The sequence below is a fragment of the Ptychodera flava genome, chromosome 8 (assembly GCF_041260155.1).
Source record: "Ptychodera flava strain L36383 chromosome 8, AS_Pfla_20210202, whole genome shotgun sequence".
NCBI lineage: Eukaryota > Metazoa > Hemichordata > Enteropneusta > Ptychoderidae > Ptychodera > Ptychodera flava.
In genome coordinates, this window is record NC_091935.1 from 3,774,631 (window position 1) to 4,062,988 (window position 288,358).

The 288,358-nt window shown below is 36.3% G+C and overlaps 6 protein-coding genes and 1 long non-coding RNA gene across 18 annotated transcripts in view; 1 reads left to right on the forward strand and 6 right to left on the reverse strand.

The window, feature by feature from the left end:
• Positions 1 to 15,151: 15,151 nt before the first annotated feature.
• On the reverse strand, positions 15,152 to 47,053 carry LOC139138225 (neural cell adhesion molecule L1-like). Its single transcript, XM_070706506.1, has 13 exons — positions 46,905 to 47,053; positions 46,441 to 46,519; positions 42,947 to 43,040; positions 38,240 to 38,515; positions 37,622 to 37,736; positions 35,312 to 35,523; positions 34,932 to 35,086; positions 32,844 to 33,033; positions 32,352 to 32,437; positions 31,714 to 31,891; positions 31,219 to 31,314; positions 18,083 to 18,243; positions 15,152 to 16,655 (listed from the first exon to the last, which is right to left on the reverse strand). Exons 3-13 carry the CDS (start codon positions 43,020 to 43,022, stop codon positions 16,011 to 16,013), a joined length of 2,190 nt encoding a protein of 729 aa, XP_070562607.1. The 5' UTR covers positions 43,023 to 43,040; positions 46,441 to 46,519; positions 46,905 to 47,053; the 3' UTR covers positions 15,152 to 16,010.
• Positions 47,054 to 56,652: 9,599 nt separating this feature from the next.
• Positions 56,653 to 83,442, reverse strand: LOC139138226 (uncharacterized). Of its 4 annotated transcripts, XM_070706508.1 has the most exons (15): positions 83,267 to 83,442; positions 82,467 to 82,571; positions 78,441 to 78,553; positions 77,614 to 77,836; positions 76,219 to 76,315; positions 75,421 to 75,702; positions 74,757 to 74,871; positions 71,825 to 72,015; positions 71,405 to 71,556; positions 66,960 to 67,143; positions 66,283 to 66,368; positions 64,405 to 64,582; positions 63,911 to 64,006; positions 60,381 to 60,541; positions 56,653 to 58,954 (listed from the first exon to the last, which is right to left on the reverse strand). In XM_070706508.1, the coding sequence occupies exons 5-15, from the start codon at positions 76,295 to 76,297 to the stop codon at positions 57,959 to 57,961; spliced, it is 2,520 nt and encodes an 839-aa protein (XP_070562609.1). In that variant the 5' UTR covers positions 76,298 to 76,315; positions 77,614 to 77,836; positions 78,441 to 78,553; positions 82,467 to 82,571; positions 83,267 to 83,442; the 3' UTR covers positions 56,653 to 57,958. The 4 variants fall into 4 exon arrangements, with proteins under 4 accessions (XP_070562609.1, XP_070562611.1, XP_070562608.1 ...); XM_070706510.1 differs by lacking the exon at positions 82,467 to 82,571 and having other exon boundaries at positions 71,825 to 72,009; XM_070706507.1 differs by lacking the exon at positions 82,467 to 82,571.
• A 500-nt stretch (positions 83,443 to 83,942) lies between these two features.
• Positions 83,943 to 98,150, forward strand: LOC139138229 (uncharacterized). Its single transcript, XR_011553562.1, has 3 exons — positions 83,943 to 84,058; positions 97,412 to 97,451; positions 98,054 to 98,150. It is a non-coding gene; the product is annotated as an uncharacterized lncRNA (long non-coding RNA).
• Positions 94,090 to 212,781, reverse strand: LOC139138228 (uncharacterized). Of its 2 annotated transcripts, XR_011553561.1 has the most exons (15): positions 212,453 to 212,781; positions 208,152 to 208,287; positions 184,843 to 184,938; positions 178,596 to 178,741; positions 162,630 to 162,896; positions 155,112 to 155,229; positions 139,915 to 140,099; positions 137,103 to 137,254; positions 136,584 to 136,761; positions 134,310 to 134,392; positions 126,384 to 126,567; positions 103,852 to 103,968; positions 99,221 to 99,372; positions 97,056 to 98,624; positions 94,090 to 96,415 (listed from the first exon to the last, which is right to left on the reverse strand). XR_011553561.1 is itself a non-coding variant. In XM_070706511.1 (14 exons), the coding sequence occupies exons 3-14, from the start codon at positions 184,932 to 184,934 to the stop codon at positions 97,779 to 97,781; spliced, it is 2,520 nt and encodes an 839-aa protein (XP_070562612.1). In that variant the 5' UTR covers positions 184,935 to 184,938; positions 208,152 to 208,287; positions 212,453 to 212,781; the 3' UTR covers positions 94,090 to 97,778. The 2 variants fall into 2 exon arrangements, 1 of the variants encoding a protein (XP_070562612.1); XM_070706511.1 differs by having other exon boundaries at positions 94,090 to 98,624.
• LOC139138116 (uncharacterized) lies at positions 166,540 to 170,295 on the reverse strand. Its single transcript, XM_070706339.1, has 4 exons — positions 169,484 to 170,295; positions 167,948 to 169,039; positions 167,587 to 167,662; positions 166,540 to 167,361 (listed from the first exon to the last, which is right to left on the reverse strand). The coding sequence occupies exons 1-4, from the start codon at positions 170,293 to 170,295 to the stop codon at positions 167,131 to 167,133; spliced, it is 2,211 nt and encodes a 736-aa protein (XP_070562440.1). The 3' UTR covers positions 166,540 to 167,130.
• A 3,165-nt stretch (positions 212,782 to 215,946) lies between the features above and the next one.
• Positions 215,947 to 252,849, reverse strand: LOC139138230 (nuclear factor 1 X-type-like). Of its 4 annotated transcripts, none has more exons than XM_070706512.1 (13): positions 252,578 to 252,849; positions 251,543 to 252,083; positions 236,895 to 236,960; positions 232,058 to 232,138; positions 228,527 to 228,826; positions 227,342 to 227,524; positions 226,877 to 227,019; positions 226,258 to 226,383; positions 225,473 to 225,671; positions 225,010 to 225,206; positions 224,093 to 224,267; positions 223,212 to 223,256; positions 215,947 to 222,365 (listed from the first exon to the last, which is right to left on the reverse strand). In XM_070706512.1, exons 1-13 carry the CDS (start codon positions 252,584 to 252,586, stop codon positions 222,205 to 222,207), a joined length of 2,226 nt encoding a protein of 741 aa, XP_070562613.1. In that variant the 5' UTR covers positions 252,587 to 252,849; the 3' UTR covers positions 215,947 to 222,204. The 4 variants fall into 4 exon arrangements, with proteins under 4 accessions (XP_070562613.1, XP_070562616.1, XP_070562615.1 ...); XM_070706515.1 differs by having other exon boundaries at positions 215,947 to 222,293; positions 252,578 to 252,827; XM_070706514.1 differs by lacking the exon at positions 236,895 to 236,960 and having other exon boundaries at positions 252,578 to 252,824.
• A 5,169-nt stretch (positions 252,850 to 258,018) lies between these two features.
• LOC139138232 (palmitoyltransferase ZDHHC21-like) overlaps positions 258,019 to 288,358 on the reverse strand; it is a 34,019-nt gene continuing 3,679 nt past the window's right edge. For all 5 annotated transcript variants that reach the window (XM_070706518.1, XM_070706520.1, XM_070706519.1 and 2 more), the window contains exons 2-8: positions 282,514 to 282,941; positions 278,529 to 278,627; positions 277,699 to 277,810; positions 271,869 to 272,013; positions 270,914 to 271,030; positions 270,296 to 270,369; positions 258,019 to 263,061 (exon numbers count right to left, since the gene is read on the reverse strand). In XM_070706518.1, the coding sequence (XP_070562619.1) occupies positions 262,905 to 263,061; positions 270,296 to 270,369; positions 270,914 to 271,030; positions 271,869 to 272,013; positions 277,699 to 277,810; positions 278,529 to 278,627; positions 282,514 to 282,754 (945 nt within the window). In that variant the 5' untranslated portion in view covers positions 282,755 to 282,941 and the 3' untranslated portion in view covers positions 258,019 to 262,904. The remainder of the gene's footprint in view (positions 263,062 to 270,295; positions 270,370 to 270,913; positions 271,031 to 271,868; positions 272,014 to 277,698; positions 277,811 to 278,528; positions 278,628 to 282,513; positions 282,942 to 288,358) is intronic.

A 288,358-nucleotide genomic window follows, 5' to 3' on the forward strand; every position in this document is an offset into this window, starting at 1 on the left:
CAATTCCCCGTAAAATGACCCGTACCCCTGGCAACATCTCAAGACCTCACCCCCACACCCACTCATCCATCCAAAGCAAACAGTCATGTAAACTAGCTGGTAAAGTTTGACAAATATCCAAAGTTCGCTATGTGGATATCTACATTCAAACAGAGTCATATATAAACTACGTATAATATGTGTTTGATGTCCGCCATTTTCTTGGTTCAATGAGAGAGGTTTTTGACTATGACTATGCTAACAATTGCTATCCCACTGCTGCCCAAAAGACGATGAATCAGAGCCTGAGGAGACTGTTAAAATTGGATTTGCTGCCAAGTAGGCTTATTGTTGGTTCCACTTGCATTTGTACATCATGTGCCTCAATTTTGCGCAACATGTCTCCTTGTTCATTTTGATTTTAGACAATCAATTTGTTTTGTTTTTAAATATATGTCCTACGGGAGCTCATAAACTTTATTTTGTGTCATTTACAGAGATGGTGTGAATTACATTGCTTTTCGGATTTGGAATGTTGAATGTTTCTTTTGCTCTAGGCTTTCCTTGTCATTATATTCTGTAGTTTTCAGCATCAATGACATCAAGATGATTCGTATGTCGTTTTAGATTAGCAGTTTGCAAAATTATAGTGGCATTGCTGGTAACAAACGATTGTGAAATAAATGTTCTATCACTTTGATGGAAATACTTATTCTGTCGTTTGTTGGTATTCAGATGTTTCTTTTAATTGTACCGCAGGCTGAGCCCAAATTTTGGCAGATGAAATTAGAAATGCATATACATGCATATGATTGACTTGAAGATAAGGTGCACTTGATGTAGTTGTCTGATTGAAGAGGAATATGTGTAATTAGCTTCTAGAGTTTTTTTAATATACCCCACTCCACCACTTGTGATGGTATTAACTCATAGAATGGCCACACTTACTCTTCGCTGTGATGGCAACCCCCAAATAAAACGCATTGCTCCTGGGTTCAAATACGTAATACAAATTAAAGCTGCAAGCAGCGTTGGCGGGGCCCAAGCGGATAACATGGTTGAAAGATCTTGCACTAATGATATTATGTGCAAAATTCGATCTTGCAAAAGTATGATTTTGAACATCATCTCATAGTTACTGTATGTGTCAGTGGGAAATGCATGTTTTACGTAAAATCCAATATGGCGGCCAAACCACGTGACCGATCAAAATGCCTTTCACAAACTTGTAAGAGATCACACTTAAGATGTTACATGTCAAAATTCAGTTGAATCGGTGTGTTGGTTCTGCAGAAGAAGATCTTTAAAGATTAAATAATGATTTTCGCAAAAATCGAATATGGCGGCCAGACCACGTGACCGATCAAAACGATTTTCGCAAACTTGAAAGAGATCATACTTAAGATGTTACATGTCAAATTTCAGTCGAATCGGGGTGTTGGTTCTGGAGAAGAAGATTTTTGAAGATTAAATCACGATTTTCTCAAAATCCAATATGGCGGCCAAACCAAGTGACCGATCAAAACGCCTTTCGCAAACTTGAAAGAGATCACACTTAAGATGTTACATGTGAAATTTCAGTCGAATCAGTGTTTTGGTTCTGGAGAAGAAGATTTTTAAAGATTAAATAACGATTTTCGCAAAAATCCAATATGGCGGCCAGACCATGTGACTGATCAAAACGCCTTTCGCAAACTTGAAAGAGATCACACTAAAGATGTTACATGTGAAATTTCAGTTGAATCAGGGTGTTGGTTCTGGAGAAGAAGATTTTTGAAGATTAAATCACGATTTTCTCAAAATCCAATATGGCGGCCAAACCACGTGACCGATCAAAACGCCTTTCGCAAACTTGAAAGAGATCACACTTAAGATGTTACATGTGAAATTTCAGTCCAATCGGTGTTTTGGTTCTGGAGAAGAAGATTTTTAAAGATTAAATGGGTATTTTTCAAAAATCCAATATGGCGGCCAAGGTCACGTGACCGCATGCGATTTTATTGGCAAATTCTGAAGACCTTAGGCCATGCTTGCTATACAAAAATTTCAAATCTACTAGACCCCTGGGTCTTCTGGAGAAGCCATTTTTAGGTTTTTGGAAAATCCAATATGGCCGCCAGGTCATGTGACCAATCGAAATTTGTATACCCAGGTGCACGAGATCTCATAGGTACCTATTAGCCCTGCAAGTTTCAGAAGTTTGCGGTAAGCGGTGTTTGAGTTCTAGGTCGACAAAAAAAGAGCGGAAGAAGAAGAAGAAAGTTGAACTCCTATAAAACCAATAGGGGCCCAGCCGGTTGGCTTGGGCCCCTAATAAATTGGGCTTCATCAACGCTAACCTTTCTGCACACAACAGAAAGTTATGTGTTATCGTAAGCGAAGTTAGCAGGCTAAGTTACTCGAGATTTCCATTCCCTCGCTATTAGTAATCAGATCTTCAGAATCTCAAAGTATTAACAGAAAAAAATTATAGAAGCCATGACTAATATAAATAGACATGCAGATTTAGTTTGCATACTTGGCCATTCACGTAAGTTGATCCAAACCAAACCTATTTGATGGGTCACATGTCACCGATGGTACAATGAGATACGTCAAGGGGATTGCAGAGCCGGTAACCGCTCTGAAGGAGTTTCTATTCTCGCTATTTTGATGCCAAATTTCCGAAACGCTTTGATGTCAAGTTGGCCAAGGGTATATTGTTTTAGCAATTCCATAATTATTGATGTAAATTACTTCCGGGAACAATGCTGACAATTCGAACACTTGTCTCTTCTAGCACTTGTTGATGGGGATTTGGCGTGAAGAGTCAGTGACTAACTGTGGATGACTTTTTCATTTTTTGTTCATGTCAACCATAGTTTCTTGTAGTTATTCCAAAACACGGTGAGATACACAGTATTGAGCATATCAACTCAGCCTGCACAAGTTAAATCGCATTATTATTGTCGATAAGTAAATCTAAAACAGAAAACAAAACCCAACATTGGCAAGTCTACCCGTGCTGCAACATATTTTTAGGGGCCCAAGCCTACCGGCTGGGCCCCTATTGGTTTTATAGGAGTTCAACTTTCTTCTTAGGGGCCCAAGCCGACCGGCTGGGACCCTATTGTTATTGCTCAAGTTCTACTGACTTCCTCTTCTTCTTCTTCTGCCATTTCTTTGCTCACCTAGATCTCTCGAACGGCTGAACAAAAACTTCTCAAACTTGCAGAGGTAACAGGTGATGGGTAGTACTCGTGCACCTGACCCTTGAATTTTTAATTAGTCATGTGACCTGGCTACAATTTTGAAATGAAAATGTTTTTTACTGTCCCATTTCCATAAAATTTGACCGATCCAAAATCTTTTCGCAAACTTTATAGGCAATACTACCTAGATGCTATATATGAAATTTCAAGGAAATTGACCTGGCGGTTTTTGAGAAGAAGATTTTTAAAGTATTATTTTTCTGATTTTTCAATGACCTTTGACCTCCCCTATACTTCTGCAGCTAAGCTATATCAATGGCTTATTCTGGCCTATGTAAGAGTCATATCTAATTCTGGGCAATCCAATAGAGCCAGAGGTCTGATTTTTGGTATATAGGGATAACCACGGAAAACAACTTTTTTAATAAAATGTCACATGACTTCCATGACCTTTGACCTCGAACATCCATATATGTCCATAACTAAGAAACCACAAGTGCTACAGCCTTCATATTTGGTATGATGGGAGACCTTATGACACTACATCTTGTACCTCATTAATTATGCGCATATCTAATTCTGAGCCAGCTAATAGAGCTAGAGGTCTGATTTTTGGTATATAGGCATAACTTAGCAATACAATTTTTTTGACAAAATGTCATGTGACCTTCATGACCTTTGACCTTGAATATACGTATATGTCCATAACACAGTAACCACAAGTGCTACACCCTTCATATTTGGTATGATGGGAGACCTTATGACACCACATCCTGTACCTCATTAATTATGCGCATATCTAATTCTGAGCCAGCCAATAGAGCTAGAGGTCTGATTTTTGGTATATAGGGATAACTTAGCAATACAATTTTTTTGACAAAATATCACGTGACCTCGATGACCTTTGACCTTGAATATACGTATATGTCCATAACTCAGTAACCACAAGTGCTACACCCTTCATATTTGGGATGATGGGAGACCTTATGACACCACATCCTGTACCTCATTAATTATGCGCATATCTAATTCTGAGCCAGCCAATAGAGCTAGAGGTCTGATTTTTGGTATATAGGGATAACTTAGCAATACAATTTTTTTGACAAAATGTCATGTGACCTCGATGACCTTTGACCTTAAATATGAGTATATGTCCATAACTCAGTAACCACAAGTGCTACACCCTTCATATTTAGTATGATGGGAGACCTTATGACACCACATCCTGTACCTCATTAATTATGCGCATATCTAATTCTCAGCCAGTCAATAGAGCTAAAGGTCTGATTTTTGGTATATAGGGATAACTTAGCAATACAATTTTTTTTGACAAAATGTCACGTGACCTTCATGACCTTTGACCTTGAATATACGTATATGTCCATAACTCAGTAACCACAAGTGCTACACCCTTCATATTTGGGATGATGGGAGACCTTATGACACCACATCCTGTACCTCATTAATTATGCGCATATCTAATTCTGAGCCAGCCAATAGAGCTAGAGGTCTGATTTTTGGTATATAGGGATAACTTAGCAATACAATTTTTTTGACAAAATGCCATGTGACCTCAATGACCTTTGACCTTAAATATGAGTATATGTCCAAAACTCAGTAACCACAAGTGCTACACCCTTCATATTTAGTATGATGGGAGACCTTATGACACCACATCCTGTACCTCATTAATTATGCGCATATCTAATTCTCAGCCAGTCAATAGAGCTAAAGGTCTGATTTTTGGTATATAGGGATAACTTAGCAATACAATTTTTTTGACAAAATGTCACGTGACCTTCATGACCTTTGACCTTGAATATACGTATATGTCCATAACTCAGTAACCACAAGTGCTACACCCTTCATATTTGGTATGATGGGAGACCTTACGACACCACATCCTGTACCTCATTAATTATGCGCATATCTAATTCTGAGCCAGCCAATAGAGCCAGAGGTCTGATTTTTGGTATATAGGGATAACTTAGCATTAAAATGTTTTTGACAAAATATCACGTGACCTCGATGACCTTTGCCCTTAAATATGAGTATATGTCAATATTCACAAACCACAAGTGCTACACCCTTCATATTTGGCCGCCATATTGGATTTTACGTAAAACATGCAATTCCCACTGACACGTACAGTAACTATGAGATGATGTTCAAAATCATACTTTTCCAAGATCGAATTTTGCACATAATATCATTAGTACAAGATCTTTCAACCATGTTATCCGCTTGGGCCCCGCCAACGCTGCTTGCAGCTTTAATTAGGGGCCCAAGCCTACCGGCTGGGCCCCTATTGTTTTCGTAGGAATTCAACTTTCTTCTTCTTCTTTTTCTTCCGCTCTTTTTTTGTCGACCTAGAACTCAAACACCGCTTACCGCAAACTTCTGAAACTTGTAGGGCTAATAGGTACCTATGAGATCTCGTGCACCTGGGTATACAAATTTTGATTGGTCACGTGACCTGGCGGCCATATTGGATTTTCCAAAAATCTAAAAATGGCTTCTCCAGAATACCTAGGGGTCTAGTCGATTTGAAATTTTTTGTATAGCAAGCATGGCCTAAGGTCTTAAAAATTTGCCAATAAAATCGCATGCGGTCACGTGACCTTGGCCGCCATATTGGATTTTTGAAAAATACCAATTTAATCTTTAAAAATCTTCTTCTCCAGAACCAAAACACCGATTCGGCTGAAATTTCACATGTAACATCTTAAGTGTGATCTCTTTCAAGTTTGCGAAAGGCGTTTCGATCGGTCACGTTGTTTGGCCGCCATATTGGATTTTGAGAAAATCGTGATTTAATCTTCAAAAATCTTCTTCTCCAGAACCAACACACTGATTCTACTGAAATTTGACATGTAACATCTTAAGTGTGATCTCTTTCAAGTTTGCGAAAGGCGTTTTGATCGGTCACGTGGTTTGGCCGCCATATTGGATTTTGAGAAAATCGTGATTTAATCTTCAAAAATCTTCTTCTGCAGAACCAACACACTGATTCGACTGAAATTTGACATGTAACATCTTAAGTGTTGTCTCTTTCATGTTTGCGAAAGGCGTTTTGATCGGTCACGTGGTTTGGCCGCCATATTGGATTTTGCGAAAATCGTGATTAAATCTTTAAAAATATTCTTCTCCAGAACCAACACACCAATTCGACTGAAATTTGACATGTAACATAAAAAGTGTGATCTCTTTCAAGTTTGCGAAAGGCGTTATGATCAGTCACGTGGTTTGGCCGCCATATTGGATTTTAGGAAAATCATGATTTAATCTTTAAAAATTTTCCTCTCCACAACCAACACATCGATTGAGCTGAAATTTTATGTGTAACATCTTAAGTGTGATCTCTTTCAAGTTTGTGAAAGGCATTTTGATCGGTCACGTTGTTTGGCTGCCATATTTGATTTTCCGTAAAATGTTAAATCCCAAGTGAAACGTACAGTAACTATTAGATGATGTTCAAAATCCTACTTTTTCAAGCTCGAATTTTGCACATAATATCATTAGTGCAAGATTTTTCAACCATGTTAACCGCTTGGGCCCCGCCAACGCTGCTTGCAGCTTTAATTCTTCTTCTTCTTCTTCTTCTACTTCTTCTTCTTCTTCCGCTCTTTTTTTGTCGACCTAGAACTCAAGCACCGCTTACCGCAAACTTCTGAAACTTGCAGGGCTAATAGGTACCTATGAGATCTCGTGCACCTGGGTATAGAAATTTTGAATAGTCGCGCGATGTGGCGGCCATATTGGATTTGCGAAAAATACAATTTAATTTTAAAAATCTTCTTCTCCAGAACTAACATACAGATTTAGTCAAATTTTACTCATGTCATCCCTAGGAGGATCTCTTTCAAGTTTGCGAAAGGCGTTTTGATCGGTCACGTGATTTGGCGGCCATCTTGGATTTTACGAAAATCACAATTTAATCATTGAAAATCTTCTTCTCCAGAACCAACGCACCGATTAACTCAAATTTTACTCATGTCTTCCCTAGGAGGATCTCTTTCAAGTTTGCGAAAGGCGTTTCGATCGGTCACGTGATTTGGCCGCCATCTTGGAATTTACGAAATCACAATTTAATCATTAAAAATCTTCTTCTCCAGAACCAACACACTGATTTAACTGAAATTTGACTCATGTCATCCTTAGAGTGATCTGTTTCAAGTTTGGGAAAGACATTTGGATCGGTCACATGATTTGGCCGCCATCTTGGATTTTACGAAAATCGCAATTTAATCATTAAAAATCTTCTTGTCCAGAACAAACACACCGATTTAACTGAAATTTACTCATGTCATCCTTAGAGTGACCTCTTTAAGTTTGTGAAAAACATTTGGATCGGTCACATGATTTGGCCGCCATATTGGATTTTTGAAAAATACCAATTTAATCTTCAAAAATCTTCTTCTCCAGAACTAACACCAAAATCTTTTCGCAAACTTTATAGGCCATACTACTAGATGCTCTATAATAAATTTCAAGGAAATTAACTTGGCAGTTTTTGAGAAGAAGATTTTTAAAGTATTATTTTTCTGATTTTTAAATGACCTTTGACCTCCAATATACCTCTGCAGCAAAGCTATACAAATGGCTTATTCTGGCCTATGTAAGAGTCATATCTAATACTAGGCAATCTAATAGAGCAAGAGGTCAGATTTTTGGTATATAGGGATAACTACGAAAAACAATTTTTTTAACAAAATGTCACATGACTTCAATGACCTTTGACCTCAAATATACATATATGTCCATAACTTAGGAACCACAAGTGCTACATCCTTCATATTTGGTATGATGGGAGACCTTATGACACCACATCCTGTACCTCATTAATTATGCGCATATCTAATTCTGAGCCAGCCAATAGAGCTAGAGGTCTGATTTTTGGTATATATGGATAACTTAGCAATACCATTTTTTTGACATAATGTCACGTGACCTCGATGACCTTTGACCTTGAATATACGTATATGTCCATAACTCAGTAACCAGAAGTGCTACAGCCTTCATATTTGGTATGATGGGAGACCTTATGACACCACATCCTGTACCTCATTAATTATGCGCATATCTAATTCTGAGCCAGCCAATAGAGCTAGAGGTCTGATTTTTGGTATATATGGATAACTTAGCAATACAATTTTTTTGACATGTCACGTGACCTCGATGACCTTTGACCTTGAATATACGTATATGTCCATAACTCAGTAACCACAAGTGCTACAGCCTTCATATTTGGTATGATGGGAGACCTTATGACACCACATCCTGTACCTCATTAATTATGCGCATATCTAATTCTGAGCCAGCCAATAGAGCTAGAGGTCTGATTTTTGGTATGTAGGATAACTTAGCAATACCATTTTTTGACATAATGTCACGTGACCTCGATGACCTTTGACCTTGAATATACGTATATGTCCATAACTCAGTAACCAGAAGTGCTACAGCCTTCATATTTGGTATGATGGGAGACCTTATGACACCACATCCTGTACCTCATTAATTATGCGCATATCTAATTCTGAGCCAGCCAATGGAGCTAGAGGTCTGATTTTTGGTATATATGGATAACTTAGCAATACAATTTTTTTGACATAATATCACGTGACCTCGATGACCTTTGACCTTGAATATACGTATATGTCCATAACTCAGTAACCAGAAGTGCTACAGCCTTCATATTTGGTATGATGGGAGACCTTATGACACCACATCCTGTACCTCATTAATTATGCGCATATCTAATTCTGAGCCAGCCAATGGAGCTAGAGGTCTGATTTTTGGTATATAGGGATAACTTAGCATTACAATTTTTTTGACAAAATGTCACGTGACCTCGATGACCTTTGCCCTTAAATATGAGTATATTTCCATAACTCAGTAACCACAAGAGCTACATCCTTCATATTTGGCCGCCATATTGGATTTTACGTGCAATTCCCACTGACACGTACAGTAACTATGAGATGATGTTCAAAATCATACTTTTCCAAGATCGAATTTTGCACATAATATCATTAGTGCAAGATCTTTCAACCATGTTATCCGCTTGGGCCCCGCCAACGCTGCTTGCAGCTTTAATTTATTCTTTTCCTCTAACAACCGAAATTTTGACAGTACTGACTCGGCAAAAACTAAATTACTTGAGCGGGTGTAATAGGTTTCAAAACATCCCTTTGGGACTAAAATAAGAACTTTCAATTTATATAAAAAACAGTGTGAGAAAAATAATCAAAAGTTACAATTATTGGCACGTTCAATAAATAACAGAGGGAGGAGGGGTTCTAACGATAACAGGATTTTTTAAAATTGCTTACATGCACTTCACTGTTCTAAATATACATCTCGAAAACTTAGGAATAATGTTTAAAATACTTGATACTATCGATGATCTATTAAGCTAGCTTTTTAACTCCACATCTTCAGCTTCTTGGTATAATCGATGCCTTCCTTTTCCCACAGACTACACCTAAGCATGGAGGTAGTAGAGATGACCTAAGTAACAGTGATGACGTCAGTCTGGTATTGAAACCATCAGCTTCATGACGTAGCTGTTCAGTTTGCTAACTGATCTGTTTGTTGATTCATGTAACTGAAGCTTCACAAAACTTCAAGGGGGAAGGGGCAAAAGCCAGCCATATGACTTTAATATACTGGGTGCAATTCCATGAACTGTGATTTGTCAGCGTGGGCGGATGTTATCGCTACAGTTATGTACAATCACAGGTAATATATTTTACACAGTCTTTCAACGGAGGTAAGGGTCTAAAGTCAATATAACCCAGCGTGATAAACCATCAATCTAAGTGTTTTGATCTTTTAACACATATCTTAAAATTTTAAATGGGGCAAATGTCAGCCGCAAGACCTATACAGAATGCAACTCGGTTAAATGTGCGTGGGTGGTTGTTATTGCTACAGCTAACAGTTTCTGACACGTATTCGTTAGTTTTTTATTGCTTCAAAAGCACAATGCTTTAAATTGAAATACATAACAACACTGACAATCCGAGTTACAGTCTTTTTTGAACCTTCCAAAAATCACAAATTTAATATTAATAATAGGATCATCCTAAAATTGCTTATGAATGTCAAGTCTCATTTGTTTCTAAAATTGCTGACCTTTTATACAAAGAAAGAAAAAATGTGTTTGATGTTCTGACAAACTGCAAACTGCATAACTTTGAAGTGCATAGCTCCCATTAAAACAACTTTGCAATGCAAGGTACGATGTAATGAAAAACTCTGAAAATGAAATCTCAAAGCTTTTGATCTAAGAAGTATTTGCAGCACCCTGTTTCCTAAACATCGTTCAATTTTGTATCTTGAAATTATATTTCTTGGTCCACAGTTTCAACATAGAATTTCTTAACTTTTTGTTCAATCAAATCTACATAAAAGGAGCTTGTTGTAAATTTTGCAAATTATGTTCTTATTAAATGTGAAACTACAATAGAGGTTGACATTTTTGTTTAAAGACATACTCTATTTTTAAGACATTTTTAGGGGCCCAAGCCTACCGGCTGGGCCCCTATTGCTTTTACTGGAGTTCAATATTCTTCAGGTTCTTCCGCTCTTTTTTTGTCGACCTAGAACTCAAACACCGCTTATCGCAAACTTCTGAAACTTGCAGTACGTATGAGATCTCGTGCACCTGGGTATACAAATTTCGATTGGTCACGTGACCTGGCGGCCATATTGGATTTTCCAAAAATCTAAAAATGGCTTTTCCAGAATACCCAGGGGTCTAGTCGATTTGAAATTTTTTGTATCGCAAGCATGGCCTAAGGTCTTAAGAATTTGCCAATAAAATCTCGCATGCGGTCACGTGACCTTGGCCGCCATATTGGATTTTTGAAAAATATCAATTTAATCTTTAAAAATCTTCTTCTCCAGAACCAAAACACCGATTCGACTGAAATTTCACATGTATCATCTTAAGTCTGATCTCTTTCAAGTTTGCGAAAAGCGTTTTGATCGGTCACATGGTTTGGCCGCCATATTGGATTTTGCTAAAATCATGATCTAATCTTTAAAAATCTTCTTCTCCAGAACCAATACACCGCTTCGACTGAAATTTGACATGTAACATCTTAAGTGTGATCTCTTTCAAGTTTGCAAAAGGCGTTTTGATCGGTCAGATGGTTTGGCCGCCATATTGGATTTTAGGAAAATCATGATTTAATCTTCAAAAATCTTCTTCTCCACAACCAACACACCGATTGAGCTGAAATTGTATGTGTAACATCTTAAGTGTGATCTCTTTCAAGTTTGTGAAAGGCGTTTGGATCAGTCACGTGGTTTGACCGCCATATTGGATTTTGCGAAAATCGTGATTTAATCTTTAAAAATCTTCTTCTCCAGAACCAACACACCGATTCGACTGAAATTTGACTTGTAACATCCAAAGTGTGATCTCTTTCAAGTTTGCGAAAGGCGTTTTGATCGGTCACATGGTTTGGCCGCCATATTGGATTTTGCTAAAATCATGATTTAATCTTTAAAAATCTTCTTCTCCAGAACCAATACACCGCTTCGACTGAAATTTGACTTGTAACATCGTAAGTGTGATCTCTTTCAAGTTTGCGAAAGGCGTTTTGATCGGTCACGTGGTTTGGTCGCCATATTGGATTTTCCGTAAAATATTAATTTCCAAGTTAAACGTACAGTAACTATTAGATGATGTTCAAAATCCTACTTTTTAAAGCTCGAATTTTACACATTATATCATTAGTGCAAGATTTTTCAACCATGTTAACCGCTTGGGCCCCGCAAACGCTGCTTGCAGCTTTAATTCAAAATTGTGTTTATTTATTTGCATATTGATGACACTCCTGGATTTACCTGAAGAATAACTACAAAGATGGTAGGTGCTGTGCTTTACGAGTTTTTTATGTGTTACGTGAATGAAAACGAACAAAAGGTGAACTCAGCAATTTCCGCATTAAACTAAATTTATTACGAAAATAGAAGTAATCACTAAGTCAGGGATAGAATAAAACTGTAAAAGTATACAGGCTACTTTCTCAGCTGGGACGGCAAAGCTCCAGTCTCAGAGTTGTAACAGTCACTCGGACAAATGACTAGTCCTTTGGCTTGCAGGCTTGAAGTTGCACAAAATCCTCAGTATAAATCCAGCCTGGCAGTGAAGATCTTGAAAAGTCTTGAAATTAGTACTGCTGGAGTTTCCAAAGTCTTGAAGTAACACGCAAAAGATACGATCCCAAAATATCTGACTGGAAAATGTGTGCCGTCCCCCATTTATACTCATGTGGCATATATGAACAATCTATAACTATTATTGATATGCTAGTACTGCTCTAAAAGTATCTCTCTTACACAGCTAATTAAATTCCCAGAACATTCCAAACATGACTAATTGAATTCAAGGTCGTGAGGCTGTGAAGGACAGTGACCTTGAGAATGTTCTAGACTAATTAAACTCACGTCTTGAGTGTGGGGAAATGACCTACATAACAGATGTTGAAGAATATACAGGTAGCTGCCATCGACTTCCTGTATAAGCTTTGTCTAATATTTATACACATACAAAATGTGAACTTTATTTCCACAAAATTCAATATTAACTTTTTTCATTCTCTGCAATTGTATAGGAAAGTTTCTGTCAAACTCCAATAGGGTGTTAATCCTACAAACCTTCCAAACATCTTGAACATCAATATAAAGTCACAGATATTCTATAGAATTCTGGGGAAAATTGTCAACAGATTATTGTATGCCTTTCTATTAATCTGTGTTAATGCTCCTAGAGGGCCAGCCATTCCATTGTCCCTAAACACCTGTACAATGTAGCACAATGTAGCTTTGCAAAACTCAGTCTCTGCGGGAATTTCCAACTTGTTTGAATTCGCCTTAAATTTTAGATCGCCAACCTAGAGGGCCTGGCTAGGCCCGACTAGGCCTGGGTTTTTCACTCTGCCCACCTGGCCTATCCTATCTTCACTTGCCAAGGTCTCCTCTCCGGGCAGCTGGATGCTTCCCGAAACCAGAGTAGAAGACTCCTGTCTGGTAACGAGCCGTGCGAGCGGACGATTGGCCTATCCATTCTCTGTTGATGGGCTACCAGTTGGTGACCTTTGACATTAATTTCTTATGCACCAGTCAGTTTTTTTTTCTTTTCTTGACTGCTTTTCTTGTTTCTTCTCTCACCCCTTCATCACCTTTTGACCTTTGCACCTCTCACTAGATGTCTTATTTTGCCATGCCCATTTTTGGCCTGCGACTTGCACACATCCCCGGCGAAAGTGTCGGTGGTCTAACATGGACTACCATGTTAGTTCATGGTCATATGACCATGGTCAACCTTGGTAGTTCATGGTCGACCATGTTTGTTAAATGGCACAAATTACCATGGTTGTCCATGGTCACCAACCATGGTCAACCACGGTAAACCAAGGTAGTTAACCATGGTTAACCATGGTTGACCATGGGCATCAAACGTGGTTGACCATGTTATTAACCTTGGTCAACCATGATCACCGACCAATGGTATTTTATGGTTTTTGAATCAAAACCTTGGGTTGAAAATTGTCAGAACGGAAAAAATCTTGGTATAAACCTCACCAAAACTCTGCAAAACACCACTGATCCCTGACTGGTGTCATTATAACATGACAGACTCGCTTAAGGATCAGCAAACTTAGCCTCCATTATAGTGTCCACTGCAATAACAGCCAAGCCCTTCAAATTCTATCAAAGATCATCCTCCAACATCTTCTGAGTGTTTCCCTGAATGTTCGATGAGCAAAAATATCCAAAATTTCTCCCAAAATCGATGTTAAAAACACAGCTACTTTTCCAGTTGTTCACTGAACAGACAATCCGTTTGAAGTGAATTTTGAAGATGGCTGCTTCAAATGAGCCAATCAAATGCATTGCTTAATGACATGTGACGTCATGGTAAAGGGTCAAAGGTCCAATGACAATGGACCTATGACCTTGCCCATGTTGATATCATGTTTCGAGGCAAACATTGAGTGAGACTGAGATAGTCTTAACTTCCTGCCATTGCAGCAGTGCTTTCATGCCCTCCATGTCAATAATTCCAAGAAATTCAGCTCGATATTTGTCCACAGTCTTCTGACATGAACAAGAATACAGCAAATTGGTCTAAGCTTCCCGGGCAATGACATTAATTCTCTCTAACAACTGTGAATGATGTCAAGAGACTCAACTATGTAAATATGGGAGTGTATATACATACAGCCTATTATCAATATGATCATCAAGAAAATTGGGCATCAAAATTAAACTACCATGAGTCATCAAATATCATGGTCAACCATAGTTGACCATCGGTAACCATGGTCATAAATACAATCAGTCATCAAATACCATGGTCAACCATGGTAGCCGATATCCATAAACAGGTCAGCCATGATAGACTGTGGTTAACTGTGGTAGACCATAGTAATTGAATGCCTACTGTGGTCTCATATCATGGCCAACCATGGTAGTTCATGGTCAAACATCAAAAACCATCAAATACCTTGTTGACTATGGTACACCACAGTTGACATTTCGCCGGGGATGTACATTGACCACAATGCCCCTCTTTGTTTGTTAAAGCCTTCAATAGACTTTCAGACCTCTGCTGTGATATATCTTAATCATCGATGCCTGCCTTTATGCTTTGACCTTTGACTTTTACACCTGTACCTCTACCCGAACTAGCCTTTGTAAGTCTGCTTTTCAATGCTGACACTCAGTGTGCATATGTCTCCTTTGCACCAATTAACCCTCCCTCTATAGTTTTAAGAAATTTGTTTGGCCATTTTTGATTTGGCAAGCTGTTTGGCGTGCTGTTTGGCGTTCTCTGTGTGCAGCCAGTACAAGGGAAACCCTGTTAAAATAAAGGAGAGTATACATATACAGTTCAGTTGACCACAATGTTCACTGCTGTCCAAAGCTTGAAAGATATATCAATGAGGCAGACACAGAAAATCTGCAGTTATATGAGGGTCAAACGCTTTACTGAATCTCGCCAGATATAGCAAGTGAACGTCAAACAATGGTGGCACTGTATCGACTCTCACGAACAGGTTACACTTGCATTAGGTAGGTACATATATTACCTATATATAGCATACATTAACAATTGCAAACAAAAATTTTAAAATGTGACCATGGTTACATTTGCCTGCCCATATTGTTTTTATGCATCCTAATCAATCATTACTGTCAAACCTATGAATGTCAAATCTGGGTTGATGAAAACTGTTAAATATGCTGTAATGACTGTCATCTACTGTTGTTGGTGTGAGGTAACCAGGTCGAGGGATTATGCCATGAGAAATGTCTTCATTATCAAGATTGTCTCCTGTATGATCAGCTTCTGATACCAGATGACTATAATCAAAGCTGCTGCGATCTGTATTCCTTTCCTTATTGTCATCAGCATCTGTCAAGATTTTAGTATTTTGTGATTGTGGTTCCAACAAAGTCAATGAGTCATCTGTGACACAGTCATATTCAGTGGCTTGACAATATCCTGAATGAGTTTTCTGGTTGATCTGTGCCACTTGATATTTAGACTGTTTGGGAATATCTTGTTCACTTTTAAAAGTCTGGTAGTCCAAACCTTCATTGGAAACTATGCATCCAGTCTTTTCTGCTATTTCTGATGGTAATGGCATTATCTCATCATGGCTTATCCTTTCCCCTTGATATTGAGACTGTTTGGGAATATCTTGTTCACTTTTGGAAGTCTGGTAGTCTGAAATCTCATCGATAACTATGGGTTTAGTCTCTTCGGGTACCCTTAATGGTAAAGGCATTGTCTCATCATGGCTTATCAGTACCACTCTATACTGCGACTGTTTGGGAATCATCTTGTTTGTGTTTTGAAGTCTGAAAGTCCACATCCTCATCGGCAAGCACGCATGCAGTCTCTCCTGGTGCCTGTGATAGTAACGGCATTATCTCATCCTGGCTTATCTGTTCTAGGTCATATTGAAACTGATTGTGAATATTTTGTTTTCTTTCTGAATCCTGGTAGTTTGAATCATTATTGATAGTTGCACATTCAGACTGCTCTGGTTCTGATAACAGACATGACAATTGAATTTTGTCATCATCATTATTATTTTTGTCTGTGGAGTCTTGCATAAAAGTTGACATGAATTCTTGATCCATATCACCCAGAAAGTTTGAAATGTTAATATCATCATCATCATCATCATCATCAATCAAATCAGGAATGATTTCAGTTCTTTCAGAAATATTATCAGCATCCCTTCTCTCACTGTGAATATATGAAGTCCTGCTACCGGAGTTTCTGTCTGTAATATTGTACACACAGCTTCTATCAGCTGATAATGATTTTGGCTGTGTATTGCTGTTGGCCTGTGCAGGTATTGGTTCCCCTAGGTGTGTGATAACAAGATCATCATAGACTTCTGATTCCACTTTGACTTGTCTTTCTCTGGTAAGAACTGCACTGTTGTTTTCCTGTAAATTAAGATATTTTAAATTTCATTAAATTTTATATACACAGTCGATGATATTTAAATCAAAAGAAATTTTGGTTCACCAAAATAATACCTGCCCAAATCTTCCTTATCAAAACAACTCAGCGTTCTGATGCTTTTTGTGGCAAATTAACCCCTAGCATTATGTTACTTTGCAAATTTTTCATTGAGGTCCCAGCCTTCTCCAGTCTTGCCAAAAATGTGGTCTGCTCAACTGTATGTTTGAAATTCAATGCTAAGTGATGACTTCGACTATTCCTCCTAAGTGAAAAATAACATTTCTGCAATTTAAACCTGTAACTCTGTAAATGTTCCATTTATTAACTAAACTATACTTCTATGAGTTTGGCACTGATTTTCGATTAACCATTTTTGGTTATAAATTTTCAAAACATTTTTAAATTCATGCTGTAAATGGTTTTTTACATTTGTCAGTCTATAAAATAAACTGATTGATAACAGTCAGAAAGAATTTAATCAATGAATCAATCAATCTTTATTATACTCAACTCACACAAGCAGAGAGTGTGGCATGGTACATTCCAAAATTGGACAAAGTACAAAACTGAACACTTTCAAGAGGACAACAAAGTATCCAAGTTGTACAATAAACAAACTGTTTAACATTGTGAAGGTTACTGGAGGGTCGATCAGCTCAAATCAGTGTTCTTCAAGAATATAGCAAGATCTAGAAAATTATGCACAATAACCCTTTTAAGGGCCGTTTCTTTTTGTGTGACACCGGAAAAAGTGGAGCAATCTATTCCACTTTCCTGTAACAATAAAACTCATCCAGTGATAAACTTTTTAAATGAGAATAATAAATGAAACTCATCATATGTACGCAATTTATTACCTCCTCTATTTTTTCTAGTATCATTTGACATATTCTCTCTCCTAAGAATTCAAATACTAGCTTGATATCTTCCTTTTTAATTTCTTGTTTAACTGGGCATATGATGTCACTCTTAAGGAGTTGAAGACATTCATATGATTGTAACTTTCCAAATTACAAAGAATAAAATTTGCCCAAGGAGAATTTATATCTATGTTTTCTTGAAGTGCATGTTTCAGAATATGATTTCCTGGCAAACTATTTAACCTGCACCAATATTTAATGACAGACATATAAAGATTGATCTTTAATGGAAATCTGCCTAATTCTGCCCTTATCCCTTCAAGTGGAGTACGTTTACTCACTCCCAAGATAAATCTGTAATAAGACATACACAGACCTTCAAGGCAATTATCAGTACTTGTAATTTCTGTTGCCCAGAAAGAATTTAACACATCAAATACATCATTTTTACATCAGATGTAATCTTATAAGAACCTTCACAATTTGGAATATTTCCTGTATGGATTTCTTTTACTTTCACATATTATGCAAATACCAATAAGACTTACTTCAGAATCACCAGGAAGCTGGACTCTTGCTACAGGGTCAAAGAAACCAGTTCCCCTGACTTTCCTGTACAGACGTCGACCCATGAAACCAAACAATATTAATATAGTTGCTCCGACTGGTATAAGGATGGCTGCTACTGCGTCAAGCTTGTTGGTCGTTTCTACACAGAGAATGAAAAAATTATACAAATAATTTATAATAAATGTACATGTATTTACTGGCCACTTATTACTTTATATGAGAAATAAGAAAGAGTTTGGATTGATATATTGGAGATCATGTGTACTTTTTGTATGAACATTATGACATGGATGGTACTGAGGAAGTTCATAGTACCAGATATTGTGAGTGCACTGAGGTCCTTTGACAACATTCTTAGGGCAGAAGAATTTTTCCTGTATGGCTTATACTTACAATCTCCCTATATACACAGACATTCATCAATAGCCTGCATAGAAAACTGCCAACTATGCCTAGAGTATCTTAACCATCTGTCTCTCACACACAGTGGATAATATACAGCCAGTTTGACAAAAAAATTTTGAAACATGAAAGATCTATTATACTAGTGGTTTCCGTGATGATGATTCATTAAAAATACAAAATAGTTTGATCCTGCTTAATGCTTGCAGTGCCAGCACATCATTGTATGAGCAACATGTATAATTATAGCGTCATCAAATTTGAAGCAGTCTTACTGGATGCTTTACTTTTTGGGAGAGTCCCAAAACCCGGACGGAGACGAGTCGAGACGAGACCATAATGACCCCTCAGGCCAGGCGTTGTAAATACATCATAATACAATACTACAGAAAGCTTGCAGTAGTTTGTTGAGAGTGTCAAAGATCGATGTACAAAGCAAGAAATAGCACAATCAACGATTGGAACAACTGAAAAAAGATTTGTTGAGGTTTTTCAACTTGAGTTCAAGGCGAGCTCGAAACATGCGAACTGCGACGCAACGTCGGCATTTTGGCCTGAGCAATAAGCGCCAGATTCAGATTCTACTATGATATCTACTGTGAATTCAAAATAGGTAACCTTGTATTAGAAACATACATACAGGGGATTTAAGTAATCATTTTTTAGAAATTAGATTCACCATTTACAAACACGTTTTAGGAAAGTAAACTGAGAGCTCATATGTTTAATTTTATTACAGTGGCTCTGCACCATTTTTCTACATTACCGGTACTACAGTACACGTATGTTATTTGTGGCGAATCTGAGGCAACCTCAGATTAAGATTCAGATTCGGAGAGCTATGTAACCACTGACTAGAATGTACGAAAATGAACAAGCATAAGTCGATGGTAGGAGTGGGATATCACTTCTTTGACTAACTAAGATAGAAATGGAACAACGTTCTTTTTTTCCCCGTGGCATTGATACAGATGCTGCCTATATGCAAAAAAACGTAACTTTTCTATCAGTAAGATAGGAGGTCTTTTGTTCTCGTCTCGACTCGTCTCGGTCCGGGTTTTGGGACTTGCCTTACTTTTTGTGGTGCTTGAACTCACAATATCTATACATGACGGGACGCTCGCATCTAAAAACATACAGTACACTTTTTTGGGCTCTTTCTGCACTGATAATATGCAATCTAAAGTAGTAAAATCAGATATAATCAGACATTACATAACGCTTAGTCAACAACTTCAGATACCAATAGCTTGGCCGGTACTACTTTATGCCAAGGTATTGTACAGTGAAGCGGCACAAACTCTATCTCGTGTAAACCTTGACAACAGTATTATCATTTCAGGACATTGGAATTTGTTCCTACTTTTATTAATTTGAACTAACATATGACTTGTGTAATGATTGACACTCAGACTAGCCGTACACGTTGAAAAACAACCTGAACTTTATTGCCAAAGCCACGTTGATAGTAGCACCTGGTCATATGATATATTACGTAACAGTATCGATTAGCGATCATGACATCTCCCCGTTTTTGGAGGTCAACTTATCATTTCCAGAAAATTTGTTTGTTGTCAAAGTGTTTTTATATATTGTTCACATCAAACGAGTCAGTACAAATTTAATAATAATAGATTTAGTAATTTAGTATAAATTAGTACGTTGATTAATTTAGATAACGAAAATGCACAAACATAACTGGAATTTTTGTTCTCAACATCAAACAAATAAACATATGCACTGTACAGACTTACGGACATTACAAGAAATCAAACGAATTTTGTCGGTTTTTCAGTTCATATCAGTTCCCGTTCATCAACGTCAATCATATCCATATCTGTTCGGTTTTTTAACAACTCTACCATATGAAGTGCGGATTTCATCCCTTCGCTGTGTTCCTTGTGGGGAGGATAACAGTTTCTTTGGCGGTGTTGTAGATTCCATCCCAGAAGCACGAAGCTTTGGCGATGAGGTTGAAGTTGTTTGTGGCGGTTTCAACGCTGCTGTCGTGGATACAGCCTCTTGTAGTGGTGGCGGCGGCTTCACAAGCGTGACGGATGTCTCGTTATCCATTGGTTCAGCAGGGGCAATCGGTTCTTCCTTTGTTTTCAATAGGTGTTGTCTGTTGCGTCGATATGACTGATTGTTTGCCGTAGTAACAATGTATGATCTCGGGGATGCTGTTTTGGCTGTCACAATGGCAGGCTCCGATTTTCTGTCTGTTTTGATTCTGACAGAATCACCTGGTTTGAGAGTTGGTAACAGCTTTGCATGGCGATCGTAGTACATCTTCTGCACTCTCTGTATGGTGTCCAATCCATGCCAAAATTACTACTTTGATTTTGCAACATAACATGCCATTCCGAATTCTATTTTACAATTCAACATGCTATTTCACAACTCAACATGCTATTTGACAACACATCATGGACTTCCAAATCCTATTTTACAACTCAACATGCTCTTCCCAATTTCATTTGACAATTCAACATGCTATTTCACAACTCAACATGCTATTTGACAACACATCATGGACTTCCAAATCCTATTTTACAACTCAACATGCTTTTCCCAATTTCATTTGACAACACATCATGGACTTCCAAATCCTATTTTACAACTCAACATGCTCTTCATTTGACAATTCAACATGCTATTTCACAACTCAACATGCTATTTGACAACACATCATGGACTTCCAAATCCTATTTTACAACTCAACATGCTCTTCATTTGACAATTCAACATGCTATTTCACAACTCAACATGCTATTTGACAACACATCATGGACTTCCAAATCCTATTTTACAACTCAACATCCCATTCTAAAGCTAGCTCTGCGGAGCAGGGCAGTGTTACTGGCTATCGAACAAGATTCAAAATGGCGGACGCGAAATGGTCCCCTCGCACAGAGAGAGAAATGCGAACTTTGCACAAGTCTAAAAACGCAGCTTAGTACATTGTGTATCTAAACAAAATGAGCGTGCTCGAAAACTAGGATCGATCACGATTATAAATTAAAAATTGCCTGTTTTTGGAAAAGAAACTGCGCACTGCAATCAGCAGTTTTGTCTATTGTCTATTTGTCTAAACATTACAATGGAAATCAGTTTCGTTGAATAGTGAAATACAAAGAAAGTGATTGTTTGTCATATGGTTGGTGAATATTTCCCATTTTATGTACCGATGCAAGCTGCCTGAATTGTTGAATTCTTGTTAATTAATCATAGTGTAAAGACCCACAATACAGTTGTTAACAATCGATATCACAGATATGATTTTTATATTATCTTATATCTCGAATTACTTTACGATGCCAAACTTCAGTGAAAGAAAAACATATGATGAACAAAACAAAAAGTTATAAAATAAAAAAGTTACTTCATTTACTGGCCACGATTATACCCTTCAGATCTCCCCTCCCCCCCTTTCTTGGCCAAAGAATCATAGTATATCTGATGCAGACTAAAATAAAAATGTTTCAGAATTTTGACGGATTTTTTTTTCCTTTTACCTAAGTGCGTCATCTGTTTTTCTCAAGTTTCTTTGGCTGATTATTTTTTATTGAAATTTGTGGGGAATTTTTTTTTCGAAAATTTTCCACTCCCCAATGGTCCACCCCTTGCCGGCTAAAGGCCTCCCACCACAGCCCTGCTGACCGCCATAGGCAAAACCAACCACTGGTTGCAACACGCAGTTTCTCCACCGAAAACAATCGGTTTTTTTCACCCAAAATCGTGATCGATCTCCTATTTTGAGCACGCTCAACTTGTCTAGATGCACGATGAGCTAAGCTGTGCTTTTGAACTTAGACAAAGCCTATTTTCATCTCTCTATGCGATGGGACCATATCAGATGCGCCATATAGTAAATCTCGGTCTTTCACGATAAGCCTCCCACGCACGGTGCACAATAGACAAAACTGCTGATTGCAGCGCGCAGTTTCTTTTCCAAAAACAGGCAATTTTTAATTTATAATCGTGATCGATCCTAGTTTTCGAGCACGCTCATTTTGTTTAGATACACAATGTACTAAGCTGCGTTTTTAGACTTGTGCAAAGTTCGCATTTCTCTCTCTGTGCGAGGGGACCATTTCGCGTCCGCCATTTTGAATCTTGTTCGATAGCCAGTAACACTGCCCTGCTCCGCAGAGCTAGCTTTAGAATGGGATGTTGAGTTGTAAAATAGGATTTGGAAGTCCATGATGTGTTGTCAAATAGCATGTTGAGTTGTGAAATAGCATGTTGAATTGTCAAATGAAATTGGGAAGAACATGTTGAGTTGTAAAATAGGATTTGGAAGTCCATGATGTGTTGTCAAATGAAATTGGGAAGAGCATGTTGAGTTGTAAAATAGGATTTGGAAGTCCATGATGTGTTGTCAAATAGCATGTTGAGTTGTGAAATAGCATGTTGAATTGTCAAATGAAGAGCATGTTGAGTTGTAAAATAGGATTTGGAAGTCCATGATGTGTTGTCAAATGAAATTGGGAAGAGCATGTTGAGTTGTAAAATAGGATTTGGAAGTCCATGATGTGTTGTCAAATAGCATGTTGAGTTGTGAAATAGCATGTTGAATTGTCAAATGAAGAGCATGTTGAGTTGTAAAATAGGATTTGGAAGTCCATGATGTGTTGTCAAATGAAATTGGGAAGAGCATGTTGAGTTGTAAAATAGGATTTGGAAGTCCATGATGTGTTGTCAAATAGCATGTTGAGTTGTGAAATAGCATGTTGAATTGTCAAATGAAATTGGGAAGAGCATGTTGAGTTGTAAAATAGGATTTGGAAGTCCATGATGTGTTGTCAAATAGCATGTTGAGTTGTGAAATAGCATGTTGAATTGTAAAATAGAATTCGGAATGGCATGTTATGTTGTAAAATCAAAGTAGTAATTTTGGCATGGATTGGACACCATACTCTCTGTCTGTCTTTAAGTTTCTGATCCACATTAGGTATTACCACTTGTGGGTATTGTTGATTTCAGTCGCCGATTCATCAGTAGCTGGGTTGGTGAATAATTCAATCCAGCGATCGGTGTATTTCTGTATTCAAGCAGTACAACATACGGGTCATTCCCTTGCTCCAGTGCTCTCTTTAGCATTTTCTTTACTGTGCCAATGGCCTTTTCCGCCATTCCATTTGACTGTGGATACCCCGGGCTGGAGGTCGTGTGTTTGAATTCCCATTCGTTTGCGAACTGCTTGAACTTGTGACTTGAGTACTGCGGACCATTATCTGAAACAACTTCATCCGGTATACCATATCTGGCGAAACAGGATTTCAACTGGGTGATAATGTCACTGCTTGTAGTACTATTCGGCAGTATTCCAAACTCCACCCACTTTGAGTAGTAGTCAACTACCATTACATAGTCTTTATTACCAAGAGTGAACAGATCAGTGCCGATTTTCTGCCAAGGCCTGCTTGGTATTTCGTGTGGAATTAACGGTTGTTTTGCATTATTGCGCTGATATTTTTGACAGGCTGCACACTTTGAGATCATATCAGTGATGGCAGACAACATTCCAGGCCAAAACATGACATCTCTTGCACACATTTTGGTTTTCTCTATTCCTAGATGACTTTCATGTAATTTTTTCAGCATCTGGGGACGTAGTGTTTCTGGTATTATTAGTTTATCACCTTTGAAAAGCAAACCGTCGGCTTCATTGATCTCTTCTCTGTAGTTCCAATACATCGAAATACACTCTGGCAAGTTTCGTTTTTTCTCTGGCCAACCACTATGTATCACCTTCATCAGTGTTTGTAACTGGTCATCTTGGAGTGTTGCTTCTTTGATCTCATCTAGTTTTTTCTCAGAGACAGGTAAGTTGGACAATACCATGTGTACTTGTGCCTCAGCTTCAGCATCGTCAACAGCATTATCTGACAGATACGCTCTCGATAAGGTGTCCGGTATATACATCAGCTTGCCGGGCTTGTATACAACTTTGCAATCATATTTCTGCAACTGGAGTAAAAATCGAAGTATTCTTGGCGGTGCCTTGCTCAGCGACTTCTTAAAGATAGCTTCCAGTGGTTTATGGTCTGTTTCGATCATGATTGCTTTGCCATAGACATACTGATGAAACTTCTCACATGCGAACACAATTGCAAGTGTCTCCTTCTCTATCTGAGCGTAATTCTGTTGGGTCGGAGTCATGGCTTTTGAGGCATACGCTATGGATGTCCTTCCTGAAGAAGTACAGCACCAAGTCCAGATTTGGACGCATCTACTGACAAGGTTACTGGTTTTCGAACGTCGTAGAACTGAAGCACTGGTTGACTAGTGAGTATTTGTTTCACATGATCAAGGGCTTTGTCTTGCTCTTCACCCCAATGCCATGCAACGTCAATTCTCAACAGTACACGAAGTGGTTCCGTGATCGATGACAAGTTTGGTATATACTTTCCAAGATATGTGACCATTCCCATCAGTCGTCTGACGTCATCTTTATTTTGTGGCGTTGGTAACTTTATTATTTCTCGGTGGATGGACTATAGGTGCAACAGTCTTATCTATTACAATATGATGCTCGCCATCAAAACAGCCTAAACCCTCAAATAAATCTTCGTATTCACTCAAGATGGCTTCATTTTTCACGGCCATAACTCGGCGTACGAAATTGAATCTTTCACAGTCATTTGCACCTATTACAGGTGGCGATGAAACATCTGCTACCACAAACATAACATCTTCGGTTTTATTCTCAGCAGTTCACCGCATTACAGTTTTTCCAACAGGTTTCAGTTAAGCTCCATTATACATGGACAACATCACATTTGTCTTTTCCAGACTACTTTTATTTTTCATATTAGAATAGATTTTCAACGGAAGCACGTTTGTTTCAGCACCAGTGTCAAGTCGAAATTTTATTACATTACCGTTTACATTTATGTCAGTGTTCCACCCATTCGCCACATTACAACTCCCAATCATACCAATAAATAATTTTTCCGACTCATCATCTACGGTGAAATACTCAGTGTCGACAGAATGTATTCTCTTTGTCTTGCAAACTTTCGCAAAGTGGTTCTTTCCCTTGCATTTTGAGCACAACTTTCCAAAAGCTGGGCATTGTTTTGGACCATGCTTCTTACCACACCTGCCACATAGACATTTTCGAGAAATTCCCGCTTGTTTTGGTTTGTCATTTTGTCGAATTTCCTGCTTTTGAGACGATTCTTTTCTTGGCTGCATTTTTCTCACACCATAGACAGGTTTCTCTTCCATTTTGGACAAAGCTTGAATGTGTGTCTTTGATTGCTCAGCTGCCCGACATATTTCAATCGCTTTTTGTAGATCCAAATCGGTTTCCCGAAGTAATCTTTCACGAACATGAGAATTATTTACACCACATACGACACGGTCCTTGATAAGGCTATTCGTCAATTCACCAAATGTACATGATTTGCTGTGGTTTTTCAGTTCGGTTACGTAGTGGTCAAAAGATTCATCAGGTCCTTGCGAACATGTAAAAAATTTATGTCGTTCGAGTGTCACGTTTTTGCTAGGGCTACAGTACTCTTCAAATTTCTCGTACAGTACCTGTATCTTTTCTTTATCAGCTGCATTCGTGAAGGTGAACGTGTTATACACCTCCAGAGCCTCGTCACCCACCACGTGGAGGAAAATGCTGCACTGGTTCTTTTCAGGTTTTTCATTTGCTTCAGAAGCTTCCATGTACAGCTAAAAACCTTTGTTTCCATCTTCGCCAGTTTTCTGACAAGTTTCCTTCTAATTTTAATGGTTCTGGTGGTCGAAACTTATCCATTTCAGCACTCCTGACACCATGTAATGATTGACACTCAGACTAGCCGTACACGTTGAACAACAACCTGAACTTTATTGCAAAAGCCACGTTGATAGTAGCACCTGGTCATATGATATATTACGTAACAGTATCGATTAGCGATCATGACAACTTGTAGTATATTTATAGGTCCTAATCTGTGAAAATTAGGGTACAATGTTCAAAGAAGTTCAAGGCGAACGATTATCTGTATTAGTGAAGTGTGTAAGGCAGAGATGTCTTCCCTGTACACCCACTTAATCGCTATCTCTAATCACATATTGCAAACAGCTTACGAGATGGCAAATAACTTTAATTAGGAGCTCCATACCCCTTCAAACCCCTATTTCAAGGGGTGAATGTGCATTGAATATGCACTGTTTTTTAGATGGAAACGTCCCCTAATGAATACTAATTATCCTGGCCCAGGCATAGCGTCAGTTAGCTAAATGCCATGAACAAAGATGTTTCAACAAGTGGCCTGAAAAAAGTGCTAGTGGTGTCCTAACTTGGAAAGTTTGGGCGATTTAATCACAGTAAGGTAAAACCGAGAAAAACCAGGCATAAAATATGCAATATAAACTGTACATGTAAACCGAACAAACCGATTAGAATGAAACTAACAACCGCTTCTTTTAACTTTCCAATGTTGGACATCAGTGAAAAACAGAAAGATTTCAATTATTTCCCAGTGTGTAAGAAGTATGTGTAATATCAAATATGAATACCTGTAGGGATCAGATAATAATTTTTACAATTACTGCAAGCAAATTATGTAGGAAGTCAACATTGTCCAAGTAAGTTGAAAGTTGTGATCGAAAGCATAAAAAACACAGGGCATTATTTGTTCAATGATCACTGATACATGTAAATTGAACCTCAGTTAGAAGGAGCAAATTTATATAGTGTTTGAGGGAAAAGTCAAAAATTTTGTTTTATTCAGCTTGTGTGATGGAATGACCTGATGTCATCCTCTCATCTTATTAATCCTGCGTGTGAGTATCACTTGGCTTACTCCATTTTGTGATGATTACTTAATCGATTAATGACCTGACAGCTGTGTGTGTGTGTATGTTGATTAGAATTAAGACAATTATACTTGAGTTGGTAATACCTGGTAGTGTGCACCCTGCCAAATGGAATTCATGTAGATCCAAATTCCTTATCTGTGTTTTCGTTTCCTCCATTAAATATTTGCTTTAGGTTGGTCCAATATGTAAAATAGCCTTAGATTTGTTTCCTCAATCAAATTTTGCTACAAATTAATACCAAATGTGACTTCCTCACTTTTTAACAATTTCTTTTAAATGTTTTGCAATGCGCAAACAAAGTATATGGCTTAGGTCAGCCATATACCCAAGTGCAAAGCTATCAGAACAGCAATATTTTAGAAGCCTTTTTCACCAAAATTGGCAAAAACTGCCTCCAAAATACAAAATTAAGTATTTCCTAACCATATGAAATTATCTCACTAAGGCCATCCTAAAGGGACCTGCATACCAAGAATCAAAGCTGTCTAACCAGCGGTTTTGAAGAAAAAATCAAATTGATTATAAATGACAAAAATAGTCTCAAAAATAAAAAATAGCATCAATGACACTGTAGCTCCCATCCTGGACTATTAAGTGTTTGATCTCTGGTCAGATATTTGAACATGTGTGAAAGGGATAAAGTGCATGAAGTGAAAATACTTAAATGTAATTAATGTACTGGAGACAGTGAAATATGTTTAATGTATTTATTCAGAATATAAAATGGAAAAAATACAGAATTAGATATATCGAACACTGTGATACAACCATTAACTCAACAAGTCATTTACAATGACATAGTCCCCACTTGTAATAGGAGTATTAGTCTTGATGGGGCAGGAAAATGTGGTCATTAAGAAGTATCACTGGAGTGTATATGTTGAGATCTATGGGCACATAGGTCTATGTCCTTGTTCCCAATTTGAAACACATGAGGCATGTCTAAGTTATGGTTCTAAATGGGGAAAAAGATCATACCTCTAGCAGTATTGGCCAGCCAAGAAATACATATGCGCATTATAAATGAGGTACAAGATGTGACATCTTAAGGTCTAATATCCTATCAAAATTGGAGGGTATAGAACTTGTGGTCACTGAGATATGCATATATATGTATAATCAAGGTCAAAGGTCATCGAAGTCACATGACATTTTCAAAAAAAAAATTATATTGCTAATTAATCCCTATATGCCAAAAAATCTGATCTCTAGCTCTATTCGCTTGCCCAGAATTAGATGTGTATATAATTAATGAGGTAAAGCTTGTGTTGTCATAAGGTCTCCCATCCTACTAAATACAAAGGACATAGCACTTGTGGTTACTTATTTATTGACATAAACATATATTTTAGGTAAAAGGTCATCGAGGTCACATGACATTTAATCAAAAAATTTCTCTCCTATAGTTATCCCTATATACCAATAATCAGACATCCAGCTCTATTGGTTTGCTCAGAATGAGATATGTGCATAATTATTGAGGTACAGTATGTGGTGTCATAAGGTGTCCAATCATACCAAATATGAAGGGTGTAGCACTTGTGGTTAACTGAGTTATGGACAAATATGTATATTTGAGGTCAAAGGTCACAGAGGTCACGTGATATTTTGTCAAAAAAATTGTATTGCTAAGTTATCCATATATACCAAAAATCAGACCTCTAGCTCTATTGGCTCGCTCAAAATTAGATATGCGCATAATAAATGACGTACAATATGTGGTGTCATAAGGTGTCCCATCATACCATACATGAAGGGTGTAGCACTTGTGGTTACTGAGTTATGGACAAATATGTATATTTGAGGTCAAAGGTCACCGAGGTCATGTGACATTTTGTCAAAAAAATTGTTTTGCTAAGTTATCCTTATATACCAAAAATCAGACCTCTAGCTCTATTGGCTCGCTCAAAATTAGATATGCGCATAATAAATGAAGTACAATATGTGGCGTCATAAGGTGTCCCATCATACCATATATGAAGGGTGGTAGCACTTGTGGTTACTGAGTTATGGACAAATATGTATATTTGAGATCAAAGGTCATCAAGGTCACATGACATTTTGTAAAAATATCCGAGATATCTGCGTGAATGGATGGACTCACGGATGGACGAACAGACGGACATGACCCAATCTATTAGCCCACTGGACTTCATCCGTGGGGACTAAAAATTGTGTCACTGCATCCTTTTTGCAATATGAATACGATGAGAAACTAAATTTTTTTTTTTCGTGGCCTAATACATGGGAGTCTATGGAGATCTGCCTTATACATGGGAGTCTATGGACGTGTAAACTAAAAAATATGCAAATTTCACCATGATTTGCCCAAATTTGGGAAAGGTCACTCCTATGCACTTCCATACCAAGTTTCAAATCAATCGGACTTGTGGTTTCAGAGAAGAAGGTTTTTGACCAAAAATGGGAGAAAATTACAAAAAAATTCATGAAAAATAGCAAGTCCAAGATACTGACCCAAGATGTGCACAATCATTTCATGTCAGTCCAAAGTACTTACATGCTAATTTTTCATGTAATCTGCTCAGTGGTTATTGAGTTTTTTCAATTTTGACTGTTTTTACATTTTTTCACTTAATTTGCATATTTTTGGCAATGACAACTTCATTTGAACAAAATCTCATCTACAGCCCATCATCCATGTACACACCAAATATCAAGATGAAATGTACAGCGGTTTTGGAGTTTTTGATGTTGACGGACAGACATACAGACATACAGACATACAGACATACATACATACATACATACAGACATTTCCCTAGCCTATAAGAATAGCTTCCATTGCCATATATACATATGGCTATGGGAGCTAAAAAACTCACAGACTTTGGCATAGCTTGTAGAAACCATATTTATGTTATCCCTAGGAACATGTACACCAAATGTTAATGCTGTCCAACCAGAAATTTTGAAGGAGATTTTTGGCCAAACATGGCAAAATTGCCTTAAAATTACAGATTTACATATTTCAGCATAATTTCAACAAGACAGTAATCACTGCAGACCAGTAACCAAATATCAAAACTGTCTGACAAGCGGTTTGAAGAAGATTTTAAAAGATTTTTCAACCAAAAATGACAATAATTTCCTTAAAAATACAAACTTGCATATTTCATCACAGATTGAACACATCTGAATAAGGTCATTCCTAGGGACCTGCAGCCAAATATCAGAGCTGTCTGACCAGTGGTTATGAAGATTATTTTACCAATTACCAAACATGTTTTTTTTAGCTAATCTGCATATTTCCAAACATACAAAAAAACGAGATAGTTTCATTACCCTATGTTGCAGCTACACAACAAATATCAAGTCTGTAAGTACTGTGGTTCTCAAAATATTTGAGTAGACGGACATCCTCACAAATGGACACACACCCACACATACTGACGGTGGACGCTTGACAGATACCCATCCCAACAGCTTCTATAGACTATAGTCTATAGTAGCTAAAAATGAATATACAGTATTTAGAATCCTAAAAGGATTTCTCTTGACAAAGCCACAAGTAATCACACCCTCTGTTGAAATTGCCGGTGCCTTTGCACAGAAATGTTTGCTTACACTAATATTTGAGACAAATGTTGTTGGTATAGTTGTACTCCAACATAAAGCTACACTTATGGAAACTGGACAGTAGCATATACATTACATTTACTTTTTTGTATGTCGTAGACAACCAGGAAAGTTTTATAGATAACTTTGTAGATAAAAAGACCCAAATCATTTGAGTTTTCAGAGGACTGAGAGGACTTTATTGTTAAGTGTCCATATTTATACAAATTTGACAACTGAGATTAAATGGGCATCATCGTGCAAGAATTTGAGTTCTTGAACAATTTAAGTAACTAGGGTGATTCCTTACCTGGAACAGCTGGAATATTGACATAGGCTGGACGAGAATCAGCAATGCTGTTATAGGCCACAATGTCAAGACTGTACCTTTGATCTGGTCGTAGACCTATGATAAGGATACAACTTTAGTTTAGAACTGAAATACCTAAAATCTCAAACAGATTCAGTTTATAAGTCGAACAATTTGTCCTCTGATGGTTATACTGTTTGATAACCTGATACGTATTGTTAAAACATGCACCTTGTGTTAAGCCGGTAACAATATAATTCATATTTAATATCTTGTTTCACGTATTATTACATGAAATAATTATTAAAAAATCAGTGGCAAAATCAGACAATTTTTTCTTCTTAGCCATTGCGTTTATGTCATTGATACATTTACAAAAACTCTATACCAGTCCACACATTTGAGTTTACGCTAAACAATTTGAGTGACCAAAGCAGCAGCAATCTCAAGTTGAAGCCCATGAGATGTCAAGTTCAAATATCTGAATATGCCCACCTTTAACAGTATAGCTAGTTATATTATTTGATACATGGTAAGTTTTCACTGGGGTTTCAACAATTATTGTTGTGTCCTTTGTTGGGTTGAGGTTATTTTCCTGATGTGTTGGGTTAATTTGTCTTTGATGAATCTTATATCCCAGTATGATACCATTAGCTTCATTTTCAGACATTGGCTATAAACATGTTGGAGAAACAAAGTGAAAAGTACAGTACAGTTATCAAAATTTAACTTAAGGCTGGAATATATCAGCTTAATATTATAGTGCCAAATGGTGAAGACGATCATATATTTATATATATATATATATATATATATATATATATATATATATATATATATATATATATATATATATATATATATAGGGAATATATTGAAGCTGTACTTCTTACCATTGGAATTTTAGGTAACCTGGCTTTTCCAGTAATGTAACTAATTACTATGAAGTGCCCTATTGACTATAAATTACCGAGATTAAAGATTTGATATTCTGTCTACTTTAGTAATGGATTGGTTTTCATTCTCTAAACCTATATTGTAACATCTTTAATTAGCAACCCACACTATAAAGCTTTTTTTATTGCACTTAAACAACCGATAAGAAGTTTCAACTCTTAATAGAACGATCTTACCTCCCATTTAACTTTGTACACCCTGTTTTCATATTCATCAAATCCAGACTGACTGATATCAGTGATTTTCACTACGCCACCTGGAGCTGAAATACATTATAATAAGAGTGCTTTTTGACTTTGCAATGAAGTCAATCAGACTATCCTTTCAGGAAGGCAAGTAATACACAAAGGAAATAACTCGAAGGAATTGTCATATAATCAAATTTTCCTTGAAAGAAAATCTGTCCAATTCTTATTCCTTTGCTTAAAGTCCTGGCAAAATTCTTAACTTTACACAATTAAGGAGGACATGACAAAATAGTTCAGGAAACCAAAACCTTATATTGACATTTTATATTATACTAAAACTATACAGTACAAGGTGAAATTGCATGACTAGTCTGTGTCCACATATTCAGCACAATAGTAGTCAGCCTGAAGAGTTTTTGTGGTCTTACAATGGAGTGACATTAATTGCCAAAGAATTTAATATATACAATATTTGCCTACCTGCTTCTGCTGTTGTAGCATCAACAGTTTCTGACCATTCGCTCCATTTCATTTCGCTTTTGTTCCCTATGGTAACTTTCTTGCCGATAAAGCTGAATGTACATGCAACCTTGAAGTGGTACTTGGTAAATGGGATGAGCCCTTCTATAGCTAATTCCTTTCTGGTTTGGTCTTCATCAGGTAGTACTTCCTATCATAAAAGAAATACAATGTCATGTATATCATAGCTCATTTGACTTTACCAATTTTAGAACTCCGTGGAGAATGTGGAATATCAACTATAATTGATCCCTCACATGAATTTATAGTTGCACTAATTTGCACAAAAATGCATTCTTCAATCACTTCAATTCAGTTCTTTTCATGAGAAGACCTTCCCTACATTCTACAAATTTATACTGATTTTACATCATTATGATAATAAAACAACAAAGTCCAGAGACTCCTGCATTTAATCATGGAAAACCCAACCACAAACAGTGTCATCATTGGACAGACATTATTACTGTCACAAGGGAAAATTCCTCAGAAATAATAGATCCAAGTTTGAATAAGATGTTTTCATGAGAGGTTGGCGGTTTGGGGGTCCTGGAGATGAGTGTGTAGAGAAAAATAATATTATTATAGTGTTCTTAATGTTAAATCACTTCCCACCAATTATTTGTCTTTCACAGGTCATGTTGTTGGCCTGTTTAGGATGTACTTACAGTAAGTGACAAATTGTCGAGCACAGGTTGCATAGAATGACAGTGAACTACCCCTGGGTGTGTATATGACATGTACATGTAACTCCAAGTTGAATTAGATGAAATTATCATAACTAGAGTTAGCGTGCGTACATACAACTATAGGTCCAAAAAATTCCATTCATCTGTTCTTACAAATTATTTGAGAGTGCTATATAGGTATGGCAATTGGAAAATAGGGTTCTTTTATACAGCAGTGAATCTCTGCCTGTGACAAGCTGTAACTCACCATTTCTACGCACTCTGTAGGTGCAGATAGATGTTTTGTTCTGTATACTATAAGTGTGTGTGTGTGTTCAGTGGAAATTGATGAAATCAATTCAAGAAAATGTATTACCATTAATTGAAAATTAAATAATGGTTAAAGGATGACTTGAAATAGGAGAAAACTGTAAAATGTTATCACAATTAAAGGTTTTTTCTGCAAAGTTTCACTTGTCAGGTTTTTGTTATGCTACATGTATCTCTCAGAATATTCAGAAAAAATCATAGTGTTCTGCGCGCTGCAATTCGATGTACACTAGACTGTCTTTGTAGATCTTATGGCAACTCCTTCATCATCATTTTGATTCATATATTTGCTAAAATTGTTATGATGATCAGTTCAACTTTAAGTGACTGATCACTATATAGCAACTCCTATAGTTTACAGAAACCCAAGGTTAAGCAAGCTACTCAAAGGACATCATATATTGTTGTAAATTAATAGTCATGCCAGCAGCTTATTGATTACACATGCAGATTCATAAATATTATGCAAGTAAGTGTACCCGGCTTTCACGGGTGCCGCCATGTTTTTGTGTGCTTGTAAATGAGCAAATACGAATCGTGCAAAATATTATTTAATAACATGCCAGTAATAAAATATATCGCTTAATAAAGCAGTAAGTATTATTATCCACCTTGTCACTGATACAAAATATTGTCACTATCATGCCTAAAAAACAGAAAAAGAGAGAAAACTAGTTTGGTTGCTATAGTTTTCAGCTTGCAAGTCAAAGTTGCAGAGCAGTGCAGTTACTATTGCAACTATGATGCACAAGATGTCCCTTGTTAAACAAAATAGGTAGTTATCATGTTAAAAATTGCCAATTTTTTATATATTGAACAGAAAATCTATACCTTTAGGGTATGACCTCGTGTAAGTGAACTGTTTTCATCAGAGGGCAAACTGGACATAGTTGTGGTACAAATGTATACAACAAGTAACAATTAATTCAATTTTATCCTTTACTATTACTAATAATGAATCAATACAAATAACATTTCTAGTTTAGCGCGACACCAAGGGCTGATCAGACCTATATAATATTAATGGTGATGATACAGTTGAAAGTTATACCTCATTCCATGTGGATATTTCATCTGATTTTTGGTAAGCAATCTTGTACAATCGAGGGTATAATCCTTTTTTCCAGTCAGATGGAGGGGACAACTTAATAGTAGCAGTAGAACTTGACATTGTTGCATATACTAATCGGGGTTTGTCGGGTATCGCTTTAAAGATATAAGATAGGAATTACAACATAATGCCTACAGTCAAAATTGTGTCAAAATGTAAAATGTAACGAAACATATTCATTTATAGAGGGTATATTGCACAACCTCAATGTAGGCAAACACTTTGTGACAACTGAGATACATCAAAGAGTTTTGAGACAAACAAGAATGCTTAATTTGACATTTCAAAATACTTGTAAAATCTTTTACTGTAACTCCAACCTATTAGGAAGTATTTTCTTCTTTCTGAGTCCAGATTAAAGTCCAGCTTGACCGTCTTTTTTCCCAGATCATTAGTCAGCTCTACCATCATGGTATAAGAGGTGCCATGGTTTCGTGGAAAATGACAACTGTAATCAGTTTCACAGATACATTCTTCATTTTTTTCGGTACCATCACTGCGATTTACACATGTCGTAAATTTTTTACTGAAACTTAATAAGAATGATAATTATTAAAATAATGTTCATCATACTGAAAGCCTTCACTTATACAAATAAAGATATTCAGTACATATTGCACTGGCAATTACCGGTACATGTTGATATCATAAAAGTACATTAAAGTACTGGCCGTCTTTTTTTTAAAATTTTCATACATTGTGGTGCCACTGTTAGGAGTCCATTATTTTTTTATCATACATTGTATTAAAAATTCAGGAAGAAGGTGGTTCAAAGCATGACCCAAAAAGTCTGATATCTCGATTGGCTGCTAACCAAGGATACATTCTGATAATCATGCTGCTGTTAACTTTTTGATACCATTCTAAGGAGTCCAAAAGCAGAAACTCAAGGCAAACCAGGCACGTGCAACTAAAAGTACCATACCATACAATTCAACATTTTGAATGTGTCTGTGCTCCCGCTAGCCAGGACGACAAAAGTGAAATTGACGAACACTTGTTTGATCTTAGAAATGTAATAATTCAGTCGACCATTTATCAATATACAATCATGCAGAACTAGACAATAACCAAATTGTATGTCTGTGGTATGAGGTCAGACAATCATGGACAGACGACTAGATTGATGAATGTACGCATTGGTTAATTGAAAAGTTTGACAGATGGAAGTTTGCTTAAACTTATGTACTGAACACAGGGAACCAGGGCAATCATTTTATTGTTGTTTTGATAAGTTTGAAAAAAAAAATTGTTGTTTATGTTGTGCGCTTACTTGTTCAGGCATTGTTTTACTGCTGAAATTGAAAGCAGTGCTACCTTTAGTTTACAAGAAACCTAAAGGGCATTCTGAATATCGCTTGATAACAATGAGAAATATTATATGTCATAGCGGCTTAAAACCTTCCCAGGAGGGTACTCCTGATATTTTCATATGGGGGTGTGCCACCCAAATTGAAAACATCTATCTAATATGTATATTTCAAAAATATGACCAATTGTTGGGAATTTGCTCGACAAATTTCGGGAATTCTCACCATTATTCTATTGCATGTGAAAGTTTTCCTACACATGGGACATTTGTTTAGGGTTTTTCTGGATGAAAATCAACCATTGTTTGGGGATTTTTCATGAAAAGGTGGCCCATTCAGGTGACACACACCTGTAGACCTTTCTGTGGGAGAATATGCATGTAACCCATGGAAAATCCTAAACTTAATCCTGATGAAACCATCACAGATTGTAGAGTTTATAGGAAAATGGAGGATCATTGGAAACATTCACTAGTACAGGTCTATGGTATGTGGAAGGAGGGGTGGATGCATGTGAGCTCCACTTTAATATCACCACCTCAGACACGTGCTGTAGTGGACTGGGCTGTGCAAATAGGGTTGCACCACATATGCCAGTACCATGAAACCCAAGGAACAGAGGCACTGTAATATGGGCTAAAGGGAGCATGATTTGGCAAATGTGTCATGAGGACATACACATACATAGCAAACACTAGGCTTCATTTTTATTGCAAACTTGAACGGGTGTGAGGTACAGTAATAATTGTTTGCTCTGGCATTGCAAGAGTTGGTTTACCTCACTGCCCATGTATACGTATGTCATGACATCAGGAGTTGTTGAGGAGATCAGCAAGATGCTTGTGAGTGAAAATTGAAATTGCTACATCTTTTGCCTAGCTACTGAGAAACTTTATGAATTCACACCAGTTTGGAAACATATATATAAGTGAAAAAGGGCAAGATAATGTCATAATTCTTGGATGAGCCCTTATTCGGAATGTTCAGCAAAACAACTCTTGACTAATACTGTCAACCACAAAACATATTTTACCACAATATCTAATCATCAGAAATTTAATGACTTTTTCAAAGAAAATTGCTCAAATCAAATTACTTTATAAAATTTGTTTCCCTCTTTTTAATTTTCATTGTCCATTCATCTGAAATACTTTACTGAAATGGTACGTATCATTTACTGAAATGGTACGTATCATCACCAATAATAGACCACGCACAAGAATATAGTCTACAGCCATTTCGTATTCTATGGCCATTTCAATACATCACTTGAAACCAAAAGTAAAAATCCTCTTTTATGATATTTGAAGAATCACCTACCTTACTTTCCAAGAAAATATAGGTTTTGATGGTAAGTTTGTGAAGGTTTCATTCCAGAAACAATAGATTTCTTGCATATTTGAAGATTTACATTGTAGTGTAGCATTAGGTTTGCCTGATTAAAATAAAAAAGCATATTTAATGAACATAAGTTTCAAAGACAGATGGATTGAACCAATTAAAATTCATTCTATTTGGTATGTCAGTAACCTACTGTCGTACACAAGTTATACTTTCAAGATCTTCATGTCCTGAAAAATGACTGTGAGAATTAAGACTCAGGTAGAAATCAGGCTTATTATGAAGGGACTTAGTATTCAGCAAACCTCAAACAGGTCTTTGTAATGACAGTGTCCCAGACTATATTTAGATGATTACATGTAGCCCGGAACTTAAGTCATAATAATGTAGCAATTAGAATGTGTAACACGTACGCATATAGATATATAAAGCCATACCTACATGTCATTAATAGAAGCATTTGTCTTCTTGAAAAGTTTAAAGTTTCTGGTATCAATTAAGTTCTTGCCATGGTAATTTTATCTGAAAAGGCTAAGATTTTTAGACATGCAAATATTGACTTCAAAACACTGAACTAATGTTAACAGTAAAACATACTTCCAACAATAATTTTTGTCACATCATTGTGTCTTCTGCGTGCATCACCACGAACTCCACAGGAGTAATTACCAGAGTCATCATAGTCTGCCTTAGCTATGATAAGGAGTGAGTTATTTTTCTTCACTTCATATTTAGTGGTCGTTATGTTTTGCAGTTCTTCGCCATTGCAGTACCACACAAAGTTATGAGAAGTGTGAGGTTTCTTCATTTTCAGAGAACACTTCAGATGAATGCATCTCCCCTTTTTCACAACTGCAGTTGCTTCGTCAGGTACTGTTGCAGAGTAATGGGACGATGAAAAGATCACAGAAAATGAAATAGTATAATAGAGTGTATATTTGTCACAGGCACATTGGTTCTTTATCAACACTTCTTATAAATTTTATGATTTTAGCTGCCTGCATTAATTTCATTTTACACTTGAAAATGATGAAAGACATCATCAACTCTGTTGCAAGGTGGGGGACATGAGGGAATAGGGTATTATTAGCAAGGCTATCCATACTGACCCAATTACCAATTACTGATGAGTGATTACATCTAAATTTTGTAAGCTCATTTGCACCAGTACATAGCATAAAGGTTTATGACACAAGTGTAGTGCATGGTATCAGTGTGTTAAAGGAATAACATACATAATACATATGACAGACTCGGGCCGACCAGCTGAATAGCCAAGTAGCCCCTTGTGCTACATGGACATATGACTTTTGTGCACTAAAACCACTAATACCAGTTTATTGATGGTGCAAATTAGTACAGCAATCTGATTGGTCGAGATGTGAAAAGAATGATGGTTACATGTTTGCAATATACCACGGCTGGCATGCACGAGCTCTCAGCTTGAGCAAATCTTTCTTGACATTCCATGCCAGAATTTCAATATTAATACTGTATGATATAATAGCAATAAATCACACTCGCAATGGTATACCACTCGGTATTGACCAGTTCACTTTAAACATGCACTTGCTATCACTCATGCAATGTAAGTTATGAACTTTTCAAAATCTTGTGGTATACTGTCACTAGGTGTGCTTCATATGCTTGCATTACAAATCTGAAGAAAAAAAGCCATATATCTATTCAATGGAAACCAATTACATGAGATTATATCATCCTGAACTTACCGTCAACAAAGATTGACACATTCGTTAAATTATCATGACAATAATGTTATGTAATTGTCCTGAGGATCTGAACTGCATGGTCAAGTTATAGTGTTCCATCTAAGGTAGTAGCAAGCCTTGGCTATTTACTGGCAATATATCATAAAATATCTAACTTTATGTTTACACTTTATGTTAATGGCTTAGGGCAAATGTGTGAGGTATAAACGAGCGACCTTACAGTCAATAGAGCCCTGCTGTGTTATGTAAAGAATAACTATTTTGTGACAAATGTATTGATGAAGGTAGAAATCTTTGATAACTCGTTTCAGGATGGCCTGACAAACATGGCAAAAATAGCTTCAAAAAAGTGTCATATTAAGATCACCCCTTAGAATATGTCTGCCAAATATCAAACCTATCAGATGTGTAGTTGTGAAAAACAAATTTTTTGACCACAAATGATCAAAATTGCCTCAATAAGAACAAACTGCATATTTCATCATATTTGCAATATATCACATTAAGATAATCCCTAGGAACCTAAATACTAAATGTCAGTGCTATCATACAAGTAGTTTTTGAGAAACTAATTTTTATCAAAACTGGCAAAAGTTGCCCCAATACAACAAAATTGTAAATTTCACCAGAATTTGAATATATCATATTTTGATCATCCCTAAGAACATATATACCAAATATCAAAGCTATCAGGTGAAGTTTGGGTAAAAAAATGTTGACCAAAAATATAACATTTTGCCTTAAAAATACAAATTTGCAAATTTCTACACAATTTTAACAAACCTAAAATATGTCCACCCTCGGGACCTAGGGATCTCAAATATCAAAGCTGTCTGACAACCAGTTTTGAAGGATTTTTTTTTGACCAAAAATTACAAAAATTGCCTTTAAAATACAAATTTGCATATTTCATCTCATTTGAACTAATCTATGTATTATAGATTAAGGCCATCCTTGGGGACTGTATACCAAATATTAAAGCTGTCGGACCAGCCTTTGATGAGAAGATTTTTCCCCCAAAATAGCAAAATTAGCCTAAAACAAATTTGCATATTTCTTTACAATTTGAACAAAATCTGATTAAGGTCATCCCTGGGGACCTTACTCCCATTATTAAAGGAATCAGACAGTGTTTTGAAGAAGCTTGGAATGTAATCAGTTGATGGAAGAGTATCATTATATTAAAAGAATACAAACTTCTTTGTTGTAAAAATATGACTTTATTTCTGTTCCGAAGAGAGCAAGTCGACTAATATAATAACAATAATAATTTATTGTTTAAAGACAACTACACACCTTGTCTCAGTGGTCTGTACATTACAGAAAATTTCTGGAAGAACTAAAAAATACGAAAAAAAATACAAAATAACTCAGAGGAAAGAGTGTAATAAAAAATAATCGATAAAAACAAGCAAGCTTAAAATCTAGACTAAAGGATCCCACTTAAAAACAGCAAAGAAAGTATTTCAAAAAATTTCACTAAAAATGATAAAAAATAAATAAACTATAAAAATGCAGGTAAAATTATATCCAAGTCAACAGTAGCATTGACGAAAAATAATGGTTTTAAGAGACTTCTTAAAAGGAGCGAATTTCTTTATCATCCAAAGTTCGGGCGGCAAACTATTCCACAGTTTAGGGGCATACACGGTAAAAGCTCTGTCACCATATGTTCTACAAAGTTGTTTCCCATGATCTTTGACAGAAAAAGGGATTCAATCTTACACCGACACTCCTTCTCGTATTATGTACTGGGCTAACAATTCTTACTAGTTCTTTTAAGTAATTTGGAACCAATTCACCTTGATGGACAATTTTAAAAACCAAACAAAGAATTTTAAAACGGATTCGTTCTTCTACTGGAAGCCAATGTAACTCCTTGAGTATAGATGTCATGTCAATGTGACGGCCCATCTTCCGTCCAGTTACCAAACTAGCAGCAGAGTTCTGAATGTGCTGAAGCTTGCTCAATTTATATGCAGGTAGGCCAAAAAGTAGACTGTTACAATACTCTAATTTCGATGTGACAAAAGCGTGAACCAATTTTTCAGCACCGGACTGGTCTAACAATTTTCTAATTTTACTTATCCGCCAAAGTGAATGAGATGCCACCCTACAAACATAGCGAATATGCTCGTCCATGAGACCGAACGAGTCAAGCATTACGCCAAGGTCACGTACAAAAGTGGATGGCGAAATTGTGGCCTCACCTTTTCATACATTCACAGAACCAAATTGTGAACCAACCGTACAATTTCTGGGTGGAAACCAGATAACCTCTGTCTTCCCGTCATTAAGTGCCAACTTATTGGACATCATCCAATTACGAATTTCATCGACGCATGCCTCTATACGCTGAACAATAGTGGCGCTGGCAAGGATGTCCAGAATCGTCTGCATATATAACAGAGTTTAAGCCATGACGCGTGATGATATCCTCAATAGGAGCCATGTACAAAGCAAACAAGACAGGACACAATACTGAACCCTGAGGTACACCATACTTTAAAATGCATTTGTTAGATAATATCGACTTGACAGAGACCTGTTGTGTTCTACCTTTCAGAAAGGATTCAAACCATTTTAAAGCAACCCCTTGACAACCAAAACGAGAGCGTAACCTACCCAAGACAATGTTATGGTCAATGGTGTCAAATGCCGCTGACAAATCCAAAAGAACCAGGACGAAATGATGGTGTTTATCGAGAGCGAGCATGACATCGTTCAACATGCGTATAAGTGCAGTTTCAGTGCCGTGCCCCTCGCGATAACCAGACTGAAAATGACCGTACAGAGAATTTTCGGACAGATAACGATTTAAACGAAAAAAGTCACACTTCTCCAAAAACTTTCCTTAATGAGTGGACGAACAATGGCTGTTTTTCAATCAGTTGGAAAAACAGCAGACGAAAAAGAAGAATTTACAATACGGAGCAGTAATGGGGCTAGTTCATTTACACATGCTTTGACCAGCTGTGTGGGCATTGGATCCTGTTGACACGATTTAGAAGTCATCTTACTATTAATAGAAATTACATCATCAAGACACAAAGGTTCAAGAATGGAGAGCGAGTTCTGGTACAAGAATGGTTCAATACTAAGGGGACTAGCATTTTGACGTTTTATGCGAATGTCTTCTATTTTCTGTTCAAACAACGTTGCAAAGGCAGCTGGTAGTTGAAATAGTTCATGATTATTTGGGAGAATGTCGGAAGCAGATTTCTTTGCATCGGAAATGTCATCAACAACTCGGAACAGTTCCTTGGTGTTTGCGTTTTCAATTTTACTTCGATGAAAAGACGCTCTCTCCAAATCCAACTTTCTGCTATACTCAACACGAGCAGCGATAAAAATCTGTCTGTCAATTTCAAGTTGAGAAGAACGCCACTTTTGTTCAAGTGATCTCAGAGCCTTACGCTTAGCCAGTAGGTCTTCTGTAAACCATTCGGCACGGGGTTTCTGCACAATGGTTCTCTGTTTGGCAGGAGCATGCAAATCCATCAAACTAATTCTAAAAAGTATGAATTGATACACAACATTATTGCATATACCATCATCATGTTTTGAAGCTTACCTTTGATCTTCAAAGCTATTGATGATCCGATCACAAGCATTAAAATAAGGATGAGCTCCAGATTTTTCGCAGACATTGGAATGTGGATTGATTTCTGTGAAGCCCAACATATAAAGAGAACAGTGTGATTTTATAAATTAAATGTGAAAAAATAAAATTCCCTGAAGGTATACCGGTACACAAGTTACATTGGTGTATTAAGGCCATTAAATACCTTTGTCATTAACTTTGTCAAATTCTGCAATGGTGCACGTGACTTATTTGTAAATTGAACGTTCAATATGTATAGGCATACAAATTCAGCCCTTTCTTACTCCTTTGCTTGACAAGCGTACCCGATAAATATGCTTGATGGTTTTTTTTTCATCAGTTGTGTCATATACATGGTCACAGTGATATCATCTTACTTCAAGAACATGTGGTAGATACCATCAATTGCTGCAGTTTTATTTGAATAAATAACTGCATTTCAGTGAACACATTTACATACAATACATTTACATTTGAAGGAACAAATTATTGCGCATTAAGTAATTCATAGGTCAGCAAGGAAAAGAGAGGCAATAAAGGAAACAAGTATGGACGAAGTAAAGAGTGATGAGCACATTTAACAGCATGTGAAAAGTCCTCTTGCAAACAAATTTTTGTCAGTTTTTATCAGCGCCAGCTCCAATGCCAACCAAAATTCAGAGCCCCATGCACTTTTTGCTTTGTAATTGACAGACTAGCTGAACTTCAAGTTGCTTATGAGTGTGAACATAAAATAATTTTACAATGTCTTGTCAGTAATAGAGTGAAATGAACCTTGAAGACAGTCTTGAATTTCTTACAATTTGTCTTGGTCCTAGAAATTCATTGCAAAACCTGTGAATTTGAAACTACCTGACACAGATTAAATAAGTTGTTCCAATGAAAATGCCCTGGTCCTGTCAGAAGATTTAAATAAATTTGTAGAATTTTTACATTAGCGGACAACCTCTGTAACAATAATAACAAGGAGTTTTGGAAGCGTGTTAATACTAAAAAGAAGTCTCCTCTTTAATCAACCATTGATGGCTGTAATGGGCAACATGACATTGCTAATTTATGGCGTGACCATTTTACAAGTCTGCTTTCCTTTGTCACCAACAACGGTAATAAGTGTTTTGTGAAAGATTCTATTTCGAGTGTTTCATTCGATGAAAATATGATTGTCACTCCAACTGCCATTAGAAATTCCATTGCAAAATTTGCCAACTTGATAAATCTGCTGGTCCAGATGGCATTACAGCTGAGCATTTAAAGTTTGCGCATGCACGCCTGCACGTTCTTCTCTCAGTGATGCATACTGCAGCGCATGGTTACTTGCCATCTCGCATGATGGACACCACTTTGGTTCCACTTGTAAAGAATAAAAATGGTGACGTTACTAATTCTGGGAATTATCGCCCTATTGCTATTGCCACTGCCATTTCTAAGATGTATGAATTATTCATTAGTCCCCGCGGACGAAGTCCGGCGGGGACTTATAGATTGGGTCCCGTCCGTGTGTCCGTCCGTCCGTCCGTCCGTCCGTCCGTCCGTCCGTCATCAACAGTTTCTCAGACACTGCTTAACTGATTTTGTTCAAACTTGGCACAAAGGCATAGCACTATGACCTACAGATGCACGTCGATTTATTTTGTGATACGATCCAATATGGGTGCGAGGCGGCCATTTTATTGCGATTTTTCATGTCTTTGGACCATAACTCAGACATCCTTGAGCACATTCTGCTCAAACTGGCACAAAGGCATAACATTATGGCTTTCATATCCATGTCAAATTAATTCGCGATATGTTTCAATATGGGCGCGTGGCGGCCATTTTGTTGCGATTTTTCATGTCTTTGGACCATAACTCAGACATCCTTGAGCACATTCTGCTCAAACATGGCACAAAGGCATAACACTATGGCTTTCATATCCATGTCAAATTATTTCGCGATATGTTTCAATATGGGCGCGTGGCGGCCATTTTGTTGCGATTTTTCATGTCTTTGGACCATAACTCAGACATCCTTGAACAGATTCTGTTCAAACTTGCCACAAAGGTATAACACTATGGCCTACATATGCATGTCAAATTATTTTGTGATACAATCCAATATGGCCACGAGGCGGCCATTTTGTGTGCGATTTTTCGTGTCTTTGAACCATAACTCAAAGACCCTTGAACCGATTCTGTTCAAACTTGATACAAAGGCATAACACTATGTCCTACATACGCATGTCGAATTATATTGCGATACGATCCAATATGGGCGTGAGGCGGCCATTTTGTTTCGATTTTTTATGTCTTTGAACCATAACTCAGACATCCTTGAACCGATTCTGTTCAAATTTGGCACAAAAGCAAAACATTATGCCCTTCATATGAACACCAATTTATTTTGTGATATGATCCAATATGGCCAACAGGCGGCCATTTTTTTGCGATTTTTTCATGTCTTTGAACCATAACTCAAACATTGTTGAACCGATTTGGTTCAAACTTGGCACAAAGGCAGAGCACTATGGCATACATATGCATGTATCAATTAAGCTTGGGATAGGATCCAATATGGCTGCAGAACTGCCATTTTGTTGGAATTTTGCATGTCTTTGAATCATAATTCAAAGGTCATTATACCCATTTTGTCCAAACTTGGCACAAAGATCGCACATGTCAATTTACTTCGTGACATGTTCCAATATGGCTGCAAGATTGTAATTTTTTTCCAATATCGCTGTCAGATGGTCATTTTTGGATTTTTTCATGTCTTTGAGGCTTAATCATATGCAAATATTCTTTACCCAATGTTGTTGAGACTTAGTACAAAGATAAAGTGCTATGGCATACATATGCATGTCTACTAATTTTGTGCTATGATCCATATGGTCAATAGACAGCCATTTGATTTAAATTTTGGTGTGATTTTTTTATGTCTTTGAAACATAAACATAGGTCACTGTCCCTCGATGGACTGATTTTGTTCAAACGTGATACGAAGATAAAGTACTATGGCTGCATTCTTGTGCACATTAATTTGTTTCATTATATAATCCAAAATGGCTGATTACAACAACATACCCGATCCCATACCATTTAGAAAATTCCACCAAACCATGTGTATAGTATGTGCCATCATGACACTGGAGGCAGTAAGGGCATCGTTATGTGTGATGTAATCAAAAGTTCCTTGAGTGGTCATTACCGGCAGAGATGAGTCATTTATTGAACGTTCCTCAGATTACTTTATTATGCAAGTCACAGGCCTGATGCACCCGTTGCATCAATGTCATTCCACAGCTACCTAGACTACAGCTACCTAGACACCAAAGATTATAACAAAATGGACAAGCGGGGACTGTGTCATCAACGATGACTTGTTCTTGATAAGTGTGATAGTCTGCTGTACACAAGTGATCATCAATTTGGTTTTAAAGAAAGTCACTCAACTGATATGTGTGTATTTTTATGGAAATATGACTTACCTTAACTGCTGCAAAAGCGCTAGGTTTTGTAAAGAGCCACGAAGCAACAGTTGTCAGAAATCATCTAAATTGCTCTATTCTAGAGAAATCATAAAGAGAGGCAGTGAAAGACTTTAATAAATTCACACATTCTTTGCAAACCTGAGTACCACTTATGTTCAAACGACTGAACATTCCGCGTGCATTTAGTTCATTGTTAATTTACTGAACTGTCTCAGAACACAAATCCTGAAATAAGATTCCGTGATTATAGATTCAGAAAAATATGTAGAAAACAGATGAATTCCACAACGTCTTTGTAATTCTTATCAGAATGAATTGTAGGTGTGAACCATGACCATTTCATTGCATGTATACACTCCACTCTGGGCTGGTAATTGCATATTAAAGTTCACCAGTGTACTGTCAAAAGTTGTGACAGCAGCATTATCATTTCCCTTCAGCTTTGGCAAAAAAAGTCTTACCCAGCATTTCATTCTGATTCTGGAGATGAATCCAAGTCCTAAATCATGTAAAGTAGGTCAAATCCTGGAAAATGAAGCGTTATCTTCCGCTAGAAAAGGTACAAGGAGGAACAAACAAGACCCATACCTGATCTAGCTTACAAGTGTACATAATGCGCAGGTGGGTTAATTAATTTAATGTCAGGTGCACGTGACTTTTGTAGTACATGTACTTTCTCACATGACTTGATCTTTTCAATGCAATTACACTGAAAGCATAGCTTGCATTTATTTTCAGTTTCACTCGAAAGCAGTTGATTATACAAAAAGTACAGAATATTTTTTTTAATTAACTGGCATATTAAGTGTGATTTTGCACAGGTTGACTTGTTCTGTGTTCTAAGCCAAGCTTTTTTTCTGAGGTGACAGCTGGAATTTAGTTTCGGTTGCAAACATGCATGACGCATACACTATTTATATACCTTGTGTGCAGGCAGCAAGGTTGGCCTCTGTCACTGTGTAACAATGAAACACATCAACCCTGCAATAAACTACAGTGTTCAATGAAACATAAATTTAAAAACATTGGTTTTATAACTTTGTTGTTTTCACTTGCCATAAATTTCAACTATACGAAGGGGATTGGGAGGTTAACATTTCCTAAGAGCGAGTGCAATTTATTATCTAACTGCCTGTGTTTATTTCAAAAAAGCTCTTCACTCTGTCAACTGAGGATATTTTGTATTTTGTACACAAAATGACAAGGCTCCAGGTCAGAAAACTTGTTACAATAATTATGGGTATAGTAAGGATGTGGGATTTTACATAAAATTGAAAACATTCATTGTTCTGTGAGGAGAGTCAATCTTGTGAGCAAGATCACAACAAACCTCAAGTCTTTTTCAAGGCAAGACAGAAATACAAAAACCGAATGACATTTTTGGGCAGTGATGTCGCCTAATCCTTAGATTGGCTATTAGAAAGAATTCAGACTGATCTGGTGCATGTTAATGATTAGTAGTGTAACTATAGAATATTTCCTGCCATTCGCCTTGAATGACACGAAAACCGTACAACAATTAAGGGTGATCGAACCACTAAATGTTTTACCAACAATTTTCGTCATTTTTCTCTTTCACCAGATTAATTTGGCAGTTAGACGGATTTGAAATACACCCACTTTATCCAATTCGAAAAACAGAAATTATGAATCTCCCGTAAGCCTTGCCCAACCCGATGTATTTACTTTCAGTTCCTTTCTTGAAATGCTGCACTTGTTTTATTTACATGTGAACCACATTGAGTAATAAATGAAAGTTTCAGCTATTTTTCAGCTGAATATATGCATAAGGATTTTAATAATCACTTCTCAGGTCTTCCAAAACAAGTTGTAACTTAAAGGTAACGACCACGCCTTATCCATACTTTGTAGAATTATTTAGATTTCCGATCCAACAATTTTGTTTATTTTCAAATTAATTAGTGTTCATATATTGCACATTATATATGCATCAAATATATGGGATCACCAGCCTATTTACAATGCCATATCGCTTAACGTCACCCCTCCCCATATGTGAAATGGGAAAAATCACAATTTGATGAGAAATATGTCCTTTTCAAATTATTTTGTTGGGATTTTTAAATACATTGTAAATATATCGACATTCAAACATTTAAAACTTACAACTCGAAGATAATATAATGATCATTCAATCATCACTAATAACGTCCGCTTTCATGCTAAAAGCTCTGATAATAAGTTGTATCAAGATCAAAACCACGGTGTAATTTTTACAGAGAGCACGGCCCCGTGCAGTGGACTCGAGCGTCGTAGAGTGCGCATTCTATTGTTTGCAGCTATGATGACGTAGCAAGTGGCTCGATCACCCTTAAACAGCAAATTCTACGCTTTTAGTCTAATTAAGTTTAAAATGTATAGAAGATAAGTTTAAAAAATATAGAAGAGTACGCTGAGGATGCTGTTTTCTCTGCCCTTAAACATCTAGTGCTATAATGCTGTAGTTGAGAGCACAATAAGTCAAAAATGTCATTTCCAAAGTTAAATGTGATTATACCTCATTCAAATCGGGTCAGAATAATTGTTAAATAATTGGCATTGGAATAGTTGTTTTCATAGATACGCAGATGATCATACATGGGAAGTCACGTATGAGTACCTGGGGGTTAATGCACTGTTTGCAAATTCCAAGAGATGCAGTTAGGAAAATGCCGTTATCAAGATGTCATTTTATCACCACTTTTGCATGAACATGATAAAAGAAGCCTGTTTTCAAAAAAGTAATGTTACAATGCTAGACAAGTTGTCTCACTTTTTCAGAAGTACTCTACCATAGGTGGAAATGAATTGAAAAACTTAGCAAATGTTTGACTGTGGAAGGTACAGGCTTTTAAGGTGGGGAACTACCCCATACCAAGAATACTGTCATTTTCTAGAAATCACATATGTTGTTGCTTGTAAAATGGCTGATCTAAATCTACTTTTTTTGATAATTTATTTTCAATTGTCCATTAATCCCATGATTTTGAGCCATACATATGACTTTTATTGCAAATTTGACCTGTTCAAAGAAAACCATAGTCATATGATGGATAAAAATAGTTATAATAACAAATAACAAATAATGCCACCTTATATAATGTAACGAAAATTGTGGAAAATGCTGAGTCAGCACTTTTACATCAGTGATTTTTCAAAGAAAAACATACAATTATTCTTCTGTTTAAAAATCAAGCACAGTAACATGGTATTTGTGTTACATTTTTCAATAAAGCAGCTTTCATTGGACAATATTCCTAGTATGTTTCTGACATTTCTACATGTATGCAATCCTATGCAATGACTACTTTTGGATAGCCCCTGGGTAGTCTTCTACGTTTTTATGTCAAGAACAATCGCTATTTGCATCAAACCTAGACTTATTTATCTCACTGCAAGGCAAAACCAGTCATTTTTTACTTTCATTCTCGGATGCCATGCAAATGTTCTCTGTACGTTTGACCGTGCAATTTGTGCAAATGAACATGACTACAACGTAAGTTTTCTCACTAATACACATGATACACACGAAGACAAGCACATAATTCAGACATTGTCAGAGCACATAATTGGCAAAGTGATATCTATCTTTAAGGTTTAATGGTACACAAGTTGCAAGTCTCCAGATATTTATGGAAAGTAAGATGCTACATGCACGAGTCCAGAATACATTTTCATCTGATGATGCTGAATAACTTGCAGACTCACGGTGAAAATTTGGGAAGCCCAACCATTATTTCCTTTTCTTTTTTTTTAAAAGTTGGTTGCCATAAAACATAGTGACTGCCACTGAAAGCAACAGTCCTGATGAATATTACAGAACCTTTGTTGGACAGTACAATTTATCTATAACATGAATTCACATAATGTATCTGTTATATTTCTGCTAGTATCATTCACAATCAAAGTTCGTAAATGCAGATAACCCAGGTGAAGCTTACGGCAAAGTTCACTTTTTGTAAGCAGTGCATTTTTTTTCAAAGCTGACAGAGCATGCATATTTCACATTTTTTTACAAACTTTAAAATAGTCATGATGCGCATGTTTTCTGATGATACGAATTAAAAGATGTTAATTTGTTTGTTTTGCCTTTTTCTGCCAGCCGTCACTCAGAAATCCTTGATCATACAAATCAGAATGAATGTGATTCTAAAGTATTAGTATCATTACACAATTTGTGAGCATACCCACAATTCTCATTGATTCATACACACTGAGATCACTTCTCGACTACAGCAAATTTCGTTTGTACACAGGATAACTATGGTCAATAATTCAACAATCTGGCACCATAGTATTGATGCACATGATCTACTGGATGCTCATACGGAATTATTGGAAAGCAACCCTTTTTTCACGTAGGAGCAGCAAATTTGTAAATTTTTCACCAGATATTTTTGACAGACATTCATAATTTTATGGATCAGGACTTCTGGGAAATGTTTAATTGATGTGTTTTTTCCTGAGCCCTCCTAAGTGATTGGAATTTTTGTCCACCCTTCCCCCTAATTTTTCTTGGGAACAATGGGTTGCCCCGGAAGTAAATTCTGAACACTCCCTTACCTCGAGATATTATTATGGATGCATCAAATATACAATTATATAATTAAGCTAAGAGCGTACAAAGTTAGGTAGTAGTTTTGGTATAGCAGCCTTTTATCATCAGCGGGCTCTTCTGTAAGCATCTTTGTCAAAGAAATAAAAATTCTTATTTGTCATCCACAAGCCACTATGGTTGATCTCTGGTATCCTACTCGTACGACGAGCAAATGACTCAGTGGTTATAAATGGTGGAGAATTCCGATAAGCGAAGCAAGGTTTTGGTTGATCTCTGGTAACCTACTCGTACGACGACGGAGAGACTCAGAAGTTAGCTTTGTAGCTTTATACTTCAGTATCTAATAAACGCTTTTTTATTTAACACAAGACTGTATAAACGAGTGCATATTTTAAGCCAGCGTTGCTCTAATGTGTTATATCATGTAAGTCATCCTAACCTGACAATACGGAAGGAAACATCGTGAGGGAAGAGAAGATTCTCTTGGCAACTTCCATCTGACAAAATGGGTAAAGGACTTGATAATTTATTTTTCAGACCATTGGAAGATCCACTATCCCTAATGCATTAGTCTGTCGCTGATAAGGCTAAAACGAACTGTACCGCGTTAAAGTGGATTTTGTGACACCTAATAAATCCTGTGATGTTCTAAATACCATGGGGACTTAGACCATTTTTGCGCACTGGGTACTAAATGCAAGTGGTAAGGACACTGCCAAGGGAAGGGTATGGACAAATGTACGGCGCTTTCGCCGCATGTAGACTAGAATGTTTTCATTAAATTAGTATTTTGGTCCCCCTTTTGACTCTAGAGTAACGTTTGACCCCAAATTATCACTTTGAGTCAAACATTTTATAAAATTTGACTCTTCCCTACCGTGAACAATCGTAGAGTTTGTTGTGCTTTTTATTTTGAACCGTCAAAAGTACACCTGTACCTTATAATTAATATTACCAATATAAATAGCTCCGTAGCTAATTGGGTCGATGTTTTTTATGACTCACCAAACTTCTCAAAATGACCAAAATGTTCAATACCCCGGTAAAATGATCCGCACCCCTGGCAACATCTCAAGACCTCTCCCCTTCATCCCCACTCATCCATCCAAAGCAAACAGCCATATAAGTTGGCAATGTTTGACAAATATCTGAAGTATGGTTGGCTATGTGAATATCTGCATTCAATTAGAGTCATATATTAACTACGTATAATGTGTTTGATGTCGGTCATTTCTTGGTTAAATGAGACTATGACTATGCCGACCATACAATTGCTGTCTCACTGCTGCCCAAAAGACGATGAATCAGAGGGGACTCTTAAAGTTGGATTTGCTGCCAAGCAAGCTTACTGTTGGTTCCACTGGCATTTGTATATCATGTGCCACAATTTTGCGCGACTTGTCTTCTTTTTCATTTTTATTTTAGACATAATCAATTTGGGTTTTTTTAAATAAGCGTCCTACCGGGAGCTCATAATATTGGCCATGACTTTATTTTTTGCCATTTACAGAGATGGTGCGAATAATATGAATTATATTGCCTTAAGATTTGGAATGTTGAATGTTTCTTTTGTTCTTGGCTTTCCTTGTCATCATATTCTGTAGTTTTCAGCACCAATGACATCAAGATGATTCGTATGTCGTTTGAGATTAGCAGTTTGCAAAATGATAGTGGCACTGCTGGTAACAAACAATTGTGAAATAAAATATATATCACGTTGATGGAAATGCTTATACTGTCGTTTGTTGGTATTCAGACTTTTCTTTTAATTGTACCGCAGGCTGAGCCCAAATTTTGGCAGATGAAATTAAAAATGGATATACATGCATATGATTGACTTGAAGATAAGGTGCACTTGATGTAGTTGTCTGATTGAAGAGGAATATGTGTAATGAGCTTCTAGAGTTTTTTAATATACCCCACTCCACCACTTGTGATGGTATTAACTCATAGAATGGCCACACTTACTCCTCGCTGTGATGGCAACCCCCAAATAAAACGCATTGCTCCTGGGTTCAAATACGTTACAAATAAATTGGGCTTCAGCAACGCTAACCTTTCTGCACACAACAGAAAGTTATGTGTTATCGTAAGCGAAGTTAGCAGGCTAAGTTACTCGAGATTTCCATTCCCTCGCTATTAGTAATCAGATCTTCAGAATCTCAAAGTATTAACAGAAAAAAAATTATAGAAGCCATGACTATTATAAATAGACGTGCAGATTTAGTCAGCACACTTGGCCATTCACGTAAGTTGATCCAAACCAAACCTATTTGATGGTCACATGTCACCGCTGGTACAATGAGATACGTCAAGGGGATTACAGAGCCGGTAACCGCTCTGAAGGAGTTTCTATTCTCGCTATTTTGATGCCAATTTTCCGAAACAGTTTGATGTCAATTTGGCCAAGGGTATATTGTTTTAGCAGTTCCATAATATGGATGTAAATTACTTCCGGGAACAATACTGACAATTCGAACACTTGTTTTTTCTAGCACTTGTTGATGGGGATTTGGCGTGAGAGTCAGTGACTAACTGTGGATTACTTTTTCATTTTTGTTCATGTCAACCATATTTTCTTGTAGTTATTCCAAAACACGGTGAGATACACAGTATTGAGCATATCAACTCAGCCTGCACAAGTTAAATCGCGTTATTATTGTCGATAAGTAAATCTAAAACAGAAAACAAAACATTGGCAAGTGTGCCCGTGCTGCAACAATTTTTTTATTCTTTTCCTCTAACAACCGAAATTTTGACAGTACTGACTCGGCAAAAACTAAATTACATGAGTGGGTGTAATCGGTTTCAAAACATCCCTTTGGGACTAAAATAAGAACTTTCAATTTATATAAAAAACAGTGTGAGAAAAATAATCAAAAGTTACAATTATTGGCACGCTCAAAAGTAACAGAGGGAGGAGGGGTTGTAACGATAACAGGATTTTTTAAAATTGCTTACATGCACTTCACTGTTCTAAATATACATCTCGAAAACTTAGGAATAATGTTTAAAATACTTGATACTATCGATGATCTATTCAGCTAGCTTTTTAACTCCACATCTTCAGCTTCTTGGTATAATCGATGCCTTCCTTTTCCCACAGACTACACCTAAGTAACAGTGATGACGTCAGTCTGGTATTGAAACCATCAGCTTCATGACGTAGCTGTTCAGTTTGCTCACTGATCTGTTTGTTGATTCATGTAACTGAAACTTCACAAAATTTCAGGGGGAAGGGGCAACAGCCAGCCATATCACTTTGATATACTGGGTGCAATTCGATGAACTCAGCGTGGGCGGATGTTATCGCTACAGTTATGTACAATCACAGGTAATATATTTTACACCGTCTTTCAACGGAGGTAGGGGTTTAAAGTCAATATAACCCAGCGTGATAAAATCTAAGTGTTTTGATCTTTAAACACATATTGTAAAATTTTAAATGGGGCAAATGTCAGCCGCAAGACCTATACAGAATGCAACACGGTTAAATGTGCATGGGTGGTTGTTATTGCTACAGCTAACAGTTTCTGACATGTAATCGTTAGCTTTTTATTGCTTCAAAAGCACAATGTTTTAAATTGAAATACATAACAACACTGACAATCCGAGTTACAGTCTTTTTTGAACCTTCCCAAAATCACCAATTTAATATTAATAATAGGATCATCCTAAAATTGCTTATGAATGACAAGTCTCATTTGTTTCTAAAATTGCTGACCTTTCATACAAAGAAAGAAAAAATGTGTTTGATCTTCTGACAAACTGCATAACTTTGAAGTGCACAGCTCCCATTAAAAAAAACTTTGCAATGCAAGGTACGATGTAATGAAAAACTCTGAAAATGAAATCCCAAAGCTTTTGATCTAAGAAGTATTCGCAGCACCTTGTTTCCTAAACATAGTTCAATTTTGTATCTTGAAATTATATCTCTTGGTCCACATTGTCTCAACATAGAATTCTTAACTTTTTGTTCAATCAAATCTACACAAAAGGACCTTCTTGTAAATTTTGCAAATTATGTTCTTATTAAATGTGAAATTACAATAGAGGCTGCATTTTTTCACATTTCTGTTTAAAGACTTACTCTATTGTGAAGGCGTTTTTCAAAATTGCGTTTACTTATTTGCATATCGATGACACTCCTGGATTTACCTGAAGAATAAAGGTAGGTGCTGTGCTTTACAAGTTTTTGATGTGTTACGTGAAAGAAAATGAACACAAGGTGAACTCAGCAATTTCCGTATAAAACGAAATTTATTATGAAAATAAAAGTGATCGCTAAGTCAGGGATAGAATACAAACTGTAAAAGTGTACAGGCTACTTATCTCAGCTGGGACGGCAAAGCTCTACTTGAAAAGTATTGAAATTAATACTACTGGAGTTTCCAAAGACTTGAAGTAACATGCAAGAGACACGATCCCCTATTTATACTCATGTGGTTATATAAGAGCATATAAGAACAATCTATAACTTTTATTGATATGCTAAGTACTGCTCTAAAATTATCTCCCTTACACGACCAATTACATTTCCAGAACATTCCAAACAAGACTAATTCAATTCAAGTTCGTGAGGTCGTGAAGGACAGTGACCTTGAGAATGTTCTAGACTAATTTAACTCACGTCATGAGTGTGGGGAAAATGACCTACATAACAGATGTTGAAAAACATACAGACAGCCGCCACTGACTTCCCATATAAGCTGTCTTATATTTATACACATACAAAATGTGAACTTGTAATTTCCACAAATTTCGACATTAACTATTTTCATTCTCTGCAATTGCATAGGAAAGTTTCTGTCAAACTTCAATAGGGTGTGAATCCTACAAACCTTCCAAACATCTTGAACATTAATGTAAAGTCAACAGATATTCTATAGAATTCTGGGGAAAATTGTCAAGTGATTATGGTATGTCTTTCTATTAATCTGAGTTCAGAGGGCCAGCCATTCCATTGTCCCTCCACTCCTGGCCTTTCCATTCTCTGTTGATGGGATACCAGCTGGTGACCTTTAACATTAATTTCTTATGCACCAGTCGGTTTGTTTTTTTTTTCTTTTCTAGACTGCTTTTCTTCTTTCTTCTCTCCCCTGTTGTCAATCTTAATGCTCCTCTTTGTTCATCGACCTTTGACCTTTGCACCACTCACTAGTTGTGTTATTTTGCCATGCCCGTTTTTGTTCATTGGCCTGTGGCTTGCACACATGTACCTTGATCTTGATGTCTTAATCCACAATGCCCCTCTTTGTGTGTTAAAGCCTTCAATAGACTTTCACACCTCTGCTGTGATATATCTTAATCATTGATACCTGCCTGTATGCTTTGACCTTTGACTTTTACACCTCTACCTCTACCCGAACTAGCCTTTGTAAATCAGCTCTTCATTGCTGACACTGTGCACATGTCCCTTTTGCACCCATCCTCCCTCTATAGTTTCAAGAAATTTATGTTTGTTTGGCAATTTTGAGTGTCAGCAAGCTGTTTGGTGTGCTGTTTGGCTGTTTGGCATTCTTTGTGTGCAGCCAGTACAAGGGAAACCCTGTTAAAATAAAGGAAAGCATACATCTACAGTTCACTTGACCACAATGTTCACTGCTGTTGAAAGCTTGAAAGAAATATCAATGAGGCAGACACAGAAAATCTGCAGTTATATGCGAGTAAAACTTTTTAATGAATCTCCAAAATGTATAATCTCTTACAAGAAGGAAATGCATTGAAAACTTTGGCGTACTGCTTCAACACATGCATGAAAACCTGAACAGTTGATCTAAATTTGCGCTCACTACTTTACGACACTAAACTACAAGGCCTCTTTCTAAATAATGAATTGAAAATACTACAATACTTAAACTTCAGTGGAGATAATTTGTATATATCCTTTCCAGAGCCATTAGTCCCGTATCAGTGACTAAGAACTATTTTTTGTGTCTTTTCGATGTGATCAATAAGCGCATGACAAGTTCACTTGCACAGTTGCTAAAATAGCTCGTGAAACACATGGCTCGTCTCCTCATAGGCAGCAATCTGAAACTTTCAACTGAGCAAAACTTAATAAAAAAATCACTGAAATATTATACCAAACATACCTGTTAAAATTAAGGAGAGTACACATCTACAGTTTACTCGACCACAATGTTCACTGTTGTCAAAAGCTTGAAAAAAATATAAAAGAGGCAGACATAGAAAATCTGCAGTCAAGTAAAACTTTTTACTGAATCTCACAAGATATAGCAATTTAGACTCTCAGCAGTGAAAGTCAAACACTGGTGGCACTGTACAGACTCTCGCGTACAGATTACGTCACTTGCATTAGGTATTTATTTATTTATTTATTTCGAACTCCAACACAGATATGATACAGTTAAAAACCATATACATCCGCACTTACAGGAGGATTTTAGTAAAAAACAAATAACATGATGTTACAGGACAAGAAAGCTAGTTAAAACAAATGACATGCACAACGAGGACAAAGTAAAAAATCAAAAACAAAGGCTTTTAGCTTTTCTTTTAAAACTCAAAACAGAAATATTAAATTGGCAGACATTGATAAAAACTATTATATAGCTTTGGAATGCGATTAATAAGTGAATTGCTAGTAAATTTAACTCTACCACCAGGTTTATGAAATTACCTTTTCTGTCTAGTTGATCGCCCAGGAATGTGTAAATTAAAAACTGGTTGGTAATCAAGAAGGTATACATATAGTATCTATACATGTATATAGCATACATTAACAATACCTATATATAGCATATATTAACAGTTGCCCATATTGTTTTTATGCATCCACAGTGGTTGATTAATCAATCATTACAGTCAAACCTATGCATGTCAAATCTGGGTTGATGACAGCCGTTAATCGTGCTGTAATGACTGTCATCCACTGTTGTTGGTCTGAGCCAACCAGTTGGAAGGATAATACCATCAGAAATGTCTTCATTATTATCATTGATCAATGTCTGATACCAGATGACTATAATCAAAGCTGCTGCGATCTGTATTCCTTTCCTTATTGTCATCAGCATCTGTCAAGAGTTTAGTATTTTGTGATTGTGGTTCCAACAAAGTCAATGAGTCATCTATGACACAGTCATATTCAGTGGCTTGACAATACCCTGAGTGAGTTTTCCGGTTGATCTGTGCCACTTGATATTCAGACTGTTTGGGAATATCTTGTTCACTTTTAAAAGTCTGGTAGTCCAAACCTTCATTGGAAACTATGCATCCAGTCTTTTCTGCTATTTCTGATGGTAATGGCATTATCTCATCATGGCTTATCCTTTCCCCTTGATATTGAGACTGTTTGGGAATATCTTGTTTGTGTTTTGAAGTCTGAAAGTCCACATCCTCATCGGCAAGAACGCATGCAGTCTCTCCTGGTGCCTGTGATAGTAACGGCATTATCTCATCCTGGCTTATCTGTTCTAGGTCATATTGAAACTGATTGTGAATATTTTGTTTTCTTTCTGAATCCTGGTAGTTTGAATCATTATTGATAGTTGCACATTCAGACTGCTCTGGTTCTGATAACAGACATGACAATTGAATTTTATCATCATCATTATTATTTTTGTCTGTGGAGTCTTGCATAAAAGTTGACATGAATTCTTGATCCATATCACCCAGAAAGTTTGAAATGTTAATATCATCATCATCATCATCATCATCATCATCAATCAAATCAGGAATGATTTCAGTTCTTTCAGAAATATTATCAGCATCCCTTCTCTCACTGTGAATATATGAAGTCCTGCTACCGGAATTTCTGTCTGTAATATTGTACACACAGCTTCTATCAGCTGATAATGATTTTGGCTGTGTATTGCTGTTGGACTGTGCAGGTATTGGTTCACCTAGGTGTGTGATAACAAGATCATCATAGACTTCTGATTCCACTTGGACTTGACGTCTTTCTCTGGTAAGAACTGCACTGTTGTTTTCCTGTAAATTAAGATATTTTAAATTTCATTAAATTTTATATACACAGTCGATGATATTTAAATCAAAAGAAAATTTGGTTCACCAAAAGAATACCTGCCCAAATCTTCCTTATCAAAACAATTCAGCATTCTGATGCTTTTGTGGCAAATTAACCCCTAGCATTATGTTACTTTGCAAATTGTTCACTGAGGTCCCAGCCTTCTCCAGTCTTGCCAAAAATGTGGTCTGCTCAACTGTATGTTTGAAATTCAATGCTAGTGATGACTTCAACTATTCCTCCTAAGTGAAAAATAACATTTCTGCAATTTAAACCTGTAACTCTGTAAATGTTCCATTTATTAACTAAACTATACTTCTGTGAGTTTGGCACTGATTTTCAATTAACCATTTTTGGTTATAAATTTTCAAAAATAATTGAAATTCATGCTGTAAGTGGTTTTTTACATTTGTCAGTCTATAAAATAAACTTATTGATAACAGTCAGAAAGAATTTAATCAATGAATCAATCAATCTTTATTATACTCAACTCACACTAGCAGAGAGTGTGGTATGGTACATTCCAAAAGTGGACAAAGTACAAAACTGAACACTTTCAAGAGGACAACAAAGTATCCAAGTTGTGCAATAAACAAACTGTTTAACATTGGGAAGGTTACTGGAGGGTCGATCAGCACAAATCAGTGTTCTTCAAGAATATTGCAAGATCTAAAAAATTATACTCCATAACACTTTTAAGGGCCGTTTCTTTTTGTGTGACACTGGAAAAAGTGGAGCAATCTATTCCACTTTCCTGTAACAATAAAACTTGTTCAGTGATAAACTTTTTAAATGAGAATAATAAATGAAACTCATCATATGTACGCAATTTATTACCTCCTCTATTTTTTCTAGTATCGTTTGACATATTCTCTCTCCTAAGAATTCAAATACTAGCTTGATATCTTCCTTTTTAATTTCTTGTTTAACTGGGCATATGATGTCACTCTTAAGGAGTTGAAGACATTCATATGATTGTAACTTTCCAAATTACAAAGAATAAAATTTGCCCAAGGAGAATTTATATCTATGTTTTCTTGAAGTGCCTGTTTCAGAATATGATTTCCTGGCAAACTATTTAACCTACACCAATATTTAATGACAGACATATAAAGATTGATCTTTAATGGAAATCTGCCAAATTCTGCTCTTATCCCTTCAAGTGGAGTATGTTTACTCACTCCCAAGATAAATCTGTAATAAGACATACACAGACCTTCAAGGCAATTATCAGTACTTGTAATTTCTGTTGCCCAGAAAGAATTTAACACATCAAATACATCATTTTTACATCAGATGTAATCTCATAAGAACCTTCACAATTTGGAATATTTCCTGTATGGATTTCTTTTTACTTTCACATATTATGCAAATACCAATACTACTTACTTCAGAATCACCAGGAAGCTGGACTCTTGCTACAGGATCAAAGAAACCAGTTCCCCTAACTTTCCTGTAGAGAGGTCGACCCAGTAAACCACACAATATTAATATAGTTGCTCCGACTGGTATTAGGATGGCTGCTACTGCGTCAAGCTTGTTGGTCGTTTCTACACAGAGAATGAAAAAATTATACAAATAATTTATAATAAATGTACATGTATTTACTGGCAAATTATTACTTTATATAAGAAATAAGAAAGTGTTTGGATTGATATATTGGAGATCATGTCTACTTTTTGTATGAACATTATGATATGGATGGTACTGAGGAAGTTCATAGTACCTGGCAGATATTGTGAGTGCAGAGGTCCTTTGGCAACATTCTTAGGGCAGAAAATTTTTCCCGTATGGCTTATACTTACAGTCTCCCTATATACACAGACATTCATCAATAGCTTGCATAGAAAACTGCCAACTATGCCTATAGTATCTTTGCCATCTGTCTCTCACACACAGTGGATAATATACAGCCAGTTTGACAAAAAAATTTTGAAACATCAATGTCTATTAGACTAGCGGTTTCTGTGATGATGATTCATTAAATATACAAAATAGTTTGATACTGCTTAATGCTTTTCAGTGCCAGCACATCATTGTATGAGCAACATGTATAATTATAGTGTCATCAAATTTGAAGCAGTCTTACTGGATGCATTACTTTTTGTGGTGCTTGAACTCACAATATCTATAATACTAATTATCCTGGCCCAGGCATAGCAGTCAGTTAGCTAAATGCCATGAACATAGATATTTCAACAAGTGGCCTGAAAAAAGTGCTAGTGGTGTCCAAACTTGGAAAGTTTGGGCGATTTAATCACAGTTATGTTAAACCGAGAAAATCCAGGCATAAAATGTGCAATGTAAACAGTACATGTAAACCGAACAAACCGATTAGAATGAAACTAACAACCGCTTCTCTTAACTTTCCAATGTTGGACATCAGTGAAAAACAGAAAGTTTTCAATTATTTCCCAGTGTGTAAGAAGTATGTGTAACATCAAATGTGAATACCTGTTGGGATCAGATAATAATTTATATTATTTTTTACAATTATTGCAAGCAAATTATGTAGGAAGTCAACATTGTCCAAGTTAGTTGAAAGTTGTGATCGAAAGCAGAAAAAACACAGGTCATTTGTTCAATGATCACTGATACATGTAAACTGAACCTCTGTTAGAAGGAGCAAACTTACATAGTGTTTGAGGGAAAGGTAGTCAAAAATTTTGTTTTATTCAGTTTGTGTGATGGAATGACCTGATATCATCCTCTCATCTTATTAATCCTGCGTGTGAGTAGCACTTGGCTTACTCCATTTTGTGATGATTACTTAATCAATTAATGACCCGACAGCTGTGTGTGTGTATGTTGATTAGAATTAAGACAATTATACTTGAGTTGGTAATTCCTGGTAGTGTGCACCCTGCCAAATGGAATTCATGTAGATCCAAATTCCCTATCTGTATTTCTGTTTCCTCCATGAAATATTTGCTTTAGGTTGGTCCAATACGTAAAATAGCCTCAGATTTGTTTCCTTAATCAAATTTTACAACAAATTGATACCAAATATGACTACATCACTTTTTAACAATTTCTTTTAAATGTCTTGCAATGCGCAAACAAGGTATGGCTTAGGTCAGCCATATGGAAGCCATATGGACTTATATACCCAAGTGCAAAGCAATCAGACCAGCAATATTTTAGAAGCCTTTTTTACCAAAATTGGCAAAAACTGCCTCCAAAATACAAAATTAAGCATTTCCTAACTATATGAAATTATCTCACTGAGGCCATCCTAAAAGGGACCTGTATACCAAGAATCAAAGCTGTCTAACCAGCGGTTTTGAATAAATAATCAAATTGACTATAAATGACAAAAATAGCCTCAAAAATAAAAAAACTCACAGACTTTGGCATGATTTGTAGAAATCATATTTATGTCATCCCTAGGAACATGTATACCAAATGTTAATGCTGTCAAACTAGAAATTTTGAAGGAGATTTTTTGGCCAAAAACGGCAAAATTGCCTTAAAATTACAGATTTACATATTTCAGCATAATTTCAACAAATCTCAAGACAGTAATCACTGCAGACCAGCAACCAACTATAAAAACTGTCTGACAAGCGAATTTGAAGAAGATTTTTAAAGATTTTTCAACCAAAAATGACAATAATTTCATTAAAAATACAAACTTGCATATTTCATCACAGATTGAACACATCTGAATGAGATTATTCCTAGGGACCTGCAGCCAAATATCAGAGCTGTCTGACCAGTGGTTATGAAGATTTTTTACCAATTACCAAATATGTTTTTTTTTAGCTAATCTGCATATTTCCACACATACCAAAAAACGAGATAGTTTCATAACCCTATGTTGCAGCTACACAACAAATATCAAGTCTGTAAGTATTGTTGTTCTCAAAATATTTGAGTAGACGGACATCCTCACAAATGGACACACACACATACTGATGGTGGACGCTTGACAGATATACATCCCAATAGCTTCTATAGACTATAGTCTATAGTAGCTACAAATGAATATATTTAGAATCCTAAAAGGATTTCTCTTGACAAAGCCACAAGTAATCATGCTCTCTGTTGAAATTGCCGGTGCCTTTGCACAGAAATGGTTGCTTACACTAATATTTGAGACAAATGTTGTTGGTATAGTTGTACTGCAACATACAGCTACACTTATGGAAGCTGGACAGTAGCATATACATTACGTTTACTTTTTTGTGTATGTCGTATACAACCAGGCAAGTTTTATAGATAACTTTGTAGATAAGACCCAACTCATTTGAGTGTCACTATAGGGCGAGAAAATGATGCTTTCTCGCAATCAGTGAGATTCTGTTCTTATTCTCACTGCTGTCGGTGAGAAAATTTTAATCTCCACTGGAGATTGGTGAGAAATGCACTCCTTGGCAAGAATCAAGTGTGAGAACAAATTCTCACCGGTGAGAATAGAAATTCTCACCAAGTACAGTGAGAATTCAAATTCACTGGCGAGAATCATTAAGACTCCCCATTCATTCTGATTCATTCTGATTCTCGCCAATGAATGGGGAGTCTTGATGATTCGCTCGCCAATGAACAGGGAGTCTTGATGATTCTCGCCAGTGAATTTGAATTCTCACTGTACTTGGTGAGAATTTCCATTCTCACCGGTGAGAATTTGTTCTCACACTTGATTCTTGCCAAGGAGTGCATTTCTCACTAATCTCCAGTAAAGATTAAGATTTTCTCACCGACAGCGGTGAGAATAAGAACAGATGCTCACTGATTGCGAGAAAGCGTCATTTTCTCGCTCTAGTCTCGCAATTTTTCCCTATAGTGTGTTCGGAGGGCTGAGAGGACTTAATTGTTAAGTGTCCATATTTATACAAATTTGACAACTGATATCAAATTGGCATTAGTACAAGAATTTGAGTTCTTGAACAATTTAAGTAACTATGGTGATTCTTTACCTGGAACAGCTGGAATATTGGCATAGGCTGGACGAGAATCAGCAATGCTGTTATAGGCCACAATGTCAAGACTGTACCTTTGATCTGGTCGTAGACCTATGATAAGGATACAACTTTTACATGTAGTTCAGAACTGAAATACCTAAAATCTCAAACAGATTCAGTTTATAAGTCAAACAATTTGTCCTCTGATGGTTATACTGTTTGATAACCTGGTACGCATTGTTAAAACATGCACATCGTGGTAAGCCAGTAACAATATCATCTTTAATATCTTGTTTCACGTATCACAAAATAATCAAAATCAGACAATTTTTTCTTCTGGGAATTGCACTCAATTTTAGCCATTGTGTTTATGTCATTGATACTTTTACAAAAACTCAATACCAGTCCACACATTTGAGTTTATGCTGAACAATTTCAGTGACCAAAGCAGCAGCAATCTCAAGTTGAAGCCCATGAGATGTAAAGTTCAAACATCTGAATTTGCTCACCTTTAACAGTATAGCTAGTTATATTATTTGATACATTGTAAGTTTTCACTGGGGTTTCAACAATTATTGTTGTGTCCTCTGTTGTGTTGAGGTCATTTTCCTGATGTGTTGGGTTAATTTGTCTTTGATGAATCTTATATCCCAGTATGATACCATTAGCTTCATTTTCAGACATTGGCTATAGACATGTTGGAGAAACAAAGTGAAAATTACGGTACAGTTATCAAAATTTAACTTAAGCCTGGAACATATGAGCTAAACATTATAGTGCCACATGGTGAAGACAATGTTCTTGTCCAATATATATATATATATATATATATATATATATTGAAGCTGTACTTCTTACCATTGGTATTTTTTGGTAACCTGGTTTTTCCAGTAATGTAACTATGAAGTGCCCTATTGACTATAAATTACCAAGATTAAAGATTTGAGATTCAGTCTACTTTAGAAATGGATTGGTTTTCATTCCCTAAACCTACATTGTAACATCTTTAATTAGCAACCCACACTACCCCGGCAAAATGTCAACTGTGGTATACCATGGTCAACAAGGTATTTGATGGTTTTTGATGTTTGACCGTGAACTACCATGGTCGGCTATGATATGAGACCACAGTAGGCATTCCAATACTATGGTCTACCACAGTTAACCACAGTCTATCATGGCTGACCTGTTTATGGATATCAGCTACCATGGTTGACCATGGTATTTGATGACTGATTGTATTTATGACCATGGTTATCAATGGTCAACTGTGGTTGACCATGATATTTGATGACTCATGAGTTTAATATTGATGCCCAATTTTCTTGATGATCATATTGATAATAGGCTGTATGTATATACACTTCTAATTTACATAGTTGAGTCTCTTGACATCATTCACAGTTGTTAGAGAGAATTAATGTAGTTGCCCGGGAAGCTTAGACCAATTTGCTGTATTCTTGTTCATGTCAGAAGACTGTGGACAAATATCGAGCTGAATTTCTTGGAATTATTGACATGGAGGGCATCAAAGCACTGCTACAATGGCAGGAAGTTAAGACTATCTCAGTCTCACTCAATGTTTGCCTCGAAACATGATATCAACATAGGCTAGGTCATAGGTCCATTGTCATTCGACCTTTGACCCTTTACCATGCTGTCACATGTCATAAAGCAATGCATTTGATTGGCTCATTTGAAGCAGCCATCTTCAAAATTCACTTCAAACAGATTGTCTGTTCTGTGAACAACTGGTAAAGTAGCTGTGCTTTTAACATTGATTTTGGGAGGAATTTAGGGGTTTTTTGCTCATCGAACATTCAGGGAAACACTCAGAAGATGTTGGAGGATGATCTTTGATAGAATCTGAAGGGCTTGGCTGTTATTGAAGTGGACACTATAATGGAGGCTAAGTTTGCTGATCCTTAAACGAGTCTGTCAAGTTATAATGACACCAGTCAGGGATCACTGGTGTTTTGCAGAGTTTTGGTGAGGTTTATACCAAGATTTTTTCCGTTCTGACAATTTTCCACCCAGGGTTTGGTTCAAAAACCATCAAATACGATTGGTCGGTGATCATAGTTGACCAAGGTTAATAACATGGTCAACCACGTTTGATGCCCATGGTCAACCATGGTTAACCATGGTTAACTACCTTGGTTTACCGTGGTTGACTATGGTTGGTGACCATGGACAACCATGGTAATTTGTGCCATTTAACAAACATGGTCGACCATGAACTACCAAGGTTGAACATGGTCATATGACCATGAATTAACATGGTAGTCCATGTTAGACCACCGACACTTTCGCCGGGGTATATAGCTTTTTTTTATTGCACCTAAACAACCAATAAGAAGTTTCAACTCTCAATAGAACGATCTTACCTCCCATTTAAGTCTGTACACCCTGTTTTCATATTCATCAAATCCAGACTGACTGATATCAGTGATTTTCACTACGCCACCTGGAGCTGAAATACATTATAATATGAGCGCTTTTTGACTTTACAATGAAGTCAATCAGACTCTCGTTTCAGGAAGGCAAGTAATACACTTCATAGGAAACTTGAAGGAAATGTCATATAATCAAATTTTCCTTGAAAGAAAATCTGTCCAATTCTTATTCCTTTGCTTAAAGTCCTGGCAAAATTCTTAACTTAACACAATTAAGGAGGACATGACAAAATAGTTCAGGAAACCAAAACCTTCTATTGACATTTTAGTTTACACTAAAACTATACAGTACAAGGTGAAATTGCATGACAATGGTTCTACTCCGGAATAAAAAGGACGCGATGCGTTCTCGAGACCCAGTACGCCCAAATAATCACGTGATGCCGGTACAAACAAACCCACATGTGTACTAACGCGCATGGAAATACACGACGTTTATGTGCGTTTGCGCACATGACTTTGTTTGTACCGTGGTCGATTCGAATTCCGGGTTTGGCCTATGTGTCCACATATTCAGCACATGTAGTCAGCCTGAAGAGTTTTTGTGGTCTTACAATGGAGTGACATTTAAATTGCCAAAGAATTTAATATATATATCATTTGTCTACCTGCTTCTGCTGTTGTAGCATCAACAGTTTCTGACCATTCACTCCATTTAATTATGCTATTGTTCAATATGGTCACTTTCTCACCGATATAGTTAGATATACATGCAACCTTGAAGTGGTACTTGGTAAATGGGATGAGCCCTTCTAATTCCTTTCTGGTTTGGTCTTCATCAGGTAGTACTTCCTATCAATAAAAGAAAAATGCAGTGTATATCATAGCTCATTTGACATTTCCAATTTTAGAACTCCGTGGAGAATGTGGAATATCAACTATAATTGATCCCTCACATAAATTTAGAGTTGCACTAATTTGCACAAATGCATTCTTCAATCACTTCAATTCAGCTCTTTTCATGAGAAGACCTTCCCCTACATCTACATATTATACTGATTCTACATCATTATGATAATAAAACAACTAAGTCCAGAGACTCCTGCATGACAAATTGTCGTGCACAGGTTGCATAGAATGCATTTGTGAACTACCCCTGGGTGTGTATGTAACTCAAAGTTGAATTAGATGAAATTATCATGAACTAGAGTTAACATGCGTACTTACAACTATAGGTCCAAAAAAAATCCATTCATCTGTTCTTACAAATTATTTGAGAGTGCTATATAGGTATGGCAATGGGAAAATGGGGTTCTTCTATACAGCAGTGAATCTCTGCCTGTGACAAGCTGTGACTTACCATTTCTATGCACACTGTAAGCGCAGATACATGTTTTGTTCTGTCTAGTATATCAAAGTGTGAGTGTGTGTGTTAAGTGGAAATTGATGAAATCAATTCAAGAAAATGTATTATCATTAATTGAAAATTAAGTAAGTTAACATGGTAGCTGTTGGTAATGGTTATAGGATGACTTGGAAATAAAAGAAAACTGTGAAATGTTATCACAATTAAAGGTTTTTTCTGCAAAGTTTAACTTGTAAGTTTTTGTTATGCTACATGTACCTCTCAGAATATTCAGAAACCAGATGTGAACTGAATATGCTCGCGTGTTTTATAACAGGTTCATTAATAGTAGTACGCAGAACAATCAGATATCTGTTACATCACTGTATGTAGCAGGTTTTATCAACTTCGCACAGTACTCTCAGAGTTTAATCACTTATTACAAAAACTTTATTTAATATGCAAATGAGCTGTTAATTAACTTGACACTGCTCAATGTTTCATGGGACAATTAGCTATCAATCAGATCAATATTTGTAGCACATTTCATTGAATTGAATGCTGTAATTTTAGAATAATACCACTAATTACAAAATAATTAAATATGCAAATGAGCCCTTAATTAACTTGACACTGTTCAATGTTTCATAGCACAATAAAATATTTATCAGATGAATATCTGTAGCAGGTTTCACCAAATTTGGTGCCGTAATTTCAGAGTTTATTAAATATGCAAATGAACCCTTAATTAACTTCACACTACTAAATGCTTTACAGCACAGTCAGATATCTGTCGGATAAGTATATGCAGCAGTTTTCATTACATTTGATGCAGTTATTTCGGAGTTATATGACTAATTATAAAACTTCCCAAAATATGCAAATGAGCTATTTATTAACTTGACACTGCTCAGTACTTCTCAGTACAATTAGATATCTATCAGATCAACATCTGTAGCAAACTTAGTGCTGTAATTTTGGAGTACAAATCGCTAATTACAAAGTTCATTAAATATGCAAATGAACCCTTACTTAACTCCACACTACTAAATGCTTTACACCACAGTTTGATATTAGTCGGATCAGTATCTGCAGCAGATTTCATCACATTTGGTGCAGCTATTTTGGAGTTATATGACTAATTACAAAACTTCATAAAATATTCAAATGAGCTATTTGTTAATTTGACACTGCCAAATGCTTCTCAGTACAAATAGATATTTATCAGATCAATATCTGTACCAGATTTCACTGAATTAGCTGCCGTAATTTCAGAGTTATATACCTAATTACAAAGTTCATTAAATATGTAAATGAACCCTTAATTAATTTTATACCACTAAATGCTTTATACCACAGTTATAATTAGATATATATAAGATCAATATTTGCTGCACGTATCATCAAGTTTGGTGCAGGAATTTCAGAGTCATGTCGCTAATTACAAAAGTTCATTTAATATGCAAATGAGCAGATACTTGACATGACACTCACAGTATCATCATGGCATTCTGAGATTGTCATCTGTGAAAAGTTTCATGAAATTTTGTGCAGTATTTCTTGATATATGTCTACACTGTCATTACCGTCTCCATAGGGAAACCATTGTACGGGAAAAAACGATATTGCATAACTTCATTAATTTGCAAGCCACACTAACCAAAATCTAATCAGTTCTTGCAAGTAGCATATGGTACCTGTCTACTAAATCTGACGTTTTTGAGTTATCGTGTAAACAGACAGACAGACAGACAGACAGACATCGCTATGACATTAGCCCACGTGTGTCAACATGTGAGCTAAAAATCATAGTGTTCTGCGCGCAGCCCTAAACCTTGATGCACATCATGATGTACACTACACTGTCTTTGTAGATGTTATGGCAACTCCTTCATGGTCTTCTTGATTCATATATTTGCTAAAAATGTTATGATGATCAGTTCAACTTTAAGTGACTGATCAGGCTAATTGTAATCTATGAAATAGCGAAACTGCGAAATGGCAAAATAGCGAAATGAAGAAATAAAGAAACTGAGTAGTAAATTCAAATATTTACAAAGAAATGATGAGAAACTGAAATATATAGAATGAACAAATCCGACAAATAGCAAACAGAGGGTCGATTCGATGTAACACTTGCTCCACAAGCTCTCCATTGTCCTGTTATTACAGCACCATCATGTGAGTAAGGGAAGTGAGAGAAATTAAAGGGAGGGAGGGCTGGCATTTTTTCAAAATGACGCTGTGCGTAAAATAGTGACCCTTCAAAAGTGTTGGTGACCTCCCCTATTTTCATGCACACCAGCACTGACCCACCACTACATGTCACAGTCCACATCAATAATATTTAGACCCTTTTTTCTTGTGGCCACCTTGGATTTTAACCTTGAAATCTACCTTGTTTGTATAGTACGTGATCAATCAAATTTCTATACATTCACTTTGTAGACCATATGGCCAGTCTGCTACATTGCAAATGTCAATGTCTTAAACCATGTCGATCTAATCTTGCGATGAAGATTTTGAAAGTATTATTATTTCTGAATTTTCTGTGACCTTTGACCTGCCCTAGACCTTGCAGCAAAGCTATGACTATATAGTTTCCTACACACAGTCCGAGAGGGCTGGTGCATATTGACAAATGACCGGTAAGGGATGAACCATATAACTAAAATTTGGAGTTTCTGGTGACCTTTGACTCTCATCATCCTGTACCTCATTTATTATACAATTATGAAATTAAAGGCTAGCCAATAGAGCTAGAGATCTGATATTTGTGGACAGGGATGATTATGTAAGCAAAGTTTTCCACCAAAATTTCACATTACCAGGATGACCTTTGACCTTGATTTTATCAATATGCCTAGAAATCAGTAACTTCAAGAACTACATGAGCGTTCATATTTGGTGGGATGAGGCACCTAATGGAGTCACATCCTGAACCTCATTAATTCGTGAGAACACCAGCCCTCCCTCCTGGTAATTTCTGTCCAGTCCCTCATTGCACAATTTCGCAGTTCCGCTATTTCGTCGATTACAATAAGCCGACTGATCACTATATAACAACTCCTATAGTTTACAGAAACCCGAGGTTAAGCAAGCTACTCAAAGGACATTATATATTGTTATAAATTAATAGTCGAGCCAGCGGCTTACTGACTACGCATGCGCAGATTCATAATATACTATGCTAGTAACCGAAGTGCACCCGGCTTTCACAGGTGCTGCCATGTTTTTTTGAGTGCTCGTAAATGAGCAAATACGAATCGTGCAAAGTATTATTTAATAACATGCTAGTAATAAAATATATCTCTTTTATAAAGCAGTAAGTATTATTATCCACCTTGTTACTGATACAAAATATTGATCACTTCTAAAAAATAGAAAAAGAGATAAAAACTTGTTTCGCTAATTTTCAGCTTGCAAGTCAAAGTTGCAGGGCAGTGCAGTTACTATTGCAACAATCATGCACAAGATGTTGTTAAACATAATAGGTTGTTATCATGTTAAATACTGCCAATTTTTTATATATTGAACAGAAAATCTATACCTGTAGGGTATGACATCATGTACGTGAACTGTTTTCATCAGAGGGCAAACCGGGCATAGTTGTTGTACAAATGTATACAGCAAGTAACAATTAATTCAATTTTATCCTTTACTATTTCTAATAATGAATCAATACAAATAACATTTCTAGTTTAAACCCCTAGCAAGACACTAAGAGCTATATAACATTAATGGTGATGATCCAATTAAAAGATATACCTCATTCCATGTTGATATTTCATCTGATTTTTGGTAAGCAGTCTTGTACATTAAATGGTATGAATCCTTCCAGTCAGTTGGAGGGCACCACTCAACAGTAGCAGTAGAACTTGACGTTGTTGCATTCACTGATCGGGGTTTGTTGGGTATCGCTTGAAAGATATAAGATAGGAAACGTCAATTACAACATAATGCCTAAAGTACAGTCAAAGTTGTGTTAATAAGTAAAATGTAATGTCACATACTCATTTATAGAGCGTATATTGTACAACCTCAATGTAGACAAACACTTTGTGACAGCTGAGAGACATCAAAGAGTTATAGGGCTCAGACAAACAATAATGCTTAATTTGACATTTCAAAATACTTGTCAAATCTTTTAATGTAATTCAAACCTATTATGAAGTATTTTCTTCTTACTTTCATTGTCAGGATTAAAGTCTAGCTTAACCTTCATTTTTCCCAGTGCATTGGTCAGCTGTAACATCATGGTATGAGAGGTGCCATAGTTTTGTGGAAAACGGCAACTGTAATCAGTTTCACAGATACATCCTTCAGTTTTTTTGGTACCATCACTGTGATTTACACATTTGGTAAAATTTTTCCTGAAACTTAATAAAAATGATAATTATTACAATAATGTTCATCATGCTGAAGGCCTTCTTTTATAAAGAGACAGTACCATGCACTGGCAAAATGCAGTTTTACATGTTGATATTATATTAAATGCCCCAATAGCTGCGAATTATATGATTTTTTTTTTCATGATTATATTTTCAAACCAGTGTTTGTTCGTGTAAATATGCTGACTGAAGGACATGTATAGACGTATCACTGCTGCCTGATTTGGACCACGACTACATATTTTAACAAGTTAAATAATAAACAGATGCCGCAACTGTAAACTCTGGCGCCCCCATAGAAAAGTACAAAAAATGCTGTATTTTCGTGCACATTTGTAATTATCCAAGAAACAAGCATGATGCCATTTACTTGAATGCGTCCACACAATGGCCGAGAGTATGTTGTTGTAATCTATATTTTTTTTCTGTCACATGATCAGTTTTTGAAAACGGTGGGAGATCTACAATGGTGGTAAAACGTTTGAATTTACATGCCACTTTCAACACTTATGACAGTGTTATATACCTTTACAGTCTTTAATGGGTCTTCTTCAAAGAAAACTCTTGGAAAACTCAAGATTTTTTGACATTTATTGGTTTATTACACATTCACAGCTGTTGAGCTTTAAAGCAACTGCAGCTGTCTTTTTTGTAAAAATTTTCATACATTCTGGTGCCAACAGTCAATTATTATTTTCTTATGCATGATATTCAAAATTAAGGAAGAAGGTACGGTAGTTCAAAGCATGACCCTCAGAATCAGATCTCCATTGGCTGTTAAATTTGAATGGACACATTCTGCTTAGGGACTGGTCAGTTTCTTCGGCCGGGGGTGGGGGGTGGGGGGGGGGCGTGGATTATTTTTTGCCGACGTCAAAAAGTGGCTGACCCCCCCTATTCCAAATTTTGAAAACAGGGTGACCCCCCTATTCCAAATTTTGAAAACAGGGTGACACACACACCCCCCCCCCCCCCCCCCCCGCGACTGTAAAACAAAAGGTGGACACAAATTATATATATATATATATATATATATATATATATATATATATATATATATATATATATATATATATATATATATATATTATATTTTACATACATTTATATTTTAACAGTCATTCTGTGTTTTAAAGAAATTGTTGACATGTCAGTATGTCAGTTGTAAGATAGGAATTTCAAAGTGTCAATCTTAAAGTTTGAATACAGTACATTTTGAATGAGCTGTGAATGTATTTCACACTTTCTATGCTTAACCAGATGTCCTGAACTATTGTACAGAAATGGATGTCAATCATTAATATCAAAGAGGAAAAGGCAGTAAATCAAAAATTTTGATGGGTGTTAAGACTTGCCAGCCATCCAATTAAATCTCCTGAGGAGCCATAGAGAGGCATTTTAGCCAAATCTGATGTGTGCAGTGTCTGAGATGACCTTTTCTTGTAACATTGAAACCATAAAAGCGCAGCTAATAATGACAAAAACTGCCTTTTTTAACTGTTATTTTGGTCATAAAAAAGCATCATTCTACAGAAAACCTGGGACACAAAGGAAAACAGTTGCATCAATGAGAACGAAAGATATCTTGTCATTTATCTATCTTTAAAATAAGTCGCTGTATCAAAATATATTGTGAAATATTTGTGCATGTTGCTTTCTCATACTGAATTCTCATAGAGAGAACAGAAAAGTATCAGGAATTTGTCTTGTTTATCATATGAAATGCAGATTTCATAACGGTACACTTTCACTTAGCAAACATCAAGATATCTCTGGCATATATCTCTGATTTATTAAAGTATGGCGCCCGAAGGGCGTGGAGAAAAATATGAAACATCCTGATATCTCTGATATATATGTCTTGTATATTAAAGTCATGCACAGGAAGGGTGTGCTGAAAAATGTCTGATATATTAAAGTAATGCGCTCGAAGAGCATGCTGAAAAATATTGAACATACAGATATCTCTGATATATGTATGCCCGATATGTTAAAGTTTGGCATGCTGAAAAATATGTCTGATTATTAAAGTTATGCGCCCAAAGGGCGTGCCGAAAAATGACTACAAGTGAGCTCCACTTTAAAGGGAAGTTTACCAAGGATGATATTTACATATGTGCTAGCTTTGTGGTCACTTGTCCAGGAAAACCATAATTTTTCCAATTTATAACTCGCGCGATTTTTTACAAAAGCTGATAAAAATAGTACAGGAAGTTGCCATGTAATTTGAATCATGGGAAAAAGCTCCAGGCTTGGAGCTTGCATCATGTGATATGGAAGGGACCATCTTCCGATGGGTATGGCATTGTCAACTCACCAATGCTCAAACCAGGCTGTGCGTATTAAAATAACTATTGTTTATACTGAGTATCTTTGCAATACAACTTGACTAATATTGTCAACCACAAAACATATTCTACCACAATCTATCATCATCAGAAATTTACCAATATCCTGGCCATGCAGTAATAATAATTTTTCAAAGAAATATGGCTGAAATCAAATTACTTTTTAAATTTTTTTTATTGTTTTCCCTATTTTTCATTTTAATGTTCTATAAGTCAAAATACTTTTAATGAAACGGTATTATCACCAGTAATAGAACAGGCAAATAAGGCACAAGAATATAGTCTTTAGTTATTGCAGCAGATCACTAAGTCTTGACAAGAAAAACCAACAATTAAAATAAGCTTTCATGATATTTACAGTATTGGAAAACAATTACTTACCTTAATTTCCAAGAAAATATAAATTTTGATGGTAGGTTTGTGAAAGTTTCATTCCAGAAACAATATATCTCTTGCATATTTGAAGATTTACAGCGTAGTGTAGCATTAGGCTTTCCTGATAAAAACAAAAAAGCATATCAATGAATGTAAGTTGCAAAGACAGAAGGATTGAACCAATTAAATTTATTCTACCAGATATGTCTGCAGTCAGTGCTGACAGTGTCCCAGACTGTCATTTAGATGATTCCACGTACATGTACCTGAAGTCAAAATAGTGTAGCAATTAGAATATGTGACTTAGGCATATACATAGTCATAGCTATGAGTTATTATTATAAGCATTTCGTCTTAGTGCAAAGTTTAAAGTTTTCTGGTCTTAACTGCATTGTTGCCATGGTGATTTATCTAAAAAAACTAAGATTTTTATACATGTAAATATCAGACTTCAACACATTGACTTCAACACACTGACCTAATGTTAGAATCATTATATAGAATCATAGCTCCATGTCATTACTGGAAGCATTCTGTCTTCTTGCAAAGTTTCAAGTTTTCTGGTCGCAATTCATTTGTTGCCATGGTGATTTATATAAAAAGACTAAGATTTTTATACAAGCAAATATTGACTTCAACACACTGAACTAATGTTAACAGTAAAACGTACTTCCAACAGTAATCTTTGTCAAATCATTGTGTCTTCTTCCGGCGTCACCAGGAACTCCACAGGAGTAATTACCAGAGTCATTATAGTCTGCCTTAGCTATGATGAGCAGTGATTTATGTTTCTTCACTTTATATTTAGTGTTTCTTGTGTTTTGCAGTTCTTTGCCATTGTAGTACCACACCAAGTCATGCAAAGTGTGAGTTTCATTCACTTTAACAGAACACTTGAGATGAATGGGTCTTCCCTTTTCAACAACTGCAGTTGCGTTGTGAGGAACATGTACTGTTGCAAAGATAAAAGATGAAAAAAAATCACAGATAAAGAAGTAGTATATGACAGTAACAGAGTGTATATTTCTGAAATATACTATCTACAGTTCAGTTAAGATCTATTGAATTTTCTTTGAAATGGCTGTTGTACAATCTAGAAAATTCACAATTGCTCAATGTAATCTAAAAGAAACGATAAAGCCCCTTAGGATTATCATAATATCAAAAGAATACAAATTTAACCCCTAGGTTGAAAAATATGAGTTTATGTCTGTTCCATAGAGAGCAAGTCAATTAACATTTTAACATTTAACATTTTTATTAGTACTCAACATACACTATCAGAGAGTGTTGTAAGGTACAGTACTCTTAGTACAAAGTGGAAAAAATTACATAATTACATTACTGAATTACATCAGTGAATGCAATAAATGCAACAATGAACATACCGGTACATGAGTAAATTCTTAAAGAAGTATGAATTGATACACAACATTATTGCATACCACCATCAGGTTTTGATACTTACCTTTGATTGTCAAAACTATTGTTGACCCAATCACAAATATTAAAATTAGGACTATAAGCTCCAGATTTTTCACAGACATTGCAATGTGAATTAATTCCTGTGAAGCCCAAACAACAGAAAGAGAACAATGTGATTATTGCAGTGATCAAATGTGAACAAAATAAATTCCCTGAATGTGTACACGTCACATTCATATTGTTAAGGCCATCAATTAGCTTCACTGTAAACTTTATCAGATTCTGTAATGGTGCACATAACTAATTTAGGAATGGACCCTTACAAAAAATGTTCTATAGTATTCAATAGAGTTCTATAGAATCTTGTTTTTCCATAGAGTTCTATAGAAAATGGGGCAAAAACTCAATAAACTTCTATTAAACTTCTAGAAATATCTATAGAATACCTATGATCTATAGAACTCTGTAGAGGTCTATAGAGTCTTTTTAGTAAGGGGAAAGCCCTTTCTTTCTCCTTGGTTTGAGAATTTGACTCATGACATTTGATGGCTTTTTTTATTTTTATTTTTACCATCATGTTGTGTCAAATGCATGGTCACATTCATATTGTCTTACTTCAAGGACATATGGTTGATACCATCAATTGTAAATTTCTTTGAATAAATGACTGCACATCCATTTAGTAAACAAGTTTACATATAATACAATTACCTTTGAAGGATCAAAATGTGCATCTAGTAGTTTCATGTATGTATGCAATTAAGGAGAAGGGTGGCAAGGAAACAAAGTACGTACAAAGTGAAGAGTTAGGCAATGGGCACATATAGAGCATGTCAAAAGTCCTCTTAAGAAAAACATTTATCAGCATTTTTCAAAGCCAGCTGCCATGCCAGACAAAATTCTAAGAGCCCCGTGAATGCACTGTTGGCTTTACCTCATTTTCATATAAAAGTACACACACAACTTTGACCTCATCACTTCTTTCCAGGCATGCCACTTCTACAATGTTGTCGTATATTTCATACAAACATTTCATGAAAAGCTGTTGTCTGTTTAGCAGGCACGATACTGGTGACTGCTGTCCCTGTGTAATATTCTGTGTTATTATCATGGACTCATAAACTAGAAAACCTGTTTGTGTTGATTTTATGCTTTCACTGAGGGTCTCAAAGCAAAAGAGTACTCAGTCACAGTTTATTAGGTTTAGGGTGGGTGGATTCTGCTGTTGTAAATATAACCAAGCCTTGTGATATTAGCTAGATGCTGTTCAGCACAATCTTGAGATATGAATACAGCATAATGGCAGACAGAATTCTCCATATAAACCACATAATAATAAACTTGTAAGCATGAATAATGTAACATTTGTGAGATTAACAATAAACTGTAAATTCTTGCAAACATTTAGAAAATAAGATAATAAGTCCATATAATATACCTCAAACAATGGTTAATAGAAGTTAAGCCTATCTGCAGCTGAAAAAACACAATTGCTGTGCGACTTGTCGACTGATAATAAACTGTGGCAGTCAAAGGTTGTCTTTGAAGAAAATTTACTTTCAAAAATAGAAGTTTTGATGGTATGCAAGCCAGTTGGATGAAACGGTTTCTTGTTATTAAGATACGGTGGCAAATTGGCAGTTATGGTCCCTCCTGGCATTCTGTAACAAAATAAAAATTATTGTAGTTTATAACTGTTGCTAGCAATTTGTCTGAAGGATTTGTCTTTTTATCATTTCAGCCCACGTCACCACCTTAAATAAATTTCAAGTTGATTTGCCATGTAAATTTTTACGAGAAGCCCAGTAGTGGATTTTGATAAAATCTAAGATGGCCAACGGGTAATGTGACCTAATGGAATTTGAAAGATTCAATGTACTAGTGTTTATTTGACCTTATGAGGTCTGCATAACAAAATCAGTGAACTTGAAACTACATGACATAGGGTAAATAAGTTGTTCCAATAAAAATATCCCTGTCCTGCCATTCCATTTAAATGAATTTCAATATTATTTACAAAATTAATTTATCAATTTTAACTAATGGCTTGTTTAGTCATAGCTGACCTATGATCTACATTTATTTATGAAAACAACTTATCAGACGAAGATTGATGACTCTATTTGTCTATCAAGCGAGAAAATCTTCAATACAGGTTATGCCTGCAAGCATGCAACCAGCCATAGCAGACCAAGCTTTAATATACAAAAGGGAAATACACCAGTGTAATTGAAAACAGAAATATCACATGGAAATACATCTTACCTTAACTGCTACAAATGTGCTTGGTTATATCATAGACCCTCGAGAAGTGTTTTTCTCGAGGGTCTATGGTTATATCAGCAAAAATTCTTGGAAATCAAACAAGTTGATCTAGTCTAAAGAAATCAGAAAGAGAACGACTTCAGTAGATTCACAATATACTTTGCAAACCTGAGTAACATTTATATTCAAAAGATTGAACATTTGCATGCATTCAGTTCATTGTTAATATACTAAACTTTCAAAAGCACATATCTTGATAAAAGATTCTGTGATTATACATTCAGAAAAATAGATAGAAAACAGATGAATTAACAACATCTTTGTAATTCTTATCGGTGCTGGGTTGCCTATCAAAGTTCACCAACAGGCAGCCAAAAGTTGTGACAACATCATTTCTCTATAACTTTGGCAAAAGGAGTCTTACTGAGCATTTCAGTCTGATTCTGGAGATGAATCCCTGGAAACCTTTTATGAGTAAGTTGATCTAAAACATTTATTGCTCTATGAGTAAGATCAATCTGTTGAGCCTCAGGTCAAAACCAGTTTTAAGTCTTGTTCAAAGCAATACAGAAATACAAAAACACTGGACAATGATATTTGGGGGCAGTGATGTTGCCTAATCTAATTTAGATCGGCCATTAGAAATAATTCAGATGATCAAGTGCATTTTAATTAATACTGCAACTATAGAATATTTCCTGCCATTTGCCCTGAATGATTCTCAAACCTTAAAACAATTAAATTGTAAATTTAACAGCTACTCTTTTAGTTTAGTAAAGTTTAAAATGTACAGAGGAATATACTGAGGATGCTGTTCTCTCTTCCCTTAATTTGTCTAGTGCTATAATGCAACAGTTTGAGAGTACCAAAAATTAACAAGTCACCTTTGATGACACAGTCCCCACTTGTTAATGGGTACTTTAATTATAAGTCCTCTTCGTTTATTAGGTCTGTGATTAAAAATACTACGGTACAGATTGGGGCTTAATGGCCGAGAATGCCATGGTGGTGAAAGCATAAAACTGACCTTTAATCAAAGACAAAAACACAATAAAAACAGCACTGTCCCGAAGTTGCATTGAGATTTTTCTTTAGAGAAGTAGCTGCCAATTCTTGATCTAATAAACTAATTTCTTGGTTCATGTTTCACCTTTGATTCAACTCGTCACAGCTGGCATTATGACGTTGACAATTGAATTCCGAGTCAAGGTTGTATTTGGTAGCAGATATAAGACATCTTGGGTGAAAATTAGCATATTTGGCTGTAATAATCACCTTGCTTTGTTTAATGATTATTTCCATGCTAATTTTCACACCCCTGAATTCTATCAGCAACCAAATACCCTCGCTTGCTGTTTTAACCTCCAAGTAAAACAAAGAAAAATACCACCAATGATACGGTGTTGGGCTCACATGCAAACTAGCATGTATAATGCATGCTCAATGTAATATATTTTACTCTCTTTTCTGAGAAATCTCACATCAGAAACACATCATTAATTACAGTAAATGACTTCTCTCCTAGAGATATACATAAAAGTAATATTAGTGTTTAAGTGCCACATTTGGAAAGGATTCCATGTAAACTTTATGTATTACAGTGCAGTTTCATCTTCATGTAGCCAAAAGTCAACCCCACCATGAGCCTAAATTGTGAAAAAATTGACATTTTCCTGATTTTTTATGAACTCTAATAAAAATATGAATGGACAAGTCATCGTTGATGACACAGTTCCCACTTTTTAATGGTACTTTAATTACAAGTCCTCAGAGAGCATAGAGTCCTCCTCTTCATTAATTAGATATACTATGATACAGATGGGGCTTGATGGCTGAGAATGAGTTTAATGGCAGTGAAAACAATGTAGGCCATCATCCTAATTACAAAAGGTCATTAAATGAGTCAATCAGTAATAAATCGACAGGATGCTATTCACCCTAAAAAACGAAAATTCATTATGTAAATGCAAACTCGCAATTAATTTAAATGATACCGCTAAGTGTCATTGAATTGTATTTACAACACTATATGAGATCAACTCTACCAAGTGTTTCTTTTTCGTTTTTTCTTGTGCTCTCTAATAAAAATATGAATGAAAAAATGAGAATTTCACTATTTCTACTGAAAAATACAATAAAAAGCACCAAATTTCACCAAGATGCTACATATAGGTTTTGAATTATACATCTATGTAAAATGTACCCAAAATTCAAATTTTCTTTGCTAGTCGCAAATTGGAAAAATTTACATTTTTCTGGATTTTCAGTGCTTCTATGAAAAAGTAGCCACTTATTTCATTAACTTGTTATCACTCTTGATTTAACATATAAATCAAAGAAAAAATTACCAAACTTAACCAAGCTACATTACAGACTTTTTTGAATTATAGTTCTCTAAATATGGAAGAAATTCAGAAATTCAGTGATGCTGCGCAGAAAAGAAAACTTAAGTCAAAGAAAATAGTTTCCAACTTTCTCTATCTGTTTTACATGTTAAAAAGGTTCATTTTTGGCTGATCTCTTCTAATTTATTGGTTTTTCAAACCTTGAGACTACTGTAACTCAAAAATCTTGATTGATTTTCGAATTTATTTTTACTTCAATCATCTTGCTTAGCAAGATTATGATATAAAAAACTGGTAATTAATGGATTCAAATTCTCACTAAACTTCCTACCATAAGTTAAGCCTTCTTGGCTATATATTCACAGGGTATGTATATTTACCATGTCATAATTTAAGTTTATGTTTACGCTTTAGGTTTACAGCCCAAGCGCCATGTGCAGTATAAATATTACAGTAACATTCAATGGTCCTCATATTTTCACATTTCAAAACAACAATTTCATTACCTAAGAGAGCTCAGGTAAAACTGATTTTGTCATTAAAGGGACAAAGCCAGCCATTTTTCATGAATTTCGTTTGATACGAGATACTTAGTGTTTGACATGTTGAAAGGTACTGAATAAATGGGTGACCATGCATATATTCGACACAAGTTTTACTCAAATTAAATGAAACCATCGCAAAAATGAATTAATGGTCATGACCTTTAATTTTTTGAGATGGTTTCATGTATTTGTTTAAAACCGGGATTGAATATATGCATGGTCACCCATTCATTCAGTGTCTTTCAACATGTCAAACAATTAAGTAGTATCTCGTTTCAAACAAAATTCATGAAAATCGACTGACTTTGTCCTGAAAAAAATACATTTTCTGTCCTTTTCACACTGACACAAGGGAATAAACTGTCTACAGTTCAGTTAACATCTATTGAATTTTCTTTGCAATGGCTGTAGTACGTGTGTAGAAAATTCACAATTGCTCAATGTAATCTAAAAGAAATGATAAAGCCCCTGTGGATTATCACAGTATCAAAATAATACAAACCCCTTAAGTTGAAAAATATGAGTTTATGTCTGTTCCACAGAAAGCAAGTAAATAAAAAATAAGTAAATAAAAAATAAAGTAAATAAAGTAAATAAATAAATAAGCAAGTAAATAAATATATTTGTTGGTTTTTTATTTTTCTATTTATCATCAGCTGTGTCATAATGCACAGTCATAGTGATTATCGTCTTACTTCAAGAACATATGTTAGACACCATCAATTATAGTTTTCTTTGAATAAATGACTGCATATCCATTTCAGTGAACAAATTTACATACAATACCTTTGAAGGAACAAACTATTCTGCATTTAGTAATTCCTTATAAGTCAGCAAGGAGAAGGGTGGCAATAAGGAAAACAAGTACAGACAAAGTCAAGGGTAAGCCAATGAGCACATTTTTCAGCAATATGTCATAAGTCCTCTTGTAAACAAATTTTATCAGCTTTTTCAAAGCCAGCTCCCATGCCAGCCAAAATTTAAAGAGCCCCATGCACTTTTCGCTTTGTAATTGGCAGACTAGCTGAACCTCATGTGGCTTATGAGTGTAAACATTAACAACAGTTAAATAGTTTTGCAATGTCTTGTCAACAATAGAGTGAAATGAACCTTGAAGGCAGTCTTAAATTACTTACAATTGACTTGGTCCTAAAACTTTATTGCAAAACTTGTGAATTTGAAACAACCTGACACTGGGTAAATAAGTTGTTCCAATGAAAATACCCTGGTCCTGAGAAGATCTAAATAAATTTATAGAATTTTTACGTTAATTTGATGACAGTAATAATGGCCATTATAATCCACATTTGTTTATGAAAACAAGTTATCAGACTATGATTGATGGCTCTATTTGTCTATCAAGCGAGTAATCTCACAGGTTACTCCTGCAAGCATGCAACCAGCCATAGCAGACCAAGCTTGCAAAAGGAAAATGCACCTTGAATGTAATTGAAAACAGAAAAAATCACAAGGAAATATGATTTACTTTATCTGGCACATTTGTAACAATTAAAGACATATGCCACTAAGCAACAGTTTTCAGAAATCATCTAAATTGTTCTATTCTAGAGACATCAGAACGAGAAGCAGTGAAAGACTTCAGTAGATTCACACATACTTTGCAAACCTGAGTACCATTTATGTTCAAACGACTGAACATTCTACATGCATTTAGTTCATTGTTGATTTACTAAACTATCAAAACACAAATACTGATATAAGATTCTGTGATTATAGATTCAGAAAAATATGTAGAAAACAGATGAATTCACATCTTTGTAATTCTTATCAGAACAAATAGCTGGGGTGAACCATGACCATTCCAGTACACTCCCACTACCTCCATGGTATGCATATCAAAGTTCACCAACGTACAGCCAAATGTTGTAACAGCAGCATTAACATTTCTCTAAAACTTCGGCAAAAAAAGTCTTACCGAGCATTTCAGTCTGATTCTGGAGATGAATCCAAGTCCTAAACCATGTAAAGTAGGTCAAATCCTGGAAAATTGAAGCGTTATCTTCCACTTAGAAAGATACAAAGAGGAACACACAAGTCTACCCATACCTGATCTGGCTTGCCTGTGTACATAATGCATGCATAGGTGGGTTAATTATTGAGGTCAGGTGATTCTAGTAGTTACACATACTTCATCACATGACTAGATTTTTTCAATGCTATCACACTGAAAGCATAGCTGGCATTTATTTTCAATTTCAACTGACAGCAGAATTTACAATACATGTGGAACTTGTTTTACTTAACTGGCATATAAAATGTGATTTCAACAGGTTGAGTTGTTCTTTGTTCTCAGCCTAGCTTTTTTCTGTGGAATTAGCCTGGAGTTAGTTTCGGTTGCATGACGCATACGCTATTTATATACCTTTTATTGTAGGCAAGGTTGACATGTGTCACTGTTTAACAATGAAACACATCAACATGTGTAAACTAATAAAGTATTAAATGAAACACAAACTTAAAAACAACACGTTTTCCCTTGCCGTAAATTTAAAGTTGTATATGTGAAGGATATTTTGGATATTCATGTTTCCTAGGAGTGAATGCTTTTTATTTATCTATAACAGTATGTGTTTATTTCTTCATTTCAACAAGTGACCTTCAGTCTGTCAACTATGGATAAAGGTGTGCAGCATGACAAAGTGCCACTTCTGGGAACCTTTTTTGAGTAAGAAGATGGGATTTTACATGAAATTGAAAATATTTTTCTGTGAGTAAAGTCAATCTATTGAGCCTGATCAAAACCAAGTTCAAGTCTTATTCAAAGCAAGACAGAAATACAAAACACTCAACAATGAAATTTGGGGATAGTGGTGTCGTCTAATCAATAGACTGGCCATTAGAAATAATTAAGATTGACCCAGTGCATTTAATTAAAACTGTAACTAAAGAATATATCCTGCCATGTGCCTTGCTTGAATGATTCAAAAACTTTAAAACAACTAGGGGGTGGACCATTTGATATCCTGGGGGGGGGGGCTTGGAAGATTGGTGGAGAGCCATTATTTTTTTTCCCAGGTGCTTCGCCATGAATTATGTTTTTTCTACAGGGCATATGCTGGCAACTTTTTTTTTCACTTTCCTTCTTCGAGATATATTTTTTTTTACCAAATTTCGGTGCAGTGTTTGTTTGCTTGGTTTTTCACACCCAGTAACAAGATGCTGTTCTATCGCACACAGACTATATTCAAGAAACTAAATAAAGATATGTAAATACATGTACATTTTTGATTCACTTAACAAAAACATATTTGTAAAATCATGTACATTTATGGCATTTACTTGTCAGTGTTGTCCTTACATTGAAAGAAGCCGGGTAATTTAAGAAAGTAGACAGGTGGACTGCGAGGGAGCGAAGCGACTGAGTGGCGAGTGAGCGTAGCGAACGAGGGGGGGAGAGTGCGAGAGGGGGTGTCCCCCTCTCGCAAGGCGAAAAATGAAATTTTGGAGTGGAAATGGTTTTCTCTCGTGGCATCTGAGGTGACATTTACAGACTGAAACAGTACTTTTGTTGTGTGTCTTAGACGTGGCTCACATACAACAAAACAAACAAACATGATTTTGTTTTGTTTGTATTATTTATGACACACTTATGGTTTTATTTGCAGTGAAGATGTAACATTTAATCTTAAATCACCTGCTGTTTGCTCATTTCATTGCTCATTTCCCATTCTTCATTACCACATAGCAGTTTCCCCAAAACCATCAAACTCATTCAATTATAATCAAAACACATTTGCTTTTGTTAAGAAAAACATTGGTAAGATAATTCACTATAACAGTGTTCGCATTTACGAATAAAACATGCGTATTTAGAAAACTCATAACAATGAAAAAATGTGTAGAGAGTCGATCGAATGCGTAATAATATTACGCATTGGATTGAGTCTCTACGCATTTTTTCATTGTTATGAGTTTTCTATACGCAAACGATAATAGTAAAATGTTTGCAGGCTGTCGCTCTTCTTGTGGTATTTTGACAAAATCCATACATTCAGATTTACACATTTCTGGAAAACACTAGTGAGCAATTTCAATTTCAGCATACTTCCTCTAATCAGAAGGTCATGTATACTGTACAATTGTTCATATTCAGTTATTGTTCCTCAAGCTTGAAATGGTTTATGCTTTATAACACTCCAGAGCTACTGCTTGATTTTTATTGATGCTGCAGTGTGCATCGAACAATTGCCAAGATTTTTTTTTTCCGAGTCGCAATGGTCCATAATTGTTTTTCCATTAGCCACTTAAAGCCAGATTTTTTTTTTCGAGCAACTCCACCTGGCATCTTTTTTTTTCCCCAAATCTTCCAAGCCCCCCCCCCCCCAGGATATCAAATGGTCCACCCCTAGAAAGCATTTGCAAGCAAAAGCGAAGTTCCAGAGACCAGCTGCTAGAGCAGCGGAAGAAACAAGAGAATGTGTGCAGACGAAGATAGGTGCAGAATGAAAGAGTGCTTGGGATTTTAATATGCAAGCACGTACGTATAGTTAGGGCTGGTAGCGGTAACAACAGAATACAACTAAAGAGCTAGGCAGTCCAGGGAATTACAGTACACAGATTACAAATGCCTACATGTACGGTAAAAACGCAACAGATACATATAGGGGTGACAATGCACGGAAATGTATATCAGACAAGAGGAGACATCGGACCTAGGCAGTTGAAAACTGAGGCCACATGCATTTTCATTTGATTAAAAGCAATTAACACTTCATCTGTTAAGAGTTTTTACCACTGACTAAAACAATTTTCATTGCTATGTCGCTGTTTTCACAAGATACTGACCGTTTGATCTTGGAAAGTTGAGTTGCTTTTATGTGCAGCCAACGCATGCCGGGGCAGTGACAGACAGTTCACTCTGCTATGCCATGCCACGCTGTTGATCAGCAGCATACATGTCTTTGTTCCAAGCTTACTTTTTATTTCAAGATGTGAGTCAAACAGAAATTTCATCAAATTGCCACTTCTGTATCTAGGGATTGTGTAATCAGTTTGATTTGAAAATATTTTGTCAATTAAGAGCGGAAATCATCGCTGACTTTTGGCTATGGTTGTATATCAATTTTTTCTGTCCTTTACATACAATCGCCACCGGTACAATCAAGGGTGGGACCTGTGAAATTGTTCTGTTGTTGACACTATTCATACAAATTGAAAGGAGTAATAACTAGTGACATTGTAAAACAACGAAGCTACAAATAATCTGTCTTCCTTTCATGTGATCGTACCGAAGTTGACCAGTCCGTGCCATTGTGAATACTTTGCCACTGAACCTAAGTAGCGATAGCGTCGCAAGTAACAATGATAGCGTCGGCACAGGTCCAGTAGGCATAATTTGTGATGATTTTTTCCTATTATTATCATAAAAAATAATTATGAATATTAATAAATTATTAACATGAATGTTACAGAATATTAAAACTTTTTTACACACAATGTCGTCTACTTTGTGTAAATGCCATCTGGAAACTCCATTGTTTTGTTAATTATGATTATGAATAAATTATGATTATGATTAATAAAGTCATATTTTACACATTGTAATGTGCTTATGTGAACAACCCTCTGGAAACCCTCATACAGTTTCACAATCTATGCCAAAATATACAAGTGACACCATTGCCAAGGTTCAGTCTACGGCGAGAGTTACCATTGCCCAGGTTCAGTGTATATAATTATATACACTGTGTAGTAACTCTCGCCGTAGACTGAACCTGGGCAATGGTAACTCTCGCCGTAGACTGAACCTTGGCAATGGTGTCACTTGTATATTTTGGCATAGATTGAGAAACTGTATGAGGGTTTCCAGAGGGTTGTTCACATAAGCACATTACAATGTGTAAAATATGACTTTATTAATCATAATCATAATTTATTCATAATCATAATTGACAAAACAATGGAGTTTCCAGATGGCATTTACACAAAGTAGACGACATTGTGTGTAAAAAAGTTTTAATATTCTGTAACATTCATATCAATAATTTATTAATATTCATAATTATTTTTTATGATAATAATAGGAAAAAATCATCACAAATTATGCCTACTGGACCTGTGCGTCGGGTGAGATCGACAGCTTCGCAGGCTTATACGATAGCGTCGCTGGCCATGACGCTGTTTTGGGCTGGGGAAAACCCTGTTAAAGCCTCATATATGTATACAAATATCTTTGGCAAAACATATTATAAAGTTATAAAACCCATCTTCAAAATGCGATCGCTCTCCGAAACGTCACCATATCTAAGCTCTTGGACGATGACGCACGGTCGCTGTGCTTGAATCATCGCAATGCAAAAATTCAACATGTCCGCCAAGACCAGTCCATATGGAAGGCGTATGACGTAACAGTATAGCGCCACGTACGGCGAGTATTTAGAGAAAAATAAAAATCAAAAAGCAACAAAAACAAAGCGAAAAAGAGCTAGAATTATTAATAGCTGAATGCAATATATTAAAATTTTGTGCAATGCAAAATAAAAAATAAAGAAATAAACAAACAAGAAACGCCCATAAAACCCGTCTGAGCTGATCGATGACATCATAAGCGTGTCGCAATGCATTCTGGGTAATTAAGGTGAAATTTGTGTATAGCATGTTCTATGGTAGTAATACCGGAAATAGAGAATGAAAGAAAGAAAGAAAGAAGGAAAGTGAGCAAAAACTAACAGTTCCAGAGCTGGTCTCTGGAACTAATTAATAAGCAAATTATAGCTGCTACTCTTTTAGTTTAGTGAAGTTTAAAATGTAGGGAAGAATACACTGAGGATGCTGTTCTCTCTTCCATCAAGAAATGCTACAGTTTGAGTATCTTGAAGTAAAAAAAGGTCATTTCCCAAAGTTAAATGTGTTTATACCTCATTCACATCCCGTCTAGTCTTTGGAACAATTAATTTCAAAGATATCAGGATGATCATGCATGGGTAGTCATGTATGGCGAACTCAGGGTTAATGCAGTGCTAGCGAATTCCACAGAGATGTAGGAAAATGCAGTTGTTGTGATCTCATTTTCTCGACACTTTTACACAAAGTTAACAAATAGACAGTCGAGAAACAGGATGAGAAGCTGCGGTATTTCCTTTGAACGAACTGTGCTGGAATAAATTACATTGGATTTGCATACCCACTGATAAAACAATGCAATTACCATCCAACTGTCGTACAATCTCGCAAAACATGCTTGCATGCTTACATTCAGTGTGTCCTAAACACACCTTTTTCGTAGCAGAGAATTAATGCCATTCGGAAGGAAAGCAATGTTTCTTTGTCGCATCTAGGAATAAATCAATCTTTAGGATAAGGGAATCCGACTTCAATTGGAAAGACAACTTTATGCTGCAAATAAGTTCAATGAAGTTTTTTCACTGCGAACTACCGGATGTCTAGCAGCGACTATCACCCAGCTGATAATAATGCAAAATCGATTCACACGTTCTAATGATTCCAAAAGAGATCGCTCCTCGCCTCTTCACATTTCTTTTGTTCTTTGTGGTAGCTTCCAATCCTCTTTCTCGGCTGTCTATGTTTAACACAAGAAGCCTGTTTTCAAAAAAGTCATGTAACATTGTAATTGGTAAAATTGTTATTTCTTTACAAGAGTGTCTGTAGAAATGCTGACTAAGCATTTTTCTTTGTGCTTTTGAACATCTCATAATCTGCATCTTCACAATGCTTGATCAGCTGCAGCAACAGATTATCCTTCATCTTCATGGCTTGGCCAGCAAGTGATTTCCTTCTTTCTGAATATCAAAGTAATTTATATTTGGAAATCTACACTGAAAGAAAATGACAGAGCTTCACTCTTAAATCAGATTCATCAATCTTTAAGGCTGAAATTTGAGCAATGTGAGTTCAATAAAGTCCAAACATATGTATTATTTTCACTTCATGTATTAAAATGGGAGAATCTATTTTTTACATTGCATCTCAAGTCTACTCACTGTTACTGACAAAATATGCAATTGTGAAGAAAATGACAATATTTTTACTTTTGTGTTAATTGTTACACATCTTTATTTAAAGGTATTTTGAATTCAAATAAAATTATGGTATAAAACTTCAAACTGATTCTCATAACAGTCAGATATCTCAGATAATTCTGGTCTGAATATTTATAATATGGAGATGAAAGCAAACGCTGAAAAATAAGAATTCTCAATATAGTATGTTTATTGCCTTCATTTACAGAACAACATCGTATACTCACAGAAGTATAATTTCTTTTCTCAATACATGATTCTGTTCATAAAATTTCTCTGAGATTGAGTAACAGTAATTGAAATGCTGGTTAATCACTAAATTTTAATATCAAAGAAAATGTTTATGAACATAACAGTGAAACTAAGCTTGAAATTTACTCATTTTAGGTACCGTTCAGTTTTTACGGCCGGGGGGGGGGGGGGGGGGGGGGGGCGGCAAAATCCAGGGGGGGGGGGGTCATCAAAATTTGGAATCCGCAAAGGGGGAGTCATCGCTTTTTCACTGGTAAGAAAGGGGGGTCACCACATTTTCAAAAACATAATACCAACAATAAAGTTCACTTTATGCCATTGCCATGATCGACCCTCTTTACTGGCGGGCCGCCTTCGGCGGCCCACTACAATAAATATACATTATGTATTACCCATGACCCTCTTAACGGGCAGATGCCTTTGGCGGCCCACTCCAATTAGGTTTACTTCATGCAATGGCCATGATCGACCCTCTTTACCGGTGGGCCGCCTGCGGCGGCCCACTCAAATAAATTGACTTTATGTAATACCCACGGCAATCTTAATGGCCGTGCGCCTTCAGCAGCCCTGTCCAGTAAAGTCTACTTTATGCAATAGCCATGATCGACCCTCTTTACCGGTGGTACGGTGGCCCACTAGAATAAAGTTGACTTTACGTAATGGCCCATGACCCTCTTAACCGGAAGGCTGCCTTTGGCGAACCACTCCAATAAAGTTCACTTTATACAATGTCCATGGACATGAGTTGTCTATTGAAATGAAGTTAAAAATTGCATTACAGTCGTCCTAATTAACAGACGTTTCAATGGATGTGGCTGAGAAGTTTGTGCACTGGCATCTCTGCTACACGAATAAAGTGCGCGGCGTACCGGAGTTCAAATCCAAACCATGCGGGTAAATTTGACGTATGGGTTTTAGTTATTTTTAAGCGGGGGGGGGGGGGGTCATCAATTTTTTTCGTCTGACAAAGGGGGGGTCATCTTTTTTTCACGAAAAATGCAGGGGGGGTCATCATTTTTTTGAACACCGGCGACAAGATTTTGCCGGGGCCCCCCCCCCCAGCCGTTAAAAACTGAACGCTCCCTTACTGCACTCTATCAATCTTAATATGTTGCATATGATTATAGTATTTTTAATTCATAAACAAATGAAATTAAAAAAAAAAGTATTACCTCTGCATATCCATGGATTTAAGCGATGTAATACAACTTACATTGAAGATGAATTACAGTTTACAATGTCATTGTACTGCTTAATCTATATTCAAAATGCCATCTCCTGTATATTTGTTCCATTTTCTTGCAATAAATATTTACACTAAAAGGTGTGTCAGGCCTCAGGCCATATGGAAAGTGTACATATGGGTAAATCATTTTTGTATTGTACCAGAATGGATTTTTGTTCAAAACAAAGATGGCAGTGTTCACAAGTACCTGAGAGGGATGTCTGAAAATAATCCACTGCGAAAATGTGACTGTGACTGCGGAGCATGCCTTGAAAATTACGGTCATGGTAAGATCTTAAGAGAACTTCCCCTGTAACTTAGGAACATCAAATCGTTTCAATGTCAAGCAAAAATATAGTTGCTTTGCATATATAGCAGTAAACCACCACATAATAATGTTATCAATGATACAGAGCAAAATACAAATCAACATGAACTGAATATGAGGAAATAACAAAACTTTCAAATTAACTCAGTCTATAAATAGGGATGGTCAAAAATAACAAAAGATATGCTTCAAAACAATATCATGAACATGAACACTATTGAAAAGGGTTCTATAATACTTGTTAGGCCTTATGACTAAAAAGATACAGTACAAATCAACACAATATCCAGCATTTTAGCCTGTTATACTGGAGTACCAAAAGATTCCTCAAGGGAACCCTTCTTAGGCCCTATAAGAAGCCTACACACTGGATAGGGAATACATGTATACATGTACCTTTCTAGGGCTTGTACATAGGTTTCCTAGTGATATTCTACAAAAGACTATATGACCAAGTTCAGCTTACTTGTTCAGGAGTGCAGAGATTCAGATGACATGCTCCATGCTTTACCGTAATCTTTCTGAAGGAAGCCAGCTAGGAGGAAACTTGCATCCATAAAAGTGAAGTTCAGACATGTCAGCTTATCAGCTGCAGGGCACTTATTCTCCTAAAGTCAGGTATGTGGGTTTCAGAAGGCTGTGTGACAAGGAGTTGCTTGAAGTAACTAATTTATAATGTCTTTGACAATATTTAAGGTAGTATGTGCCTCACAAGTGAAAGATATAAACTTGCTCAAACATTCCCAAGAGGCTTAACCTGTTCACCCCCAATATTCTGTAAACCATAGATAACAATGGGTTTGGGTAAAACAATGGTGGTAAAAGGGTTAAAGAATCTTTCAAAATCTCGGGGTCACCTTAAAAATTACATATGTACAGTACTAGAGAAACAAATTAACGAAGATTTAAAAATATTTGATATTCAAAATGGCTGCTATCCCTATGTTATCTCTATGGAGAAAAATGACATACTAAATTTTCGAAAAACCACGACGGAGAAAATCTTTCTTACACTAAAATTATCCCCAGAAGTGATAGATTAGAAAAGAATTGCAAAATTTTAAGAGTCCAAATATCTGCCCCATAGGCACGTTTTTTTCTGTGGTACAGGCTCTTGAAGCCATCTTCTCATAAGCAAATGATATTATTTAGCGAGGTATAGATAGACAGTTCTTATTAAATTGCAAAAAGGAATTTTAAATATATGATTATGGGATTTTAGTGCCCTTTGAGGTGAATTTTAAATACATGATTATGGGATTTTTGTGCCCTTTGAGGTGTATATCTGGGAGATCTATCCACCATCAAGTTGAAAAAAAGCCTGAAGTAACAGTAAATTGCCCTGTACTATCCCACTGAGATGACATTTTAATTAATCTTGCATATTGATTTATATTACATATTATAGTCTACACATGGGACTATGTGCCCGAGGGTAGGTGACCATTTGCCAGATGTAAGGAGCGCAAATGGTCTCCTGTCCCGAGGGTACATAGTCCTTTGTTTGGGCTATAATGATTTTTTTACATGCCTCTCTTACAGTTTTCACTCAAAATATTTAAATGATAATTAATCAAATGCTTTATTTCAATCTTAAACAAAAATTCATTAAAAATGGAACAATTTTTGTCATTGAATGGTGCATCAATATATTTAAACTACTGTTATGCAGTTTATCAATGTTTTGATGCAAAATTTTCCAAAAAAAAAAAAACGATTTTCTATGCAAAACATGAAATTTCAGCATTTTTACATCCAAAACTTGTAATGTTGAAAATTGTTCCGGTTCATTTTCAGCCAAGTGATGACTATGCAGCCGCGATGTCATCGACGAGTTATCATTGAATCTTATGGAGCGGGCAACGTTTGATACACGAGGTATGTAATAAAACTAAAAAGACTGATTTCCTTACAAAAGATTCTATGGAAATGGCACGAGCTCAGTTTGATAACTGATAACTGATTCCTAAGTTGTATCATCTGTGTTGTGTCAGGCATGAGACAAGGTCAAGTGTCTGATGCAGCGCAAATGACATAAATGCTGATACGACGCAAAAAACAGGGGATATTGGGTATTGACAGATGTATCATATACCAATGCCCAGAATTTTACAGGCTTTACTTTTAGTATATTCCTTCTGCATAAATACCAAAATATTTGTGTCAACAGGCTTCATTCATAAATTATATGATAAAGTCAGCATCATGCGTGGCATCACAACGAATCCTTCATCTCTCAATGAAATCTAAGACGCATGACACCAGGGATCAAAAATTGTTTTACTGGAGGGACATTTTAAGGTGCACTATGCTATGCTATTTAATCATTACCTATCAAAGACTATCCTCTACTTTTGATCACACTCAATGGTCGTACAAAGCAGAGAGTGTCGGCCATTTCAGTTTTTACACTTGGAGTTGCCATGTCAACAGGTGGCGCATGCTTGAAATTGCTGTCATGCCTTGCGCACACTAAACATTCAGAGGTTGACAATGCAATGCAAAAGGCATATTTTCTAGAGGTTGCCCAAAATTACAGGAACTTTAACAGAATAATCATAGGATAATATAACAAAATTGAACATTACTTTTCCCATATTAGGTACTCGAAATACCCTTGTTCATCAAAGCTGTTCCAATTTTTATGTTGACAACATTGCATTGTGGGAGGGGAGCAGCAGCCATCTTGTTTGTTTACTTTGTTTACTACAAAATTCAACTGTAATTCCGGAAGACTTCAAAAGTGATGAAGTTTATCGTGCATATCTGGACGTTATGTAAAATATCATGGCTGATATTTTACAGTAAACGTCACCAGGATTGGGCGATATGGGCATGGGTATATGATTATTATATATAATCCCATGGTATTTTTCTCTGTTTGACGTCATCGTATACGAGTGTTTTTCGCGGAGCCGTACAACTTCGAGCCGAAGGCGAGAAGTTGTACGGCTCCGCGAAAAACACGAGTATACGATGACGTCAAACAGAGAAAAATTCCATGGGATTATATATTTATCACATGAACAGTCTTCTTATTTTTCTTTGATGTGGATGGATCAAAATTATTGTAACAAATTGCATGATTTTTATCGCGATTTTGTGTTTTATTTACGCGGATTACTTACATTTAATGAGTAAAGCGGTCCGTCACCCAGGAGATGTGCAAATGTTTACAGGTATACTTTCATTCATAAATCCCATGACGCTAAAACTTTGATACATGGAATGGTATCTCCACCAATCAGACATACGGATTCGGTCACGTGCGCGTGTCAATCATTGTCTCGCGCTGGAGCGATGCCAAGGCAAGTCTGCCATCGGCGGGCGGGCATAGCTTTCACCGCGCTGGCGACTGATAACGATAGTATTTTGAGATATTTAGAATATTTAGAATTATATTTATAAAGCGAATGCAACGGCACGATCGAAACAGTAATTATCATTCTTAGAGATGCTGTGGCTTTTAAAATATCACAAGTTTACGGCCTTGGCGAGCCCGAAAGTTTCAGATCGATGACACACACAGTGTTACTGAGTGTACGCTTGTAGTGGGCACTGCCGTCACCGGTCTCCGCCGGTGGCCATGTCGTCAATGTTTTCGTCATACGGACTTTGATATTTGCTGTAACACATATATCGCCCGTAGGTACTTCCCAATTTTGTTACTTGACGGGAACTCTGTTCTGTTGTGAGTGTTGTCCGAGTCAACTTTCGAAATGCATCGGATTCTACAGCGCTGCACTGCAGAGTTTACGCTACAGTTCGACAGCTTAGGCTTGATTCCGATCGAGAAACAACGGAATAGTATTTGTGTGATGAAGGAAATTTATCGTTGTTCGTCGATATTTGTGCCTTCTATGTCACTTTCCCGAAAGTTTATACAGTATTCATTTATTAAGTTGAACTTTCGTTGAGGTGTATCTTTCGGGTTTATCACCAACCGGGATCGCCAGGTACGACGTCGCTTGGCGATCGCCAGGTACGACGATATCCACATTGAGCCTTGCAACTGGAACCGTGACGTTACTGAGCCAAACGATCGACGCGGTATCCTCATTCGATTCTTGGGAATAGTAAAGCTTTAGCGACTCGAAATTCCGTTGGCATGCCTTCTATGTTTCCGTATCTGGATTTATCGGGTCACCTTTTTGTCAAAATGCCATGACAGCACGGCATCGATCACGACAAATCGGTCTGTGTCGCGACGTGCACGTACGAACGGTACCATTGCAGGAAAAAAGTTCCGGTTGATGACGTACAACAGCGGTAATATGGATTTCTTATCTGTGCTGGTGTACGTCACACAGGTGGAGATACGGGCCAGTTCATGTGATAAAGGCAAAAACAATGGACGATTTCACCTTAATTTGAACATATCACATTAAGATTATCCCTAAGAACATGTACAAAAATATCAAGTATTACTTTTGAGTAACAAATTGTTGACCAAAATGGCAAAAATTGCCCCAAAATACAAAATTGCAGATTTCATCATAACTTCAATATATCATGTTAAAATAATCCCTAGGAACATGTAAAATAAATATCAAAGCTATAAGGCGAGTAGTTTCTGAAAACAAATTTTTTGACCAAAACTGACAAAAAGTATACCCTAAAAATACAAAATCATAATTTGAATATATCACATTTTGACCATCATTATGAGCCTGTATACCAATTATCAACACTATCAGACAAGCGGTTTTGGTGAACTAAATGTTTGATGAAAAATGGCAAAAATTGCCTTAAAATACCAATTTGCATATTTCTGCATAATTTGAACAAATCTGAAATATATCATCTCTGGGGACTCATATCCCAAATATCAAAGCTGTCCGACCAGCAGTTTGAAAAAATTGTTAAAGATTTTTGACCAAATATGACAAAAATCGCCTTAAAAATAGAAATTTGCATGTTTTGTCACAATTTCAACAAATCTTTATATTAAAGGTTATCCCTAGGGACCTAACTCATACCGAATATTAAAACTGTTGACCAGCCATCAGGGAGAAGAATAATTTTGCCAAAAAAATAGTAACAATTAGCCTCAAATATACAATTCCTAAAAATGGCATATTTCATCACAATTTGAACAAATCTTATTCAGGTCATCTCTTGTGACCTTTACTCCAAATATTAATAGAATCACTGAGACGGGCTGTTTTGAAGAAGCAGCTTTGAATGTGAAAAGTTGAGGGATGACAGACAACAGACATCCGTCCCTGCCACACATCCATCTATTAGATAAGCTCTGTGTCACTGACAGCAGATCTGCAGCTAAAAGAGGAAAGGGAAAATTCCAAACATTGATTTCCAGATGTCTTCTGTATGGATTGTGGACACTTTATCATGTATAATGTATCTGTAACTGCAACAAAGTACGCAGTTGATATAAATCCTATGGGATTCAACTACAGTCATTTGGTTGATTTAATTGCAGATAATTTTTACTTTTTAAACTGGCAATACCATAAAATGTGCAGTCTATATGGGCAACCTAAGAACAGGCAATTACTAAATGTTTAATTAGCTTATACTTTCAGGAGAGGAAAACTACCCAATGACAGCACTTCAAAAAAGTATTATTCAGAATGTTTTACTTACTTCGCAAATGATAAGGGTGTCTATAATTCTGGTAATGCATGTGATTGAATTATAGAAAAGGCTCTTGTGAACGAATGATACCTAATCAATTTTAAATTGATCAAAAGCCACATGTGCAACCAAATACTCTCCTTTAGTTATGTTTAGCTTTCATTCGCAATCAAATGAAATGGAAAACATCTCATACAGTACATGTCATCCAGCCTGACTGTTAACAGACAACATTAGCCTAATTGTCCTACCACGTGAGAGCAAATGCACGGGAGAATACACTTTTCCAATTTGAAAAGGTTTTCTAAAGCTTTATACTCACCTATTAGGCAAAAGGGATGTCTCTACATTTATCAGTTGTGCCTAATCTGCCAGAAAATTACAGGTGAAAGGACACATAAAGGGTACAGTAATCAAGATATCTGTAAAAGATCTCTATGTCACTCTATAGTTACATCAATTAGACACAGCAGAAGTAAAACAGATTTAGCAAAAATGAAACACATACTTTTTTGGTTTCTTGTTATTGTCTTATTTCCTTTTCATGATTGTCTTCAATATCAATATATATATATACAGTATCACCCTTGAATCATATCTGTCAGAGTGTTATGGAATTTGTCTCCTTTCCCTATCTTATTAACCAAATGGCATGCCTGATGTTGACTTTATCTACAGAATCTGTGAATGATGACCATAAAAATTAGCCTGCTTGCAGGTACGTATAAGGTAACTTGTTAACTTGTACAGTTGATTAGCAACTCAAGCCAACAAGGTGTGAGGTTGACACACATGCATAGCTTGTAGTGGAGAAAGAATTATAAGATTTTCTTCTTTTTGATGCAATAGTAAGATAGTTCATAAAAGGAGCAAAAACAAGAACAAAGCATTTTGCTTGAGTCCTCTGTAACTTTTGAGCAGCTCAATATAATGGCAATGTGACCAAATGTTTGTAAAAGTGGCACTTTATAAGTGTTTCCAAATGCCATAATTAAACCTTTTCAGAATCTGTCAAACCAGCCATTAATCTCCCATCAATATGCTGTCAATCAGAATCATGTCCTGAAACAAAAGTCTCATTATTGACAGACTTTGGTGTGAAAATATTGGTAACTTCATCTGTTACATCTAAATTGTTTGTAGCTTTTGGTTTTAATGAAGTTACACTACTATCTCCATTTTCACTGACTTGGCTGAAGTCCACCTCTTGAATCTCATCTTTCACCTGTTGTGAGGCCTGCAGCATGATTTTTGCATCTTCTGTCACTTGGCAATATCCATCTGGTTTATTTGAACTAACTTTAGATTTCTCATCCACAGTTTGAGGTTGACAGGGCATGATTAATTCGTCTTCTGAATCTTGAGAGTACTCATCACAACTGACTGCTGCAATCTGGTTTGGGTTCTGTACCGTTTCAGAAGGCAGATCACCAACATCAAGAACACTCACATGACAATCATGGCTATCATCTTGGGAAGCCACTGAGCAGTTTTGGTTCTCATTAGGATTAGCTACAGACACTGTAACAGATTTAGCATGCGCTGCTCCATGTGATTCAGAAAATGTATCATTGTCATTAATATTGTCAATGATTTGTTGAAGAATAAATGAATCTCTGATTGATCCATCATCTCCATCACTCCATTCACTGGAATACACACTTTTACAGCTTAAATTATTTTCTTCACCCCTTCTGTCACTTCCGACATAGTTCGTTGAGAAACTGCTTTGGATGTCATATGAATATACACTGTAAAAGTCAGAGAGTCCATTTGTGTTCACTGGTATAAAACCATATTCCCCTGAGGCTTTGTCTTTTTTTGTTTTTACAAAGCCATCATAAACTTCTGTGTGCTCTATTTGAGTCATGTCTGTTATATAGTCATATTCCTAAAAGAGAGGGAATATAATAGATCATGAATATAACCTTCAAATGGCAAGTCATTAACCAAAACTCCAGTAAAATTGCACCATGCATTCACTCAAAGCACTTTAAAATGTTTCTAAACAGTACAATTGTATGTCTTTAATGGTTGAATTAAATCAATGTCCAGCATTCTGATTGAGTCTTGATGTGAAGGAAATATAACATTATACATCATGGTACACTTTCATGATGCCCATTTAACAAACTTTTGCCAAGTTCACATGAATACATGTATATGACACATTTACCAAAGCCCTGAGTCCTCCAAAGTGTGTTCAAGGAAACTATCAAGACCTCTGCCTGGAGCAACCTGCCTTGGATATTTAAAATATCGCAAATAGGTTACTACTTTTCCTGTACATCTCTAAAGATCTCAAAAAGCAATCACAATCATAATACTTATAAAAAAAAGCTATTCCCAACCAATCATTCATTAATATGAACAAATAGATCTTGAAGTGGCTTTAGCCTAGAATTATTTGAGATGCTTGTTCATAACATTCTATGGACAAGACACTTATAAGTTTCAGCAATGATAATCTAGAATTCAGGAACCTACTTCAGAATCACTAGGAAGTTTGATTCTTGGCACAGGTAAGAATAAACCAATCTTCTTCATAATTTTGCACACATATGGAATAACAACCACCAATATGACAACACCAACAGCACTTGCAGTCAATATCACAATAACAATCACTAATATTCTTTCTGCAAGTTAAAGAAAAAAGAATATAATTGTAAATTCACTGTTGTAAATTTCTTTAGTTGATGAAGATTATGATTTGTAGGTACTCTCTACAGGCAGTACTCTAGCTGTTCTTGCAAACTGGTTCTCAGGGTGTTTTGTTCTTCACCTGCAAATCTATCTAATCTATTTATGTCGTTCATTGTATTTAACCTTTGCAAACTGTGCTTGTATTTTTGTTTTATGTCTCCTGATTGCCGCGAAGGTCTGCCTTGTCTGTCACAGGAAATCTGGCAATATCTTTTAATTCATCATGTCCAAGTCTCGGCTAGGAGATTACTCCAGTTCATGAAGTCTGTAAAAGAATCACTGAAAGGCTTAAAGAGCCCCTATTCAGATATTCATTCCCCAAGTTATTTTGAAAATGACTTTTTTAAATGGGTGTGAACATAACAAGGTATGAACTTAGCACTGAGAAAACGCACAATTTCAAATTTTTCATCCACTGTACCAAGGTAGTAATAATGAATTATAATATGGGTATAACTAATGAACTATATATTCAATTTGAAAGGTATAACATGAATGGAATCTCAGGAAAAAATGTCTTGACAGAAAATGGAAACATTATTCTTGAAATTCACATCTAAACAAATTTAACCATCATATGAACAAAATGGAATAAGGTTAAACTAAATTTGATTGCAATCAGATGCATAGCTTTAGTGAAAAAAAATTGAAGAATGATGAGCAAGAAATGCGAAAAAACCTGAAAAATTGAAAATTGCAAATTTCATGCCAGTTTTAATACTCCTAACATAGCATACCTGATATGCTACTTATTTCATTTCCAATGTGTAATATCAGTGGTATCACAAAAAACAATGTTTTGACCACATATGAGAAACTTAACCCAGAAGATTGCATATGCAATGTTTTCATCGTTTGCATAATAATGACTGAGGTAATCCCCAGAAACATACAAACCAAATAAGATTACTATTGGATAAATCTGTGTCAAAAAATATTTTATCGAGAAATATTTCAAAAATATACACAATTTTCAAAATTTTAAATGAGCAAAATACCGGTATTTTCTCAATACAACTTGATGAGGGCATCCTTGAATGCTATACATATAACAAATTTGAAAACACGTGCAAATTTTATCATCATTTGAACACAGAGGAAATGTGTTTATCCCTGCATGCCTAAAAGATTTGACAGCTTTTTGACAGCAATTTTAGAGAAGAAGACGTTTTGAAAAATTAAACCCAACAGCAGGCAAAAAGATTCTCAGAAAAATGATAAATGACCAAAAACTTAAGAAGTGACCTAGTGACTGATACAGTTCTGCAGTTATTTTTTACGTAAATAACAATAATAGAATCACTACATAGCAAACCTAAATGAAATTCAAAGGAAAAACTGCCATGCCTAGAGAAAATGCTGGTTTTCTTTGGTACAAATTAATCGATGAAGTATTGTTCCATTGCAGGTTACTGATTGTGGTATTTGCTTCTAGCACGACCAACTGTACTGAAAAAATGCATAAATTTGCTATCTCTAATGCCTAAAATAACACAAGTGGTTATGATCATAACATTAACAGTGTATCCTGAGAAGCTTAATATTGAACCTCAAAGCTCTAAGGCCAGTGATGTAAAAAGATTTTGACTGAAACAAGTCATTGACAATGACATAGTCCCCACTTGTAATAGGAGTATTAGTCTTGATGGGGCAGGGAAATGTGGTCATTAAGAAGTATCACTGGCGTGTATATGTTCAGATCTATGGACACATAGGTCTATGTTATTGTTCCAAATTTGAAACAAGAGGCATGTCTAAGTTATGGTTCTAAATCGGGAAAAAAGATCAGACCTCTAGCTGTATTGGCCAGCCAAGAAGTACATATGCGCATAATAAATGAGGTACAAGATGTGACAGCTTAAGGTCTATTATCCTATCAAAATTGAAGCGTAAAGAACTTGTGGTTACTGAGTTATGCATATATATGCATAATCAAGGTCAAAGGTCATCAAGGTCACGTGACATTTTGAAAAAAAATCGTATTGCTAATTAATCCATATATGCCAAAATTCAGACCTCTAGCTCTATTGGCTTGCCCACAATTATAGATGGGCATAATTAACGAGGTAAAGCGTGTGTTGTCATAAGGTCTCAAATCCTACTAAATATAAAGGACATTGCACTTGTGGTTACTTATTTATTGACATAATCGTGTATTTTAGGTAAAAGGTTATCGAGGTCACATGACATTTTGTCAAAAAATTTCTATCCTGTAGTCTATCCCTATATACCAAAAATTATACATCTAGCTCTATTGGCTCGCTCAAAATTAGATAAGCACATAATTAATGAGGTACAATATGTGGCGCCATAAGGTGTCCCATCATACCAAATATGAAGGGTGTAGCACTTGTGGTTCCTGAGTTATGGACAAATATGTATATTTGAGGTCAAAGGTCAATGAGGTCACGTGACATTTTGTCAAAAAAATTTTTTTGATAAGTTATCCCTATATACCAAAAATCAGACATCCAGCTCTATTGCCTCGCTCAAAATTAGATATATGCATAATTAATGAGGTACAATATGTGGCGTCATAAGGTGTCCCATCATACCAAATATGAAGGGTGTAGCACTTGTGGTTACTGAGTTATGCACAAATATGTATATTTGAGGTCAAAGGTCATTGAGGTCACGTGACATTTTGTAAAAAAAATTGTATTGATAAGTTGTCCCTATATATCAAAAATCAGACCTCTAGCTCTATTGGCTCACTCAAAATTAAATATGTGCATAATTAATGAGGTACAATATGTTGCGTCATATCCCATCATACGAAATATGCAGAGTGTAGCACTTGTGGTTACTGAGTTATGCACAAATATGTATATTTGAGGTCAAAGGTCATTGAGGTGTCGTGACATTTTGTCAAAAAATTGTATTGCTAAGTTATCCCTATATACCAAAAATCAGACCTCTAGCTCTATTGGCTCGCTCAAAATTAGATGTGCGCATAATTAATGAGGTACAATATGTGGCGTCATAAGGTGTCCCATCATACCATATATGAAGGGTGTAGCACTTATGGTTACTGAGTTATGGACAAATATGTGTATTTGAGGTCAAAGGTCATCAAGGTCACGTGACATTTTGTCAAAGTGTCTGAGATATCTGTGTGAACGGACGGACTCACAGATGGACTAACGGACGGACAAGACCCAATCTATAAGCCCCCTTGACTTTATCTGTGGGGACTAAAAACTGTGTCACTGCATCCATTTTGCGATACGAATACGATGAGAAACTAAATTTTTTTTTTCTTGGCCTTATACATGGGAGTCTATGGACTGCCTTATACATGGGAATCTATGGACTGCCTTATACATGGGCGTCTATGGAGATGAAAACTAAAAAGTCCTCTAACACGGCCAAATTTGATCGCATTGTGAAACAAATCAACGTGCATCTGTATGAGGTAGGGTACTATCCTTGTACCAAGTTTGAACGAAATCGCTCCAGATGTCTGCGTGAATGGACGGACGGACGCACGCACAGACGGACGGACGCACGGACGGACGCACGGACATGACAAAACCTATAAGTCCCCCAGACGGTGTCCCTGGGGACTAAAAAAGAAAACTTTCCTGAAAAATGTGTATATTCAAATTTCATCATCCATTTGAATGACATCAGAATGAGGTCATCCCTGGAAAGTTATACAGCAGATTTGATTGATATTTTGTTATAACTTGAACAAAACTCAAGTCATCCCAAGCAACATTTACACAAAATTTAAACGTAATTGGATGCACAGTTTTAAAAATTAAGCTTTGAATGCCAAAAGTTGATGGATGATAGAATGCGAACAATGGGTGCAAGACAACGACGGACAACCATCTATCTAATAAGCTCTGTGTTGCTGAAAGTAAAGCTAAAGAATAAGCTCCTAAACTATGCATATGCAAGTATCCTTGTCATATTTACAAACTTAAGTATAGTCATCCCAAGAATAACTTGCAATTGAACATTTCTAAGCAGTGGTTTCTGTGCAGAAGAGCACGGTTGACGGAGGGCAACTACACGACAGACTCAACAGTCAACCCATCTAAACCAACAGCTTAGCATCCTTGACAGCAGAGCAATATTACATTCTTTTATCACTGTTTCACAATAATCACATTCTCAGCATAAGAAAAACTAAAGATAAAATTAGACCCTAAGAACTATAATCAAATTCAGGGCATGTAGAAATGATACCTGGCCTGATCACACAAATGCCTAAAATATGCTATTGAGATCATTATGATGCATCATAACTTGACAAACTTCCAGTTTGACTTAAGCGTAACCAATGCAGCTTACATGTCGCAAATTTAGTGCATGCACTTTTGGCCTGTTTACAGAAATCAATGATTCCTTTATTGAATCTATATTTGTTACACCTTCACCCTAATAAAATTAAGAGCACTGACCATTTGTTGGAGATTCTCTCTGTAAAACAGGCTGAATGGTCAGTAGTGTTGGGTAAGACTCACTCACACTGTTGTAAGCCACGATTTTAACACTGTAAGTATGGCCTGGTTGTAGATCTGCAATAGGAAGCAAAATTTACATGTTAATGCTACTATTATCTTAGAGTTTCTTTTCAATCCTTTGACTAATTGAATCATAATTACTCTAAGAAAACTGTACCACTGTTGGCTAAAAAGTGACATTAGAAGACAACTGACACTGTATTCTTGCATAAGCTGTGATTTCTTATATAATGTAACAAACCATCATTGATAACACAGTGTTTCCTGGTTGATCAAATATAAATGAGTAAGCAGTGGTGTTTATGTTACACACTAGATGAAAAGGTTGATTTCACAAATTAATGGGTATATGTCATACTGGTATCTTGCATTGAATCAGTTTTAGAAAATGGATATGGATTCACATTTGCAGGAAATTTCATCACAAAGTCCGAGAATTTCCCTATCATATTAACTGTATTATAATTTATTCCGAAGGCATATCTAGGTCACAGTGTATTTTCTTTGTGCCAAATTTCAAAGAATTAAATCAGCAAGGCATGTCAGCATGATACCTCTTGACATGGAATATTCATGACAAAATGGCCTTTTAGCAGCCATATTGTATCATATCAAAAAATAACTTTGCATGTATCTGTAAGTCACAGTGTGTTGTACTTGTGCCACCAATCAAATCAGTCCAGGTACGTCTGCATAATTCCTTCAGACAAGAAGAAAATAGAAAAAAAATGGCTGCAAGACTGCTATATTGGATTACCGTATGTAACAAATAAATCAGAGCAATATCTCTTGAAATAAAGGATTCAATACAAAATGGCTTCAGCAGCCATGTATCATACGCTAAAATATAGCAGCCATATTGTATCATATGCAAAGATACCTTGGCCGGCTTCTGTATGCCAGAGTGTATGAGTCAGGGCTCGAAAATTTTTTTTAAAACTCACTTGCCATAGGGCAAGTGAATTTTCAATTTCACTTGTCTGGAAGAAAAATTCACTTGCCCTGAATTTCAGATGATTTTAGGGAGCGTTCAGTTATTATTGCTGGGGGTGGGCCGGCAAATTCTTCCTGTGCATCAGTCAAAATAAGTGAACCCCCCTACCCATTGTACCAAAAAATTGATGACCCCCCCCTTTCAAGATGACAAAAATTTCATGACCCCCCCCCCCCCCCAAATTGCTTGAGTAAAGCTGCACACACAAACACCTCGGCAGTATGGCGCAATAGAATCCCCCCCAAAAAGAGCTTAGATTTTTTCAAATGACCTTCTTTACAAAACTCAAAAGGTGTTAATGATCAGATTTCCCCTTCTGACTTGCTATAATTTTTAAATTACCTCTCAAAGGGGTTGGACAGAAATTACTGGTGGATCGCAATATTGTTGCGCAAGCGTGTGTGTACAAAATTTTGGTATTTGGATTTAATTAACAATCAGCTGTTGATAATGTTGATTCACCATACATGGTATACATATGTTTTCTCATACATGTATGAGAAATCTATGTAATACTTTTTCAATGCAAAACTATATCTGTGCATTTAAAGATATTTGATAATTTACATAAATGTACTTAAATGAAATAGGGTTGTTACAACTGGCATGCGGACAAAAAGTTTGACCTTAGAATTTCACCAAAAATGTTCATCCACTATACATGGGAGTCAATGATAAAATTGTGAATAATTTTTTTTCCAATGAAAATTTGGTATACTTGTGCATATACAGATGTTCAATAATTAACATTATTTCACTTGATTAGAATATGATGGTTAAAGGTGCATATTATGTGTACAAGAAATCTGATTATGGAACTTCACTGAAAATGTTCATCCACTATACATGGGAGTCTATGAGGAAAGTATGAATAATTTTTTTCCAATACAAAAATAGGTAAACCCATGTATTTATGTACTCTCGATTATTGATATCAATGTACTTGATTAGATTAGGGTGGTAACAAATGGATGTGTTCACCAGAAATTGGATTTTGGAATTATACCAAAATGTAGATTCACTGTACATGGGAGTCTATGAGGAAAATGAATAATTTTTCCAATACAAAACTATCAAAATCTATGTATTTATAGATTTTTGATAATTCATTTTAAAGTACTTAGTTAGCCTAAGATGGTTAAAGGTTGATATGTGTGCAAGAAATTGGATTTTGGAATTTCACCGAAATGTTGATTCACTATACATTGGAGTCTATGAGGAAACTAAGAATAATTTTTTTGAAATGCTAAAGTAAATTAATTTGTGCTTTTATAGGTGTTTGATAATTGATACAAATGTATTTGATTCAAATAGGGTATTTAAAAGTTCAGATGTGGACTACAATTGTGATATTGGAATTTCACCTAAAAGTATTATTTAACTTTTCATGGTACTAGTAGTCTCAGTACAGGTAACTGTTAAATAATTTCCCTGACAAAACTTGCTATATCTCTAATATGTAAGTAATAGGAATTGTTCATCGCCCTCAGTGCAGTGAGCTTGATTTACAATAAGACAAGCCTCAGAGTTGTCAAGTCAAGATGTTCATGTGACAGATAATTATACTTTTGTTCAGATTTACAGGTGAATAACTTCATAGAATGAAATCATGCAATGAATCATTTTTATTTCCCAGAATATTTCTGAACACTGAAACTGCTTTTTGACGGGACGGATACTTATGAAAATTAAGTGACCCCCCCTCTGAGCTGTTTGAAAAATACATGACCCCCCCCCCTTGCAGTTTTCAAATTTGAGGTGACCCCCCTGGATTTTGCCGGCCCACCCCCGGCCATAATAACTGAACACTCCCTTAAGAGTAAATGTGTAAAGAAACAGTAGCTGTAACTCACTGATAAATTTGTGTCCTTATTCTGTGTATCAAAAATAATATCTTATGTAACGTACACATGCACAGTGTTTCAGCCAGCTTTTGCTAGCATGGGGACACAGTGACCCATAGTAGTCGCGCCAGCGGCTTACTGACTACGCATGCGCGTATTCATAATATACTATGCGAGTAACCGGAAGTGTACCCTTCTTTCGTGGGCGCCGCCATGTTTTTTTGAGTGCTCGAAAATAAACAAATTCGAAACATGCTCTCTATTATTTTATAACATGCCATTAATAAAATATATCTTTTCTATTAGCGAGTTATTATTATTATCCACCCTGTCGCTTATACAAAATTTCGTATCACGCCTTAAAATTAAAAGAAGAGAGAAAACTGTCGTGCATATGAACAAGAATATTTGCAAAGAATGCTGGGATTGAATCTTAGAAAGGCGCCCTCTGTGCCAATAACTATATGCAAAATTTACCCGTTTTTAGAAGTAACGCTGGTTTTCAGCTTACAATATCGGAAGTTTGGCGGTACAGTTACTATTGCAAAGTTTATGATGGCACAATACGTCCCTTGTTAAACACAATAGATGGTAATCATGGTAAAAATTGTAAATTTATGTCAAACTTTTTTACACATAACAGAAAAACTATACCTACAGGGTCTGACATCGTGTACGTGAACTGTCATCAGAGGGTAAACCGGTCATACTTGTACAAACATATATAGAAAGTAACAATTAATTCTATCTTTTCCTTTATGATTACTAATCATGAATCGATACAAATAACATTTTTAATCTCAACGCCTGGCGCGACACCAAGGGCTGAGCCCTATATTAGGTCTTAATGGGGGACCAATTAAATTTTTGGGGGACATGTAATGTATTTCCATAAAACAACACTGGTACATTGTCATTGTGTGTCATCATGACCTGGTACCTGGTTTTAATAGGCAAGTCAGGTAGGTGCACTAAGGGTAAGTATATAATGGGACACCGGTGTTGTGTCAAATTGTGCCCACATGAAACTTTCAGTATCATTTAGTTTACTGCTACCACGTGGTATGTGCATAAACTGCAGGGTTCCCCTATTTCACTAAAATGATTAGCCAACTCTTTAGCCAAATAAAAAATCTTGAAGCCACTTTGAGCAACTTTTAAACAGTTTATGATCTCAAGTGTAGCAACAGCTTTCTCGGCATTCAGGAGTTCCTAATTTTACAAATCAAGATGTTTTGTATGTTGTTCATGATAGTTTTCACATTATAGAAATATTTGTTTAGTTTTTATTACATTAATTATCTGTGTTTTTTATGACATTGAAGGGATTGAAATACTTTTTCATTTCTGATGGTAAACTTTTGCCACAAGAAATAATTAGGTGGTAATTCTAAAAATCAGGTAGCAATGTGAAGTGTATATTACCACAGATACAGAATACTTCTGCAGCATTGAGTTAGTGTTCACAGTATGACAACTTATCATACATATACACTACAAGCTCCTTATGTGGCACATTTATGCACTCTTTAAGTCATGATGTAAATTTTGTTAGCCACACAAATACAAATTTTCCATGCAGAAGAAAGCATTCGGTATCATAGTGACAGTGTAGATACAAGTATTGTGGTGTTGTGTCATAGTTGTGATCAAGCAAGCTCAATAGCATCTTCAGTGTAAGTATCCTTTAAAACAAGACACAATGATATTGTTTAACTCATTTCCCAGTGTTTTAAAGAGTAATAATAGTTTTAATGATAATGATAACATTGTAGCCCAGGAACATTTTCATTTGATATTTTGATATGATCAAGAAATGTCTGGTGATGTTCACTATTACATCATTAAACTGGAGGACTCTGCAGAAATATTAATGTGATGATTTGAAATGGATATGCTTACTTATGTTTTGGGAAGTTACAATCACAGTCGTGTTTTCAGTGAATTTAGAGTAAATTCTTATTCTCAGTTATGTAAGAAGTTAAAACATGAGTATGAAAATCAATACTTAGAAACTTGGAAGACAACCCTTTTCAATGATTTAAGGAAGAATGGAAGTGGTAACAAATTGCGCACTTATAGAATCTTCAAGACCAACTTTGGTTTTGAAAAATATTTCAGAGATATTTCAGATTTCGGGTTACATAGAAGTTTAACAAAATATAGACTTAGTGATCATAATTTGCGTGTTGAAATTGGTAGGAAATGTAAACCTCATTTACCTTTAAATGAAAGAATTTGCTTGAGATGTGATAGTAATGTAATAGATGATGAGTTTCACTTTTTATTCACATGCAAGTGTCATATTTCTGAGAGACCAATTTTGTGCTAGAAAGCGGAACAGATTTTCCTATCACTATGAGTGTTGGAGAAAAAGTAGAAGAGATGAAAAAGATTATGGAACAGAATTTTCTAAACCTTGCTATATTTATAAGGAATTCTGGTGTTTGCTGACCCCTCCAGTAGCTACCTACAGTTAGCTGGTTACAGTTAGAGTTATGTGTGTACTTCATTTCAAATTACTTGGATTTTAATATCCATTTGATGGTGTTCAGTTTTGTAGATGTTGTTCTTTCATCTGAAATGTACCATACCACACTCTCTGTCAGTGTGTGTTGAGTAATAAAATATTGATTGATTGATTGATTGATTACTGCAACTACTGTTGACAATTTCCCTTTGCCATAACTGTTAATAAAATTTAATTTAAAACTGACAGTCAAGCTAAATGCCATGAAATTGGTACCTTTTATCATAAGATTGTACCTATTGGACCTCCCTAGGTGGTTTCTTTTGAACCATAATTGTGTACTTAAGGGGTCTTCATTCATGACATCACATAAGATGACCCAGATTTGACCTTTCAGAAAACCTCAAATATTTCTCCTTTTCCCTTGTACTCTGACTCTGTTTGTGAAAATTTCCTTTGACATAATGGTTTTTACTATCAAACTGAGCAATTGCAGGCCAAACTTTGATTCAAGCAAAGTAGATAAAACTTGGACTAAAAAAAACGACCGGTACGTGGGACTCACAGAGGCAAAGCCAAGCCTCAGTGTATTCATCATTCCTCCATGATGTATTGTAGCACGCAGAATTGAACAGCAACAATGTTTGCTTCACGTACCAGGGAATTTGTAACTTTGTAGAAAGGAGAGTAAAGTGTTTCAATGCAAAGACGTCAATATTTTGCTGTTTTGTAACCAAGTAGAACAGAGCTATTTTATCGGCCGGCCATATCTGAGGCAGTACACTCAAAGAACTAGAGAGTGGCAGCGCGTACGTACAGTGGCCTCATTGAAATTCACTTGTCCGTCGGGCTGGGAGAATGTTGTTTTCACTTGCCCGGACTCAAAATTCACTTGTCACGGGCGTCGGGCGGCGAGAATTTTCGAGCCCTGAATGAGTTGAAAAGAAATTGGCTCTGGCTTGTCTGAGATATCTGAGTGACCAAACACAGACACATAAGATGGAGCCAAATCCTAACAGCCGATAGAGCTATGCTGTGTTATTTAGAGAAAAACTATTTGTGACATGTGTTGATGAAGGTGGAAATCAATAGCTAATTTCAGGATTGCCTGACCAAAAATAAGAACCAGATATGAACTAAAAATGCTCACGTGTTTCATTATATATTTCAGTTATGTGTAAATTTTAACTTTTGCCACATGTTTTCAACTTCTTTGAAAGTATTATGATCAACATCATGAACAATATTCACCACAGATTAATTACAAAGGTCACTAAATATACAAATATGTAATAAGATGAAACCAAAATACTAAATTTCTTTAAACGTTGTACTTCACCATTTTATACCATATACATTACTTACCAATTTCTTTTCATTATACCATGAATTCTTTGTTTGGTTTTTAAAATTGTCCATCAAGATGAATTCGTTCCAAATTACTTATCAGAACTAGTAACAATTGATATCCCAGTACATAATACCAGAAGGAGTGTCGGTGTAAGATTGAATCCCTTTTCTGTCAAAGATCACGGGAAACAACTTTCTAGAACATATGGTGACAGAGCTTTTAGCGTGTATGCCCCTAAACTGTGGAATAGTTTGCCACCCGAACTTAGGATGATAAAGAAATTCGCTCTTTTTAAGAAGTCTCTTAAAACCATTATTTTTCGTCAATGCTACTGTTGACTTGGATATAATTTTTACCTGCATGTTTTATAGTTTATTTATTTATTTATTTATTTTTTTTTTTTATCATTTTTAGTGAAATTTTTTAAACTACTTTCTTTGCTGTTTTTAGGTAGGATCCTTTAGTCTAGATTTTAGCTTGCTTGATTTTATCGATTGTTTTTAATTTCACTCTTTCCTCTGTGACTTATTTTGTATTTTCTGCGTTAATTTTAGTTCTTCCAGTAATTTTCTGTAATGTACAGACCACTGAGACAAGGTGTGTAGTGGTCTTTAAACAATAAATTATTATTATTATTATTATTATGAATGGCCATGTGTGACCCTTTGTCCTGGACGTGCATATAATTGAGAAAACCAACTGCAGTCCTTTTGTTCTCATGCAAATTAGTAAACCGCCACACTTTTATTCAAATGTAAATTTGTAAACCAAACACTTTTCTGAATAGAAGTGTTGGGTTTACTAATTTACATATGAATAAAAATAGCGTCAATGACACTGTAGCTCCCATCCTGGACTATTTAGTGTTTCTTCTCTGGTCAGATATTTGAACATGTGTGAAAGGGATAAAGAGCGTAAAGTGAAAATACTTAAATGAAATGTACTGGAGACAGTGAAATATGTTTAATGTAATTATTCAGAATATAAAATGGAAAAAATACAGAATTAGATATATCGAATACTGTGATAATGACATAGTCCCCACTTGTAATAGGAGTATTAGTCTTGATGGGGCAGGAAAATGTGGTCATTAAGAAGTATCACTGGAGTGTATATGTTGAGATCTATGGGCACATAGGTCTATGTCGTTGTTCCCAATTTGAAACACATGAGGCATGTCTAAGTTATGGTTCTAAATCGGGAAAAAAGATCAGACCTCTAGCAGTATTGGCCAGCCAAGAAATACATATGCGCATTATAAATGAGGTACAAGATGTGACATCTTAAGGTCTAATATCCTATCAAAATTGGAGGGTATAGAACTTGTGGTTACTGAAATATGCATATATATGTATAATCAAGGTCAAAGGTCATCGAGGTCAAATGACATTTTGAAAAAAAAAATTATATTGCTAATTAATCCCTATACGCCAAAAAATCAGATCTCTAGCTCTATTGGCTCACTCAAAATTAGATATGCGCATAATTAATGAGGTACAATATGTGGTGTCATAAGGTGTCCCATCATACCATACATGAAGGCTGTAGCACTTGTGGTTACTGAGTTATGGAAAAATATGTATATTTGAGGTCAAAGGTCACCGAGGTCACGTGACATTTTGTCAAAAAAATTGTTTTGCTAAGTTATTCCTATAGACTAAAAATCAGACCTCTAGCTCTATTGGCTCGCTCAAAATTAGATATGCGCATAATTAATGAGGTACAATATGTGGCGTCATAAGGTGTCCCATCATACCATACATGAAGGCTGTAGCACTTGTGGTTACTGAGTTATGGACAAATATGTGTATTTGAGGTCAAAGGTCACCGATGTCACGTGACATTTTGTCAAAAAAATTGTATTGCTAAGTTATCCCTATATACCAAAAATCAGACCTCTTGCTCTATTGGCTCGCTCAAAATTAGATATGCGCATAATTAATGAGGTACAATATGTGGTGTCATAAGGTGTCCCATCATACCATACATGAAGGCTGTAGCACTTGTGGTTACTGAGTTATGGAAAAATATGTATATTTGAGGTCAAAGGTCACCGAGGTCACGTGACATTTTGTCAAAAAAATTGTATTGCTAAGTTATCCCTATATACCAAAAATCAGACCTCTAGCTCTATTGGCTCGCTCAAAATTAGATATGCGCATAATTAATGAGGTACAATATGTGGCTTCATAAGGTGTCCCATCATACCATACATGAAGGCTGTAGCACTTGTGGTTACTGAGTTATGGACAAATATGTATATTTGAGGTCAAAGGTCACCAAGGTCACGTGACATTTTGTCAAAAAAATTGTTTTGCTAAGTTATCCCTATATACCAAAAATCAGACCTCTAGCTCTATTGGCTCGCTCAAAATTAGATATGTGCATAATTAATGAGGTACAATATGTGGCGTCATAAGCTGTCCCATCATACCATATATGAAGGGTGGTAGCACTTGTGGTTACTGAGTTATGGACAAATATGTATATTTGAGATCAAAGGTCATCAAGGTCACATGACATTTTGTCAAAATATCCGAGATATATGTGTGAACGGATGGACTCACGGATGGACGAACAGACGGACATGACCCAATCTATAAGCTCACTGGACTTCATCCGTGGGGACTAAAAATTGTGTCACTGCATCCTTTTTGCAATATGAATACGATGAGAAACTAAATTTTTATTTTTCGTGGCCTTATACATGGCAGTCTATGGAAATCTGCCTTATACATGGGAGTCTATGGACGTGTAAACTAAAAATATGCAAATTTCACCACGATTTGCCCAAATTTGGGAAAGGTCACTCCTATGCACTTCCATACCAAGTTTCAAATCAATCGGACTTGTGGTTTCAGAGCAGGAGATTTTTTGACCAAAAATGGGAGAAAATTACAAAAAAATTCATGAAAAATAGCAAGTCCAAGATACTGACCCAAGATGTGCACAATCATTTCATGTCAGCCCAAAGTACTTACATGCTAATTTTTCATGTAATCTGCTCAGTGGTTATTGAGTTTTTTCAATTTTGACTGTTTTTACATTTTTTCACTTAATTTGCATATTTTTGGCAATGACAACTTCATTTGAACAAAATCTCATCTACAGCCCATCATCCATGTACACACCAAATATCAAGATGAAATGTACAGCGGTTTTGGAGTTTTTGATGTTGACGGACAGACATACAGACATACAGACATACAGACACACAGACATACAGACATACATACAGACATTTCCCTAGCCTATAAGAATAGCTTCCATTGCCATATATACATATGGCTATGGGAGCTAAAAAGTGTGGTGGTTTACTAATTTGCATACATTACATCCTACACCCAAATAACTCATACAATACACCAAAATATTTTGTGCAAATTGCAATTTTATATAATGTAAACATTCAAGTCATCACATTGTTATGGTCACTGTTTTTGAACCTTTCTGTATTGATGTACAAATATCATTGAATGCACATTTGTCACGGTCTCCCGATACTTGAGCTTGTACTGGGGCTGTGTCTTTCGGTTGGCGAGATATTACGGCCACTTTTGTGGCGGCGGCGGCGGTGGTGGTGGTGGCAGCATCTTCGTCATCAGCGTTGGAGTCGGGGGACTTTGGTAGTTGTAATGCATCAGATACATTCTTCTGTAGGGAGCTTCAAGTGCGTTGTAAGCGCGGAGACCGTCGTCTGATCTATGACCAGTTCTTTCCTTTATCAGTTGTTCATCAAACCCCTGCTTGTACAGAGAAGTTGCTGCTGTAACCTGAAGAATATAATGAAAGGGATGTCTCAGTGTATTAGCTTAAATATTTGAAAATGGTGAAGGCAAACCTTAAATAGAGAAATCAATTTATGACCATCATATGTTGAGAATTGTTGAATGAAACATCTAAACATTTGCAGAAACACTTGCAATAAAATGCAGAATTTTACCTTGCCAGAATGCCCAGTGTGGTATCCATCTATGCCAGCAATCTCACACATTTTCTCTGTATACTGTCGGATTGTGTTAATCCCAATCTTCTGGGAAGAGAACTTTATGGCATTGGTAGTTGTCTTCTTTGGTAGTGGCCGACGGTAGAATGCACCTTTACTTGGAATTAATCCTAAGTAAATCTTTAGCAGCTTCACTACAAAGCGTGGATTCGATGGATCACTATACTGGCAGATATTCTTGTATGGTACTTTGCGGGAATTGTAAAAACCACCTTGATTATTTTTGCATGGTCGTCCATGGAATTCGACAAATTCTCCTTCTTTATCCGTTCCAAACACAAACTGTTCTGCCTGTAAATTGTTGTGCTCGTCCGATGCTCTTAAAAAGCGAAAACCTTTGAGACGTAAAAAATTTTTGATGAAAACTTCTCCGTGGATCTTTAAATACTCAGGGATCCTGTGAATGCTGACTGTTTGCACCGAGCACCTCCGTTAAAGCTGTACTCGTGGCTGTTTTTTCACCAACTAGCATCTACAAAGAACAGCTCAGTTTTTGCTTCTGAACCATCCAATTCCTAAGGTCAATTCATATGCAAATATTAACTTCAGGAGTAACAGCTGTGTTCGCCAGATGTTGTATTGAGTAACATGGTATTCACAGTCTTGGTGTGTTTCTTTTTACTGCTTTACAACAACAAGATACACAGTGCTGACAAAGCTGCTGATCTTCCTCAGTTCAAGTTCTGTCATTTCAAGGTAAAGCTTGGTGCTCCTGTTTTGTATTATAGTAATCATGTGGCTACATACAGATCACTGCTTATTGATGGTGATATTCAGCCTAACCCTGGTCCTGAGAGCAAATGTAATCTATCAGTATACTACCAGAATGCCAGGAGTATCAAGAACAAATTTATGGATATTCATAGTTTGGCTCCACATCTCTTGAAATTCGACATTATTGTTCTCACTGAAACATGGTTACATCACAATATTGAGAATCAAGAACTTTTTCCTGACCACACTGTTTACCGTCGAGATCGTGTTGACAGGAAAGGAGGAGTAGTTCTCATTGCTGTGAAACCGTCGATTTCGTCAAGACGTCGTCCTGATTTTGAAACAGACTGTGAAGTTCTGTGGGTTCAAATTCAGAAAAGTGACACGAATACACGTAGTCTTCACCTTGGAGTTTTCTACCGCCCTCCTAGTGATGACGTATCATCGCTTATCCAATTGGAACACTCGCTGTCTTCGGTCTACAGTGATGATAAGGACATTATGCTGTTGGGTGACTTTAATTTGCCATCTATTAACTGGTCGTTCCCTTCAGCACCTACTTTATCTAATAACATTGAGGTGTATTTCATTGACAGTATTCTAAATAATTTTTCTTTAAATCAACATGTTTCTGAACCAACAAGGGGTAACAATATCCTTGACCTGGTTTTGTCTTCATTTGAGTGCATTCCAATTTATATTGGTGAGAACTTGCTTGATTCTGATCATTCTTCTCTTACATTGAGTATTCCCATGTATAACCATTCTACCATTGGCTTTCCGACACACCGTAAATTCTATAATTTCAAGAGGGCTAACTGGGATGACATCAAAGCCGACCTCCATGCCATTCCATGGAGTTCTTTGTTGTCTGACTCTCTAAATAGCGCGTGTGATATATTCTATGACATTTGTTTTTCTGCTTTAAAAGATCATGTTCCTCTTATCCATGTGAAAAAACCAGTTCCACCATGGTTTGATGACGAGGTTTTTGACCTTTTGAAAACAAAGGAAGCATATTGGAGATCTTTAAAGAAAAATCCATCCTTGCACAACCGTGAAAGGTATAATCAAATTAGGTCCTCCTTTAAAAAGAGGGTCAAAGACAACTATGCTCTTTACATTAACTCAATTGCAGATGATATACCAACCAATCCTAAGCGTTTTTGGACATTGCTGCAGTCACGTAAGCGTATAAAAGGTTTTCCATCTGTTCTTACGTACAATAATGATTTAAAGGCGAGCTCTGATTTTGAAAAGGCCAATTTGTTTTGTAAATTTTCAATTCAGTTTTCAATAACAATATTGCTGCTGATATTCCCGATGTTGCTACTATAATTGACGACCAATTTTCTATTGATATTGATGTCGATAGTGTCAGAAAAGAGTTGCTTTGCATTAGCACCAGCAAAGCTATAGGAAGTGATGGCATTCCCAATATGTTTTGAGGGAATGTGCAAATGAACTTGCTATACCAATTACCATCTTATTCAATAGGTCTATTAAAGAGGGGATTTTTCCTGATATCTGGAAACGTGCAAACATTATCCCTATTTTCAAATTAGGAATTCGTTCAAAAGTTGAACATTACCGGCCAATTTCTATTTTACCAAGTCTGTCTAAAATCTTTGAAAAGATAGTTCACAGACAACTCTCACATCATGTTTCCAATTCCATATCTACTAATCAGCATGGCTTTGTTTCAGGTAGATCTTGTATCACTAATTTATCTATTCTTATGAAAGATCTCCTCTTAGCAGTTAACAGCAAATCACAATGTGATATCATTTATACCGATTTTGCTAAAGCATTCGATAGTATAAATCATAAACTTTTACTTCATAAGTTGACTTCTTTTGGTGTCCAGGGCACTTATCTGAAATGGTTTAATTCATATCTTGATAACAGGCTACACAGAGTGATTATAAAAAATGCTTTTTCTGAGTGGACTCCCGTCCTTTCGGGCGTTCCTCAGGGTTCTCACCTGGTCCACTTTTATTTATTTTTCATTAATGACATCTCTGATAATCTTGTGTCGGATTCGTTACTTTTTGCCGATGACATGAAGATTTATCGTATCATTGATTCGGATAATGACTCTTTATTGCTGCAATCTGATATCGATAGAATTGTCAGCTGGTCCAACACTTGGTTATTGAATCTTAATCCTACTAAATGTAAAGTTCTTACTGTTTCATTGAAAAGAAATGTTCATATTTTCCCTTACAAACTCGACACTCATGCATTGAGTAGAGTCAGTAGCATGAGAGATCTCGGTGTTATTATTGACCAAAGATTAAATTTTTGTGACCATGTAAATAACATGATTCAAGGTGCTAGAAAAGCTCTCGGTTTTATTATGAGGAATAGCCATTGTATTAACAGTGAGCACGTTTTAAAATTATTGTACTTTACCTTGGTAAGGTCTAAGCTTGAATATGCTTCTGTTATTTGGAACAGTATTAGTAAACACCAGTCTGATAGAATTGAAAGAGTACAGCATAAATTTTTAAATTTTTAACATTTCTTCATAAAAGAATTACTGGTTTTTACAGTGATGACATTGACTCGTTGTGCAATATTTACAATTTACAGTCATTAAAATCAAGGAGGACTATATTTGATTATATATTTTTATACAAATGCATAAATGCAAAGTTTAATGTTAATGCTTTTGCTTCATTTTTTAGTCTTCATGTACCAAGGTTTTCAACTCGGCGTACTACTTTGTTTCATGTGCCATTTGGTAGAGTTAATTGTGTTCGTGACTCTCTTTTTAGTAGAATTCCGAGACAATTTAATTTGCTTTTAAACGAATACAGTTACATTGATCCTTTTTCTGTAAATTTAAATGGTTTTAAAAATGTTTTAAAACATTGTTTTCTCAGTATTTGTTAAAGTTTGTTCGTCTTGTCTTCATGCTTTAACTCCGTATCTGTATTTTTACTAACAGTCTTCCATAAATGGCCTCGGCTGTGGAAGTCATTATTAATAAAATAAAATAAAAATAAAATAAATACACAGCATAACTCAAGTTCTGGGCGTTGTCGATGGAGAAAACCTTGTCCCATAATTGTCCTTCATCCTCCCGAGTAAACGGATGGGCCTGTCTTTTTTCCACACCTATGCCACTCCTGTCTGTCTTTTTCATGACGCCGTCTATTGTATGGTGGAAGTCTTGGAACTCTCCACGATTGGTATCCATGAAAGCCAGATCTGGACGGCGACATTCATCTCGCAAATACCATTGTATACCACTTGAAGGATATTGATAGCCGCATTGTTGGCGAACTTCAACAACAAAACAGCACAACCAAAAACATAACTCACTTGCCTCAATATCTCTGGTAAGAGCAGGCACGAGTGTATACATTTCACTGCTTTTCACTCCTGAATTTGTAATGCGTTGCTTTCTGTTTCGACCCCAGGAATCCCACATGTTGACGCCCCAATTAGTAGACTTGATTGTATTTCTTGGTACACGTGAACGCTGTATTTCAGCTAATTCCTCTGCACCCACAGGTTCGGCAAAACGTGACAGTTCTTGTGCTTTTGTAAGTTTCAAATCTTCCTGCAAGTCTTGTTCAACAGAGGCAGTGGCGGTATCAAACTTGAAAAGGTCAAATTGGGAAACGTACTGCTCGATGTCGCTATCATATTCGCCTTCTGAATGTCAGAGAAGCTGTCCGTCACGTCCATCCTCCACGACTATCAAACTTGAAAAGGTCAAATTGGGAAACGTACCGCTCGATGTCGCAATCATATTCGCCTTCTGAATGTCAGAGAAGCTGTCCGTCACGTCCATCCTCCACAACGGCTTGACACAAATGAACTTCCACGTGTACAAATAATTAATTCAACCAGGTGTGAATGTTTAAAAATGGGTCAATCAGAGCACAAACATTGCGTAGACCGCACATGGTTTCTCATCAAACCACGGTTGATTCATATGTAAATCGGTATCGATCATCGTTTACTACATGGCCGTTCAGTACTAGCATTGATAAGGATCAATTTGATTTCAAAATTCGTTATAGTTCGTGGTATAAGTCGGAAATACCACTCGTTGTTGTGGGTTTACAATGGAAACCGTACAGTTTCGGTCAGAAGCTTGTAAACGTCACTCGGCTTACGGCCTCGTGACGTTTACAAGCTTCTGACCGAAACTGTACGGTTTCCATTGTAAACCCACTCCAACTCGTGGTATTTCCTATACTTATATAGCAAGTGTAATTGCCCATGGTCAAGTCCTTCAAGATATGCAAATTAAAAATTAGCTGACATGAAAATGCGCAATGACTTTCAATATCGTTTTAACCTGGTATCATCAATGTACATAGCATTGGTTTAAGAGAAAAAGATTTTTTACAAAAATGGCAAAAAAAAGGAAATAAAATTCATTAACCCTTAAGACGCCATAGACTTTCATGTCATATAGCCTGCCATGCCAAGAACTTTTTGAACCAATAAACTTGACATGTTACACTTCTTTTAGACAGGTACCATGTGTTTCCTGTGATTGGAAGCCCAGCCAAACCACTATGAATTTCAAAGATCAGGAAATGAAGAAGCTTTGAGAAATCTTTCCATGTTTGGTTTAGCAAATCAGGGCTGGGAAAATGGGCTTAAAATGCACATTTTTGGTTCAAAATGCATCAAAAATGATTAAAAGACTTTAAAAATAGATCTTATAGTCAAAAACCTGCAAACGTTTACACATTTTAAATGTCATGAAAAGACACATATTTTGGTGAAAATTTTCAGCAGCGGAACTTATCAAATGTAAAAAAAAACCAAACATTTGTTGGTATTTGTCAATAATACAAATACCACATACCCTTCAACACAGTAACACAAAAGCATATAACACAAGCGAAATATAGGTTAAGACACAATATTGATCAGCAACATGATTGAATTTCGTAAACAAGATCTTTTATTCATTTGTCGTTGTTTATTTATTTACTTATTTGTTTGTTTGTTTGTATGTGTATTTCTTTCTGCATCGAAAGGTGAAACCATGTAACCAGGAAAAATCTTTGTTTTTGTTTTTTTATTTGGATTCTGATTGCTATCAGATATGATTCAGTTGTTGTTGTTATGGAATGAATGTTGCCATTAAAGTTAGAGAGGATATGTTTGAAAGGTTTTGGCATTGCAAGTAAACACAAACAACAAATTTAATTGATATCATGAACAAGCTGCCATCTTACAAGACAATTCAAATCAGAGCCTGTATTCAGCTACGTTATTAGCATCCTGTGATTGGCAAACGACAAAAAACTTCACCACAAAAACGCACTACCTGAACTTCTGAGAAAATAAATTCGGTTCAAGAACTAAATATAATAAGTTCGAGGTACAAAAAGAACGACATTCGCCTCTGAACGCTTTCGATAACTGTACTGGCCCTGACGTTCAATCGCGACGTCACCATAAATCATGACAGTCAATGTGAACACATACAAAAGTTTGATCACGTATTTTGATGAGCACGCAACATACTTCACCAGTAAATGAACAGAAACCAATAGATATGATATAAATAATTACATATCGGATATATTTCGACAAAAGAATATGTTATAGACGTAGGAATATGATGCGAGATCAACAGTTCGGAACATGCCGTGTTGTACGTTTTGTACACACAAACCCGTGATCGGCGCCCATCTTGGCCGTCTCGATACACGGTGAAGAATACCGCGATACCAAAGTTTACTTGACATAAACAGACCTGATCGCTCCAAAATCACATATTAAATTAAGATTTAGTGAAAATCCCTTCAAATTTCTTCATCATTAGTGTTTCCGGCCTAGAAAACCGAACTGACATACTCAAACTTGAGCTTTCAGAGAGGCTGGTCAATGCGATGCTCCGTGGTGATGCCATTCGAGCCGCTGTTCAACTTCAAAATCATGTTCGACTGGTCAAAAAAAGTCTTCATTTTCTAGGAAAATATCCTCAAAAAATACCAAAATATGTCATTTCTATAAAGAAATGGCCAATAACTTGTCATAAAACCATTGTTTTAAGGATGTACGGCAGAAAAAAGCGTTCAGAATGTCTCTCACTTAGGCGCAGTCAGCGACCAGATCCGATTAGATATTCAGGGTAAAAATAATCGACCCCATTTCCTCGAAAGGTCACTCAAATTACTAGAAATTGCCGTAGCTACATCAGATGATGTCATTATTTTAGTCCTTATATGGACCTGAAGTGGGTTCAAAGGGTAAGGAATGGATTTATTTGTCAGGTGACCTCTTAAACGCGGAAAATCAAGTTCCAAACTTTGCCTTAGCAAACCTCAGGTCGTGTACGGATATATCAATGCGTGGCGCTGAGCGTGAGTTGGGCGTGTACGGATATATACGGGCATGGCGTTTTAAGGGTTAAAATAGAAAGCATCAAATTATTGACACCAAATCCATTGAGTTGGGCCTAAGGTACCTAAAAACCAAATATGACAATGATAAGATGAGTAGTTCCTGAGTGATTGAATTTTGACCATTTTCGCCGGTTTTTCTACCTCATTTGCATATCTATAAGTCTGAAAAGTTCACTTTAACAACGGCACATCTACACCATATACAGCATCACTATACCAAAAATCAGGCTAATACATCCAGCGGTTCGTGAGTTTTTGCGTTGGACGGACAGACATCCACACATATGGTACATACATACAGACAGACATCTCACATACAGACTTTTTCAACCATATAACCTCCCAATTGCCATATATGTGTGGCAAATGCAGGGCTCCCCCTAAGTCACCAAAATGATTAGCCAACTCATTAGCCAAATCAAAAATCTTGTAGCCATTTTGAGTAACTTTTAGCCAGTTTATGATCTCAAGTGTGGCAACAGCTTTCTCGTTATTCGGGATCCCTAATTTTACAAATCAAGATGTTTTGTATGATGTTCATGATGGTTTTTACATTAAAGAAATATGTGTTTAGTTTTTGCATTTATAATCTGTGTTTTTATTACTTTTCAGGGATAGAAATCCTTTTTGGTGGTAAACTTTAAACACCAGAAACAAAATTAGGTAGCAATTGAATTCAAAAAATCTGGTAGCAATGTTAAGCGTATATTACAAGAGGTACAGATTGAATATTTCTGCCACATCCAGTTAGTATTCACAGTATGATAGCTTGTCATAAGTTACAGGCTTCTCTTGTGGCAAATTTATGCAGTCTTCCATAACCTAAATGTTTGAGCCACACAAGTAAAACAATTTTCCATGCAGAAGACAGCATTTATGGTATAGCACAATGGCAGTGTAGATACGATTATTGTGGTATTTAAAGGGACATAAGCTGTAACTTGTGGCAAGTTTTTCAGTATTATGCTTCTGTATATCAACTACAGTGTCTGACTCTAATCTGTTTGTCATGCTGAAATTTCGAGAATTCTTTTTGTCAACATAGCTTGTATGTGTGTAGTGATCATTGTTTATTGTTTACAAATGAATTCTAGTCCGGACTTGAATACAATTTTCAACAATAACAATGGAGATTATACTCATATAGGTTGTGTTGATATGTTAAATACTTGGCATTAAATTACAGTTTAGGGATTCAATGCAGAAAGTGTAGGGAAACCACAAATCAAAAGTTCTGAAAAAATAGCTAAAAGATACAGCTTAATGGAGCTTTAAGGCCCCGGTTTTACTTGTATGTCATAGTTGTGATCAAGCAGGCTGAAATAGCATCTTGAGTATAAGTACTTTTCTTGAGACACAAAGGGCTGGGCCAAACACAACTCTTGTAAAACAAGACACAACGATATATGTTCATTTAAATTACTCACTGTTTGAGGGCATTCATTGTTTTAATGATTATGATAAAATTTTAGCGCAGATATATTTCCATTTGATATTTTGATATCATCAAGAAATGTCTGATGATGTTCACTTCTAGATCATTAAACTGGTGGAATCTACAACAATATTAAAATCATTCAGAATCACATAATTTCTTGTATAGGTTATAGCAGTTTGAAAGTAGGCCGAATGGGAGTCAGTCATGCTGAATGCCATTTAAATTGGCATTCACTTCTAGATCATTAAACTGGTGGGATCTACAAAAATATTAAAATCATTCAGAATCACATAATTTCTTGTATAAGTTATAGCAGTTTGAAAGTAGGCTGAATGGGAGTCAGTCAAGCTGAATGCCATTTAAATTGGAAAGCAGCAAAATTACCTTTCACCTATTGGACCACCCTAGGTGGTTTCTTGGGAATTGTGTAATTAGGGGGTCTTCATGCATGACATCACATGATGAGATGACCTAGACTTGACCTTTCAGAAAACCTCAGATTTTCTCCTTGTCCTTTGTATTATGGCTCCGTTTGTGAAAGTTTCCTTTGAAATTATGGTTTTTACTATCAAACTGAGTAGTTGCAGGCCAAATTTTGATGCAGCAAAGAAGGTAAAACTTTTGATAGACTCAAGGACGACCCAGGACTCACAGAAGCAAAGCAGGCCTCAGTGTATTCATGGATGTTACGTTCGTGGTGTATTGTAGTATCGAACAGCAACAGTGTTTGTTTTACGTACCAGGGAATTTGTAACTTTGTAGTAAGGAGATTAAACTGTTTCAATACATTGCAACTTTGTAGGAAGGAGGGTAAACTGTTTCAACATCTCACAACATTTTATTGTTAGGTGTAGTTTTCTGTTGAGTAGGTCTAAGAATTCAATAGCCACTACATTCGCCAAACAGGAATTTTTGTAGCCATTTTTAACTTTCTTTCGCATTTGGCGAATTGGCCAATAGGTAGCGGGAGCCCTGAAATGGGAGCTAAAAATTGCCTTTAACATACTGATTGACAAAATTTGCTATAAGTTGAATAAACATAACTAAGGTAACCCTTAGAAACCTACATATCAAAAATCTCAAAACAATGGTACAAGAAATATTATACAGATGGTATTTTAGAAATGATTTTTTCACCAAATCAGCGTAAATATACAACTTTCACCTTAATTTGAACAAACTTGACAAATGTTACTACTGCAAACATACATATCAAATTGCAAAGCAATCAGAAAATCAGCTTCAGCAGAAAATGTCCCAAATACACTAATAAGCAACTTTCACCACAATTTTAACAAAGGTCATCCTTACAGATCTCCATATCAAATTGCAAAGCAAAGGGATGAGTGGTTTCAGAGAAGATTTTTTGACCCAAAACAGCAAAAATTGGCCCAAAAATACAAATATGAAAATTTCACCATAATTTGAAGAAACTCAACTAAGGTTGCCTCTAGGTACATGCAAACCAAGTTTCAAAGCAATCAGAATATTTAATTCAGAGAAAATGATTTTCTAACCTAATATGCAAAAAATTGCCCCAAAAATACAAATATGAAATTTAACCACAATTTTTAGGAAATCTGACATAAGACAACACCAGGAACAAGAGTATAAAGTTTCAAAGCAATCCAACAAAAACATTGGGAGAAAATGATTTTTTGACCAAAAACGGGAAAAATTGCCCAAAAATTCAAATATGAAAATTTCACCTCAATTTGATCAAATCTGACAGAAGCCAACACTAAGGATCATGAACACAAAGTTTCAAGGCAATGGGATGAGTGCTCGCAGAACAAATTCACATCTCAACCCCAGGATGCACCTGTACACCAAATACTAAGACGGTAGGGGCCGCAGTTTGGGAGTTTTTGATGTGGACAGACGTACATCCGCTCACTTACATACATACATACACACACAGAGACAGACGCTGCCGACTCATTATATATTAAGCTCTCTCACACACACACACACACACACACACACACACACACACACACACACACACACACATATATATATATATATATATATATATATATATATATATATATATATATATATATAAAGTGTGAGCTATAGATGCTCCAAAAATACAAATATCTTAATTTCACCAATTTGAACAGACCTAACTGAGTCGCCCCAAATGAACTGTATATCAAGTTCCTAAGCAATTGGACAAGCACTTTTCAGAGAAGAATAACTTTTGACCAAAAGCAGCAAAATTTGGCCCCAAAATGCAAATATGCTAATTTCATCAAAATTTGAACAACTCTATCTTATGCCACCCCATCTGAAGCGCATATCAAATTTCAATGCAATTGGACAAGGATTTTCAGAGATTTTTTGACCAAGCACAGCAAAAAATGTCCAACAATACAAATATGCAAATTTCAACGTGATTTGATCAAACCTAACTGAGGTCACCCCAAGTGAACTGCTTATCAAATTTCAAAGCAATCAGACATGTGATTTTAGACAAGAAGGCAATTGTTGATGGACTATGGCCGGATGGATGATGACAAAAGACCAGCCTATTTGATGAGCTCTGCATTGTTGACAGCGAAACAAAAAATTTTGACAAGAAATATAAAATTTGATATAGCTATTGATCATTTTTATCTTTGTTACTCTCTGTTGACAAAGTATTCATTGCAAGATGACAAATACATGTAGCAATATGGAATAGAGGTAAGCTGTTCAAAGTGTATGTTGCAAAGGGATGGTACTGCTCTCAGTACTCGTACATGATTATATACAGAACTTTTAATACATAACAGTTGACTGAAAATTTTGCCTGTCTTGCACCTGTATGGATGCAAGCTGTTTGGGTTATAGGGACAGGTCACAGAAACAGACATCCATAGATTTCTTGTTGTATATATTGGGTACACTGATCTTTATTGGACAGTGTTGCTGAACAAATTTTGGATTTCAATAACTTACATAATAAGTCTTCCTTCAGCCAAAGATGAGGTACTAACTACCTGCATGTAAGGCCCAGACAATACACATCTTGTTCTTCATTTGACATATATTAACCCTTTACACCCTGACCCCCTGGTACTCTATGACGTCATCGGTCATTTCTGTCCGAGCCGGGTTCAAAGGGTTAATAGACACACATACTGTACCTGTACAAACACATGTACAGCTGATAAAAAATACAAACACAGCTGATTGACAATCACCCAACAAGCTTCTCTTGGCACATTTACATTAAGCATGCATATAAACAATATTTTATGACACCTATAACTAACCTTTGATTTTGTAGGAAGTCGCATTAGCTTGCAAGTGGTAAATTGTACTCTGCGTCTTCTTGACCATTGTATCATGATTAGTCTGTACATGGTTAATTTTATGTTCTTCACGCATTGAAGTTGAATCCGTCAGATATATCCTATATCCAAGAATGATGCCATTGGTTTGATTATCAAGAAGTGGCTAGAAATAGATCAGAAAAAAATTTCATTACTTCACATTCATTTGTTTATCAGTTTAACATATCACTAGCTTGAATAATCATACCAAAATGAAATAAAAGCCCTTTAATTCTATAAATAATACAAACCCTCTCTCGTACACGATTGCCCCTTTTCTTGTAACTAAGGTGGCGAATCTTCCTTCTAATAGTCATGTATCGTAGATTCCCCCTTATATGTACGTAACAGACATGTAGCCATCCTCAGCTTGCATCAAAGTTCCGCTGGAAATCATATTAAAGAAGGGGAAAAACTCAAGTGTTGCTTGCTGAATGGTGCTAGTGTAAGACAAGGTAAGTACTATTTACATAAATTAATTAGCATCCTAAATAAAGGATTGCTCCATAGTCCCCATGTGAGAGGATCTATACAAACTGAAGAACAAGAGGGCAGCTATCCAGGGCAAGGGGAAAAGAATCAAGTGTTTCTGTCTTGCTATTATGTATGAGTAGCACGGGAGACCAAGATCTAACTGGGCAAAATTCAGCAATGCATGCAGAGAATGGCTGCGCATCAATCTCTGGCAATCTCGACTGGCAATTTCCCAAGTTAAGGCACTTGAAGAAACATCTACGCAAACATGTAGATGTACCGGACTACTAACATTCAAACTCTATGTCATCAAAACAGAAGAGGGACGAAGACTGGAATTTTGCAACAACTTATGATGCAAATGGAATAATACCGTATGTTATTTTTCCAAAATGGCACAATGTGGTTTATAAGGGAGTGTTCCAATAGCACATCCTTGGGGAAGAAACTTCTCCCCGTAGAGTGTGTGTATGCCATCAAGGTTTGTATTCTCTGAAACTGCATAGCCAAGAGAGTGACAATGTCTGACTGACACCGTTTTAATATATCCAAACCCTGGCAACATAATGTAGTGTTGGACATTGTTCACCTTCTACTTCAGCAACTGTACATTCTTCTTGAGAATGGAGTTGAACTGTTCTCCAGCTTCAAGGCAATCTGACGAGGGAGAAGGTAGGCAAGGCAAGCCTCCTAATCCCCAAGCTAAAGTTCATGAGCAGGTGATCAGGCTACATGAGAACTTCTGTGGTACAGATGCCCATCTGCATAGGTGTTCAAGCTCTCATGTGAGAGTTCATAGGAACAAGGTAACCAGTAGCCTTGAACAGATTGTTGGTAGTAGCAACCAGTTGGACAACGGAAGCAGATCTACCGTGAATGGCAATGTATTAATTATTTCCATAAAGTTTGTGTGCGATGTGTGATAGTTATGTACGAGCATGAGTACTTCATGAGCTCTACAATGTGTTGAGTGGTTGCAGTCAGAAAATGTATCAACTTAGCCCGGTTATTGAACCACTCTTTTTGACAGTGGCCATTTGGCCGAGCGGTTCTGTCTGTTGCCTCTCGGCTAGGCAACTGGCTGCCATGCCTGATTGAAAACTAGCCATACTTACAGTGTCTCTTCCAATCTACATTAATGTTACTGCGTCCTCGAAGGCTGGTCTCGTGACAACTGTGAAAAGCTATCTAGTGCTAAAATGAACTGTCCACTTCTAAGAAGAGTGACACAAAAGGTTTTATATTTCTCTGCATAACCTGAGGATAGCTGACCTCATGTGAGTGTTGGAAGATCAAGAGAGACATGTAGCCCTTCAACTTGTTGTGGGTCTAGTTGACTATACTCTTTACCTTGGATTAAAAGGCAACTTACAATAAGACATCACCAAAGAACTGCTCCCTCCTTAAGGATGATAAATTCCAAATAGATCATTTTTCTGCCAAATTTTCAACTTCTCTGAGAAAAAGCCTTAAAGTAAGGCCCAGAATTGAGATGTTTCGCCAGTTCAAGATAAGGAATGGTTTCCGTGTAATTCACGATTTTTAAAAATCAAAACAAATGCACGTGGCCATCCTATGTCAAATTGGGGAGCTTTTGTAAACATCGTGGACATATTTGCATTGCTATTTGCATAATCCATCTTGAGTGACACAACGTTGCGTAATTTACATAATGACGTTGTTGGGCTTCTCCAAAAACCAGGATTACTCCCGCCTATCAACAATAAACCGTAACAATGTTTGTTGAAGCACAGTCCCTCCGAAGCCTTGTCCAATAAGTCATTTTCGACATACAGAACTGTTTCCAACTTTCCGCTCAAAACATTGCAGTCAAAAACTACGTATCGCGTGTTTACTAGTATGTTTCACGTCTGTCCATACCATACCCAATAGACTGTAAGACAACCAAAACTGTTCTCCATCCAACTTAATGTTGCGAACGAAAACCTAAAAAAAATGTTCACTTCCGTTAACATTTTACATGTGTGTCGACACGCAAGAAGAAAGTTCCATACTCAAAATTCTTCGATCCTGGTACAGCCGAAAAAAAAAACAACCAAAAACCACGACTTTTTCTGGTATATTATGTCGGTTAATACAATATCTGGCATTCAAAAACTGTTCCCAGAATCCCAACCTATGATGCAAAACATCAAATTATTATGTCCATTTCTGATTATATTTTGTATATATGATAAAATCATCCAAAATTGTTCCTGCTCCAAACTAATTGTAACCGAAAAAAAACGAAACATCTTTTTTCCCAATGCAGTGACTGTGTTTACACACCGGTCGAACTCAGTGAAGTTCGCGTTGTAAGCTTATTATGCACTGTCGTCAGAGCATCTGAACGTAATTACAGTGAATAAAGATTACATCCAAGTACCTCACCAAGGGTTTCAGTGTCGTTTTACTTTGGGAATGGTTGCAATGTCATACAATTTGACAGTCGATCGGGCGACATCCCCTCCAAAGAACTTGTATTCCCCCCAAAACTGTGCACGAAAAATACGCCAACCTCTCCGGGAAATGTTGGCGGGTAACACACGTCGACTTTTCTACATTACGTTCGAATGACCTTGCTTTGGTTTGCAATCTTCACCGACTGACTGGAGCTAGGAGCAATTCAAAAACCAGACCAAGGACCCTTTTTGAGCAGACATTCGCAGCATACCGGTATGCATCTACCAATGATCAGATGATGGGCCGGTCACAGGCCATCTCGATTTTGTGAAGTATATAATTCACAGTCCAAATTCATGTCCATATGATCTTTTTTAAATATTTCCAATGTTTGTTTGACGCAACTTTAAACTTTGGCAAGACTTTTATAGGAACATAAACCAAACAAGAATACAAAAATAATTACGTTAACTCGAAAAATTACATCATTGCTGAAATTGTCATTTTGAATCGACAACTGGTTTATCGCGTAGATGAATTCAACCTGCTGCTGGCCTATCCACTGCTCTCTGTACCTCAACGCAACGGGCAGCAGTTACGAATGAACGATGCCATTTCTGGTTTCAACATGTCAAAGAAGGCGATATTTTAGTGTTGAACCGAAGCACACGACCCGTATTTCATTATTTGTACAAAAATTAACGCATTCTGTTAATATCCCCGTAGTCACGGACTCGCAATAAACCTTCACTTTTCAGAACAAGTTGCCTTCGTAACTCTCGGAGACCCGTGATCAAATTGTTGTTTGACCAAATGTGAAATGATGGCGAATACATTTTACGAGTCAAAAAAAACCCAGACAGATAAATAAATTTACATGAGCCACACAACAAAATGGTTTTAATCATGCCGCTCCAGACAAGGCCACGTTCAGTGATCGTTGTCTGGCTCAGGATCCATGGCGGTAGAAAGAAAGACGTCCATGCTCAGAACACACTTATAAAGCCAAAAAATCGGAGTGTAATTACTAACTCTTTCTTTAACGGCGCCGAAAAGTTCAGACTGTTTGCTACAAAGTGGTTCGGTGACGTGACCCTTCAAAAAAGTGGGTCACAAGCTTTCCTTTTGATGCAAATGGGCGTAAAGATGTGCATGTATGAATAAATGACACCCCTTGTGAGACAAATTTTTGGCCAGTCTACAGCCTGGAAATTACATGGGTAAAAAGTCAGGTCGTGTGGCTGGGACAGTTATCGCTACATAATTTAAATATACATGTTAGGCCCCTAATGGAGATTTATAATGAGCTGTTTGTTGAAGGCACGATAAAGTTGCGGCTACTCGTCAAAATATGGAAACCTTAATTGGCTACCTACCAAACTTCGTATGGAAACCCTAATTATACATGTAAGCTATGGTTGTGGTAGGTGGTTGAACTCGTCGCTTTGCGATGCTTGGCATCTTTTTCATCATTTATTAGACAACTTGTGAACAATAAACAATTAGTCCGATAGTATCACGTCTACATAGCGTTGCAGTGTTTATCTAGGGAACACAGCAAGCTTATTTACATATGACTTTAGGACACACCCGATATCAGTAATGACTGCTGACGTCATTGTTTTTGCCCGCTAAAGCCATTTGCTGTAGCGACGTGCTGAAAAGAAAGGCTCCGACATTGGCGGTTTCCCGCGATTTATTTTATTTTCCTCGGACATTTTCTTTGAACAACTGTCATTTCCGGTTGATATTATCACTAGGTAACAAACTATGCCGGCGTTTAGGATTATGCACGTTTAATTATCAAACGCCGTGGCGTCGAAGTAGCAAAACAGGTTTTTTGCATTTTTCTCGAATTCAATGTGTGAATGAGGTAGCCTTCTTTGGCACCTCATCGATTCACACTCACAAACACTAGCTGCTTGAAATTCACACTGTCCATTGGAAACATAATGAACTCAAAATCCGTATCTGGGATTTCCTTTATATGCTTTTGTTTTTTGTTATGCGCTCTTAAAGGTGTAGACTAAGGTGCTTTTCAAGGAATTGTAATTTTCACGCCATATAATTTGAATGGAGACGCCGAGAAAAAATCGCAGACACTGATTGAAGGACATTGTCAAGGCTTGTCAATGAACAAATTTTCAACCAGAAAGCTTGCAGCATGCTCGCTAAAGGGGGGAAAAACCGTTTTTTGGAAGGTTCAGCAAAACGCTTGTCACATGACTCTTATGCAAATAATGACCGTGTACTGTGCTTGGTCAGATAGCTCTATATCAGGGCTTTCAGAAAATATATACTTTATTGGGGTTTAGGACGTCTTAAATTGAGTAAAAAATAAAAATCTGAAGGTGTCTAAAAGGTATTTATCATCCTTAAAGAAGCTTTAATTGAGGCCTCCAGGCTCCATCTAAGTGGTTGGTGTTCGTCGGAAGAAATTTTGACTTGAAGACAAGGCTTTGCAAAGAAAGCCTTCTCAATTGTACTCCTGTTGTCAGCCTTCAGTACTAACCAGAAAGATGGCTGGAACTTTCCCTATTCTCATAGGCAGAGAGTAGCTGTGGAAACGCAGCTATCTGTTGGCGGGGTAGCATGAGTTGTTATGCGGGTCAAAGGTCAACCCCACCACGGATAGCTGCGGGCCAACTGCCAGCGAAAGTGGGTCCATTACAATGACACCACTTGTATCGGAACTTTGAACGGCTAAATAAACCACAGTGAGTGTAATTCAATAAAATGACCTATACCTGCCTGAACTCTGATTATTGCTCATTCCCTAACTCCTTTTGTGAACAAAATTTCTGGTTTGTTTATGTAATTCGGCTGATTTTCCGAGGAGTACTCAAGATTTTCACTCCAGCAGCAAACTTTGACTTCTATTGATATGCTAATAAGGACTCACGTTTGAACACACAACGTCCACGACGGGTATGGTAATAAGAATTCGTAGTGCTCGTCATTTATGAAACAACTTTGGTTGGGAGAAATTCACTACCCTTTCCGAAAACTATCACTCTGAGTGTAGCTGTGTTGGACGTCGACCTTTGACAGAACTATCATTTCCTTGGAGCACGAGACAAATGGTGCAATCGACCCATGTTCCCATGTATTTTCAGAGCAAACGAACCCATCAAAAAATGATGCGTTAGGCCTATTTTGTACATGTTTTGATGAAGAAAAACAAAGAAAGCTTGTCGCCGCATTGTCGGGTCACCATTTTGAATCGCCATCTTCACCGTTTACAAGTGTGTGGAGACGGGAAGCTTCCTGGCTCGCAAATGTTTCCCGATGAAATTTCCCATATTTGGCATGAAAGCATAGTACACCTAATCAGATACCCTGACAAGTCATTTTAATTTCAGTCATTTTAATTTACTCGATTGGCGAGGCGATCGGCCGTACGCGACATGTGACCGTTGGTAATCTCCTGAAAAGACCATGTCACTATAGCAAACTAAACACTAAGCTTACAATGTTCTCTTGTGCGTTGCGCGCCTGGTGTACGTTCTGAGCAAAGGAAGCCCTTGCCTCACACCCTTACGGACATGAGATTGCGGAGGTGTGAAAGACTGTTTGCCCGTATTAAGATAAGTCGTCGGATCAACTTTGAAAAGCTGAAAAAAGTCGAACAAGTTGGGCTAGGGGTACACGCCCACCCGTAACTTTTACTTGCGTTTTATCTGGACAAGGGGGCGATACGCAATGCAAGACAGTGACGTAGGCTAACTTCAAGACCCAAAGAGTGATTTTACGTTTGGTTGTATGGGGCATGTCATAGGCCCTTTAAAACACACTGGGAATACATTACAAATTGCTGATGTATGGACCACAACTATCACAAAGCATGAAAAAGATGAATTTCTCTAAATATCTAAGTATATGCTGCTTCATGAAATTTACTAATCACTTATCCTCTAAAGCAATCATTTTAAGAATTATATACTAATTTATAAACTTAATATGCAGCATGTTGAAGCAAAGTAAATAACCACAAAGTCACATATAGGAATTCGCTTATAATTATTGAGTTCATACTTCTCTCTGATTGAGCACCTTAAATCAAAATGACAGGTCGTATATAGGAAGGTGCACATTCACTACCATATACACTGCTGTTTTTTCAGTTTTTAAACATTTTTTATGACTCAGTAAGATTGAAATGACATTTTGGGGGTTGCGGTTTTCAAAAAACCAAGTCATCGCTGATGACACAGTCCCTGCTCACACCATTAATTGTGGTGCACATGCACGCTACAATATGTCTGTGTGCCAATGCCAATGAATGCAACGAAATCTCTTCGGGGATAGTTGAGTTCAAAAACATGAAAAAATCACAACAAAATGGCCACCTAGTGGCCATATTGGATCGTATATCAAAATGAATTGACGTGCATATACATGCCATAATATTTTATCTGTGTATGAACATTGAAAAAAATCAGTTCAGCAATTAGTTGATTTATGGCTAGAAAACAAGAAATAATCGCAACAAAATTGCCGCCAGGCAGCCATATTTGATCTTATCGTGATATAAATTGACATGCATATATATGCCATTTAGTATTTTATCTGTGTACCAACAATGAACAAAATCAGTTCAGGGATAGTTGAGTTATAGCTCAAAAATATGAGAAAATTGCAACAAAATGGCCGCCAGGTGGTCATATTGGATTGTATCGCAAAATAAATTAAGTTGCATATGTATGCCACATTACTTTATCCTTGCAAACAGTTTGAAAAAAAAATGGCTCAGGGCTGACAGAGAAACGGCTGCTGACAGACGGACGGAAGGACGGGACCCAATCTATAAGTCCCCACTGGACTGCGTCCATGGGGATTAAAAATTTGCAAGCTTACAGTAATTAAAAAGGTTATAGTTTCATTACATGTTGATATACATGATTTGCTTGCAGATTGCTGCTAACAAAACATAATTGTGTGAAGCTTTAATATGTGGATGTTATTCACATGTAAGGAAGACAACCTTACCTTCCACTCTACCTCCCATTTTATTGCACTTTTTTCACTGTTTCCTTGTCGATTTATGAGAATTTCAACACTGCCAGTTGGAGCTGAAATGTAAATATATAAGCTTGAAGTACGGACAAATAAAGAAGCCATGTCCACAATAATTCACATTAAAAACTTCAAAGTTATGTATACTTGTTCAAAAACTGCAATGCACTTTAAAATAGAAAAGCAAAGAAGAAGATTTCTGTGAAGGCGAGAGAAATTCCGTGTAAAGCAAGCAGTGTTATCACATGTAGTAAAGATATCGTGCCCATATGCAACACCTGCAATTTATCAACAATGATTATTCTTAAGACAAATTCTACTGAGATTTATTATCAAGCTTAATGTATATTGAATGTCAAAAGCTTCAGTTTTATGAATAAGAATAATGAAAAATTCAAAAATTCATTGAAGGTTTTTTGGATTGCCTAAATCTGCAGAAAAGACAAAAGTATTCTTGATCTAACTTCTTCTACATTTTTCATTGTGTGTAGAGAAACAGAAACAGTGGGTGACAGACAATAGTCAATAATGGACATTAAAAACTATCTGAAAGGCTCTGCGTCACTGACAGCTCAAAAGTATACAGAACATCGTCCAAGAGATACATTTCAAGTAGGCCATTTGACTTATCTACACCCAATTTTTTCTGTCAACTTTAGATCCTACTGCCCTCAAATGAAGGAAAAACAAGAGTAGTATAATTTGCACCCTACGATACCACTGCCATGAATTTGATCAGTAGAAAGAAAAACTCGTCTGTTCAAGAGTCAACACTAAGAAAGGCAGGCATCCTATCAAGACACATTCGAAGGATAAATGGTACAAAAAGAGATCAAACTTGCAGCTCTTCATAAGTGTTGCTTCAACAGATTTGTTCTTGTTGGTCATTACCCGAGCAGTACTTGTGTTATATCACGGTCACTCTACGTTGGGTAGAGTAACCGTGGTTATATTAAAGGGACAAAGTCGGCCATTTTTCATGAATTTTGTTTGATGCGAGATACTGCTTGTATTGTTTGGCATGTCGAAAGATACCGAATGAATTCGTGACCATGCATATATTCGACTCCGGTTTTAGACACGATAAACAAAACCATCGTGAAAATGAATTAATGGTCATGACCATTAATTCATTTTCACCATGGTTTCATGTACCGTGTCTAAAACAGGGGTTGAATATATTCATGGTCACCCATTCATTCAATGTCTTTCGACATGTCAAACAATATACGTAGTATCTCGCATCAAACAAAATTCATGAAAAATGGCCGACTTTGTCCCTTTAACAACTGTATGTCAAGGTAACATAGGCATCCTTTCACAATCTATGATTAAAACATTCAGTTTCTAAATTAAAACGTCATTTGTAATGTCAAAAACAATAGCTGTTGTTCACTTGTACATATAAAATGAGAGTCCAGGGTATCAGGGTGCATTAGGAATGTGATATGAGGTTGCCCACAGCTGCTGCATATTCATCAGATGCAAATCATGCTCAAAGGAGACTTTCTCCATTTTAGTCCACATCAGTGTAGGACTTCAAAATCATAAATACAATCCACTCAGAATCAGATATTAACTCCTTGTTTAAAAGTTCTGCTCTTGTAAATGAGAAATTAATGGTGGAACAACTAAATTACAACATGATACTGTATATCCTTTTTGGATGCATAATGTTCTTTAAGTCATTGTTTACCTGAGAGTTGGGCAAAAGAAAAACCATATGTACGGTACATACTGTAGTGCATACAGATTAACATGGCAGTAATATTTGTTAATCACAAAAGAAAATCGATGAGCATTCATGTTCTGCTATTCTATGATCCAATTATCATGGGCCTCCATCCTAGCTAATCATACTGTGTTATGTTGTATACAAGTATACTCAATTACATATATTAATTGATCTGGCAAAGATCTATGCAAAGTTTACACATTTGTAGTTAAGTACTACAAGTGCACAAAGATATTCAAAATTGTAGACTAACAATCTTGATGCCATGAATATGAAGATATACTTCTAGTATATGTTTGTACACCTCCAGAATACCATGTTATTCATCAGTGAATGGGTCTATAGATCACCAAATTGTAAGGTACATCCGCATTCCAGGATACACCAAGCATATATATCCTTTATTTGGTCATCTGATTAAAGTGGAAGAAAATACCAGTTTTTTAGGCCTGGCTACCTCAATGTTTCACCATTACAATGTTATTAAGCTAACATACATGTAAGTTGCCTACCTGCCTCCTTGGTCGTAGCATTGACAACTTTTGACCATGAACTCCATGCAGAGTGGCTGTTCTTACGATTAACGTCATAAACATAATCAGATAAACAAGCTACTCTGAAGAAATATGTAGTGAATGGCTGTAGTTGTTTGAAGTGCATCTCAGTTTGGTCAACACGTGGAACTTCTTCCTGTTGATTCAGATGATTTTAGTATACATGTACCACATTATCTTAGTGTGCACACATACAGAATGAACAAGTTGCTGTCAAAGCGATGATTGATACTTGTTTACGCCTTATGCAATACAATATTAAATGTTATTTTTATACACTATTTTCAGTTTTCCATGAAAACTCATGATCAAGATATTTGCTAGGTACCTATTTGTCATCCTTCAAGGGAGCTAATGTGCCATTGATTAAAGATGTTGCATCTATGTGATAAATTTAAAAAGTACTGACCATACAAAAAAAGTTGTGGATCTTTACTTTAAGAAAAGTTTCTTCAAATACAGGTAAGTTCAGTATACCTCATTCCAAATGTAAGGCGTATCTATTGCATAGGATATCTTGTAGTGTAACATATATTGCTTCAGCCAGTCTTGCGGACTTGACCAATTCAGAGATATTTCATTTGAACTGACAACTATTGCCACCAAAGATTCAACTTTATTAGGCACGGCTGAAAAGATATAAAATTGTGCAGAATATTCCATAATTATTTCATATTTTCGATAATGCGAAATTTCAAAATTTCCAAAACTTTCTGATTAAATACCAAGTTTCATCAAAATTGATATCTTATCAAATTTGCTGCAGTGTTCCTAGTTGTACCACCTAATTACAAAAATTCATGAAATATGCAAATTGGCGTGATACTGCTATATGTATGCTCACACAATTACAGCTCTGGTATATCAACATCTTCATAAAGTTTCATCAACTTTGAGTCAGTATTTCTTGACATATCATTTTAATTATGAGAATTCATTACATCTGCAAATTAGCAAATTGGTACAATACTGCCATATGTCTTTGTGCACTATAAGACCTCTGTGTGACCAACATCTCTACTTATTTTCATCAAATTTGCTCTGGTGTTTCCAGAAAATTACCACGCTAATTACAAAAATTAATCAAACATGCAAATTAGTAGCAAATTAGTAATTAATTAATTTACATGATATTTCTAAATATATTTGCACACTATTACAGCAAGGTTTACCAACATCAGCACCAAGTAGCATCAACTGTAAGTCAGTATTTCTTGATATATCACCTTAATTATGAAAAATCATTAAATAAGCAAATTAGCAATTAATTGGCAAAATACTGCCATATGTCTTTATGCATAATTAGACTACTGTGTTACCAACATCTGTGTAACGTTTCATTAAATCAGGCGCAGTCTCTCTGGAAGCATCCCTTTTCCCCTAAATCAATAATTACGCAAATTAGCACCAATTATGCATGCCACACCCAAAACAATCGTTCTATTCCTGAATAAAAAGGACACAATTGCATTCTACAGACTCAGTACGCCAAAGAGATCATGTGATGGCGGTACAAACAAACCTACATGTGTACGTACAAACATGTACGGAATACATGTATGTCTCTGCGCATTTGCGCACATGGGTTTGTTTCTACCCTGGTCAATTAGAATTCCGGGTCTGACCTATTGACATGCATATGTATGCCAGTATGTATTATCATTGTAACAAGTTTCAAAGAAATTGGCCAAGGCATGTTATAGATATCTGCGTGGACACATGGTTGCAAAGAGCTCAATCTATAATGCCCCGACGTGTAAAAACCTTGAATTTCAAAGTGTTTTGAATTAAATGTGTCCCTACTGCTCAGTTTACATGTAACAATTTGTGTAACTCAAGACATTTTCTCACAGGAACATGTCAAATGTTGATAAATTTATATTATTCAACTACGTTCAAAATACCACAACAGCTGCCACCAGAGAGAAACTCAATCATTTGTAAGCCATTTAATTTTTAGTTCAAGCGTCCGTGTATCTGTGTGTGTGTGTGACTGTGTGTGTTTGTTTGTTTAAACGATAACTCAAGAACACCCAAACGGATTCAAGTCAGATTTCCTGGACTGGCACCATGTGCTTATGGCAAGAACTGATTAGATTTTGGTTAGTGTGGTTTGCATATTAAAGAAGTTATGAAACATCATCTATTTTTATAAAATGGTATGCAATTAAGACAGTAATGACAGTGTCGACATATATCAAGAAATACTGAATAAGATTTCATGAAACTTTTCACTTATGACAATCTCAGAACATTATGATGATACTGTGAGTGTCATGTCAATTAACTGCTCCTTTGCATATTTAATAAATTTTTGTAATATAGGGTTATTCACAAAATACGGCCCTGTATGGACGAGGGCTCAGTGAGTGCCGTATTGGACGAGCCGAAGGCGAGTCCAATACGTCACTCACTGAGCCCGAGTGTTTGGTCATGTGATATGTTGTTCCCTAAAATGTATTTTTAAATATTGTGAATTATTTTTTGATAAATCATAACCATTTCAGATGCATGTTTCTGCAAGGAAGACATAAAGTAGGTGTTTACAAATGTAAAATGTGTTGATTTTCAAATACAGAATCATGTCAGATGCTGCTGTTTGTGGTTCATTTACTCTGCATTTTGTGAGAAAAATCTTAAATATGTACGTCTATAAATAAAGTAAAGGGTAGTTATTATTACATATATGTAAAGACAATGCCATGAAAATTGCAACTGTATTCAAATTTAAGTCATTTTATGAATTCAAAACACGTCCTTATGCTTCAAATATTCATATTCTTTGCCAACTCTGGTCACATGTGTCATGTGATCAGTCACGTGACCTGGAAATACAAAACTTATGTATGAAAAAGTGGGAAATTTCATGCTGATTCAGAAAATACCGGTATATGGTTTATTGGTACTTACTTAATTTTTACTCTAAGCAGTGTTCATGCAATGACCACACCCAAGATTTTATCAATGTTTACATAAGGGGCCTGGTACATAGGAATACACTGGCCTTGGTAGTCAAGGGGTTAATGAACTTTGTAATTAGTGACATAACACTGAAATTATGGCACCAAATTTGGTGAAACCTGCTACAGATATTTATCTGATTTTCGGTCACCTGATAACCTATGCCATGATCCCTATGCTTTTCATTTACTGTAAGAGCACTGACTGATTGTGTTACTGATTTCATTCTTACCAATAAAATAATAATTAGTCTTTGCTTATGCGTAAAACATATTCCAAGTAAGTAAAAAACACTAACCACCAGTCTATAAAATGGTTTTGTACTTACTTTCATAATCAGGGTCAAAGAGGAGCTTGACAACACTGGATCCCAGGGCATTTTTCAGTTTTAACCTCATCATATGTGCAGTGCCATAGTCTCTTGGAAAGTAACAGCTGTTTTTTGTTTGGCAAATGCATAACATTCCTTTCTTGTCATCAACATCAACACACTTATGAAATTTCCTAGAATATCTGTGACAAAATACAACAAGAAGATGATTAAATTGAAATATCTCATACTTATACATGCATCCAACTTCAACATTGAACAGTATAATACATGATAATAGTTGTAAATGAGGATACTAATATTTCACTATTTAGCTCATGACAGAGTTCCCTCGGAAATTTAGAAGATTTAATTACATGCTACTAAATTGGAGTAAAGTAACAATTAGAATGTGTGACTGGTGTGAATACATAAAGAGTTAGAGCTATACTACCCTGGTACATATCAAAGTACCTTGTTTTTGCATCAAGTGCAAATGAAACTGGTCCCGGTAAGTATGAGGAAGGCAGAACCAACCTGACAAAAATAGTGACAACATAACTGTTCGCTCCCATATAATTATCAAAACAAGCCAATAATTGTATGAAACATGGACACACATGCAGACAGACTGACATACACAGAGTGGCACAGAGTAATGACATTGGCCCCCTTGTGTGCCTTGGCCCATGGAGAGTGATAAAGATATAACAAACAGCTGAATGTAATGATAAAATAGTTAGGTACAGGTCTACAGGCACTGAGGGTGAATACGTTAAAGCAATTTGATTAGTTTCTTTTCCTTTTCTACCTGAGATAATTTTTAAGACATTTAATCTGCAAGGCATTTTATGTATTGACAAATATGTTATCTTTTACAAGCACACAGCAAACTGTTCTTGATTTTTCATTTACAATATTTGACATAGACTGAAATACATCACATGCAACCAATGTTTACATTCTGCCCATACACCAGATACATGGCGAGATTTCAACATACAATTATTAAACTCAGAAACCCTACGGGGAAAAGTAAACATTGTTTTCTTCCGGAACAGCTGGTGCATCTTACAAACGTTACCAATTACACAAGGATGATGACACAAGAGATAAAGTTAAGAAATTTACCTGTGGCACAAACAACTTTCCTATAGCCGTATAACTCTCTATAGGGGGGGGAGGTTAATGAGCAATGACGTTATTTTTTTGGAAGAGCGCCGCCATCGGTTCATGTGGACAGGTTTTGTTTGTCTTTGAATCACGCTCGATTCTGAATCAACTGCTGGCTGAAATCGTTCTGCACATGCACGAATCGCAAGACAGAAAGACAACCTTGTAAACAGTGAAAACCCGGTGGAATTCTGTCATTTCTTTCGTAAGTTACAGATCTTTGAAAATCGCTCTCAAAAATTTGTGATTTTCCAAAGTTTTCTGGGCATTTTTTCTGTCCTTTTTAGGGGACCTGGAAAAGATGAGTGAGATTTTTCATGTGGAAACCGCTATTTTTCCCAGTGACCTGAAGAAATCACCTAACATTTTTGCCCACAACCAAGTCAGGAAGGCGACTGTAAATGTATGGAACGGTTTTTTTATGCAAAGCCTATTTTCCATCTTTTGACAAATAGGATTGGCTGTTTGACCAAGAAAATGGATGAGGTGAGCGGTGATAGACCCTCTGAGGAGAAGCATATCTCCATGCTAAAGCACACAAGACCTAAAAAAGCCTGCAAATGTCAACTTATATGCCAATGAACTCATGAAGGTGTGCCAGTGCCACCACAAAGTTGATCACGTCCGTCCAGGCCTTTCCGACACCCCCCCCCCCCCCATGGCAGTACGTACGTACGCGTACGGCAAATCGTTGGCATACGACAGCAAAATTGCTTCTGAAAAGTGTTTCACACTGCACAATTCGAGGACCCTCTGCAGGGAAGTAGTTATCCAACTGCTGCAGTCTTTTTGTTGAGTCTTTCCGTTTGTTCTCTATTGCCTTTTGGGTGACCCTTTTATTTTTTTGTTTCTCATCTCCAGAGGAATACTTAGGCAGAGCGGGCGTTCGAAATAAAAAAAAAGTACCCAAAAAAAATAATTATTTGTTTCAGTTCAATGTTCTGTCCATTCAGTCTCTACAATTTTTAAGTATAGAAAAACGTGTACTTGTTTCAGTTCAATGTTCTGTCCATTCAGTCACTGCAATTTCTTGTCTTTCACTTCAGTGTTCTGTGCTCTCTGTCCTTTCAGTCTGAGTCCCTGCAATCTCACAGTTTGATGATGGTGGTGCTGTTGCTTGGATGATCGCCTCAAAGGTGGCGCAAATAAAAAGTTTTTTTATTTTCATGTCGGAGCTGAAATTTACAGTCGGTCGGGAGATGAGAAATACAAAAATAAAAAATGTCGCCCTTATCAATGGGACAAAGCGAAATGTTTTACCGTCGCTAGTCATTGTTTACGTAAGTGATTTTGAAATTCGCTGGATATTTGCTGGGTCAACTCAGGTCGTCAGCCATGTGCGCATGAGCACCAAATTTACCCAGCAGCCTCGGCGAAAAGTTATACAGCCATAGGGCTCTATGGGGAAAGTTGTTTGTGTGTGGTGACCTTGACTTTTCCTTTCAAATCCTTTAATACCTAACTTGACATCTTAAACTAAAATACATTGCATGGTTAATTGCAAGCAAAAATACATCGGGGGTGGACCATTGGATAAAGAATGGGTGTCTGGAAGATTGATGAGATACATTATCTTTTTTATCCAATCCATTGTACATTCTTTTTTCCCCACTCTCCAACCTTTTCTTTCTGTCAAACCTTCTCTGGCTGATTTTTTTATTGACATTTATTTGAAATTTTTTTCAAAATCTGCCAGGAACCCCCACCCCCTCCCTCACTCTTAAACATCGAAAAAAATTTATATTTGTTGGAAACCAAACTTGCTAATATCACCACAGCTATGTTTTAACACCGAATACAGTTTACCATATCAAATGCTTACTAAAGCACCACATTATATACTCTTGGTTCCATTAGGTCTAAAATTACCCCAAAAGGGAGCTAAAAAATGGTACAATTTTCATGCAAAAAATCTTAAAAATACAAAATGAAATATATCCCAGTATAATCGACAGTTTCGCAAATTTAAAGTTGCCCCAAAAATTCTGAATTCCGGATTTCAACCTAATTATAATATATCAAAAACCCTAAGAACCTGTTTACTAAATATCAAGGCAATATGACTGGTAAATTTTGAGAAACAAATTTTTTGACCAAAAAAGAGAAATATTGCCCCCAAAATAAAAAATTGCAGATTTCATCCTACTTTCAATATATCTTATTGACATAAACCCTAGGAACCTGTACACTAGATATCAAAGTTATCAGATCAATAGTTTGAGGAGAAAAATTTTTTGACCATAAAAGACGAAAATTGCCCCAAAAATAAAAAAATTGCCAGTTTCAACGTAACTTCAATACATTATATCGTCATTAATCTTACATCCCTGTATAGCAAATATTAAAGCTATCAAATCAGTAATTTTTGGATAAAAATTTGTTTTATCAAAAATTGGGAAAATTGCCCCAAAATTACAAATATGACAATATCAATACAATTTGTACAAGCATGACTGAGGTCATCCAGAGGAACGTGAATATTAACTTTCAGAGCAATCAGACAAGTGATTTCACAGAACAAGACTTTTTTACTAAAAACAGAAAAAATACCCTAACCAGATATGAACTGAAAATGCTCACGTGTTTCATACAGTTATGTGTAAATTTGAACCTTTGCCACATGTTTGCAACTTCATTGAAAGTATTATGATCAACATAATGAACAATAATCACCGCTGATTAATTCTCAAAGGTCATGAAGTATACAAATATGTAATTAGCTGAAATAAAAATATTAAAGTTCTTTGACTGCTGTCATTTACATAGCAAGTGTAATTACCGTTGGCCAAGTCCTTCAAGCCATATATGCCGAGCTGTGAAAGCTCATTAGATATGCAAATTGTAAATTAGCTGACATGAAAATGTGAAATGACTTTCGATATTGTTTTAACCAGATATAATCATCAATGTTGTCATGTTTTGCCAACTTTGATCAAGTAAATCCCAGTATATATCCCTAATAAGCAAAGTTCATTAAATATGTAAATTAGGAATTGACTTAAGTAAAAATGCTTAATGATTGTCAATAATGTTGTATCATGGTATCTGCAATATATGTAGCAAGTTTTGTCAACTTTGGTCAAGTCAATTCAGATATATATCTCTAATTAGGAAAGTTCATTAAACATGCAAATTAGGAATTTGCTGAAGAGAAAATGATTAATGACTTTCAATAATATTGTATTACAGTGTCTGAAATGTACATAGCAAGTTACATCAATTTTGATCAAGTCAATTCAGATGAATATCCCTAAGTATGAAAATTCATTTAATATGCAAATTAGGAATTGGCTGAAGTAAAAATGTCTTTTGACTTTCAATAATGTTATATCACAGTATCTTTGATGTATATAGCAAGTTTCAATGACTAAAATCAAGTTAAATTGTGTTGCTAAGTTATCCCTATATACCAAAAATCAGACCTCTAGCTCTATTGGCTGGCTCAGAATTAGATATGTGCATAAATAATTAGGTACAGGATGTGATGTCATAAGGTCTCCCATCATACCAAATATGAAGGGTGTAGCACTTGGGGTTACTTAGTTATGGCCATATATGTATATTTGAGGTCAAAGGTCATCAAGGTCACATGACATTTTGTCAAAAAAATTGTATTGCTAAGTTATTCCTATATACCAAAAATCAGACCTCTAGCTCTATTGGCTGGCTCAGAATTAGATATGCGCATAATTAATGAGGTACAGGATGTGGTGTCATAAGGTCTCCCATCATACCAAATATGAAGGGTGTAGCACTTGGGGTTACTTAGTTAGGGATGGACCATTAGACCTTGGGAGGGGGGGGTGGTCACAATGAAATTGTGAAAATTTTTTTTTTACTATTGTAAATTTCTGAAATTTTTTTTTTCCAATTGAGATTAGCTGTGCAAATTTTTTTTTTCAGAGTAAATTTTCAGATTTATGATTTTTTTTTAGTTCGTGGCTATCTGAAGATAAAGAGGGCAAAGATGTGGTGCCAAGCACCACAAGCGACCACGCAAGCGGTCACGGGGGGGGGGGGAGGTCAGGAGAGGGGTGTCCCCCTGCTGCTGTTGGAGCTTTTGAAGAATAGAGATTAAAATGGTGTTATTTGGTGGCACTTGGGGAGTATTTTTGCGGGGGGAGGTCAGGAGGGGGTGTCCCCCTCCTGCCGTTGGAGCTTTTGAAAAATAGAGATTAAAATGGTGTTATTTGGTGGCACTTGAGGAGTATTTTTGCGGGGGGTGGTCAGGAGGGGGTGTCCCCCTCCTGCCGTTGGAGCTTTTGAAAAATAGAGATTAAAATGGTGTTATTTGGTGGCACTTGGGGAGTATTTTTGCGGGGGGAGGTCAGGAGGGGGGTGTCCCCCCTCCTGCTTTTGGAGCTTTTGAAAAATAGAGATAAAAATGGTGTTATTTGGTGGCACTTTGGGAGCATTTTTTTCGGATTACACATCTTCTTCTGAAACACGGTCTTCTTGCTCCTCAGTAGCTTCCTATAGTTTTGAAAATTGACTATTTTGGTTTCCTGGCTTTCCTTTCTACTGCGTGGTGAAATGCCTACATTCACCCCACCAAACATCGTGCATATCTCATGATTTACAATTGATTTTGACAAGCTGAGAAGCTAAAATAAGCTAAATAATATAGTTAAATTTGCATATTTGTGTTTTTAGAGCAATTGTTGCCCTTTTTTGATCAAAACATCTATTTCTCTGTAGCAGCATTCCCAAATTGATTGGATGTGTATAGATGTGTTGAAATTTCAATATTTGTCTTTTTAGGGCAATTTATGCCATTCATGGTCAAAAAATCTGTATTCTCTGAAAGGGCTTGTCCAATTTCTTTGAAATTTGCTACACAAAAACGATTATTCATGCAGATTTATTTAGTATTTGCTATCGAGAAACTTTCAAAGTTCAACCCTTTTGTGTTTTTGTGTTGGGATTTGTTGGATAGATGGCATTCTACGTAGTGTATTGTTGAATGTTAAAACATATGTTGCTGTTGTTTTTTGAGGCTGTTTTTTGAGAAAAAAGAATTGAAAATGCCTTTTTAAAAGCAAAATAATACACAATGACTTGATATGTTGTTTTATCATTATTGACGTGTTTCTACTTGTTCACCCATTCTTGCATTCATCATTGCAATAAAATGCTGTGAAAAAAATGAAACTGATGTGGCCTGCATCTGTTTACCTTGATCTTAAAAGGCAAATACAACTTTCTGTCTTGACAACCATATCATAGTTTCAATGTTTTACCTACTGTACCTGCTTGGTTTGTACGCAGGAAAAAAGTAGAAAACAGGCTCTATAATTTCATAATTTTCAAGTGATCAGAATACAAAAGTCCTGAAAAGATAAGATAATCACAACTTCCAGTATAAGGGATACAGTCACTCTAAATGTATAAATTAAAATTAAAAATGTGCCGGGAGGCAGAAAGTTGCTTTTGTCGTTAAAATTTACAGAAAATTCAAAATTTTAAAGACTTTTGCAGATTTTTTTTTTACGCCTTTGTCTTCTTATTTATTTTTTTTTTATTTTGCAAACTAGTTTGAAGATTTTTTTTTTCCTAACTCTCTGCTCTGAAAATTTTTTTTTTCTGTTTTTGACCACCTCCCCTCCCAAGATCTAATGGTCCGTCCCTTATGGCCATATATGTATATTTGAGGTCAAAGGTCATTGGGGTCACATGACATTTTGTCAAAAAAATTGTATTGCTAAGTTATACCTATATACCAAAAATCAGACCTCTAGCTCTATTTGCTGGCTCAGAATTAGATATGCACATAATTAATAAGGTACAGGATGTGATGTCATAAGGTCTCCCATCATACCAAATAAGAAGGGTGTAGCACTTGTGGTTACTTAGTTATGGCCATATATGTATATTTGAGGTCAAAGGTCATCAAGGTCACATGACATTTTGTCAAAAAAATGGTATTGCTAAGTTATCCCTATATACCAAAAATCAGACCTCTAGCTCTATTGACTGGCTCAGAATTAGATATGCACATAATTAATGAGGTACAGGATGTGATGTCATAAGGTCTCCCATCATACCAAATATGAAGGGTGTAGCACTTGTGGTTACTGAGTTATGGACATATACTCATATTTAAGGTCAAAGGTCATCGAGATCACATGACATTTTGTCAAAAAATTTGTATTGCTAAGTTATCCCTATATACTTATTTTCACTTTGTTTAGTGTGATTAGATATTATTTTAGCTGAAAAAAGGGTCCAGGGAAAGTAAGGAAAATCCAGTATTCCACAGTGTAACAATTGGCTGAAAATATAAAATTTCTTTCAGTCTCTAGAATCCAAAACCGAATCCGAAACTGAATCCGAAACCGAATCCGAAACCGAGTCTAATTTCAGCATCGTCTAGCCAGAGACGATGCTGAAGTTAGACTCAGTTTCGGATTCGGTTTCGGATTCAGTTTCGGATTCGGTTTCGGATTCGAATAACTGAGAATAGTTTTATATTTCCAGCTTATGTTATTATTTTTTCGAAAATATGATAACTACTGATATACACAAGGAGATATTCTAACAAGATCACCTTACTGCACATGTAGTATATATTTCATGACATAAATGTTTCGCACATAATCATAATTTATACAGTTTACAATACAAAAAACTTTAGGCAGTAGAGCAACAAACTGTAGTGCATGAATACACCAAACAAAACTGCTGGAAAATTAGTCAAAAGTTTCAACTCATGAGCAATTATGGGTATTATGCAGTTTAGACTATTCAAGCTAACAGTACTTCGCACAATACAAAGAAAAGCATTCAATGCAATCTTTATTATACAACATATTAACTGATAGTTTAGTCCAGGTTTGGTATGGTACATTCAAAATGAAACCTACGCAGAACAATATCAACAAAAACAGCAAAGTAATACAGCACATTAACATTATAGTCCAGTCAAAATAGGGTTAGACCCACCACAAATTGCAACAGAATTTTTTTCTTCAGAATGCATTTTAGAGAGGTACCCAGAACAACATATTAAAAGTTTACTCGAATCCACCTTGGGGAAATATGCCTAATTTGCATAAATCAAATATGGCGGCCAACCATCGGACAAAATAACATAATTGGCCATATATCACATGTTAAACAAGCTATTTCAGTGATTTCAACATCTGACACTAGTAATTTGGCTCGGGGAATCATTTTGGAGGTATAATGTTTCATATAGGCACTTCACTAATTTGCATAATTCCAATATGGCGGCCAGCATTCCTACAAAATACATTTTTGGTCATATACCATGTATTAAACAAGCAATTTCAGTGATTTCAAAGTTAAAGGTATATTTCTATGGCATGAACAAACGATTTTCGAGATGCAATAATTTGCATGGGCACTTTATTAATTTGCATAAATCCAATATGGTGGCCAACATTCCTACAAAGGACATTGTCGGTCATATACCACACATTAAACAAGCTATTTCAGTGATTTTAAAGTTTTAATATTTTTCTTGTACATGAAGAAACACTTTCAGTTGTTCAATTTTCACAAAGTCCCTTTGATAATTTGCATAAATTAAATATGGCTGCCATATTAATGCCCATTTCTTTATAGCTTCTAATATAAATAAGGGTTTGATATAGGTTTTAGCACTAGAAATCTATCGAGAAGAAACTGTTGTCCTTGGACATTTATTTTTAAAATTTTGATTTTTCTATATATGACGACTGTTAATGATTGTTAGTCTTCTAAATAATATATTCTCTTTCTGGTGATAACATTGGGTTCATCTGTGTACGGCATTTTTGTAATTCGTATGGGTGTTTAACACTGTACAGTGTCAAAAAATGTAATCTCTAATGTTTACTGTTAAAAAAGACGTGTTCAACATCTTAAGTTTTTAATTTAGATTGAACCCCTTTCTTATCGATGGGCGCATCTTTATAAGACACACCCCCCCTTGATGATAAGCAAGAAGTCATTACACTTAACAGCAAAAATACAATAAACACAACAAAGCTATAAAAACAAAAAAAAATGATATGACCAAATGAAAAAAATGCCATGATACGCACAAATTAAAACTTAGCACTATTGCAAACAATGTCAAATTTATAAAAACTTAGGACACGCAAACTCATAAAAACTGAATACTGCATGCTTTAGCAAAGGCTTATAATTAATCCAAACACATAATCCAACTATTGCACAATACAAACAAGTACACCAGGAGTCGTTTTTCCAAGTGTCATTTTTCCAGATGTACATGTTTGTATCGTGTAACAGTTGGATTCTGTTGGGCTGATGAGTTGTTTGAATTAATGTTAAACCTTCGCTAAGCATGCAGTTTTCAATGTTTGTGAGTTTGCGTGTTGATCAAGTTTTTAAGAGTCTGACATTGTTTGGCAACAGCGCTAAGTTTTAATTTGTTTGTATTGTGTTATTTGTTATTTTTGATCACACTATATTTTTTGTTTCTGCATTTTTATTATTATTTTTGTTGTGTTTATTTTTATTGTATTTTTGCTGTTATATGTGATGAATTCTTGCCTATCATCTTGGGGGATGTACAAAGATGCACTCGTCTATAAAAAGGGGGCTCAGTCTAAATTAAAAACTAAGCATTTTGTACACGACTTTTTAAATATAGTATACATTAAATTACATGTTTTGACACTGTAGACTATAAAACATCTATAAAAATCACAAATAATGCTGTACACAGAAGAATATAATGTTATATTCAGAGAGAGAGATTATTATTATATGACTAACAATCATTAACGGTTGTCATATATAGAAAAATCACAAAATAATTTAATTTGCATGACTCTCTTACACCTCAATAGTAAAAGCACATCAACATATACGTATTTTAATCAGTTCGGAAGTCAGATATGTAATTTTACCAAATTCACTTTAACACTCATTTCAAAATACAATATGTTAATGGGGCATGTTAACAAATTCAGGTATCATAGACACCTAGTAAAATAAACTTTTATTCTTAAATGGATCGTTATTGTAAGTAAATTTATAGTATATTTTCCACATTTTAAAAAATAAATGTTCCAGGACATAAGATGGAGCTGCGCGTTGCCAACACAGTTTTTTTAAAGGAATATTTCTTGTCTAAGATGACAAAGAAACCCATAGAAACTAGTACTTTGTAAAATGTAATACTTCACTTGAAACAAGAGTATATGTAGAAAAAAACGACAATTTTATTTTTCATTATCTATCCTCATTCTAATATGGCATGAGTTGAAAGACTGACATTCAAAAAAGTTCTTAGATTCATGATTAGCAAAATAAAAATGCCTCTTATTCAAAATGTAAGAATTTTATGGCAAAACAAAATAGTTGTTTTGTTATATAGCATATAAAGAATATGATGTGAAAATTTCAGAAAGTTTGACCTAGCCAGACTGGAGTTAAATGCTTTGGAAATCTTGAAATTGGGATAAAAGGGAAGCAGGAAATCGGGTGAATACATTTATATACATCAACACTTCTATATCGTGCAACTTACCACTGCTTGCCAAGCTAAAAGGTGGACCTGACCAATTTTTTAAACTTGGGTTAACAAATTAATCAAAATTGGATGAATATTTGCAATTTTCGTTTGGAGCACGATACGCTTTGTTGGGTGCAGTATCTTCTTAACAGTTTTTTTCTTGATACTCCTATTGCTAAAAACTCTACCAGAACCCTATTTATATTAGAAGCTATTTGGGTATTAATTTGGTAGCCATATTTGTTATCAAAGTGTCTTTTAAAAACATTGAACCGCAAAAGGTGATACTTTATGCTCAAGAAATTTCTTTAAACTTCAAAACGGCTGAAATAGATTGTTTAATACATGATATATGACAGAAAATGTCTTTTGTAGGTATATTGGCCGCCCTATTGGATTCATGCAAATTAACAAAGTGCAAACGCAAATCATTGCAAGTCAAAAATCGTTTTTCCATGCAAATGCAATACACTTATAACTTTGAAATCATAGAAACAGCTTGTTTAACCCTTTGACTGCTGTAATTTTTACTTCAAAATTTTAATGCAATATTTTTACCAATTTCTGTGAAATTTTCTGTACGTTTTTTTTCATAATTTTGGACCAAATGGATATCATTTTTGATTTTTTATCAAAATTTTGGCAAATAGCAGAAACAGTGACTGTAGTACATTTTATAAAGTTGACAAAAATAGACAGGCGCTCAAAGGGTTAATACGTGAAAAATGTCTCTTGTAGGTATGTTGGCCACCCTTTTTGATTTATGCAAATTAGGGAGTACCTATGCAAATCATTGCATCTTGAAAATCTTTTGTCTATGCCAAAGAAATACACTTTTAACTTTGAAATCACAGAAATAGCTTGTTTAACCCTTTGACTGCTGTACTTTTTGGACCAAAATTTTATGCAATATTTTACCAATTTCTGTTAACTTTTCTGTGCGTTTTTTTCATAATTTTTGACCAAACGGATATCATTTTTCATCAGCTACATTTCTTTATCAAAATGTTGGCAAAATAGCTGGTAAAATGACAGTGGTACATTTTATATAGTTAACAAAAATAGACCAGCGCTCAAAGGGTTAATACGTGGTATATGACCAACAATGTCCTTTGTAGGAATGTTGGCCACCATATTGGATTTATGCAAATTAATAAAGTGCCCATGCAAATTACTGCATCTCGAAAATCGTTTGTTCATGCCATAGAAATATACCTTTAACTTTGAAATCACTGAAATTGCTTGTTTAATACATGGTATATGACCAAAAATGTATTTTGTAGGAATGTTGGCCGCCATATTGGAATTATGCAAATTAGTGAAGTGCCTATATGAAACATTATACCTCCAAAATGATTCCCCGAGCCAAATTACTAGTGTCAGATGTTGAAATCACTGAAATAGCTTGTTTAACATGTGATATATGGCCAATTATGTTATTTTGTCCGATGGTTGGCCGCCATATTTGATTTATGCAAATTGGGCATATTTCCCCAAGGTGGATTCGAGTAAACTTTTAATATGTTGTTCTGGGTACCTCTCTAAAATACATTCTGAAGAAAAAAATTCTGTTGCAATTTGTGGTGGGTTAGGTGCCAAAATCTCGTAGATTGACTGGACTATTATACCATGTGACACACATTGTGACGTATAAACAAATTAAAGTATAAATGTTTTTGTAAATGTCATTGTCCTTGCTCGACACTTCCTTTCAATTTCAAATTAAAGTGCTTCGAAGTTTTCTGTAATTTCTATTTTTCAACCATTTTGATTGTGAACATATGCACCCAATTTATGCTTTAAAATATATACTACATATGCCGGTAGGTAATCCAGTAAAAACTTGTTCTTGACGACAAGTATTTATCTTTTCATACGAAAGTACTGAAGACTATTTTATTTTCACTGAAATTTATATTAGCTGAAAACAGATTTTCAATGTTTCACTGTCTTATTTTCACTTTGCCTAGTCTGATTGGATTTTATTGTAGCAGAAAAACATGTCCGGCGAAAGTAATGAAAATAAATTCCAAGTGAAAATAAAGTATTCCACAGTATAACTAAATCGGCTGAAAATATAAATTTCTTTCAGTCACTCGAATCCGAAACCGAATCCGAAACTGAATCCGAAACCGAATCCGAAACCGAGTCTAACTTCAGCATCGTTAGCCAGAGTGTAACGTGGGGATAGCGCCCTCAAACCACAGATACCGGCTTCCCATAGACTACCATGTATCAGAAAAATTAAAACTGTGATAACTTCATTAATATGCAAGCCACGCCCACCAAAACCTTTTCAGTTCTAGCCATTTGAATTCTGAAGATGTCTACCAAATTTGACTGAAATACGTTCAGCCGTTTTTGAGATAATGGGGATACAGACACACGGACACACAGACACACAGACACACAGACACACACACACAGACATTGCTAAACCATATGCTCACGTGTGTGAACACGTGAGCAAAAAATACAAACATGCAAATTTCACCACAATTTTTGCACACATAATGAAGAATACCTAAAGGAATCTGCATACTAAGTTTCAACCACATTTGACCAATGCATACTGAGTTTTAGCCATTTGCAGGATTTTTCCTTTTTTCCCCTCATTTGCATATTTTTGGCACTGGCATGTTCATTTGAACAAATTCACATCTCCACCCCTAGGTGCAACTGTCCACCAAATACTAAGACAGTAGGTGCTGCAGTTTAGGAGTTTTTGATATGGACGGACATACATACATACATACATACATACATACATACATACAGACAACCATTTTCCCACCTTATACGAATACCTCCTATTTGCATATATACATATGCATATATGGGAGCTAAAAAATTAAAACAAAATGGCCAACAGGCAGCTCTATGGAATGGTATCACATAATTTGTACTTCTTGGTACGATGCCCTTGTGCCGAATTTTATTAAAATCAGTTTAGACCTATCGTTACTATGATTTCTCAGTATGACTGTGGACAGACAGAATTAAAACCAAGTGACTGCCAAATGGCCATACTAGATCATATATCTCCTGTACACCTGAGAAAAATTGGCAAAAGGCATATCAACAACAATAATTGAGGTTTGGAACATCCCACTACTTCCATCTCCTTATAGAGCTCTAATATGGTGCTCAGTATAAGCACTTGTTCTTGATCTATATCAGACTGCTGAAATTCACTAATTATGCAGATTACACCCACCAATTGCCGAAGGAGAGCAGTGGCCTTGACAAATGCTAAATTCTACAAAATATGTTGGGACATCCACTTGAAGACCTGTCCTGACCTGACTCATGTGGAGGGAGCTGTCATTAACACCAGAGATGACAGAGTGACCAAGGGGGAAGCACCTATGGTGAAACGTCCAGGAAACTTTTATGCAAACCCATCTAGCAAGTTAACAGCATCACCAGAACTAGAGGACACCTTAGCACATGCATCAAATAAGGGCAATCAACATTGCTGGCTCTGAAACCATGATACAAGTGAGGAAGAGGAGGAGGCCACCCCAGCAGCAGTGGCATCAACCTCAGCAAAGTGGAGTGTAGGCTGTAAGATTGACATCTCTTCACCAGATACAAAAGAAAGCTTGGTCTAATTTTTACAGCAACTTGACAATGCTAAAGCCAAACTCCACATAACAGAGATAGAGGTACCAGTAGTTGCTGTGACCCTATTTTAAATGCTGCCGCCATCTGCAATAGGTATGACAGCAAGATAGAGCAGTCAAGTCCAGGCAACCCATGTCAAGGGGTCATTTCCAGTGCTTGACAGAACAACTGACCATACCAGCAAGAAGTCTGGAAAGGAGGGAGCTTGACCCATCAACAGAGGTACATGTAGACGGTAAACCCATAGGAACAGCAGCCGGATTCATGGGAGTGAAGGAATTGTTTTTGTCAATATCTACTGACATGAAGACCCAAGATGCATAAACTCCAACTGGATCATTGACTTCTTGTGCTTCCTGATTGGTATGTTGGTCAGCTTGAGTATAATGCCCATAGCAGCCTAGTTTGATTATTTCTTGGCTACTGGGTATGCTAGAGTCATGATGACTGCAATAAAAATGACGGCTGTGAGATAAAAAAGTATTTTGAGCCCTGTTTGTTGTTAAAAACTGACAAATAATTACTATCTTGTCGGGCTACCAACAAAAGCATTTTACTGATCCTTAACCCTTTCACCCCCAGTTCCCTGTATACAGGTCCAACTTTACCATAGAAAACAATGGATTTGGGACAAACCATGGTGGTGAAAGGGTTAAAGTAAATTGCTGGACTCAGGATAGTGGGCCAGCGTGAATGTCAAACCCTGACTGTTACGGAGTGGTCATTGACGTCTTCTTGCGGTTATTGATGCTATTTTTAATTTTGAGCTACTCAAAGTGACACAAAATTTTGCCTATGAAGTTGAAACATCTGTTTCACAAATATTTTATCGTTTCGACCTGTAATGTAACATGACTTTCTGTAATCTGTTTTAATAATATTGTATGAGCTGATTTTGAAACAAGAAGTGAAACCATCTACTCACATAAGCCTCCAAGAGAAACGGGACTTGATCAGCTGAAGGTTTGAGAAAGTTTCATTCCAAGAGCAAAATATTTCTTGATGATTTGAACATGTGCAATGTAGCTTTGCATCAGGTTTAGCTACAAACAGAAAAATAATCAAACATGTTATTTACTTACAAGCAAACTAAGCATAACAATATATTTGAAAGTCTTAGCCATCTAAGTTACAAACAATACTGGTAATATTGTATCTACATTAAAGGAACCATCCAAAACAATGATAGCCAAATATTGGGATAGCTCCTGTGGCCCCCCTGGTCATTGTATAATAAATTTCAGTTGTCGCTTGTTGTGTGTATTTGAGTATGTAGACAGTAAAAAATGTGAGATGTGTATGTTCCGACGTTTGCCCAGTCCAGTTGGCTTCTGCACCTTTCCAAAAGCTTGCTTGATCTAATGACTAGTTAAAAGTATTTCACACCTTTGAAAAGCAACAAAGAGGTAGGGCTTCAGTCTCTGTAATATTGTGAGAGAAGTTCAGAAGTCGGCCCAATAAAAGGAATTTGTAGCTGCCTTTGACAGCTTTCAATGGTCAATTTAAGCACATACACTGACATGGGCAAATAGGAGATGTCAAAACATAAATAGAGTGATAAGGGTGTGTTTTATAAGGCTGCGATCAAAGATGGCTGCAGCCAAGCTAGCAATCTCATGGAGAAGAGGAGTTAGCAATCAACCTGAGTTAAACATACCATGTATTACAGAATGGCCTTGAAACCAGCAACAACTCAAAAAACACTGGAATATAAGTTTTGGATTACTGTCTCAGATTTCTGTTCTGTTGAGTTTTTTATATGAAAAAAATCTGAAAAAAAATACTCTCCAAGGGCCACCAATGATACCATTTTAATCTCTATTTTTCAAAAGCTCCAAGGGTATGTACATGTAAATGCTTCACACCAAATCTTCGCCCTCTTGTAAAAACATCCTACGGAGAACACTGTTAACCTCTTTAATTTGCATTCAGTTCACCTTACAGAGCAATGTCCTTGCACTAACGTTAATTGAGCAAGGTAACTCAGACAATCGTTTTGTAAACATGGCAACTTCTTGGATACCTATAATATAATAATAATATTTTTATTGCTTGCTTGTAAATATAGGATTTACATCACATTTGTGGCAATAAAAGTGTGATACAAAAATAAGTTAAAATTTTCTTCAATAAAGATAAAGTATTACAGTATAATAATAGTAGCTAATAATAAATATAACTAGGTATTTCTTTGTTTATATAAAGTAAAAATATAATCAGCAAGTTGTTCATTAAAAGATAACTCTTGTTTTGTTAGTAGAGAAATAAGCTGATTTTCAGTATCGTCGTTTGGGAAATTGATTTTACTGAAAAAGTACTTTCTTTGGACTTTGTATTTCTGACAGACTGATAAAAAGTGTGTTTCATGTCCACCTATAGGTGGACAGACATTATCCAGAGTTTCAAAAAATCAAACATGAAACAATGATTATATGTGTAAACTAAATGTGTTTGAAACCCCAACCCCCTCCAACCAAAGCCCCCCCCCAAAAAAAAAACTATCACAAAAATAAATTAATGGTCATGACCATTATTTACTTTTGCCATGCTTTCCTTTCATTTGATATGTCTAAAACCGGAGTCGACTGTATGCATGGTCACCCATTCATTCAGTATCTTTCAACATGTCAAACAATAAGTAGAATCTCGTATCAAACAAAATTCATGAAAAATGGCAGACTTTGTCCCTTTAATACATGGTTTTATGTGCCCAAGCGCAGGTGACAATTTGCCCGACTTCAGGAGGGCAAATTATCCATCCATGGCCAGTAGTCAAGAATTCTGCATGTTTTACTTTTTAACATTTATTCATGCACAAAATGCATTCTTTAAATTTAATAAGTTTTTTACATTTATTACATGAAAGGTCGGCACAAAATACATTCTTTACATTTAATACATTTTTTCAATTAATGTCTGCGAGAAACAAACCTAACTATTGGGACTTAGTCAGGAGGGCTGATCAGACATCATCGGGAGTTTGGACTGGTCTTGCCCGAAATACAATTTCTTTATCTTTTACATTTTTTCAATTATTACATGCACAAAATACATTCTTAACAATTAACACATTTTGTCATTAAAATGTCCATACGAAATACACTTAACCACATACAAGGTAAAAAAAGTCTGTCATATCTGGAATTCGATGTGTGAATGGGTACTGAATAGCGATAGATTATGTAACACTTGGTTGCATCAACCTTGTTCACAACGTTGTTCAGCGACAATGTACACTGTGCGGGGACAGTTTTTCGCTCATTTAGAGCTTTTTTAAGGCCATCTACACTCTGCCCCAATCTTATAATGTAATTCTTGCAGACCTTTCATGTAATAAATGTAAAAAATAGTGACAATATCACTGTTCGCTCCCATATAGTTATCAAAACAAGTTAACAATTGTATGAAACATGGACATACATGTACAGACAGACTGACATACACAGACTGGCACAGAGTGATGACATTGACCCCAAGAGTGCCTTGGCCCATGGAGAGTGATAAAGATATAACAAACAGCTGGATGTAATGATAAAATAGTTAAGTATAGGCTTATACAGGCACTGAGAGTGAATATGTTACAGCAATTTGATTAGTTTCTTTTCCTTTTCTACTTCTGTGATAATCTTTAAGACAATCAATCTGCAAGGCAGTTTATGTATTGACAAATATGTTATCTTTTACAATCACACAGTAAACTGTTCTTGATTTTTCATTTACAATAACAAATGTTTACACTTTGCCCATACACCAGATACATGGAGAAATTTCAACATACAATCATCACTCAGAAACCCTACAGGGAAATGTAAACATTGTTTTCTTCCAGAACAGCTTGTGCATCCACATCTGGAACAACTTACAAACTTAACCAATTACACAAGGATGATGACACAAGAGATAAAGTTAAACTGTGGTGAACTTGACTATTCCTTTCAAATCCTTACCTACCTAACTTGACATCTTAAACTAAAATACTGGTTCATTGTGCACAAAAATACATCGGGGTGGACCATTTGATAAGGGATGGTGTCAGGAAGATCGATGAGGTACATTATCTTTTTTATCCGATCCATTGTACATTCTTTTTCCCCACTCTCCCACCTTTTCTTTTTGTCAAACCTTCTCTGGCTGAATTTTTTATTGGCACTTGTTTGGGATTTTTTCAAAATCTGCCAGGATTTTTTTACCGCATTTCAACACCAAATACAGTTTACCATATCAAATGCTTACTAAATCACCACATTATATACTCTTAGTTCCAGTAGGTATAAAATTACAAAATAAAATCTTAAAAATACAAAATGACAGATATCCCAGTAAAACTGAAAGTTTCGCAAAGTTGCCCCAAAAATTCAAAATTCCGGATTTCAACTTAATTTCAATATATCTTATTAACAAAAACCCTAAGGACCGGTTTACTAAATATCAAAGCAATCAGACTGGTAAATTTTGAGAAACAAATTTTTTGACCAAAAATGAGAAAAATTGCCCCCAAAATACAAAATTGCAGATTTCATCCTAATTTTAAATATATCTAATTAACATAAACCCTAGGAACCTGTACACTAGATATCAAAGCTACCAGATCAGAAGTTTGAGAAGAAAAAATTCTTGACCAAAAAAGGCAAAAATTGCCCCAAAAATAAAAAAAAATTGCCAGTTTCAACATACTTTCAATACATTATATTGAGATTAAAAGAAGATACCTGTATACCAAATACATGTATCAAAGCTATCAAATCAGCAGTTTTGGATTAAAAAAATTTTTATCAAAAATTGGAAAAATTGCCCCAAAATTACAAATATGACAATATCAATACAATTTGTACAAGCATGACTGAGGTCATTCTGAGGAACATGAATATTAAGTTTCATAGCAATCAGAGAGCGATTTCAGAGAACAAGATTTTTTGACTAAAAACGGAAAAAATACCCTAAAAATACAAACATGCAAATTTCATCCCAATTTTTGCACACATAATTTAGAATACCTAAAGAAACCTGCATACCAAGTTTCAACCAAATCTGACCAATGCTTACTGAGTATTAGCCATTTGCAAGATTTTTCCTTTTTTCCCCCTCATTTGCATATTTTTGGCACTGACAAGTTCATTTGAACAAATTCACATCTCCACCCCTAGGTGTACCTGTGCACCAAATACTAAGACAGTAGGTGCTACGGTTTAGGAGTTTTTGATGTGGACGGACTAACAGACATACATACATACACACAGACGCCATTTTGCCACCTTATACGAATACCTCCCATTTGCATATATACATATGCATCTATGGGAGCGTAAGTGTATTTCGTTTAAGCCCTTATAGACTTGGCCTGGACCTTAGAATGTATTTCATGCAGACCTTTTGTGTAATAAATGTAAAGAATGTATTTTGTACACACCCATTTAGACCTGGCCCCGATATTAGAATGTATTTCGTGCAGACCTTTCATCTAATAAATGTAAAAAATTTATTAAGTGTAAAGAATGTATTTCGTTAAAACCCTATCAAGACCAAGACCGGATCTCAGAATGTATTTCATGCAGACATTTCGTTAGACTGTCGACAGTCCCTCGTGCCTTCTTTGACCGGATTCACTTTTATTAAAGTGCGGTAGCAATCCAACGTAGGCGATCGAGCGCCAAAGGCGTGAGGCCGAGTGCCGAAGGCGCGAGATCGAGTGCCGAAGGCACGAGGACTGTTATACCTTGTATGCGCCCTCACAGAACTGTATGAAAAAGGCTAGGCAACGGTGACGTCACAACGAGTGACATGGAAAGGGGTGGGCTTAAACTGCAGCGCTATTCCTCGATTGTACGCGCTTCCCAGACAAGTTGATATGAAAACACAGCGCAGCTGTGGTAAAGGAAGGGCCCAGCTAGTGGGGATCATGGAATCAAAAAGTTGTTTTACTGACATAGAAACTTGTTGGGTTAGGTTTTCAGGCACAGTATCCCTGGATACATGTATATGACGGGCAAGAGCAATACACGAGCAACGCGACGATCGCGACAAGACGTTACAAACAACGGCAGTCTCCCTGTGCTCACAGCACTTCACTTTATCCGTATGGCTTAGCACGGTCAACGGCCCGCAGCCCGACGACACTTAGACAGAATCCAGGGACGGCCGAACCCCAATTGTTTTGACTACTAATAAAATGCTAAAAATCAGTTTGAAGTTTGAAAATTGATTCATTCTATTCAGTAAGTTCTAGTCTTTTACGATCACGGCAGAAACTGGAAACCTCAACTTATACTATACTCCACATGAATATATGACCTGAAGGATGACCTTCCACTATCCAAATATGGTATAATTACCCCACCCATTACTATGATACGATACCTCATGAATGTGTAATCTTAATCTTAATCTTTATTTCTTATATAGCGCATTACATTAAAAATAATCTCAATGCGCTTTACACTTAAAATCAACAAAGAGAGGGATGAAACATAAAATTGTTTTAAACTGACAGTAAAAAAGCAAAGTTAAAATTAGCAACATGTTATAAAAAATTCATCATAAAAACTACAAAAAATTATGAATAAAATGACGTAAAAAGGTGAGTTTTCAGTTTACTTTTAAAAACATCGAATGACTGAACCGCATTGAATATGTAATGGCAGAGAATTCCATAAGCGAGGTGCACAAATTGAGAAAGCCCTATCACCGTAATACACTGTGTTTCCTATTTGCTGATATAAATTTACAACACTAGAGTGAGAGCGAAGTGTGCGCTGAGTGTCACAGACTGTAAGCAATTCACCTAAATACTTTGGAGCGTGACCATTGAGTATCTTATAAGTGATGACAAGAATTTTGAATTCTATCCTTTGCTTAACTGGAAGCCAATGTAATCTGTAAAGACAAGGAGTGATATGATCTGTTTTTCTTGTTCTAGTAATTAAACGAGCTGCAGTTCTGAGGATTTCGGAGGATTGAGGATTGCGTGAGGCGTAACAGTCGCTTGTACCAGCAAATACCGTAAGCTACGCCAATACGCGAAACCAAGCGGTACAAGCGGCTGGCGAGAGTCTAACCTTTTGTGTAATAAATGTAATGGTATATTAAACGCAAAAATGCAAGCCCACCTAGACACAGCCCAGACCTTAGAATGTATTTTGTGCAGACCTTTTGTATAATAAATGTAAAAAAGTGTGCAGACCTTTTGTATAATAAATGTAAAAAAAGTTAATAAGCCCATCTAGACCCAACACGACCTTAGAATGTATTTCAAGCAAACCTTTCATGTTGTAAATGAAAAAACTGTAATAAATGAATTAAATGTAAAGAATGTATTTCATGCATGCCCATCTAGACCCGGCCCCGATCTTAGAATGTATTTCATGTAGACCTTTTGTGTAATAAATGTACAAAATGTATTTCATGCATACCCATCTAGACCCCATCCCGACCTTAGAATGTGTTCCATGCAAACCTTTCATCAAATAAATGTAAAAAATGTATTAGATGTAAAGAATGCATTTCTTGCAAGCCCATCTAGACCTGGCCATGATCTTAGAATGTATTTTGTGCAGACCTTCTGTATAATAAATATAAAAAGAATGTATTACACCTAAAGAATGTATTTCGTGCAGACATTTCATGTAAAAAAAGTAAAAAATAAATTAATGTAAATAATGTATTTCATGCAGATTGTAAACGAAAAATATTAAATTGGCAGCTATTGGCTATAGCTCATATTGTCTCCTGCTGCAAAGGCCCATAAAACATATGTATTCAGGCAATAATATTTTTTTTTACCTGCCTCTTCACAGTTGACGCTAGATGACATTTATTTACTTACATGCAGGGCATTCTCAAACAATTTTACACTTATTGACCAACATCAAACAGATTTTAACAAAAGTCAAAATAGCAATGTGCACATGGATATTTTACATCTAGCGTTTAGCCAGCCGCTTGTTTTTCTGTTGGTTTCACCGGACCGGTAACTATTGAAACAGGTCCGTACATCATTCACACGATCCGCTAACTCCCTGGATGTTCCCATTCAAATCCATGCACTGATTTGCACCCACATCGGGGCATGTAATAAACAGTGACCATAACTGACTCTGAAAGGAGCAACATATACTGGTCGGCTACCTGTATTTTGAATGTAAAATAGGGGTACATAACATCCTGCTTTGATCAAAAACCCCCACAAGGCCATGGGGAAATACTTTTGTTTGATGACAAAAAGTCAGCTGAAAATGGCTGATTTTGCTTGCCCTGTAGACATTCTCATCAAATAACTTCATAAATACCCCCTAAGTATATTTATAAAGACCTTATACGTGTTCTTAGAGCTATATAAACGTTAAAGACTTTCTCATCTTAAAACATATGCAGAAAACAAAGTTCTGCATTTGAAAACCATTTTAAGATTTCTACGCCGCCATTTTAACAAGTTGTACCTTCAACTTACTTCCAATTGTAATATCATAAGTCTTCAAATTAACATAACCTTGGGGATCCTCAAAACTTTTGCAGGAGTAAAAGCCAGAATGAGCAAAGTCAACCTTATCAATGATAAGCTCTCCAATACGTTCATTCTTGACTCTGTACATCTTTTTGGGAAGCTCCGTTCCATTAAAATACCATAATATATCATTGGCAGTGTGGTTCCCTGGTTGTGGATAGCAGGACAGCTTAAGACATTTTCCTTTTTCTACAACAAAGTTGAGAGATGAATCTGTGGGAAAAATTTTAAAAAGTCCATAAAAATTTATCCTATATGACAGTATTGCTCACAGAATCAAATTGGACAACTATTATAAATTTTTTGCCACATCAGAAGTATAATATTAAGGATTACTATACATCTGCGTCTGTAACCTATGGAGTTTCGTCGTACAGTAAGTTTCGGAATCAGGAGACACAGAGTCCAATAACTTTGACGCGGAGTACATTAACTTTAGTTGTTATTGGACGCTATTTGACTTTGACCTCAACACTCCTTTAGGTCAACATGGGATAAAAGAAGAGAATATTTTACATTTTTTACAAGAATATATACTCCTTAGCATTCAGTACTTCACAAATTAAATGATGGTCAGTTCATGACCTGTGGATTAAAGTGAAATAATGCTGCAGACGTACAATATCTACCATGTGCACTGTGCAGCGCAGGTTGAAATTTAGCTCTGTGCGTTTAGCAGAAGCGCGCAATGCCTTCCTAGTCTGCTCATGATCGCTCAGTACAGTGCGCGTCGGGCATCCAAAAAACGCTTCAATTTCGACTTTTTTCCTGTAAAGTTGGACTAAAAAGGTGTATAATAATGAGGTTATTCCCAAAATACCGGGATTAATGTCCTCATACAGCATACGCTTTGGTATTGTCCTCGACGCTACGCATTTCAGAAAATACCTCCACTGCATGATGTACTCGGACATACATGTACATGTAAATACCATTATTTTGGGAATAACCTTAAACACTTATGATGAAGAAATTTGAAAGGATTTGCACTAAATCTTAACACTTAATTAATTTTTGTACATGCATTCCTATGCGTAGTTTTCTATGGAAATATGGCCTTATAAATATTGATTTACATGCATGAGCTGTATCTTTTTTATTATAAGAGTATTCAGGACAATTTTTTCAGTGAGTATTGCAATATGACAGTCACAGAGCATCATAAAAATGCACAAAAGGTCATGTGACCCACCTAGAAGGTCACGTGATCATGGCGGCATTATTGGAATTTACAAAAAAATTTTTAAAAATGTTGATTTTTTGTGCTATTTCAATACATAAATGCATTTCTTTTCAGCGTAACACTCTAAAAAATATTACATACATTTTATTAACTCAAATTCAGTAGGGGGAACACATAATATAAAACATATTTCATATTTCATATTTCATATGAGGTTATGCATATTTATTACAAGTTCATCTTCGAACAACAGGTATCATCTGACATTCAAAAGAGAGCTACATAATAATAAGGTTATATACTCAGGTAGCAAGTCCGATGTGTAATTGTCATTGATAGATTGATGTGTACAACATCCACACGATACCCAATCATCATTGTGACATCGGTCACTGGCCCTTTGTCGCACTCTTATCACACTAGCATGCTCAGCTGGCCTACCTTCCTGTCTCCCTTGCAATCTCTGTCTTTGGTTCGGGACATATTGAAGTTCAGTATTAGACTTTTTGTCGGGTGAAATTTGACTTCAGCCATCTCTGTCGAGTTCAGTTTCGCGATCAGTGTCAATTTCACTATCACTGTCCAAAAAAACATGCTCAAGGACTTCGTCGATTTTAAGCTGTGCCCGCCTTGCCATTTTTAGCTCCCATAGCCATATGTATATATGGCAATGGAAGCTATTCTTATAGGCTAGGAAAATGTCTGTATGTATGTATGTCTGTATGTCTGTATGTCTGTACGTCTGTATGTCTGTATGTCTGTATGTCTGTCCGTCAACATCAAAAACTCCAAAACTGCTGTACATTTCATCTTGATATTTGGTGTGTACATGGATGATGGGCTATAGATGAGATTTTGTTCAAATGAAGTTGTCATTGCCAAAAATATGCAAATTAAGTGAAAAAATGTAAAAACAGTCAAAATTGAAAAAACTCAATAACCACTGAGCAGATTACATGAAAAATTAGCATGTAAGTACTTTGGGCTGACATGAAATGATTGTGCGCATCTTGGGTCAGTATCTTGGACTTGCTATTTTTCATGAATTTTTTTGTAATTTTCTCCCATTTTTGGTCAAAAAATCTCCTGCTCTGAAACCACAAGTCCGATTGATTTGAAACTTGGTATGGAAGTGCATAGGAGTGACCTTTCCCAAATTTGGGCAAATCGTGGTGAAATTTGCATATTTTTAGTTTACACGTCCATAGACTCCCATGTATAAGGCAGATCTCCATAGACTCCCATGTATAAGGCCACAAAAATAAAAATTTAGTTTCTCATCGTATTCATATTGCAAAAAGGATGCAGTGACAGAATTTTTAGTCCCCACGGATGAAGTCCAGTGAGCTTATAGATTGGGTCATGTCCGTCTGTTCGTCCATCCGTGAGTCCATCCGTTCACGCAGATATCTCGGATATTTTGACAAAATGTCATGTCACCTTGATGACCTTTGATCTCAAATATACATATTTGTCCATAACTCAGTAACCACAAGTGCTACCACCCTTCATATATGGTATGATGGGACAGCTTATGACGCCACAAATTGTACCTCATTAATTATGCACATATCTAATTTTGAGCGAGCCAATAGAGCTAGAGGTCTGATTTTTGGTATATGAGTCAGAATTTGCTAAACAGTGCCAAAAGTGGGACATGGACATTAAAATTAATCTGATGACATGAAATAAATGAGTCACATATGTAAACTACTCATGGTATGACCTAACATTTTCAATATGTGACAAGATAACTCTCCCCCAATATTACCTTGAAACTTACTGGATTATTTGGTTGTCACGGACGTTATATTGACAGAATTTTTACCTAATACTGCTTATTAAAAAAACTAAAACCAGCAGCCACATGTCTTATTCCTTGATAAACATTTAGTATTGGAGGCTTCAATGCCAAAACAATATGACTTTCACTGATTTTAACATTAAAATAAATGTAGTAGCCTTATTTGTAATGGTGCAATAGAATAACTTTTGAAAACTTTGTCATCCTTTTCTAAAAATCCTACTAGGAATGAGTGAAGTATTTCACAGGCTTTGTTATTTATTTAATACCTGTTTATGAACTGTAAATATTGAATGTAGTTTACCAGTTGGTATAAAGTCTGACCAAAGGATTCCTTCAATGTATGTAACGGACGTTAGATTGACAGAAAATTTAAACATCAACGTTATTCATTGTCATTTACACATAGAATTTTATCTATAAATGAGGAAACACTTGCAATGCAGAAAACAAATGCAATGCCTTTATTATTATTCCTAACCTTGGTTTTTACAAAACTTCAGTTCAAACAAGGTAATTGTACTTTGTTGTACAACATCAGCAGAATTTGCCGAAACTCAATATACTACTGTAAACACACATGCTGAGATACAAAGGGAACTGGTCAGTAATTGTCCTTGCTTAACACCGACAAAACTTCAAAAGATGTCTCAAACACAATCCTTATCTTATGTATTCCGTATGAACATTGAGATAAATGTGGATTGTATCCAGTAATACACGGTACATATTTATCTGTTGTGAACTGATATTTTCTGAATTAGATCAAATATATCTCAAAAGGTGTCATCATACAAAACACTTCCAACATGCAAAATGTTTCTAAATTTTCCTTCATTGAACCAAACCTCTTTCAAGAAATAGGTAGGTTTAATCATTATCAGTATTTGATTTCATAAGCAAGTGATGAACATTAAAACTTTAAAAAGTCCAATGTCAATAAAAGGTAAGTCGATTTAACATGAGCAATTCTCAAATTTTACAAGACATTAAGGTACTTGTAAGCTCATTACAGTCAGTTGCAATTTTTTCCATACATGAATTTCACTTTAACAAAAGCATACTGCCCTGAGCATGACAATATTAAACCCATTAATTTACGAACAAGATGTCTTAATTCCACTTTTTTGTCTTCAAGTAAGGTAAGTTCATTTAACATTAACAATTTTCTAGTTTCAAATCTTATAGGGAAAATAAGGTAAGTTCATAACAGTCTGGTGCAATTTTATAATATTTCACCTCAATAATACATAACTGGACGGAACATGTCAAAAATGCATTAATTTTATTTGTTCATATAATACTAGAATATTTTTATATTTCACAAACAACAACTTTTGTTACATTTTGCAACTATTCTAGTTTCATATAAAGCTTGACATGATAACCTGGTCAGCAAACTGCTGCTATGGCTATCCACCAAGTCTCGCGAGATCCTGTACGTGACGCAACATCACCTACTAACATAATTTATGTTTTTGTTTTTCAGCAATGTCTGACAATGCTGTAAAAGCTTCATCACAAAGAGAAAACTGCAGCAATCTTCCAGGTCGAAGGTTCAAAGTAACAGCACGTATGACAGCTTGCATAGGCTCCCACGACAGATCATCTTTGTCTGGCCAAGCATAAACATTTGTGTGGACCTTCCTCAAATACTTCAGCTGGAGGTCGCAACCACTCACAGCTGTTACCTAGTAAAACAATAATAAAAATAATAAATAAAATGTCTATTGTTTGTGGCTGTTTACCAGTATTGATTTCACTTGCTCATGTCTTCACTCAATGTTGCCATGATATCACAGTGATGGTATATTAAAGATGTCACTACAAAAAGTCACTTGCCCAACCCAATAGCTAGCCTATGCATACAGCCTTAATTTCTGCCATTTCTAATTAGGAAATCAGATACCTCATACCTGTGCTATAAAAATGTTGTGACTCCTGTACAATGTCTTCAACTTGATGGCCACAAAGACACCAGGTTTGATACCACTAGGGAGTAAAATAGTGGATGTGAAAGTCTTACAATATTGTTCAAAATAATCAAAGGACAAAATTGCTTTTGTTAAGAACTTTGCAATATGTACTATTAGTTTAACCCAAAATTTCTTACTGATGAAATTCTGTTCTGTTGTTTACAGTAAACATCAAAATTAAAACAAACCACTCCCGTATATAAGATAATATATAAATAGATATAACATGCATCTTCCATCTGGGAAATGTCACCTGTGATCAATCTATAATATTTAAAGTAAGGTATTTCCAAATACTCACCAATCATACACTGGGGACTTCTGTCCAGTATGGGCAGCAGTGTTGCCATCACAACAACCTTGCACATTACTAACACCAGCTTTACTGCCACGGTCACCACCTTCAGCCATGTCACCAACATCGTCATTATCCATCAGCTCATTACCATGGACCATACCACTTGCACTCACGCCTGCAGTCACATCACCATCACCACTGCCATCTTCACCACAATCAGCCATGTCACCGACATTGTCATTATCCATCAGCTCATTACCATGGACCATACCACTTGCACTCACGCCTGCAGTCACATCACCATCACCACTGCCATCTCCACCACCATCAGCCATGTCACCAACATCGTCATTATCCATCAGCTCATTACCATGGACCATACCACTTGCACTCACGCCAGAAGTCACATCACCATCACCACTGCCATCTCCACCACCATCAGCCATGTCACCGACATCGTCATTATCCATCAGCTCATTACCATGGACCATACCACTTGCACTCACGCCTGCAGTCACATCACCATCACCACTGCCATCTCCACCACCATCAGCCATGTCACCGACATCGTCATTATCCATCAGCTCATTACCATGGACCATACCACTTGCACTCACACCAGGAGTCATATCACCATCACTTATACTGCCGCCTCCATTAGGAATGTCACTGACACAATTCCCTCTAGCTTCAAAACTGCTGTGGCTGCTTATATTAGGTATTTTAAGTTGCACTTCTTTCCAACCACCAACATAGGACACATCAGTGCACTCTTTGTTCTTGTCTCCTGTCATACACTTTTCACAGAAGCAACTCAGATGTCGGACTTCAATAACACCTGATTGTACACACCGCACCGCATGCAATTGTTGAGTACCTGGAACTGACTTAGTCACTACTCTGTTTGGTCGACTTCTGTTGATTGTACCCTTTGGTACAAAGAAGAACGAGCGTTTACTGGAGCACATTCCATCTTTAGTAAGATGCTCACTGCAGTATTTAAACATGTCACTAGCATCTCCAACAATGACCTGACGAGCAATGACTGCCTGCCGGACAGCGGTTTTAACAGCACCTGCTACACCATCGCATGGCCTTTACCATGTTGTGAGCCGAAGAAATGGCGTTCAATTCTGAACCCAAAGTCACTCTCACTGAAGGAAATGTCACTGAAGGGACCCTTGGATTTATACTGGGCTGCACATCCGTCGCTGAACTGGATCTCTTTGTCGATTGTTACTTTTCTGCAATCTGATAAGTGCATATTTGCCATATGTACAAAGTGATGAACAGCATGGCTGTCATGTGTTAGGTCTTCACTAACAAAGACCATGGATTCCTGGATGGTATGTTTAGTATCACATTTCGGCAGTTATAGAATGCCACTATGGGATGTAAGGTTACCTGTGTGTATGCCCAATGTGCAGATTGTATCTCATCCTGATTTATACATGTGTAATTCTGCGCAAAATCGAGAACCATGACCACAGTATTTTCAGGAAGTGGGGCCTTTGTGAGCTCAGAAAATTCCTTTGTTGCCACGTAGCGATAAACAAGTGTTTGGCCAGCACACTTGCTTCTTCAACAAGCTCATCAATCAAGTCTGCAAGTGTTCCATCTTTCACTATCATAACCTTTCTGGTTTGTTGTTTTACTGCACCACTGGATGTGATTGACGTTTTTTTGGTCTCCCACTTCAACCAAGAAGTTTGTATCAAGCTGTCCTCCGTTGAAATTCTTTCCAATCTCTCCCTCAACTTTCTGACACCACATTTTTCACATTGCCTGCTTACACATTTGTAGGAGTGAAGTCCATTTTGTTTTTCGCACAAACTAATGTTTAGCAGATCATACTTGTCTTTAATCTTCAAATTTCCATATTGATGCCGTCCAAGTGTTGCATTCAGGGTTCGCAGTTTTAGCATTATGTTGGTGCATTTTTCACACAAACACTGGTTGAGTTGATTTTTTCGTATTGGTTTTACATTAATCGGTTTCAATTTCCTGAATGTCGTCAAACTTACTTCATTATCAGGATTGTCTTTCACCCATTTCTTATGTGCTCTTTCAGTTGTCATTTCCATTACTCTTGTAGGTTGTTTTTCCACCACTCTTGTAGGTTGTTTTTCTGCTTTCTTTTTAGATGTTCTTTGCATCATGGGAAGTTCTCGCGACACATCACTCTGCTGGTAGAAATCTTTAATTTTAGAAATGACATCAAGGGACAATCTATCTGATCTGTTCCTCCTTAGTGATTGTTTGTTGTACACATTTTCAGGATCAATGGGGGACTGCTCACATCTTCGAATGAGATCACGATGCACTCCTAACACTGATGCCTGAGTCCTCATCTTTCTGTATTTTTTCGAAATCATCACAGACTGGACTAGTAATTGTCTCAGGTGTCTGGATTTGTCAGTTCGCTTTGATTTCAATAATGCTATTGACTTTTTAAGGGCATTGAAACTGGTATGCAGAAGGTTACTATCTTTGTGAATCCCTCTTTCCTTCAGTGCTTGAACCTTCCTTGGGGACGAAGTTGTCACTAATCCCTTTAAAACCTCTGCATATTTCTCTGGATTTTCGGAAGAGATTTCCTAGCTCTGTATGTAGCTTTTCTAGCAGCTTCTTTTGTTGTGTATCCACCTGACACTCTGGTATTACTGCTGTTTTCATTTTCATTCTCAGCTGTCATCCTTTGTGTTACAATGTCACTTATTTGTACTTGTCTACTCTTCTTTTTCATCTGCTTCCGTGCTAGATCTCGTTCCCTCTCTCTTCTCTTCTTTGCATGCTCATATTTGCACGACTTTTCCGTTTCATTTCTCTCCAATACTTCTGTAGTTGCTCCTGCTTTTGCGAGTCATGATACACCTCTTTTTGGCTGTCCCTGAAGCATTGTCATTTTCAGCAGCTTTTGCCCTCTTTCTTTCTTGGTATCTCCTCTGCCGAATTCTTGCAGTTTCTCTGTCTCTACATATCTGTGCTTCTGTTCTCTTCTTTCTGGCATTACTCTTCCTCAAAGCTTCATATTGTTTGTGCTTCAGCCATTCTTCTGATTTTTTTTTAAACGTTGTCGATAGGCCCTCATTCGTTGAGCTGATGATGAGCAAGGACCCTCTTGGCATTCTGGTGACTGTATTTCCTTATTCCAAGATGCACGAACAGCAGCACGCAATCGCAACTTTAACATATCGAGAATCAATGAATATGACGATACGTTTTAATAGATGATGACCATATTTTGTAGTCTTTTTCCTGATTTCTGTCACGGAAGTGGATTGATTCTGTCACATCCAGATTTTGTTTTAATCCAACAGGAAAGGATCTTTATATTTGTTTAAATTCGGATATGTGGACCAATACTGACATGGGTGTGTGTTTGTTGCCTTGATGACATATATTCCAAATGATGTGTCTGGGCGACTTGTTATAAAGTGGTGCCAGTCTGGGCCTTCTGAGTATGATGTATCTGGATGGAAGTTAATATGTTCCAGTCGTGACTCATTCAATAAAACTGCAGCAGCAACAAGCGTTACTGTTGTCGTGAAACTGGCATCAATTTGCAGCAGTTTTGGAGTGTGTTTTATGACAGTTACGATATCATCAAACTCAAACCAACATTCTGAAATATTTAAAATTTCCAAATTTTGACAACGTGTAATATATCTAACAGCATTTGGCACTTTTACATTGAGGCACTTCGAAATGTCCAGTTTTTGAAGCACAGGTAAGTATTCCAAGAATGAAAGGGTATTAATTGTGTAGTTCTTCTTAATGCTGAGCACCTGTAACCATCGACATTTTCCAAGGTAAGTCTCTTCTATGCTGTGTGGCAATAAGTCATTTCTTAGCAACCTGTTGTCATATCCAAAATATAATGTCTTTATTGAGTCACAGTGGGAGAAGATTTTATCACCGTAGTCTTTTGAAATTTCATGCTGGTCTAGATTGATTATCTGCCAGTTACCAATTTGAGCTACACATGTATCGAGGTACTTGCACGTGAAACTCAATGAGATGGTGTCATAAATATCCAGGTAAGATACCACCTTCTGTATGACACACGGTGGCAGTAGCTCTAACATAATTAACTGTAAAGCAAAGTAATGAAATAAAGGTTAAAGAAGTATAACATGAATCACTTTATGTCAAGAAGAAACTTGTGTATGCATGCAGACATTATGCTATGTGCACAACCACTGTACTCTATATAGCATGTTAAATTTGTGGTTGTTTATACTTCACTGAATAATACAGTCTCATAGAAGAATGGTGGAAAAATAAGATTTTTACTGGCAAAATAGCTTACAGTTCCGTATAAAACGGAAGCATATCTCTCCAAGAACAGTACTTTTCCTTATAGAATACTTTCGTTTTTTGCAATGGAAATTGCCATTGAAAGCGCCCCCAACGATAAATGATCGAATGGGGTAATATTGCTTTGCACACAAGATGTTTCAATCGTCTGTTTTGTTTCGTCTAAAAACTTGTATTCGACAAAACAAAATTCATAACAGCCATATGAGTCATGAACGATAATCGATGGACCGTTTTTTACACACGGCTAGTCGCGTGCCATACAAAACAAATCGAAGTCAAGTGCGTCTGGTCCGATTGATTGAATCAGCGTTGACGACATCATGGTCGCGGTCAATGAAACCCCCATAAACGTGAGCGTTTTCGGATCTAAAATTCTATCGAACCCGAAACACAAACACTGTGACTTTCATATGAAAGATAATACTAAATTCTGCTGTTTACCCGGCCAAACAATTACGAAAATCGAGCTTTCTTCAAGGTAAACACCTCGGCGTGAAAACAGACGCCATCTTGTGTAGTTGACGGTCTCAATCATAACGTCCGTTCACAATGATCTGTCAAGATTGCCGCCTTCAGAAATGTCACGGTCGTTTGCGAACTAAACTCCAAAGGATGTATAGCAATTGAAATAAACTGTATATAAATCTTTCAAATGGCGAACTTTCTGGTATTTGGAATGCCAACAAGACCGTTTTCTGTAAGTTAAACTGTCACGGTCGTAATACGGCACAAAATCGTCTGACGGACAGATTGCAAGCATATCGGCAATTTATTTTTTACGATATCAACGCAACAGGATATATTTTGAAAGGGAATGATGCAAAATCTCAAATCACGAATCACTAAGTTTATTTTTATTTTTCAAATACGATCAAAAACAGATATTACCGAGGCTAGTCACAATTTAAACCAGTTCAATGCACACGACTGAAACCGCGTCATGGATTTTTCATCGACGACAATTTTTCGGACCGCCTACATGAAAACAAGGACTACAACACAGAGAACAAAGTCCTAACAGCACTTTTCCATGCTGTGCAATGAACAACGTCTTCTTATTTCGTACAAATTTAATATTGCGCAGAGTACGGACGCCATCGTGTCCTCGGACAACATCGAGGCCTGTCAAATGTTACGTCCGTTCAAAGAGTTTCGGTCAACATCAGATCGTTTCAAAATGCACCCGCTGATTGCGTAGCTTTTTCCAATAAAAACATGACTCAAAGAATAGACTGTTCATGGATTTTCAGCACTACGAACTTTTTCACAGATAAAATTTGTTTAGTAAGATTGTCTACAAGACTAACTGACACGGACGTGAGAAAGTTACGCTCGTTACTTACCTTGACAGAAACCCCAATATCCGTTCTGCCGCCATTGCAGCTTCTCCTATCGGTCGTTGCTGTGACGCATTGTCCACGTGACTGTTTTTTGCAACTTTTTCATGCATATTTAAATTCGATTGGCCATTTATGTATCCAGCATAGGTACGTGTCACGGACGTCAGATATTGACGGAAAAACATTACACGTTTTATTACTCAACTTGATTCGAAAACAAACGCGCAGAAAGTGGTAACTTTGGTATTGTCTACAACAAAAGGACACATTACCCATATAATGCGAAAAGTTGCTAATCTCAAGTACGTTGTTAAAGAAATACAGTTTCCCAAAGTTTTCTGTTTGTATTGACAGACACAATAACGGGCGTTACACTAAAATAATAACCTCCATATTTCGCAAGGCTGATGGTTTTATGCGCTTGTCTTTTGCAAGAGAAATAAGTCATCCTTATACATTATAATAAAATACACCACACGTTTTTAAATAAATATTTTATTATTTAAACCACAATAAGAACTATACGTTTGCAATTTGTCCCCCCAAAATGAAAAAAAATGGTATCATTATAGGAACATATCCCCCTGTAAAAAAAGAAGCAGTCAGCCGAATATAACAAAACTATCTATGTTATATCTTTACGCTATCATGGTTTGTTTTTTACAAAAGAGGACTTTTTAAAATGAAAAATGTCGGATATTTAAGACACAGTTTGTAAAGATATCCAAATGTACACCTTAGCAAATTCTGACTCATATAGGGATAACTTAGCAATACAATTTTTTTGACAAATGTCATGTGATCTCGGTGACCTTTGACCTCAAATATACATATTTGTCCATAACTCAGTAACCACAAGTGCTACAGCCTTCATGTATGGTATGATGGGACACCTTATGACGCCACATATTGTACCTCATTAATTATGCACATATCTAATTTTGAGCGAGCCAATAGAGCTAGAGGTCTGATTTTTGGTATATAGGGATAACTTAGCAAAACAATTTTTTTGACAAAATGTCACGTGACCTCGGTGACCTTTGACCTCAAATGTACATATTTGTCCATAACTCAGTAATCACTAGTGCTACAGCCTTCATGTATGGTATGATAGGACACCTTATGACGCCACATATTGTACCTCATTACTTATGCACATATCTAATTTTGAGCGAGCCAATAGAGCTAGAGGTCTGATTTTTGGTATATAGGGATAACTTAGCAATACAATTTTTTTGACAAAATGTCACGTGACCTCGGTGACCTTTGACCTCAAATATACATATTTGTCCATAACTCAGTAACCACAAGTGCTACAGCCTTTATGTATGGTATGATGGGACACCTTATGACGCCACATATTGTACCTCATTACTTATGCACATATCTAATTTTGAGCGAGCCAATAGAGCTAGAGGTCTGATTTTTGGTATATAGGGATAACTTAGCAATACAATTTTTTTGACAAAATGTCACGTGACCTCGGTGACCTTTGACCTCAAATATACATATTTGTCCATAACTCAGTAACCACAAGTGCTACAGCCTTCATGTATGGTATGATGGGACAGCTTATGACGCCACATATTGTACCTCATTAATTATGCGCATATCTAATTTTGAGCGAGCCAATAGAGCTAGAGGTCTGATTTTTGGTATATAGGGATAACTTAGCAATACAATTTTTTTGACAAAATGTCACGTGACCTTGGTGACCTTTGACCTCAAATATACATATTTGTCCATAACTCAGTAACCACAAGTGCTACAGCCTTCATGTATGGTATGATGGGACACCTTATGACGCCACATATTGTACCTCATTACTTATGCACATATCTAATTTTGAGCGAGCCAATAGAGCTAGAGGTCTGATTTTTGGTATATAGGGATAACTTAGCAATACAATTTTTTTTGACAAAATGTCACGTGACCTCGGTGACCTTTGACCTCAAATATACATATTTGTCCATAACTCAGTAACCACAAGTGCTACTCCCTTCATGTATGGTATGATGGGACAGCTTATGACGCCACATATTGTACCTCATTAATTATGCACATATCTAATTTTGAGCGAGCCAATAGAGCTAGAGGTCTGATTTTTGGTGTATAGGGATAACTTAGCAAAACAATTTTTTTGACAAAATGTCACGTGACCTTGGTGACCTTTGACCTCAAATATACATATTTTTCCATAACTCGGTAACCACAAGTGCTACACCCTTCATGTTTGGTATGATTGGACACCTTATGACGCCACATACTGTACCTCAATAATTATGTGCATATCTCATTCTGAGCGAGCCAATAGAGCTGGATGTCTGATTTTTGGTATATAGGGATAACTATAGAAGAGAAATTTTTTGACCAAATGTCATGTGATCTCGATGACCTTTTACCTAACATATATGTTTATGTCAATAAATAAGTAACCACAAGTGCTATGTCCTTTGTATTTTAGTAGGATGGGAGACCTTATGACAACACACGCTTTACCTCATTAATTATGTACACATCTAATTCTGGGCAAGCGAATAGAGCTAGAGATCTGATTTTTTGGCATATAGGGATTAATTAGCAATATAATTTTTTTCAACATGTCATGTGACCTCAATGACCTTTGACCTTGATTATACATATATATGCATATTTCAGTAACCACAAGTTCTATACCCTGCAATTTTGATAGGATATTAGACCTTAAGATGTCACATCTTGTACCTCATTTATAATGCGCATATGTATTTCTTGGCTGGCCAATACTGCTAGAGGTCTGATCTTTTTTCCCGATTTAGAACCATAACTTAGACATGCCTCATGTGTTTCAAATTGGGAACAACGACATAGACCTATGTGCCCATAGATCTCAACATATACACTCCAGTGATACTTCTTAATGACCACATTTTCCTGCCCCATCAAGACTAATACTCCTATTACAAGTGGGGACTATGTCATTGTAAATGACTTGTTGAGTTAATGGTTGTATCACAGTATTCGATATATCTAATTCTGTATTTTTTCCATTTTATATTCTGAATAATTACATTAAACATATTTCACTGTCTCCAGTACATTTCATTTAAGTATTTTCACTTCATGCACTTTATCCCTTTCACACATGTTCAAATATCTGACCAGAGAACAAACACTAAATAGTCCAGGATGGGAGCTACAGTGTCATTGACGCTATTTTTTAAATACTCTGACAGAAAAACAACAACCGATCACACAATCCTTACAAATCACGGCGGGGAAATGACCAAGTATGGCAGCACTTGTTTACAAATTCAGCGCGTATGATCGTACGATATGCTAGGCTTGAGGAAATAGTCAATAAACATGATGTAGAGCAGACAAAGCCAACGTATATCACATGCATATAAACGCGTACGTTCTTGGTGCATTTACACACCTTCCGCAGTCTGCCTGTTGGCGCAGAATGCGCCCTCCGCCGGTGAAAGTGTTAATTGAATATGTGATTTTGTAGCTATCAGGTCTGTTTATGTAAAGTAAACTTTGGTATCGCAGCATTCTTCACCATGTATTGAGACTGCCAAGATGGCCGCCGATCACCGGTTTGTGTGTACAAAATGTACGACACGGCACATTCCGAACTGTTGATCTAACATCATATTCCTAAGTCTATAACATATTTTGTCGAAATATACCCAAAATGTAATTATTTATTTCATATTTATTGGTTTCTGTTCATTTACTGGCAAATAATTTGTTGCGTGCTTGTCAAAATACATGATAAAACTTTCGTATGTGTTCACGTTGACTGTCATGATCATTACGGTGACGTCGCGATCAAACGTCAGGGCCGGTACGTATATCGAAAGCATTCAGAGGCGAATGTCGTTCTTAATGTACCTTGGACTTATTTTATTTAGTTCTTTAACCGAATTTATTTTCTCAGAAGGTCCGAGGTAGTGCGTTTTTGTGGAGTTTTTCCCTGTTTGCCAATCACAAGGTAGCTGATAATGGAGCTGAATATGGGCTCTGATTTGAATTGTCTTGTAAGATGGCAGCTTGTTGCCAGATATTCAATCAAATTAGTTGTTTGTGTTTACTTGCAATGCCAAAACGGCATTGCCTCTCAAACATATCCTCTCTAACTTAGATGGCGACATTCATTCCATAACAACAACTACTGAATCATATCTGATAGCAATCAGAATCCAAATAAAAAAAACAAAAGCAAAGATTTTTCCTGGTTACATGGTTTCACCTTTCAATGCAGAAATACACAAACAAATCAATAAATAAGTAAACAAAGATAAACGAATAAAAGATCTTGTTTACTAAACTCAATCATGTTGCTGATTAATATTGTAGCGTTTATGCTATATTTCACTTGTGTTATATGCTTTTGTGTAACTGTGTTGAAGGGTATGTGGTATTTGTATTATTGAAAATTACCAACAATTGTTTGTTTGTTTATTATTCACATTTGATAAGTTCCACTGCTGAAAATTTTCACCAAAATATGTGTCTTTTCATGACATTTGTGTAAAAGTCTGCAGACTTTTGGACTGTAAGATCTATTTTTAGAGTCTTTTAATCAATTTCATTGCATTTTCAACCAAAATTGTGAATTTTAAAAAGCCCATTTTCCCACCCCTGATTTGCTAAACCAAACATGGAAAGACTACTCAAAGCTTCTTCATTTCCTGATCTTTGAAATTCATAGTGGTTTGGCTGGGCTTCCAATCATAAGATACATACCGGGTACTGTACCTGTCTAAAAGAAGTGCACTATGTCAAGTTTATTGATTCAAAAAGTTCTTGGCATGTAAGGCTGTATGGCATGACAGTCCTTGGCGTCTTAAGGGTTAAGCACAGTAAAAGTGGCACATGTACATTTATTTTGTTGCAAGTGTACACAGAGTACACTGCTTTGTTTTGAGGAAAATTTGTATGTACAAAAATTAAATGGAATCTGTAGTGATGATTCTCCAAAATATGTTTTTTCTATTTACCTTTAAGATTGTTTGTACATCCATCCACTTCAGCAGCAGTGTCCTTTGATATCAGAAACCACAATATAGTCATGGAAAGACACTGATATCCTTCCATAATTTTGATATCCATGGCGATGCAGATGAACATGATATAAAGGCTGCAGCTAAATGAAGAAAAAGGAGAAGTAACTGATGTTAGTTTCACAGCTGTGATACAATCTTTCTCAGGAACAATACTGGAATCCAATGGAATATTGTCAACACCCACATGCGCAAACGCACATAGAAGTACGTGTATTTCCATATGCATTTGACACATGGGTTTGTTTATACTGATATCATGTGATCTGTTGGGCATATTGAGTTTGTAGAACTCCGCATGTCCTTTCTATTCTGGAGGGTAGTACCATTAAATGTTGAAAAAAAAGACTTTAAATTTACTTGAAAGACATAGCACTGTCCAAACACTGGTCATTCAGCTGTTCAAAGTTAAGATTGTTCATCCTGGGCTTGGGATGAAATTTTTGCTGAGGTTTTTTGCTGAGTTTATGTCACATACTATGAAATAACAGGTGACACCCTAACCATTAAAGTTTATTTATCAGCAAGACTTGCCCATTAACTTTTGACTTTCCTCTCGCCTGCCACCAAAAATAAAGTCTGTTATTTCCATTATACTCTGAACGAAACCAAGAAAACCACTAAAAATTTACGAAAATTTCCCAAGCCAAAGACAAAAGAGCCCCAGAACATGTCAGTGAGTGCAAGGCACTGTCACGTCCACTGTGTTTGCTAACCCGGGGTTTTTGAAAAAAGTTGATTATGATCTTGTAGAAATCACAATTTATGTTTTAGCTGTAAAAGTTATGATGTTCATGATATTATTCACATTCAGGGCATGTACCGGTAAACAAACAATTACTGTGTATTTGTGGTCAGTAACGTGACGTGGTTCAGCTCAGCCAAATAAATGTGACTGACAGGGCATTGTAATATAATTAAATGGTCACTTTGATGCTCTGAATTTCTGAATGAAAGTTTACATGGATCCTCACTGGCATTGGTGATAAAGTTACAAAGGATAAAATGAAGGCTGACTAGTCTATAACTTTGCCTTCACATGTGGGACATGATAAACTTCATTGATCTCTCTGGAACACATTAGAATAGATTATCTCCTGTACTTTGTGAATCGCAATGGACAATAGACCAATGCAATGTTATCATTTAACAAGTTAGCCACTGTCCATCATTGAGAGGGGCGCGCTGCCTTCCCATGCACATTAAATGTATCTTACTGGGTGAAACTCAAACATGGTGAGTCTGGCCCACTTTTTTATGCATGTTCAAATATTCCCATTACTTTGTTGTTTGATAAGCTTTCTCAATTTTGGTGACTGGCCCTAGAAGTCACCCATATTCTCTCAATTTTATGGAGCTCAATTTTCAAATTTTAAAAGGTTGAAGAAACAATGAAAATTTACTATTAGTGCAAGATGCGAGGTATAATGATATTCAAATATGCAGATTACATTAATGAGCATTGTTTCGGTATTTAAATTCTATGCTAATGACCCTTAATCAATGTGGAATATTCATGTACCTCGATCTTGCATTGTATAAAAATTTATTTTGAAAATGTTGTTGACATGTTCATTTGGTGCACAGAAGTTGTGCAAATTCAGGTAAATGGATATCAATGAGGGCAATGACAATTGCCTATCAAGATTGACAATTACTATGGATACTCTGCAGATCATTAGAGTGTGACAAGTTATTTATTCTACCTCAGGATCAGAATTTCTCAAAAATCGTTAAGCATTGTGATTTATGAGGGTGACTGTCACATTCAAATCCTAAGTGTGTTTATTGTGCCTGTAGTGTTTTGTTTCCTGTTTTTGGTTACATTTTAGTTTCTGATGAGTGGGTGAAATGATGGAATCGTGTTGTGAGTCTCGGTTGATTGTCGACATTTCTAACTTCAAGAGGACATGCTTCATGCACATGTGGCTAAAAATTTAGGAAATCATTTTGAATGTGTTTACAGAATTTAAAGAAAAGGAAGTATTAACGTAAAAGACAGAGCCATTGAAGTTGTCCTCCCATTTGAAATGCATATTTATCTTTCTTGTACACTATATCAAGCGCTTTCAGTTATATTCTGGCCACTACATGAACTTAAAGTCGAAGCTGGAAGTCATACCGGGAGCCAAACACTGAATTTCTGATGAAGGTATTGTCAAGCTATTGATGGTTTTGTCACAATGTGAAACAAATTAAAATGAGAACATCTGGACAATTAAGTACATATGGACAACATATTTCAGAGCTTTATACAGGCAATTTCTGAGAATGAAACAAATTTTGAAAAACAAACAAAAACATATGCTCAAAAGATACCGTGTTGCTAATTTTGTCCTGTGAACAAATGTGAATTATTACATATGTACCACACTTTACTTGCATCGAAACCAGCGCGCATACTACCGGTATTTGCACTGAAGTACAATACCAAAAACATTATGCCACTTCTTTATGTTAACGGGTATTTACCAATTTTATCCCGGAACTATTTTTGTTTGTAAATACAAAAATTGTCATCTACAAGATTTCATTTCACTTTGATTCGGTGCTAGTTATCGTAAAATGGATGACATTACCGATAAAAATTAAGACAGAGAAAATTGCATGTCCTTATCTCAGAGTGAGGATGATTTTTATTATCCGGAAGAGCACTCTGTCATCAGCGAAGCAAAAAGATGTCCGCGCAGCCACAGTTACGTGTGGTTTGATTCACGGTGGGCAGAGTGGCAATGGATGGCCACGGTGGCCACCGTGTTATCAAACCACACGTAACTGTGGGCGCAGCGAGTGAATTAAACAGTTAACATCTTCAGTGCAGAGACGTTTTTGCCAGTAATTTTCTCACCGAACATTCCATGTTATCAATCTTTCAGAATATTTAGAACATCATTTTTTGCGTGCTGTTTACTCTATGTTTGTGTGTCCTGCACGCTATCGATAACCAGTGCAGCAATTGTGTGCTGTGGCAAAGACAGAAATTTGATCGTTCGACAAGTTGTGTTTGGTGTATCTTAGTAACTCTTAAAATTCCTTTAAAAATCTCTAAAGTGTTATTTGTATTGATTATTTAGAAGACTTTAATTCTCAAAATGTGCAAAGTTCTCTTCATCTTACTATCTAATGGCTTATGTAAAGTTGCGAGAATGTGTGTGATCATGAGCAGAATTCAAGCTCTCTGTTGCGACATTCCAGAGGTCATCCTTGATAAATAAGTAAACAATAGTTTAACCAATCAAAATACAGAGTGTGGCGGCGTTGACAAATGAAAAGTGAAAGCTGATTTGATGCCTTATTACAGCAATGTCAATGTTATATAACTCCGCAGGGTCGACTGAAGCTATGAAATGAAGTCCCGTTAAAGGATTTGACAGACAAGTAGTACATACAACTAATCATCAATGCTTTCACTGAATGATGTAAATAAAAGATATAACATATGTAATTCTAAAAGAACCCCATGACCTGTTAGTGCAAGCACGCCGTACCAGCGGTATTTGCACGAGTGCTGCGGTGTATTTGGCTGTCCTTTCACTGGCTTCTCTCGTGAAAAGACTACCGCCGAATATACCGCAGCACTCTTGCAAATACCGCCAGTACGGCGCGCTGTTACAACCGATAACGTAGTAACTAACCGATAACGTATCAAACCCGATAACGTAGTAAAAATTTACCGATAACGTAGTAAATCAACCGATAACGTAGTAACGAACGGATAATGTAGTAAATTTTTCTAACCGATAACGTAGTAAAAATTTACCGATAACGTAGTAATTTTTCCTAACCGATATCGTATCAACAAATTTACCGATAACGTATCAAATCAACGTATCAATGTACTGGATTAAGTGATAAATGGGAATAGAAAAATAAAAAGTTTGGTTCTCATCCTCGCGCGCGTCACAATTCAAACCCGCCACGTCAACATTTTTTTCCTGCTCATAAGGAAATAAAGTTTTAAAAACCCGAAAAAATACGCGACGATAGTGCATAACACAGTGCTGTATAAAACAGAACTGTAAACAAAATAACTGACACTAACATTCCATTCAGAACTGTACAAATATGTCATTGTTATATTAAGCTGACAAAATTGTGCATTGCTGCACTAAAAGTCAAACCAAAGAACTGTTGCTATACAAAAATACTAAGGCAACACTGCTGTGCATTTATCTCTACATGCATTCCTATGTCGTTTTCACGTTTTTTTATGCGCGTTCTTGTTGGTTGAAGAATAAAAAACTGAGAAGAAAAAAAACTGCGTCACCGCATCATTTTTGCAATATGTCTAGGATGAGCAACAAACTTTTTATTTTTCTTGGCCTTACCAGAGTTCACTCATATAATTATTTATATTAGGTTCCGGCATATCAATCACTGACATGCTCACCTTTTTCAAATACACCCGATGGAGATTTTCAAGAACATGAAAAATCGTCAATTTTATGAATAAATCATTAATATTCTTTGGTTAATCACTAATACGCAGTTACTTCTATCGGTCGACGTATCCAATATGTGTGCGGAATTGGCTGTCGGTGATTGCGGTATTGGTCTGCTAGAGCCAAAATCAGTCGCCAGGGAAAAAAGGTCTTCCGTTTTCTAGCTGGTCCGATTACTTCGTTACAAATATTTTGTGATAATCACATTTATATGCGAAGCAAAGTATACCCACGACTTGCCTGTATAACTTTTGTTGCAGTACAAACGATTAACTTGATCTAAATGTTGCTACACTACTGAAATGGGTTTGGAAAGTTGTTTCTAATCTTGCTTTTACAACCATACTTTCTGTCTAATTTGTAGCCGATACATACACATTATAGTTTTCTTTCTCGGTAGGGTTCTCTGTGTAAACCAACAGCCGCTCATTCCCCTGCCTTTGTTTCTTCAGTATCTATACTATCTCTTTGAATTTTACCCAACTAGAACTAAACTGTATAGCTACTACAACAAAATTAGAAACAACTTCCCAAACCTATTCCAGAAGTTTAACAACACTTAGATCAACTTAGTCGTTCGTAATACCATGAGAACAGCCGAAACATGATTGATTTGCTAAAGAAATTTGTAACAATTTACGCTGAACGGAAAAAAATAAATAGGAGAAAAGAAAATTGAGTACGAGACAATGTGATAACAAATCGATCTATCGATCGATCTATCTATTGACAATTTATCGAATAGATCGATCGATCTATCGATTCATTGATCTATCTTTCTATCGAATTAATAGATCCTTCATTCTATCGATCGATCTGCCCATCAATTTATCTATCGATCGATTGATCGACCGACCATCTATCAAACATCAATAGATAGATTGATCGCTCTATCCATTGTGAGATTGATTTATTTATCGATACATTGATCGACCTATTTATCTATCTATCTGTCTATATATCTATCTATCTATCTATCTATCTGTTTATCTATCTAATATTTATCTATCTATAAATCGATCAATCTATCGCTGCCCATGAATCGTTTAATCATATATTATCGGTTAATTGACACGTTATTAGTTGTTTTGATGCGGTATTGGTTGAGTTTTCTACGTTATCAGTTGATTTAATCCGTTATTGGTTCATTGATACGTTATCGGTAAATTTGTTGATACGTTATCGGTTAGGAAAAATTACTACGTTATCGGTAAATTTCTACTACGTTATCGGTTAGAAAAGTTTACTACATTATCCGTTCGTTACTACGTTATCGGTTGATTTACAACGTTATCGGTAAATTTTTACTACGTTATCGGGTTTGATACGTTATCGGTTAGTTACTACGTTATCGGTTGTAACACGCGCTTGCACTAACAGGTCATGACGTCATGGGGTTCTGTCATATTATCTGTGTCTCACAATAGTACAGTTTGTTGACAAATAAATAGGAGTTATAGTAAATGTTATAGACCAAATATAGGATATGCTTTGCTGACAGCAGATGAAGCAGTTGTACCTTCGTAAAGTCAATGATCTTTCTGATAATTGGAAATTAACCTCTGGTTCCTCAGCTTGCCTGGTATTATAAGTTCCATGCAATTTTCAATATTAAAACTATGAACAAATATTTTGTTGGCGTGCACTTCACTGGCAACAATCTTTGCTTCAAATTCTAGTCACTCCATCACTGACCAAATATTTAGAGAGTTGATTGAAATATATTTTACATAATTACATACCTGAAGACAATTATTTTATCTGTCTGAACATTCCACTTTAACAAACAAATTATTACCATACTTGGAAGAAGTTGAGCCCTGGAAAACACCATTTGTCTGCATCCAAAGGAATGAAAAAAGATACATTAAAGGCATTACTGACATCTTTCTTAGCATCAAAACTATGCAATCTAAATTTAATTAAAGCTGAAATTCCGCTGTTACCTGGATTCCTTTTGAGCTATGATAAAATATTTGCATATACCTCTATCTTTAGGGAAATATGCTATCATGACACTGTTGATGTTATGACTTTAGATATTTGCCCTTTTTGTTATTTCATCCAAACGATAATTTAAAACTTTTTTCTTATACCGGTATTACATAAATTTTGTACTTTTATCAGTGTTGGTACCATACAGGCAATCTAGTCTTCTTTGATGTTCCTGCTAAATGACGAATCTTTGGACATTAGAAGCAGATTGACATGACAAGGTCAATTCTTGTCATGCAGGGAAGTGAGTAAATGAGTTTTAATCACTAACTGGTATTCAATTAATTAACTTGTGCCACTCATGTCTACAGATTAATGAATAAGCAGGTGTTGATATGTAACTTGCCAGCCTAAATGTAAAGTGGAATAATAACAACATAATCATAAAAAATAGCGTCAATGACACTGTAGCTCCCATCCTCGACTATTTAGTGTTTGTTCTCTGGTCAGATATTTGAACATGTGTGAAAGGGATAAAGTGCATGAAGTGAAAATACTTAAATGAAATGTACTGGAGACAGTGAAATATGTTTAATGTAATTATTCAGAATATAAAATGGAAAAAATACAGAATTAGATATATCGAATACTGTGATACAACCATTAACTCAACAAGTCATTTACAATGACATAGTCCCCACTTGTAATAGGAGTATTAGTCTTGATGGGGCAGGAAAATGTGGTCATTAAGAAGTATCACTGGAGTGTATATGTTGAGATCTATGGGCACATAGGTCTATGTCGTTGTTCCCAATTTGAAACCCATGAGGCATGTCTAAGTTATGGTTCTAAATTGGGAAAAAAGATCAGACCTCTAGCAGTATTGGCCGGCCAAGAAATACATATGCGCATTATAAATGAGGTACAAGATGTGACATCTTAAGGTCTAATATCCTATCAAAATTGGAGGGTATAGAACTTGTGGTTACTGAAATATGCATATATATGTAAAATCAAGGTCAAAGGTCATCGAGGTCACATGACATTTTGAAAAAAAAAATTATATTGCTAATCCCTATATGCCAAAAAATCAGATCTCTAGCTCTATTCGCTTGCAAAGAATTAGATGTGTACATAATTAATGAGGTAAAGCGTGTGTTGTCATAAGGTCTCCCATCCTACTAAATACAAAGGACATAGCACTTGTGGTTACTTATTTATTGACATAAACATATATTTTAGGTAAAAGGTCATCGAGGTCACATGACATGTGGTCGAAAAATTTCTCTCCTATAGTTTTCCCTATATACCAAAAATCAGACCTCTAGCTCTATTGGCTCGCTCAGAATGAGATATGCGCATAATTACTGAGGTACAATATGTGGCATCATAAGGTGTCCCATCATACCAAACATGAAGGGTGTAGCACTTGTGGTTACCGAGTTATGGAAAAATATGTATATTTGAGGTCAAAGGTCACCGAGGTCACGTGACATTTTGTCAAAAAAATTGTATTGCTAAGTTATCCCTATATACCAAAAAACAGACCTCTAGCTCTATTGGCTCGCTCAAAATTAGATATGTGCATAATTAATGAGGTACAATATGTGGTGTCATAAGCTGTCCCATCATACCATATATGAAGGGTGGTAGCACTTGTGGTTACTGAGTTATGGACAAATATGTATATTTGAGGTCAAAGGTCACTGAGGTCACGTGACATTTTGTCAAAAAAATTGTTTTTCTAAGTTATCCCTATATATCAAAAATCAGACCTCTAGCTCTATTGGCTCGCTCAAAATTAGATATGTGCATAATTAATGAGGTACAATATGTGGCGTCATAAGGTGTCCCATCATACCATACATGAAGGCTGTACAGCACTTGTGGTTACTGAGTTATGGACAAATATGTATATTTGAGGTCAAAGGTCACCGAGGTCATGTGACATTTTGTCAAAAAATTGTATTGCTAAGTTATCCCTATATACCAAAAATCAGACCTCTAGCTCTATTGGCTCGCTCAAAATTAGATATGTGCATAATTAATGAGGTACAATATGTGGCGTCATAAGCTGTCCCATCATACCATACATGAAGGCTGTAGCACTTGTGGTTACTGAGTTATGGACAAATATGTATATTTGAGGTCAAAGGTCACTGAGGTCACGTGACATTTTGTCAAAAAAATTGTTTTTCTAAGTTATCCCTATATATCAAAAATCAGACCTCTAGCTCTATTGGCTCGCTCAAAATTAGATATGTGCATAATTAATGAGGTACAATATGTGGCGTCATAAGGTGTCCCATCATACCATACATGAAGGCTGTACAGCACTTGTGGTTACTGAGTTATGGACAAATATGTATATTTGAGGTCAAAGGTCACCGAGGTCATGTGACATTTTGTCAAAAAAATTGTATTGCTAAGTTATCCCTATATACCAAAAATCAGACCTCTAGCTCTATTGGCTCGCTCAAAATTAGATATGTGCATAATTAATGAGGTACAATATGTGGCGTCATAAGGTGTCCCATCATACCATACATGAAGGCTGTAGCACTTGTGGTTACTGAGTTATGGACAAATATGTATATTTGAGGTCAAAGGTCACCGAGGTCACGTGACATTTTGTCAAAAAAATTGTTTTGCTAAGTTATCCCTATATACCAAAAATCAGACCTCTAGCTCTATTGGCTCGCTCAAAATTAGATATGTGCATAATTAATGAGGTACAATATGTGGCGTCATAAGCTGTCCCTCATACCATACTGAAGGCTGTAGCACTTGTGGTTACTGAGTTATGGACAAATATGTATATTTGAGGTCAAAGGTCATCAAGGTCACATGATATTTTCTCAAAATATCCGAGATATCTGCGTGAACGGATGGACTCACGGATGGACGAACAGACGGACATGACCCAATCTATAAGCTCACTGGACTTCATCCGTGGGGACTAAAATTGTGTCACTGCATCCTTTTTGCAATATGAATACGATGAGAAACTAAATTTTTATTTTTCGTGGTCTTATACATGGGAGTCTATGGAGATCTGCCTTATACATGGGAGTCTGGACGTGTAAACTAAAAATATGCAAATTTCCCCACGATTTGCCCAAATTTGGGAAAGGTCACTCCTATGCACTTCCATACCAAGTTTCAAATCAATCGGACTTGTGGTTTCAGAGCAGGAGATTTTTTGACCAAAAATGGGAGAAAATTACAAAAAAATTCATGAAAAATAGCAAGTCCAAGATACTGACCCAAGATGTGCACAATCATTTCATATCAGCCCAAAGTACTTACATGCTAATTTTTCATGTAATCTGCTCAGTGGTTATTGAGTTTTTTCAATTTTGACTGTTTTTACATTTTTTCACTTAATTTGCATATTTTTGGCAATGACAACTTCATTTGAACAAAATCTCATCTACGGCCCATCATCCATGTACACACCAAATATCAAGATGAAATGTACAGCGGTTTTGGAGTTTTTGATGTTGACGGACAGACATACAGACATACAGACATACATACATACAGACATACATACATACAGACATTTCCCTAGCCTATAAGAATAGCTTCCATTGCCATATATACATATGGCTATGGGAGCTAAAAATTCATGAGAAATGTTTAAAATCATGATGGACACATGACACTATCAGTTCAGGTCATTTCCAAATTGGAAATGTTATATCACTGCTGTTTTCATTGCATTGACAAATCAACACTTGGACTGATCAATCCAGGGCTGTACACATAATCAAGCAGTGATACGTTTTGGGGTTTATTTGGTTCTTATAGCTTTTAAAACAGTTGAGGAATTGTTGAAAACAACTATGTTAAACATCTTCTGTCCAACATGGTGTCACAGTGTGAAATCTGTAGAGAAATTTACAATAGATTAACAGATTCATTTTGTGGCCATAATTTCAAGCTTATTGTTCATACAGTGTGTCTGAGTTTTGTAAGAATTCATGGAACATGGCCGTCCAATACATAGACTGAAATGCAGTTTATGATATGAAAAGCACGAGTATGCACATTAAGTTAGATGTTCAACCAAGCAAACAGCTACCGACAAGTTCTAGGCCTTTATTTATCAGCCCTCTTTGACAAGGACTAGGATACAGGCTGAAAGATGACTACAGAGTACCGGTATATTTCTGTCAATGGATAAAATAACCAGAAAACTTACTTTAAATCAGTAAATTGTTTAACTCTAACTTCTTGACAATGAAAACTATATTATTTAGTACATGGCCTAATCAATGGACCAAAAGATGACTCAGGTCACAAATTGCCAGAATGATGAGGTCACAATCTTGCACATGAACTAGAGAAGGAGAGGTACTTGTTACATCTGCTAGTATATCTGCCAATATATGCTGATTACAATAACATTCAGATTATTACTGCAACTTAAGTTACCATGACTTTCATGGCCCCTGTGACATATGGCTGTGACGATGTACAATCAACAATGTTTTTTGTGGAACTTAACCAGTCCATGGCACCTAGTAAGTGGAAATAACTGAAATAGGTATATCTTGACATTTTGCTCTGAAAATAAGTATTGTGCAAATTCCATCATTTTCACAAAACAGAAAGCAGACAGGCCAAAGAATCTAATTTAAATTTGAAAGTTGTTAAACTAGCATTTTATGAAAAATACCCTCTGTTCTGACTAAATAATGAGAAAATTGCACAAATGGTCAAAATTTAATCACCCTTAGCAACATATCAACACCTTTGAAAGCTATTACACCAGCAGTTCTGAAAAATATGTTTTGAAAAAAAATTACAAAATTAGACGCACTTATTTACATGTCCGAAATTGATCATCATTTGGACATATGTTAATAAGGCCATCCTAAAAACCTTAAAATCAAAATTGAGACCTATCACTAGTATCAGACAAGCAATTCCTGAAGAGAAAACTTTTGACAAAAAATGACCAGGAAAATTCTCAAAATACAAATTAAAAGTAAATTTTTTATCTAACTTGAACAGATATCAAATGCAGTGTCCTTTCAAACATGCATACAAATTACAGAGAAATAACTCAGTCATAATGGAAATTTTTATAATCTATGAAAAATCATAATATACATTTTTTCAAAATTCTGCAAGCATCTTCTTAAAAATTTGTCTTAGCTCTAGATAATCATCCAGACATTTCTCACACTTGCCTGAAGCTCGTGTGAGACAAAATATCCCCAACTCGTGTGAGAAATCTGATCCCAGGTCCTTGGGGGTGTGAGATTCTATTATTCCCACTTGTGTGCCTTTGGCAAATGGGAGTCAAATAACACAGTGGTCAAAAATCTCACTTTTTAAACTGTTATCATACAGTAAAGTAGTGGACTGTGCTGTATTACTCCAAACTTTATTGTATATTCCCTCAGTTACATCTTGACATGTCGTGGCCACAAAAAGTTTATGGTATTTTATACCCATTTTCATGCAGGTATCTGAACACATATTTGCACCATGGTCCCTCTATGAGGACCTTGTTTGAACCCATGTCACCAAATTAAATACAGTCAGCAAGGTGTTATTTTGAATCAAATATTGGTCTCCTCATAGGAATATGATCCAAGAAGCACAGGGCTTGTTTTGAATGCACTTTTCCCTCGGAAACAAAGTATGAAAATTATTTGAAGTAAATATTTCTAGGTCTACATCATGGAGCATGGCTAGGTTGGTGACATAATGGAAGAAGAAATTGTTAAAAATCTTAATCAGGCCTATAATGGAAAACTTTGACATTAGATGGCAGGAAATTAAAAACTTCACCAAAAGGGGAGTCGACGAATTCTAAAATTAGAATGTTATAGTACTTGAAGTTGCTAAGTTACACAGATGTTGCACTGGAAAAGGCAAGAGTGAAATAAATGAAAGTATGGATTGTCATGACAATTATGAGAAACAACTGCTCGCACTTGATAACATGAACATTTCACTTCATTTCAGATCACACATGCTTAAACAACACTTAAACATTTGTATGATTATGTGCTCATTTTTTCTATAAATACACAAATTTATTGTTTTCAAAAGGAAAGCTTTTTCCTATATCAATCTTATATTTGGTGGTCTACAGAAACCATTCAAAGTTTAATTTCAAGCCCTTAACTCACTTAATTTTGCAAACCAACTGACCTTGAAAACATGACTACACAAAAGAAATGATTATAACATATGTGATGCCAATGTGTGATATACAAACAATGATTCTGTCCTTTAAGCCACCATTAACTGCCTCAAAGTTTCTCTGAAACCAGTAACTTTTGTGTAAGGTCATCATATCCTGACATATCCAAGGAATTAGCAACATTAAATCATACAGAACATCAGGGGCAGGTATATGGCCAATTGCAATTATATATAATTACTCAAAAATATTTATACCCCAGATAATAGAATCCATACGTTCTTGGCCTGATCTGCTATGGCTTAATTTTTTAGGGGAATCTCAAAAACAGTAATTGTAGTGCTCTGGTTTATGAAAACAGAGATGACTCAACAATGCTTATTTTTCTGGATGATGATCACGATTTTCTCTGAAATCACCCACTTTATAGCTTTAAGTTCTTTTGAAGGTTCCCAGAAATGACTCATTCATATTGTTGAAGTACTGTTCAAGTTCTTGTTTGCTAATTTTTGAGGTAATATTCCCATTTTTTGCTTGAGTCAATCATTCACAGGAACTTTGTCACATGCCTTTTAAATTTGTTATGTGGGTTGATGAAATTTGCATGTGGCTAAGGGATCTCCTCTGAAACTGCTTGCATGAAAAATGTGACTCATCAACTTTTTATCTGAATTCAGATCCACATTGTTTCATTTGGTGTTCACTAACATACCAGTACATAAACTAAATACGTACATTGAATTCTTTCATGAAATCTGGTTTTGAAAATAAAAGATCCTAAAGGGGGTCATGCATGGTAACCCAAGCATTTAATGTTTGTTCCCCTACCGCCACCATGTGTAGCAGTTAGTTGTAAATGTATGTAAGGGGAACACATGTTAATGTTTCAAAACTTGTCACGCTGTTGTATATAAAATTAGTATCCCATCACTACCATTACTAATAAATGGTAAAGCTGCAAAAATATGCTCAATTGAATAGGTAAAACATGTCTTTATCACATGAAAACTTTGAACACAGTTAAACTTATTCATGGTGTGAGCCCATTATGAGTTAGTGCATAGACAGTAGATGGTCAACCCACGCTACTCAGTATCTATGGTTAAAGTGCACACATCAATGAGCCAATGACATATACTGGTATAGGCATGCATGTGAAACCATTTACAAGAACTCTTTCACCCTTACACATCTAAGCAATCTACAGTGTATCAACTTCAATCAAGGTGTTCTTTGATCCCTAGTAGATGCTAACAAACTGAATAAAACCACATAATTTTAAAACAATCTTTGGTATACTTACAGCTGTCAAACAACTGAGATCAGTGCTCGTGCATGTCACACATGTTATTCCCTAATCAGGTCATATGTCACGACTATTCAAACGCAAATTGTTTTACTACATAGTTTGAAAAAAAACTGTCTTTTCTACATTCACTGCACATTTCAGGGAGTTCATAGGAATTTGTCAACTCAGATCACATTCATTCAAGAAAGAAACTTTAAGGTTTATGAATCTATTCAATCTATTCTATGTATACATGTTTGATTTACTTTTATTATAACCATGGAGTTAGCTACCTCCATGTTATAACATTTCTCAATATTATACATTAATATTAATTCACATTCACAGGTTAATCATTTACTTCGATGATAACATCATACAACATTATCACTGTTATCTAGCAATAAGTTAGAAATGAGAATAAAGGGTAACCACTGTGTAAACTATGACCTCACCTGTATAATAGAGTCAAAAACATGATACTGATAAAACACAAAAAGTCCAAAATACTGATGATAAATTTCCATTATAAGTCAACGATAGTTGTAGTTGTAGGTATGTAGATTATGTTTTGAATTCTACCATGACACAGATGATATGATTGTTTAGCCAGATACCAGACAAACTTATCACTCTTCTCAAAGTTATACAATTCACTATCCTCAAAACGTTAATATCACTCATTTTAGATATACTATGAAACAATCTCTGTAAAAATACCGCAATTATACGGTGTCGCTCACATTTTATCAGAACTGGTACATACCAGTATGGGTACCAAAGATCAACCAGAAAAACAAGAATGACAAAAGCAAGTAAGGTCTGCAACTTAGGTACTGGAGGTCATCTTTAGGAACATGCATATCAACTTCTATAGCAATGGGACAAGCAGATCCTACATACATAAGCAAATGTCACCAAAAAGTTATCCAGAGAAGCTTGACAAAAAGAAAAGGTGGGAGAGTGGGGAAAAAAGAGTTGGAAAAAATATAAAAGGGATCTTTTAAAAAGGAATGCTACCTCATCAATCTTCTATCCCCCACCCCTCCTGAATATCAAATGTTCCACCCCTTGGTTGACCATGTTTACATAAGACCAGCTCGCAGTATACTTACAACTTTGGGGATGTTTTAGTTAAAGCCCCAGTATTTGTAACTTTTAACAATTTTTTTCATATTTTTGATTAAAATGACATCCTCAGTATGTGAAAGTACACCATAATTAATACTGAATCGCATGGTTTGCATGCCCAGCCCGCCTCACGATTAACAGTAAACGGAGTAAAAAATGACTTCTTGTCCGGACCAGAAGTCAGCTTTGTTGACACACGAAACGAAACGTAATCACACCACCGCGCATGCTCAACCACATCAACGCAAGTTTTACTGTGGCGTCCGTAGAAACCATACGCTCTTCGAAAAGGTCTGGTCCATCGAAACTGGAGACTCAGCTAAAAACGCGCGAAAGTTGGGTGAAATACCGGAAAGATATAAATATGTAAGTGTTTACAGATTGTTCCGACTATAATGAGCCGTGCAAACAAACGTCTTGAACAGCTAAACTAACGACGGAGGCAGTCGATTGTAAGCTTCATGAAAGGCACTGCACGTTGTGACCGATGGTACGGAGATCAAGTTTGCTGAATGAATTGAGAGAGAAAAACACATATGAATAAAAATTCAACACTTCACCATTGTAATCATTGAACTAGTCGTTTCTTCCATTATGGAGTATAATGAAAATTTCGTTTAAAATAAATGACGGGACTGATTCTGCCCGTCTACTCAAAGGAAGTTTTGTGTACGGCCAGGCTACGCTGCAGGCAACACAGCCTATCAAGTGCGCATATCGTTGCCGTACGGCGTAATTGAAAACGCTCAGAAAGGAAAAATTATATCTTGAATGCAGTACAAAAGTCTTACTTATAAAATTTAAAAGTATTTCAAAATAATATCGAACGTAACGGGTATCTAATCCTCACAAGGACTACAGTACTAGCTGCGATGCGATGGAGCTCCAGGCATTGTAAGCTTAGAAGTTCGAACACAAGAGAGATCCCGGCCTCACTGCAAAGTCGTCCCCTGCGCACCCAGCCCGACAGCAAACTAACCTCTTGGTTTGATTCTGTTGTTTATATATTTTTGCATAAAATTCATGATACTCATATCTGACTTTCGCAACTGTACAATTTGCTTAGGACTGTGATTTTGGCTGTAGTCTACAGACGATCGGAGGGAGCTAAGGCAGGCCCCAAATTTGCATGGACAATGCCCGGGACAATTATAGACGCAGCTCGATGAGAAAGTCATTCACATAAACCTAAAATGAAGTGATCAATACAAAACTTTTAAACATCACTGGTTCTGAAATTTATGATCAACGGTTCTGACCTACGGATTTTACACTGCGACGTTGTTTTTTGTGTGTTTGGCCGGCTACTAGTCCTGTAAGGCTGTACTACATGGAGGTAGTAGACTGTACAAGTGCAGCGGGCGGCCGGGCCGAGATTGGTGTGGGGCCTGCAGCAAGGTAAAATTGACAACGTCCATTGCAGAATGCCCGCGTGTTATCCTTTCACGTTTGGGTGGAAATTTACCGCTGTATTCAGAATGCCTTTTTACCAGTATAAAAGCTCAGTAACTGATGCATCAAGAGCCAAGAGTCTGTAAATTCTTAGCATGAGCTCAATTGTTTTTTTCTAAATTTTCGCTGCGTTGCATCAGTGCGTATACTGGTCGCGATCGTTCTGACTCAGGCGTTCAGAGCTGTTTAGGGAGCCGTCATTATTTACGATCTGGGGGTCAGAGGAATTACATTAGAAACTCCGAAATTTTGAGTTACACCCCAGCCAACCATGACTTCTTTTAGTAACCCCCTCTCTAACAGAAAGTTTGGCTTACCTGAGCCCATGTAACAATATGTAGATATAAAAGCTCACCTAATAAACAGTCTCCGACCATGTAGTATTGTTAAATTTGGATGGGTAGCATGTCATTATGGTATGGTTAAATGTCCAAATGGTTGTTGAACTCAAGTCAAATAAATTATACATTTCTATGATAATATAAAGGGTGAATTCACAACAGTTCAGTTTTGTCCTAGATCCTGTGCACTTATAGTGATATCTGTCAAGAACATTTCTCCATGACCCAGCCTCTCCTTCCAACCCTGGTAACGACTGCAGAAAACTACTGTGTGACATCATCATCACCACTGTTGATCTCATCTTTACTGTCGCTGGTGCCATTGCGTACATGAACAACTATATCATTCTCATCGTCACTATCTTCTCTTTCATAATAAGTATTGCTAGTAGTAGCAGCTACTTGTAGTTTTCTGCCTTGCTCAACTAGTTGATTTACTTGTACTGTTAGAGTTATATTTTTCTTTTTATTTAATATGTGTCAGAGTAAAATATATATAATCAACTAATCATTATGTCATTGAGGACAGAGTAAGACAAAGAAAAACATTCTGAGCATCCCCTTATAACTTTCAACTTTTGAATGACCCCCAGGTTGTAAATACTGACGGTTCCCTTACTTGCTGCCAAAGGCCATCGCGTTCACTGCATTCGACAGCCTACCATACATTGCCAAACTATGTTGCTTCGATTTCGCAATCACCTTGCCGCTAAAGCGACAATCAGCTGAAATTTATTACTTCAAGTTACTCAATTTTGATAGCTATTTGCCTACAGAAGTGAGCCAAGTGTATATAGTGTCGTCTTGATTTTACATCGGTACCCGGAGTTCTGAGTGACCAACTGCACGGTGCGCATCGGTGCACTGCCGACTGCAGTTTGAATAATCCGTATTGTAAACGCACACTGTACCAGAATAGAATGTCAGCCTCCTCTGCCAAAGTTCTGTATCCTCTGAAACACAGTAGCAGTACGTATGTGAATGGAGAAGAACAAAATAAAACCATTCGCAGGTCATTTAGCCGGCGACCATGGACGATCACCCAGACAGTGCAGTGTGGCTGTGGCGTGGCATGGCAAGGCCCCAGGAATGTTGCAGGCGCGATGATGTCATCAGTATCGGCGTTCTCGATCACGTGCACAGCCTACAAGTTGTCAACAAACCCGCGCGGCAATCGAACTTGATCAGGCAATATTTAGCGTTTGTATGTCACTACAGGAGCACAAATTTGGCTTATTTCTCTACTGAACAGCATTTCACGATGGCAGTAAGAGAATAATATGTAATTTCGAACATAAAAAAAGGTTAAAAGTTACAAATACTGGGGCTTTAATGCTATGAGTGCTATTATTCAAATGTAAACAGCACTTAAATCAGTTACAGATAGTGAAATTCCTTCCACTGTGGGGGGGATTATGACATCTGGAATTATCCTGGATCCCAATTTCTCATCAGTTCTTGTGTGTCTTACATGCGAAAGTTGCAAAAATTGGTTCGCAATGAAAACATTTACCTCAGCTCTGTTTTCAGGATCAAATTTTACTTCAAATTGATATTAAACAAGACAAAATTATGTTCACAGCCTTCGAAACTGTCTCACAACAAATCCTTGGTTGGTGTAGGTCATTTAAGGTCACAAAAGAAAATTACCTAAAATATAAATATTTGGGGGTTTCCCAACACTTTGAGCAGAAAATTTATCTAATAACATCACTCGGGACTTTTGTACCAAATTACAAAGCTATCAGACAAGTAATTTTGAAAACAAGTTTTCTTGACCAAACATGACAAAATTGTCATAAAAATACAAATTTGTATATTTCAGGACAATTTCCACATATCTAACTATTGTCATCCCTGGACATCTGTACACCAAATGTAAAAGCCGTCCGTCCAGGGGCTTTAAAATGAAAATATTTTTTACGATTTTTGGACCAAAAATAACAAAAATTGCCCCAAAACAGTAATATTTCCATTTTTATGGTAATTTCAACAATTACAAGGGTAACACCCTTGCAAACATCCAATCCAAATTTGAGAGCAATTGGGCTAGCGGTTTCTGAGAAGAAGAAATTTTACTTAAAATGAGAAAAATAACCAAAAAATTCAGCACAAATATAAAATTCAAGATATTTTCAGGATATTCATCAAACTGATTTGGATCAACCTTAGTAACCAGTATACCAAATATCAAAGCTATCAGATTTGTTATTCTTGAATAATAAAATTTTGACCAAAAATTCGGAAAATTACCCCAAAATTACAAATATAAAAATTTCAATTCAATTTGTATACACTTGACTGATGTCATCCTGAGGAACATGTATACCAACTTTCAGAGCAATCAGATGAGTGGTTTCAGAGTTAAACATTTTTTGACTAAAAACTGAAAAAAATACCTGAAAAATAGAAACATGCAAATTTCATCCTAAATTTTACACATCTGCTTTAGAATACTTAAAGGAACCTGCACAACAAGTTTCAACCCTATCCGACCAACAGTTACAGAGTTTTAGCAATTTGCAGGGCTTTTCCTTTTTTCCCCCTCATTTGCATATTTTTGACACTGACAAGTTCATTTGAACAAATTCACATCTCCACCCCTAGGTGCACCTGTACACCAAATACTAAGACAGTAGGTTCTGCCGTTTAGCTGTTTTTGATGTGGATGGACATACATACATACATACATACATACATACATACATACATACATACATACATACATACATACGTACATACATACATACATACATACATACAGACATGCAAATGGCATGCAAATGAACTGATTCAGCTTATACGATTACCTCACATTGGTATACCAAATGTGAGCTAAAAACTTGAGAATGAACTTTCAACTAAATCCAGAGTTCAGTTTATAAAAAGAAACTTTTCAACCCTGGTTTGATCAGACTGTAGCTACCCATCTTCGCACAAAAGAAGCTGCTTTCAGATCTGGCGACAGTTCAGCTATGAAGAAGGCAAAATATGATGTTGTGAAGGTGATTAAACATGCGAAACGTTTAATAGATTATTATCCAACAGTTCTTACACAGTTATGAAATGTCTAGAAACCATTGTTAGGAAATACACTCAGTCGAATATTCCTGCATCTTTAGATCTGTATCAGTTCGCCTATAGAACAAATAGATCAGTTGATGATGCTGTATCTTGTGCACTTTTCAAAGTTTCTCAGTTCCTGGATAAGAAAATTCTAAATTATTGTCAGCTTTTATTCATTGACTATAGTTCAGCATTTAATACTATATCACCTTTTAAATTATATGATAAGCTCACGAACTTACATTTCAATCCCTCGATTTGTAAATGGATACTAGATTTCTTGTTGAATCACTCCCAAGTCGTGAAAATTGGCAGTAACTTGTCAAACTCTATCGTCCTGAACACCGGTACACCCCAGGGTTGTAACCTGTCACCGATACTCTATTCTTTGTTTACACATGATTGTGCTGTGAGTTCTGAGGAGAACAATTTCACAGTAAAATTCACCGATGACACCACCCTTGGCGGTTTTATTGAATCTGATGAATATATAGAATAGAATATAAAGGAAACAAGTGGATGATACAGTTAAATGGTGTGCTAATAACAACTTGGAACTGAATGTCAAGAAAACAAAGGAAATAATAGTGGACTTTCGTAAAAATCCATCAGAAATTACGCCTCTTACAATAAATCTTACCGAAATGGAAATAGTTAATTTTTTCAAGTTTCTTTATGTCTACTTATCTGCTGACTTGAAATGGGAAACCAACATCGATTTCATAGTCAAGAAAAGCCAGCGACGTTTGTTCTTAATTTTCTGAGGAGGTTGAAGAGTTTACGTGTTAATCAGAACTTGTTCATTAAGTTCTATCGCGGAGTGATTGAGAGTGTCTTGACATTCGCAATCACTGTCTGGTATGGTAATATCACAATGAATGACTGGAAACGACTCAACCAGATCAGATCGTCAGTACCGCTAACAAAATTATTGGTTGTAATCTTCCATCGTTAGACACTCTTTACAAGGACCGTATTCTCAAAAAGTCTGTCTCCATTGTTAATGATCAGTACCACCCTGCACACAATTTGTTTCAACTTATGCCTTCTGGCGAACGTTACCGTCCCATCAAGTCAAGTTCTAATCGGTCCCTAAACAGTCTCGTCTTTCATAGTTCCTACACTTGTACTTCTGAAGTCGGCGCTTTTATTTTAACATGTTCTTTTATTCTGTTTGTTTTATTTTGTGTATTGCTCTTTTATTCCTTGTGTTTTGATCTCACTGTCTGTCCTTTTGATGTCGCAAAACCAAGATGTATTTCATTGTATGTGCAGTAACGTATATATATGACAATAAAATTATTATTAAACCCACACTCAGTATGTAAAAATGATAAATGATAAAATTTACTGAAAATAGAATATTATAAATACTGTTTTAATAAAAAAATAATTATATGATTTCTGCCAAAACTATCTAGAAAATTAATATCAAAATTTAGATGGCTGAATGCTCCAGATTGTTTATTTTGACTTACGGTACTTTCACATTTTGCCATCTCAATTTTGCATACATTTTGGAATTACCACATTCATTTGAATCAAACCCAATTTATGACTCACGATGCATCTACACTCCAAAGACTACAGTTACATATGCATTGATTCTCAGGTCAGACATACAGACAACTAACATGATTTTGATCACAGATTCATCCCAGCAATATAGCACAATGCAAGGTACTATGTAAGGGTAGCTGAAACATCACATGGGACTGCAAACTGGGACTTCCATTTGTCTCAAAGCTTAAACTGGGACTGGTCCCAATTTTATTCTGGTGACAAGGCGATAAATAGATAATGACTTTGCCTTCCCCAATTAGCCTGCACAGTGCAATCTACAGCAGTGTGAAGAAAGCTAAATTTTAATACATCAAGTGTCATCCCATGCAAGGCTGGTAAGATATTTTGAAGATGGCCAGAGCATTCACCTACAAAGTTAACAAAAATAATGGTGACAACACCGATCAAAGAAACTTGGCATTTAAGAACAGATATTTTACAAACGACTATAAAGTTTACCATTTTCCTGTACCAAAGTCCCTTCACAAAACTTTGTAGAGGGACCGTGCCTGTACATGTAGTGTAACTGAATTGCAGCAGTTGTTGCCAATGGGCCATCTTCTTCTATTGTGTTAGATGTGTAGTGCTGGCCAAAACCACAAACCTATCTGTTGGTTCATGATCTACCTTGGAAATATCTAGGACCTAACGTAAAAATATCAGACACTCAATATAGGAACAACAATTAATAGTAACACGGCAGTTTTGATCTGACAAATAGGAAAAATGTCATATCTTGCTATTTCTTTCCATGTTCTGAGTTTTCCCTACATTCTCTCAACATTTTTCACCTTTTTCATTCAACCTCATTTGCGTACTGTTTGGACTTTCACTTTCATTTGAACACAAAGACTCTCTTTAACCTATGATGTACTTTCACACTGATGAAAGCATATACACTATGGTTCTGGAGTAGTTGCAGTGGATTCACAAGCATACATATTATACATACATGAATACATACATGAATACATACATACATGAATACATACATACACATACATACATACATACATACATACATACATACATACATACATACATACATACATACATACATACATACATACATACATACATACATACGTACGTAGAGCCTACATGATACATAAATGTATGTATGTGTACGTACGTACGTAATGTATACATACATAGGGTACATGAATACATGCATACACGAATGAAAACACACACACACACCGATAATTATATCCATATACACCAGTATGACAAAATGGAAGCTAAAACAATCCACATTTACACATCATATCAAGATAATGAGGCTGATGGCATCTTTGGTACTTGCTGCTGTTGAGAATTGACAATATTTTTTGCCCTGACGATCATTATTATCACTCAAACTAAAACAATCAAACTGAAGTACCTCATTACATTCTGCCCTAAAACTTAATTAAATTATGAAATCATAAATTATTGGAAGAAGTATTAATAAATCAATGCTGTGTGTGAGCTTCTGACCTGTTGTCATCAGGCACGATTAAGGAAATTGTGGAAATTAAAGCGCAGCCACTGGAAATCAATCTTGCAGCAATTTTGTTGACAAGGAAGTACTCAAATAAAAATACAGCTCCTGGCACACAGTTGCTCATGTTGACTTTTAAACATTTAGACTGACAGAAAATCCAAGGCCAGGCAAGTCATGCAAATGGTTGTATTTGAAGGAACTAAATTGTGTGAAATTGGTTGACTTTACAAGCACGTAACATAAAATATAGCTGCTTTGGATACCGTGGCACAATGATGATACACAACAATACAGCCATCTAAAGTTCTCTATAGATCCTTTTACTGAGAAGGAAGTCAATCAAAATAAATTGTAAGGAAGACTGCATTAAAATTTAAACAGAAGTAAAAATGTAACAAGCGACCTAATGGCCAATATAGCTTCACTGTGTTATGTAGAAAATAACTATTTGTGACTCATGTGTTGATGAAGAAGGTGGAAATCTGTGATATCTCATTTCGGTATGGCCTGGCAAAAAATGGCAAAACTAGCTGCAAAAATACACAATTGAAGATTTCATCATAATTGAACATATCACATTCAATATAATCCTTAAGAGTATGTCAACAAAAGCTACCAGATGAGTCCTTTTTTAGAAACAAATGACCAAAAAGAGCAAAATTTGCCAGAAAAACACAAATTGCAGATTTCATCATAATTTTAATATATTATTTTAAGATAACCCTTAGGAACCTCTATGATGAATATCAAAGCTATTACACTGGCAGTTTCTCAGAAACAAATTTTTTGATCAAAAATGGCAAAAATTGCCCCAAAGTACAAAATTGCAGATTTCATCATTATTTCAATAAATCATAAAGAACTAGGAACCTGGATCAAACATGCCAAGATTCCCCCGGCACAAATGCTATAGATTCAAAATCAATTCCATATAAAAAAGATACCTTACTTGGGGTGTGAACTGACTGTCAATCAGTGATTGCTCTACAAATATCACTGTTTGCTCTTGAGTTAATTGTGGGATCCATGCGTATTTGTAAATGGGAGGAGAAGTTTCAGTCCTCTTCCTTCATGTGTGAAATTGTAAAGCGACCCCTGACAAGACAATGTGACAAAGTCTTACGAGAATTCATTGCCCAAAAGTTGGTCACAAAAGGCTTTTTTAAAAAGGTTTGACTCATTTTAGATTTAGATGGAGTCCATTCATAGTTTTGGTCAAGAAACTGATATTATTATACATATTTATTTAAAATATCCTCCATCAACACCAAGGTACGAAGAAATAAGCTAGCCAACAGCTGGTCTTGGTGCTCAACCCTCCGTTGCATTTGTCTGTCTGTCCATGATATTGAGCATGACAGCTCGAAAACACTGCAAATAAAAAATTCTCTTCTCAAAATACAAAACATAAGGTACTAACTGAATCGTGTTACGTGTAATGGCTGTGTGGCCATTTGTTACAATTTCTTTTCTGTCCAGAGCCATAACTCAGACACGTCTCAACCGATTTTATTCAAAGTTTGTACAAGAATATTGACTTATGTCATGCATATGCACATCAGGATACAATCCAATATTGCTGCCTGGTGGCCAATTTATTATGATTTTTTCATGTCGGGAGCCATAACTCAGACACGTCTCAACCTATTTTATTTTAAGTTGGAACAGGGACATTGACATATGTCATACATATATAGTCCGGTCAATGTCCATATAGAGGATATTATAATTGACCAATCAGTGAACCTGCCGTCACCCACGTCATCATAATTAACCATACAAAGCTAGGCGCGTAGGTTGCAACGAGTTCCGAACTTTTCAGCTAGATTTCACCCATTATTTTTAGCACTCCGTAGTTTTTAGATGTAGATGCTTATGCAAAATGTTCAGTATGGTCAAGATAGTGACCGACACAAGTGGTTAATAAATAGAAAATTACTTTTTGGATGGTTTTCCTGGCCAGGTACCACTCCTACGAATCAGGATTTGACCCTTGTAAATCTACAGTAAGTTATTTGTCACGAAAATATTTTTGGTCAAATTTTAATTTAACCTCGCCATCTGTAATATGGAGAATGTTTTAAGCTTTGCAAACATGGATCAACTGTTCTTGTCGGTCACCGGAGCACGATGGAACACGATTTTTTTGATCGCCATGCATTTCCCGGTAGGATTGACCCTTCGCTCAAAAAAACGTGCGCCGGATCAATCACCGAGAAATTAACAAACAGCAGGAAAAGAGAACAAAAAACGTCCAATAACTCTTTGTCAAACATGGTCAAGGGTAAAGAAACTCAGAAAACTATTTCTGAAGAAATCCTTACAATTTTTAACACGGGACGTTGCAAATCGACTTGGGCTGAGACACTTCCAGGTAGCCAACAGTCTCACTTGGTGGATTTGTCAGATCAGATCGCGATTTCAGCATAACATTTCAAAGTGAACAAACGTAACCTTTAACCCTCATAACATATACAATACGTGATTGGTTCTTGCCTTAACCTCATTACATATATCATCACCATTGGCTCTTCCCAACTATCCTCTATATGGACAATACCCGGACTGATATAGACATGTCAATTTGTTTCGCTGTGTGATGCAATATGGTTGCCTGGTGCCCATTTTATAATCATTAATGTCCCGAGCCATAACTCAGACATATTGCAACTAATATCATTAAAAATTGGTACAAGGACATGGACTTATGTCATACATATGCACATCAATTTGTTTTGTGACACAATCAAATGTGCCTGCCTGATGGTCATTTTGTAACTTTTTTCATGTCAGAAGCCATAGCTTAGACATATTTCAACCAATCTCATTTAGAGAACATTGACTTACATGTCATACATGTGCATATTAATTTGTTTCCTGATATGATCCAATATGGCCATCAATGATTTGCAACAGTTACTGCATTACATTTTCATAACAGAAAAGTACTATTCACATTGTAAAATTTTGCATTAGCTCAAGAACAATTTTGCAAAATGCCATCAAAGCGGCACATATTTTTCACCCAAAGTCACCTCGCATTAAGTGCTACCGTCTCAATATTTGATGTGGTAGTATATCAAAGGCTGGACATGTGATCTTGTTCAAACAAACATGTTGTATCAAAAACATTGAAATGAGGTAAAAAAGGCCAACTCTGTCAAAGTGCTACAACTCAAACCTCAAGCCGGATTGCCTTGATATTTGGTGCATCGGTATCTTGCACAAACTTTATGCAAATTTATTGTCCCGCAAATGCATGGCTTCTTTTTGTTTAGCTCCACTGTCAGCAATGCTGAGCTTATCAAATAGGTGGCAATGGTTTTTTTTTGTATATTTACAGCAAGTTATCAGACACTGCTTGTACTGTGGTTAAACTTTTAAAAATGACTTTCATACTTGATTGCATGTGGCACATTGAAACACCCAATTCCACTGAGGTATTTAGATTTATATGGCTGTCACTGCAGTGTTCTCCCTGAAGGTAGCAGGGGCATGGCGCCCTCTTGTAAATTCCAAGCGCCCCCTTGCCAGAAATGAAAAAGATTTATTTTTTTGAAAAATAAAACAATAAAATGTACAGGGAAAAAAGTTGATTGTGATTTACAAGCAAAATGCAAGCGTGAGCATCGATCCTGCAGGCTGCAAACGTAATTCTCATCGATCTTGAAAATTTCGCAAGTTTGTGATGTCATCCGAGATCATAAGTCCATGTGCAACTCATCGATAGCAGCCATATTTGCATGGCTCAGGCCGTAACGTTAGCCACGGTCCCTCCATAGGGGACCGTGCATAAGGTAACCGACTTAGCTGAGTAAACATGCCTAGGAGCTTGAGGGTAACCAAGGACAGCAGAGTACAATGAAGTTTTTGTAGGAGGTTACAATTTCGCTTGTGTATTCCTTCCCAAAGCAAAACGACCTATTTTTAGGCTCAGCCGGACGTGTATCAGGCTGACAACACGTCGTGAGTGTTATGGTGATAATTTTGACATCGATGAATAAATGTATGTCTGTCGCTACGTTTTCGTTTTCAAAAAATGTAATCTTCATTGAAATCAGTGAACTGGCATAAAAGTTATGGAACACGGTCTCAGATTTCTTTTCCTTTGAGTTTTTATACGAAAAAAATCTGAAAAAAATACTCCCCAAGTGCCACCAAATAACACCATTTTAATCTGTTTTTCAAAAGCTCCAACGTCTTCGCCCTCTTGTAGAAAAATCCTGGGGAGAACACTGCACTGCCATGACTATTGTTATTTACCATCAATACTGTTTTCAGATATCACTTGTTGAATTCAACACTTGAACCATAAATGTACTGCAAACTCATTCTCTGCCATTAAGCCCCATCAGCATCACAGTATTTTTAATCAGGGACTTGATTACTTGACAGACTCTGCCCTCTCCGAGGACTTGTAATCAAAATACCATTTACACAAGTGGGGACTTTGTCATCAATGATGGCTTGTTTCTAATACATGTTAAATTACGCAGAGGTCATTTTTTTGCATACTTGAGAATAATTTTGCAAAAATATGCAGGATTTTGCATTAACCTCTGCAGTATGTCCAGTTTCCATAATTGCCAATGGTTCAACGCAAACAACTGTAAGCTTTAAGAAATACGCAGTGGGCCATTACCTGATGCAGGCTTCATGAATTCATTTGTAAAACAAGAGAATGTACCAGTACATGTGCAAGGTAGTTTAGTACATGACCACCATTGGAGTTGTTGTTGCACCCATAAACCAACAAAATCACCATTTTGCAAGGTAATCTCACTCAGCACTGTGATATATTGCTGAAGGATATGAAACCGAACAATGCAAATTAACTGACAGGAAATGAAACATAAAAAAATAATTAATTGTTATGCTTTTTTGGTTTCTTCAGATAAGATTGTTACAGATTCAAAGTATACTGAACATAAAGTTTTATTCTTTCCAAAATCATAAAACCCATTGTAGTTACACTCATGTGTGAATTAGATAACAAACTTCAATGCAATGATGGAGTTACATTCCGATATCATGGTCATTATCGGCATTGTAAATTTCAAAAAATAAATTCATCAAACAGAAAATGTGTGGGTGTGACAACTAAAGTATGAAAAATTGTGTGGGTGTGACAACTAAAGTATGAAGTCACACAAGAGGACCAGCTTAAAAATGGTTTACCTAACATCCGGATCTGCAAACGATTCCCACTTAAGTGTGATGATAAGAAGTTCACAGAAAACTGACATCATGTCATCTACGTTGTAATGTGATGTTGACAACACATCCATTGTTTTGTTCTTGGAATTCTGATCATAAATACCTGTAATCTTGTATATAACAGGAAACACCTACTGACCTTTGATAGCACTGATTTTAAACAAATAGTGACCATGCAAGCAGTGCTGCATCAAGCTCTTACATGACATCCAAATTTATGGTTTATTCTAATTTAAATGTTAAAGGAGAATATGCCATAAACATGAAATGTTAAACGTACATTTTCGAGCAAATCGATTATGATATTTAAAATCAATATTGGTGTTCCATTCCATCACGGAACTTGACAAAAATGCTAAAAATGAAAATTTTTAGCACAATCAGTGAAGTACAGGAGACACCAACATTAATCTTAAATACCACTTTGTTTGCTGAAAAAAATATAAATTTTGCATTTCATGTTGTTTCAGTTTAAAACTTGAATTTCAATTTTACCAGTCCATCTTGAATACCAATATACTATCATCTGCTATTTGAAAAGCTTACAGAAGAAGATATTACTTTAAAACACCATGTATCCCTGTCATTTGCCTTCTATACAAATGATTATGCCTCCAAATGCACATTGTGACACTGATGTGTCACTTATGGTTAGAGCTAAGTCTATAAGTCCCCTCACCCCCTAAAACTTTGTCAGTGGGGACTAAAATGGTTTTGCCAGAATATGATAATCAGAAACTCTGTATCTATCACCATCAAATATGCAAATTAGCAATTAATTGACATGATACTGTATTCTAACACCAGTACAGCTCGGTATATCAACATCTGTACCAAGTTTCACCAACTTTGAGTCAGTATTTGTTGACATATTGCCCTAATTACGAAAATTCATTAAATATGCAAATTAGCAATTAATTGGCACAATACTGCCTTTATGTCTTTGTATACTGTTAGACCTCTGTGTGACCAACATCTGTACAAAGTTTCATCAAATTTGACTCGGTCTCTCTGGCAACAGAACTCTTTTTCCCAAATAATTACTTATGCAAATTAGCACTAATTATGCAAGCCACACAAATAACAATGGAGATGCATATGTATACCATAATGTATTATCGTTATACCAAGTTTGAAAGGAAAATTGACTTGGGCATGTTTGAGATATCTGCGTGGACAGACGGATGGATGGATGGATGGATGGACTGCAATCCATAAGTCCTCTGGACTTCATCCATGGGCACTAAAACTCTGTTATCATCAAATCACAATGCACATGGTGAGTGTATCTTAATGTATTTGCCAGTACACTATAAGGCTATTGAGTTAGCAATACTCCAATATAATTAGGATCATGCACCATCCACACAAATCCTGAACATCTGCAATGAAATTGTGGCACTTACTATTTATCCACCTGCTCAGTTACAGAATACTGCTATGGAAACAGGATAAGGGTGTGTTTTTTTTCCATCTATCATGGGAACAGTTATTGAATGTGTATTGACTTGTCCCCGATTCCAAAGTCCACTGTGGCCCAACCTGTAATAAAAATCATAGATACTTTGTTTCTCTTTGACTGCACCTCAATACTGCCCTCAAGGGAAATTCTAGATTCTTTTGTTTGTCACTCTTTGACTGCACCTGGAATACTGCCCTCACAAGAATTTCTAGATCCTTTTGTTTTTCACTCTTTGACTGCACCGGGAACACTGCTCTCACTGATATGACATCACATATTCACTTCATTGAAAATGTTTGCAGTTTACGAACAAAATACAAACACACAGGACAAATGAATGACAAAATACCATTAAAAATCAGTTCTGTTAACTTCATCCAGTGAGATGTTAAAATCAGGCTTTTTCTGGAGCTTTGCCAAGATCTACCTGGTGCAGTGCTAGATATATTGAGACTGCCTAAGGTATTATGGTAAACTTAGGTGTGTTTTCAAAGTGACAAAAACAGAAATGCCAAGGGGGTGATATGACAACCCCTTCATAACTCCTGCAGTTTGAACCCTTTTCCACCACAATTGAAAACTTGAGACTCTGTGATAGTAGACAGACTGTACCACACCGCTTTACCTACATCCCAAACTCCATAAGGCGATACTGAAGGATTCAACGCGCGGGCGATCGCTAAGGCTAGCAGTGTTCCAAATGTGCCCTATTGCACGTGAAAATCATTACCATTTACTGAGTTTTCTAGGGACTATCGCCTTCTGCTCTTGTGCAAATGTTCAAAGCTTTCAAGTCAGCCAATTTTCCATCTGTTGAAATGAATTTCGTCAGAATTGTAGACGCCGCCAAGATAAATAAGGCTGAGCATGCGTTTTCTAAAATTCTCAATACTTTTTGCAATATGGCAGGAATAGGATTAAAATTTGTACAAAATTATGAAGTAGATTTTTGCCATTTCAAAACTTTGAGTGTGTTTCATGGCCAACAAAATCCATGCCCGGTACTGTAAAGGAGTATGTCAAGTATCACTGTGTAAAATTTCAGGAGATTTTGAGCAAATTTGGAGTGGCTTAATCTTTTCAAAAACATGCTGTGCTAATCGGCATATCTATGACGTCATGCGTTCCATGACCGGTAACTATGTGTCGGCATGGTTTTGGTGCCACTGTTTTGCATCTTCAGGTCAATAAGTGTACACAAACTCTTAATTTTCACCGATTTGAAAAATTTTCTTTAGCAAGCGTTGCCTAAATACTTGAATCCTTCGGTATTGCCTTAACCTTCACACTGAAGAAGAGGCAATGTCAAGTTTCAGATTAAATGAACCTCGTCTATATTCTAGTCGAAAAATTCCCTTGTATTTATCAAAAACATGTTAAAACAGTAACTAGCATACAGTATACTCAAAGTTCATGCAGAAGGTTGGTGTTTTCCCAAATTTTCACATCACTGGCTGCACCAGTTTTGGTGCAGCCAATATTTATGAAAATATTCATACCCTAATGAGTGCAACTTGTTAAGTATCAAAAATCAAAAATCACCGTCAGATTCCAAGCTTTCTTGCCATTTTATGAACACCTCTATAAGTATAAAGCCAAATTTATTGATTGCATTTGAAATTTAGTAAATTTCTCCTCATAAATTTATTTTTTTAGTCTAGAATTCATTTGTCAGCAATTAGCATTGCACAATCTACACAGTACCGTGCCATGTGTTGTCAAAGCTTATACTTTATATTTCAACAATGAAAAGAACAAGAGCCTGTACATTTGTTTTCTACAAAACACTTTGAAAGTGTTATCAAAAGTTAGTCTGCTAAATTCACCAGCTCCTTTACACAAAATTACTCAAATATCATAATATTATGCAGTAAAAGTCCTTACAAAAAATACCAGTATTGCAATTGTCAATTTTGTCCCTGTTAACATAGCTGGGCAAATCTATTGGTATATTGGATATTTAGGAGAGTGTACTGTTATATAATTATGTTGGAAAATGTTGAAAGAAATGGAAAGTATGACAATATGGTGTCATTAGCCTAAATGTATGTGTGCTGTGTTGTTTTTCAATAGTGAGAAAAGTGCACTCCCTAGGTTACAAAATTTCTTTGTATCTAAATCTTCAGTCTTGCTGCAAAGTTTACCTTTAACATGCATACTCTGACATCCTGCTTGAAATGTCTTTTTTTTTCTTTTAAATCCCTTGCATGTAATGCTGAAAGTAAGAATATTATCTTTTCATATTTTCATGGTTATTATTTGGCTACAGAAGTGGAAGTTTAAAGAACCAGAAAGCTAAGAGCTTGTTCTTTTTCCACTCTCATTCTCTCAATGAGTTAGTAAACTCCAGGATTTGGTTGGACAGTCCTAAATTTCTGCCCCTATGATGTCAAAAAAACTATTTGTAAGACAGCTAAAATGTCACATTTACAATGAAATAAAATCCCTGATTGCAATTGAAAAACATAGCATCAATGACACTTGGCTCACATTTGGTTTGATGTGGTAGGCCAGAGTGAGTATACCTAAGTAAGGTGAACCCTGTGAACATGCATACCATGGCAAAGCAATTCAACAAGTGATTTCAAAGAAAATAATTTTTTGACCAAAATGGGAAAAATTGGCCATTAAATACAAATCTGAAAATCTCACCACAATTTGAAGACATTCAACTAAGGTTGCCTCTGGGTAAACGCACATCAGTTTCAAAGCAATCAGAATAGTTAATTCAAAGAAAATTACTTTTTGACCAAAAATGCAAATAATTATCCCACAATTTAGCAAATCTGACGGAACATAACCCTAGGATCAAGAGTATCAAGTTTCAAAACAATCCAACAAGAACTTTGGGGGAAAATGATTTTTTTGACCAAAAATGGGAAAAATTGCCCTAAAAATACTTATATGAAAATTTCACACAATTTGAACAAATCTGACAGAGGCCAACCCTAGGATCATGCTTACCAAGTTTCAAGGCAATGGGACGAGTGCTTTCAGAAAAGAAGATTCTTTTACCAAAAACAGGAAAAATTGCGCCAAAAATACAAATATTAAAATTTCCCCACAATTTGAACAAATCTAACTAAAGTCACCATAAAGAACCTACATATCAAGTTTCAACCAAATCCGGCCAGTGGTTACAGATGTTAGCAAGTTGCTGGATTTTCCTTTTTTGTACCTAACTTGCATATTTTTGACAGTGACATGTTCATTGAACAAATTCACATCTCCATCCTTGGGTGCACCTGTACATACAACAAATACTAAAATTGTAGGTCCTGCGGTTTGGGAGTTTTTGATGCGGATGGATCATATACATCCACACATACATGCATGCATACATACATACATACATACATACATACATACATACATACATACAGACATACACTGTATGACACCTGTGACCTACCATATTACTCGATGATAAGCTCTCTTTATATAAACAAAATATTCGCAAAAAAAGATCAAAATAACATGGTAATACAGCCTGGATTCTGTAACTTGAACCATGGACAGGAAGCAGTTGGCACACTAGACCAAAAGCGGATGTTCTCCCGATCGGGAGAAAATCTCTAGATCAGGAGAAAGACTGAACCCTGATCAGGAGAATATTTCCCGATATATGGAGACTTCTTTTGACAGAATAGTTCTGTGACGGTATGTATTTCCGTCATGTGGATCCATGCGTGGATCTACTCCATTAGTACTTTTTAACATCAAATTCACGTCTCTGAATTCATTCATTACACTTTGACACTGTTATATATTTTCGACAAAGTTTCCCGATCAGTAGAATTCTTTCATTTTAGAGAAAAACTGTCATCGAAGTCTCCCGATCGTGAGAAAATTCCCCTTTTGTGTGTCTTGTTGTCAGAAAAGCGATATTTTCTTAGGAAACGTCTTATTAAAGAATAATTTCTTAAAAATGAAAAAAATATTCTGAATGTCAGATTATCTTTGACAACTTTGAATAATGTCATGACACACTACAACTTCAATTTGACCGCACTGAACCAGGAATGATGTCACGGCTGAAAATTACAAACAATCGCTGAACGATTGAATGCTTGTGTCGTCTGATCAAGTTTTCTCACTTTTATCCTCTTTTTGCCACTAACAGCCGAAATAATTGGCAGATTTAATGTACCATGATACCCTAATGAAAGTGTCAACTGTCTTTACAAAGGATTTCGCATATTATTAGTAATATAACAGAGTCATATAAAACTGCCAAAAACTTACGTCTGCTGGGTGGCCATTTTGTCTTGAGTTCAAAATCACGTTCGGGGAGAAGAGACTCAAGTTGAAAGGTCAAAATGGTACTGGCAGCTGATCAGAGGAACCGTGTTATTCGATATCGCGCCTCAGTAAGCCATCATGAGTTACAATCTGGTCCTAATCGCGTTCCCCTGGGTTCTGTTTAAATATCCCGCTCGAGTTTTTTGTATACGATGAACACACTGTTTTCAGTGACCTGGATACGGACCGTACCAGGGCGAACTCTGATCAGCTCGCGGAGCTCGAGCGGGACCCAGCTGGCCCGGGGTATCGAGCTCGCGTTCGGCAAGGCAAAATGTAGTTCGAATAGCGCGCCATCACCGACTAGACTTTTGATGCTGTTGTCTTTTGCTACAGGAAAAGTGAAGGTCTCTCACTCTAGCTTGGGTACCAAGGGTCAAGGCATATTTACATCTATAAATCATTAATGACATTAGCTGTAACCTTCATTGTATCTTTGCATCATTTATGTTATGTTTGTAAAGGAAATTTTTTTTTTCTACTTTAAAAACCATGTTGAAATCCTGATATTCAATTTGTTAAAATAGTCTGTATTTGTAATGTCCCATGTCATAATTGTTGACAACAACCTTTAAAGGGATATACCGTACTCGTCCGAGTATAAGCCCCTGCTCGTGTATAAGCCCCCCTTCTGATTTTAGAGGATTTTAGAAAATGCATTACATCCGTGTATAAGCCCCTACCCTAGTGTAACTCAAATACAGAAAGGTTTGGAGAGTATATTTGGTCATTTAACTTGGTAAAATTAATTTTGGATAATAAAGAAACCATTAAAAGATGTTAAAACAATGGGAAACTTGAGTTCCCTTGACAACATCGTAAGGAAAATGACCGATTTTCCAGTACTATCTTGATTCTTTGACCCTACTCACCCCCGTCGCCTAAATAGAATAGTCTCACTCACGTCCGCCATTGTTAATTTTCATTCAAGGCCACGATGTTTTCATGCTTGAAACATGCAGTTTCTTTTGTTTGAAGCAATTATTCTTTCATTTGTGAAGACTTTTCCTGGTGACTATTACAATTTTCACTGCTATGTTGTTGTTTTCACAAGATGTAGACAGTGTGATACTGGAATATTGAGTTGCCTTTCCGTGTAGGCAAGCATGCCTGTTCACATTACTGTTGATCAGCAGCATACATGACGTCTTTGTTTCAAGTTTGGGGTTTTTTTCGATGCTGAAATTTCACCAAAATGTCACTTCTGTATTCAGAGATTGTACAATCAATTTCTTTGGATGTGTACATCGATTTTGAAAGCGATAGAAAGATCGAGTGGTGTTGAAAAAAATCGTGCATAAAATTAGCATAAATTAAGCGTCCATGCCAGATAACATGGGGTTGCTCGAGTATAAGCCCCTCCCCTAGTTTTACCGCTGTTTAGTGTTGCCGAACCGGGGGCTTATACTCGGACGAGTACGGTAGTCGTCGGAACTGTGCTCAAAGGTCGTATGGGACCCATACGACCTATGGCAACAATGTATCCAAGGCATAAGGTGATTGATGACAGTTAAAACATGTCTGTCATAATCTATCATCGTATAATTTAAATGTTGCAGCTCTGATAATGAGGTGCAGTTTGATATTGTGCACGAAATACATTGTTTGTAAACAAGAAACTCGCACAGGCGCAGTTCCGACGACTATATCCCTTTAAGTCAAACTGTAATTCATTTGTCTACAAAACCTTACAAATAGTGCACAGTGTGCTTTATTAGCAAGACTGATAACTTTGTCGTTCAACGCATTTTTGGAAGATGAAGGAAAAAACTTTTTTAACATTTTCTGGAACAAAATGAATTTCAAAAGTCACACCTATCACACTACACTCACCCATCTCTCTCAATTTGAAGTTTGAATCCTTATACTATGACTGTTCTGATGTGAACTGCCCATCCTGAACGCTGTCCAAGAAATGCTCGCACAAGGATTTCTTAAAAGGTGTACGTACATTCACCCATACTTTCACACAAACATAACTGTTAGAGTGGAAGGATTAACAGGTGTTACTTGTCAGCATCATGACATACAACATATTTTCAGAAAAACGCCAGAGTGCTTTGCTCTGTTTAAAGCCGCTACTGTTTGCTTCTTGCCTCAAAGCATCTTACAATGTATCATATATCCAAGAATTTGCAATCAAAGATTACAAATATCTCTTGGCCTTCACACTTCCATTGTCCACAAGCTTGTTTTTCACATTTGCCGATAAGATTTTGGACCAAAACCAAGTCACATGCAAAGCCCATGAAAGAGTTCACTGAGGTGCCATGATATAAATAGATTTGAATGACACACATGATCATAATACTCTGACACACCCTATGAACAACATAAACAGCCAAGACATGAAAATGCATGTGACAAATTTACAAAACTTTCCAATCTCACAACAAACACTTCTTGGCACATTGAGTCCATTCCACTATTCATACACAACCCAGTAACAATACATTTTATAAATAAAGCAAAGTATATTTGTTCCATATATCAGCAACAGTTTCTTGATGTACTCCTAAAGGATGTTGAAATACTCAGTATTTGGTTCATGAACATATTGACTTAAAATGTGTGACACACACGTTTATTGTTGCAGTTACTGAGCTTTTAAAGCCCCAATAGCTGGAAATGTGTTATAAACAGATCTCAAAATATCCCACGTTTCCCAAGAGTTCTCTTTGAATTAAAACTAAAAAAGTGTATAACACTGTCATGAGTGTTGAAAGTGGATGTAAATTCAAAGGTTTCAACATCATTTTAGATTTCCCTCCATTTTCAAAAACTAATCATGTGACGGAGAAAAGAAAGATTACAACAACAAAATGTTGGCCATTGTGTGTTGTGCATTCAAGTAAATGGCATCATGCTTGTTTCTTTTATGACCATGATGCGTATGTGCGGGAAATACAGCATTTTTTGTACTTTTCTGTGGCAGCGCCATTTTATGAGTGTGGCACTCATTTATTATTTAACCCATTAAAATGCATAGGCATGTTCCAAATCAGTGAGCAGTGATACTTCTATACATGTCCTTCAGTTCGCACATTTACACAAACCAACTTTAGTTTGAAAATAAAATCATGAAAATTATGCATAAAATTGGCAGCTATTTGGGCTGTATCTTTGTTTCTACCAAATTGTAGCATAGGATGCCATAGGACTGTTTTGTTGGTAAAAAGAGGACCATCACATGTGGAAATGGGGGATAAGGGTTTCAAAAGTCTTCAAATGTTCCTTTCCAAGCAATCAATCAAATAAGACAAACTATGGTACATAATCAGTACCAATCATCACCAACATTTGGTTCAATCCAGTTGTGTATGCAACTGTAGCTAGACTATATGCCAAAGAAACAGGGTTCAAATTCATTCACAACTCACAACGATCACAACATAATACAACAATAGCATACACCAAGAAAAGACACAATCCACCACTTTTTTCTTTATAGATTAAAGACATTTAATTTAAACTGTTTCTTTGAAATAAAACAGTGGCAAGTCAAAGAAGTTGCATATCATCTTTCATTATTATTTATCAATTTCTGATTGTTTTGGAACAATTAAAAATCTCTGCATGTAAAATAGGGCAGTCTGTATATCTGATCCCAACGTTTGTTTTTTTCTTTTTATACACAACTGAAAGAATATACATATGAACAGTGAGGCACATGCAGTCTTCTCCGTAGAACCATCTACTTCATTACAAAATGAAAAAACAAAAATTGAAGTAATTCGCCATATCTTAAAAGCATCTCATAAAAATTCTTTACATCTGAATACCTATTAATCTAAATAATTATTTTTTTTCTAACTCCAGTACTATCATTATTTTTACTTTTACTGAGACGCGTGGTTTGTTTTTGCATTTGTATTTGCATCATTAGTACTATTTCTAATTAAGTTAACGACGACTGAGATTGCCTTGTGAAATGTATGAACTACATGGTTCTCCGGAGATGACGGTTTAACAAACTTGTAACTCCTTTCTAATTCTTTCCCGTTTTCTCTTTCTCTCTCTTAATCAAACTATTTCCAACTCGTTAAAAAATCTATGTATACTTTTCACAATGTTGCCATGGACTGATGAGAGGGGTGCTATACCTGAGCTGACTGCTGTGAGATGTATACCACCTGCAGAACCTTCCCCCTTTCAAAATCTTTTTGAATAAACCCTGGTGTTTCCAATGGACAGGTTGGACTGATACACACACACAGGAATAGGGGTAACAGCATTGTATATGAAATGATCATTCACCCCTTTCTGATTCTTGCAGGATTCTTATTATCTGCATCCACACCTACATCTGTATATACCACATCTGAAGCAAATCTTTACTGAATCAAAAGCTTTTTAAACAGTGTACGAAGGCTGTTATACTATACTCTGCAAACCTTGAAGACACTGACAACAAAAGTTCAACATCAAGTATAAACGTGCTTTCCAGTTGTTCCAGAATGTACTAATATACACTTTCAACAAGCTTGGAGGCATTGATAAGAAAACACTGAAAACATTTGATAAATTGGATATGCACCAGTAGCTATGTTTTCATCAAAGCATGGAGGTACAAATGGCATAAGAATATGGAAAAGCCATGATCACTGTGTACTGTCCTGGGTGCCATGTGGTGGATTCTATGAACAATCTGATGGAATAAGAAGATGGTCTTTTCATCTGCAGTACCATGCCACAGAATTATAATTTACATACATCATTCACTCTGCAGCAAACTTCACTGCTGCACAATTTCATTTCTGCTTGTTGTGAGAACACAACAAATCCATCACAGATTTTGTCGCACAGCGCCCTCAGTCACCCTGTGTGATTAGTTCTCTCTGTATTACTGTTACATTTGAATTTTTTGAGTAGCAGCCAATACACAGTGAGATACCCATCAGTTACTCAAATCACCTGGAATCGTCCAGCCTAGTGGTCAATTTCCAGAGAATTGTGAGCAAACAGTGATACCAAGGTACACCAATACATTTTCCTTTGGCTATAAAACCAAAATTTCCCGTAAAAAAATGTCTGTACAAAAATTTACACTTCAGGATGTGATAACTGTCCTTTGCATGCAGATATCTTACACACAGGCACAGAGGTGGTGAGGGGCTAGAGAAGAGGGTGAAAACCTCAATCTATGCGTGGGGTGCTGAGAGTATTTGCTAACCATCATTGGAACTGAGAAACATAGCAGAAATTTGCAATCCTTTACAGATGCAGAATGCTACATGTAGAATGGCAACCACGGAACAGTGTGCAAGACTTTAAGATTTTTAGGGGAAAATTTAAAAAAATGTTCCATGTGTTTTTGGCTAGGTCTATCCATAGAAATACTGATATCTTACTTTCCAATTGACTATTTACATTCATTATTGCAGTGTTTCTGTTGGTATCTACAACTGGTCATTTTGTCTTCCGAAACTTTCATTAATTTTGTATAAATGCCTCCATAACCAAATGTACACAACCTTTGTTGAAAAGAGTATCCCCAATGTTATTCCAACCACATTCACCATGGATGTTCTATGGCACTCCCTCTAACATCCTATTGTGATGCCAATGGGCACTACCACAGAATGCCTATGGCAACGCCTATGGAACTACCACAGAAAGCCTATTGTGATGCCAATGGGCACTACCACAGAATGCCTATGGCAACGCCTATGGAACTACCACAGAATGCCTATGGCAATGCCTACGGCAATGCCTATGGCAGTGCCCATAGAACTACCACAAAAAGTCTATGGCAATGCCTATGGCACTACCACAGAATGCAAATGGCAACACCTATGGCACTACCACTGACGGCCTATGGCAGTGCCAATAGCACTACCACAAAAAGTCTATAGCAATGCCTATTGCACTACCAACAGACAGTAGCTATAAGCAATACCATGAATATGTATACGCACACATCAAAGAACATTATCCAAGTACAAATGTGGCACAGTCCATTGAATTAGGCTTTAACTGGACCACATAGGTCATTTGTATGACACTGTCGATACATCTTGCACATCAAGGGAAAATGAACAAATACACCATTGTTGTGATAACCACTTCACCATTAAAGCATAAAACCATCTTAAGGTATTGTTTTGCCTAGCATACACTTGCTTATGATTGGCTGAATACTGTCAGTATACTCATTCTGTATGCAGCTGACCTTTGAACTTTCACTTTCAACCTCGGGGGGAGAGATTACAATAACATACACTGTGCAGCATCTTTCTGTGTCAAAGTTATCAGTATGCATGCACAAATGACACTTCACATTACAAAAATTGACAATGAAAGAGAATGATCACAAAAATAACAAAAACAGTGCCTGCCTTGGGAAAAGAAATAAATGCTCTCTTTTTATGTTTTTCTTGTCATAAATATAGTTGCCATAGTGCACAGCAGCACTAAAATAAAAATTTTGGAATGGAATGTATACCCTACATTTTAATATATAATTTTTCTTGCTCTTACTTTGAGGCTTTGGGATAATTAAAAAGGTAAGTTTTTTCAACAGCAAAAACAAATGTGTGTGGCGTTTTTTTGCATCTCGAAGAGGGTCAATTCTGTTTTCACATTTATCTTCCAAGAGAAACACTGTCACAAAAAATCAACATTAACACAGCAATAAGCTCCTCCACAGACTCGTTACAAACTGCCCTATGCCATCAACGATAATTAGCATACAAATCAATACCAACATCATTTTGTAAATTTGGCATCCAATCAAAGAAAAATAATCATATACAAGTTTTTTGCTCTAATTTTCTCTGAAACAAAAGTAAAATAAAGACAGTTCATTGTTAAGAATTTCATTTTCTTTTTTCACACTTCACACTTTTTGCAGTCAATCCTGCCATTACCCAATACTGTACACCAAAAGCGTCTAAAAATAATAAAACACAATTTCGTTGTTAGCCTTTTCAATTTTACACCTATTTACAAAAAACTTGATTTTTGTACAAACCAACATTTCTCTGCCAAAAGAATGAAAACTTTTTTCTTTGAAAAAAATCTTTAGTTTTGTTCCAAAATAAAAATTTACAGAAAAGAACAAACAATTTGGTTTCTTTACACAGAATGAAATAGAAAGCTAATTTTATATAAAGATGGAATATATATTAAAATTGTGATCTTACAGAAAAAAATGCATATACTGCTACAGAAATGGAAAATAATGATGAAATGTCAAACAACACACAAAAAAATTTTCATAAAATATTGATATTTTAGTAAGCAGATTTAAAAGGCCGTCATCAATATTTGCATCTGAATAGAAAGTTGTTTTTTTATTACGATATTTTGACTGGTGTAAAATTTTGCATTTCTCATTATCTGTGAATTGCTTTGTTAAAGATCAGGACTGAATTATTTTTTAGATGACGACAGTTAAACCTGCTTATTGAAGCTGTAAATTCTTGTATAAATTTTTCTTTTTATTGTTTTTATATATCAACCAAGGATCTAAGGTCTAATGGTCATATAAGTACACATATGTTGACCACATTATATGGAAGACATCCAGACACCCCTGTCTCTTGCTTAGCTTTGCACCGTAGATAAACAATCCTTATAGTCGGCACATTGACAAAATAAAAGTTCTTTTTTTTGTTATACCAAAGAAAGTATTCTGTATAGTACAATATATTTTTTCCCATACCATTATTCATAGCAGATGTTCTTTACAAGTACATGCAAATAAGCCACGATATGTCTGAATGTGGGTACGCTACAAAAGTTTTGATGTTGCAGTCAGGAGCAGGTACATATCAATTAACTAGTAGAAATTGCACTGGTTTATAACACACATGAAGAAAAAAAAACAGATAGTTGGATGGTCACAGAACTCCCTATCCTTCTACAGATTACAATCACATTCATTAAATGAGTTGTATATATTGCTTTTTTTTCACTCATCTGTTGTGACGAGAATTGAGAAAATTAAAAAGAATCTGCAGTGGTAATCATGGTGCTCAGATCACATTCAACCTTTTCACCACCATGGTTTGACCCAAACCCATTGTTTCCAATGGTGAATGAGGACCTGTGTACTAGGAAATGGGGGTGAATAGGTAAATGGACATGCTCAGTCACAGAGGGAAGTGTGAGAGTTTTTTCATGTCGTAGTGCGTTCAATTGGCAATTGTCTTGACAAAATGACTTTTTAAATACAAAGTCCCTGCAAGTGTAGTTGCTAACATGGCTATCAAACAATACAATCTACCCATATCCAACTGATACAAAACTTAGTTTACGCTAAAAATCACTTTCAATCCAACAACACTGATTTCTTCCGTGAGTTTGCTTGATCCCATATGCCAAGGATAGGTGAACGGGTTACTTGACTATAAATTTCACTTGTCCAATTCATGTCTGTCTGAATTCATAATAAAAGCGATTTCACTCCTCTGTAATCTATATTTTGCCATGACCACATACATTTATATCAAAGAATTATTGGCCCAACGACAGCGGAACACTCCCATCCAATCCCTATGTTGAACGAACATCTGAGCACAACCCTGATGAGCTCATTTTTCTCCACTAGGAGTTCTGTTCAGATAGATAGTTTGTTTAAATAGCATGAATTTCCTATACAAAATTATTCTACAAAACACTGGTATGGCCAATGCCATCATGACAGCAAAGAAAGCCAGATATGTTCATAACAGCTATGAACGTTTGAAAAAAACAAAATTGGTAGTATTTGATAAGGATATGGATACTGTTGTCAAAATTATACAGTGAAGAAGATATCAACTTTGTGGAGATAAAAAAAATTCCAACACAATTGAAAAGAATAATGTTCTGAATGAAATATAAAGTAATGTTCCTTTAACTAGTACTATGCATTCAAAATGAGAGTTGAAGATAAACTGGTGAGTGGTTCATACCACTGGTCTGAAACCCGCACCACCCACAAATTTCTTTGAAGGGAAAAATTACTCAAAAAACTATTGAAGCAGGTGCCCGAACAGAACTATCAAATTATCATAAGAGGATTATTCAAAGATATTCATGGGTGGAACTGGGTTGAAAATATTTGTGTACATAAAAGCAGGCACTCTGAGTTGATTGACTGATTACATAAAGTGACATGCAGCATTTTAAGGTTTGACTCCACAGAAACACATTATCTGATTGGCAGATCAGCCTTTGTCTGAATCTACTGGGCCAATCAAACAGCACCTTTCTTTATACAAGAGTAGAGCTCTACTGATTTTAAAAAAGCTTTGCTGATTGGCTTAGAACTCATACAAAAGCAGTACATTAGCCAATAATTATGAGTTTCTCATGGACCAATTATGGGATATAATGTAAAGAACTACAGCTGTTCTCGGTTTTATTAATCTTACAATATTGTGTTTATCATATTCTATTGCATTTTTCAGCCAATTAGCAAAAGGCAATACATCTGCACACTGATGAAAACTTTGCAACTTTGAAAAATCATCAAACTCATGAAAGTCAAATCAGCACTGAGAGCAAACTGTGAACAAAATAAAGACACATTGAAAAAGTCATAACTGCAATCTCTACAATGGTATGCTAACTAAACTGGTTAAACCACAGCAACAATGAGATATAGCATTTTTTACTCCACAGGAGTGAACTGCAACCCAAGGGGAGAATACAGTTACTTGTCTCACTGAAAAGGGGATGATGTCAGAGGCCTACCGCAATCTTGCTCACTTCGTCGGTGTGCTTGGAACATCACTGCTGGCGCTGGTGTCCATTGGCTCCGTCTGCATCTGAACAGGAACGAATCCAGATCGCTCTGTAACCAAGCAACCGTACTTTGAGTTAAGATGGGTTGGTAGCGTAACATAAAAGTCCTTAGAAGAAACTTCTGCAAGTAAGTTGGTAAAAGACTGCGTTAGAATTAACCATTTATGGTAAAAAGCATTTCAAAGAAATCCCTGCAACACGCCATTACAAAAACAGAACAGGAAATTGATGGATACAACTTAGAAATGGTTTAACAGCCACAAGAAACTTTTCCTTTCAATCACATTTTTACTTTTGCTTTTTTATACATACTTCTCTCGCAAGAGATATCCATTCCCTTGATGCATGATATTCTCAGGATTTCTCAATTTTCTCCTGTTGGTTTTGGATTTTTTCATGAAGCTTATAAAACTTTCAAAACCAAACCAGGGTGAGTATGAGCACTGAGGTATTGAATCAATTACTTTCATGAATTACAGAGCAGTAAATATAAGTGCATGGATATCTCATACTTCTATTGGATTTTGTCGTCAACTGTTCAGAACTTTTGGTTTGCATTGGGAAACATTATGTAGATGTATATTCTTTACACTATAATATATTAGGTTACATTCATTTAATACACTCAAGGGTTAGACTTTGTTAGACGATACACAAGTTACAAGTTGTGTCTGTGTATTTGTCTGCTGTATGCGTGTGTGCATATATTTTCGATTGGTTAGCCAGCTTGTGTTCTCTCTGCATATATCCATCAGCATTTGGCTAAGTACCGGTATGTGTGAACAATGTCAATATATAAATATGTACGTATCTATAGGTGTTCATTTCTGTATGTGTGTCTGTGTAAGACTTGTGCACTATGTTACATGATGTAAAGAGGTAGGGGATAGGGAGGTGATTAGGGTAACGGTACGTCACACCACACTGGATCACACAGAATGCTGCCAACTGTCTGGTTTTTACCCACCCTGGTCTAGAAGCGGCTCGTCTGCATTGACACCTGGTATCATACCTGCAGAAGGCAAATCAAAATTCAAACGATTTAGTTAAATGAAATGTAAAATTACAGGAATAATGCTACACTTTGAACTTTCATTGGAGTCAGAACTTTCACTTTGTACCCAAAACTTAGCGATGTTTGACAATTTTTACTTAAAGTTTAGTATATGTGTATCGAAAGTGCAAGACTTAAACTTTTGTTCAAACTCTCCTCAATGAAATTTTTTACCATTTTCTTTCAAAATTAAGAATAAAAATTGGAGGTCACCAAGTAAAGTTTGGTATTAGTGAAATAAATTATCCAAGATCTACTGATATTTGAAATTCAAAATAGCCACCATCCCTGTGTTAAAAACATAATCCTTGGCGAAAAACAAAATTTTCAATTTAAAAAATACTAAGACGGTGGAAACTTTTCTTACTCTAAGAGCCTTAAAATGAGCTCCCAAAAAGCAGTAGACCATAAAGTTATTGGAATACTTTTATTGTATGAATATATATGTAACTACAGAGTGGAAAGTCCCCTATGTTACACTATGGTCTATGTTGGAAGACGCTTGTAGAAATAGGCTTTTGGAAATGGGTAGACATAAAAACACTGCATCATACATCCAAATGTGATTATTCCCTTTACTCTTTGGTAATCATATAATTATTCGTAATCACTTGGTACCTCAGCAGAACCATCTAAGATTTCAGAGGTTGCAAACTGGCAAATGCGTACCACTTCAAAAACAGACAATCAAACTACAAGACCCTTCATGGCAACAATCCAAGCGATAGAAGATTTCAAACAGTAATCCAGCATCTATCAATTGCTGTAACAAGAGTACTGATTCTCTTCCATACCTGTCAGTAATGTGTAATCATTGGGCTCGTCCAATATCAATGGAGTTGCCCACCGGGGGATCGGAGTTGTTCTTGGTGTCGTTCTGGGCGTTGCCACTGGAGAAGCTAGCAAACTGAGCGTGGTTGGACTGACTGCCTGCATGTTGACTGGACTAATATTTGGGTATGGAAGCAGCTGTAGATGTACAATAATATGAGTATGTTAGGGGGTCTTTTCTTAACGTACACTTACTGGATAAATGAAAGACATACAAAGGCCCCTTATCATCCTATAATTTGCATAAAAAAAGTCAAAGTTTGGTCTTGACCTATCATTTAAAGTTACTGCTGTCTGGTGAGGGATGATATTGCTCTAATATTAGATTGATACTCTTGTTTATCAGTGTGCCTTTAATATAAGGCAGTTTGATGTGCTATTGACCCATGAGTTTTCTCTTTGATGCATGAAAATTTTAAACATTACATGTATTAAGCTAGTATGTGTCTTAAAAAGGAAAGAAAGAGACATTTGCTCAAATTTTCCTCAAGCAAACTTTCTTTCAAAATCAGTATTTACTTTTATTGAAATTCAAAATGGCTGCCATCCATGTGTTACTCTACACAGGGAAATAAAATTCCCTATTTTCACAAAACTAAGTCAATGGAAACTTTTATTTACTACATAGGCTTCAAAATGAGCGCCAAAAGTGGTGAGCCAAAAGAATATTGTAAAAGTTTGAGAGTCCAAATATCTGTCCCTGAGGTGCATTCTAATTAAATACAGAGATGACTCAAGGATTTTCAAGAAACTTCTAAACTGATTCAAAGAGATCAGAAAATGAAGAGTTAAAGGGTCAAAAGATGATTATAATTTAGTTTTTGAAATGTGTGAGTTGAAAAGCGAGGGAGTGACAGGGGCTATCATATGTCTACAATACCTGTTGTTGGTGTATGAATCCGTTTTCATGTCTTCCTAATACTGTGAAGGGACTTGTCATAATGGTCCTGCTGACAGGGGGAGTGGATGGACATGACGTGTACTGAGAACTGCTGTACTGGGAACTGGTGATTGTGTTGGAACTGTTGCTTGGGTTGCCGGTTGACACGGTCGTTGTCAATCCTCCGCCACCGATACCTAGTGGAAAATGAGGAGAAAAATTTTGTGTGAAAAATTGTTTCGGACATTGCTATCATGTGCATGTTCGGCTTTCAGTATAATTAAATGCAAATAAAACAATGATGATGAGAAGAATAACAAAGAAAATATTTCCCAATTTATCACACTTTGCTGCCATAATTTAGGCAATATGTACAACATTGCTGAGAGTATTAAGAAATTCTAGAACACAGGGGCATTCCATAAAGTCTTCAAGATTGGAAAATGGGGATAAAATGCCTAACCTTCAGTGCCGGTAGTGTTTAGAGTCCCGCTTGACGAGACGCTGGGTGCATTTGTCGAGGTGACTGGTGCGCCTCCTCCTGATACCATGGCAACAGGCCGGGCCACTGGTGGTGGCGGCGGGGGTGGCAGCATTGTGGCAGGGATGAAACCAGCTATTTTGGTTGGACTGTTAGAATGGGTGATACCAGTCGCTTTGCTCTGTTAAAAAATATACATTTTCCATCGAATGAAATACCATGTTAACAGCATGTTGGCATTTTATCTGGAGTCTACGACAAAGCTATGTAAAATCTTAGTAGCTTCAAGAGAATGATTATGAATGTAGATATTTTTTGTAATTGAGCCACTTGGAGGTGGAAAAAAATGACAAAGCTGGTATACATGTGCAGATACACATGACCATATTGTAATGATCACTTCTATCTTTCATATAAATTTAAAATCAAAATTGTCTAAGGTTGAGTTTGGGACTTGAAGAGATCGTTTCATGTTCAGTTTTCTTTATAAGTAAGTACCTCTGCATTTCTGTTAGATTCCTGCACAGACTTATTATGTGGAGTAATAATGATTATTATGATTGTAACACAGAAAACAATCATGAATTTATCAAAGCACTGGACGTAATACCGGTATGTGTCTTCTTTCATTCAAGATTTTGAAACTCATTGTTTAATAGATGGACTCTGTATCTGTCATATTATTTGTGATTTTCCAACCTATTTCTTCTGTCTCTCTCTGTAGGATGTGAATAACCGGTCAAGATTTCAAACACTTTCAGACTTACGTTGTGGTAGATCAGATCAAGGGGTAACGTTCGCAGAGTTGACTGTACAGACACGGGAATGAATCCAGATGTGTGAGCGGAGCTGGTAGTGGAAATACCATTCCCACTGCTGTCACCTTTGCTTTGCTGTGAAGTAACCAAAGACACCAAGACAAGTCACATGAAAGTAATTTGTTACTGAGCTTAGTTTAGATACCACATGGGTATGATAATATTTTGTCCGTTTCATACAGGCATGTAGATTTCAAACAGCTGATAATCACATGTGATAACTGAGACTAATATGGAATACACTGTTGATGATAACCAGCTTACAAAGTCACACATAACTTGTTAATTGTATTTTACTTAGCTATCTTGAAAATTTTATTTTAAAAAAGGAATTTCTCTTGTGATGTTGAAGATACCTCATTATCATACATGGATTTTGTTTCATCTGCAGGCGTGGAAAATTATTTCTCTCAATAGAAACAGTCTCAAGTTTCTCATTCAGAAATGACTGGGAGTGCACTCTTTACAACAAACCTTGATATTTCAACAAATGAACTGTAAGCATACACAAACCACTCTTACAGTAACAATCAAATTAACCAATAGGAAGTAATGAAGTGTTTCATACCTGTTGCTGATTGGCTTGTTGGTTAGCTGCATCCTGACAAACTAGCTGGACAAAATCGGAAAGCGGGGTGTCTGAATTGGGCTGCAGTCGGTATTGTTGATAGTAACCAGCTGGTTGAAAATGGGAATTAGCATATGACGACACTGCAACAAACAGCATTGAATTAATTAGCATAAATTGCTGTGCAGTCAAAGAGTACAGCAAGAAACTCTTGATACAATAGCATCAAAACCAACAGATTGTGACATGTTTCACTGAATCTCACGTACACAAACCATGTGAAGTGAATTTTCACTTAAACAGTTCCATTAAGAGCTTCAAATCAGCACTTCAATTTCAACAGAATATACTGTGCATGAAATTGTGCAAAAAGAGGTGCACCAATGAGAAACACAGAACCATCGTGATGCTGAAAAACAATAGAACTTAAAAATCTTGTCTACGAGGGCAGTCATCAGATCTTACCTGGGACTCTTGTATTTTGTACTCTATTTTGCCCATCCACAGTCATGGCTTGGGGTGCTGTTGCAGCATGGGGACTGTGTGTCTGGTGCGTACTGGCTGTCTGCGTAAAACTACTTGCTTTCTCAGTCTTCACCTTAGTTGCATGTGCTATGTTTGGTGAAGGCAGAGCAGGACTTGCCCCTGCTGTGAAAAATAAACAACATTTATCATGATGATTTTGTTTTGCACTCAACTTGGTAATTTTCAGCGTGACAGTATTTCATATTTTGTGCACTGCCTTCGGTTACTTTCAGTGTGTACAGGATACATTACTGAAAGCAAAGACAAGTATCTGCAAACTCAATGACTGTAACCTTAACACTACGAGAAAGAAACAAAACACAAGGCAATATTATCAACATGATGGCTTCTGCAGTATTTGTATGTGATGAGACCCTTCAAAAGAAATGGTGTTTACATTTAAAAACTGACAAACACTTATGAAAACAATCTGTTGCCAAGGTAACCAGTCTTTACTCTTAGGAAGGTGACCTTCAAGTTCAGTATTATCCAATGATCAATTGGTTGTTTTTCCCTGAAGGTCTTCGTAACCAGAGCTTGTTAATGTTTTATCATGCCTCTGACGTTGTTATGATGTATAAATGAACCCAAGGACGATGGATTTGCCATGGCAGATGGCTAAACCACATCAAGTAGGCTTAACAGGCAAGGAGGGACTACAAGTGACTGAAACATCACCATCAAGATGATTCACAAACTGTACAGTACTGCATCTGCATGTTCAAGGTGCACACTGACACACAGACCCCCATATCCCTGTGTATAGGTCCATCCAGCCTATTTGAAATAGTGGTTGTGTACTAAGGTGCGGAGGTAAAAGAGTTGACCTGTTAAAAGGAGGGGGTGGTTTGAACTGCGCTCAAAGGTTGTATGGGACCCATACGACCAATGTAAACACTGTATCAACGGTAAGTTGACAATTGATGAAAGTTAAAACATGTTTGTCATAATGTACATCGTAAAATTTTAAACACTGCAGCTAAGTTGACATCATGGCTCTAAATATTGTTTGTAAAACAGTGCAGATGCAATTGTGATGACCTCTTCATCCCATTGGTAACAATGAGCTTGGGCTAACCCATGTTGATCAAACTCATAGGGTGAAATATCTTGCATTATACACACCAGGATCAACATCACTTTGCCAGCTGGATGACTGACTTGACAATGATGCGGGTGATCGGCCGTAGAAATTGACATTCTCCGCTTCTTCCCCGACACTGTCTGCATCATCCTCCGCTGACATCGTACTGGAGTTCCGCTTCACTCGCTTCAGATTCTGCGGCTGCGTTCCTGGCAGGCTGCGCCTAAGCCCTCCCAGATTGCGCTGCATGTTCTGATCCACGCCGTAGTTGTAGAACGCTGGGCTGTCCAACTCACCCAAGGTTGACATTCGGTGTGCACCGTTGACTTCCATGATTGGATCTATAAGACATATTGGAAACTTGACATTAATGCACTGAAAAGGAACAGAGTTTTAGTTGGTTTGCACTTTAACACAGTGAACATCTACATACCAGGTTGATGGTGGGTTGAGATTACAAATTTGGGCAACAGTAGGTGACAGGAAAAGCTTACAAACTGGGGTAAAACAATGGAGCCAGGTCTGAAATCCAGGAAATGATGGAGTTGAAGTCAACAATTCTTGGTAAGAGTGACATGGAAGTCCACAAACAGTCATACTGGGTGACGACTTACTAGTATTGCTCTAACTGCTGGTGATATATTGAACAGATTTTCAATAATGTGTGAATGAGGGCTCTGTTCTCATACGGTTCAGGTCTACCATCAATCAAAGTATAGGGAGATTTTGAGTTCACACATCTGGGTAAGGGTTCAGAGTATGCAAGTATGGGATTGACGCCATGTCAGTTCAAAATTAACCAACCTAATCAAACAGTGTTTGGAAATTAACAATTTTTTTGTTTACTCTGTGCACTTTAATACGAAACCACATAACCAATCAATCTAACACAGCAGCCAAATATAATCGATAATGGTCCGTGTGATATGCCATGCCGGACGTTTTACACCAACAAATCTTTCAGTAAGAGTATGAAGAGATAAATGTTACAAGAATGGTGTGAAAATTCTGGGAGCTTTGACATCATAAAGAAAGTATACCATCTCACAACAGCAAACAACTAAGAAGTATAACTACCATTTTCAAATGTTTACAGGCATACTTCTAAAGCACCTGTACCAAGAAGTACGCACACCTGTGAGCGATCATGTGATGGAAGGAATAAAATTATACATGCAAAAGTGTACAAGACTCCATTGCTCAAAAAGCATAATTCATCTCATTCATCAAGAGGGGCTTTGTGGGGTGGGCCAACCCCCCTTCCCCCCTGTTTTTGAACAATCTATTCAATTTTTATGCACCATACAAATGATTTTTTTTACCAACCAACCATGCAAATTATGCATTGTTATGTAAATTACCACCCTTCTGTATTTTTCAGAGCTGTTGCTAGTAGAGAATGCTACAAGAAAATGTTTAATCTTTGCTGCACTGATTTTACTATAGCACTACTACAAATTCTTTCTTTTCTTAACTCTGTGCATTAAACCTTTGAGCGCCAAAGTCAATTTTTGTCACCATTATAAAATGTACCCCAGTCAATTTTTTTCAGATTTTTACCAAAAATTTTGATAAGAAACTGTAGCAAATGTAATCTTATGTCCATTTGGTCCAAAATTATCAAAAAATTAACAGAAAACTTCATAAAAATTGGTAAAATGTTGCACTCAAATTTTGGTGGGAAAAAAATACAGCACTCAAAGGGTTAATCAGACAAGCTAGAAAGCAGCAGTTTGTGCAATTCACCGCAGCACAGGGAGCTTGGTCAGTTTAAGTGGGAAAACACCTGTTTGCAGAGTCACAAAAACTGCCCTAAGCCATGAATCACAAGCCATGCTATTACCCACTGCAACTAATAAAGATCTAAAGTTGTAAATATTCACTGGGTAATGCTCCAGACAACAGCTGGGTATAAAGTATGCAAAAATAACCAAACAAACATTTCAATAAAATCATTTTTTGTAAAGTCACTGGCTGTGCCCCACCCAAAGAATACATGATTTTTCACATCGTTGCAGTAAACATAGCTTGATGAGTTTCCAAAACTTTTTTCTAGCTTCTTTTCTTTAATTATTTCACTTCATTTCTTCCACCTACTTAATGTAATGAAGCATATCATAACGTGATGTCAACATGTCCAGACAGATGAGACAAAGTGGCTCATTTACACTTCTTTGTCAGTCTGGCCAAATGTCATCTGCAATTTAGTTGTGGCAATGGCAATTACCTTGAGAGTCCATTAACGAGTTACAGCTGGAATACGTAACTATGTGCCTCATGACTCTTTCTATGTGTGTGTGTGTATGTGGTATATGTCTACTGTGTGTGTGTGTGTGTCTGTGTGTCTGTGTGTGTGTCTGTGTGTCTGTGTGTATGTGTATGTGTATATGTGTGTGTGTCTGTGTCTGTGTGTGTGTGTGTCTGTGTATGTGCATGTGTGTGTGTGCGTTTGTCTGTGTGCATGTGTCTGTGTCTGTGTGTCTGTGTGTCTGTGTCTGTGTCTGTGTGTGTGTGTGTGTGTGTCTGTGTCTGTGTCTGTGTCTGTGTGCATATACCGGTAAATATGTCCCATGAAGGAAGAGTGCTTTGATTGGACTCATTGATACAGACAACACTTGGAGTCATGTGTGTTCTGTACAAAATACAGTCGTCAATTGCGTGTGACTTTCAGAGCAGAAGTAACACCAAACAATGAAAAACTTTTCTCCCCCTCCTGATTAGACCTCACTGAAAACTCTTGTATTTGACAACTCAGATCCATGAATGTTGTTCCCTAAAATATTACACTAGCTGTGCAGAAGCCAAATCAAATGAAATTGACATTATAATTCAAATGCACTGACTGTACATGACTTTGAAGTAAGATCCATCCAACACTTTCATCTCTGAGAAGAGCATTTTGAGAAAACGTTGACTCAGCAATTTTTTTTTTCTGTAGCTTTTATACAATACTAGTATATGTTGGAAAATTATGTATCGGATCTGCTCCATAGTTATCATAAAGATTTCTAAAAATTTGAAAAAGTATTGACATATTCAGATAAATCATTACTTGTTGTGTAATTACCACATTACTCATCAGTTGAGATGGATCTTCAGAGAAATCAACACCTCCACCTATACCCCCTCCCTACCCACCCCTCTGAATAGTGGTTTCATCGTCCTGTAGCAGTGACTATTTCAGAGAAATCAATGCCTCCACCTATACCCCCTCCCTACCCACCCCTCTGAATAATGGTTTCACCGTCCTGTAGCAGTGACTGTGCTATGATTTCTTTCCACAGCAGAAACTGGCTTAGTACACACTTAGGGTAGCCTAATGACAGTCTGGTATCTAGCTGTTGATTAAAACTTAATACACTAGTTATGAGTTCAAATTGAGGGTCAGTTCCTGAACTCGAAAAGAAACTGGTAACTGAAGGTGCACAACATTTTCACTACAAAAATTTTGGTACAGCCTCCATTGTTTTCTGTTGCAGGGTTGGACTTCTGAGAGAAATGGGGATGGTAGGGTTCAGAAACAACAGACACAGAAAGTTATTGATCAATTGAACTATATTTGATACACTTACTTTTTGTAATACGGACAAGTTCTTGTGCTGAGAAGACACCGCTGGAGCAGAAATTATCCACTGCACAGTGTCCATTCATGACTGCAAAGAAACAATACCAAAACATCAATTTGGTTGTTAAACCATCGATCATTTCCATTACAGGTAGGAGTTTTAATATTTTCATCATAAAATTTAAAGTCTATACACAATTATTGCAAACATTTGGCAAAATAGCTGGTATACAACACATGTAGATATTGCCAAAATGCCTCAAATAAAATTACCATACTTGGCAGAATTTTTCAATGCACGTTATCAGATGTTTGTTCTCAGATCTGAAATAGCTGCCAGGCAATAAATAATTGTCACATGGTATTTTTTCATTTATGCTGCTGAAAAAACTACTACCTGTTTAGTGTTTACTGGTAAATCTCCTGTTTGCCTGAAATCATAGATGATAAACCTTCAAAATATTTGATGTACACTTTGCTGCAGTATAACGTGTTCAAATTCTGCTGTTAGGACACTGTTCTTGACAAGGCTGGGTCAAACCTTCTTTGTGAAATTTATCGGGGTTTCTCAGGGTGCCTTCCCACAGCTCTGTGAAGCAAGTGTACCCCTAGGTGAATACAGATTTGCAAGATGGCTGAGAGTGGGCCCAGAGTTCTCTACTCTAGCCCTGCTCTTGTCTGGACATGAGCATGTAGACTGATGCACATTAATTGTATTCTGATATTTTCAGATTCCATACAGGGATCTGTAACACTTGGTCATCAATAATGAACACCTTTGTCAGGAGAAGAACACACTTCATCCCAAATTATAACGAAACAAAATGTTCCATTGGAGACATATTCATATCGACATAATAGAAAATAGATGATCTGAATCACATTAATACTTGTTAACCAGGGTTTGTTATTGCGTGTGATTTTTCTCGAATCTTATCAAAATCAGGAAAGTCATAAATTTGTGAGTGGGTATATTTCATCGGGTAGACTGACAAAGATTGATAAATATCTGAAGGAAAATGCACTTCTGAGAATAAATTTTTAGACTTCAAGGCTGCAAAATTAATGGAACGTGAGGAAATATCTCATTTTTTTTTAATTAAGTGGAGCACGAAGGCAGAACCAACACTAATCAACGAAGGAATGTTTTGGCTGCCACTCTTCAATCAGCTTTCATATCCTTGATTGCAGACGCGATAATTAAAACATCTAAAGTGATTGTCCATCGGTGAGCATCCCTGAGGAAATTAACGCTAAAAGGGCTTAGTCTGGCTTGTATGCAAATGAGCCGAGACCTGGGAATTTTTTTTTCCAAGTCACGCAGAAATTCAAGAGTCAAATTCAATCTCATCGTCACGAGGAATGTGTCGGTTAAGCCAAACAAAATCAATAAAAAACATTAAGGGCAGATATGCAGCCTGCAGACAAATTTTATCAAAAGACATCCTCGCCAATTATTAACTGCTGTAAGCTATCCTGACAGTCTTGTAATGTATCGCAGACTCCACAAAAGATGTTGATCCACATGTTTGTTGTCATGGTTGCCTCAAAGCTTATTGCCATGGAAACAACACTTGTGATTCCATACTGTGATTGTCATGCATGGTGTGAAGTTTACACCTCCAGGTTTTTTGAAGAGCAACAGCAAATAAATGAGACACTGTTTAATCATAGCCAGATGAATGACTCAATGGAGAGATGATCATAAGAATATCTAAGGAAATTCTACGCATTACAATCTGCAATTTTTCGACAGAGGGGTTAAGTCGGCGGATCTACATCACAAGATCCTTGACAAGATATCACAAAAGTAAAGCATGCATCTACCGCATACTGCTGGGTGTGTTCCACCATGCAATCTTTAAAATAACACAACACGCAACGTGTCCTCCAGAGCAAGTGGATTTTTACCAAGGAAAACTGAAGTGGATTCCACACTAAAAATAAACGCACAGATCGAAAGAGATCTCTTCAAATTGTGAAGAAGGCCGACAGCAATTAACGGCGACCTCGCTGCAGAGAGAAATAAAAAAAAGAAAAGAAAACACTCTGCCACTCAATCAAGAACCTTTAATTGAATAATGTCCCTTTAAAATTGAAATGACACGGGAAGATATAATTATGGCCCTTGACACAGGCCGTAATTATGGCTCACTCTCTGTCGGACAATACAGGCAGATCAGCGCCAGTCTGCAGACACTTCGTCAGCCAGACATTGGTAATTCACCAATTATGGCACCATTCAATATGTCCGCACTGTGATTATTAATTTGTCACGTTCATAAGAACCTGCTAGATGACCTTGCTGAGCAAAAAAAAAATTTGAGCCAAAGGGTATGCATTGATTAAAGGTAGCATTTAAGGGAAGAAAACCAGAGGCCTATCTTAATATTAATTGTCTCATTAGGGTACACTGAAAATCTTATCATTATCCGAGGAAAGTAGTCCATCAGAATGGAATGTCACCCAAGCGTTGATTCACTGCTGTTGTTTTCCACGGGAAGTATTCTTCATTTTTTTTCTCCACTCTGCCTTATGCCAGAAGCTATTTCTCGAATCAAATCATTTCAAGCCTGTTCTTCCCCCGTTTTATTTGCATACCAATCAAGATCTCATGTCAAGATTAGGATGAACTCATCCCACGGAAATCGATCCCGTTATCAGCTGTCCTTCTGTATTTTTTCAATGACATCTTCCTCCTTTAGAAAAAAATCTATGTAGCTAGAATTTTAAAAATTGTTGTACCGGTAGGTTTCTAATAAACGATTCTGCACTTTAACTAAAATGAAATGATTTTATGAAAATACATTGAGTGAAGCATGTTGGGGAACACCTAAAGTTAGCTTTGATGACGCACTGTTTGATGATACATTAATTCATAAATAGTATTCAGCCAACAGTGTACTCTGTAAAACCAAATTGACATGTCACCGACACAAAAAAGGTCACACTGAGTAAAAAACATGTTACCAGCAGATCTGAATGCATTGGTACATGTGTGGAAGTGACTCAAAACATTTTCAAAAACTGACTCAAAGACTTCATATATGTCACAAGTTAGAGGGCACATTTTGAGCAAATTAATTTAATTTACGATGAACTCCCTTGAATTTATCTTCACACAGTGGAAAGATGTAAATTTACTTTTCTTAGAGCAAAACAAGAAATACTGAAATCGGTCATCTGAGGAAAAAGCCTCTGTTTAGCCTCAACAGAGTCTGATAGCAATGGAGACTGACTTTACAACACAACTGTGCAAGTATCATGCAGGCCGAGTCATCAGCTGGCCAGAGTTGCTCTTAACTTGTTTTTACTTGTATGGCTACATGTCTCCCTCGTGAGCGCTATTCTTAGCACCAAGCCTCAGGTGTGGCAACATGTCAAAGTTAGTCCCAGCTCTCCTTAATAGCCTGTCCAAATTAGTAATTGCTGACATCACAGTGGGCGGCTTGAGACCGGCTTGAGAGACCGGGGCCTGACCATTGTCAGAGCAATTGAGGACAACTGTTTTCCCAGGGATCGTTTATTTTGTGTTTGTTTTTGACCACTTTTACAAAGTCCATCTCTCTGTACGTCTCCAGCCTACACACACTACAAGTTAATTGGGTGTTCATGAAATAATTGTCTGTAAACTCAAGTCCTCTATATTGACCAAGTGCATACTGAGGAGTGTGTGTTGAGTCATGGATCATGCATTTTTGAAGAGAAATGCATGTATAGTCAAATTGTACACTTTATTTCTTGGCTTTACTTAAAGTTAACTCTTAATTTACAGACAAATACATTCAGTAATTATGGAAGACATTTGTGTAATGTATTTGCTTAACCGTTTGAGAGCTGTAACTCTTCCAATCAAAATTTTGGTGCGACTTTTTACCAATTTTTATGAAATTTTCTGTTATTGTAATGATAATTTTGAACAAAATAGACATCATATTTCATTTAACTGAAGTTTTTTATTAAAATTTGGCAAAAATCTAAAAGAAAATGAGCTGGGGTAAATTTCATAAAAGCAACAAAAATTGACTTTGGTGCTCAAAGTGTTAAAAGACAAGGCTTGCTGTCCATGGGCGTACCGTATTTGTATGTAAAAGAAACAAGCGGATGTTAGTTATGTCACAATAATGTAATCGGAACAGTCAATGACCTGGAGCTTGCCGGTTGAGGATGTTCATAGTTAGTAAGTAACGTGACAGTGTCGTACCAGGGAAGCGGCTCAAATTTTACCGAAACTGAAAAACCTCATCAATAAATGACTGCATTTTCAGTATCAGGGAAATACCTTTCGGTACATACAAGGATAATATTTCTTGAAGTAATATAATCTGTGATACAAGTACCATATGTGTTGTTCTTTTAAAATAAAATATGTTGTGGTGTGTTATGTTTTAGGAAAAGAAAGTGAGATATCTGACCTGCCATACTTCAAGGCTGCAAACCAAAAATCTATTTTTCCAAAAAAAGCAGTAACATGAAATGGGCCAAACAGCCAATTTTTACACAATCTTGGGACACATATTGAATAAAAAGAGTTCCTCTTCTACCTATCTTCTATCCTCTTTGAAAATGCCATTTACAAGAAACAAGTTTTTTCTGTTAATTTCATTTCTCCTTGCCTACTGATATTTTTGACAAATAAAAAATTTTCAACACCAAAATCTATCAGATATGAATTTTTACTACCAGAGCTAAATCATTAAAAAGGGCAGTATATCAGTGATATTCCACTCCATACTTTTAAACACACTCATAAAATGTTGGATTTACATTTCATTTTTCATTTTGTTTGAACCGACAAAAACCTAAAAATCACCGACTCATTGAATTGTTAAGAAATTAATTACCTGCAACATCAGGATCGCTATTACTTCGGATGGATAAATTAACGCCACATGATACAGGTATGTTTTCTAAAAATAAAAAAACAACAAAAAAATGTCAAACACGGCAATTAATTATGAACTGCATTAGTGGGTGTGTACCTGGGCTATCATCATTGGAGTAAAGAAATAACTTGACAATGAAAACAGACACGGCCTGAGCCTTTGATGCAAATGTGTATTCAGTGTAGGAAATACAGACATCATATGAAGCATAATTTACATATTTTATGTAAATGTATGACTGTAGGAGTATACAACCCACAAGATGCTGACATCACCACCCAATCTACATATTCTTCATACAAATCACTCACAAAATCAACCGAAAAAAGAAGCAAATCGTGCTCTGCCTTAGTTTGGATCAAAACCAAATTATTTGAAGTAGGGTGAGTGTAGTATAAAAACTACAGACTGAAGCACTTCCTGAAGTTTACATCAAGTCACAGAAAAGTTTCGAACCAAACCTGATACACATCGTTTTATCACTTGCTCTTCACTATCCATAAGGCTATCAAATTTATTCACTCTAATCTGCAAATAAAAGCTTTTGGCAACTATACTCAGTCCATAAGTGATAACTAACTGGAGATGGTAACCAAATGCCAGATAAAGTTGCATCATATATCTTCAAATTTCAGCTTCTGATGGAAATTTATGTAAAATATTTTCCTTGACACAAACAAGCAGACCAGTACAAGTTAATAGCATTCCTAATACCATAGAAATTCCAACAATGTTGCATTGTTATCACAACATGACATAAAGTACTGTTCTTATCATAGGTTTAAAGTATCACTCTTTCCAAAGCAGGTAATCTAACCCTGTTCTCCTTCTTTAGGTCGTTGACCCAATATTCATGAACAGTTTCGGGTGAAAATTACAATAAAGATCAGGTGATCTGCAAGCATGATATCATTTGTATAAGGTGTAAAGCATAAAGTCCCAAGTCATTAGCCTCCAAGTGTGTCAAGGTCTCATTAGGACCTGATCTCTGTGACCTAAGAACACCTTTATGTGACCTACCATCACTATAAGGTCAAGGGTCAGCCCACGCACACTACCACTGGTCAACAAAAGCAACATGGTAAACAATGCAGCCACTTGGATCAAAGTTCCCTGTGGAGTACACTCTTGGTACAATTACTGTGTTTGTTTTAGGAGCATTTTACTGCTGGCTGTGTTCTCGGTGAGTTGCTTGTGTGTTAAAGGTGACCTGAACTGATGTTGGTACATAGCACAGCTCATCAAAGAGGCATGGCCGAAGTGTATTCTGTTAGCAAAGAAAATGCCAATCATAGGAAAACTTTTTACACTACCATTGAGAAGGGGAGAAAGAGTCAGTGTGGTCTCACAGAAAGTATACTTTCACAGGAGCAATGAGAAGTAGTTGTGGATTAAACTGGCTACAACTGGCCAAGGCAAACACACACACACTATACGCCCACAGATTGTACATCCAACAATGACATTCATGACACCCCGTTTGAATACCGCAGCAGGAAATGCCAAATATACACAAACCGGCAAACTACAAACCAGTGTAAAGGAAATGTGAGATAAGGTTACAGGATGAGAAGACGAAAAAACAAGGCAACATTGAATTCCAAGAAATGCTGATGACCGGAAAAGTAAAATTAGGACATTTGATAGATCTAGCAAACACCTGTTGCAACTTGTTGGTTTAAATGAATCAACAAGGTCACAAACATAAAGCGGTCATTTAAATGTTACGCTTTTCATATTGTGTAATAGAATACAAGCATTCTTTCAAAGCTTTTTTTGTTTTTATTAAATCACACTGTCTTCTTCTCTCCTTGTCCTTTTCAAAGTCGCCATGCCTTGCTGCAATAGTCTTCTTAAAAACTGACTTGAACAGAAGCGGAAACATGTCATAACTTGTTCAACAGAGCTGGGTAAAATGACTACAGATTAGATTTGTGAGTCTGCCAATTCACAGATGAAACTTGAACAATTACCTCACACTACTCTGTAATTACAGGACAATGACCTTGACAAAATGGAAAGAAAGACAAAAGCAAATGTTTTGTGTTTAAATTCACACATTTACATTTACTTACTAAAATTACAGAAGAAACGTATCCTTTATTTATGACACTTGGACCCGCACACCTGGGAGCTCCATTCTGATATTTTTACTTTATTTTGGGGTCCTGCCAAAATTTACTTAATATATATCATTGTGCACTATTCCTTGGTCAATGATCTTACAAAGTAGGCCACGTGTGCCTCAAATCAACAATGCGCATACGTCAACTCATCTTTCACGGGAGTCAGAGTGCATTTTGAAAATCACTCAGGGGAAGCGGTCATCTTCTAGATTTTAAATCCTTTCCATTCAACAAACCTACTGATATCAACTCAAAGTAAACCTGTAAAGTTACAATTAGAGTATTTTTAAGTAAGTCACAGTAACTTAGTAAGTGCAAATAATTTTTACACTGAATATGTATGCACTGCTCAGATTTATGATTTTTTTCCATATCATTTACAAAACTTGAAAATAGCATAATAAATCCGCTGCTTGGTAAAGCTATTGCCACAGAGTGGAAAACTTTTGGCTGTTGATGTTGGTCTTGACTTCAGAGCAGTTTTCAAGCAGACCCTCACTCATCATGTCATCATGACCTTGAACAGTCAGTACCCAGCAAATGGTCATGCTGGCAAGCCAGAGCCATTTAATTATGCAAGCTAGAAAGTGAAGTCTCATTATGTATGCATTAAATGGGTATTCCACTCAGAGAAAAGCAGCGATTGAGAATTTCTTAATAAAACTTTGAATGCACCAAACTAAATTGCAATGTCAGAATTCTGACCACCCCTCTGGAAAAATGTCATGGTCCAAACCTGAGGGCATAATGTTGTATCTATTGAAACAAGTTTATGTAACCTAGAGTAGGTATGACTAACAAGTGAAACCTGAACAAATCGATTGAAATTCATTTTCATCATGTTATTTTGAATACTTTCTTTCATGGTATTTCAAGAATATTCAAAATGTTACTGAATCAGAATATTTGAAAGATTTCTATCCACATCATGGCTGCTTCATTCTTGTCGGAAAGGGAAAAATTTGGCATTCTGATACTTCAAATGTCAACTGATCACTATGGGCCATATATTGGGCTCCTTTCTTTGTGCTTGGATACGAGAGTTTTCAAATTGTTCACATCTGTAGTAAAGTGTATTATTTGTCATCTCTGGGTGCATGCTTGTGGCTGTGTTATTATTAAGAAATTCCCTCACCGACAATCATTCAAAAACTCCATCTCATCCTACCCAAACACTATGACAGCTAAATAATTTCTGTATTTCACAAAGTTGATCAAAAGAAGGTGATTTTTAACCATTCATATCCTGACTGTGATTTTACCCTTCGGTTGGTAAAGAAAATATGTATATGTGTGTTCCGGGAAAAAAAAGGGAGACAAAATCTCTGCATTTCTTATTCATTTTAAAGGGGCAGGGTTTTTGTCAGCTTCATCTCTAAACAAAATGATTAACAGGATTTCAAATTTCAAAGGAGAGCAACGGACTATAAATGTTACAAAAATGGTAAATGCTAGCATGCATTGTCATGCTAGATTGAGGACTGCTCCATTAAAAACATAGGGCCAAAGTCCCTGAAGCTACTATAGACATGGATACAAAATTAAGTATTTCCTTACTGTATGAAATTATCTCACTAAGGTCATCCTACGGACAAGTAAACTAAATATTAAAGCTGTCTGACCAGCGGTTTTGAAAGAACGAGCAACTCAACAGTTGACAGAGCTCTGTTGAGTTGTGTAGAGAATAACCTTTTGTGACACATGTATTGATGAAGAAGGTGGATATCTTTGATTAACATTGTGAGTTCTGTTTAATAAGTTGAGACTGTACATACTCAGAGAAAGCACACTGAAGAGACAAAGGTTTGAAACTTAAGAAGTTCAAGGTCATCAAAAGCATTATAAGGAATCATGTTACACTTTCATTGCACTGTTTACACAGATTGCATAATTGCTATAAATAGCACATGAGGAATCTTTATACAGCCCAGCTTTACCATAAAAACCCTATCACTTTGACCACTCTTTTAATTGACCACTCTATTTTTTTCCTCAAAAAGTAATTTTATTTTATCCTTACCAAGTCAACCATAAATGGAAATTAGAACTTTCTCTATCTCTATCTCTATCTCTATTGACTATTTTGAGCAATTTCTTTTAGATAACATACAGGGCACAATAAATGACGGTTCAGAATATGTCAAAGTTGGGATTCAGGAAAGTTGCCTTTACATGTTTTAATCCTCCAAGATGGTAAGCATTTCACTATGAACTGTCAAAAAAATTGAACTTTCTGATAATTCTACACTAAAATTATTTTGGCTTTGATGATTTCCTAATTAATTCAATTATTTAAAATCATATTAATTATTTTTTTCTGGGTGAATTGATAGGGTTTATACAGTACAAGAATTACATACAATGTAAGTCAAATTTTGACCAAAAATGACAAAAAAATTCCTTAAAAATACAGATTTGCATATTTCATCACAATTTGAACAAGTCTAAGTTGGGTTACCTCTAGGGACCTGTATACCAAATAACAAAGCTGTCTGACCAGCGGTTATGAAGAAGAAGATTTTTACCAAAAACACCTTTTTTTGGCATTAATTTGCCTATTTTCAACAATATCAAAAAATTAAAAAAATAGTTTCTCAAAATCGTATTTTTCATCTACACAACAAATATCAAATCAGTAAGTACTGCGGTTCTCAAGATATTTGATTGGACGGACGCCTCACAAACGGACATACATACATACATACATACATACATACATACATACATACAGACTGACGACGGACGCGGACGGATACCCATCCCAATAGCTTCTATAGACTATAGTCTATAGTAGCTAAAAATCAACAATAGCACATACCATAAGTTTTGCATGCATGGAGTTTGGTCTATATCAGGACAATAAAATGTAACTCTGAATGCCCCATATTTACACTCTGCCTGAGATGTTGACTTCAGAATGCATGTTTGCATTGGAAAGTGATAAGGGATTGGCCAATTACAGTAGAGGGTTGTTGATGTTACCTATTTTTCCTTTCCGCACAATTAATGTTCAACTTTTCTGTTTGTCAAAGTTTCAGCTCAATGACATTTCACCTTTAAAGTTGTTTTAAATCCTCTAAAAGTTAAGTTTCCTGGAAGTATGAAATTTCTTTTCTCCTATCCAAATCTTTTACAATACAATACCGTGGCAGCACCATCTCCCAGTGGTCCTGACACCCCCGTCATGTGATTGTCACGTGATACCTTGTTTTCTCATCTGCAAACTGATATTCTCCTCAAGGAACACATGACGGCAATCGCAATGGCACAAAGACTAGATTGTGGGTTCTCACTTTACACAGTAACTCAAGGACAGCTCCATAACTGTCAACTCCTGCCCTCAACATGACCCCAGTTCAAGGTTACACTATCCCATGTTTACTTCATCCCTGGCCAACTTCACATACAGGATACAATTAGAGCATTTTTCTTCAGCAAATTAGGCTGTTTTTCCCCGTGAGCTGTTTATGAATTACTTTTCTCTAGCGGCACACCTCTATCCACATGCACAAACAATAATAACAGTCCTTGTGCATTCATTACATACAGATGCTCTTCCCTGATGAAATAAACACGTTTTTCAAATGGATATTTCAGATCTCTCTGATGTTAGACTCAACAATGAGCACACGTTCCCTTGTTCTAAATATTTCATGGAAATTTAACATCAAGTTGTCCTCTTTAGCCCGATGAAATGCACAGAATACCATGGTAGTTTTTCACAGTGCTAGAAGTCCTATCTCGCTTGTCATACAAACCTAATATTCTCTGTGACTTACAGATAGCAGGCAACATTTTACAGGTGTATAAGAGTATCTTAGTAATAAACTAATATTATTTACATGTTGGCAGACCATCCAGCTGGTTTGTGTGTTTTGATACAAAAGTGGAAATTTTTCTTCTTGATTAAAAAAGTAAAAAATACTGCTGCCATCACCACTTTAGTGACAGTCCATGGGTTTGTGAGTTTCCATGTCCAAACAGTACTGTAACAGTGATATCATTTGGACAGAATTGATTCAATCAATACAGTCTATTACACTTTCTGAATGACCTCCCTCTGGAATACAGCTACGTCCCGGTGAGCTGTCACAGTCAGAGTACTTACTGTGGCAGGAATAATTGTGTGAACATAGCAAGGGTCGTGATGATACCAAAAAATGTGTTTGAATGAGGATGATCTCATCAACTGGGTCTGAAAAATTATTCCAACCATTTAGCACAACAGACAGGTCACATCATAATTAATTCACAGAAAAGTTCTTTTTTTCACAATTGAAGATTTCAAGGACTAAAATTCAATAAATCAATTAAGTCAATAACATGGATAGATTATCGTAGGTTGAAAACGATACCAGCATCAATTCTGGATATGTAACATTAGACAGTTGGAGACTTTGTTCACGTTATTGGCACTGTTTTATCGCCAATAACGACAGTACCAATTACTTTCTTGACATAGTTTTCCACAAATTACATTGATGCATTTATACGTGATCGATACAATTTCAAACACAGTGACTCCATAAATCACCATTTCCTAATTAAATGTAACGAAGCTCATAATCCTGTCTTCTAATTTGCATAATATCACCGGCATGCAGAATGTGTCAGGCACAGAGACTTTCACTCCCCCATTCAAGTTTTGCATGTTGCGGGTATTTAAACAGTGACAAGCTGATGACATCATCTGCTGTAACATGGAGCCGATGACCTTCGTTGTCAACAAAAGAACAGCTGTTGTGAGGCCACACTGAATTAAGGTATAGTTGGATGTCATATTTGCAATATACACATCTGACAAAATATTTTTGAGCATAAAAATCACATCAAGCATCACCTAGGAAAGTTTACAATTTAAGTACTATTATGAAGCTAAGTGTACATAAAAATTCTATTTTTGGGGGAACAATTTATAATATTACAACTAGGATTATTGTTTGAATAAAATTAGAACATTAGTGCAGGAAATAGCAAAATTCAGTGGTTTCTCAGACCTTATCCTTTTAAAGTGATGCAAAGTTATGTGACTTTTGCTGGCATCAACTTTGTAAACTTTGACTTCCACAAATGTAAGAAATTTAATAGTCAGGTATTCTTTTCATTGGAAATGCCTGAAAGCACAAGATAACAGTAATTATGTTCCTTTAGCCATAAAAAAACGATGTGACAAAATCTGGAGGTGGATGAAAACACAGAAAAATAAATTCACTCTGTTGGCCTACATTAACTCTCTGGGGGAATAAATAGATTTTTTTAAAGATAAAATTCTGGCAATTTTCAATAGCATTGGCAAGGTCAGCTGGTATTTCAAGCTTATTAATTGGAAACCATCTGTGAGCCATTCTATTTATTTGTATGTTTGACTGGCTTCTCTACAGTATTTTTCAAGGTAAAAAAAAATTAATGGTCTGGTAGACAGTGTATTGATGATAAGCTAAAGTGTTTGCTAATCAGTCATCAACACTTTCAGTTTCTAATTAATGATACTGGTGGAGAGGTTTCTTGGATCAGATTAAATATGTAAAAGATTCATCTAGCAAATTACAGGTGCCAGACAAGGCTATCTTTTGATCTTTATGATTTTCAGTTTCACTGCAATTATTACTTGACTAGTTCTGTGCCACGTACCTCAGAACAATGATCTGTTGAAGTTTCCACTCTCTCGATCCCAACTTAGGTAGTACTCACCTAAATAATGATTGACTTCAACTTTGGCTCAAACTTTCCTAAATGAAACTTTCAACTGTTCTCTTACCAAATCGAGAATAAAACAGGTGACCATTCAAAATTTGGTAATGGAGAAACAAATGAACTAAACATATACTGCTATTTCAAATTCAAAATGGCCACCATCTGTGTTTTAACTCTATGGAGAAAAATATAAAAATTTTCATTTTTTTATAAACTAAGAGGATGACAGTATTTCTTGCTTCAAGAGCTTTAAAAGAAGGCCTAACAAGTGGTAGGTCAGAAAAGAATTGTAAAAATTGCAGAGAGTCCCACTATATGTTCCCGAGGTGCATTCTGTCTTAAGATGCAACTTTTGATGAGTTTTCCATTACATTGGTTCTGTTTGTACAGCAAGGTCTCTTATCCTACTTCAAAAAATTCCATTGAAATGCATGGAGTGTACACCTTGTCAACACAACCTGCATTTGTGCAATTGTTTTTTCAAAAGTGACCATTCATTTTACTCCAGACTAGTAGAATTCATTTGTCAACAACCACATATTGCACACAATTCATCATCCTTTACAAAGCTAATGCTTTGCATTTCATCATACTGTCACAGAGAAGACAATACACGCTACCCTCCGCAACAATAACAAATTATTACTGTTCGCTTCATTCTTTCATCATTTGGAATGTTGCTAGGTTAGGAGGTGGCAATGTTCAAGGTTTCTGAAAATATACATTAATCGAAACTAAGTCACGTCCACTTCTTATATCATCATCATCACATGATTTAGTTTTTTTATCTTCTACTTGGTATCCTCGGCCTTGCAGAACCCACACCCAGTTATTGTATTACACCAATACTTTGCTGTATTGTGTCACCGATAAGCAAATGGGGGTTCAGATACGTTCACTTGACCCCAAGTGTTTACATTTCATATGCAATGAAGCAATAGAAGCGTACCATTTAAAGATACCGTACCTAGAAATCATTGACAACAGTTCAAACACAGAGGTACTGTACAAAGATTTTTGTCTTTTTAACTGGTTGTCCACACTGGCTTGTCACCGAAACAAAACTGATATGTTATCTATAATACATGACAGTACCAGGTAGGCGTGTTATCTCACTCGCAACAAAGTTTGTATGCAGCATTCTGACCTCTCAGCTTCACCTCCCGTGACCTATGACCCCACCTGTTGTTTGATTGATAAGTTTTGGAAATACGCATCATAATAAATTATTTACAAACAATAAACTTTGCACTCTTCTGGTCGAGAACCTTCTGTAAAATCTAAATACAGCATGATTGACTGTTTCAAAAATGCAGCATGACGTCATCTGTCGAAGTTATATCACATAATCTCTCTTTTTAAGTAGGGTTTTGTTTTGTACCAGAAATCACAATGAAACTGTACTTTGCAACTTGGTAATAAATTATGAAAGATAGCAGATCATTGATCCATAAAGGCAGGCAACAAGTCATGATTAATTACAGTATTCTTAGGAAAGGCAAACACTTTAACGTGTAAACAAAAGCTTTCCTTTAAATTATTGTGAGCGCAATACGAGACTTTTTTTTTCCTTTCACAAAACCATGGGACTCACAGCAGTAGATGTTTTTATGTTAGTCAGTAGAATACGACAAAGGGTATAAACAACTATCACTCATCTCTGACTAACTTCTATAAAAAGAAAGACCTTTGGAATCCCAACTCAAACTTTGTGAAGCAGGCTAGGCAACTATCATTATAATGGACTAGTAAAACCTTATTGCTCATAGACTTCTCTTACTCTTGACCTTGGTTCTGATTTACTTGACTTGAGTCACTCCACAGCTCACTGCATATTTTCTGGCTTCTGCTGTGTCATGTCATCAAGAATTTCTATGAAATTCAACACTTTTTGTCCAGGATGGCATCACATTCTCTCCAGTAGTGTATGCCCCTAAACAGGATATGACTCATTCAGTTATATTAGCTCTCCCTCTCGGCATTGTTCTGATCTACATATCAATTCTACAGTTCCTCTTCCATATTTTTCTTCTTTGCTTGTATTCAATCCACAGATACACTGTGAGTGTGTGTGTGTGTGTGTGAAAATGTGCCTTTCTGTCTCTAGTAATTCCTATTTTTCTAGAAATTAGACCTGTAGTATTCTTTCTCTTTCCTTATGCAATTTCCTCATTTCTCACAACTCATTTTGTATTTCCTTCTTCCTTAACACAACCTCAGCCTATTTTACACTTTCTGTTTATCAACGGATCAGTTGAATGCCCTAATTAATATCAGTGTATCAAATATCCACACATACAATATGGCATAATCTCTCCATCACCTAACAAAACTGGTGTAGAGAACAACCAACAAACGACTACATGTTGCTATGGCAACAACAGCTATCCATATGTGGTCTAGAAACGGCTCAGAAAAACAGGAGACTGGGACTGGTAGCTTGCACATCACTCTTTCTGAATTCCACAAAAAATCAGTAATGCCGGCTGATAACATTTTATGTTATGCAAAGCAGCCGACATGCATAATTCATAATGGGTTTCGTTTCCTGTTTGGTGGAATCCACAACACACAAATCATCCCTGTACTTAGTTTTTCCAATCACTAGTCTTCACATGATGAGCTATACATACAATCTCTGTAGACTTCACTGAAGAGGCCATACATATGAACTTGACCAAACATCTTATCCCCCTCATCCCCCAACCCTGTCTGACACATGCTTCAACATAAAAAATACCGATATATACACATGTATACACTTTATTCTTTTGGTGTTATGAAATTCAAATGTACATGTAAATAAAGCATGACGATACTATGACACAGCACTAATACCATCACCATGTTTCATCACCACAGTTCATCTGTGTGCAAAATGGATAATAATTCACTTGAAACAATTATTATTTTATCAATACGACAACTCTGAGGGAGAGGAAAATTAGGGTATTTATCCGGTTTATAAGTACGGTTTGTTTGCCCTAGAATTTACAACAAAACTGTACTTTGCCTCTTAACAATAAATCATGAACTCAGAGGATGGGTGATAGCTTTCACACCATTCTTGTTTTCTTAGTTGTATCTACCAGACCAGGTACAATAAATATATGTAAATCTATTTAATTCTTTCATGCCCTGAACAGAATCAACTAAAACAACACCACCAGGCTAAAATAACATAACTGGAAAACGGTGATGCATGCACATACACGGTATGCTGTTTAAAAATACTAGTATGAACTTTTTAATAGCCTACTATCTATGCATCAATATCAAAGCAGAAAACCGATTGCGTATATTCTAAACTGACATTTTACGTCAACCACTTGATTCTCATAGGAAGGTCTTGTTTGGTAAAATGGATCTCAGTTCTCAGAAAGGATGAACATCTGGAGAATGTAAAATTAGAGAAACTGAAAGTACTGGTGTTTACAGAAATACTCCCCCGCCCTGAGCTTTTGTAGCCATTCAACTTCTCCCTTTTTATTTTAAGAATTAAACCGTCACATTTCAATGATCAGTATTCATAGACAAGCAACAGATACCAGTGAACCATGTACAATACAGATACACATACAGAAAAGGAGCTGCAAGAACTATTGACACACTACAAACAAACAACTGGATGCAATATCATCATATTCCTTCTGCTTAAAGAATTTTCTTTTTCTACACAAGCACAATAGTGATTGATGTACTGACTATGTTTCAATAATAAATGTGGCTTTGGCATAATTTTTCAGCAGACTTAAACTATTTGTGTTGCGGCAGAAGTGCTTTTCAAGGATAAAATACTCATTATCACATACAAGTTGAGAAATTTCACATGCTCTTAAAGTTTACAAATTTTCTTTTCTGATTACTTTTCAGGTAGATACTCTCTAAAAAATGCCATGAATATACTGCCCTGTTCGTACATTCCACTGATAAACAAGTGTCCCATGTACTTGATGACTGGTGATGTTCATGTACATTCTATTAAACATTTAAAGGCTCTCTCAAAAGAGTTTTTAGCTATGTTGGGATTCAAACTGGTACGTGATACAATGTAGGGGCTAATGTCCTGTACTAGTTTGTTGCACCTAGTGTAAAGTCGACTGTAGAGACCGTACCACAGCCTGTGATGAAATCAGTTCCTGCCCCTTGCTCCACTTACGACATAAAAAGAAAGCCCAGCATCAGTATAACATTCGCATGTGTCAGAGAATTTACGCACAACTTTCCAATACTCCTGATTGGTTCTGGCTTCATCCACATGAGGTCGATGCACTCTGTTTGCTAGAGAGAGGTGAAACACGACCGGGCAAAACAGTATCACGTTTCAGTGCGAAACTTGAAAACACTGGTGACAGAGAAAAATGCATAAATATAAGTACCCGGTACACTGTCAACCACTTCCTACAGCCGTACAATTCAATGATACGCATCAAGTAATGCTATTTCCTTCGGTACTTGCAACAGAAAGAATTCTTTGACAGGGCACATAGGTGTCACTGGAGCCTTAGCACCATGGGTATAACACAAGGCTTTCTTTGAATATTTTTTTGCACAGTGAACGCGATACTATGAATGGATGGGTACCTTGTAACATTTGAAATTTACAGTACCTTGTCAACATTCACATTACCCAGAGAGCATAGCGTGTACTATAGCTACATAACTATGTACTCCTGGACAATACAGGATGGCATTAGAAAAAACAGACAATTCCTGCGTCCCCTGGTAACCAGCTGCAGCAAAACTGCACCACACTAACACATGTCATGTTTGTAGTGAAACCAAAGCTTTCATTTTATGACACAAACAATTGTTCGGAATCAAAAAACTGCATGGCAACATGTATCACAGACTCTACCTGCGTAATTTTGGGTCTGTAGGGTTTCTGTATACCACCTTCCTGCCAGGGATTGCCTTTACATAAAAGATGAATGACTTTTCATTGTGTGTTTGGGGAAGCCCTGACGGTTCTTGGCATCTTTCCTGACTGGGACAGAATTGTTTCCTGTAGACAATTCCTTTTTGGAAACTTGCCTACTTCTATTTACAAATTAATGCTTGAACACATAGAGGGTTTCCCTTTGTTGACTGGACAGTGTGACCTACTAACCTCAAAAAATTGGGGCGCAAAAAGTGAGCCTGCATCTCAAAGTAGGGCTAAAGACTCTACAAAAGTTGCGAGTTTTGAAACATTTTACACTGAATTGAAACTTAACAAAATACACTACCTGGCAAAACTTTTCATTAGATATTTAAAGTTCATGGTTAAACCATGAGATCTGAGCCGGATAGACGAATTTGAATATGTCATAATTTGGGAACTTGAATATTTTACCTGTAACAACCTGAAAAATCTTCACTGATCTGTGTAAAAACTCTGTTCAGACATGCTCAAAAATGCAGCGTCTTGCCACCTGGACACACAATGTAAATCCTGCACTCTCAATGAGACAATCCTTGGGAGCTTGTTGTGGGGCTTGCTGAAGCTACCATTAGCTTTTGTCTTGGCAAACACAATGTGTTGTCTTCAGAGCTTTGTGGAGTGGGGGATCCATGGGGATACGGCCTTGAGTGTCAAAACACATAACAATATGTATTGTCTTGGTGCTTGCACATTTCAGACGTTTAACTGGCTCTCTTTGGTTTACCTAAGTAAACTTCTAGAGCTGTTTCACAAATCTCTGATGGTAACAATATCTCATCTACCTACTATTGCCTTGGACTGCTTTTATAAAGGAAACTGAATAAACTTGCTTGATCTCCTGTAAGTTGTACCTTGTCGGGTGGATGAAATTATGTGGTATTTCTGACAGGGTGAGAATATAAGGAATACAATAGCCCATAAAAAGACAAGGAAAGTCATCCCTTTAAAACAACATATGTGACACATTACACAGCAGTGTATCATCGCTGAAATCAAAAACTTTGACATGGACTATTGCATCTAAATCTACCGGAGACTGATTGTAGTACTGTTACCTACTTTTGGAGAATTGTGGCATCCCCCCTTTTTTTCTTTCCTTCAAAATTCTACTTTATACAGACTATTTTACTAGAGTCAATCTTTCTATATCGATGGTTCAGATCTGCACAAAATTAAACCAGCTATATGGCAAACATGCAGAGAAACCCCACACTGAGAAGTTCATATGCATATTGCAATCAGTAGGGTGTCAACTGATCAGATGAAATCACCAATCAATATTTCAACACTTATGAGTTTCAGTCTTAACACAGATTGTAGAAAGTACATGTTATGGAAATTCAAACATACATTTCAGCATGAGTGGTAAATATTCAGAATTGTTCGGTTAATACTACAACTATCCCATTTTTTGTTTTATGTATGTTAATATTTTATCTCTGACTGCAAGCAACGACAAAGTACCAGGTCCAATCAGAACAAATAAAATCACAGCACAAACAATGCTTCTTTTCTATTTACATGTATCAAGCATTGCAATCTATCCATCCTGCAGTTCTCTGCGTTCAAATTGCTTTGACTTGTCATGTTCTTAAAGAAAATTTTGCCCCAGTATCTCTGGGTTCATATTTCTTCACAGTATCGTTGGCATGGGGAAAACTAGTCCCAGAGTGCCGGTGCTTCAAAGCGTTGACACAATGGGAACCAAGCCACTCTGTGAACATGTAGTGAGACGAGACATGTACATACATGTATGCCGCCAATAAACTGTAACAGTTGCACACACCGGCTGGGCAAGTCCTGCATAACTTTTAATTTAAAAAGACACGGCGGACTTTTAAACCGAAACCGGGTCTACTCACCTGTTCCCGGGGCTTGCATTATAAAATTGGCGAGAAACAAGTCCAGTTCACGAACTGACACACTTATGTGCTGCGGCTGCACGCACAACGCTGCGTTTGAACACGAATGCGATTTGACAAGTCTTTCGCCGTCTGTACTCTCAAGTGGTATTGCCTTGAACAGAACTACCATTACCAAGTCTAAACGCCAAACTTTATCAGCTTGTCGTAGACAGTCAATACGTCTGATTTTCCCCTTCTGGTCGGGGTTACTTAGTACACACATTGGAGGCTTCTTCCCAGTTACACTTAAAACGAAGTCCTCTCGACATTCTGGTCGTATGTCCTTGCGAAGTTTGGCCAGCAACCGCGACGCCCATTTCTGTTTGACCTCTGGCTTTTCGTTTATTAACTCCTCTTTCGTTTGGCGTTCTTCCTCAGGGGACATGCGTTTTTCGTGTTTCTTAAAATATTTTCTCTTTCTTGCTTGAAGGTTGAACCATGTGTAAGAAAATGACTTGACGTGTGGGAGAAGCGCTTCGATGAATGGATGGAACTCGTCCTAAAAATCACATGAAATGTAGCAATGTCAAAATTATATCAAGTAATATTTTCCTGTGTTTTTTAAATGTAAATATTTGGACACTGGTGTAAGTTTGACGGAACACTTATGCATTAGACATGGAAGTACGGAACTTAGGGGTAAATTTGTAGGTTACTGGTTACCATAGAGCGGTTCGTAATGTTTAGGTGACAGACGATAGGTCGTTCATGATATTATGTCGCCCATTCCACTCGTTCACACCGTACACTATCGTACCGGCGAATCACACCGACGGAATGACCTTCGATGAACCTCCACTTTCCTGTGCAATACGGTCCAAAAAGTGGGCAAATCGCCCAAAATAAATCACCTATGTAAACACTGACATACCATGAAGGCTTCGGTGCCAAAATATACCGAAGCTGTGCAGGAGAATTGCTACAACAGATTTTTTTGATGGTTACGGCTGAATTTTACGTTGTCAGAATATGCATTTACTACACGGTACTTACCATCGCCATATTACGATCACTTCGACTATTTTTAGATGCGATGTTTCAACGCATATTCTGCGATCAAGCTCCTGAATTCACGGGTGTTTCAAAGTTCAGACATAATACGACAACTCGGTCGAGCTGGCTCGCGATCAATTGGCCAGATTTCGGGAAAATCGCGCCCGAAGTGACCACTGTTTAGCTCTTCCTTGATGGCGTAGTAAGAATAATGTTGTATGCGTTGCAATCTTTTGTTTTCCTCCTTGTTGTTGATTCCCGTGACCTAATTTGCATATCAATCGATTGTCTGGCCAATCAGAAGGGATATTACCAGAGTCTTTCCGTTATTATAATATTTGATTGACAGGACGCGTCGGGCGCGAATGATAGAAGAATTAGCGCGTTGATCACACTGTTTACATCTGTGTCCCGTTATATATGCTTGTGTTCCAACGGGAAAAGTGTAAAAAGAAGAATGGAGGGCCATGCTATTATTAAGTGGCTCTGCTGACAAAGTATTCTGACATTTTGATATAAAGTACATGCACATTTCATCAAAAACGACACCAACGAAAGAAGTTCTTCTTAGCTTGTATTAATATCATAGACTCCATCACTTTTACCGAACGCTCGACTCGACGGTACTCAAGTAAACAGCTGTTTCTGTGTGACGCAAATCTCCAAAGAAATTACTGTGTTGTGATCATTTATTGATTCGATTCTTGGTGGAAAATGTTGGAATCACTTTAATAGTTGTCATGTAATTGTTGCGCTTTCATAATTTAAAACGCGTCAAATCTCGGCATGAAGATGTAGAGATGTGTTTAACGCACACGTGCGACTACCGCGTAAGAAGAAAGCCGCGCAAATGCGAAATCGTATTTTTGGCACTGAGCCAATTAAGGCGCGTACAAGTAGCCACGCCCACTGTGCTGTCAATCTTCGCCATTATCAACAGCAAAAATAAACTTTTCGTAAACTGAATGCACGTCACAGAGTGGTCAATGACATGATTCCCATCCCAATGCGTAACTCGCTGCGCAAGATTCTAGCCACTTGCACAACAATGGGGCCAACCAATCTACTTTTCAACCAACTGCAACTCCGATGTGGCGAGCTATTTCTCGTAAACAGGAAGCAGAGGTTTGGAAAAGCGCCCGACATTATATGTTAATTTAGTTATTTCAGTGTTGGCCTACTGTGAATAAAAAGTTGAGTTCGTTGCGGTATTTTAAAACTGAGCAGGTGTATGTTTGCACACAGAGCGAATATTCTTTACGCGGATTGTGCAATTACGTATAAGGACATGTCTTAACATGTAATTTCACGACCGGCTTAGCGTAAGAAAACCTCGAAACCCGCGCCCATTTAATTTAATTCATGGCATGATAAGTGACGCTGCTGTTTCTTCGATAACCATGGCAACTAGAACCGAACAAGGGACAGTCTTTTTGTTCACCTTGCCTTCGAAAAACCTATCAGACTTTACAGTTTCTTAACAGGACGCATTGGGTTAGTGGGACAGGGTATACATGGTACAAAGTTTGTCGGGCCGTGGCCGCGGCCGGGAACCAAGTTACACCCTGACAGTGGGAAACGAATAGCACACGTTCAGCAGCTACGCCACCGCTTTGTCGTATTCTTCAAAAGTAATTGTCTCCGTCTATGATCATGTTTACTTGTTAAACACATTGAGTCAACAATTTTCACCGCGATTGCCAAGATATGTCCCCTGCAAATGACCTTGAAGTTGACGAAATAAGGCACATATTATCAACACATGTTGCAAACTCAAACAATGCCATCTATCACTCGTTACTTTAACACCTGTAGACCGTAATTTTTTTCCGGTCATCACTCAATTGCAAACTTTCAAGCTATTCCCTGGCCAGTCCTGTTCGACATAAATTCTTCTTGAACACTATATTCATATTCATGAAAAAAAATTACTAAGGTTTTTACGGGCGATCATGATCTGTGGAAATTTCTCTTACTGGACGTAATTGAGTTAGGCCTACGCCCAGTTTTACTAGTAAGAGTTGGTGTAATAATACATGATTTTTTACTGCAATTTTAAAATTCGTTTCATCAGCCCACATAAAGGAACATAATTACTTTCTCTTACACTTCCTGACTGAATGTCAGCTCTTTTGGAGGTATGGAGAAGGGAAAATATTCAGAATACTGAATTTCAGTACTAAGTTTTCTTATACACGAGACTCCTCAGCTAAAAGACACCGTCTTGTTGTTGTTGTTGTTGTTGTTGTTGTTGTTGTTGTTGTTGTTGTTGTTAAAAAAGGATACGTCAGGAATAAAGTCGATGTTTTTTCACAATCACAAGACAATCAGGGAATCATCAGCTCCACGATTGGGCCATTCTGATACCAGCGTTACAGAAACTACAATTTCGGGTACTGGGTGTTATACATCAGCTTAGATAATTTGAATCTCATGAATCTTATGAGAAAGTGGTTCTTTTTACTTATTATTACATTAGATGTACGGGCACTGCACTTTTATTCATCTACATATTCATAATCAAAATGCAAACTCCTTTCTCATATGAAGATTTCGAAAAAATGAATTAGTTTTCAAAATTGACCAAAACGAACTTATAATGGAAACGCCTGATAACTGAATGTGATAAAATTAACATGGTCTCGAGAATCAACTTTACCATTTTGTTTAATTTTCCAGTGTGTTGTGTTTTATAGTGATGAGGCAACATATAGATACTAAAGTAGTTATATATATATATATATATATATATATATATATATATATATATATATATATATATATATATATATATATATATATATATGTATGTGTGTGTGTGTGTGTGTGTGTGTGTGTGTGTGTATACATATATATATATATCCTGGTTGAAACAAAAAGTGAAGATTAGGAAGCATATTAATAAGGCTGAGGCGCAAGCGAGTTTCAGATGTTTTCTGAAGTGTTTCGTTTCTTCAACATATTTTCTTTGATGCACATACACAAAAGTAATATGTGCTAAAATTTACTTTGTTACCAGCGGAATGTGCCTTTTAGATAGATTCTTAAACTCAAAAAATCTCAGAATTCTCATGTTGTGTAGAGCTGATGTTAACTCATTTGAAAATTTAAAAAATCAAGTTGTGAGCATTTAATTATTGTGAAAACGATGGTTTACTCTGTTGCCATAACACATAGACTAACAACCATAATGAATCACAAGGCAATCTGTAACTCCAAACGAAATAAATTGCATGGAAACCCTGATTTTGTTCTTAATTCTAAAAGAGAAGAGTAATTCTTCAGTTTTCATTGCAATATGCAAAGTGTGGGCAAGACATTAAAATCTCCAATTTAGAGGTGCGTTATCTACAGCATCCATCTCACATTTTATGATGTTTGTACAAGACTATTGTCCGACATAGGCGTGACACGATTGTACAATGCACAAATCTTCAAGCATAATCAGAAGATCGATATTGCAAAATGGTCAATTCTTTGAATTTATAAGCTTATATCGGTCAGTTACGGTATCTTGTCTGCGTTGAAACACGTCACAAATATCCAACTCCTCAATGACTTTTATCGGTGATAAACCTTTTGGAAACCTCTATTAGCAGAAGAAAAAGGCAATGACCTCTATTGACACTAGACTCGGCCATCCCAAAGTATTACATACATCCTCTAGGCAAATTCAAGACAGCTGTACTCTAGCCCTTTCCATATGTCGCTCATACTGCCATGAACGAATCTCTAGAGGGCGCTATACCGTCAGCCGCAACACGTTCAAACCTGGCAAACGTGAGACTGATGCTCCCAGGCAGTAGAGTGAAGCTGTCACTGGTGGACCATTAACGGGGAAATTACCATTAGAAATCAAAAGGGAGCGAAAAAATGAGTCTCTTAATCACTAATAATTCACAAAATGTCTTTTGCATCAGGGAGTTGTAGCGAGGCCAAATGTGGGTGATGTTATATTAACACATGCTGTAAAAAGGTTTGGGTGCAGATGGATTAACATATACACAGTATGAACTTTAAAATGATAACAAAATGTGAAACTTTACAGACACCCAAGTTAAAAGGAAAGAATGTCATAAAAGTGAGAGAAGGATTTTGAAAGTTATTGTAAAGCACTGTTCCACGTATTGACTCATCACTTAATACAGGGCACATGCTAGTTTTAATTGTACAGTGCACGATTTTCATGCTCACAAATGGTTGGTTAAAGGGATACAGTCGTCAAAACTGCACTCAAAGGTTGTATGGGACCAATACGACCAATGCAAACACTGTACCCAAGGTACTATGGTGATCGATGAATGTTAAAACATGGCTGTCATAATCTACATCATATAATTTAAATGTCGCAGCTATGATGATGAGGTGCATCTAGATATCGTGCACAAAATATATTGCTTGTAAACAAGATACTCGCACAGGTGCAGTTCCGACGACTCTTTCCCTTTAATTGAGTTGTACACAGTTTGATATATTTGGCTGATCTTGTACACATTGGATTAGGTACTGTGATTACATCTGCCATTGATTTGTAAATTTTCTGCTTTATCATCAGCATTTTTCATTGCATCATTTTCTCTTTTCTAAAACAAATCATATTCAAATTGAAGTCCTGTAGTCATTGAATGACATTATGAAACACTTCGTAAGAATTTTGTTTAAAAAAGTCAAACTTGAGAAAAATCAACTGCCAATATTGTTTTTTTCCAAATGGAACTAAGAACCTTTATTGCACTAACAGAAGAAAAAGAACTAAAAGTTAAGGATCTGCATCATGGAAAGCCAAGGTGATGCCATTCTCCGCCTATTATAGATAATCAAAATCATCAAAAAGTAATTCCTTGGAGATGTGATTCCTTCACAGCATTTTGACATCAAGCCTTGTTGAAACCCATATTACTTCAAAAACATATTTATCTTTTCAATACAATTTCAATGAAAGTGAAAATATCAAAAAACTGTATCCTGATATAGAGAAAATGCCTGATTCATAAAGCAGCACATTGAAAATACACCAATTGAAACTAAGTAGAACATCTTTCTTATCGCAAGATATTTGGATATTCAGATGCTCTATCTGGAAACATCAATGCAGAAATTATATATTTGAATTGTCATCCTGATGACCAGTTTGATGGTTCCCTTTTGTCCTGGTTGATGATTATTCTTTGTGTTTTTTACCAGTAACAACTAAGCAGTGCTTTTTAAAACATCTTGGCATGACAATTTATTTATCTCACATACGTGGGCCAATAGTTCATGATGTGCACATACTATGTATCTTGATATGTCATTGGGACACTAAGATGATCCATGGATCCAGTGAAAGTGGAATACATGCAAAAGGACAAACTCCACAGAAAACGGGAACTGTCAACCACCATGTCTTTGTAAATGTTTGACTGTGAAAGAGATTCTGAAAGGGTTGCTGATACATAAACTGGAATTACAAACATTTTAATGACCTTATTCACCAAAAGTTTTTTTTCTGAGAAAAGAACAAGTGTGTTTCCTTTTCTTTTTGCTTCTTTGAGTTGAGTAGCATTGAAAATTAACCACAGCGACATTGTATCAGAAGACATAAAACTTGCACGGAACGACTTTCCAGTTTTTTTTCCATCTTGCCTTGTCTTTTCAATGGTTTGCGGCATTTCTTTACGGAAACAACAAGCCTTGTGTGAATGACACCCCCCCCCCCCAAAAAAAAAAACAAATCAATAATATTTTTCAAAAATTATAAGACATTACACACACTGGAAAATTTTTCAAGATCCTTGCTTTGTGTGGTAATTCAGTACTGCTTCCCTTAGAGATGGACCAGACCATTACATCTCAGGGAGGATGGTAAAAATGGATGAAATCTGCAGAGCAAAAATCCTAAAAAAGTTGCTGTTTTTGGAAAAATAACTGAAAATCGGCCAAAAAGAGTACAGGAATTTTTGAAACAGAGGTATGCTGCATGAAATCATAAAACCAGACCATAAACTAAATTATCATATTCCCCCTAAATCAGGTCACGGATATTCGACAAGGAATAAAAGCTTGGTTAACTTTAAAATCCGCACAAAACGTAAAGAATCAAGCCCAATAGTCTACTGCATTAAACTACTCCAGAGTTCATGATTCTCTGTCCTGTGTTGAGCTGTTGTGAATGTTGGTTTTGTCAAATTTCTGTTGTGTCTATTTTGATGTCTTGTCGTCGTTGTTGTTTTTTAATTTTTCAAATTCTTTTAGGGGGTTTTTGGTGCTCGTTTTTGAAATTACCAGTTGATGTCTTGCTTCCTTGGGAGGTCTTTTTCTTGTAGTTTTTTTTAGTGATGTACTGTAAATTTTTTATTGACTGTGTTGTAAACTCATTTTATTTGACCATTTTGGGTCACAATTTGAGTATTAATAAACCATAATAATAATAATAATAATAATACCAAATCCAACAATGAAATCAAAATACAAAATGGTGAACTTTTTGGAATGAGAAAAGAAAATGTTCAAGTAGCATTTCTCAAAACCCCCCTCTCAAGATCCAATGGTCTATTCCCTAATGCTCCTGTGTGCAATGAATAAATTTGAGACTGAAAATACACCTCTGAAAGTACAGTTTTTAAAACACAGAAATTTACATGCGACAGAAATACAGCATTCCTGCATGGCCTTAAAACAGCATTTACTAATTTGTGGAAACCCCACAGTGCTGAAAACACACCCTGTTGGACTTGACACTTTTGTAGAATTTGTTATTCTTGTTTTCAACAAGAAAAACCAAATGACGCAAAACTTTCCAGAATAAAAAGGAAAATTATGTCTAAGATATACTTTCAATATAACATGCAAATTGTGGGAAAGTTATCTACGTATTTAGATATCTAAAGTTTATTTGTTATTGTGAGAGGAGGCAGGGTTTCTAAATATGACTCAGGAAGGCGCCCTCTAGTAACCCACTAAGATTGAAGCTGCCAGTGAGGGCTCACTTCACTTTTATCACTTCTGTTGGCACTGATGACAAAGATGACAATTGGTTGCATCCTTACAAAATATATGCAAGAAACCCAAACCTAAATATCACCTTTTGAAAGCTTACTCCTAACACAACAGTGAACAGCTGATAGTGTGTTATAAAAAGAACACTGAAATTGATATTTGCATTCAAGATGTCACCTGATATTTCCTAACACACATATTATATCCATTTTACTATGCCTAATTAGTGTTAACATAAGACAGGAAGGCTAACAGATTGCAATAATGCATTCTAGGGCGGCCAAATTGTTCGGAGGAATTAAAGAATACAAATTTAATTACTAATAAGTAACACACCTATTAAAAGTGACATTACAAATATGCTTTATCCTCAAGGTACATCTTCTGTACATTTCAGATCATGTGCATGGTGCTGAGCAAATATAATCTCTTCTAGATACGGTTGACATTTCTGTACAATTGTAAGACAAACTTATCGTTTCCAATTTAAAAATCCAATTGACTCTGTTTTCATGTAAATTTCCCTTAATCATCAATTTGTACACAATTTTCAAGTTGTAAAAATATACCAACCTGCTGAGGCACTCTTAATTATCACCAAATTTTTTTCTATGAAATTTCAAAAAAATGTTGATTGACACTAACCTTGCCGAAGCTATCATTTGCATAAGTACATATTAATCATACTTTACAAGATAACCAATCAAATTGCTATTATGTAAATCAATGTAGGTTATGCTGAATATACCTTACAGGGCACAGATCGTCAGTTACATTTCTGCAGTGTCATCAACAACCCTTTTACCAAAGAGTCACTGTGATGGCCAGCTTTGACCTTTGACCTTGGTGGAATCAAGGTTTCCTCACTTACTGTAGATGAAAATAACACACAATCCAGCTCCGACAGCTGTAAGTGATAATAGGGCAATCTCCAACAGATATTGTAGAGAGGTGTGGACTACAGTTTGACCAATAGCCACACTAATCTCTGCTGCAGGCGACATTTTACACCCTCTTTTCGGGTGTTGTGTATTTTCTATGATATACATTTTCTATCTTTTTCATATAATGTTTCGAACCAAAAAAAATAAGATAAATAAAACTACACTGGTTTCATTATTGATCCTCAAATCCATGAACACTTGTAAAACATAGATCTTGCTCTAAGTTGCATAGATGTGAATCAAAGATTCAAGATAGCTACTCTTATGGCTGCAATGTTTGTAGACACCATTATCAAAAGTTATGGAAGATTATGAATTGTTTTCACAAGTGTATAGAAAGTGCTATCTCTCACCGGACAGCTCCTCATCTGAGATGTCTGCCATGTGTATTGAGCCAACTGGGCTTCCAGAGGACTGAAAGAAGACCAGTCCAGAATATTTAAATTTGCCTGCAGCTGTGATTGGTGGGGGCGCATGATCAACTCTCTTGCTAGGTTAGAATAATCCAAGCCGTGCTACAATCTCTGTGATAAGCCTGATAATAGGGATATTTGCGGTTGCAGGTTTGTAATTAAATATAGCTGCACTGGGCAACATTGAACACTGCTGCTGCTAAAAATTTGGACAAATTTCGTCAGTGATGTATGCGTAACTGTTGTTGCAGCTTGTAGTTTGAGTTGCTAACATCTATTCTTGTGTTCATCATAACATTGTCAGTTACCTATGAAAGTATTTTGCCCTTCTTGCGTGGATAATTTCAAAAAATGTAATCAGAATTTTGTTGACAAATATTTATTTTTACATATTAATGTAAGAAAAATGTCATTTTCAAACAGCTGTATAGGGATACAAAACATGTGTACGTGTGTACTGTTCTGTTACTCAGATTCTGTCACTTTCTCTTACTGATTGTTAAGCTACTTTAAGTGGTTGGCCGGGTCAAATGGTGAAATGCAATGTTTGCAGTGCCACATACATGCCACAGTATCAGGAATGACCTCTCAAAACACTTATACTAATATCAGGTACTGTAAAATAAAATGATGCTGGTGAATGTGGCAACTCTGTGATATGCAAATGATTGCATGGGGACCAATGTCTTGCAAATGCATACACTGACAACCTTGGCCCAGTAAAGGCACTTTAGAAAGACTATAGTAGAGTTTTGCCAAGATTGCCGCTGTAAATCAGTAAATGTGACCGGTGTTTCTCTTTGTCATTCTACAGCAACCCTGTAAGGTAATGACAACTATATTAACAAAAGTTATAAAGGCATTTAAACCTAATTGCCAAAACGCTTGGAGGAAAACACTGCACCAGCTCAAACAACCTTGCCTACACAGGGGAACTGAGGGTACAGCATTCCAAGACTGGCCAACACAAATATGGCCAGACTGGAATTCTCACACATGCACTGGTCCTATTGTTTTAAATGTGTAAATTAACTAAGCATCTGGCTTAAAATGACCACTTCTACACTTTGCCCTTGACCTTGAATTTGTTTCGTTAGATTCAGATTCATGTGATACTGAGGAATTGCTGGCACTCATGGTGTCGCTGGAAAAGCTAAGGAAGAGCCGAAAAGTGATTTAAAACAAATCAAATATTGTCACTGAACACAATAGTATGTTCATATCTGGCAAGACAATTGAATTCCATTCCATGAGGTATCCTGACAATCTCCAATGGTTAAATACCAGATTAAAGAGACAACAGGAAGGCAGCATATAGTTATTTGTTGAAGGAAAGTTAAAAAAACTGTAAGTGCACAAAAATTCTGCTGACGACAAGGCTGCCTGAGTGGCTACACTACTCTCAATTTGTTTCACTGATAAATCTTTGTCTCCACATTGACAGTGTATGGTCTCTTGTTTATGGATGCATTGCACTATACAGTATTAGGTATGTCTATTACATCTGAAAAAAACTACCTATGAGTTGTTTATGTTTGTTTGGGGAAAAAAAATTGATGTGAAATGACACGGCATTCTGCCTTGTTAGTAAAAAGCTACTCATGTCTGCTTCATGCAGCAAGGCAGGCATGTTAAAACAGAATTATGTCCATAAATACTGTACAGAAATCAAGACTGTTAAATACCTGCTATACATGAAACCTGACGTGCTTGTCAACTTCTTGCAGCATTTGGAATTGCAAGACGATAAAAAAACAGTAACACTCTGTAACAGTGTCATTTTGGCACTATAACGGAAAAATTTCTTCCATTTCTCTATCTATTTTCCAAACAACTGTACGTAAATGAGGAGCAATTTTACATTTGTACAGCAATTTACTTCTTGGATTCTGTGCATATTCAGATATATACGTATTTGTTTTCTGACTGTTGTTAAAAGTACCAACAAACCACTCCTACTGATACAAGTGTCATAGTTGTCTTTGCAGTAGGCTACACATTCATAAGCTGGTCATTGTACACAAACTGTGGTGTCGCTCGCCTCCTCCTGAATGGGTTCATCCAGCAAAGGATCGTTCCACTTCCCCACACATTCCGGAATGATTCATATGCTGTCAATTTTCCCCTTCCATGGGAATGCTTTGGCTCCCTGTGAAAATAAACAAATTTACCCGATGAAGAGTTAAAGAAAATGCTTCTTGAGGTGACACAAATCAAGGGATTCAAGTCCTTGGTCAGGTTTCTGGCAAAACTGCCCAGGGACAGGAATGGCCACTAGAGGGCGCACAGCTAAGGGCATTTGAGATCATATGAAATATCATGCACAACTCCACCTCAAAGATCTCAGACATCAGCTGCTGAACAGCAAACAGCACATGCCTGATGATTTGGAACTGTTTACAATGTATATTGCAAAATTCCAAGGACAAGGTAACACAAACCTAAATGTTAACAGCCAGGAAATCATTTACACAAATCTCAAGCAGAAAGTGAAATACCTGATATTGTACAGCATGGATGTGCCGTGGTGGCTGAGGTGTGTGAACTGGAAAAAACGGACCAATGGAATGGGTGTGGGGAAAATTACACAATACATGATTTGTGCCATTCTATATAACCGTATTACAAAGGTATAATTCATAAATGGTTTTCTCTCATCTTCTGGGGAGGTCTACCATATGTTCATTAAGGTAGTGACTCAGTTTCGTTGACACATATTTTCAATCAAAAGTTTCACATAGAAAACAGGGTCTCACACCCAACATGTGGTACATTTTCTAATAGGTCTATATTTGAAGAAGGTAAAAATTTTGTTTAGTTGTCAAAACATGCATTGGTATGTTTGTTTAAGTCAAAAACATGTGATTTTGAATTTTTTCACTTAAAAGAGTATAAGTAAGAATTGGCAGCACCCCTAAGTGATCTGTTAACGGCACTAGACAGCTGGATATACAGGGGGAAAACCGTGTTTTGGATTTTTGAAATTCGCTTTTGTTTCTGCACAGTGAGCCTTCGAAGTGTGAACTGTCGGATTTTCGCATAAATTATCAGCTTTTGTTCACGTTTGTCTAGTTATCGTCACTTCAGGGGGGTTTATCAAAAATCTAAGACACGGTTTTTCAGTCTATTCATGAAGTGTTAGCATGCGAAGAATCGGGGAAATCCGCCCACGCGTCGCCGACTTACACTCATTTGAAGGTGCGCATACATAGCAAAAATCGGAACTGAGAAAATCGACGATTTGTGTAAACGTCCCATTTTTCACACAAAATCGCCGAAAAAAGTCGGATTTTTGTGCGTTTCAAAAAAAATTATTCGATCTGGGTCTAGGTTAATATTGGGCATCAGGTTAGAGAATTTCTGACAAGTCCTAAACATTAGCTCGCCTAAAAATGATGAAAATTGTGCGTAGAAACGTGAGGCTGGTCAGCGTAAGCGGTGGGTACTATTTACACGATAAACACTAGAAAGATAATTCAGGGCATAATCTGTTTGTCAAATACGTATCTAGCTTATAATTATATTAACTGTACACTGTTTGGTAACGGTTAGAGTCTGGTTACAAGACGAGAAAAGTTTTAAAAATCATACAGCCGGAATGGTTTACAGGTCTGCGTTCTGCCGACGACGCGCGCTCGCTCTCTAGCAAGCGCTCGACTTCCGGTCTCACAGCCCGTAATTTATGCACGTACCAAGTGTGAAATGGTTGCCCAGTTCATTTTAGTGCCGATTTTTGTGCCTATAGTACAAGACGTCACTTCCCGGCGTCACTTGCTTGCTTTCGGAGATGAGACGACCAACTCTCGATGCTCTAAAAAATTCTGTAGTTGAGAAGTTCAAGGAATGCGGGAAAGTCGCACTTGTTTTTGTGGTTTTCACATGTGATCTGCTGCAGTCCTTTTGCTCACCATAAAAAATGACCGGGTTTTCGTGCGCTATTTCGCTTTCCACTGTGACATGTACTATTATATGGCCTCGGGTATGAACCAAAATCAACTTCAGTTACACGTAAAAGCGATTCTTCATGACTTAAAATAAACGACTGAGGCGATACTCGACAGATTCACTCATTGTAAAATTGAAACGGCGACATATCGCGACACCCAGCGACACTCTCTTGACCACTGATAGAAATTGACAGGCAACGATCGTGAAGCGACGTTTCGCGTACGTTGCTGTGCTCTAGACCGACATAACAGTGTCGGATTGACAAATTAGACAAACCATGCTTCCTACATCCATGGACAAACTAAGTCCAAGATATGGGCTGCTGTTATAGAACCATATTTCCAGTGAAGATTAAATAGATTCTCTTTGGAATGCAGTGTAATCTATAGCCCGGCGTACGATGCTTTGTGTTCCGCTGCAGCTAATCGCCTCGCTCACCACAACCCTGCAAAGACCCGTACGTAGGGTCGGTGACTTCAAATCCATTTTGGGACTTGACGTAAAAAGCCAAATTACTGTCGAAATTCAGCGTTCTTGGGCCCAAGTCGTATCCCTGCCTACCTCAGCTACTCGATCGCTTCCAAAAATGCCAGTCTTTTATTCACTTTTCGTAAATAACCGTCGATGTCGGCAACTCTCTCGCTAGCCCTGTGTACGATGCTGTGTGTTAGCTGTAGCGGCTAACACACAACATCGCGTCCATCAGCTTTCCATTTTGCTTCTTCGGCCCCCGTTTGCGTTTTCTACACTGCTTATACTGCCGGCAGTCATCAGTCATGTTGGATAGCGTCTCTTATGAAGACGTGCGCGCATGCGCAACATGGTGCGTAAAAATTTACATAATCTCCTCAAGGTATAACGATAACGCTGACAGTAATCCGGACCGTTAAAACAAAAAGAAAATAATACCTCGCGCAGTGGTTAGAAGGCCGTTGTTTTCACTAAAATTTAAGACATTTTTTCAGTACAATGTTACCTCACAGTTTTCTCTAATAAAAAGATCATATTTCAGGGGTTCAGAATATGAATAATCACAAAATCGCTAAAATTTACAAAGGAACCCGAGTCACTACCTTAAATGCCAGTCTTGGACCTCTCATTGGTTTTGATGTACACTATGTTGCCCTTGGGGGCAGCACAGCACACACTGAAACACAGGAGCAGTCCTAGACTAGCAAGTGCCAGAATAGTTTGAAAGAATCTAGTAAAATGTAAATAGGTAATGTCATGGTGGTCGTGTGGAATCTCATCTTGTGCAAAACAAACCTCGCCTGATAAACTGATGTACAGAGCAATGAAATCTACACACAAAGAGAAATAAATAGGGTGAAAACAAAAAAGCCTTGGATACAGCCACTGTAATTTTTAAATGATGTGTTGACAAGGAGATATCACAAGGTATCAAGTCTCTGTAGAGAATGAACCACCCACATTCTTGGGATAAAGAGAAACTTTAAAGATAACACGGAGAATGCCTTATCATGCACTGCATCAGTCATAAACATGGTAATGAGAACTACGAACATGCCATTTCAGATGAGGATCTGACGGACTGTCTGATATCAGACCAACTAATCAGATAGCACAAAATGAACAGCTGCACTGGGAAAAGTATAATGTAACAAACGCTGACGTAAAATAGGCATGTATTAGTTTCAGCATCCACCTGAAGTCTCTTTCCTACATTAGGAAAGGAATGTCACTCCGACCTTGGCCCACATCTTTGAAAGTATCATGTCGATAGTCAGATGTGTCCTATTTACATGACCTCATTTTTCCCTGAAATATGAGTGGGAAAAGGTGTAGTTTTCCCTTGTAAGTCAACGCCCTTTTATTCCAGACTTACTAAGACATTTCACAGCTGTTTTGTCATCATTCACACTCATGGTACAATCCCAATAGGACTGTTTTTAACCGTGAAAACAAATTATACCAACTGCAAAATCACAACAAGCATAGAATTATTTAAGAAAGTTTATTTTAGACAATGTAGTTATGTATTTCATTATAGTAAAAACTAAGCTGCAACCAGCAAACCACGTTATTACTAGATCACATCACAGTCAACAATCATGTACATACGGCACATGACAATCACAGACACATTTCCAAATTGAAAACCTGTCTCGCTTCCACACAATCACTTTGAAGCAAAATTACTTTAAGTTTAAAGCTAAGTCATTGTGAGGATTTTTGTACAGTTCTAGAAATGTCCTGCCAATACTGGTACAAAATGAACTGTCTCCTTTTTCGCTTAAAGTGCCAGTAACAGTGACTTTTGCCAATTATTTTACTATTTTTTGTATGTCAACTACTCTCTATAGCATGTTGACATACACAGAATTCAGTTTGTCAACTCAGCCTGTATATGAGTAGACCATATTATAATTGTTGACAAGTGAATTCTGGTCCACACTAGAATTTCAATTTCAATAATAGGGTTGGACTCTAAACATACTCTACACATATCCACGTAGACTGTCGACAGTCCCTTGTGTCTTTTCTGTCTCTTATTGGTATAATCTCTTGCACATACGATGGTGGGGAATCGCAAGCAAAGCGTCAAAGGCACGAGCCACGAGTGCCAAGGGCACAAGGGACCATTGTCTTCTGCTGCACACTCAACGACAACAACAGGGAAAACCCAGTTGTAACCTAACGCATAGGAAATGATCGACAGGTGAAGCAAGTCGCAGGTCACTGGTCACGGAATGGCAAGCTGGAAACAGAACCAATCAAACATGGCAACTGCAAATTTCTTCCTTTGCCGTCTGCCCTGTTCTCAATGTCATATCTCATGAATAATTAACAGCAATCCAAGTCCTGCAACAGACAACAGTCCCTTGTGTCAACGTATGCTTTCAGGATGACCAGCTCGCGCCTTTGGCACCACACTTGCGATTCTCCCACCGTTGTATGTGCGAGGGACTACACCAATAAGAGACAGAAAAGGCACAAGGGACTGTCTAATATCCACTCTGTGTTGACAAGTTTTACACTGTTTTTTTTAACATGCTTTGGGGAACAGAACAAGAATTTGCTTTTGATATACAGAACAGAATAATGAAAAAAATCATCAAAAACTTACAACTACTGGCCCTTTAAAAGAGCATGAGTGATTCTGGAAATCTCTTCATTGACAAGATTCTGCAGTGTTAAACGGTAAATATCATAATTTAAAGTGGTACTTTCTCTAAGTAAAACTTTTAATATATCTTATCCAGAAATTATAGGTTGATGAAATCAAATTCATAACAAAATGGTTTCAGAGCACAACCCTAAGAGTTCCATGCCTCATGACTATATCTAATTTTGGGCTAATGTGCAGCATCTCAGAAGCTGTTATCCAAATGGTTGGCTGAATTTTGCCACTATCACTGAATTATACACAACAGACCCCCTAAGTTGCTGTAAATAGTGACAATCGACCAATCAGGTATGCACCACTGGGTTCAGAGAGCAACCATAACCTCTAGCTCAGATTACAACAGAGCCAGTGATAGCAACCATACCCCCTAGCTCAGATTACAATAGAGCCAGCGATGAACATTTGATTATTGGAATATGAAATGCACTGTGCCATCGAACAAATTCAAACTTCTCTGAACCAGCCATCAGGTTTTTTAAGAGATGTAAAATACTTTAAATGCGATGAAAAGACAATATCACTGTTAAAGAACAAAAACAAAGCATGATTTCTGACTTACTCTTTCAGATATGAACACTTCCACTGAAATGCATTTGACACAAATTGCTGCTTACCGTCATTCTTGCTAAATCTATCTTTTTCTAATTTGAGCAATGTGTTGTCATACATTTGACTAAGTTAGCACTGTCCTATTTCAGTGAAAGCTAGCTAAGCTACATGTACTTATTTCTATTGATTTCACACAGAATGGGAACTATAATTAATTTTTATGGTTGTACATTTTGAGACCTGAATCACCTTTATTAACTTAAAAAAATAGTTTACAGTGTAAAGTTTAGGCGAAAGCTTAAACTTTGCATTTTTGTGGCAAATATTACCTCTAAAATTCCTTCACCAGCCCTCCAATGTTACTATCAGTGAAATCTTTATGTAGAAAATTTTTGGCTAATCTATTTGGTTGAATCAATTTTTTTTAGTCTATTATTGATACAGTGTTTTCAAATGGAATGACAAATTTAAATAACAATGTATTACTTGCATATTATTTTGTCATGAAAATGTATTCTTTTGTATGGCTATTAATATATGACTAGATTGCTTGAAAATCAGAGGGGTGGCCCATCCCGAAGAAACCCTTGTTGAGAACCCTGAAATATGAAGCAATTTGAAAGATTTTTTAATTAATAGAGTTACTTTGTTGATGCCCTTTGATAGTTTTTTTTAAACCAACAAAAATCGATTTCGTACAGGTACATTCAAGTGGCACTGCTGCAGGAACCCTTCATCAACGTGTCTTAAATAATATTGCTATACGATATTATACATTGAATGAACGATAGTCTAGCGACTCATTTTCAAAATATTTTCATAAAGTAGGACATTGAAGCAAAAGGCATTCCTCGCGACGAAGCTATGCAAATGGCACATGGCCAGTGAAGACCAACGCGAAGCGCGAATCGTGACTTGGCACCACAACTAGATTTTGCTTGGAAAGAATCCATTGGCAATGATTCCAACAAACAACCGTCCTATCTATTTCATCTCTAAGAATCTAAAATGTTTAGAGATAAAATCGGCCTTGTTTTTTATTTTAATTCCAGACATACACCTGTTTGCAAGCAATCAAACGGATAATGTTACTCAGCCTCGACAAAAACTTGCCATCATCTGTGATCTTAATGGCACCAAAACAACTTTTTCTCACGTGCTGGAGAATATTAAACAGGATACTGACTCAGAGAACATTATTCTCCACTTGTCAAATGCCAGCAAAGCCTTCAGCCTAGGCTTTGCCATCGAAAGTTGAATGCACTATTCGGCAAGTATACTATATAGAAAGAAATAAAATAAGAACTGGGGAAAGTTGAATGGAAGAATGGTGCAGATGGCAGTAGGATCAAAGAAATACCAACTCTCGTCATGTGAAAGTCACTTTGTTTTCCTACTCTGTATACTGACAATTTACGAATGAAAATTTGAGTTGCAAGTACCTCTGTATCATTTGAAAGAGAAATACAAAAATTTCTTGCAGAAATGGAAGAATGGTGCAGACGACTGGGAAACTAAAGGAATACTATCTCTCCTTAGGTGACCGCACTGTTTCCCTGTTCTGTACACGGACAATTTCCTTGGTGTACACACCCTTTGTAATTGGTTATGTTCATCAGCATGGTGAAATATTCATGAATATGCAAATATGGTGGTGATTGTGCATACAATTTGCATGGTTGAATATTCAAATTCATATCAAAATTACCATAACCTGTGAACAAAGAGTGATACTTACTCATCTGGCTCACCATACTGACCATAATGGTAGTACTTAGCACTCTCAATAATTTGTTCTAGAGTTGTTCGGTTCTGTGAAAAAGAATAACAGGGAGACAAATTTAGTGGTTGATGTACTAAATATGTTAAATTGATAGTTGCGTGACATGGCTCTGCAATAATATGTATCGTAAACATCAGACAAAGTAATATCACGCAAACCAAGCGTGTCCGATCCGATCATCCTCCTTCAAGAACTTCGGTGAAATGTTGGTTCGGTTTCTGATGATATCTGCCTGAATACGCAAAGTTTTCCTGAGCTGCCCAAGGAAACAAATGAATGACAAAAATTACATGATTATCTATCACTGACAGTGGGTTATCATCATCATGTCTGTGCAAAAAATTGTCATTTTTGATAAAAATTGTGAAAAAACTCTAAAGTACGTAATATGCAAATTTGATGCTAATCTGAATAAAATGTAAATATATGAAAATATGCTGACCATGGAATCTGTCATTTGAAGAGAAAGCTTAAAAGATTCTGAGACATTTAGTACAGAGTTATGACAAACTAACCCCTAGAGAGACTGGGAGTAGATGCACTTGATAAATTCTGAAGGCTAGGCTCACTTACCAAATATATATTTACAACTTGTGTGACAAATTGGCTGAAGCATATCAACAAAAGAGTAATGTCCAGAACAAATGCAAGGTACATGAACCATCTTGAATGCTTAAACATGAAATTGTTCTGAAATTAAAAAAAGAAGAAATCAAAATATGAGATATAAAAGAGGTAATTGTGTTTTGATCAGGCACATGGAGGCAATCAAATGCTGCAAATTTTTGCCCTTTTACACCCACTTAACAGTACGTGGTTACACAGATTCTGTTGAAAACAACTGGAATGTACCAAAGTACAGAGGTGGAAGTTTAACCCTTTCATCACAATAGTTTGGCCTGAGCCTATTGTTATCGACAATGTTCGTGGGCAAGTTTACATATAATTAGGGAAGATCAGGTAAGTTGAGTGACACAGTAACACCAAGTTAGTCTACTTGACCTTTTCAAAGTGATAGAAGAAATGTAAGTATGACAGCAAAAATAAAATTATTTTGCATGTATTTGTTTTCACAACTGATGGTCCTTTCAGCACTGTTGGTTAGCACTCTCTGAATTTTTTGTTTTTTGTCAGTAATATCTACACTAGCTATGTGTTTGGAAAATCCATTTAAGGTAGTATGCACCTCAAAAGTGAAAGACTGAAACATTCCTTAAGGAATCTTTCAACCATTCTTTCAAAATAAAGAATAAAAATCGGGGGTCACCATGCAAATTTCGGTACTAGAGATACAAATGACCCAAGGTTTACCGATATTTAAAATTCAAAATGGCCGCCATCCCTGTGTCAACTCTATAGAGTCAGATAAACTTTTCAAATTTCAAAAAGCTCAGCAGGTGAAAAGTTTTCTTACACCAAGAGCTTTAAAATGAACCCCCACAAGTGGTAGATCAGAAAAGAATAGTAACAGTTTGAGAGTCTGAATATCTGTCCCCAGGGCGCGTTCTACCTGAAGATAACAAACTACCTTGTCACAGATATCCTCTCTGCAAGGATCAAAGAAGTAGAAATGACAGATGATGAAAATCAAGGCTAGGAAACTCAATACAGCTCCATAAAATACCAGCAGAACAAACATCCACTTGTTGTCTTCACCAACACAGTTATTAATCCTGTAAAAAATACAATAAAACAGTCACAGTGTAATTTGTATGGAGACAGATATTTGAAATGGTGCGTAGGTTTTTTAACTTTTTCATACAGTAAAATTTCGAAACAAAACAGCACTTACACTGTATATATCCATAAATATATTCATTATGCAAATCAGCCACAACAGAAATAGGGCTGATCATGATCGTAGGTTTGTTTCCTATATGTAACAACACATATACGAGATTTGCCACTTTTGACAGGACAAATTTTGTGCTGGTGTATATCTTTATTACTGGTTTAACTTTCACTTGTTCACTCATGTTGATCCCTTCGTACACACTATATAGCTTTGTCATGCCATCTTCCTACAGAACGCAGTCCCAGTCTATGTGATCATTGTCAAATTCAATAAATACCGTCAATGACGCTGTACCTTCTCTAATGTGTGGCCAGGTCAGGTAATTGGTTGTTGGCATGGAGTTGTTGGTAAATAGTTGATGATGTAGGGGCATGAGGTGGGATATGGACCCAAAGAACCAAAAGATGATTAAATACATCAATCAAAAAAATTCTAAGCTACAGTATAAACTGCCTAAAGATAGTTCAATGTGGCAAAAAAAGTTAAATAATTCAGAAATAAGAATTAACAGTCCAAAATAGTAATGACTCACTTCCCTACTGACCTGAGTGCATGTGAAATACAAAACCTGGCATCTGTAAATTAAATGTATACCAAGTGATCATTTTAAGTCACTTTTAACTGTTTTAATGGATTTTCCAAAGAGTCCTGTGGAAATGATGAAAAACGCTTATCTGGTCTTGTGTTTGTATAACCTCATGGCTGATAATTGTCATAGTATTGAAAAAAATTGAAGGTGAAGAAATTACTGTTTTTAATATGCATATTTTCCTTGAAATACATGACCGTGTAAAGAATATATGCTAAAAGTGTTTAAGAGTAATTTCTTTTCAAAAAATAATTTAATCTGTGACCAAAGGATTTTTATTCTTTGAGTTTACAAATTCAAACATTGCAATTTGTTCAATCATCTTGTGCAGTGCAAAATTTATAAAATGACTGAAAAACAAAAAAAAAATGGCAGAATTACAGTCTTTGTGATGTAAAATTATCGGTTGACATCACGATAATTGTCAATCTGTTCGAAGTACTACTATACCATAATTTAAAAAGAAAAAGTTCATGCAGAAACGGTAAACATATATTGTCAGCAATGTAGTGTTAATTTTGACTTTACATCAAAATATGCCTTTGCTTGATACCAAATATATAGGGCGAAATATTAAATCAGCCATGTTCAGCAAAATCCACACAACAGCATTGATCCTTTTCTAATTTGATTTGATTTGCTTATGTTATCCTTGTATGACAGTCAGTACAATATGGAACTTGAACACAACACAGTGAATAAGTATGCTGTAAATGAAATGTTGTGGCTGCATCCACATGCAGCAATAGGAGTGCCTTTGTCTCTCACCCCTCATTTCCAACCTGTCCCATCCCTGAAAAAATAGTTTTGTCTTATATTTATAATGTTAATAATTTCTGTATTTGTTAAAATGTGCGCATCTCAAAAACTTTTGATCATAAACATTTTCATTGTTTTTTATAGCTGACCAATCAGTTAACATGTTTATTTTGAATATTTGCGCATTTTTCCTCAGTATTTGACATTTTCTGAATACCTTCTTATTCAGTTGTCATTTTCTAAAAGTTTAAATGCTCCATTGTGTGGTCAAGCTTTCCACAAGCATCAAATGTGGTATTTCATATAGGAAGGTCTGCCTCTAGAGGGTGGGCATCATGAACAGTGTTTGTTGGTTAATTCCTCCACATAAACTTCTGATTGTACTGTAAACATTGAACATGGCCGACGTCCGATTTTCCTGTCTAAAACTTTCACTCATTTTCGTTCATATGACTCTGAAACTCCAGGAAACGATTGGGAAGAAAGGGTTATCTTGAAATATTGAGGTATTCGCCGATATTTTGCAAAATTAAATGAGAAAAAATGCAAGGAAAATGCCGACAGGCTTACACAATGACCGTTTTCAGACTCGGAGGCATATGATCATCTCTGTAGATAATGCAACAGGCCCATATCACGTGAGGCCATGAGGGGATATCCACGCTACTCAGTACCAAACACTAGCGCTCACAGAGTGAGCAAACACAAAGTGAGTACCCCTAACGTCAGCTCAGTAGTCTGTAATAGATTGTAGTCAACTAAGAAACCTTGGAGAAAGGCTTAACACTGTGGCTATGCCGCTAAGTCCCTTTGATTTTTGTCATAGCTCAAAATCGTTCTCCCACACCTCAACCTGAGCCATGAACACCCCCACCAGTTTATGATATGACCCATCACAATGGCATGACGTCAACGGATCTTGACAGACGGAAGTCTTGACAGACGGAAGTAGTTGACACCAGCATACTGGTTTTCAACTCTAATACCTTCTCTGTCTATAAATAGACACGAGAAGGTAAAAATAGCGTCAATGACACTGTAGCTCCCATCCTGGACTATTTAGTGTTTGTTCTCTGGTCAGATATTTGAACATGTGTGAAAGGGATAAAGTGCATGAAGTGAAAATACTTAAATGTAATGTACTGGAGACAGTGAAATATGTTTAATGTATTTATTCAGAATATAAAATGGAAAAAATACAGAATTAGATATATCGAATACTGTGATACAACAATAACTCAACAAGTCATTTACAATGACACAGTCCCCACTTGTAATAGGAGTATTAGTCTTGATGGGGCAGGAAAATGTGGTCATTAAGAAGTATCACTGGAGTGTATATGTTGAGATCTATGGGCACATAGGTCTATGTCGTTGTTCCCAATTTGAAACACATGAGGCATGTCTAAGTTATGGTTCTAAATCGGGAAAAAAGATCAGACTTCTAGCAGTATTGGCCAGCCAAGAAATACATATGCGCAATATAAATGAGGTACAAGATGTGACATCTTAAGGTCTAATATCCTATCAAAATTGGAGGGTATAGAACTTGTGGTTACTGAGATATGCATATATATGTATAATCAAGGTCAAAGGTCATCGAGGTCACATGACATTTTGAAAAAAAAAATTATATTGCTAATTTATCCCTATATGCCAAAAATCAGATCTCTAGCTCTATTCGCTTGCGCAGAATTAGATGTGTACACAATTAATAAGGTAAAGCGTGTGTTGTCATAAGGTCTCCCATCCTACTAAATACAAAGGACATAGCACTTGTGGTTACTTATTTATTGACACAAACATATATTTTAGGTAAAAGGTCATCGAGGTCACATGACATTTGGTCAAAAAATTTCTCTCCTATAGTTATCCCTATATACCAAAAATCAGACATCCAGCTCTATTGGCTTGCTCAGAATGAGATATGTGCATAATTGTGAGGCACAGTATGTGGTATCATACGGTGTCCAATCATACCAAATATGAAGGGTGTAGCACTTGTGGTTACTGAGTTATGGACAAATATGTATATTTGAGGTCAATGGTCACCGAGGTCACGTGACATTTTGTCAAAAAAATTGTATCGCTAAGTTATCCCTATATACCAAAAATCCGACCTCTAGCTCTATTGGCTCGCTCAAAATTAGATATGCACATAATTAATGAGGTACAATATGTGGCGTCATAAGGTGTCCCATCATACCATACATGAACGGTGTAGCACTTGTGGTTACTGAGTTATTACAATATGTATATTTGAGGTCAAAGGTCACCGAGGTCACGTGACATTTTGTCAAAGAAATTGTATTGCTAAGTTATCCCTATATACCAAAAATCAGACCTCTAGCTCTATTGGCTCGCTCAAAATTAGATATGCGCATAATTAATGAGGTACAATATGTGGCGTCATAAAGTGTCCCATCATACCATACATGAAGGGTGTAGCACTTGTGGTTACTGAGTTATGGACAAATATGTATATTTGAGGTCAAAGGTCACCGAGGTCACATGACATTTTGTCAAAAAAAATTGTATTGCTAAGTTATCCCTATATACCAAAAATCAGACCTCTAGCTCTATTAGATCGCTCAAAATTAGATATGCGCATAATAAATGAAGTACAATATGTGGCGTCATTAAGGTGTCCCATCATACCATACATGAACGGTGTAGCACTTGTGGTTACTGAGTTATTTACACATATGTATATTTTAGGTCAAAGGTCACCGAGGTCACGTGACATTTTGTCAAAAAAATTGTATTGCTAAGTTATCCCTATATACCAAAAATCAGACCTCTAGCTCTATTGGCTCGCTCAAAATTAGATATGCGCATAATTAATGAGGTACAATATGTGGCGTCATAAGGTGTCCCATCATACCATATATGAAGGGTGGTAGCACTTGTGGTTACTGAGTTATGGACAAATATGTATATTTGAGATCAAAGGTCATCAAGGTCACATGACATTTTGTCAAAATATCCGAGATGTCTGCGTGAACGGATGGACTCACCGATGGACGAACAGACGGACATGACCCAATCTATAAGCCCACTGGACTTCATCCGTGGGGACTAAAAATTGTGTCACTGCATCCTTTTTGCAATATGAATACAATGAGAAACTAAATTTTTTTATTTTTCGTGGCCTTATACATGGGAGTCTATGGAGATCTGCCTAATACATTGGAGTCTATGGACGTGTAAACTAAAAATATGCAAATTTTACAACGATTTGCCCAAATTTTGGAAAGGTCACTCCTATGCACTTCCATACAAAGTTTCAAATCAATCGGACTTGTGGTTTCAGAGAAGAAGATTTTTTGACCAAAAATGGGAGAAAATTACAAAAAAATTCATGAAAAATAGCAAGTCCAAGATACTGACCCAAGATGTGCACAATCATTTCATGTCAGCCAAAAGTACTTACATGCCAATTTTTCATGTAATCTGCTCAGTGGTTATTGAGTTTTTTCAATTTTGACTGTTTTTACATTTTTTCACTTAATTTGCATATTTTTGGCAATGACAACTTCATTTGAACAAAATCTCATCTACAGCCCATCATCCATGTACACACCAAATACAAGATGAAATGTACAGCGGTTTTGGAGTTTTTGATGTTGACGGACAGACATACAGACATACAGACATACAGACATACAGACACACAGACATACAGACATACAGACATACATACATACAGACATTTCCCTAGCCTATAAGAATAGCTTCCATTGCCATATATACATATGGCTATGGGAGCTAAAAATCACCATACTTTGTCAAACTTCAACTCTGACCAATCACAATGATCAAAACAACAACACACATAAAGTTCTACATGCTCAAAGCACTTTTACAGTACAATCTGGGAGAAAATAATGTCGCATTTATGCAAATTTTATGCCAAACTAGATATGCCAGCTGGTTTACTTCCAGTGAAGCCCAACAACTTTATCACCATAATCCCAGGCATAATCCAGCAATATAATCAGGATCATAACAATAGAGAGAGTAGTTATGACAGCAATTTCCCAACAGGTGGGTGGAGGGACTACAGTTACAGCATCATCTTCCTGTCTCTCTCTCTACCAATGACAGAGTCTACTTCACACTGTCTGAAATGAAGAAGCTGGACCAATAAATAAGACAGTGGGGAGTACAGTAAGATTAGGTTGAAGAGCATTATCACTGTAAGAATGTACATACCATGGACAATGGTGGTCCATCAGCCGTACACATTGTCCACAACGTCTACAATGGTGGGAGTTTACAGGTCGCTGGATGAAACATTTTTGACAATGGGTCCAGTTTAATTTATCTGAAGAGAAAATAAAACACACAAGACTTTTTTCCTGTTATTATTATGGTCTATGTGATTCTATGGCATTTAGTCAACACTAGGTATTTATTCAACAATTGCTACATTAAAAACATTTATGAAATATTAAGAGAGCATTTTTTATATTTTTTTAACAAATTATCTTTTGCTTTGTGACATATTACAGTGATCTAACTTTCGTCAGATCACAGTCACCCCTAACCCCAACCCTCAGTAGAGCACGAAAATAAGTTTGTGAGGCCAGTTAACCACTTGATTTATCAATAAATTTCTTTATTTCCATTTTTGCTGTCTTTAGCTGGCAATCTCTGAAAAATAACAAAGTAAAAGTTGTGCATGTTTTTAAAGTTGATGCGGTATGATTAATTTCACTGCATTTTGTTCACGGTCTTTGATAGAAATCTGCATAACAATATAACTTAGTACACTGTGGTATCATACTGTACTAAAGTCTGATGTGTTGGTCTCATCATTCACAGCTGAACTATAGATTGGTAACATTCATCCAAATGATGTACCATGTGTAAAACAATCTTTCTGTTGTATGACCACAAGCACTCACAAAGTGATGTTTGTATTGAACCAATTCATGGGCCAATATTAGTGTATCTACAGGCAACTGTACATAGTGTAAACAGGTTGTTGTTCAGTTCCCAGACAAACTTAAAAGTCAGGCACCTCTATTGACTTGCTTTACCTGCTTCTGCTGGCCTAAGATCCATAGAAATTCTGCCCGGGTCACTCGTAGCTGAGCGGAACAGTGATACTAAAGTACAAATTGCAGATGTAAAGTAACCTGGACAAAATAGAAATAAATTCTTTTATTCAAAACGTTTGAACGAAGACATGCATACTTTATAAATGCAATACTGCCTTATATAAAGGGAATCACTGGGAGATATCTCATTTATTTGACAAACCAAACATTCCTGTCAGGAAGACGATTTTGTGATCTCAATATCCTTGATTTTGGATGTGTCTTCACGTCTGTGCTCACAGAACCACACTCCCATTGTCAATGCATCAAGTGCTAGACAGTAGCATCAAATGACACAACCTGCTCATAAAACTGACAGTTACAGGCAAACTGTATCACTTGGTCATGGATTAACCCTTTCATCACAATGGTTTGGTCCAAATGCATTGTTATCAATGGTGATTACAAACCTGTTTACAGAGAATAGGGGTGAACAGGTTAAGTGCCCTGGGTTCAGGGAATTCAGCCCACCCCTCTCTGTAAAGATGACATGAAGCTGTTATTGAACTAAGCACAAGGCCGCTTCCTATATATGTTTGACAGTTCATGGGATAGTTCAGGTAATCTGTACATTTGAACTTCAGAACAATAAAACTTCTCAGGGACACCTGTAGAGACTTGTCACAACATATTGTCCACTCTCTTTCATTATCTCAAATATTTGAAAGGTGAGAAAGATATACAGGATTTCCTTTCTATAACAAAGGCCATGGGTACACCATATCAAATCAGATGGCACACAAATATCTCAATAACAGATATACGATATTGTTATAACACCGAGTTGGTATGTCATAGGATCCATGCGATGGCCTTGGGGAGGGGGATGTCAAAGCTAGTTCAGATGTACTTTAATCATGACATTTCATTATCAATATTTCTTGGAAAGATATGGAGTCACAGCAAGGCCAAACAGAATCCTAAACTGGTTCAATCCAGCATTGCGGCTGCCTTCTGTGATAAGAATAACCTACATTGTGTCAAGCCATAAGAATCTCATGAAGATCAAGTGTCACCGTGAGAAATTACTTCAGGTGGCGTTGCATAACCAGATATGAACTGTAAATGCTCACGTGTTTCATTATATATTGCAGTTATGTGTAAATTTGAACCTTTGCCACATATTTGCAACTTCATTGAAATAATTATGATCGACATAATAAACAATACTCGCCACAGATTAACTCTATAGGTCATTAAGTATTCAAATATGTAATTAGCTGAAATAAAAATAATTGATTTCTTTGACTGCTATCATTGTATCACCACTTTATATAGCAAGTGTAATTAATTGCCTTTGGTCAAGTCCTTCAAACTATATATTCCAAACTTTGAAAGCTCATTAGATATGCAAACTATAAATTAGCTGACATGAAAACTTAAGTGCGAAATGATTCCAATATTGGTATAACCAGGTATAATCATCAATGTACATAGCATGTTATGCCAACTTGATCAAATAAATCCAAGTATACAGGGCTCCAAATACTTTTTTTCAACCACCTGTCCACGGGACAAGTCAAAATAAAAAATACCTTTCCCAGTGAGAAAAGTACCTGTCCAAAATGGCATAATTTATTCTAAGAAACTATACTAGTTTCCATTCAATTCAACAAACTCATGCCTGTATCATATGCAAACTGGCGTAACAGCGGTGTCGAGATAGCTCTGAGAATCTCCCAAGCTAAGAGATTTGAGACATGACCTTAGATAAATCAATATCGCTACCTCTTGTAAACAGTGATTAGATATTATCGAATTTTCTTTTACTTTTTTTCTGACAGGTAAATATCCAAATAATGATTTTCAAAATTGTAAAAGGTATATAATATATAAATTTAAACTTATGAATATTTGCTGTAGTCAATAGGTTGAAATACTGGTTGCAGGCTGAAAAAACCTACCTGTCCACTTGGACAAGTACTTTTCAAAACTACTTGTCCCAGGCCAAATTCACTTGTCCGGGACAGGTAGACATGTATTATTTCGAGCCCTGGTATATATCCCTAATTAGGAAAGTTAATTAAATACACACATTAGGAATTGGCTGAAGCAAAAATGCTTAATGCTTTTCAATAATGTTAGCCTACATAATAGTATCTTTAATGTACATAGCAAGTTTCATCAATTTTGGTTATGTAAATTCAAATATATATCCCTAATTTCAAAAATTCATTAAATATGCAAATTAGGAGCTGGATGAAGTAAAATACTTAATGACTTTCAATAATGTCGTATCGTAGCATCTTTAATGTACATAGTAAGTTTTGTCAACTTTGGTTTAGTCAATACAGATAAATATCCCTGATTATGAAAGTTCATTAAATATGCAAATAAGGAGTTGGCTTAAGTTTAAATGCTTAGTGACTTTCAATAATGTTCTATCATACTATCTTTAATGTGCATAGCCAGTTTCATCAACTTTGGTCTCGTCAAATCAGATAAATACCCCTAATTAGGAAAGTTCATAAAATATGCAAATTAGGAATTGGCTGATGTAAAAATGCTGAATTACATTTAATAATGTTCTATCATAGTATCTTAAATGCACATAGCAAGTTTCATCAATTTTGGTCATGTAACTTCAAATATATATCCTTAATTTCAAAAATTCATTAAATATGCAAATTGGCATTTGGATGTAGTAAAATGCTTAATGACTTTCAATAAAGTTAAATCATAGTATCTTCAATATGCATACAAAGTTTCGTCAACTTTGATAGGGTAAATTCAGATATATACTCCTAATTAGGAAATTTCAGTAAACATGCAAATTAGTAATTATCTTTCAAGTCCCCCTTAATATCTTTCAAAGCTGATATATCTTGGTGTGATCAACATTTGTAGTGAATCTCATCAAATTGTGTGCGGTCGTTATCAATATATATCAGTTTTTTCTAAAATATTAATTATGCAAATGAGCAAAAAGTAAGCAAGCCACACCCACCAAAAACTAATCAGTTCTTGCCATTTGCAAACTTAATTTATGTACCAGATTTGATTTTGATCTGATGAGCCATTTTTGAGATATTGAATACACAGACAGACAGACAGACAGACACACAGACAGACAGACATCGCTGCGACATATGCCCACGTGTGTCAACACGTGAGCAAAAAAACTCATGACTTTTGGCAATTTTAACTGTTTTTGCAAATATTGGTGTGTCTATATGTGCCCTATGGTGGCAAGTGCATACTGATGAAAAAGTGACTGTTGGTCAAAAATCTTGTTTTTAATAATGTTTTGCGAGGTACATGTGGGACTGTCATCGTTTTTTCTTCATTTGGAAATTAACGCACTGTCATTTGCACTGTCATTCCCATAATGATTGACAGGGATTACGCAAAACTGAAAGGTTACATGTTCAGTGTATCAGTTTGATAATAACATTGTTGTAGATGTACTTGTAGACATCTGCGAATGATGCCATAGTCACATTGATTTCTAGGTATACACTAAACAATGCTATTGCTCACAATGTTGATATGTGCTATTGGTGATCTTGTCTCAGATATCGATGGGGCTATCTGGGACAACCTACATAGTACAGTACATACCACTTATAGTCCCATAATTGTGAGCAATGGTCAACAAATCAGTAGAGTACTTAAATAGCATGCAATTATCTGTACCCATGGTCAAGGTTGCATTGCAGTACCTGTGGTCAGTGGGTGTCTGCACGAGTACAGGGACACTGAATGAAATGGTACCATATGGTACCTGGTACCATATGTATCTCGATCTTGACCAAAGGTGTAGATTGTCACAAACTTATAATCACACTAAGCATCTTGCTGATTTTGTTTTCATCCGAGCAGAATTTCTGTGAATTAATCAAGTAATGGAGAGTCTACAGATGTGACATTTGCTGATACTGATGACAATGACAGAGTCTGACACGGGCAGTTTGCTGGATCTTACCTATTACTGCCAGGGTGCCAATCTGGCCTTGTTGATACATGGGAAGCACAACCAGGTGTGGAACGATAAAAAGTCCATAGCTTAGTCCGAACACAATGAATCCAAGGCAATAGTATCCAGTCATTTCCGGGTCTCGTACAAAGCTCAATCCACATGGCAACTTGATGATGTTTGGAACTGATTTTTGAGACGCCAAAAGAAATGATGACACTTGATTTGTAGGATAGCTTTGTATATTCATGTTGCTTGGCAACGTCAGCTAGAGGTGAAAGACAAGTTGCGTGTATATTTGTCCCACTGAATGTCAGTGATGTGACACCTGTAAGCACAGGTCAAAGGTCACTCTTCATTTGCATAGGTAATGTGCCTAAAAGTCTGGTGTTGTTGGAATGGTGGACCTCTGCTTGGAACCTTGCTCAATGAAGTACCTGAAAAGAAATACAAACTTATTACATCATGCACACGAGGAGTTGCCGTGTTAAAAAACAAGAAAATGATTCTGTTTCGACAAATCTTAAAAGTTACAATACAGTCTATATGAGCAAATGTCTTTTTCCTTCTTACTTATCATGAAATACACACATCCAGCAATTTTGTCTTAAAACGACCAGAAGGAAAGTTACTTCACGTGGAGTTTTGTGATCAGATTTACCAGCTAGACATGACAGTCTTTCTTTATACTAGTTTGCATTGTAAAAAGGCCTCAATTTTATCCCCATTTCCTCATACAAAGGTCCAACAACATGGTGCAAACAATAGGGTTAATAAAAAGTTCAGAGTAGGATAGGTGAAAGGGAGGCAAGTATCATCTGCTAAATCAGTTATAAATATATTAACTTTCAATTATACAGAGAATATGATCTCTTTCCGTGAATATACAGTCAAGTTGTTCCAAATGTAAAAGTTGCGATACATCCTGATGCACAATTCTCCTGCATTGCACATATTTTTCAATGATCACAAAGCAAAAGATCACAGAACATCATCGTTTACTATGATTAATATTGTTTTTCAATGCATCGTTCATGCAAAGGGGGAGTATCCTTCCACAAGGGTGTGTAAAGAGACACTGGTATACCATGAACCGTATCACACAGTATTTTGTACATGCTTTCATTACAAGAACAATATGTAAAATACGAGCTGAAATTTTCACCATTTTCCTTCATTCTGTTCATTAAAATGTTGTCAAGAAAAGGCAACAACTAATACATGTACAATAGATTTTGAACTTTCTCAGGTTATTGTTCATGAAAATCACTTTGATGTAACTCACTTTGAAGAATTTCAAAATTTTCCAGAAAATGCACAAAAAATGCACAAACTGTTTCCAAATATGTCCACATACAGGACCATACACCGTCTCAGAGGGGGCACTCTTACGAGTAATTGGAAAGAAGAACAAGAAAAAGAGTACAGAGATATTACAATCCCCGAAATGGAAGCAATTATTTTCCAGAAACCAGACTTATGGTATTTATTACCATGCTATTTATCTTACAAATCATTGAAGTGAGACAAGACCACGCAGATGACATAAACCAGATCAAAAACACAACATCATTGAAGATCCAGAGATTATGGATTTTTCTCAGGAGGCATTATAAAACGAGCCAGAGTAGAGGCAGCTTTTGTATAATATAATTGTTTAATTATATAATTTATAAAATGATATAATTTGTATGATATTTTTGTGCTTTTTTAGGTACACAAGAATTCGACATCACAGATAGTCCCAGAATGATTGATGTAGCATGTACATAGCATGCAGCAATATTTTGCAAAATTATTGTAAGTACAGGGTAAAATTCAATTTGCTCATTGAAACAGTATACCCTGCACTGACCAGACTGAACATTACACAAGCTATCATGCTCAATGATTATACATAGGAAAAAGCACAGGGTGGGTGGAACTGCTGGTGCATACATGATGAATGGCTCTTGGCTCCGTGATAGACCTTTCTGTTGGTAACACATGGTTACAACTTAATACATGTGTCTTTCAAAGGTATTTCCAAATATACACCAACATAGAAACACAGGAATGACAAATGAACCACACTCATTCACATAAACCAAATGTTGCTGGAAGCGAGAAAACGCTACCCTAATAACCTTATGCTTGAAAAAAGTCCCTCCTGGCTTGAAGAAAGAAATATCAGTATGCAAAGTGTTTGTGAACTGGAGACTCAACAACTGGTAGACTCCAGATATATTACAGGTCATGGCAAATAGTACCAAAATCTTGACAACATTAATATCTGATTGACTTTGGTCTGGATTATTGGCTTATTTCATTTTTGCCTGAAAAACTGCTTGCTCAATAGATTTAGCCTGATGATTTTATCCATTAAACTGTCTGGTTTCATAGACTAGTAGAAGCTGATGTGATATTCATTGCTAGTCCTGACTGTGACTTTCTCCGGTCCAGTTTTGAATAAAAGCTTCCTATCACACATAATGAGTGATAAAAAGTACCCTGAGAAATTGAAACGGTCTGTATAATATATACTTGCATAATTTGTCATGAAACCCTGTCCTAGGTAATATGTAATAATTCAATGTGTCACTGGCAACTTCTGGCATTCAAGGTAGTCATGGGGTTAAGTCTACAAGTATCCTAAAGATGACAGCATAATATTTTACCAATGCCTCATTCTCTGCCGGCACAGGAATGCCAGAACATGTAGGTTGCCATTTATACCATGAAAATAGAAACACAAGCCATCCTTACTGCTGATTAATAAAACTAGATGTGCTTAAAATACGAAACTATTTTCTTTTGGAATGTGAGATTACAATGGAAGCATATGGACAAGAGAAACACTGGCCAACACCTTTGAGGTGAAAATGTTCAAAGTTGGTCAAAAATCAAGATGTCAAGAAGACTTATAATTAATACACACTGCTGTGGTGTACACTGTCATTGCTGGGTCATGTCAGTAAAATCAAAAATTTTGTCCAAAAATCTAGCAACATATTTATATAATGATTGCAATTTCAAAGGAGAATAAAAGACAGAAACCCTTTATAATCTTCTTCACACCATACTTAATCTTGATCCTGGGCCTTTTCGATCCGGGATTTAAAGGCCTGTGTCAGGCATCAGATTGTCTTGACAGGAAATTTACCTACTAGATTTAGTCCGTGGGCTGGAGGGGTCCACCGTGCACCCCCCCCCCCCCCCATAAACCTACTACATGGGTATTTTTTTGTTCTTTGGGATCTGCTGAACTAGAAAAAAGATGTTAACATTGGATATTTTGGGATGCACTACCTGTCTGCACTGGTTTTTGATTTGTATGTACCGCAAAAAATGGCGAAAAATAGGTAGGGGTAGGGGGTACTATATCCTCCCCTAAATTGAGTAAACCAGCATGAAATAGCACAAACCTTACATTTTTGGAAAGCTCAGATACTGCTCTTTCTGATGAATACCAACTTTAGCAAAATTAATTTGTGTACATAGAATAGGACGACTTTAAAATGAATTTTTTTGACAATTTTGAAATTTTTTACCCAAAATACCATGTAACAATTGTGATTTACTTTTTATTAAGCAAAATTTTCACAACTTTTTGTGTTTAAATTATTTATTCCAACATATTAAACAAGAAAAAAAGTGTTAACATCAGATATTTAACTCTACACTACTTCTCTGGAGTCAATTTTGAATTGCGTGTATCTGTATGGGATGTGCAAAAGCTAGGGTTAGGGGTACAACATTCTTTCCTTGATGAAGTAAACTGGCTTGAAATGCCATATACCTTATAGTTTTAGAAAGCTGAGATACTGGTCTTTCAAAAATGCATAAGGTTTTAGTAAAAAAATATGACGTCATAGAATTGGATAACTTTAAATCGATTTTTTCTATATTCAGTATTTTAACCGGAAGAAAATACGATAACTATTGTTTCCTCCCAATGAAGCAAATCAAACAGATTTATGGATGTTATTTACTGATTGCAATGTGCTGAAGAAGAAAATAAATGTCAAAATTGGGTATTTACAATGAATTATTGTCTCTACATACTAAAATTGCAAGTTTTGCTACATTGGTATATCGTGAATGGGCAATTTATTGTTATGCAATGAACTAATGCACAGCCTTAAAAAGAAGACTTTAAAACGCGCACACATAGTCATATTGCCATTTTCTCCTGTAAGTAAATAGATTGTTGATGACTGTCTATTTTTATAATTTACTTTTTAAAATTTTTGTAAAATAATTTTGATAAGACGTATTTGGAAAATTGTCTATGCCTCCTTGTCTTACTTATACAGCAAGCATTACTAACAATCTATTAGGCCGTGGGCTAGAGGGGGTGTCTACGTGCACCTTCCCCCCAACCCCACAGGATAACAAACCTGTATTTTTCAGAAGCCTTGGGATCCATAGAATAAGAAATAGGATTTTAACAGACAACATATAGAGACTGAATAGCTGTCACAGTCATGTTTTGAAGGGTACCGCAAAATCACGATTTTGTGACCCACATGGATTTTTGTCAAACCTGTCTTCATGTACGTCATCTGCTGAGCTTATTGTTTAACATGACCTGGCTTATGGGGTATCATTAGAAAGGTGATTTATTCTTTTTGAAAATGGTATATAGTAATATGCAATATCTTCTATAGTTTTCATGAAATAAGGCCATAATTTACCCCATACCCCAAAGTTTATGTCGCAAATTACTGTCAAAACTAATCTAAATTCTACCAATTATTTACCTAGACATAATACAAAGGGCAATGCTGTGTATTAAATTTGCGTTATTTGCTACAGGTACATGTTAGAAACCTGAAATAAACTTTTGACAGAAAAAATATTGGGATCCTGTAGCTGTAACAGTCATATTTTGAAGGGTCCCGCAAAATCACAGTATTACTGAATCACATTCGTTTTTGTTAAACCTGTCTTCTTGTAAGTCTTCTGCTGAGCTTATTTTGAACAAAACGAGGCTTATGTGGTATCATTAGAAAGTTGATTTGCTTTTCTTTAAAATGATATATTGCAATATGCAATATCTTCTATAGTTTTAATGAAATGAGACCAAAACTTACCCCATACCCCAAAGTTTTATGTCGCAAGTTACAGTCAAAACTAATCTCAAATTCTACCAATTATTTTCCTAGACACTTTACAAAAGGGATGCTTTGTATAAAATATATTTCATTTGGTACAGGGACACGTCAAAAATATGAGTTAGACTTTTAACAGACAAAATATTGGGATTGAATGACTGTTACTTGCATGTTTTGAAGGGTACCGTGAAGTCAGAGTATTACCGACTCGCATATGTTTTTGTTAAATGTGTCGTCTTGTAAGTCATCTGCTGACCTTACTTTTTACCATAGCCTAGCTTATGGGCTGTCATTGGAAAGACAATTTATTTGGCTTTAAAATGACATATTGTAATATACAATATCTTCTATAGTTTTCATGAAATAGGACCAAACATTTGATTGAATTTGATGAACCTTGAAAGGCAAAATTCAATTTTGCTAAATTCGGTATTCATCAGAAAGAGCAGTATCTGAGCTTTCCAAAAATGTAAGGTTTGTGCTATTTCATGCTAGTTTACTCAATTAAGGGGAGGATATAGTACCCCTTACCCCTACCCATTTTTCGCAATTTTTTGCGGTACATACAAATCAAAAACCAGTGCAGACAGGTAGTGCATCCCAAAATATCCAATGTTAACATCTTTTTTCTAGTTCAGCAGATCCCAAAGAACAAAAAAATACCCATGTAGTAGGTTTATGGGGGGGGTGCACGGTGGGCCCCTCCAGCCCACGGACTAATTACAATTGAAGGCTACGACACACCCATAAGCCTATTA

Coding starts and splice junctions, on each gene's coding strand:
- LOC139138226 (XM_070706509.1), bottom strand. CDS start 76,297: ATGTCTGTGAAAAATCTGGAGCTTATAGTCCTAATTTTAATATTTGTG. Junction 75,703..76,218: donor AATAGTTTTGACAATCAAAG/GTAAGTATCAAA, acceptor TCTTTGCAACAG/TACATGTTCCTCACAACGCA. Junction 64,583..66,282: donor TGTACAGACTTAAATGGGAG/GTAAGATCGTTC, acceptor ACATGTCTATAG/CCAATGTCTGAAAATGAAGC.
- LOC139138116 (XM_070706339.1), bottom strand. CDS start 170,295: ATGAGGACTCAGGCATCAGTGTTAGGAGTGCATCGTGATCTCATTCGA. Junction 169,040..169,483: donor CACTTGTTTATCGCTACGTG/GCAACAAAGGAA, acceptor AACATGGTAAAG/GCCATGCGATGGTGTAGCAG. Junction 167,663..167,947: donor AAGTCCCCAGTGTATGATTG/GTGAGTATTTGG, acceptor TTTACTCCCTAG/TGGTATCAAACCTGGTGTCT.
- LOC139138228 (XM_070706511.1), bottom strand. CDS start 184,934: ATGGTGTTTTCCAGGGCTCAACTTCTTCCAAGTATGGTAATAATTTGT. Junction 99,373..103,851: donor GAGAGAATCTCCAACAAATG/GTCAGTGCTCTT, acceptor TTTAACTTGCAG/AAAGAATATTAGTGATTGTT. Junction 98,625..99,220: donor AACTTCCTAGTGATTCTGAA/GTAGGTTCCTGA, acceptor CCTCTCTTTTAG/GAATATGACTATATAACAGA.
- LOC139138230 (XM_070706512.1), bottom strand. Junction 228,827..232,057: donor ACTTGTCCGTATTACAAAAA/GTAAGTGTATCA, acceptor TATGTCTTATAG/ATCCAATCATGGAAGTCAAC. Junction 225,207..225,472: donor AAACACTACCGGCACTGAAG/GTTAGGCATTTT, acceptor ATTTTCCACTAG/GTATCGGTGGCGGAGGATTG.
- LOC139138225 (XM_070706506.1), bottom strand. CDS start 43,022: ATGTCTGCGAAAAATCTGGAGCTCATCCTTATTTTAATGCTTGTGATC. Junction 31,315..31,713: donor AACTAGCTATACTGTTAAAG/GTGGGCATATTC, acceptor TCCTTATCATAG/GTCTACGACCAGATCAAAGG. Junction 16,656..18,082: donor AGCTTCCTGGTGATTCTGAA/GTAAGTCTTATT, acceptor CTTAATTTACAG/GAAAACAACAGTGCAGTTCT.